General features: G+C 34.2%; 29 protein-coding genes, 2 long non-coding RNA genes and 2 other non-coding genes across 55 annotated transcripts; 17 read left to right on the top strand and 16 right to left on the bottom strand.

Moving 5' to 3' along the window:
- Nucleotides 1–12,427: 12,427 nt before the first annotated feature.
- Nucleotides 12,428–16,606, bottom strand: LOC112783533 (protein PLASTID TRANSCRIPTIONALLY ACTIVE 12, chloroplastic). The gene is made up of 9 exons (XM_025826519.3): nt 16,230–16,606; nt 15,246–15,917; nt 14,935–15,047; nt 14,380–14,639; nt 14,049–14,170; nt 13,752–13,820; nt 13,491–13,544; nt 13,253–13,369; nt 12,428–13,082 (listed from the first exon to the last, which is right to left on the bottom strand). The coding sequence occupies exons 1-9, from the start codon at nt 16,287–16,289 to the stop codon at nt 12,984–12,986; spliced, it is 1,566 nt and encodes a 521-aa protein (XP_025682304.1). The 5' UTR covers nt 16,290–16,606; the 3' UTR covers nt 12,428–12,983.
- A 2,168-nt stretch (nt 16,607–18,774) lies between these two features.
- LOC112783351 (BTB/POZ domain-containing protein At5g03250-like) lies at nt 18,775–21,743 on the top strand. The gene is made up of 4 exons (XM_025826275.3): nt 18,775–18,836; nt 19,464–19,533; nt 19,665–20,864; nt 21,110–21,743. The coding sequence occupies exons 1-4, from the start codon at nt 18,775–18,777 to the stop codon at nt 21,608–21,610; spliced, it is 1,833 nt and encodes a 610-aa protein (XP_025682060.1). The 3' UTR covers nt 21,611–21,743.
- LOC112783350 (ubiquitin-like protein 5) lies at nt 19,154–23,313 on the bottom strand. 2 transcript variants are annotated; one of them, XR_011879326.1, is made up of 5 exons: nt 22,952–23,313; nt 21,219–22,612; nt 20,274–20,937; nt 19,866–20,189; nt 19,154–19,761 (listed from the first exon to the last, which is right to left on the bottom strand). XR_011879326.1 is itself a non-coding variant. In XM_025826274.3 (2 exons), the coding sequence occupies exon 1, from the start codon at nt 23,186–23,188 to the stop codon at nt 22,967–22,969; it is 222 nt and encodes a 73-aa protein (XP_025682059.1). In that variant the 5' UTR covers nt 23,189–23,280; the 3' UTR covers nt 22,411–22,612; nt 22,952–22,966. The 2 variants fall into 2 exon arrangements, 1 of the variants encoding a protein (XP_025682059.1); XM_025826274.3 differs by lacking the exons at nt 19,154–19,761; nt 19,866–20,189; nt 20,274–20,937 and having other exon boundaries at nt 22,411–22,612; nt 22,952–23,280.
- Nucleotides 23,314–29,095: 5,782 nt separating this feature from the next.
- On the top strand, nt 29,096–34,088 carry LOC112782440 (hydroxyproline O-galactosyltransferase GALT2). The gene is made up of 7 exons (XM_025824815.3): nt 29,096–30,723; nt 31,244–31,476; nt 31,849–32,139; nt 32,467–32,595; nt 32,770–32,943; nt 33,271–33,378; nt 33,611–34,088. The coding sequence occupies exons 1-7, from the start codon at nt 29,814–29,816 to the stop codon at nt 33,815–33,817; spliced, it is 2,052 nt and encodes a 683-aa protein (XP_025680600.1). The 5' UTR covers nt 29,096–29,813; the 3' UTR covers nt 33,818–34,088.
- A 2,219-nt stretch (nt 34,089–36,307) lies between these two features.
- On the top strand, nt 36,308–40,711 carry LOC112782639 (CSC1-like protein ERD4). The gene is made up of 6 exons (XM_025825119.3): nt 36,308–37,313; nt 38,041–38,180; nt 38,325–38,600; nt 38,750–39,594; nt 39,817–40,072; nt 40,179–40,711. Exons 1-6 carry the CDS (start codon nt 37,043–37,045, stop codon nt 40,533–40,535), a joined length of 2,145 nt encoding a protein of 714 aa, XP_025680904.1. The 5' UTR covers nt 36,308–37,042; the 3' UTR covers nt 40,536–40,711.
- A 663-nt stretch (nt 40,712–41,374) lies between these two features.
- LOC112782640 (CSC1-like protein ERD4) lies at nt 41,375–45,526 on the top strand. 2 transcript variants are annotated; one of them, XM_025825121.3, is made up of 6 exons: nt 41,375–41,621; nt 42,737–42,891; nt 43,111–43,245; nt 43,515–44,359; nt 44,448–44,703; nt 45,024–45,526. In XM_025825121.3, the coding sequence occupies exons 1-6, from the start codon at nt 41,375–41,377 to the stop codon at nt 45,378–45,380; spliced, it is 1,995 nt and encodes a 664-aa protein (XP_025680906.1). In that variant the 3' UTR covers nt 45,381–45,526. The 2 variants fall into 2 exon arrangements, with proteins under 2 accessions (XP_025680906.1, XP_025680905.1); XM_025825120.3 differs by having other exon boundaries at nt 42,964–43,245.
- Nucleotides 45,527–45,540: 14 nt separating this feature from the next.
- On the top strand, nt 45,541–48,566 carry LOC112782641 (uncharacterized). The gene is made up of 4 exons (XM_025825123.3): nt 45,541–46,226; nt 46,300–46,524; nt 46,825–47,205; nt 47,908–48,566. Exons 1-4 carry the CDS (start codon nt 45,708–45,710, stop codon nt 48,373–48,375), a joined length of 1,593 nt encoding a protein of 530 aa, XP_025680908.1. The 5' UTR covers nt 45,541–45,707; the 3' UTR covers nt 48,376–48,566.
- A 1,604-nt stretch (nt 48,567–50,170) lies between these two features.
- Nucleotides 50,171–52,447, top strand: LOC112782638 (pentatricopeptide repeat-containing protein At4g21065). Its single transcript, XM_025825118.3, has one exon. The coding sequence runs from the start codon at nt 50,540–50,542 to the stop codon at nt 52,397–52,399; it is 1,860 nt and encodes a 619-aa protein (XP_025680903.1). The 5' UTR covers nt 50,171–50,539; the 3' UTR covers nt 52,400–52,447.
- A 1,185-nt stretch (nt 52,448–53,632) lies between these two features.
- On the top strand, nt 53,633–58,794 carry LOC112782637 (protein BREAST CANCER SUSCEPTIBILITY 1 homolog). The gene is made up of 13 exons (XM_025825116.3): nt 53,633–54,011; nt 54,110–54,163; nt 54,257–54,327; nt 54,401–54,514; nt 54,792–55,261; nt 55,543–55,650; nt 55,744–56,703; nt 56,795–56,895; nt 56,996–57,182; nt 57,272–57,478; nt 57,563–57,728; nt 57,840–57,958; nt 58,278–58,794. The coding sequence occupies exons 1-13, from the start codon at nt 53,956–53,958 to the stop codon at nt 58,626–58,628; spliced, it is 2,964 nt and encodes a 987-aa protein (XP_025680901.1). The 5' UTR covers nt 53,633–53,955; the 3' UTR covers nt 58,629–58,794.
- A 1,093-nt stretch (nt 58,795–59,887) lies between these two features.
- Nucleotides 59,888–61,296, bottom strand: LOC112783501 (mitochondrial import inner membrane translocase subunit TIM17-1-like). Its single transcript, XM_025826472.1, has 2 exons — nt 61,241–61,296; nt 59,888–60,248 (listed from the first exon to the last, which is right to left on the bottom strand). Exons 1-2 carry the CDS (start codon nt 61,294–61,296, stop codon nt 59,888–59,890), a joined length of 417 nt encoding a protein of 138 aa, XP_025682257.1.
- A 2,427-nt stretch (nt 61,297–63,723) lies between these two features.
- On the bottom strand, nt 63,724–65,803 carry LOC112786755 (uncharacterized). The gene is made up of 2 exons (XM_025830129.3): nt 65,438–65,803; nt 63,724–64,852 (listed from the first exon to the last, which is right to left on the bottom strand). The coding sequence occupies exons 1-2, from the start codon at nt 65,535–65,537 to the stop codon at nt 64,062–64,064; spliced, it is 891 nt and encodes a 296-aa protein (XP_025685914.1). The 5' UTR covers nt 65,538–65,803; the 3' UTR covers nt 63,724–64,061.
- A 2,565-nt stretch (nt 65,804–68,368) lies between these two features.
- On the top strand, nt 68,369–70,481 carry LOC112783625 (F-box protein SKIP19). Its single transcript, XM_029296397.2, has 2 exons — nt 68,369–68,802; nt 69,295–70,481. The coding sequence occupies exons 1-2, from the start codon at nt 68,657–68,659 to the stop codon at nt 69,899–69,901; spliced, it is 753 nt and encodes a 250-aa protein (XP_029152230.1). The 5' UTR covers nt 68,369–68,656; the 3' UTR covers nt 69,902–70,481.
- Nucleotides 70,482–70,521: 40 nt separating this feature from the next.
- On the top strand, nt 70,522–71,880 carry LOC112783626 (uncharacterized). Its single transcript, XM_025826656.3, has 2 exons — nt 70,522–71,353; nt 71,452–71,880. The coding sequence occupies exons 1-2, from the start codon at nt 71,165–71,167 to the stop codon at nt 71,689–71,691; spliced, it is 429 nt and encodes a 142-aa protein (XP_025682441.1). The 5' UTR covers nt 70,522–71,164; the 3' UTR covers nt 71,692–71,880.
- Nucleotides 71,881–76,789: 4,909 nt separating this feature from the next.
- LOC112782413 (cytochrome b561, DM13 and DOMON domain-containing protein At5g54830) lies at nt 76,790–80,325 on the top strand. The gene has a single exon (XM_025824773.3). It carries the CDS (start codon nt 77,230–77,232, stop codon nt 79,930–79,932), a length of 2,703 nt encoding a protein of 900 aa, XP_025680558.1. The 5' UTR covers nt 76,790–77,229; the 3' UTR covers nt 79,933–80,325.
- Nucleotides 80,326–93,052: 12,727 nt separating this feature from the next.
- LOC112783858 (protein kinase PINOID) lies at nt 93,053–95,029 on the bottom strand. The gene is made up of 2 exons (XM_025826932.3): nt 94,166–95,029; nt 93,053–94,066 (listed from the first exon to the last, which is right to left on the bottom strand). Exons 1-2 carry the CDS (start codon nt 94,792–94,794, stop codon nt 93,241–93,243), a joined length of 1,455 nt encoding a protein of 484 aa, XP_025682717.1. The 5' UTR covers nt 94,795–95,029; the 3' UTR covers nt 93,053–93,240.
- Nucleotides 95,030–108,680: 13,651 nt separating this feature from the next.
- LOC112788373 (small nucleolar RNA Z223) lies at nt 108,681–108,773 on the top strand. Its single transcript, XR_003195739.1, has one exon. It is a non-coding gene; the product is annotated as a small nucleolar RNA Z223 (small nucleolar RNA).
- A 56-nt stretch (nt 108,774–108,829) lies between these two features.
- On the top strand, nt 108,830–108,940 carry LOC112788377 (small nucleolar RNA Z278). The gene has a single exon (XR_003195743.1). It is a non-coding gene; the product is annotated as a small nucleolar RNA Z278 (small nucleolar RNA).
- An 8,050-nt stretch (nt 108,941–116,990) lies between these two features.
- LOC112783472 (uncharacterized) lies at nt 116,991–117,506 on the bottom strand. The gene has a single exon (XM_025826430.1). The coding sequence runs from the start codon at nt 117,504–117,506 to the stop codon at nt 116,991–116,993; it is 516 nt and encodes a 171-aa protein (XP_025682215.1).
- Nucleotides 117,507–121,867: 4,361 nt separating this feature from the next.
- On the bottom strand, nt 121,868–133,594 carry LOC112782816 (pentatricopeptide repeat-containing protein At3g09040, mitochondrial). Of its 10 annotated transcripts, none has more exons than XM_072230543.1 (8): nt 133,077–133,590; nt 130,741–130,913; nt 125,890–128,903; nt 124,296–125,052; nt 123,590–123,711; nt 123,208–123,453; nt 122,663–123,075; nt 121,868–122,344 (listed from the first exon to the last, which is right to left on the bottom strand). In XM_072230543.1, the coding sequence occupies exons 3-4, from the start codon at nt 128,843–128,845 to the stop codon at nt 125,039–125,041; spliced, it is 2,970 nt and encodes a 989-aa protein (XP_072086644.1). In that variant the 5' UTR covers nt 128,846–128,903; nt 130,741–130,913; nt 133,077–133,590; the 3' UTR covers nt 121,868–122,344; nt 122,663–123,075; nt 123,208–123,453; nt 123,590–123,711; nt 124,296–125,038. The 10 variants fall into 10 exon arrangements, with proteins under 10 accessions (XP_072086644.1, XP_072086647.1, XP_025681209.2 ...); XM_072230546.1 differs by having other exon boundaries at nt 125,890–128,832; XM_025825424.3 differs by having other exon boundaries at nt 124,296–125,011; nt 125,890–128,832.
- Nucleotides 122,665–124,878, bottom strand: LOC112782817 (ABC transporter C family member 2-like). Its single transcript, XM_072230107.1, has 5 exons — nt 124,584–124,878; nt 124,296–124,394; nt 123,590–123,711; nt 123,208–123,453; nt 122,665–123,075 (listed from the first exon to the last, which is right to left on the bottom strand). The coding sequence occupies exons 1-5, from the start codon at nt 124,876–124,878 to the stop codon at nt 122,665–122,667; spliced, it is 1,173 nt and encodes a 390-aa protein (XP_072086208.1).
- A 1,455-nt stretch (nt 133,595–135,049) lies between the features above and the next one.
- On the bottom strand, nt 135,050–154,203 carry LOC112782815 (ABC transporter C family member 2). Of its 5 annotated transcripts, none has more exons than XM_025825420.3 (28): nt 153,914–154,203; nt 152,898–153,319; nt 152,511–152,689; nt 152,331–152,370; nt 151,172–151,328; nt 150,744–150,858; nt 150,577–150,657; nt 150,186–150,210; nt 149,995–150,051; nt 149,797–149,862; nt 149,456–149,530; nt 149,080–149,187; nt 148,624–148,758; nt 148,235–148,341; nt 148,042–148,135; nt 147,280–147,447; nt 146,897–147,037; nt 146,493–146,693; nt 145,799–145,897; nt 145,534–145,686; nt 144,635–145,014; nt 144,143–144,323; nt 143,611–143,934; nt 137,471–138,227; nt 136,789–136,910; nt 136,407–136,652; nt 135,862–136,276; nt 135,050–135,573 (listed from the first exon to the last, which is right to left on the bottom strand). In XM_025825420.3, the coding sequence occupies exons 2-28, from the start codon at nt 153,228–153,230 to the stop codon at nt 135,476–135,478; spliced, it is 4,857 nt and encodes a 1,618-aa protein (XP_025681205.1). In that variant the 5' UTR covers nt 153,231–153,319; nt 153,914–154,203; the 3' UTR covers nt 135,050–135,475. The 5 variants fall into 5 exon arrangements, 3 of the variants coding, with proteins under 3 accessions (XP_025681205.1, XP_072086640.1, XP_029152092.1); XM_072230539.1 differs by lacking the exon at nt 153,914–154,203 and adding an exon at nt 153,794–153,911; XM_029296259.2 differs by lacking the exon at nt 153,914–154,203 and adding an exon at nt 153,563–153,856.
- Nucleotides 154,204–163,266: 9,063 nt separating this feature from the next.
- On the bottom strand, nt 163,267–165,757 carry LOC112786737 (F-box protein At5g46170). Its single transcript, XM_025830108.3, has 2 exons — nt 164,121–165,757; nt 163,267–163,740 (listed from the first exon to the last, which is right to left on the bottom strand). The coding sequence occupies exon 1, from the start codon at nt 165,331–165,333 to the stop codon at nt 164,149–164,151; it is 1,185 nt and encodes a 394-aa protein (XP_025685893.1). The 5' UTR covers nt 165,334–165,757; the 3' UTR covers nt 163,267–163,740; nt 164,121–164,148.
- Nucleotides 165,758–191,002: 25,245 nt separating this feature from the next.
- Nucleotides 191,003–196,206, bottom strand: LOC112784143 (KH domain-containing protein At4g18375). Of its 2 annotated transcripts, none has more exons than XM_025827259.3 (8): nt 196,064–196,206; nt 194,985–195,595; nt 194,275–194,766; nt 193,614–193,853; nt 193,268–193,540; nt 192,555–192,610; nt 192,331–192,427; nt 191,003–191,575 (listed from the first exon to the last, which is right to left on the bottom strand). In XM_025827259.3, the coding sequence occupies exons 2-8, from the start codon at nt 195,570–195,572 to the stop codon at nt 191,444–191,446; spliced, it is 1,878 nt and encodes a 625-aa protein (XP_025683044.1). In that variant the 5' UTR covers nt 195,573–195,595; nt 196,064–196,206; the 3' UTR covers nt 191,003–191,443. The 2 variants fall into 2 exon arrangements, with proteins under 2 accessions (XP_025683044.1, XP_029152318.1); XM_029296485.2 differs by having other exon boundaries at nt 194,985–195,679; nt 196,064–196,196.
- Nucleotides 196,047–196,871, top strand: LOC140182872 (uncharacterized). The gene is made up of 2 exons (XR_011879117.1): nt 196,047–196,185; nt 196,335–196,871. It is a non-coding gene; the product is annotated as an uncharacterized lncRNA (long non-coding RNA).
- Nucleotides 196,872–198,785: 1,914 nt separating this feature from the next.
- Nucleotides 198,786–201,507, bottom strand: LOC112784144 (protease Do-like 5, chloroplastic). Its single transcript, XM_025827260.3, has 8 exons — nt 201,186–201,507; nt 200,992–201,117; nt 200,854–200,916; nt 200,393–200,482; nt 199,734–199,856; nt 199,539–199,626; nt 199,382–199,456; nt 198,786–199,119 (listed from the first exon to the last, which is right to left on the bottom strand). The coding sequence occupies exons 1-8, from the start codon at nt 201,405–201,407 to the stop codon at nt 199,013–199,015; spliced, it is 894 nt and encodes a 297-aa protein (XP_025683045.1). The 5' UTR covers nt 201,408–201,507; the 3' UTR covers nt 198,786–199,012.
- Nucleotides 201,508–203,508: 2,001 nt separating this feature from the next.
- On the bottom strand, nt 203,509–204,526 carry LOC112783026 (uncharacterized). The gene has a single exon (XM_025825759.3). The coding sequence runs from the start codon at nt 204,445–204,447 to the stop codon at nt 203,617–203,619; it is 831 nt and encodes a 276-aa protein (XP_025681544.1). The 5' UTR covers nt 204,448–204,526; the 3' UTR covers nt 203,509–203,616.
- A 9,441-nt stretch (nt 204,527–213,967) lies between these two features.
- LOC112783021 (uncharacterized) lies at nt 213,968–215,810 on the top strand. The gene has a single exon (XM_025825751.3). The coding sequence runs from the start codon at nt 214,381–214,383 to the stop codon at nt 215,785–215,787; it is 1,407 nt and encodes a 468-aa protein (XP_025681536.1). The 5' UTR covers nt 213,968–214,380; the 3' UTR covers nt 215,788–215,810.
- Nucleotides 215,811–222,127: 6,317 nt separating this feature from the next.
- On the top strand, nt 222,128–227,173 carry LOC112783025 (glycolate oxidase). 4 transcript variants are annotated; one of them, XM_025825756.2, is made up of 12 exons: nt 222,128–222,229; nt 222,592–222,759; nt 224,532–224,656; nt 224,895–224,941; nt 225,028–225,105; nt 225,371–225,495; nt 225,615–225,666; nt 225,778–225,840; nt 225,914–225,983; nt 226,408–226,508; nt 226,593–226,697; nt 226,772–227,173. In XM_025825756.2, exons 2-12 carry the CDS (start codon nt 222,617–222,619, stop codon nt 226,934–226,936), a joined length of 1,074 nt encoding a protein of 357 aa, XP_025681541.1. In that variant the 5' UTR covers nt 222,128–222,229; nt 222,592–222,616; the 3' UTR covers nt 226,937–227,173. The 4 variants fall into 4 exon arrangements, with proteins under 4 accessions (XP_025681541.1, XP_072086639.1, XP_025681543.1 ...); XM_072230538.1 differs by lacking the exon at nt 222,128–222,229 and adding an exon at nt 222,274–222,292; XM_025825758.3 differs by lacking the exon at nt 222,128–222,229 and adding an exon at nt 222,283–222,416.
- A 1,142-nt stretch (nt 227,174–228,315) lies between these two features.
- LOC112783467 (uncharacterized) lies at nt 228,316–241,551 on the bottom strand. Its single transcript, XM_025826425.2, has 6 exons — nt 241,517–241,551; nt 241,320–241,419; nt 241,130–241,236; nt 240,636–240,672; nt 240,187–240,590; nt 228,316–229,086 (listed from the first exon to the last, which is right to left on the bottom strand). Exons 1-6 carry the CDS (start codon nt 241,549–241,551, stop codon nt 228,357–228,359), a joined length of 1,413 nt encoding a protein of 470 aa, XP_025682210.1. The 3' UTR covers nt 228,316–228,356.
- Nucleotides 241,552–253,770: 12,219 nt separating this feature from the next.
- Nucleotides 253,771–256,875, top strand: LOC112783024 (glycolate oxidase 1). Of its 3 annotated transcripts, none has more exons than XM_025825753.3 (12): nt 253,771–253,869; nt 254,215–254,373; nt 254,447–254,571; nt 254,709–254,755; nt 254,860–254,937; nt 255,040–255,164; nt 255,282–255,348; nt 255,427–255,483; nt 255,565–255,634; nt 255,711–255,811; nt 256,297–256,401; nt 256,472–256,875. In XM_025825753.3, the coding sequence occupies exons 2-12, from the start codon at nt 254,231–254,233 to the stop codon at nt 256,646–256,648; spliced, it is 1,095 nt and encodes a 364-aa protein (XP_025681538.1). In that variant the 5' UTR covers nt 253,771–253,869; nt 254,215–254,230; the 3' UTR covers nt 256,649–256,875. The 3 variants fall into 3 exon arrangements, with proteins under 3 accessions (XP_025681538.1, XP_072085886.1, XP_025681539.1); XM_025825754.3 differs by having other exon boundaries at nt 253,868–253,997; XM_072229785.1 differs by lacking the exon at nt 256,472–256,875 and having other exon boundaries at nt 256,238–256,395.
- Nucleotides 256,876–273,645: 16,770 nt separating this feature from the next.
- LOC112783027 (uncharacterized) lies at nt 273,646–275,816 on the bottom strand. 2 transcript variants are annotated; one of them, XM_025825761.3, is made up of 6 exons: nt 275,345–275,816; nt 275,157–275,268; nt 274,974–275,066; nt 274,592–274,792; nt 274,240–274,302; nt 273,646–274,101 (listed from the first exon to the last, which is right to left on the bottom strand). In XM_025825761.3, the coding sequence occupies exons 1-5, from the start codon at nt 275,626–275,628 to the stop codon at nt 274,240–274,242; spliced, it is 753 nt and encodes a 250-aa protein (XP_025681546.1). In that variant the 5' UTR covers nt 275,629–275,816; the 3' UTR covers nt 273,646–274,101. The 2 variants fall into 2 exon arrangements, with proteins under 2 accessions (XP_025681546.1, XP_025681545.1); XM_025825760.2 differs by lacking the exon at nt 274,240–274,302.
- Nucleotides 275,817–275,961: 145 nt separating this feature from the next.
- On the top strand, nt 275,962–278,490 carry LOC112783023 (pyruvate dehydrogenase E1 component subunit beta-3, chloroplastic). The gene is made up of 4 exons (XM_025825752.3): nt 275,962–276,127; nt 276,533–276,636; nt 276,752–276,795; nt 277,223–278,490. The coding sequence occupies exons 1-4, from the start codon at nt 276,037–276,039 to the stop codon at nt 278,193–278,195; spliced, it is 1,212 nt and encodes a 403-aa protein (XP_025681537.1). The 5' UTR covers nt 275,962–276,036; the 3' UTR covers nt 278,196–278,490.
- LOC112783030 (uncharacterized) lies at nt 278,441–279,013 on the bottom strand. The gene is made up of 2 exons (XR_011879116.1): nt 278,815–279,013; nt 278,441–278,733 (listed from the first exon to the last, which is right to left on the bottom strand). It is a non-coding gene; the product is annotated as an uncharacterized lncRNA (long non-coding RNA).
- Between the last annotated feature and the right edge of the window lie 7,785 nt (nt 279,014–286,798).

The following is a 286,798-nucleotide window of genomic DNA, read 5'->3' as shown; positions in this document are numbered from 1 at the left end:
AAATAAGTTTATTGCCTAATAAAATGATTTAAAATGATAAATGAATGGACACTCCCATAAAAATGGAAGAGCTGGAAGCACAGAAAATGATGATGAAGAGGCCTTCACTAAGATCAAGAAATTTGGGCATGGATCCATTGATAGTTGATTGTGACACTTGTAAGTGCCAAAGTAAGTGGCCATGCTACCAGACAACCTTTAAGTCCTTGTCTTCCTGCATGCAAATCATAATTAAAATAACAAAAATAATATTCGTACACTAAAATCAGTCACTAATATCAGCCATCAATATATTTGTATATAAATATATATAATTCAATTTATTTTTAATTTATATTTATATTTTAATATATATTTTATACTTATAGTTAATTTTAAAATATACATAGTATAATCTTTAAAAAAATAATTATAGAAAATCTTGTGATGAATTGAATGGAAAGTGGAAACCATTCTTCTGTGCAGATAGATATCGTTGATGAATGATGAGCGTTCTTCCATTCCCCTCATCTTTCATTTAGTTAGGTAGCGTTTGGTGGAGAGACAAAGACTAAAAGACAGAGATTAAAATAAATCTCAGTATTTTGTTTGGTATAAAGTGGGAGACAGAAATTGAAACAAAAATAAAATTTTAATTTAATTTGTACAAAAGATAAAATTATAATTAATTAATTGAAATGAAGATATTTTAGGTCTAAAATGTTATTAAAGTTTTAGTCTCTATCTCTAAAAATTTTAGTCTCCTATGTTCCCATTTTTTGGAGGTACTGAAATACTGAAATTTTGGAGATAAAAACAAAAATTTTAGTATCAATCTTTAAACCAATAAACATAATATTAAATTTCAATCTCTCAATCTCTATCTCAGTACCTCAAAACAAACTTTACCTTATAAACAAAATCTTCATTGCCGTAGGGTTACCACACTTAGTTGTACCTGTACTACAAGGGTACGTTTATCATGTACCCTTAACTGTAGGGTCACTTGCAACCACTTAATTAATTAATTATTTATTTATTATTTAATTGTTCTTTTAAAAATACTAAAATTTTCTCTCATAATTAACATCAAGGAAAAGAAAAATCACATCACTTGTGATAACGCTAGTGGGCTAACTAACCCTAAATAAGTTTATTCATGCAAAATAATTTTGTCCACACATGGTGAGTTGTTATCGCATAACAAAACCTAAAGCAATTTTGAAGCAGTGACGACACACACGTGCTAAGAAATTACTAGACAGATTCTGATAATATATATTGAGTTTATTATATACAATTTATAATATATATTTGTTTTTTTTTTTTTTGTGTGTACTTATTAATTTATTATTATAAATAGTTGTTAAAATGAGTTGTTTATGTGACCCCATGTATATAGACTAATGCGTGTTTTTGGCGTAGGTCCGTTGTGTACTTGTGTTGAATATAGACAACCTCATTTCTTGGTTTTATGGGCCAAAAGTTTAAATAAAAAAATAATGAATTAAATTTAGAAAATGAAAGAAATTAAATTAAAGCATGAGATGAGAGTTTTGTTTGAAAAGTGAACAAGTGGTGGGACCTTGATAATTAAGGTTGAAGAGACTGCGACCAACTACACTAAACAAGTATCTTCATTATATTTGCCTCCATCGCCCATCACTCATGTGCTTAGAATTTTCTTCCAAGTGCTCTGTTATTTGCCCCCACTCACCACCACTCACTCATATCAAAAGTGAAAAAAAAAAAGGTAAATGTTAAACTCGTGTATATATATTTCTTTCTTATCATCTTACCTTATTATTGCAATAATTAATTAATTAAAGATATATATACAAACTCATCATCATCAGTATAACATAGAAATTAAACTTAATTATATATTTAATTCACTACAAGAAAATAGAGCTATTTTAACATAATTTTTTTAACAGTCATAGTTAAGTGTAAAAATTAATATATATTTTTAACAAATATCACAAATATTAAATTTTTTATGTTTTTTTTTATTTATAATTTGATTGTAGAAAATTATTCCTCAATTTTGACACTCATTTATTTTCAACATACTCCATTAGTTCTTTTTTTCGTTGAGCTCCGTCAATGTTGGCATCACACTGCTCTCAGTTTAGGATCATACTACTTATTTTTCATCTTCAAAATCTTAATTTATTCTTCAGTTTCAAGATCTCATCTCATTCTTTGTTAAAAGTTTTTTGTTGAGAATTTTTTATGGTCAATAAGTGTCAAAATAAATAGTATTTTTAAACGTTAATAAGTATCACAAAAAATATATTCTCAAATTTTTCTAACATTATTTTTTATGGCCAATATTTATCAAAATAAGATTTAAACTTTTTTTATAATTACTTATATGTTAAAAATACTATTTTTAACAAAATTTTTATTAACATATTTTCATAGTTAAAATAGTGTCAAAATTTATTTTTTTGACAAATTTTAATTTTTTTTGACACATAATAATCCTTAAAATAGCCTATATTATTGTAGTGATTTTGTTATTATAGGTAAAAACTCAGGTAAAATCGACTTCACGTGAAGTTGATATCTAAGAGTCGTTAGATAAAAAATTAGTCAAATCAATCAAATTATTTAACTATTATCAAGTATCAACTTCATGTGAAATCGACTGCACCTAAGTTTTCACCTTAATTACATAGTTAATAATATAACATTTGTACGTGCATGTTGTATGTAAAAAAAAAAAGATATGAAGAAAGAGAAAAAGGTGGGTGTGAGGTGAGGAGGATAAGGTGAGATTTGATGAATGAAGAACAGCTAGCATGCATAGGAAAGCAATATAATTAAGCCATAAAACCCTAGTTTGAGTGAGTGAGTGAGTGATGATAGTGATGGGTGTGGAAAAGAAAAGGGAGGAAAATGTCAAAAAAGCAACAGCTCATTTTCATGCTCATGGGGTACCCCCTTAGATTTGAGGGACCCATGCATCAAATTCTCTCTCTTTCTTCTTTTTTTTGACGCTTCATTCCTTCCAATTCCACCGTCACACCACTCACTCACCGCCCATCAATTTCCCACCTTCTCCTCCTCTTCTTAACACACATCAACATGATCATACACCTTCATTTCTTTCTTCTTTTTCTTTAAGCTACCCAAATTCTTGTTTCCATTTTTCTAAATTACATGTCATCGTTATATATATATATATATATATATATATATATATATATATATATATATATATATATATATATATATATATACCAACTACTTTTTTAATTGTAAGTATATAAAAAAATAGCATATCATGTCAATAATATAAAGATATAATATTACGGTGGACACTCAGGTGAAGTCGACTTCATGTGAAGTTGATATCTGAGAGCTGTTAGATGATTTGACTAATTTAACTAAATTTTTATCTAACGACTCTCAGATATCAACTTCACGTGAAGTCGACTTCACCTACCTGAGTTTAATTTTCACCTAATATTACTTACTTAAACCTATAAAAAAAAGTAAAAACAGTAGTTTATACTTGAAACTTCAAATCACTCAAAATGATTTTGAATAATATAAATAACAAATATTTTTTTGAAAAATTTAAAAAACATACAAAAATATCACGTATTAGATATATATTTTTTTAATTTCAAAACTTATATTTTGATGTGATTTTTATAAAATAAAACTAAAAAAAAAAAGATTTTTTATTTTTAAATTTTGATAATTTTATAATAAGTAATTTTTTAAGAAATGATCGAAAATCTTTTTCAAAAATGAAAAAAGTATAAAGATTGAATTTTGCTCCAATTTTTAGTTAAAATTTTATAAATAATAATCCAAATATTTAAAAAAAAAACTGTCGCTATCGACTTAAAGTGTTGTGATGTATGTGAAAAAATAATAATTTTTTTTATAATTCTAAACATATGAAATATTTTAAAAGTATTATTTTGCAATTTTTGGTAATAATATTTTCAGCAATGTATATATTAACTCCATCTCAAACTTATATTTATGCTGCTTTTAGAATCAATACCTACCTCTTACAAAGGCCCCATCATGGTTTCTCATATATATTCAACGTAACTTAATCAATCATCAATTAAAAACCAACAAAGGCTGCTCACAAATCTTAATCAAATATCTCATTCAAACCTATCTCTCATCAGGAGAAATTAAACTAAGTCATCAAATTAAGTCCCTATTGTAGGTTCATATAGTCATCATCTAAAATTGTTAATTATTAAGCTGTGAATGTATTGAAATCTTAATAAAGCGACAAATATTAAAAAATAAAGATGTTATTATAATTAGAGTAAAATATATTTTTTGTCTCTAAAATTTATAATTTCTTTAAAAAATAGCCTGGAAGGGGACGCTAGAGAGGGTGAGAGTCCCGTTGTGCTCAGATCCTGTCGCACTACGAGGCGATGTGTGCGAGTCGGGTTGTTTGGGAATGCAGCCCTAATCAGGCGGTAAATTCCGTCCAAAGTTAAATAGTGGTATGAGACCGATAGCGAACAAGTACCGCGAGGAAAAGATGAAAAGGACTTTGAAAAGAGAGTCAAAGAGTGCTTGAAATTGTCGGGAGGGAAGCGGATGGGGCCGGCGATGCGCCCTGATCGGATGTGGAACGGCGACGCTGGTCCGCCGATCGACTCGGGGCGTCGACCGACGTGGATTGCGACGGTGGCCAAGCCCGGGCCGTCGATAGGCCCGCAGATACGTCATCGTTGCGATTGTGGAAGGCAGCGCGCGCCCGCTGGCGTGCTTCGGCACCTGCGCGCTCCAGGGCGTCGGCCTGTGGGCTCCCCATTCGGCCCGTCTTAAAACACGGACCAAAGAGTCTGACATGTGTGCGAGTCAACGGGTGAATCGCAAGGAAACTAATTGGCGGGATCCCTCCGGAGTATTCAATTTTAATTCTAATATTTTTAATTTATGATCAATTTTGTTTTTTAACATTTTTAATTTGTTTTAAAATTATTCTTAAATATTTTCAATAATTTTATCTCTAACACTTCAGATAGAATTAACATATAAAAGTAATTTTGATATAAATTAAAAATATTTAGGATAAAATTAAATACAATTAAATATTAAAGATATTTTTAAAAAAATTACTTTATCCTTATAAATAATTAGGATATGATTTACGACATATAAATGAAGCCAAAAATACGAAGGTATACAACCTAAGGTAACAAGATTTTAGGAAGAATAATAGATAACACAAGTGATGAAGATATATATATATAGGTACATAGAAAAGAGACAAAGCACGTAAGGAAAGTAGATAATAAGGTTGAGGTAGTGGCAATAATGTTAGTTTTGGAAGTGTAGATGACGAAAAAGGACATGTTATAATTGAAGGTAGCTTTCTACATGCAATTATTTGGAGGATCTTGCGGAATTTGTGACTCCAATGTGTCCACTCAGATAGTTTCTTTTCCACTCGTGAGTTCTTGTCAGGTAGCAATGCAAACATGTACATCAATTCAACACTACTCCTATTTATATCTACAATTAATCTTCCCCACTTACTTCAGATGCACCTACCCAACATCTTTCATTTATTAATTACCTATTTAGTTTCTTCTTTTTTTTTACTTTCTTGCGCTTTTGATTTTTTATATGAAGAAGAGAATGTAGCAATACAACAATGTGGAGAAGAGAGATGTTTTATATATATATATATACGGTGTTAGCAGAAAACGGATCCTCCGTTTTGAGTTTGAAAAAAAAATAAAAAAAGTTAAAAATCCTAATCGAATGGTCCGTTTTGATTTAAAAAAGGAAAAAAAAAAGAAAACAAAACTAATCGGACGGTCCGATTTGTAATTTCGAAAATAAACAAATTTTAATGTTGAAATCAGACCGTCCGATTTTTATTTTAACAAATTAAAAAAATAAAAAATACATATCGGACCCTCCGATTTGGTGTTTATTTTCTTCTTCAAGCAAATCGGACCCTCCGATTTATAGTTTATTTTTTTTATCAAACAAATCGGACCATCCGATTTGAATAAAACACCATATAAAATAAAAACACCTAATTTTCCAATAACAATGTATTACACATATATTTAACCAATATAAAAAAAAATTAGCCTATTTTTTACCTTGGTGCAAAATAAATGTGTGAATTGTTTTTGGATCGTGTTAGAAACAAGAGATTAGATTGAAAAAAGAATTTGTGTATTATTGAGTGTATTTAAGTTGTCTATTCAAGTTGTATGAAATGATATAATATAAAACGATATTTATAAGTACTAAGAGAATCGTAATAATAAAGACGTAATCTCCTATAATAAATATTTAGATATATTAAATACTTCTAATTGATTATAATTGATTCTAATTATATTCTAACAGATCGGAAAAAGATATTTTAAAGTGACAAAATTATAATTATTGAAGTAAAAAATTTATTATTATTAAATTTATAACTTCTATATATTATGTGTAAATTTATTATTTTGATTTAAGAATAATTAGATTCTTATTTTATCAACTTTTTAAAAAAATTAAAATCTGATTCCTTGAAATCATTTTTTTTTCTAGACACAATGTAATGTTTGAGAAGAATAAACCCAAATTTTATCATATAATATTAAAATAAATAGATATTATATGATATATTGTTAATAAAAATATAAACTATATTTATTTTCTGATTATTCTATGATTAATTTTTCACTTATGACTAAGATGTATTTTTTTTATTATAATTTTAATATGATATCATCAGAATTCAGGTATTTTCTAATAATGATTAATTGGAGAATATATAATTTAAATAATATCTTTTTATTGTAAATAAAAACTTCTTTGTAATAAGAATAAATATAAAAATAGAAAATAAACGAGTGTTATCATATTATTAGTGTACTAGTAGAGAGAAACTATGATTCCAAAGAAAACCCAAGTTTTATTCCCATGGTAAACTAAGCTAGAACGAAATTAGTCACTTTATTCAATTACTAGTAAATAATAGGGAGAGGAATACCCTGTGAAACAAATAATAATAAAATAATATATATTTTTATCTTAAAATTAAAATTGGCTTTTTTTTTTCTATCTCAAGAAAAATTCAATGTTTTTAATCTATAAATTATTATCTTGATCGCAAAACAAACTATTCCAACCAGATAAAAAGTTACGTGAATATTCAAGGAATAAAATTAGAAGAATATTTCAAAACATATAAAAACTTCTCAAAAGAATAATAAACAGTCAAATAATTTTCAAACTTTTCCCGATTATTATTGATTTTAAAAACATCATATATATATATATCCTACCACCGAAAATTAATAAATTGTCAAGTATCAAATTCTCATTATAAAGGCTCGATATGACATTTTCCATTAAAAAAATGCTCTCGGATGTTGATGAGAGGACTCTAATTAATTAGCCTATGTTTAGAAATCAATAATTTTTGGGCTTTGGCCATTATTATCAACTATTATATAGTAGCGGATACGTATATTTCTAATTCCAATAATCTGCATACAACTTTAATTTTCCTTTTGAAATTTTATTACTAAAGAATAATAACCACTTGCACTTAATTTTATACATTAATTAAGGAAATAAATTTGCTTGTGTCATGTCATTAAGAAAGTGTATGTGTATGTATGAGCAATAGTTGGTCAATGGTCATGTATATAATTTTAAAGAATTTTATTTTTATTAAATTTTGCATTCTAATTAATATTTTATAAAATAAAAAAAATTATATATATCATAGTATAAATATTTTGGCATTACATTTTAAATTTATCATATTTGCGGAGATTTAGAACCCCTCGCAACATAAATAAAAACTGCTGCAACACAAAATTGTTATAAGTTTTCGAAAACCGACGTAATTTAGTTGAAATCTCCGCAAACAGCGGGGACAAAAATTGCCGCAATTTGAATTTTAAAATTGCATTTCTGATAAAACTCCCGTAATTTATTGTAGCACACCTAACTGTATCATTTTATTAAACTACTATAACGCAATTTGCGAGAGTTAAAAACCGTCGCAAATTAAAAAAAACAACCCCACAAATTAGCGTGTTTTTTTGTAGTGATCTATAATTTTCAAAACTAAACAAGTAGTTAATTATTAAGTTGTTATAATTAAGCTTAAGAACAGTAATACAGCAAAAAGGATGGGAAGCAATAACAAACCGAAACATAAAGAATAATATAATATTATTGTGGACCCCATCTCCATAATTAACGAAAAAGAAAGGTTTGAAGAGTGTGTATATGTCACTAATCATAATCATAATTAGTATTATATTATTACTAACTACTCATCAAAAAGGGTTTTAGCTAACAATCAGTATGTCCCTTTTCAAATATATAAAAATTAAATCTCTCTCCCCAAACAAAAGAATGAGAGGGCATAAAAACATTGCTGGAGAGAGACGAACATAGAATGAAACATGTTTGACCAAATGTTTGTGTTTTTGCCCTCTTTTTATTTGTTTGCCATTCTTCAAAGGTAATTGGCTTCAAGGGAACACAGCAAGAAAGCAAACCAGCACCAACTTGGAATTTTTTTTTTCTTGAACATGTTTTGGGTGACATATATATAGTGTCTCCAACATAATAAATTAAATCCCATTATCATTTATTATGTTTTAATTGTATGATTGCATGTTTGCTAATAACCAAACTTCATCCCTAATCATTTATATATCATTAGTGAAAAAATTGGACCTACAAGCAACCACTCTACATACACTACTAAACATTTGTGTCTTTCAAGTCAAATCTCTTAATTACATGTCATTTAGCTTAATTTTTTTTTATTCTGTTCAGGTGTAATTATATTCCTATACATGCTTTTTGTCTCTCTTATACAAAAACTAGTACACGTGGCAAAATTCCATTGGATCAATAGTTTGTATGTACATGAACATGAACATGCAACAAATGAGTCTTCCCATGGTGTAGGAGATATAACAATAATGTATCCTCTTGAATAGTGAAAGATGCAGTTTGAAGCACCTATATTGAAGGATGCTTAAACTTTAGGTTGCAAATAAAATATTCACCTTGTAACCTAGCAATATATATATATGACATATAATCATTCTGAATGTTTGACCAATATATAATCTCATATTCGAGTTCTAATAAATATGGACCGGTGACAATGCTAAAAAAGTTGTATTATTTGTTAGGTAGCAACTTTTGAAAGAGAGATAGAGATTGAGAGACAGACATTGAGAGATAGAAATTGAAATAAGTTTTAGAGAAAAGGACAAATAGGTCCCTAACCTTTTGTCCTGTGGACATTTTTATTTCTGACCATTGAAAAATACTTTTAAGTTCCTGACTTTCACAAAACTTGGACGGATCAGTCTCTTCGTCCAAATGCCTCCGTCAGGGACTGATCCGTCCAAGTTTTGTGAAGGTCAGAGACTTAAAAGTATTTTTTAATGGTCAGAGACGAAAATGTCCGCGGAGCAAAAGGTCAAGGACGTATTTGTCCATTTCTCTAAGTTTTAGTATTGTATTTGGTGTAAAGTTAGAGACAGAGACTCTAATAAGAATAAAACTCTAATTTAATTTGCATAAAAAATAAAGTTAAAATTAATTAATTAAAATAAGGATATTTTACGTATAAAATGTTATTAAAGTTTCTGTCTTTATTTTTAAAAATTTCAATTTTCTGTATCTTCACTTTTTGGAGTTATTGAAATAATGAAATTCTGGGGACAGAAACTGAAATTTTAATACCAATCTCTAAACTAACAAATATGATACTAAATTTCAATTTTTCAATTTCCATCTCAATACTTCAAAATAAACGTTACCTTATATTCTTAATACTTAAAAATAATTCAATAAATAAATAAAAATAATATGCACCGCTATTTGAGAGTTCAGATGGGATGGTCAACATTTTCTCCTTTGAATATTAGCTCTGAGGATATTGGTATTCTACAAGGAGGAGAAATTTTAAAATTATTGGAGTAAACCTCAAGTCACATTTGCAATCTTTTTTTGGTTTGAAATTGAATTCAAAGATATATAACATTTGAAATGTGAAGCCCAAGTTTAGGAATCCATGCATTATTGATGGGACCACACAATTCCAAGCACGGCAAGTGGGTTCACATTTCTTGGTTTAGAAAACATTTTAGGATATCAAAATGATGCTATTTATTCTATAAAAGAATCATGGTTATAAAAGTTTTATCATTATAATAATATTTGATGGCTGTATAGTGTATACTATTACCACAAAGAATCATATTTTTAATGTATAGAACACTTTTAAGATCTATCAGAGGAATCATTAGGATAGTGTAGGCCATAGAGAACAAATTTATATGATGATAAAACACACCTGGGCTTTTAATTGGATTTGGATTTTAATTATTCTAAAGATTATCTCCAACGTGCTTTGGAAGCCACTAAGATCAAAAAAAAAAAAAAAACCTGCGTTATTTGATGATAAAAAAATTATTAAATAAAATAAATGACTATTTGTACCAATAAAAGATGAAAATACTGATATATGTATCTACACTAAATCGAAACTAAACTTGTACTAACGCAAGATGCTCTCTGTGTGACAAAAGTACCTGTCTTTGGAGGGTTAGAGTGCCACGTAGAGTACTTTTGTCACACGAAAGACATCTTGAGTAGGTACAAGTTTAGTTTCGATCTAGTGTAGTTACATATGTCAGTATTTTCATCTTTTATAGATACAAATAATCATTTAGGTAGCGTTTGTTTTGAGGTACTGAGACAGACAGACTGAGACTTAGTATAATGTTTGTTGGCTCAGATACTGGTACTAAAATTTCTGTCTCTGTTCCTAAAATTTCAGTATTTCAGTACCTCTAAAAAGTGAGGACATAGGAGACTGAAATTTTTAGAGACAGAGACTGAAACTTTAATAACACTTTATACATAAAATACCCTCATTTCAATTAATTAATTCCAATTTTACCTTTTATACAAATTAAATTAGAGTTTCATTCTTGTTTTAATTTCTGTCTCCCACTTTGCACCAAATAGAATATTAAAATTTATTTTTATCTCTGTCTCTATCTCTCAGTCTCAGTCTTTCAGTCTCTATTTCTCCACTAAACGATACCTTATTCTTATTAAATATAGTCCTACAAGAAAGAGTTGAAGAGAAGCTAGGTTTAGAAAGGTGCTCTCTCTCTAATGCTGGATCACTTTTTGTGAGTGTGTTTAAATTAATTGATAAAATTAATGAAGAAGTGGTTATCTTGGCCTAATAATATGGTATATTAATGACAAAAGAAGGTTCACTATTGATCAAAAGTGCACCGTATAAGGACAATATAGCATCACATGGTTTGGTCAAACATGAAATTATCAAAAAGAGAGGCCAAACAGTTGCTTGTGTTTAAAAGGCAAAAAGCACAAATAATAAAATATTACGACTTCTTTTTTTTAATTAGAAGATTACGTACTACAATAATGCGATTAATATAATCAAATTTCTTATTTAAAAGGTTTTAGTATGCGGTATATACGGTTATTACTAGAATAAGTCCAAATTGTTAATGGCACAAGTTCCATTGGCACCTACAATTGCAATTTTTATATTGTCCATCTTTGAGAAAAGGGAACTGCTAACATATTTAGAATTAGAAGAGCAGTCATACATATCTTCTTTTTCATATTTAGATATATCATAGTCAATTCTTTTTTTATTTTATTTTAATTAATGCCAATGAAGAAAAGGCAAGATATGATAATTTATCAACAGTGATCTATCTTTAATTGAATTTATATATAAAAAAAAAAACTAAATTACCAGTGAAACTTTTCTATATTTTTCAGCAATGTGAAACTACATGTTTTTTTAGGTCAAATGAATTTGACAACTCTCAATTTTAGACATTACAAACTCACGCGCACACTACGTACTCATACATATGGGCAAAAAGAGGATACATGAAACAATTTTTTTTTTTTGGTTGCCCATGGTATCCCTCGGCCCGATAGGCCGAAGACTAATCCGTCGCGGATCGGAGCTCCATTTAAAGGCAGCATGCACAAGGTGGGATTCGAACCCCCAACACTTGCTTAAGCGGACGAGTGAGCTAACCACTCGACTAATCCAAGTTGGTTATACATGAAACAATTAATTGTTCAATAATGTATTTGGGCCAAAACAAGGCCCATAATAAAAAAGAGGTCCATATTAATCACTAATTAAACCCAGCCCCCAAAAAGCTTGAAAGAAAAAAAAAATCAAACGAATATTTCAATGATTTTTTTATTCATCTTTAATGGTGTTTGGTTAAAAAGAAAAAACTTTTAATATTTTTGCTTGATTTAGGTAAAATATTATGACCAACAATTCAATGGAGTCTCAATTGTCCGGCTTCAATACATAGGACTATGAAAAGTCATATATTGTTCCTTTTAGTTTTTCACTTTTTTTTGTTAAAACCATTAAAACTATAGTAACAAATAATATGATAAATTGCATTGTAAAATGTTGCAATACAAGAACTCATTGACAATGCAAATCAAATAATAAAGTTTTACAAAGTTTACAAGAATCTATATTCTAAAGTCATCTTCTTATACATGCCTTGGTGGAAATCAGTACACTCCTTGAGAAAGATGCACCTGCAATGGTCACTTTCCTACCCAAAATTTATTAGACTCTAGTTTACACCAAAATCACAATGCAATCATATTGGACCTCTTGCATATGAAGGACTATGATATCAGAATTGTGCATGTATATTGGAGGTGTTGGAAAGTGGGAACAAGTATCTGAGAGTATTTAAGGAACTAGCTTCCTGATTCAAAATCTGATTTCAACATTTATAGCCAGAGCTACACTATCTTTGTGGCAATGCCTAAAGCAAGTTGCTCATAGTTCAAGAAACTGACAAGGAATTACTTACAAACTAAATCCCTCGGCCTGTGTCTACAACATGTGCGCGTCTGAGCGTCTACAACTGCAATATATGCCTTTGACATGGAATGTGTCATGAGGAGTCATATCATTCTTCTTCTCCAAAGTCCATGAGGAAATCAGTCAAGTTCTCAGAATCATCTATAGCCTCATCCAGAGACATAGGACCGTCCTTCTTTGGTTTTGGCTACAGGATTGAGGATAGAAGGAATGTTATAATTGAGATGAAACATGTGATATAAAAATCTATCTCAATTCTCAAATATGGACATATATGATTTGATAAAAGCCAATAGGAGATTGATTTGACACTACTAACTTCGAAAATAGATGTAGCTATCCGATTTACAAGAATACCTTTGACTGGCGAAGCTCAGGAGTACTTTTCAAGACGCTCCAATTACGAGTAATCTTCTCTTCCTCTTCCTCTCCTTCTCCCTCTTCTTCATCTTCAACATCACTATCCTCTTCATCCTGTTTAATAAAGAGAGGAGGAAAAAGAAAAAGAAAATGTTACAATCACATTCGAGGGTCAATATTGTATACAGTTTACAGGAGCAAATGAAATGACCAAGAGATAATGGACGAAGCTCACATCATTTTCACCAATGTCAACGGCTTTCGCCATAGCTTCATCTACATCTGTCACCTGTCAATTTAAAATGAATAGTATTAAACTATCTTAGCATACAATACTTTCCTTTAAAAGCTTCTGACCTCAGAGGTTTAAGGTTCCCTTTAATTTATCTTGATGACAAAAATTGCAAGAGTCATATTTCACAAATGATCCATGCAATCTGTATATTCTCTATTAGTATTAATATAATTTCCATGCTTATTACTCTGACTACCGTACCACATGCTGTTCAGGCTTCTCCTTTGCCAGAATAGTGTTGAGTTCCTCCCTTGTAATAACGTGTCCATGCTGACCATATAAAGGAAAAATTTTCAGTATATATCGCAGTATTTAAGCACATAATGCATGGAATGACAAACTTTTGCCATATAACGTTTGCGCACTTCATCCCCAAAATTTCCATATTTAACTAAGCAGTTAATCTTTAATGGTTACTCACATTTAGCAATCAAATTTTCAGGAAATAAATAAAGAAATAGCAGAAACAAAGAAGAAACTGAGTTTAGATCAAATTACCTCCATCAGATAAGACAGCATATTTGGTGTTGGTTCATGGAAATCCGGTCCCCTGTAGTCGATCACTTCATTTGGATCTTGAATATAGTTCACGGTTGGGTAAACCGGATCTCCACCCCATACTGCAAGAATGAAGGTAACTTTTTAACTAATTGATATTCTGGATTGAGTATATCTAGAATCTAGTGTGACCAAAAGCACATGAATGGTAGATCTCAGTGCAAGCTGAATGATATTTACAACCACAAAGTATGGGATGCTTGGCCTGATGATATGAGAAGACTAAAACAGGATACTGACATAACACACTTTAGTTGTTAAGAGTACATACTTTGCTTTATCTGTTCCTCCTTCATTCGCATTGCTAAAGGATCCCTTTTAATACGCACATCAGTTCCCATCATTACGCGATACTCCCGATCAGTTTGGTGGCTGAACATTTCAATTAGTTGAGCAGTTTCATCTTCACCAGTCTCTTCAAAATGCTTCTGAATAGCTTCACGAGATGTGTCCCCTTTCCATGCTTTTACCCATTCTGAATAGTATGCCATCGGACCAATCTCTTCCAGTCTATCTTCCTCAGCCTGAAGCCTATAATAATGAAGAGTATGCTTTTAGGAGATTCAATAGTAAATGTCTTCAGATTTTGCAAAGCAGTCATCACAAATGAAACTATGAAGCAAGGATCTCTCATAAGTCTATGTATGCGCAAATTATATGTGAATTGAAGTTAGTTTTGATGAATGAATTATACCATGAAAAATTCGAGCTAATTTCATACACTGATGTCACCCTTAGTTTTACATTTCTCATGTACTACAGAAATGCATCACTTTCATTTCTATGCTTATCAGAACAATGTTGTGAAAATAATGGTCAGCAATACCTCTCTTCCTTATAAAGATGGCGTCTTGCTCGGTAAAGAGACGTTTCTGTCAATGTTGGGTGCTCACCATAAAGCTTTACTTGCCCAGTTTCTGCCATGGCTTTCAGGAAAACCTGAAAAGATTATTCAGTTCAGTCAAAATAGAACTTACAAGCTTCAATATATCTAACAACTTATTCTCAATGAACATAATTTTGAAGACTAACAAACAGTAGTATCTAATTTGAGGACTAGGAGTATCTGAGCTTCATGGTGCGAGGAAAATCAATTCATAGGTATCCTCCCCATAAACCGTATTCATACACACTAACCGTATCAGCATCTGGTTTCCTCCTTTGCCACCTGGACCATTGTTCTTTCTCTGGCTTCTTCCAGTTCCACCATAGTTCTTCCTCAGGAAGTGTGCCCTCTATTTTCTTTTTAACTCTTGGATCAATAAACGGGTGAGGATTTCCAATTTTCTTATCAAGGTCATATCCCGCCTCTTCTTCTTCCTCCGGTTCTGACTGATAAACAACAAACTCAGAAGAAGAATCTTGGGCATCCTCAGTGGATTCAACCAAAGAAGCCTCATCAGATGGTGCAGGGTCAGACGATTCTACATCAATACTTGAAGAAGAAGCAGCAGCTGTTTTGTAATTCTTCCTCCTACTTCCAGGCTGGCTACCATAAGACGGAGAACTTGACGATTCGCCACCTGGCAGAGGCGCCCTGGCAGCCCTCACCTGACTAGCAGTTCCCTCAGGCCAATACTCTTGCTCTGGAACACTTGCTCGAGCACCGGAGGCCGGCTCAAGCTGGCCAGAGGTGGAGTCCATGTAACTGTAGTAAGGTGGACGCTCAACAGATACATGCTCAATATTATAATCATCTTTCTTTTCACATTTTATACAACTATATGAAGGAACCCTCCTTGAATTGCTGAAACCAACTCTAACTTGCAAAATCCCAGCAGGGAATGAACCAACCAAGTAGGATGATGTCTACAAAGAATTGCACTACTATAACTTAGCTCATATTATATAACAAATTCAAAATTAGCATAATAAATTAAGATAAACTACCTTAAACACAAATATGAGAGAAAAAAAAAAGATATATAATTTGGCAGCTCAGTCACCTAAAAATTGGATTTTTATTCTTTTCAAACAATAAAGACAGAGAACCACATACCTCATATATGTCAAACTTACATATAGGGAAAACTAAAGCAATCCAGAAGCTAAAAATTTGAACTTTGAACACCCCATTAAAGAGAAAGAGTAACCAAAAGGGAAAAAGTAAAGGAAGTGAACCTGGAAGTGATTGAAGGGAGACTTGGGAAGGAGATTGGAATGAATGGAATTGGAAGCCATAAGGTCTCACGAAAAACGGGTTTTTGCAGAAGCGGGGAGTTCAAAGAAGATCCTTTGAGCTGAGTAGGTGGTTGGTTGGTTTTGCGAAAGAAGAAGAAGAAGATGCGAGAATGAGAGAGGATGATTCAACTTTCTCCCTCTTTAATCCTTAAACCTCACTCACTGCAATCTGCAAAACTATGCAATGTGCAGTGGCATTGACGCATTGCCACCCCCCCCTTATCATTTTCCTCTCCTCTCTCTCACCCTTTATCGTATTTTCTTTCAAAAAATGCTAATTCACGAAACAATTAAGACTATGAAAATTGGATAATGACAAAGGATTTATTTTCTATTCATGGGCCATTTATATCACATTCATAACGTATTAGTAAATGGTCAAATTAATCTCTAAAAGATTATTCATTTTTTAAATTGGTCTCTAAAAATTTTTTTAATCAAATTTATATTTTTAAAATTTTAAATTAGTTATGTTAGTCCTGCTGTTACTTTATCTGTTAATAGTATCAAAATCTGCTAATGTAACACATTAAGTGACATTCCAACATATATTAATATGATTAGTTTAAATTAGATCAAATCAGAACTTAATTAAAGAGAAAATTTGAAGCAATAGAATTTCCTAATTTGGAGTTAATTTGATCTAATTTCATAAATTAATCATGTTAATAGCCAATTAAGACTCTTAAGTAGCGTTTGTTTTCGGGGGCAGGACATGGAGACATGGACAACACTTGTCTAAAAAGTGTTTGGAAGCAGAGACATGGACAGAGACATGGACAGTGGACATATTGTTTTCGAGACAGTTTTTTATAATTTTGTGTCCACTCTTTCACGAAGGACAACGATGGACACGGGATTTGGAAGAGTGGACACGGACAATTTTATAAATTTTGTTTTCCTTTTTTTCCACTATTACCCCTTTTTATTTTTCCTATTGCGTTGTTCAGAGATACACTTTTTTTCTTCCAGTTCTTCCTCTATCTCTTTCTTTTCCAGGTACTCTCTCCTTTTTGTAGAATTTTTTATTTGGGGTAGATAATTCTTTTCTTTTTATTATTTTACTTCAATACCATTTTAACTTTATATTATATTATTTGATTTGTAATAAAAGCAATAACAAAAATAATTAATCTTAAAACTTTTGAAAGATAAATATTAGCAAAAATAAAATTAATCTTTTAAAATGTTAAAAAATAATTTATAAATTGTAATTGATTTTATATAATTTAAAGAAAAATCAGTTTTTTATAAAGAAAAATCAGTTTTTAGATAAAAAAAAATTAGTTTTTTTTTTTTAAATAAAAATAGATTTTTATATGCAAAAACTAATTGTTTTTTCATATAAAAATTGATTTTTTTAAAATTAATTTTTTATTTAAAATTAATTTGACTTATTAACTTAAATAAAATTTTTTATTAATCAAACTTAAATTTATTTTTTTTTGTTAATCTTAATTATATGTATTCCTACATATTAATAATAAATTTTAAAATAAAATAATTATATTTATAAATTTTATTTTAATATAAATATTAATATATTTTTTTATTAAAATTTTTTGCCTCAAATATTTTTTTCAAGTTCCGTCTGTACTCCTACGTACTCTCATTTTTTATTAAATTAATTTGTATTGATGTAGAAAATTTGGAATCACAGGGCTATTTTAGTCATTTTATATAATATTTTAGTCTTGTCCATGTGTATCCAAACATAATACTAGACATTACATTAGTGTTTTGTCCATCGTATCCAAACACAATACACAAAAGATAATTTTTAGTGTCTCCGTCCTATTGTCTCCGTTTCAGTGTCATATTCTGTCCTGTCTCTGAAAACAAACGCAGCCTTAAATATATGTTGAAGTGTCATTTAACACGTTATATTAGCAAATTTTAACACCATCAACAAATAAAGTGACGCAAATACTAACATGACTAATTTAAAATCTTTAAAAAACGAATTTAATTAAAAAAATCTTTCAAAGACCATTTTAAAAAATAAGTAATTTTTTAGGGATTAATTTAACCATTTACTCAATAACCTATTTAAAAAAATAACGCATTTGTTAAAATAATGCATAAAGCAAAGCTTTTTAACTTTTATTTCATTTCCTGTGGCGGAAGATAAACTTGAGTCGACCAATAACATATTAACATGTTAATTTGCATTTAATTTAACAAAAGTAAAGTAAATTAACAATTTTTATTTCAAATTTTTGGCAGAGAGAGAGAACGAGAGATAGATATACAACATAAGCTGATTTTGTAGATAGCTACGTTAACCGTTTTTGTCGCTCTTTCAGTTATTAGAATCGCTTCTTCTCTCTCTCTCTCTCTCTGGAGCTAGCTTCTCATCACATTTGACATTACAATGAAATCACTCCTTTCTCCTCTTCTTCTTTTCTTTTCCACTTTGTCTGCCATGTCTTAATTATTAATTTCTTAATATCATCAATGCAACAACCTGCGATTAAATCAAATAATGTCATTCATGAAGCTGGGATCAAAGTCTTCTGAAGCATTTCATTTGGAAGGCCAGACATGGTGAGATTTTTCTGTCTTCTTTTGGTTTCACATTAAGAGATAAATATAAAGATCCCTTATGCAATTAAGCATTGTTTTTATTTGGTAATGTCCCCATGTCAAAATGGAACCCTTTATTTATTATATTGGTGGGGTGGTGAGAGGTTTTCAATCTTCTCTTCAAATATCCCTAATTTGAGTTGCCCTCATTTTGGGATCAAAATGTTGTCAAATCCATTTTCCTCCAAAGATAGAAAGGTGCAAGCTTCCAAAATACTAGTCAATTTTCAATCATGCAGGAAATTCAAAGTGGTGCAATCAATCTATGAGCTTTTGGGTAGAGAGGAAACATGAGATTGGATTATTTCAAATTTCATATTTGGTTCTTAACTGGTTCCACTTCCACTGGCTAATTACATTTACTAGAATTGTAAAGAAAAAAAAGAAAGAAAAAGAAAAGGCAAGAGTGAACAACTTATCCAAGTAACTATGAAATAGACTCAGCTTTTTGCAATTTTTGTCCAAACAACAGTGGATGCCTCTGTTTATCTTAGCAACTTTTCAATGATGATTGATGTTGGGAATGTTGTTAGAGTATGATTACATTTTTCATTATTGCTCCTAAATCCTAGTTTTGTTTTACTTCAGGGTATGTTCAACAGGACTTCCAAGTGATGTTACAGTTGAAGTTGGCGAGATTTCTTTCTTCCTCCACAAGGTGCTTGTTGAATTCTTCTTTTTTATCTCCACTCTTTACCTTAAAAATGTCTTTGTAGGCCTCTTTCAAGTCCTAAATTATGTGCTGAGTTTGTTCCTCAATTTGTTCATATAATTGTGATTTTGATGCAGTTTCCATTGCTTTCTAGAAGTGGACTGCTGAAGAAACTCATTGAAGAATTGTCAGGCGATGATGGATATGTTTGTACCTTTCAACTTCATGATATTCCTGGTGGTGCAAAAACATTTGAGCTTATAGCCAAGTTCTGCTATGGTCTAAAAATAGATATCACGCCATTAAATGTAGTTAGCCTCAGATGTGCAGCAGAATACCTCGAAATGACTGAAAATTATGGCGAAGGGAATCTTGTTTCGCAGACAGAAGCTTTTCTGAATGAAGTTTTTGGTACTTGGCCAGACTCCATAAAAGCCCTTGAAACATGTGAGGAAGTGCTACCTTTTGCCGAAGACCTGCATGTTGTTTCAAGGTGTATTGATTCCTTGGCAATGAAGGCTTGTTCGGATCCAAGCTTATTCAAGTGGCCAGTGGGTGGACGTAAAAGCCAAGACAATGCAATGGCGAATGGAATTTCCACTGAGATAAAGCCACAACCTCAAGGTGATAATTGGTGGTATTATGATGTGTCTTTGTTAAGCCTGCCCTTGTTTAAACGACTGATTTTAGCCATTGAATCGAAAGGTATGAAACCTGAAAGTGTCGCAGGATGTCTCATATATTACCTTAGGAGGTTTCTCCCCTTGATGAATAGACAATCAAGTTTCAAGGATAAATCACATGCAACCATTCCCACAACCTCTGAAGCAGATCAAAGGGCTCTGTTGGAAGAAATTGTGGAGTTGCTTCCAAACAAGAGGGGGGTCACATCCTCCAAACATCTGCTTAGGTTGCTCAGAACAGCCATGATATTGCGTGCAAGTCCATCCTGCAAGGAAAATTTGGAGAAAAGGGTAGGAGCTCAACTAGACCAGGCTGTGCTCGTCGATCTTCTCATTCCAAATATGGGATACTCAGTTGAAACCCTCTATGATGTAGATTGCATTCATAGGATTCTTGATCACTTTATGTCTATATACCTCCCTGCATCTGTAACAGCTTCCCCACTAATACTCGAAGAGGGAACATTGATAGCTGCGGATGATCCATTGACGTCGATGACAATGGTAGCAAGCTTGTTAGATGGATATCTTGCTGAGGTGGCTTCAGATGCTAATTTGAGCTTGTCTAAGTTCCAGGCACTTGCTGTTGCAGTTCCGGATTATTCTAGGCCACTTGATGATGGTATATATCATGCAGTAGATATTTACCTTAAGGTTAGATCACACTGGATAGTCTAGCTTGCCCAATAGATTTATTTCAATACACCAATGTTACATGTTTTTGCAACTGAAATTGTGGAAGACAATAATGAAATGTTGTTTGGAACTTGCTACCTTTGCCAAAGCTATATTGTGAAAGAACATATAATAAACTTAATGGTAAAATAATAATAATAAGTTTTTAATGTTCATGTGTTTGGAATTTCGTAATTCTAATGTAAAACATCAATAAACTGCAGGCACATCCGTGGCTGACAGATACTGAAAGAGAGCAACTTTGCAGACTGATGAACTGCCAAAAACTCTCAATTGAAGCAAGCACTCATGCAGCGCAAAATGAAAGATTACCTCTCCGTGTAATTGTTCAAGTCCTGTTCTTCGAACAGCTTCGGCTTCGCACGTCAATATCCGGCTGGTTCTTTGTTTCTGACAATCTTGCAAACTCACAAGACCAAAGTGGAAATCTCGGCCTCCATAGGAGTGATGGTAATCATCAACTGGACTCTGCAGGGGGAACAGACAACGTGAGAGAACGTCTCTTGCAGATCGAGAAGGAATGCTCAGAAATTCGAAATGAGCTGCAGAAGTTGACAAAGACAAAGAGAAGTTGGAACATTTTCTCTAGAAGGTTTGGCTTTAGGAGAAAAACAGATTCTAGCAGTTCAAAAGAATCAAATAGCACTAATGCAAAGACACAATCGTCCACTGTAAATGGAAAACCAAATCGGGAAAGTAGTTGATCGTGATCATTGATGTCCAAGTAGGTGGAGATAAATTCTCTTTTCTGCAACAAGTTCTACTTCTCTATTTGAATGAGTTTATAACTGCAATCAAATTGACACTAGAATAACAGGTTTAGATGATGGTATTTTAGTCAATGTCTTAGATCAGTTCATTCTTAGGATATGAAACTCTAGAGTAAACAATAGTCACCTCTTAGACAAAGTAAAATGACCGTTCAATCAAAGAAAGACAAGGATTCTCTTCAATTGAGACTTATAGCATTTTGCAATGGTTAATTAATACTTAGAATTTAAGATGCTCTTCAGAATTGAGATGTTATGCTTAGATCTAATCATCATGATGCTTAACTTTTCTTATATTAGTTTGTCATGTTCGTCTTTATTATGTGACGTTGTTTGCTGCCTTAAGATAATTGAACCAAGATATCGTTGTAGCATATAACAATGTTTAGGTGATTATGTTATTATCGTATAAACAGATTTATTTAGTGAGTATAATCAAACATTAATAGAAATGGATAACACGGAGTTCTTCATGGGAGAAACTTCACACCCTATCTGTGATAACATTTATTAAAAGATGTAAAAAAATAACTCTTGTTTTAATATCGATTATGTTGAAGAACTCTACCATAATGACAATTCGTTTTGCACATTGTAAAAATACCATTTCGTTCAACAAAAATGCTACACACACACGCACTAAAAATTAACTCATTAATTTAGATGTTCTTTTAATGAAGAACGTAAAGAGTATGAATATCTAGATTTGAATAGAATTTAGAAGGCAATGATAGTTCCACAAACAGTGCATATTCATATAAACCAGGAACACGTCAAATATGTTATATATAACAAAGTAACAGATTGTTCCAACAGCAAATTAAACCCAATATCATCCGGGTATGTACATTATTCCAATCAAAGGGGTTTTTTGCGAGTCAAAAGTTACATTCGACGCATTTATCCAGTTACATACTATATTGCCATTAATAGCACCTGAAACAAACAACAAAATAAGATCAGTGTCGAGAACGAGCATGCACAGAAATCGTGCGATTCCTTCAATAAATAACCTTTACTAGTGATGAGTTAATAAACCATTTGCGCATAATCAAACGTGAAGACTGAAGACTCAAGGGGAAACAAATGTAAATTCCGAAATTTAGATTAAGACTCGGCTTAAACACATCAAGAACAAAATTATGAATCCACAATGTTCGGGAAAGGTAAATTCAAACACAGAAACAGATTACATAACAAGGCAATTGTTAAATAAAACGCAAAATCACGGGGAACCCTAAAATCAAGAAGAACAGGGAAGAGGGAAGAAGAGACCTTTGAAGAGGGATTTTAGTTGTAGTAGAGTTCGAGGCCCATGCCGTCGTGGATCTCGTAATCTTTGAGGGTGATGTGATCCTTGTAGATGGTGTACCACTTCTGGATGCGAATCTTATCGGCCCTCGTTCCCGTCTGAGCTGCAACCAGCTTCTTCAGGTCGCCGATGGTGTCGTCATCGTTGCACTTCACGCGAACCTTCTTCCCCAATCGATCGTTCAGAACCACCTCGATCATCTTTTCTTCGTTAATCGTTCACAGAAACTCGAAACCCAAAACCCTAATCCCCCAATTCCTTCTTCTTCTTTGCGTTCGACTTTGTCCGATTGGAAAAAGAAGGCTTCGTATTTATAGCTTTGCTTGACCGCCATTAGTTGGATTAGTATATTAAATTTTTTTTATTATCTTTTAATTTGAATGATAAAATATTAATAAAATGAAATTAATTTTGTTTCAAAATTCTCAGTATATTAGATGTATAAAACAATAATAATAAATATAATGTTGGTTTAGATTTAAATACCTTTCACCAGTTTTAAACTTAAATTTTAAAAGTAATAAATATTTTATTTATGATGAATTATTGATAAGAAAAGTTATTTCAAAAGAAAATTTTTGCTCCATTTTTCTCCAATCTCAATCTTATATGTATAGATAAATTATCAAAAAGAATTTTGTGATTCATCTTCTCTTTTATTTTTAACTTTCTCCGTTTAGTGACACCCAATTTCACATGATGCACTGTATTTAGATCAATATATAGAAAACTGAAAATATAAATTTATGTAAAGTTACAATTGATCAAACAATTTATTCAAGGTTCATATATTTGAAAACCATAAACTTGATGCAACTTCTCTTGCTAGTTTCTAAATCAATTTATGTTAATAATGAAAGAGACAAGAAAGTCCACCTGAATAAAGCTTTGGAGTTACATTAAGCACTTTTGGGAGTCGTATGACAAACAAACCACCAAGGTAATTTGGGAAGTGCTCTTGTAATTTGGAGATAATGACTCCACAATATTAATTTTAAAATTTTCAAGCTCTTAAAAGTGTTCAGGTAAAACTAATGAGTTATAACTCAAATAATATAATCTTTCCATACTCATTTAAAAAGTTGCGAGTTTGAGTATTCCTATTTTTGATAAAAAAAAATGTTCAGATAAACAGTAACCAGATTCTAAAATTTTGAAATAATAACTACACAGCATAAAGGGCAATTTACCCAAATAAATAAATTGGGTGAAAGCTTTACTCAAATACACTTTAATTTTATAATCCAAAACTTAAAAAAAATACGATGAATGTGTTAACAAAATTGTTTTATTATTGTGTATTGAGCAGTGAGTATTGAGATTTGAGAGTGAAGATTAGATTACATTAGATTAGTTTTGTTGGGTGCATGACATGACATAATAATGAAGTAACAGGAAATGATAGTTAAAAAGGTTTGAGAATTGTCTAATATATTATCTGCTATGTATTTGATAGTTTAAGCGGTTTGAGCTTCTATTATATACATGTATTCTGTCACAATTATCATGCGCAGTCTAAATGATACTATTCATAGACCGTGGGAGCTTGTCACGGTTTATGCTTAGCTTTCTCTCTTCGTAAACCGTTGGAGCTTGTCACGGTTTACACACAAACCACAAACACTATAATCCGTGGTAGCTTGCCACGGTTTATGTTAAAATCAGAAACCGTGGTAGCTTTCTACGGTTTATATAGAAGTGTGAAAATGCACATGTACATAAGAGATTTCTGTTTTGTGTATTTGAGTAAAGCTTTCGCCCAATTTATTTATTTGGGTAAATTGTCCCAGCATAAAAATAAAATTAAGCAAATTACAAAATGAATGTATAAAAATCTATCAACCTTTATTAGTCCTTCTTAAAATAAAATCTCAATCACTTCTTTTAGAATTTGAATTAAACTAGAATAATGCACTTGCCAACATGTTTGAAACCTAATCAAATTCATAAAATGGAGGTGAAAAACTTAGATAGCTTCAAAATAATAAGTCCCCACACAATATTCAATCAAAATAAAAATGATTAAATTCAAGACAAAAGCAAAACCAAAACCAAATCAAGAGAAAAGAGGTAAGTAGCGAGACATACTAAAGGGAGAAAACCTTTATTAGTTCTTTATGCACTAATTTTCTTCTTTTTCTTTATTTCGTTATTTTTTTTAATCCAAATTAAACAAGATTATACAACAACAAAAATTCAATAATAAAAATTTTATCATTTATCTTAATCAGTTTAAAATAAGATACAATTTAGCAAAATTTAATAAATAAATTCAGTTCAATGAAGTAGAAAAGACTCGATCATAATAAAAACATGTTTATTATGCTTATGTTACTTTTTAGGTCCAGAATTAGAGATTTAGCTGAAAAGAAATATAAAAAATTTTTATATGGAGACTCAAAACCCAACTCATGTACCCTGTAGGACATTGGTTAGAGTTTTCACATCTGAGAATATTCTATTTGCATTGATTATTTTTTTATTTTCAAAGTTTTTGTTTAAAGACACAATTACAAACTTTTGAAGCATGAAAATTTATTTGAAATTATCTAAAAATTTTAGGGATTAACATATTAATTTAACCAAAAGAATACATTATTAAAGAGTATAATCTAATATCCACAGCTTACAGTCACAAAGAGCATAGCCTCAGAAAGCAACACTACAATAAAAGCACTTGAATTTCTAACAATTGCAAGAATACTAATATCAAGTAACATACCGAACAAATAAAAGCCCATGCTTTAACATAATTTTAACAAGAATTATCAAGAGTTTAGCACAATTTTTTTCAACACAACACAAGAAAAATGCAACAAAACAAAGTACAACAGAGACCATAGTTAAAAAGAATGAAGAATGAAAAATAAAAAAAATGAAGAAACCAATCTGAATAACATAATCTTAAATTTTTGTTCTGACTTCTGAGCAGTTTGAGTAGAGGGGTAGAAGTGCGATGGAGACGAAGGCCAGACAACAAGTACAATGGACGACGACAGTCCTATAGCTGATCAAACAAAGAGCAGACTCGAAAACGCTGATCTCGAAGAAGAAGCTACGATTGGTGGGTTGAGGACTTCGAGCACCATGACTAGAAGAAGTCAATGGCAAAAGCGCAACGGAGCATATGAACGCCAAGAACTGACACCAAACTCGAGAAAAAAGTTGTGACGCATGACACGGTGGCAATCCTTACAACAGTCCATGCGACGGTGGTTAGACAGCCCTTGCAGCGGTGGGGGAGAGGCTAGGATTTCTCGCCTTTAGGCTTTAGCTTTCTTTTTGTTTTGGAAAGAAGTGGAGAGGAGAATGCTTTTTCAGTTTCAGCTCACCGTTTTACTTCTTTTTTTTTTTTTTAAGTGTTCATGGTGGTGTTGATAGCGGGCTAGTGACAAATTGTCAAGTTTTAATCACACGTAATAAGGTTGGTTCTATCAGCGGCTATGATGGAGGAGCGGAGTAGAGGGAGGATGAAAAGGAACTGACTGTAGGAGAGAGAACTGGATTGGAGAGGAAAAGGAGTGAGAAGACATAGGTTATAAATGAATACTAAAATAATTTATAAAATAGAGAATAAATTTAATAATTAAACAATATATATTGAGTTTAGAAAATTAATATTAAAATGTTGATCAAATATTATTAAAATATTAAATTAAATGTCTATTAAAATATTACCAATAGTTTGTTTGATGGATTGGGTTTAGTGTGCAGGAAAGAAAATTAAGTTTCATAATGGCCCAATTGAAAAAGCCCATCTTGTTAACTAAACAAGCTTAGCCTGGACCGCACCTTGCAAGACCGGGATACTGATAGAGGAGTTGGACTGTATCAAGGGCAATATGACCCTTCAGATGAGACTGCTATCTAATTGACGATGATTTTGAGATATGCTGGGTGCTAGACAATTGTGCGGTCCACCAAATCTCACCTCCCTAATGACAACAAAACATTTATACTTCAACTATATCTCTAACCTACATAATATATTATACAAAAGTAGTCAAAATCACAATTAAATTTGAACTTACCAGTATCCGAGATTCTGACGAAGGGCCACACGGAGGCTCTATTGACACCCATTGCCGGCTTAACGGTACTGCACATGGTACTTTAACCGGTCGGACTCGATCACCTAGTATTCAACACTCTTGTGAATACTGTAGTTCTTCACACCCTGAAACACCGCCTCTCGGCTTCTGAACATGTGGCCGACCCGAAACTCTACCCCGCCGTTTAGGTTGTAATCCTCTTCACATGTGTCAGAAACCGGGGTCCTCTCTTGCATCGCGTCCAAATGCAGACTGTGATAGTGACTTGGGACTGCCGATAGCGCCGGAATCAGGTGAGGTGAAGGCAGAACATGGCGTGCCACAGCCCTGGCAGGTGTCTCCGGCACAAACTCATCCTCATCGCCACCATCGGACAACTCACTGTCCGCATTATCCGTCACGTAATCTTCGTCGGACTCCTCCTCACCCTCCTCTGCCTCATGCTCTGGAATGGCGACATGAATGGGTGGTGGTGCGAGAGGTCGGTCGTCCTGCACGATACACATAGGTATCGTGTACGGAACCACCACTACCACCATGACCCACCTCGGCCGACAGCTCCATTACCTGTTTTACCATGATCCTCCCATGGATGTCGAACATCAGTCGCACATGCTCGTTTCTTTGAAGTCGGAATAGTCGAAACCGGAAGACTTCGTTTTCCATGGGTGCTAGCAACCTATACCCCACCCTTCCTATCTTTCTCGCTTGTGTACCATCGGCCTTGCTCAATATCAAACTCTTCAAATTCGACAATGTCTCCACACGCTGAGTGCGAAACAATATCGGATCCTCACACTCAAATGTCACTCCGTTGTCGTCATTTCTCATACGACAATTGGAATAAATAAGCACAACTATGAATGAACTATTATTGGCCATTGAGCTTTGTTTTTGTGAGAAAACGAGACAGAGAAAAGATATAAAATGTGTGTAGAGAATACCAAAGGTTACACGTGTCACGCTGACGTGCCTTATCTCGTTTACACTGTAAACAAGATAAGACAAGAGAATTTAAATCGGTAAATATTTTTAAAATAATTTATTTTGGTAAATATTATATTTATTTTATTTATTAAAATAAAAAATTTAAATTTAAATATTTAACTAAATGATCAAATTACTAATTAGATATTTTTCTAAGCCAAATGATTTAAATTTTAAATTTAAATTCAACTTTAATATACACGTAGCATCATATCATATCATAAAATAATAACTAATTTTCAAGGGTTTACTTTGAAACTTGATAAAAGTAGCAAGGAGCCAAGGAACCCATGAACATGATTGATGGTCCTATAGCTGAGCCAATTAGACAAACATATGTAGGCCTCTAATCAAATCATGCGTAGGTTCTTCCTTTAACTTAAAACTAATCAAGTGAGAAAAACGGACTACTTAAGAAGTTGATTAATTAAAGCTGAAGCAAGGCATAAGATCCAGTTTTAAATTTATGGTGATCCAAAATCATGAAAGGTAAAAACTAAAGGTGAAAACTCAGTTGTCATTAACTTTACATTATTCAAAATCACTTTTAGATAAAAAATTATAAAAAAGGACATGAATTTAAATAATTATTTTATGTTATCTTATAATTTTATTTTAAATATTTAAATAAATTTTAATATTTTTTTAGTATTCTCAATATTCTTTAGTATTCTAATAGAATTAATAAAATCATAATACAAAATAAAAAAAAATATTTTATACAAAAAAAAATAACAATAACAGTAAAAGAACCCATATAAAAAAAATAAAAATTTTATAAAAAATAATAATATACATAAGAGAGTATTAGAAAAAAGTATTATAAAAAAAACAATAAACACATGAATAATGAAGGACATAATTGGTACATAGAACATAAAGTTCAATCCAACGTGAAAAGGTGAACGGAAAAGCTAAAATTTTTAGCTTTTGGTAAACGTGGGTTGAAGACAAAAATCACTTCTGCGTTTACAGCATAAAAGTGTTGCCAAACATGAAGATGAAACGTTCAAGGAACTCAAACGAGCTTCTTTCTTCTCCAACGCAAATCCAAACACACCCTTAGTCGTTAGATTTGTTTTTTAACTGCTTGCGTGAAGTCGACTGGTTCAGCTTCCGAAAACTAAAAAGTAGAAAGTAGAAACACTTTCTACAAAACTTATGAGAGTAGAGAGTACTACTAATAATATACCTGAATTGTAAGTGCCAAAATAGTGGTGATTTTTTACTCTCAAAACATTCAACCAATCACTTCACTGTTCCCTTTCCCTTTTGCTACTCTCATTCTTCTGCATTCAGCATTCACCTTCATCTTCATCTTCTCACCATCCGGCACCTTTCTTTGTTCCTTTTCCATCCATTAGGGTTCACTTTCTACAACTACTAATTCCGTTCTGCTTCCGCAGATGCTGCTCTCATGCTGAACGATTCGGGGTTCCATTCCGCCACTTGCAACGACTTCCTTTCCAATTCGTTGAATCACTGCGGCATTGGTTGATCGACGCACTCCTTTTTCCCCTCACTGCATGGAAGTTTCGTTCTTTGCCAGAAGAGGCCAACTTTCACTGCCCAATTCGTTGCCCTGTCGCTTTTAGCGGAAATTTTGGACTTGGGGTTTGCTTTCAAAATTACAGCTTTGTTGCCGTTTGCGTGCTTCCTCACGTTGATGTAGTTCTTTATGGTTTATTCGCGTCAAACATCTGCAGTGTAGGGTATTGTTGTAGTTGATAACTTGCTGTAGTGTAGATTGTATCGTTTTTTCTTTGGTTTGTTGATTTTGAAGATTATGAAGAGGCAGAAAACTGAACCTTCCAATTCGAGGAGGTTTAGGTTGTCCCAATTTTTGTTTGCTGTTGGGGTGTTATATTTGGTTTTCATTTCGTGCAAGTTTCCTCAAATTCTGAAGATTGTGTCAACGATAAGTGGGGATGAGATTTATGGTGGATTGGATGGTGCTGCTGCTGTTGGTGGCTCAGAAGGTTCAGAGTTGAGCAAGCCTTTTGTTAGTTCTGTTTATCGAGATTCACTTCACCGGAGGCTAGAGGATAGCACGGACAAGGATGCTCCCTTGAGACCCAACAAAGTTTCACTGAAGGAGGAAGAACACGGGGGTGAATCCGTGGAGCGTGTTCCTCAGAAGTATGGCAGGATTACTGGAAGAATCATGCGGCAAATGAATAGGACGAACAATTTATCTGTTCTTGAGAGAATGACAGATGAGGCATGGACATTGGGGCTGAAGGCTTGGGGAGAATTAGACACGGCTGATGACGTGGAGTCCGGAGAGAACTCTATCGTCGAAGGAAAGCCTGAGTCCTGTCCTTCTTGGATATCAATGACTGGGGATGAATTGCAGAAGGGAGATGGCTTGATGTTTCTACCTTGCGGGCTAGCAGCAGGTTCTTCAATCACTGTGGTGGGGACACCCCATTTTGCTCATAAGGAATATGTTCCTAAGCTTGGGAAGTTGAGGAAAAGTGATGGATTGGTTGCAGTTTCACAGTTCATGGTTGAGTTACAAGGACTAAAGTCAGTTGAAGGGGAAGATCCTCCGAAGATTCTTCACCTGAATCCTCGGTTAAGAGGGGACTGGAGCAAACGACCAGTTATCGAGCATAATACCTGCTATCGAATGCACTGGGGAACAGCTCAAAGATGTGATGGCTTGCCAACTGAGGATGATGAAGGAATGCTTGGTATGATGTATAACATTGCATATGCACTTTCAGTTGTTTTATCTAGAAACATTGTGCTGCAAAATAGTGCCCTCTTGTCCATATTGTTAATTGTTAAATGAAACAAAGCGAGAAAAGTAAAATGGTCTGACAACTTGGAATTCGTGAAATAAGAAAAAATGACTAATGGCCATCAAAATAAGTAGCAACTTGTTACATTGTTAACGAAACAGAAGAATGTTTACTGTGTTGGTTGTTTGTTAGATGCTTTATGGACACTGCAGAAGTAATGCTTATTATTTTTTAAGTTATGTGGTTAATAGATATTGTCGTGCATGTTTGGGTTAGCTTGTATTTAGAAAAGCCTCTAACCAAAATTGTAGACAGAGTTATATGGTTAATAATTTTTATGGCCCTTCATATGGAAAAATTATATATGAGAGCAGTAATCCTTTAGTCTCTAACTTGCGCAGAAATTCTTGGATTAACTTTTTGGGTGTTAATTCAATGCACAAATAAACCTTTTGATTATGTTTGGCAGTCGATGGGTTTAGGCGATGTGAAAGATGGATGCGGAGTGACATTGTAGACTCAAAAGAGTCCAAGACAACATCATGGTTCAAGCGGTTTATAGGGCGTGAGCAGAAGCCAGAAGTGACTTGGCCATTTCCATTTGTAGAGGGTAGAATGTTTGTCCTTACCCTGCGTGCTGGTGTTGATGGGTACCATATTAATGTTGGGGGTCGCCATATGACTTCATTTCCATACCGAACGGTAATTAATTAACACATGTCAGTTGCTTTTATTTTATGGTTGCACCCAATATCTTGATTGAGTGGAATTATGTATATTTACTTGTTCTTGTTAATCATTTGTCAAGGAAATAACTTCCCCATTGTTGTTGCTTTTTATTAACTTAAAAATTTAAAAAACATATATCTATGTCAAGTTTTAATATAAAAAGAAATTTTTTTGTACCCTCATAACGATTGGCAGTATCACCTTTACTGTGTCATAGGGTGTCCGTTTGGCTTAAACAATAAGAAAAATTGGGACTAATTGACATCTGCTGCAATCCATACTGGTTCTGCTGTGGGATACAGCTTACTTTTTTCCTGATGACTTTCTTTTCAACTTTATCGTCAGGGTTTTACACTTGAAGATGCTACAGGATTGGCAGTTAAAGGAGATGTTGATGTTCATTCTGTCTTTGCTACTTCACTACCTACTTCACACCCAAGTTTCTCACCTCAACGAGTACTGGAAATGTCTGAAACATGGAAAGCAAGTCCTCTACCCAAACATCCTATTAAACTGTTTGTTGGAGTCCTTTCTGCTTCAAATCACTTTGCAGAACGTATGGCAGTTCGAAAAACGTGGATGCAAGCAGCTGCGATCAAGTCTTCAGATGTAGTAGTACGATTTTTTGTTGCATTGGTATGACTTCCTTTTGTTTTTCTTATATATACTGCGTAGAAGCATACACTACAATGATTTGATCATTCCGTCAACATGAAGAAATGCATGTTAATTCTCAGAACCCATATGCAGTATTGCAGATAATTTATATTGAAATGTCTGTATTAACTATAATGTGGTTTGTGAAGAAATTTATTTGCCCAATTTATACATAAGATGCTTGAAATTTTTCAAGGCATTTGTGTGTATTTTGATTCATGCTTCACTATTGTTCTTTTACTATTTTTTATTTATAATATGGCTAAATTTTGTATTTGTGGCTACCATAAAACGATCGTCATGAAGAATCCAAGGAAGGAAGTAAATGCAGTGCTGAGGAAGGAGGCTGCTTACTTTGGTGATATTGTCATTATGCCCTTTATGGACCGCTATGAGCTTGTTGTGCTTAAAACCCTGGCTATCTGTGAGTTTGGGGTTAGTACATTCTTAAATTTTGTCAGCTAAGCTTCTCTGTTTCTTCTGTTTTTATTTTGTACGGGTGCTGGGTGTTGGTGACTTGCATTTATACAGCTGGTGTCGGTCACCTTCCTCAAATCTGAATTGTTGTATACACACTAGTTACATCAGCTATATATTTTTGTCATGCAGATTCAAAATGTGACAGCTGCATATATCATGAAATGTGATGATGACACTTTTGTTAGGGTGGACACTGTCTTGAGAGAAATTGAAGCTGTACCTCATAAAAAGCCGCTTTATATGGGGAATCTCAATCTCTTACATCGGCCTCTGAGACACGGCAAATGGGCAGTTACTTACGAGGTATGGAAGTTGCCACATTTAGTTGTAGTAGTTAATATATGGTGTGTGTATTTCTAATGGTAGATACTGAACAAGAATCTTAACAAATTTTGACAACTCCGGGGAACAGTTTTGGCCATAGAGAATTATTTATTGCCTTTTGGTTATCCAAATAATGCATATTCAGCACATGACAGAGCTTAAATTAGACTAGAGTTTTTGCAGGATTCTATTTTCCTCGGTAGCCGTTCTTGTTGTAGGTGGTGACAAGTACAAGAGAATTGCATAGCTTGGTGCTATATGGCTTATTCTTTCCTTCTCTTAAGGATGATGTTTCTGTTGTTGCAGGAGTGGCCTGAAGAAGTATATCCTCCTTATGCAAATGGCCCTGCATACGTAATTTCCGAAGATATCGTTAATTACATTGTATCACAACACAAGAATAGGAACCTGAGGGTTAGTTGCCGTAAATTTATCTGGATTTTACATTCATTTCATTCGCCCTCCCCATCCTTCATCAACTAGTAACCGTGACTTTGACAAAATTGGTACATTCATAAATCAATCCTGAAACATTGATCTGTGAATGTACAAGTTTCATCAAAGTAACAGCAATTAGTAGATTGGGTAGTATATCACTGGATAATTCGCATTACTGATTGGCGAGAGATTTGTTGTGTGGTTGCAGCTGTTTAAAATGGAGGACGTAAGCATGGGGATGTGGGTCGAGCAATTCAACAATACAATGGCGGCAGTCCAGTACTCACACAACTGGAAGTTTTGTCAGTATGGATGCATGGAGAACTACTTCACGGCGCATTACCAGTCGCCGAGGCAGATGATGTGCCTATGGGACAAATGGTCAAGAGGCCATGCTCGATGCTGCAACTTCTGAAGATAATGTGCAACAATCCCATTTTCCATTTTGTCTTCTTGTACCTTTAGCTTTGTGCTCCTCTTGGTTCACCTATCTGGTTCATGTTTGAAGAAAATCTCAATGATGCAAAATCTATTAGTCATTCAATTTGAAAGAAAAAGAGAATTTGTAGGGGTGTTCATAGTCCTGGCTGAATGGCTTGGGCCTTGGTTTCAGTGTAAATACATGTCCTCCATTTTTTGTGTGCATCAATTCAAATATTTTATTGCTCATGGATTCTGCAAAGAAACATGTTTTCTTCTCCTTTTGGAAGTAGGACGAAGGTACAGTTGCAGTTATGGAAACCTATTCTTTTTCCTTTTTTCTTTTTGGACCCGGAAAGCCTTGTTTTTATAGTCCTTCAGGTAGTGTTTGGTAGAGAGACAGAAAGACTGAAACTAAGAGGAAGAGACTAAGAGATAGAGATTGAAATAAATCGGTATTCTGTTTGGTACAAAATAGGAGATAGAAATTGAAACAAGAATGAAATTCTAATTTAATTTGTACAAAGAATAAAATTGGAATTAATTAATTGAAATGAGGGTATTTTAAGTATAAAATGTTATTAAAGTTTTAGTCTCTATTTCTAAAAGTTTTAGTCTCCCGTGTTCTCACTTTTTAGAGGTACTGAAATTTTAGAGACAGAGACAGAAATTTTAATACTAGTGTCTGAAGTAACAAAAATGATATTGAGTCTCAGTTTTAGTACTTCAAAACAAACGCTACATCAGAGTTGTTTTCCAATGCTTGGCCCAACTTGTCCCCAAAACAATTGACAAAAATTTCCTCATATGTCTTACTATAAAGTAGGATTTATTATAAAGTGAATAATTTGAATTAACGGTACAAAGTAAAGAAAGTGAGGAATGGCAAATCCAATGCCAAACAGCTAGATTATGCATATACACACACACACACACTTCAGAATTTCATTGTAATTGTAAAAAGTATATGGATGGGGGCTCTTTTGGTCAAGATAGGGTACTTGTGGTGGAGCATTAATGATAGGCCTTGCCTTAAAATCAGAGAGCATGGCCTATCTCTACAAAGGGAAAAATATCAAAGAGCAAGAGAGGCATTGTATTGCGTGTGTTAGAGTCAAATTCACTCTAACATGTTTGGGAGTTGGGACCCTCTAATCTCGAGTCCTTTCATTTTCAGCAACCTTTTGTAGCTGGCACGTGCCCCCACAACCCCATAAGTCCATTCATTACCCTTAAGTTAAGGATAACATGTGAGCATGCAAATGACATATAACTAACAAGTAACAAGGCATCTTATTCCAATTCCAATCCCAATCAATTCAAATTGAATATGTGGGGTCCTATGTTGCATCTATTTCCCGTTTCCTCTCTGTCGGCACCATATCCATCTGCCACGTTCATTCTCAATCCTCTCTTGTCATATGGACACGTCGGTAGTAACATTTGTCTTTGGGATAATACGACAAAGCTTCCGTTTGGAACAGTGGTTTGGTACGTACACCCATTTCCCCGTATAGATTTCATCGGTGAATCTAAATTACAGCAAAAATTACTTCTAAAAAGGAAAAGAAAAAGGAGAAATTGTAGGGAAAGAAAAGTAGTAATTATAAAACATTTTGGTTAAGTGACTGCTAAGATTAATTATAAATTACACCTTTAAACATTGATGAATAATTATTAATTAAAAATAATAAATTTTTTTAAATTTTTAATGTTTTTTATTATAAAATAATAAAATACACACTAAAAATAAATTAAACTATATATAATTATTAATTTTAGTAATTAATTTTAACGCATAAATAGTATATTTTTAAAATTAAATTAAGCCATAAAGTAAAGTTAATTGCATTATGATGCTATCAATGACAGGTTGGCCGTGTATATGAACATGTGATATCAATTGTTTCTTCATGTTCAATTCACATGGTTACTAAATTATTCATTTTATATATCCTACCTATTAAGAACACAATCTCGTTTTACTTTTTATTTGTTTTTCTTAACACAGGGAAATTCGAACATGCGACCTTTTACATAAGTATGAAGAGACTATGTCATTTGAATTATAACTCATTAACAAACACGTTTTGTTAATTCATCTTAATTTTATGTATCTCGCTGTGTTACCAACAGCATTTCTGCCAACTTCTACCAATTCTTATTTATAACTGTGTTTAATGAAAGTGTCTTTGTAGATGTGTCTAATAAAAATATTTTTTTATGACTGTGTCTAATAAAAATATTTTTATAGATATATTTTCTAAATATGTCTCTTTATATATGTGTTTAAAATATAATAATTAATTATTATTGACAACAAATTAGTAGATAATCTCCTATAATTTTCCATAAATAAATAAAATGCCAAACCGTGGCTGTGGCAACTCACCAGTCACCACCAACCCTTCCGAGTTCTCAAAATAACATGTCAAGAGAAAGGTTGACATTGAATCTATAAAATGTCTGGTCTCTTTATATTGTTATTTAATTGAAAAAAAAAAATAAAATCTGACGTTAATTAGTGGAATAGTCAGATTTAACGAACACAAAACGTGTATATATGAAAGCGAATAAATAAAAATACATAAAAGAAAAACTTACTTACAGGAAGTCTTTAAATATTAGTTATTACCATTCAATACTGCTTATTATAATGCCCCATATTTATTTTTTATAGTTTATAGCTTTATGCCACTTTTTGTCTGTTAAAATTATTCTTTCTTTTGTTTAACTGACATATTATTATATTTTACAATAATTGCAATCTTCACGTGCTTATAAAAAAAATATCTAATATTAAAATGACCGGAAAAAATAATGTATTATCACAAAAATACAGTAATAAGTGTTAAAAGAAAGAATATAATCCAAAGTAACATTAAATGTGTATAAGAAATCGAAATGCCAAGGTACCCCACAAAACAGCTACCACCTTCTGTGTAAAAAGATCTTCCTCCTTCCTTTTATTTTCAATCTTATCTGTGCAATTAATCCTTTTCCATATCTCTGATATGAATATGATATTAATATGTAACTGTTTTCCATGGCCAACTATTAATTTCTGACTCCATTAGCATTCAGCGGCGGTTTCATTTCTGAATGAATGCAGAGTAATCCAGTAACCGATATTTCTCCTCCGTTTTCCACGGTTCTGTGAACCAAGTTGGAAACTTTCGGTGAATTCAGTGTTGTTTTGGTTTAGAGAAGGAAGACCCAGATGGATTTTTCTTCGTTCTTGACGTCTCTAGCGACGTCGTTCATCATATTCGTGGTTCTGATGATTTTGTTTGCGCTTTTAGCAAGTAGGCCTGGCAACAATGTCATTTACTACCCAAACAGGATCCTCAAAGGTTTGGAACCTTTGGATGGTGGAGTCAAGTCTCGCAACCCTTTCACTTGGATCAAGGAAGCTTTAACTTCCTCTGAGACAGAGGTGGTTGCCATGTCTGGGGTTGATACTGCTGTTTACTTTGTCTTCCTTGGCACTGGTTTGTCCTCCTTTTCTGTTAAATTTTCCTTCTTTTTTTTTTGTTTCTTTGAAAATTTTCTGACTTGTTTTCATGTTCTCTGCTTTGACTTTTGCTTTGGAATTTTGAATTAAAAGGGACTTTGAGCTTTTCTGTTTTTAGTTTTTAGGTTGTTTGGATGTTGATATGTTCGAAGGATTCCTCATATTTCCTCACTTCTTTTTCTATTTCTTTTTTAATATATATATAGATAGCTATATTCCTATTTTAGAAGCTACTGATTAGCATTTAGTTTCAGCATGAGCATGTCAGATTAGTATTAACTTAGGGACTAAAGTTTTTACTTTGGTTCTTTAGGGACTAATTTGCAGGTGAATAAAGCAAATATCCTTATGAATGATGCTCGTTTCAGAAACGTGCACATAATCTTATACCTGCACAATTTTCACCATCTTGTTGAAAAATGTATTCTAATGTTTATGACATGTATGCTTTTGCCAATAATCTTCTAATCCAGCGTAGTGCTTTCAGAATAGGCTCTTGGGCTGTTAAGTTTTTGTTGGCACTTCTCAAGTGTGGTGCCTTATGATTTAAAAAGAAATTTGAAAATTGCATCTTTTTCTTTTTCAAACACTTTCCAATTGTATACTTCTATATTTTCCAATTATTTGAAAGCTTGTTTATTGGATAATTTATGAATAATCTTTTCAGTTTTTAACTATTGTTCTTCTTGTTGATGTGCCTGCAGTGTTGGGGATCCTAGTTTTTTCTGGCATGATTCTGCTACCAGTGCTTCTGCCTGTTGCTGTCACCGATGATGGTGGGAGTCAAACAACTAGTAAAGGAACTTTTAGTGAACTTGACAAGTTATCCATGGCAAACATCCGGGTATAATTGCATTGAATCAGTTTTTTTACAACAGTGTTATGCTAATTTCCGTACTTCTTTCTCCGAGTGAAAAAGAAGACTAGCTTGTTTTATATCTTAGTATGATGGCAATGCCAAAGACTAAATAGCTTCTTGTATCTGCAGCAAAAGAGTAACCGGTTGTGGGCATTTTTTATTTGCTGCTATTGGGTTTCAATTGTTTCATTTATCCTCTTATGGAGGGCTTACAAACATGTGGCGTGGCTGAGAGGTGAAGCTCTTAAGGCCCCTGATGTGAAGCCTGAACAGTTTGCTGTCGTTGTGAGAGACATACCTGCTGTTCCCGAAGGCCAGACTCGAAAGGAGCAGGTCGACTCTTATTTCAAAACCATCTATCCTGACACATTTTACAGGTCAATGATTGCAACAGACCACAAAAAGGTACACATTTCATTTCGTTGCTTTCTTGTCCTAAACCACCTACATTTCTGATTCAATGCCTTTCATTATATATATCACATTTGTCCTGGTGCTTCTGTCTATTTTTTATTGTGTCTGAATTTGATCACTAGTCTTTATTATTGCAATAGGCAGACAAGATTTGGGAGGAGTTAGAAGGTTATAAGAAGAAGCTCGCCCGTGCTGAAGCTGTATTTGAGAAGTCCAAAACAACTGCCAAACCTGAAGGAACAAGACCTACTAACAGGACTGGTTTACTTGGACTTTGTGGTAGTAAGGTAGACAGCATAGAATATTACAATGAGAAGATTAATGAAACCGTTACCAAGTTGGAAGCCGAGCAAAAGGTTACTCTCAGAGATAAGCAACAAAATGCTGCTATTATCTTCTTCTCGAACAGGGTTACTGCAGCATCAGCAGCTCAGAGTTTACATGCTCAAATGGTTGACCATTGGTCTGTGTTTGCTGCTCCTGAACCCCGCCAACTATTATGGCCCAATTTGAAAATAAAGTATTTTGAAAGAGAGGTGCGGCAATATGTGGTGTATTTCGTTGTCACACTGACTATACTCTTTTACATGATTCCAATTGCATTTATATCAGCATTTACAACCTTGCAAAATTTGGTGAAACTTCTGCCGTTCATAAAGCCAATAGTGCGTCTAAAGGCTTTGAGGACAGTGTTGGAAGCTTATCTACCTCAAATCGCGTTGATTGTTTTCTTGGCTTTGTTGCCCAAGCTGCTTCTGATTTTGTCTAAAATGGAAGGCATTCCCACAGAAAGTCATGCAATCAGGGCTGCATCTGGAAAATACTTCTACTTTACTGTGCTGAATGTATTCATTGGAGTTACTCTAGGTGGAACCTTGTTTGGCACACTAAAAACTATAGAGAATAGCCCAAACAAACTTGTGTCCTTGCTAGCTGCAAGCCTTCCAGGCAATGCTACTTTCTTCTTGACCTACGTGGCTCTCAAGTAAGATAACATCTCATGTTTCATTTATTTATTTACTATTATTCTTCTGGTAATGCTGATTAAGTCTGTTTGTTATATATGCTAAAGGGTGCATTAATGCAAACTTGATTTACAAATGGTGTTTCCAATGATCTTGTTAGTTATCATCTTCTTATGAAGTTGGGTTGTGCATATGATTTAATGTTCAACAAAATTAAATGACTTCTATTCTGTTTATCTCAGATTTTTTGTTGGCTATGGTCTTGAGCTGTCCCGGTTAGTTCCTCTTATTTTATTCCATTTGAAGAAAAAGTATCTTTGCAAGACCGATGCGGAGGTGAAAGAGGCTTGGGCTCCTGGAGGTCTTGGTTATGGGACTAGAGTTCCTGGTGACATGCTCATCGTCACAATCGTTTTCTGCTATTCTGTGATTGCTCCTCTGATAGTCCCATTTGGTGCTCTGTATTTTGGCCTCGGATGGCTTATACTAAGAAATCAGGTGAAGTTCTCATGATTCTGTTTACCCAACCAGGATATTAATTGATCTGTGTCATTTTAATAGCTTGAAATCTCATGAATGAGTAATGTTTTTTTGTTATCAACAGGCTCTAAAAGTGTATGTTCCATCGTATGAAAGCTATGGAAGGATGTGGCCGCACATACACAACCGCATACTAGCATCTTTGATTCTATACCAAGTTACCATGCTTGGTTACTTTGGGGTGCAGAAGTTCTACTACGCACCGTTCTTAATACCTCTTCCATTACTGTCAGTACTCTTTGGGTTTGTATGTGCAAAGAAATTCTATCCGGCTTTTGAGCGGCCAACGCTTGAGGTTGCAGCCAATGGTTTGAAGGATGCTCCCAACATGGACTTGATCTTCAGAGCTTTCATTCCACCAAGCTTGAGTTCTGAGAAGATTGATGATGAGAACTTTGAAGATGCAAGGTCTAACGTTTGAGGCAGTTATTCTGAATTTCCACTGCTAGTTGTACTATTCTAGTGTTGATATGTTTAGATATTGTTCATAATACATTTTAGGAATCAGGTTTGAGGTTCTTCGGGTCTCACATATCTGCATTTGTAACATTGACGTTTGTGCATAGCTTTTCTGAATATAAATTCGAGTTTGTCTTTTTTTGTTTTGGTTTACCCAAACGGTATTCTCTAACCCGACAGGTTAAGGATTAATCCGTCGTGGATCTGAGCTCCATTTAAGGGTCTGCCGCTCGCCAATGAGTTGCTGTATGCACAAGGCGGGGTTCGAACTCAACACTTGATTAAGCGGACAAGTGAGCCAACCTCGACCAACCCAAGTTGGTTGATTCGAGTTTGTCTTTGTTGCCTGTCATGTTCTACAAGGACTTACTCTAACATTAGTCCGATCTTTAAGTTCTGGCCCAATACTATGTTGAGGAGGCCCAATAGTCTCCTAAAAAGAGGCCCAATATATCTTAACTCCGTTGTCAGCAGATGAATTAAGAATTTATGATTGATTGATCGAGGAAGCATCCAAGAAAGAAATAAAGTTGATAGATTATTAGGCCCGGCTGAGACATTATTTGTAGTTTATTTGTCTTAATGTGAAGAAAAGTTGATCCCACAAGTTCACTTTATTTCTCAATCATACATGATGAAAGGGTGCTACAATTAAGAAGACGGTGGTGATATATTTTGTTGGTCAAGATTAAAGAGATCTTCTATGTTATTTCCATACTGCCTCAGTTAGTTACCATGCATCATATAGCTTCATAATTTGTAAGCAATAATAGCGTTGGGGTTAGAAGACTTTGGAACATCATGGACCTTACATCTTTTGTAACATCTCTAGGGACATATTTTGGGATATTCATGGGTCTGATGATAGTGTATGCGTTCCTTTCATGGAGAGCAGGAAACAATGTGGTGTACTACCCCAACAAGATCCTTAAGGGGTTGGAACCATTGGAAGGGAAAAACAAGTCATGCAACCCTTTCATTTGGATGAAGGTGGCCTTGCTTCCCTCCGGGGTCGACACTGCTGTTTACTTTGTTTTCCTCAACACTGGTTTCTCTCTCTATTTTACTTTCACACCCTCTTCCACTACATTCATCCACGAAGAGCGTTAGGGGGCAGTAACTTTTGTGTTTTGTAACCATTAATTGGCCATCAATAGTGTTTTTAATGGTGTGAGATTACATCCAATAGTGGAAGATCACTCACTTTTCTTTTGATAAGTGCTGGCCACAAAACACAAAAGTTACTGTCCCCTAGACTTTTCATGTGTCTCGCACCTTGTGCTTTTATCATTAATTAATTTATCATTATTTCAAGAGTAGTCTTAGATTTCTGAGTCCTTTTGAAGTAATGAAATCAGTCACGGTGTGATCTTTACCTTTTTTCTTATTACTATTATTCTTGGATTTAAATAAATATTAACAAATTAGTTTATTTAGGTGTACAAATAATATTGTTTTCTAGAGTAAATATGATATAAAGATTATTTGTTTTTGTTTTTGCAGGTGATTAAAAAAAAAATATATTCTAACATAAAGATGAGTTGAAAGTTTGTATTTTAATCATGAAAGATTTTGCTGATATGTACCCTTATTTGAAGGACACTTGTTAAATGATATTATGATTAAAATGTCTTGCTAGAAAATAAATATTTATTTTTTATTTTTTATATATTGAAAGAGCAACAAATGTCTACTAATCTATAATGAATGTTCTTAGAACACTCTTCAGATAAAATTACGAAATCTTTTATTATTTTCTTTACATTGGTCTATATCTTCAATATTCAAAAATTAGAAGTTGAGTAATTAGGGTCCGTTTGGATAGGTTCATAAGTGACTTTTTTTAACTTTTAACTTATGAAAATGTGTAGTATTAATCTCTGGTACAATTTTCAAAACAAAATTACAACTTTCTAAAAAATTATTTTGGTGCTTAAGGAGAAGTTAAAAAAAATGACTTCTCTCATAATAAAAAGTTTTTTATCACTTTTTTCTTAAAATAAGTATTTTTAGAACTAAAAAACCAAATACAAAATAACTTATTTATAAATTACTTTTAATATAAACATTTATTGTTTAAGCTATTTCTTCAAAAGTAACTTAATTAAGTTGTTTATCCAAACTGAGCCTTGGTGTGTTTGTGATTGGTGTTTCTTCTCAAAGTGCTGAGTATCCTGGTTTTATCTGCCGTGATTCTGCTACCGGTACTTCTTCCTGTTGCTGTCACCGATGAACGTGTGGTGAAGGAGTCACTAACAAGTCATTACAATCAGACAGTCGTCGATGAACTTCAAAAGTTAACAATGGGAAACATCACGGTATGCACGCTGAATTTTGCCATGTCCATATGGTTAGCTTCGTTTACAAGATATCTTGTAATGTATGTGTAGGAGAAGAGTAATCGGTTGTGGGCATTTTTTGTTTGCTGCTATTGGTTTTCACTTGTTGCATTGGGCCTCTTATGGAAAGCTTGCAAGCATGTGTCATGTCTGAGAGCTCAAGCTCTTATGGATCCTAATAATGTGAAGCCTGAACAGTTTGCTGTAGTTGTCAGAGACATACCTGCTGTTCCCCTAGGAGAGACTACTACAGAGGAATATGTCCACTCTTATTTTAAAGCTATCTATCCCGATACATATTACAAGTGTATGATTGTAACAGATAACAGAAAGGTACACTCCTCATTCTGATTCAATGCCTTCCACTGCATATATCATTCATCTGGTGGTGCTTCTTGTTAGAAACAAGAGAGAAATCCGAAGAAAATGTTTTGTATATTATTCAATTGTATTCAAGTTGTCTAGAATGATACAATATAAAAGGATATTTATAGGTACTAAGAGAATCGTAATAATAAAGACGTAATCTCCTATAATAAATATTCAGATATACTAAATAATACTAACTGATCCTAATTATATTCTAACACTTCTATTAATAGGCAAACAGGATTTGGGAGGAGTTAGAAGGTTATAAGAAGCAGCTTGCACGTGCTGAAACCGTATTTCAAATGTCAAAAACAAATGCCAAACTGGAAGGAACAAGACCTACTATCAAGACTGGTTTACTTGGACTTTGTGGTAGTAAGGTGGACAGTATAGAATATTACAACGACAGAATTAATGAAACCGTTACAAAGTTGGAAGCGGAGCAGAAGATTACTCAGAGTAAAAAGCAGCAAAATGCTGCTTTGGTGTTCTTCACAAGTAGGGTTGTTGCAGCAAGTGCAGCTCAGAGCTTACATGCTCAAATGGTTGATACATGGTCAGTGTCACCTGCTGCCGAACCCCGTCAACTAATATGGCATAATTTGACAATCAAGTATTTTGAAAGAGAGCTGCGTAAGTACTTGGTGCATGCCATTGTTGCTCTCACTATAGTCTTCTACATGGTTCCAATTTCATTTATATCTGCTTTCACAACTCTGCAAAATTTGGTGGAACTTGCCCCATTCATAGAGCCAGTAGTGCGTATAAAGGCTTTGAGGACAGTGCTGGAAGCATATCTCCCTCAACTTGCATTGATTATTTTCTTTTACCTGTTGCCAAAGTTGCTTCTCTATTTGTCTAAATTGGAGGGGATTCCCACACAAAGTCAAGCAGTGAGGGCTGCATCTGGAAAATACTTCTATTTTCCAGTGGTTAATGTGTTCCTTGGAGTTACTCTTGGTGGAACTTTGTACAGAACATTCAAGTTAATTGAGGATAATCCCAAATCACTTCTGTCCTGGCTAGTTATGAGCCTCCCGGACAATGCTACTTTCTTTTTGACCTATTTGTCTCTCAAGTAAGATACCATTAACATACTTTGTTTATTGATCCACAAGGTCATAACACATTGTTTTAAGTGATTTTTAATATTTTGATTGCGTCAGATTTTTCGTTGGCTATGGCCTTGAACTGTCCCGGCTAGTTCCTCTTATTCTATACCATTTTAAGAGAAAGTATATTTGCAAGACCGAAGCTGAGTGTAAAGAAGCTTGGGCTCCTGGAGATCTTGGTTATGAGACTAGAGTTTCTGAGGACATGCTCATTGTCATAATTGTCTTCTGTTACTCTGTGATTGCTCCTCTCATAATCCCATTTGGTGTTCTCTATTTCGGCCTAGGATGGCTTATACTACGAAATCAGGTGAAGTTCTTGGAACAATTTTTGTATACTGAATAAATTACTATTTGTACCCATTAAAAGATACAGATACTAACAAATGTACCCATATAAAAATAAAACGATAATTGTATGGTTTCTGTGTGCCAAGAGTACCCTAACGGACCAATAGGTCATCTTCCGTGGTTACAATTATTGTTTTATTTTTATATGGATACAGGCTATCAATTTTCACCATTAAAATTTTAACATATGCTGGTATATTAGGTATATGTACCACTTTACTTTGATACCTCGTGAATTAATAATCTTTCTGTTTATATACGTTAACTTTATATCGACAGGCACTCAATGTCTATGTTCCAACATTTGAAAGCAATGGAAGAATGTGGCCCCATATACATAACCGTATACTAGCATCTTTGATACTATACCAAGTTACCATGCTTGTGTACTTTGGGTTGCAGAAGTTCTACTATGCCTCATTGTTGATTCCACTTCCTATATTGTCGTTCATCTATGGTTTTGTCTGTGCAAAGAAATTTTATCCAGCTTTTGAACGTCCAATACTTGAGGTTGCAGCTTATAGTATGAGGGAAGCTCCTGACATGGAATTGATTTTCAGATCTTTCATTCCACCAAGTTTAAATTCCGAAAAGATTGATGATGAGAACTTTGAAGATTCAATTTCCAAATTTTAGAGATCACTGGTTTTACTTTTTAGTTGTGTGCTATTGTAGTTTTGATACCTCTAGATATTATATTTATTGTTGACAATATGTTTTATGAATAAGGATTGAGGACTGCTTTATATATATATATATGTAAGATTGGCTTTGTTCAGAGATACTATGATGCAGTTGAGCACGAAATGACTGTAGGTGAAAACTCAAGTGCAGTGGACTTCATCTGAATCATCTATTAACTTCACATGAAATCGACTGCAACTGAGTAAAGAGGAGCGGTAGGGGTAAGGGGCGGTTGGATGCCGCTAATTTGAAAATCATTTGAGCAGAGCAGAGTAGAAGATGTCAATGTCAATGTCGTCTCCGGAGGTGTTACTGAAGAATCGTTTCATGAGCTTCTTGATCTGGCAATCCATACCCTCAACCCTCATCTTCCTCCTCTTCAAACCCTTCCTCTCTTCTTCTTCTTCTTCTTCTTTCACTTCCTCCCTCTCCTTCCTCACCTTCCACTTCTCCCTCCTCCTTTTCTCCTCCACTCTCTCCCTCATCGCCTCCCCCCACCCCCGCCGCCCCGCCCCTCCTCTTCAACTCGCCGCCCGTCTCCTCCGCTTCCTCTTCATCCCCTCCGACTCCGCCCACTTTCGCGCCCGTGCCAAGGTTTCCTTATCATTCGTGCTCTTCGCGGCCGCCTCCGCAGCTTCTGGTCTGGCGGCGGCGGTGTCCCTATGCGGGCTTCGAGCCATTGGTGAGGGCTTTTGGGTGATTGGAAGGGTAGGGTTGAGGGGTTTCTTCGTTAGTTTACTTTTTGGTTTGCATTACGTTTTGAAGCGTCGATGGGTTTTGGAGTTTCCCATCATTCAGGTCACTTTCTCTATCTCCCTCACTTTGATGCTTCTTAATGCGTTTCTGTCTATAACTGCTTTTGATTTTGCAGCGGCCACCTTACTTCAGCTTCAAAATGGGAGTTCCTTCGGCTGGTAGGCGCGCTCTCAAGCTTTCCATTGTGGCTTCCATCTTCTCAGCTATTTTATTAGAGCTTCTCCCACATCCATTTAAGTACAGCATTTCACTGCAGAGATACTTCACCGAACAGATCGTCTTTTCTATTGCCACTTTTGCTATCTTCTTCTGTTGGGAATTGACTCATCACTTGCACCGGGTTGGTTTCTGCAACATGCTTCTTATGTATATGTTAACTGTTTCAAGTTACTTATAAATATTAGTAATTCATTTGGTTTTAGTCATTTATGCACAGTGACTCATGACTAAATATATGTGATATATTAATAAAGAAATAACTCTGAAAGCAGCCATGTGTTACTCTGTCCTCTAAAAAACTTGTAATCAGCTCTGTATATATGTATCCTTGAACTAGTGACTAGTTATAGAATTCTGGATACTTTTTATTAAGGGAGACGTTATTGCTTACTGATTGAAGTTTCTGTTGATTGGTATGTAGGTTTTACATACAAAGAGATCCATATTTGCACCTCCAAAAGGTTCAGCAGCAGCAGAAACAAATCCAACTGAACATCTCCTTTTAGCTTTGGAGGAGAGTGATCCAACATCTCTTCTACGCTATCTTGCGTATCTTGATCTCTGTATGGTTTGCGAGAAAAATGTTGACACTTGGAGACGTGCAGCATTTTTTGAAGAAACTGGTGAGACTTACAAGAGAGTAATCACTGTGTGCTTGAAGCCACTGGAGCAACTTGCCACAATATTAAGTGAAGGCATGGGAAATTCTGTTGACAAACCTGCACAGCTATCGAATCAGTTATCATCTCCGACTGATCCACGACTTGATTCAAAGTGCTTAGAACAATTGCAGCTTCTCCAGGTATAGGCATATCTAACTATATTTATATTGTTTACTTGTAGTTAACTAACTTTGTCTTTTTGGTATAACTAGAAAGATTTGCTAGTTCATTTAACTTTGTTCTTTGTTTAACTAGAAAGTTCTGGCAGCTCTTGTGATTACACTGAATTTTTAAACGTAAGTAACAAAAACCTTAAAAGGCTTATTATAAGCTTCATAAATTGGTATGTTACTTAAAAAGTCAGGAATCTTGGATTGTATATGCCTGGCGCATTCACAATGTTACAGTGTTTGTTGGCCCTCTTTACTTTATCTTAAGTTTTTATCTAGTATGGTTGAAAGTTGAAACTTATTTAGAAGTTGTGGAGCCAACATACATAATTTTGGAAAGAGGTGTAAAGAGACGTGTGCCACTTTAGAATTGCATAGAAATAGGATTTGACGATTTGTGACTTGACTCCACAAAAGTCTGATCATTACTAGCGACCTACCTGCCATTCTGCCAAAATTGATAGGAAAATTGCAAGTGGTTAAAGGTGGATAGCATGAGGGCACGACCATTTCATGTTTTTGTTTTGGTTGTGTAAATGTGCACAAATGACCAGTGTCATCAGTTACCATTCCTAGTAATCACTAATCATGACCGCTAGTAACAATGTTCACTTAACTCAGCATTGTGAATTTGCACGTGACATATTAAGACCTTGTGTTACTTATATGCAGCTTTACACGTGGTGTTCAAGATCTGTTGCCTCACTGACTGCCTGTTCACGCAAAGAAGATAAGTTTGGGGTTGCTCAGCTCTCTGGGAGTAATGCTGCTGTAATTTCAACGCTGATATCCTGTCTTCTAGCTGTTGAAAATTTCATGGGAAAGAAAATAAACCTGCAGTCCCAGCACCAGCTATTGGGACCTGCCGGTATCAGATGGGCAACAATGAACGGTGGAAGGGTGGATGTTTCATCTGGTAAAAGAAGAAGTGGCCCAGTAAACTCAAAAGCTTATGTTATTGCTGATGTTCTAAGGACTTCAATATACCAAATAGTATCAGCATTCCATGATGAGATGTTAGCTGGTGCTAAAGCAAGCCTTCTTGAGAAGGACTGGATTACCAATGGGAAACCAGCTTTTGGTACCCGTGAGATGCTTATACAAAAGTTACGTCTTTTCCTTGATTATAGAGCTACATAACTTGAGTGTAGTATTGGGGTTTGGATGCCATTTTGTTGGGTTGATCAAATATACTCATAGGTTGTTGTCAAGTGGAGATGAAATAGGATGAAGAGGATTCAAATTTGCTGTCAGAAATTTCAGAGAGGATATTAATCTGTAACGATTTTTTTAAATATGCTTGATTTTGCAGGTAAAAGCACATAAAAGCACGAGTTTATGCGTTTTTATTTTTTCCACGTTCTCAATGGTTGCTTATCATATCATTTTTCAGCAGACATGTCAAACACAATTTCCGTCTGAACCCTAATTTAGCAGCCATCCATAAACGAAGCACCTCTCTCAACAGATTATTATAGCTGACACACTGCTTTGTCGTTACTACTAAATGGTAGAAGTGTCACTAATTGATTCTTGTCTAGTAATATACTCCTCCAACATAAATTCATTTGTTAAAAACTTAAAATAGAAGGAAGGCATTTCTTAGGACCTAAGAATATTTCTCTTTGGTCAAGAAGTTAATCACTTTCATTCGTTATAATAACTTAACTGCAAGTTGTTAGATGCTATTAACAAATCTTAACATTACATGTCCCCATCACGGAAACTAATAATTAATCAACACATGAACCATTTACAATTCAGATATTTTGTTGTTTTGCCGGGGAAGTTAAGAATTTAAAAAATGGTGGGAAAGAAAGTGAATGTGCATGGCAATGGTGTTAGGAGTAGTAATGAAGAGACAGAGTGGGAGGTGAGGCCCGGGGGAATGTTGGTGCAGAAAATGAGCGATGATGCTCCGGCACCCACGTTGAGGCTTCGAATTGCTTATGGTGGATTGAGGTATGAGATCAGTGTGAGTTGCATGAGCAGTTTCTCGCAGGAACGCTAAGATTCAGACTGCGACTCGCGCCATCAACAATATTATCCTCCAACTCGACCACCTCGCACAACAGGTACATACCTATGCAACCTTTCATAATTTGGAGGACACGGGGAAGTTGAATTATGCTCACAAATTATGTAGGTTAAGACGTTTAATGGTCTTCATTGTATGTTTATTTTGATTTGATTAGGCCATGTAAAAATTTATAGAGAGAACAACCCCCTGTAATAAGCCCCTCTCATTAATGCATAATGAACACACATATAACTCAATTTGTTTCTGTTTCCCTGATCTATAGGTGTCTGCAATTGACAAGTCCATTTCGAATGGGGACACAGTACCTGAAATTCAGATTTCGACACTAATTGAGATGCTTATGAGACAAGCAATCAAGTTAAAAAGCATTTCTACAGAAGGAGATGTTTCTGCACATTAGTGTGAAAATATATCATATTTGATTGACTCTGCTTCTTTTTATGTTATTTTTATTCCAACTCTTCTTTTTATTTTATTTTTATTGAAAATGTAATCCAGTGCCTTATATTTCTTATTCAACTTATGATCATTAGTGTGAAAATATATCATATGCTCAATGCCTTAATAACTCGAATTATATAATCTTATGACATTTTGCTTCAAGTTTGAAATTTTCATTTTCATATATATATTGAGTATTTGTTAACAGAATCCAAACCCTACTATTATTGACTAATTAATTTAGATATGTGTATAACGCATTAGTATGGAGTAAATGAGTGCTTTACAAGGGTGTGGGACAGCTTTTGGCTGTACCATGGAGCAAGAAATCGGAGGGAGAGAGTTGTGTGCTAAAAAAAATGAGGCACAAAATCGGAGGGTCCGAAATGTGAGGGATGAAATTTTTAAATTTTACGGTGAACTAATCGGACCCTCCGATTAGTTTTTTTTTTTTTTTTTCTAATTAGAAAACGAACCCTCCAAATTTGCATGAAAAATTATTTTTTTGAAAACGGACCGTCCGAGTTCTAATACCACAACTCTCTTAGTCCGAATTGTGTTCCACTGTCATCACATGCATGTCAAGCACCTGTATACTTCATAAGGCAAGACACCAAACTTACCTCCATATTAAAAATAAAAAGCGACTATTATTATACCATATAAGACTACCTTTGTATTTTGTATTTTGTATTTTTTATTTTTTAAAAAAGAGGCAGCACTTTATTCACATTACACATTGCACAATGTAGATTCGATCAAGGGAACATTAACATTTAACATATCAAATCTTTAGCATGTTGTGGTATCGTACCATGTAACATGAGACTATACTCAAAGTTCTCCTCATTGGTGCACACATCTCAGCCGTTGAACCCCAAAATCCACCTATGTTCCTCAACCTTCTTATCATCATCATCAACAACTGCCACACAGAACCCAGTACCCCATATTGTCACAAAATGCATTGCTCTATTGCAGTTTTGGGCATCTTCCATATCCAAACTAAGGCAAATCCATGCATTTTCCATTAGGCATGGTGTCCCACTTAACAACCCTGACATGGGCAAGCATCTCATTTTTACTATTGTATCCCTCTCTGCACCCATGTCTTATGCCTACCATGTGTTTGCTGTATTGCATGACCCAAATGTGTTCACTTGGAACACCATGATAAGAGGTTATGCTGAAAGTGATGACCCAAGTCCTGCACTTCATTTCTACCGTAAAATGTCGGTGTCTTGTGTTGAGCCTGACACTCACACTTACCCTTTTCTTCTAAAGGCTGTTGCCAAGTCTTTGAATGTTAGAGAAGGGGAAGCTATACATTCAGTTACAGTGAGAAAAGGGTTTGAGTCTTTGGTGTTTGTTCAGAATGGGTTGCTTCACATGTATGCTGTTTGCGGCGACACAGAAAGCGCACACAAGGTGTTTGAGTCAATGGTGGAAAGAGATCTTGTGGCTTGGAATTCTGTGATTAATGGGTTTGCTCTTAATGGCAGGCCTAGTGAGGCCTTGACACTATTCAGGGAGATGAACATGGAGGGACTGGAGCCGGATGGGTTCACTGTGGTTAGCCTTTTATCTGCTTGTGCTGAACTTGGAGCTCTAGAATTAGGACGTAGGGTTCATGTGTTCTTGTTAAAAGTAGGATTGACAGAGAACATGCATGTGAACAATTCACTGCTGGACTTTTATGCCAAGTGTGGGAGCATCAGGGAGGCGAAACAAGTTTTTGGCGAGATGAGAAAAAGGAATGTGGTTTCTTTTACTTCTTTGATTGTTGGCTTGGCAGTGAATGGCTTTGGGGAGGAAGCACTTGAGTTTTTCAAAGAGATGGAAGAACAAAGAGTTAAGCCTAGTGAGATTACTTTTGTTGGTGTCTTGTATGCTTGCAGCCACTGTGGAATGTTGAATGAAGGGTTTAATTACTTTAGAAGGATGAAAGATGAATATGGAATCATGCCAAGGATAGAACACTATGGCTGCATGGTGGACCTGCTGAGTAGGGCAGGTTTAGTGAAACAAGCATATGAATATATTCAGAACATGCCAATGCAGCCAAATTCTGTTATTTGGAGGACCTTATTGGGAGCATGCACAATCCATGGCCATTTAGGCCTAGGGGAGATAGCTAGATCACACCTTTTGAAGTTAGAGCCTAAACACAGCGGCGACTATGTGCTTCTCTCGAATATTTATGCGGCCGAACGCCGTTGGTCGGATGTACAAACAGTAAGAAGATCAATGCTAGAGGATGGTGTTAGGAAAACACCTGGCTATAGCATGGTGGAGTTGGGAAATCGGGTTTATGAGTTTACTATGGGCGATAGGTCTCATCCTCAGAGTAAGGATGTATATGCACTGTTAGAGAAAATCACAGAGTTGCTGAAGTTAGAAGGTTATGTTCCTCACACTGCAAATGTACTTGCAGACATAGAGGAAGAGGAGAAGGAGCAAGCTTTGTCTTATCACAGTGAAAAGGTGGCAATCGCTTTTATGATCCTAAATACACCACCAGGGACACCAATTAGGGTCATGAAGAACTTGAGGGTTTGTGCAGATTGTCATATGGCTATAAAACTCATATCAAAGGTTTATGATAGAGAGATTGTTATCAGGGATCGTAGTAGGTTCCACCATTTTAGAGGTGGTTCATGTTCATGTAAAGATTACTGGTAATATGGGATATAATGAAAGTTAAATATTATTTGATAACTTTAGATAAAAGAACTTTAAGGATGGAATCAAACCATCAATTTTGAACTCTTAAACCGTTAAACTATAATATTTCTTCTTCTTTTTTATAGTAAACACTCAATCCGGTCTTTGTTCATTTTTACAAAGGACAAAGCGATTTCTGTCAAAAAAAAAAAGGGACACTTCAACTTTCAACCTTTTTATTTTGGGACAATCTGATTTTTCTGTTAAAAAATCTATTAAATAATAATAAAAATTAGTTTGGTAGGGTTTTATTTGTATTTTGTGGGGATTTTAAATCCCAACAAAATTCTTTTCAACAATATAACCAATTACTACCACTACTATTGCTACTACCTTCTTCATCTTCATTATTATCACTTCTACCTCTATTATTTTTATTGTGTAACCATACTTTCTCATCATCATTATCTTCTTTACCGTCATCATCACCAATACCAATATTATTAACATTGAAGTTCTTTTTTTTCATTTTTTATTTTTCAATTATAATGAAAAAAGAAAATAGTGAAAGACAAGATTATTCAACATTAAAATTTGTGAGACCGAATAAAAGATTTATTCCGTAGTTAACATGACTAGATTAATCACATTATGATTCCATCTTTTTGAAAGAAAAAAATAACATTGAATAAGAAATGAAAGAGAAAAACCTTAATGTTAATAATATTAGTATTAGTGATGATGACGATAGAGGAGATAATGATGATGATAAAGTATGGTTACACAATAAAAATAACAGAGGAAGGAGTGATAATAATGAGGATGAAGAAGGTAATAGTAGTAGTGGTAGTAATTGATTATAATGATGAAAAAAATTGTGGGGTTTTAAAATCCTTACAAAATATAAATAAAACTCCCATCAAACTAATTTTTATTATTATTTAATAGATTTTTTAACAGAAGAATGATATTGTCCTAAAATAAAAAGGTTGAGGGTCGAAATGCCCATTTTTTTATGGATAGGGATCACTTTGTCCTTCATAAAAATAGATAAGAACAGAATTGAATGTTAACTTTTTTTTTTTGTATTTATTGTGTTATAAAAAAAATTATTCATAAAAATATCCAATGGACATGAAAATATCCAACAATATACTGTTTTTTTTATTATAAAATCATTAATATTGAGAATTTTACTTTAAGTTTGCAGGGTTTTGTCTTTTTATGAAAACCTTTGTTACTTATTTCTTTGTATAAAAAATGATTACTTAAAAATTCAACGCACATAATTTAATTTAATTAATATTTCTTAAAATTTAACGTAATTAAGGAAGTAAAAATAATAAAAAAAGAAAGCGGGAAAGAGTGGCGAGGAAGAAACTAGAAACTAGAAAGCTTGCACTGCAAAACACAGGCGCGAAGGAATTGAGTTGGCGCGCCTTCAAATTCAAATAATAAAAATCGCTGCAAAACTACTTATTTGAAGCACAAATATTCTGAACTCTCTTTCGATATAAATTGAATAGAATCAGAATCGTTTTCGCCCTTATTTGATCTGTCAATCGAGTATAACAATGGCGAATCGTACGGATCTGGAGGAAATGGGCAGAGAACTCCAGTGCCCCATTTGGTATTCAAACACACTCTCTTTCTAGTATTATGTTAATAATCCTCATAGTACAATTAATTAATTAATTTCTTCTCGTTGTTTTGTAATGACCTGTGAAGTTTAAGTTTGCTGAATTCTCCGGCCAGTCTTCCATGCAGCCATGTCTTCTGCAAGTAAGTATTCTTCTTCTTCTTCTTGATATTTGTTATACAAAATCCGAAATGAAGCATTCTTATGTGTTTGTAATTCAATTTTCGTGGTTTCAGCTTTTGTATCGTCAAGTCTATGAAGTCGTCTTCTGATTGCCCTGTCTGTAAAATACCCTTCTTCCCTCGAGGTACCCCTCCTCCTCTTACCTCCTTTCTTTATCTTAAAGGTTCTTTTAGTAATTTTGGCTATTTTGTATGAAGAGGTTCGCCCTAGTCCTCGTTCGCTCAACTTGGTCAACATTTACAAAAGAATGGAACGCTCTTCTGGTATGAACTTATTCCTCACCCAGAATCCGCACCACTCTAAGTTTTCAGGTTAGCTTTTCCCATCTGTTTTTGTCCATGTATAAACTTCACCTACTTCCGAATTATTATGACTTGTGTTCAGGTTTTTGTTTGCATTATGCACTATTTTATTGATTTAATGTGTTGTAATAAGCATATGCCTGTGCTATCTTTTAGTTGCAAGCTAATTTGCCTGTGGGTTTATAGGTTCAAGTTCTAGGTTTGTTTGAAATATAGGAATGTGCTTTCAAGTATATGCATTTATGTTCTTCTTTTTACACTTTACTGACATTTAGTTACCTGGCAGATGAAGAAACGCAATGTCAAACTGATGCTGACTGTGTTAGAGAGGATGCTACTCGAAGTCATCGAAATCCTGCTCAGAAAAGGAAAACCCTCAAAAACAGCGTGTCAGGGAAGGAGAATGTTCCTGACACTGCAAAACCTTCTCTTCCAGCTAAGAAAAGGGTTCAGGTGCCACAAGATCCTCTTTCTGAAACTCCATTCAAAAATTTAAGCTCTGGAGACTCCCTCTATGGAACTAGAAAAGAGGGAAAAGAAAAGGATACTGATACTGCAAATGAAAACCCTCTCCAAAGTGAAAGAGATGTACCTGTTCTTTCACCTTTCTTTTGGTTAAGAGAGGAGGAAGGTGTTGAGAATTTAAGTCAGCAAACTTTTGGAGATAAGCTTATAGATGAAAGCCCAACACCAAGCCCTCCTTCATTCAGTGATCTCAAGGACTCTGATGATGAAAATCCGACTAAACTGACATCAGTAAGTAATGGGTTGTTATAGCAACTGAATATGTTGTCATAGACTATGAAATTGTAAGCCGTTTTTTTTTTTAATAACTGTTTGTTTTATATGGCTGATGAAAATCACTTCCCAGACTCATGGTTCTTAAACTATTCAATTACTTAGTTGGTGATAAAAGTTGTTGAAGTCACTCAGAACAAAATTTGGAAATTGAGTTTTCATGATAAAAATCAGATTACTTTAGAAGAGACTTATAAATTGCTGATTTTATTTCTTGGATTCTTGCTATTGTCATGTAGGATGAGGTGCAAAATAAAACCTCTTTTGATCTCTTTGATAGTGAGCTGTTTGAGTGGACACAAAGGCCTTGCTCTCCTGAATTATTTTCAAGTCCTGTCAAATTGCAGGTAAGGAGAGAATTGGAGCCACGGGTTATCATACATAAATTTAGGATACTGTACCTTGACTATGCATTGATGTTCTTTTCAATTGTATTACAGCCTTTGAGTGCTGGTGTGATCAGTGAAAATCAAGAGGATTTGCTGGATGCCTCAAAAGAGCTTGAAAGAAATAAATCCAGTGATTATGCTGAAAATACTAAACTTCAGAATTCAGAAAACGAAACTAGATTGTCTGATGTGCTACAACCCAGTGTGACTTCTCCATTTAGGAGTTCTGGTGATATAAATGGGGCAAAGAAGTACAAGAAGAGAAGCAGGAAGATGAGGGAAAAAGCTGCTCAAGAACAGGTTGTGGAACAACAAGATTCAATTGAGGGAATCAATGTTGATTCAAATAGATCATTAGAAATCACTGAGGATCAATCACGGGAGAAGCAACAAGCTTCTAATCTGGGAAAGACTAATTTAAAGTGCAAGAGGGTTTGTTTTGATACTCGTACCGACTCCAATATATCAGTAGTTTTTCGTAATGGTGAAGTGAACATGGCAAAGGATTCATATATTTCACATTCCCAAAAAGAAACCAACAAGCTTGCTTGCCAAATGATTCCAGGTAAATGCCAGAGTAAAAGATCTGGAAAGCAAAAGCTGAATTATGTGCAGGACCAAGCTGAAGAATTATCTTGCATGCAAAATCAAACTGATGATGAATTAGCTGGTTCTGCATCATCTATGTTAAGTCAGCAGACAGACAAAAATGGAAAGATGTCCAATAAAAGGCAAATTAAAGGGAAAGTTTTCAGAAAGTCTATTTCTTGCGGTAGTGAATTGAGGAGTACCAAGAAATTGAAACTTTCCTCCGATTTTATCTCTCAGACAAAGGTTGGTGAACAAATCCAACCTAATGAAAGTACCCAGAGGTGTCCGGGTGTCAAGGTTTTGGATGATACATCTAAGGAGAAATGTAGCACTTGGATGCATGTACCAGTTTTACCGAACTGTGAAAGTCAAGCTGAAAAGTATCAATGTGTTTTTTGTCACTCATCAGAAGAATCAGAGGTAAATTTGTTTGCTCACGCATCTAGTCATCTCTAATATGTTATCTACTATATACGAACTAGGATTTGATAGTGTGCCGTTCAAAATTCAGGTTTCTGGGCCAATGATGCATTACTATGGCACCAAGCCTGTTGATGCAAATTATGAGGGAGGATCCAAAGTCATACATTCTCACAGGAACTGCACAGAATGGTAATTTACTAATTTTTACTGACGACTAACTACCTCTACTTTGAATGTTTACTTGTGACTGGTTTGATATGTAAAGTTAATTTGTTCTAAACTTGTGCAGGGCCCCCAATGTATATTTTGAAGATGATAATGCAATTAATCTTGAAGCTGAAATAAGTAGGAGCCGGAGAATTAAGTGTGGTTTTTGTGGACTCAAGGGCGCTGCTCTTGGTTGTTACGAGAAAAGTTGTCGTAGGAGCTTTCATGTTCCTTGTGCCAAGTGGACTACCCATTGCCGATGGGATATGGTATATGATAAAAAGCAGTGAGGATTTAAAGTTTCATGCAGCTTTTTAAATAAACCATCTAATCAAATCCTTTCATTTTTATGCATCAGGAAAACTTTGTCATGTTATGCCCTTTACATACGTCGTGCATTTTACCCTGTGAGAGTTCAGGATCCAAGGGTAAGAGCAATAAGTGCAGAACGAGAGACAGTAAAAGCCTTGCTTTCAAACATGGCCCTACAAATCAGAAAGGGACTGCTCTTGGATCATACAAGAAAATTGTGCTTTGTTGCTCAGCTCTGTCAATACAGGAGAGGGTAAAATAATCGCATATGGCATATTGTCTTTTCCCCCCTCATTTAGAAGCCATATTTACTTTGTTTCATGGTTGAAAACTGTAGGATATTGTTTCTGAATTTCAAAGAGTAACCAAGGTTACTGTTTTGAAAAAATGGGATTCAAGTGTTACCCATGTTATAGCATCAACAGACGAAAATAAGGCATGTAAAAGGACCCTCAAAGTATTGATGGGCATACTGGAGGGGAAGTGGATTCTCAATATTGAATGTGAGCTCAGTACTATAACTAGAATTCCTCTGGTTTCTAATTCCTACTAAAATGTCATCACAAAATTAATAATGGTGACATCTCTCCTGTTCTCATGTTGTCTGGTTACAGGGATTAAAGCTTGCATGAAGGAAATGAAGCCTGTTGACGAGGAGAGTTATGAAATCAATCTTGACATCCATGGAATCCATGATGGTCCTCATCTTGGAAGACTAAGAGTTTTAAATAAGGTTAGAATTTTCATTGTTAGTTTTGGCGTGGAAACATTGTTAATTTATATTAAAACTTTCTCATGTTAATTTCTTAGGCATACTTGTTAGATAAACCTTATTTATCTTTTATATGAATGTCCTGGAACACGCAATGATAATAACGCAGCTAGACGTTTGATTTCACGTCTTAATGTTTTAGGCCAAAAACCTACTATGACTAAAACTAACTTCTATTTCATTAAAATTAGCTGTGCTTTTAGATTGGATATCTTGGTGCAATCTCCGGATTATGTGCAAACTAGTGGTCTGTGTTGACAAAATTTCTTTCTTTATGCAGCAACCGAAGCTTTTCGATGGCTTCAAGTTCTATTTTGTGGGAGATTTTATGCCATCATACAAGGGCTATTTGCAAGATCTTGTGACCGCTGCTGGAGGGGTAATTTTGAATAGAAAACCAGTGTCTGGTGACGCAAACTCAACGTCACCTGGTATGCATCCACCCCAGACACTCATAATTTACAACCTTGAGCTTCCTGATAAATGCAGTCCTTCCAAAAGGGATACCATTTCTACTCAACGGAGACATGATGCGGAGGTTCTAGCAAGCTCTACAGGTTCAAAGATAGCAAGTAATACATGGATTCTGAACTCTATTGCAGCCTGCAAGCTGCAAATCCTTGCTGAATGAAATTGTATATGTTGACCTCATTTAGATTAACGTCATCCTAGACTAGTGTCTTGCTCTTTTTATCGTTGTCTGTCAAGGCATGCTTTAATGACAATATGGTATGTAATTATATAAGGCTACCAACACCGTAAGTGAGAAAGACAAATTCTACACCGTTGTTCACTACCGTTGTTAACCCATATTAGCTAGTAAGGATCCAACAATGTATCCCCAGAGGCTTCTTTGTTTAAACGGAATATACACCTAACTCATACTTCAACGGACAATCCAACTCTTACTCAAACAACACTCTGCATATGCGTCTTTAGCTCTGCATATGAAACTTACTACCACACACTTAACTACTGTTCATGAATCAGCAATTTTGAAATCATACTTCGGAAATATTGACCTGAACTTACTCACCTTTTGTTGAATCAGCACAATACCAGGTAAGTATTTATGCCTCAAATGATGTAGTCAAGTTAAGGAAAAATGTCTGTTATGCAACATCAACACGATCAAGAGAAAAGAAACTCTGGACCATTATGATTGGCATATAAAGAAGAATCCTATACGATTGACAAATAAAGAAATCGACTGTTGAGGAAAAAAGAAAAGAATTAGAATGTACCTTGAGAATAGCAAAGATCATAGGCTGGTTCAAACCCAATTATCTTGCCTTAGCTGTAGAAGCTATTCCCTTTGTTATCAAGTCTATCAACTAAGAAAACCTAATTAAGATTCAACATTTATTGTTCTTTTGAATTGAAGAATAAGAAAAAACAATGTGAATCAATGCTTTTTTATGTTTGATCTGTTTGTGATGACATAAACCATCAAAAAATTATTTGCTAATCCAATCCATTTAATTTAACACCAATCATTAGTCAATGACTATTTTGTGTCAAATAACTCGATCCTAAACTCATAACAGTTGATTGTATATATAAATAAATCGATTCCTTTATGCACAACCATCCACTAATCACACACGAAAAGAATAATAAAGAAAAAAAGAAAAAGAACATACCCATTTATATAAAAAAAATTGGCTAATAGGCGCAGCAAGAGTATAAGTGTATAACTATAGAACTAGATATGCATTGATACTATGGTACCTATCTAATAACAATCAATATACATGCTAAATTGATTAAGATTCGTAAAGAAATTGAGAATTTAATCGTTCTTGAATTAAAAGAGTGAATTTCGACACACTGAATCAGTCAAAGCGTCAATTTCGACCGGTTACATTTCATACTTCCTTCCTCCATTTCTCAAACATGCATGTCAAGCATGATTGAGCTGACCTGTGCTACTGCGCCGAGGAGAGCACCACCCATGGTGAAGCGTGCGGAGGCTCTGAGACTGCGGCGGCACACGGAGAGCAGCCCGGTGCCGATGGCCGTGGAAAATATGCTGTTCCAGCCGTCGTCCTTCTGACGAACAGAAACCAAGGCGTAGTGGGAGGCATAGCAGAGGGCATTCCAGGCGGCAAATTTGCCCCCGACGCGGGGTGCATTGAGGCGGACGGCGTGGCAAGCCGTAGGGATATGGGTTGGAGAGATGCGAAGGGACTTGAAGAAGTAGAAGGTGGATAAATGGTTAAATCCAAATTGATCCAAATTAACGGGAGCCCTATTTATAGAATTCAACTTGGTATCTGTTCATAGCCCGCATAAATGGGTAAATCCAAATTGATCCAAATTAAATTGTTTATCTAATTTAATTTAAATTCGGTTTAAATTTGATTGAATTCTATTTTTTTAAATCGCTGGATCAGATCGAATTTAGATTTATTTTTTATAATTGATCCAATCCAATCCAAATCGCACAATATATTATAATATATTAATATTATTATTTTATTATTATATTATTATATTTATAATTATATTTATAATATATTTAATTTGTTATATATTTTTATATTATTTATATATTATTTTTATTTAATAAATATTTTATATTTAAAATGTTATTTATTTATTTATTTTAATTAATCAGTAATTTTATTTCTATTGTTATGTTATCATTGGTTTTTTAAGATATTGTTAAGACTTGCTATATTATTGTTGATTATTTAAAATTTGATGTTGACACTTATTATATGTATTTAATCTTTTTAATTTACAAAGCCGCAAATCCAATCCAATCCAAACCGCACCATAAGTAAAATTCGTGTTCGGATAAGATGAATTTTTTATTCAAAACCGATCCAAACCGCACCGCAAACACCCCTACTTCACAAAAACAAGTCTAATGTTATAATAACTCTAACTCCAACGTGCCAACCAATTTATAAGAGGTCGGACACGATAATGCAAACCTAAACTAACTTATTTTAGAACTAAAGGCTCAACAAAACTTTCTAAGATAAAGGAAATAACAATCGACTATAAAAAGTAGAACTATCTCGTAAGTGATGACAAGTTCGTCACCAACTATTATAAATATACTGACACCTACAGATATACTTAAAATCTAATTCTACATAAACATATTTTAAACATATGCTAACTTAAGTATCGGAGTTCTTTACAAGTATCCTCACCAACCTCTTCAAAGTGCTCGGACGGCTTCATTCCGTCGGAGGAAACATCGGACCAATCACTCACATAAGTCTGTACCTCATGTTCAAACCCAAATCATCTGTTTCATGTAATTCTCGAAACATTGACGCCATTGCTGAAGACCTTGAACTCGACCTTCGACAAATGGTGGACGATCATGTTGAAGATGGATGTACTACCGTCTTGGAATCAAAACCTTACGACGAGGACCAACCAAACGACGATCGTGCAATTGTCATACCTCCAAATCTTGAAGGAAGAAGATGTGCATACGACAACAGAAATAACCCAAAAGGAAGAAGGAAGAAGCATAGGATCAAAGGTCTATCAACTTGGAGGTGCCCAAGACCGTCATGCTGCAAAATTCATGGGACTTGTTCACGGAAATCAAAGACAATTAAAACAACTGGAGCACGAACTGAAAAGACAAAAGGAGACCGAGAGGTCCTTTCAAAGGGAGGAAAGGAGGTGCAGCAAGTTCAACGACAAATTACAGAAGTTGGAAGCCGACCTCAAAGAAAAAAGAGGTCGGAAGAAAGAGAGACCTCTTCATCACCTGTAAAAGAAAATCTATTTTCTAAAGATATTATGTAGGTTCGAGTTCCTCAAAACTTTAAGAGTCCAAACTTGGACCTCTACGATAGAATAACTGATCCTCGACATCATCTCAACAATTTTAAAAGTCGTATGTACTTGCCAGATGCCTCCGACGCGACTCAATGTAAGGCTTTTTCAACCACGTTGACCAAAGCAGCAATTAAGTGGTTTGATAGTTTACTTCCTAGATCGATCACCTCTTTCGACGATCCAGCCAAAATTTTTTTTACAAGATTTTTCATTCAAAAAGACAAAACTAAGCATGATCCAAGCTATGGGTGTACATGATCCGGCTCGGTCGGGACCTACCTGAATATTTTAGGGACAAATTTGGTGTGATTTTATCAGGTCTAGAGTCGGGTAAGGATCTCAAAAAATAGATCCGGTCATTATTTAGAGTCAGATCCGGGTCAATGCGAATTTGTCTCACCCGACCCCATGTGCACCCTAAAGGGACTAAAAAAAGTATATATGTTTTAAATTAATTCTAATATTATGTTATATTAATTATAAACTTATTATTTTATTTTTAATCACACTTGTTGAATTAGAAAACAGAATAAAGAATCATGAAATTAGAATTTATGGACATAAAATTTTTCAAGACTCGAACTTCACCGGTCTAGATTCGGTTTTAATGTGACCTAAAAGTAATGTAATTTTACCGGGTCTAATGCCAGTCAAAAGTCTCAAAAATAGATCCAATCATTATTAAAAATCAAGTCCGAGTCAAAACAAACCCAACTTTACCTGACCCATGTACACCCCTACTCCAAGCTTCTTTAGAGTAAAGGAAGAAGTCGGTGAGCCTCTTCAAGCCTACTTGAAAAGATTCAACAGAGTATTTAAAGATTCAAAATCTCCCACTAAAGCAGGCGTAATAAGACTTGTCAATGAACTTCTAGATGACCCTTTCTCTTAATCTATCTCCAAAAAACACTTGATCTCCTTTTATGAAGTCCTAGAATGAACAGATAAATACATCAATACAAAAAAAAAACCTCTTCTCTCTACTAATGTAGCATGCATGAAAAGCCATTAGGCTATCATGCTTCTTGTTAATATATATGTAAATTATAATACATATAATTTAATTTTAATTAATTTATTTTAATTTTAATTATAAACTCATTTATTTTACTTTTCATAATTATATGATAGCTATTAATATTATTTTTCAATAAATATTTACAATATATAATAATATAATAAGTATAAATTAATTAATAAATTATTAAAGTTTAAAAATAATTATTATTTTAATATACCGACGAACCAACCACAAATTATTAATTTTTTTTATAAAATGGCTTTATTTTTATATTGTTTCTATTTCATATTGATTTAAAATAGTTTAATTATTTTTAAAATATTAATGAAAAATAAGTATTTTAAATTTTAATTTTAAATTTTTTATTTTTTTTATTTATATGGGACCGAATCAATCGATTCAACCAGTAACTCACTGATCGAATTAATAAACTAATAAATCAATAATTTAACCAATAACCAGTTTGATTACCACTTCATTCTATCCATTATGATATAAGCAAATATTCAGGAATTATAATGAATATTTAAAATATTTTTATTTGGCGAAATATATAATAAAAATGTTAATATATATCGAATTTCTAGTTAGAATTATGTTTACTCATGGTTATATTGTCAAGCTTTAATTCTACTTTGCTTCTTGGATAGCAACACTATCTCACGCTTGTATGCCACTATGCCTAGACATAAGTCATAAGTGTTACGCGTTTGATTTGTAATCTTGTCGTTGGTTGAATATCAATTATTCATATTCCTAAGGTAGAAAATACCTTATTATTATTATTTTTAAATTGTAGAAGTAGAATTGGTTTTCTGAAAATAGGAAACCTGGTAGTAGACTAGTTTTAATTGAAAAAAAAAAAAAAAGAAAAAAAAAGAAGAAGAAGAAGAAGAAGAAAGAGCATAACTCCTGATTTTCTGATTTTACACAAGATAGAATATACCTCCTTTTTTGTTGGGCCTCAATAGATAATATTTAAAGTTAAAAAATATGTGCAATATCAACTTTTTCTACTCTGACTCTTGTCCTCCTCATTACAAATTTTACAGTTAATCATCTATGTTTATAATGACTCTCTTTTTTGCATAATCCTGAAGCATGCATCCTAGACAGGTAATCAAAGAAGTGAATAAGAGCATATTATACATGAAGGGTGTGTTTATAACTTGATTCCAATAATGCATGCTTCTTATCTTGGCCTCTAGCAATCTCATATTATTAGACACATTAAGTTTTCTCCTGATCATGTTTTGAGATTTTGAGGCTAAGAGATTCAAGCATGTTCTCTATAGCGGAAATCTCCTCTGCAAATATGTTTTCATGACTCTTTATGACTTGTTCTTTGAAGCCATGTATCCTTTGAGTGCCTGCTTCAACTTCCTCCTTCAATTGTTCCAATGTGGCATGGATTTCTTGGTTTTCCTCTCGTGCATCTTTGTACTTGTGCTTCAAAGATCGATATGCATCGAGGGACTTGTGGAGTTGTTCTGTAAGTGCCCTGTTTCGCTCCTGCAAGGCTATGTTGCCTTCAATTTCCGCATCGTTGCTCTTCTTTTCTGAGCTGCAAGCATACAGCTTCTCTGCCAACATGTTATTTTGTGTCTTGAGATCAACCAAGAGCTCTTCCATTTCTGCCAACTCTTGAGCCTTTCTTGCAAGCTCTGAAGCCATAATCTGCTTTTCTTTCCCCAAACTCGCACACATGGCTTGAAGGCTCTGTCGCGCCATGAAGCTCGCATTAAGCTCCCTCCTTAGCCTCTCCTTCTCATCTATTGGCAAATCAGGCTGCCTTTTATCATTGGAAGTTGGAATTGTAGGCCTAAGATCTGTGTTACACCTTCTAAGTTCCGCTTTTTTCTTTGTAGATGTTTGGATTCTTTGAATTCTGGACCTAACTTCATCTAAAATGGACATGATCCCATTCACCCTGTGGACCTTTCTCTCTTCGTTCTCTTTCATGCTTGCTCCATTATGATCTTGAATTAATTTCAGCAGCAATCTAACATTTGTGGTAATGCCTAAAGCAAATAAGAAATGTTAGAAACAACAGACTAAACTGGAGAAAAGATGGTATATTATTGACAAAAGAAAAAGAAGAATGACATTGAAAAAATACAAAAATTATCGCAAGAAAAACAACCGATCATCTTGAAAGAGAATACCATGACTCTGATACCATGTTAGAAACAAGAGACTAAATTGAAAAAAGAATGATATATTATTGACAAAAGAAAAAGAAGAATGACATAGAAAAAAAATGCAAAAGCTACAGGAAAACAACCGATCCTCTTGACGGAGGATACTATAGCTCTGATACCATGTTAGAAACAAAAGACTAAACTGGAGAAAGGATGATATATTATTGAGTGTATTCAAGTTGTCTATACAAGTTGTCTAGAATGATACAATATAAAAGGATATTTATAAGTACTAAGAGAATCGTAATAATAAAGACGTAACATCCTATAATAAATATTCAGATATACTAAATAATACTAATTGATCCTAATTGATCCTAACTATATTCTAACAAAAAACATTGAATAAGGATTATTCTACCATATACTATGATGAAACATGAACATGAAAATGAATGTTATTACCTTCTAAATTGCAATCTTCTTGTGGTTGTGGCCTTTCAGCGTTATTTGATGATGGTGAAGAAACTAAATGCGGAGATGAATGTGCTCGAGGGCGATCCATGCTAGAAACCACAATGTCCGACAAATTTTAACAAATGTGTTCAAAGATATGTAATGATGAGTAGAACAAAAGGGATAAGTGTTAGTGAAATTCTTTCTAAGAAAGAAAAGATATGATATAGCTTTTTTTTTTCTGGTCTCTATTCTCTATCCCTTGAAAGCATCATTGTTTTCCTTTCTTTGATTTGTAATGTTAATGTAGTATGTGGAGTGAGGATTGGGGAATGGTTGGCTAATAGTTGGATGCGCAATTATTGCTTTGAGTTTGACCTTTTCATTGGCTTTCTCTATCCTTATATTATGGCCTCAAATCACATCGGAATTAATGCTCATTAATCATCCTTGCCTAAGAAACTTTTATCCAATCCACGGCTTATGGTGATTATTGGAAAAGAATATTAGACATCATGTTTTGATCATCATTTGCCTAAAATTCCATTTTAAAGATAGTAGATTGTCATAATTATTGCAAAATTAAATGAAGTTTATTTGGATAATATAGATATAGATAAATCGATAGATCGTTCAAGGCATTTTATTTAAGATAATTAGAGTATTAATTTATTAAAAATATTTAATAATAAAAAAATTAACTAAAAATATACATAATTTATCTTATTTAATATTCAATAAGGCAAATTCTGATTATTTTTGGATAATTTATTTTACTTACTAAACAGTTTTTTTTACGTAAATTAATTAATTGTTATTGTGTAAAGTTTGATGAAGAATACTTAATCATTTAGTTTCTAATGTGAATCACCGCTTGATTAGGAGTGTTGATGGATCGGATTTCATCTGCATATCTGCGGTGTTTATCCGAATTCAATCCGAAAATTGTGGATATAGATTCGATCCGCAAGGTTTTCGGATCGGATCGAATCCGCACACTAATCGGATCGATTTGCGAATTTTGTGTTGGTATCCACATATCTGCGTATCAGCAAAAATAAAGAAATAAATAAGTAAATATTCTTTTTATATTTTATTTCAACTAATAATGATTATATATGTTGTATTATTTTAATTTATTATTTAAAAAAATTATGTTTAATATTATTTTAAAAGTAAACATATTTAAAATAATAGAAAAATAAATTTTATTAATATTTTATTAATAAAAATAAGTTTTTAAAAATATTTGTATGTTTTGCGAATATATCCGATATCCAATCCGATCCGATCTGCAAATGTGCGGATCGAATTAGATTGGATCCAACCTTAAAAACTGTAAATATTGTATCCAATCTGATCTGATAATTTTAATACAGATCAAATCAAAATTTTGGTCATATCCAATCCGATCCGATCGGCGTTCACCCAACGCTTTGTCAATGTGAATAATTAATTTGTGAATTTGATATGTGACATTGCACTGCAAGCTGGCTCATTTGACACCTATAATACAAGATAGAGAGACAACTATACAAATCTCTTTAATAAAAACGTTATTTAACACAATTATATGACCAAATAATTACAAGTTACTCTGATTGATAAGTTGTCACTTTCAAATAAAATTTTTCTATGAAGTTGTAGTTAGCTAGAGTGAAAACAAGGTACATTTTATACTTAGAGAAGACCAAAATATAAGGTTAAAAATGATCAGAACATATTCATAAATAATTTTGATATACAAAAGAACATGAATTTTTCTAATCTTATTTTTACTTCTTAACGAAACAGATACATTGAAAATTAAATTATACTACATATAAATATAAAATTAATCACCAATAGATCACTTATATAAAATATGAAATACAAAATACACATTAAAAAATATATAAATACCACATGTAAAGATATATAAATACATATAAAAAGTTAATATCTTATAGCATATATTGGTTAGTATATATTTGGTGGTATTGTTATTGATTACCTACCTACTATATCTAATCCAGAAATGCCATGAGATGGTTACGTGGCATATTAGGAGAAAGCAGCATATATGACAGATAACCAATACAAGTTGAAAAAGAAGAGAACGTGCTTTTGCTTTCTATAGCTTTGCTTCTTTCGCTGTCCTAAGTTACCAAATCATATAACAATCACATTTCCTTTGACCCAAACAATCATAAGAGACAAAAGTTGCACCCTTTTCTTTATTTTATTATTATTTTTTGAAACAAAATAATTGAAAAAAGAATGTGTGCACTTGTTCACGTCCTAGCATGTGGGTGTATCCGCCATAAACGCCCTTACGAACGGCCTTCATAATCTATATCCTATTGCTGTCAATATGTGTTAAGTTCAAGTAATGATAATATTAATCATATTGATAATAAAATAATATTAATATAAAGAGAAAGTTGTGGGTGAGTGTTAATGTTCTTGACATGAGAATGCTTAATGTTATGATGATAACATTTGAGAGAAAAAGTAAAATTTGATGAAATATTTTTTTGACATATAAAATTGAGAGAATAATATACGTAGCATTTTTTTTGTTGCCCACGGTATCCCAACCCGATAGGCCAATGACTAATCCGTTGAGGGTCTGCCGCTGGTCAATAAATTACTGCATGCACAAAGCGGGATTCGAACATCCGACACTTACTTAAGCGGACGAGTGAACTGACCACTCGACCAACTCAAGTTAGTTTTTTTTTTTTGTATTTATATACGTAGCATTTGTACATTGTAATCTCTTTTTTCTTCCAAGAGTGCAAATCTTTTTGTCAGAAAGGTATTCTGTCACCAAGAATATGGCCCATTAAAGAACAAAAAAAATGAAAGCCCAAAGTTGGAGCTGATGTGGCCCAAAATAAACTCATCTATCATGGAAAGCCCAAAACTAAGCCCACTAATAATTGGCAGAAGACAAGTGTTACACGCGAGTTGGCTTTCCAAGGAAAAAATTCCAAATTCAACCCGAAAATCAGCATCTTCTGCCGGTTCTTCAATGGAAGCATCGTCATCATCGTGCCCGAACCAACCACCACCACTGCCGTCTTCGCCAGAGGATGAGCAGCGGAACTGGCTGGATCTGCCGCGAGACGTGGTGTCGCGATATTCGTGAAGGTTGGTACGATCGAGGTGCTGAGAAACGTTCAGAGAGTTTGCTCGCTGTGGCGCAATGTCTCCAAGGACCCTCTCATCTGGCGCACCATCGACATGCACGCACTCGGTGACCTCACCGACTCCGATGACATCCTTGACGCCATGTGCCGCCGTGCAATCGACCACAGCTCCGGCCAATTAACTGACATCACCATCGAAGAATTCGCCACTGACGCTCTTCTCAAGTACATCGTCGATTCGTAAGTTTCTTTCTTTCTTTATTTTTTTGGGTTAAATTTTTGTTTGGCTTTCTTTGTTTCCGGCTTCGAATTTTCAATTTGAATATCAATTTTGGTGATGATTAGGGTTTCTTTAATTTTATTTCCGGTATTTATTAGCTTCCCAACAAGCAAAATGATCTTGATTTACTTTGAGTTTTTGCAATTGTCAACTTTTAGATTTTATCCTCAATAAAGGTTTCAGAAATGAAATACTCTCGGTAATCACAAAATAAGGAATTTTCAAAAATTTCTCTCTTTATTGAGAGCCAAATGGTATGTTTATGTTGAAATCATGTTTCTTGTTTCCTGGGACTGAGTTATGTCAAGTGATGGCTTCCTTGAATGGCGATACTTCCATTTAGTGTTCACTACTAATCATATGTGTATAAATACTGAAGACTGAAGTTCATATTTTCATTAGCATCTCCGTTAACTATATCTTCCGCTGTTGTTTTGTCTTTCCATTTACAGTACAAGTCATCTACGACGTCTATGCCTTATACGATGCTATAGTATAACAGATGAGGGATTGTGTGTAGTTGCAGAAAAGCTATCTCTGTTGGAAGAACTTGACATATCAATCAGCAACTTATCCAAGGATCCTCTAGAAACTATTGGCCGGAGTTGCCCTCACTTAAGAACATTGAAATTTAATATAGAAGGTTACAAAAGTCCACACATTGAGTGCAATGAGGATGCATTTGCCATTGCGGAAACAATGCCTGCATTACGCCATCTACAGCTTTTTGGGAACAAGTTGACCAATGATGGCTTGCTTGCCATTCTTGATGGGTGTCCCAATCTTGAATCTCTTGACTTACGCCAGTGTTTCAATGTCAATTTAATAGGAAATTTGGAGAGGAGATGTGCTGAACAGATCAAAGATCTGCGGCGTCCATATGATCCCATTGATGACTACCCATTTGAAGCGGAAGATGACTATGGATCATTTGATGAAGACTATCCATCTGGGATATCAGACATTGACATATTGTCTGATTATGAGTATGACTTTTATGAATTCTCAGGTGGGAGTCTGAGTGAATTTTCTGATTATGATTACAATGATGATGATTAAGACTCGGGTAAATTTAACACTTTCCAGCTAAAGGACAGATAGCTGTTGTGAATATGTTAGGTATATTTCTCTAGGAAATAATCAACAATGTAATCATTGAAGTATCCTCGACCTTCCAAGGAGTGACTCATTTTGGTGCTGGTTAATGATCTGTTGTAATGTATTTGCATGGTTAGACCACCTGATCCTCTTTTGATCTCAGTGTCCCATAGGATAATAGTACCATTTTGATAAGCATTACTGTTTGCATTGTGCAGCTAATTAGATGTATGTCAGAAGCAATTTCTTTAGCTCAATGTATGTTTATAATTGACGATTCTGAACGGGTAGGAGATTTTTGGGTATGTTTATTATATTGTAGTTTTGTCGGATGATTTCGACTACGTCTGTGGTTTTCCTTTTTTACGTTGAGTCCCTGTCTTTGTTTCGGCCGCATCATCCAGCATTAGCTCTTGTTAATGCACAAGTTGGGGGCCGCACTCTATTGCAAGTTCTGTAACCTTTTTCTAGTGGTATTTTACTTTCAAATATTGGATATGACAAGTGAGTTTGACCCAGAAATAATAAGTTAATGACCCAATACTTGTGTTTGTTGTCATTGTTTGAGTTAACTTTTACCTGGACACGATATGACCTGCTGTTGCAAAATGGCCCCCAAGGGCTAAGGTGTTGTAAAATCGCATTTTTAAATATAGACCTATATATTTTATATGACATAATATAAAATAAAATGATTATGGATGGTGTGTTTTATCATATAAAGTAGAACCAAGATTCCAATATGCTTATGGTCGGTGAGCCGAGCATGCGTAGAGAAGTGGTCAAAGAGAGAATGAAGGATCCTGTTAGGCTGTTAACATCATGCGAATGGAATATATTCCCATGGACTATGGCCACAACCATTTATTTATTGTTTTACTACTCACAACTATTTAGAGTTAATAGTCAAAATCGTCCCTGAAAGATACCCTGATTTCCATTTTAGTCCTCGAAAGATAAAATTAATCAAAGTCGTCCCCGAAAGTTATTCACGTTGGTCGAGTTTGTCCTTCCGTCCTCTCAGGTAGTGACGTGGCTAACGTTTGCTGAGGTGGAATGTTAAGTGCCAGCGTGGAGAGGTCCAGCATAGCAACCGTTAATGCTGATAAGATATGTTTGATTATTTAGGTCAAATTAGTCCTAATGTTACAACCCTAACCCCCAATTTGAAGCATATATGTGCGCGATTCTCAGGTGGCGATGTATGTTTGAGGAGTCGCTGCTATGATGAGTGGAAGCCGGAGTGGTGACCTACCGTCGCAGTCTATCGGTAGCCATGAGTCGAACTCTGCCATGCGACGGAGGAGGAAGATGAAGGACCAGACTTGCTTTTGTGGGTTGAAGACGACAATCAAGAAATCCGGCACAAGAGAGAATCCGGATAGGTTGTTCCACACTTGTGCCAGATACCCGGTGAGTTAGGTTATGATATATTAAGCTTGTTTTCAATATTCCTTTGTCTATTCTGCTGGGTTGTTGAAATTGATTTTATTTTTTTTGGAAAAATTCAGAAGGGAAGTCACTGCAACTTCTTTAGGTGGGTTGAGGAAGATGGGTATGTAGCAGGGGCGGAAACTGATGCAGAGGTTGGTGGGGACTATGATGAATGGAGACTGAATGTGTCATGGAGATTGGGTAGCTTGGAGGGTGAGGTTAGAGCAATGAAGATGCTGATAATGTTCCTGTCAGTTGCAGTGGTGGTGGCTACTGTATTGTGTGTATCACTGTTGTTCACATTAATCTCCAAGTAAAGCCACAAATGGAGTGTTATGTTCTTGTGTGTTATAGGTGTTGTTAGATCAGAGAAATTGAATTAGTTGATATGTAATGATGATGTTAATTATGAATGAAAGTATGGTTTAATTGTCTTTAATTTAACATAAACTTGTTGTTTAAGCTTGATGGGTTTTACTGAGAATATATGATGGTGATGTTTGAACTATTATAAGTATCTTTTCACCAAATAGAAGCATATATGACAGTAGACAAATTAATTGTAATCCATAACAAACATCATAATTATACTGATATCATATTGTCTTAGTAGACACACCACAAAGGTAATCAAGGATCCAGACAACATTGTTCATGTAAACAAAAAAACATACTAGGCCTAACTTAAATGATCCTGAACACAGAGGCAGTTTACAGAGCCATGTTCCCAAAAAGCAAACTTTTCAACTACATACAAAATATATTTTCTAGTTAAACATATTAATCTTTCGTTCTTGGACGCTTGAACCCTGGAGTAGGCACGAATGTCATGAAGGTTTGCATCTTCTTTGCAGTGGCAGAAGTTGTTCCTTTCAATGTCTCAGCAGAAATGGCCACAGGTGACTAGGTGGAGGCATTTGATCTTGCCTTTTTTTTTTATTACATGTAGTTTGGGTGGCCTGCCTCTCTTTTCACCCTGCATAGGCCAGTTGAAGACCAATTAATTTCAAGTAAATAAAACAAATGCAATTGGGCAGAATAAAAAGCAGCAAATAAATAACCTGGATGTCTTGAACAGGCAGTTGGGTATCTTGCACTGGTTGGGTTCCTCCAGGTTGGTTGACTTCCACAGCAGGTTCTGGCTGGACTGGGGGAGGAGGGAGAGAATGTGATTGAACTTCATTGTTGGTGTTTGGGTCATCTGTAGGGGGAGCAGGCCCTTTAGCAAGGGCAAGCTGAAGTTGCATTTGCCTAGCTTGTTCCTCAGCATCCTCCTTTTTCTTCTTTGCACAGCTTCTCTTGTTGTGTCCAACTTCACCACAAAACATGCACCTAATTGGGTTGTACTTCCTCTTCATCTTGGTGCTTGACCCAACTGGCTGCTCTCCTTTGTCCTTTCTCCTCTTCTTGGTAGGCCTCCCAGGTTTAGGCTTGATTGGAGGTGGGACAGGGGCAGGTGAAGATGTTTTCTCCCACAGATCTTGTCCTTTAACCGGGTTAACATTGAAACAGTATGTCCTTTTATACGCCTCCATTGTCAACAACTCATGGCAATACTCCTCAGTTCTCTTACCATTTTTGTCTTGAGTTGCTGAAATTGCATGCATACATGGCATCCCTGTGCCAAGTGTAGATAGACAAAGGTAATGACAAAATCAAAAGCAACTCTGACTAATTCAGGCTAAGTGAAGGAGCTATAGGGTCCGAATAAATTACCTGTGAGTTGCCAGAATCGACAGGTGCAAGTGTGCTTTCCCAAGTCGACCACCATGTTTGTGGGCTAGCCATGTACTTCAAACAACTCCTCCTTTTCATCCCCGCACCATTGGGGAGCCCAGTGACTAGATAACTTTGTCATGGCTTATAGTCTGCTTTGCTGAACCGGGGGTAAAATTTCTTGATAAGTGCTCAGCTTCAGTTTGTTATCTACCATGCTCTTCATGATTATTCTCCTCACCTCTTCAGCCAAAGTTAAAATCGGCTTGGTCCTCTCATGCTTTATCTTAGCATTGAATGATTCGCAAGCATTGTTGCAAATATTGTCATTCTTAGGATCCTCACTGAAGTAAGCCTTAGTCCAAGCCTCCTTCGACCACTTTTCAAGATACTGCCAAGCCTGTTCGTTGATGACCTTTACTATCTTCATGTTCCTCTCGAACTCATTACATGTCCTTGATCGAGCACACTCCCAAACCAGGTCTTTCAACTCCGTGCTACCCCATTGTTTTGAAAAATTCCGCCACAGATGCTAGACACAGAACCTGTGCTGGGCCATGGGCATGACTTCCTTCACTGCTGGAATGAGTCCCTGCCAGATACAAAGAAACCCGAAAAGATTGTTAGTCAAATGAATCCCTCAATTATGATCATTAAATTAATTTAGTCCTAGAAGTATAACTAATTAAATCAATTTAGTCCTCACCTTCTGCATGTCTGAAATGAGGCACAAGTTGTTACCATTGAAGTTGCCAAGGTCTGATTGCAGCAGCTCCAGAAATCATTTCCAGTTGTCCTTGTTTTTCACATCCACAATTGCATAGGCAACAACAAATATGTGGTTATTGACATCCTGAGCACACGCCGTCAATATTTGTCCACCGTGCAGGGTCTTAAGAAAAGCCCTATCCAATCCTATCATCGGTCTACACCCAGCCTTAAATCCTTTTTTACAGGCATCAAGACACACATAAAACCTCTCAAACTGAGGAGGACCCTCTGGCATTGGGATTACACCAACTTGAACTGTAGACCCAGGGTTACTTGTAAGCAACTCATTCGCATAGTCCCAGATTAGTCCATACTGAGCAACTTCATCACCCTCTACCACTTTCCTAGCAGCTTTCAATGCTCTAGTGATGCAGGTGCTGTTCAGGTTTACGTTACACTTCCTCACAAACCACTCATACACTTCACGATATCTCATTGTAGGATGCTTCCTAAGTTTTGGAACAAGTTTGCTTAGTGTCCACTGTTGGGTGGCTGCCCTGTTTTTTCGCCTTCTGGGACAGATATGGTTGTCAACCAAGGTTTTAATCTGCCACGACCCGTCTTGCTTACTACGTGCACAGTATACTACCCAAGGACAACCCTCAGCCTTACACACATCCCTAACCCGAACATTGTCATTCTTTGTAAACAATATGTTTCTACCTAACTGGATTGTATAGTCCCTAGTTGCATGCATAAAATGTTCCTTTGATTTGAATATCATACTAACCTCAAATTTGAGGTCCCCGAACTTTGCCTTGTCATTATACTGGGGATAGATGGTTGGTGATTCCTCATCATAGTCTAGTTCCTGACCTGAGTCCTTCGAGTGCCATGAGTTGAGATCCGAATCATTGTCCTCAAGGGGATTATCCTCTAGGTCTGCCAAATAGAAACCACAAATTAAGTAATCAGTCATGTGACCAAAATTAAATCAACATCTACAAACCAATTGATTTAACCAAATACCTGAGTCACTTTCATCCTCACTCTCAGAAGCTTCATAGCTTGAATCGTCAGTCTCTATTTCTTTCTCTGCTAATCTGGTCTTAGCAGGCTTGTGCTTCTCCTTAACCTCCCTTTTTTTGTTCAGCCTTGTAGAGTTGACACCATCATCACTGTCACTGCTAGATTCATCATCTCCTAGTACCCTTGGAGGTTTGTAAAGGCTGTCTTCAGCACTCTCATAGGAGTCATGAGAGTCACTGTCTTCCTCAACCTCTACTGTCTTCACATGCCTGCCTGCCCTTGTGGTGGTAGTGACCTTGGCCTTACCTTTAGGCTGAGCTGTAGCAGGGGTAGGTTTGGTAGGCTGACTATAGGCCTTTCTCTGCTGTGATGAAGTTTGCACAGGTTCATGTGACTTCTTGGTGGGCTGAGATGATGGTCTGCTGGGCTTAGTGGTTGGTCTAGTAGGCTTAGCTGATGGACCCGTGGGCTTCAATGATGGTCTAGTGGGCTTAGTGGGCTCCTTAGTGGGCTGCATTGGTTGCTTAGTGGGCTGGGTAGGCAGTTTACTAGGCTGACTTGGTTCCTTTGTGGATTGGGTAGAAAATTTCTTGGACTGAGAAGGCAACTTTGAAGGCTGAGATAATCTGCTTCCTTCAGCTGATGCCTTCGTGGACTCAGAGCATGCTTTTTGGTGGGATGGTAACTTGGTGGGTTGAGACTGATGTCTCTTGGTCTGGGTTGGGTTAATTTTAGGCACATCTTCTTCCTGCTCATCAACCACACATGGCTCTGAAACACCATGCTCGAAATACAGGTTGATCAAGTTGAAGTTCCTCCTGCAATCCTTCACCATTGCAACCAAATCATCATCTGTGGCCAGCCTCATCAGCCCATGTTCAAGGGGAACTCCTGGAGATTTCCACCAGCACTCCCTAGCCTCAGCATATCCCAGTTCGACATAGTACCCCCTCACAAAGAACACGTCAAGTGTGTCAGCTTCAACTCCCATTAACACCTCTGTGTGATCCGGCTCATAGTACAGATATCCACCCTCATCCTTTTTAAACTTCCCACCATGGTGAAATACAAAAGTCATCGGAGGACCCTCCATCTACAAGTGCAAATAAATGTAGTCAACATCAACATCTAAAACAACTCCTCTCTTACAACTGCATGTAAACACACAGCAAACTACATAATCATAACCATCGCAAACCCTCAACTCCCCAGAAAAATCCACCACATAAGGACCAGGAAACCCCTAACAAACGCATACAGAATATCTTCAGGCTAATCCAAACCCTAGCCTCACTAGATGGTTCTTAGAACTAAGTCACCCTAAACCAACGGACACCAACATTGCAAAATCAACAGAAACTGTGAAAAAAAATTAAGCCTTACCTATGGTAGTTACTGTTCCTTCCTCCAACTGCGAGATTCCTCCGCGACCTCCTCCAACGTAGCAGGGCCTACTCTTCTACAAGCCTCGCACACACGAATGCTCGATAACGCCACCAAGTTCTGATCAAAGGATCTTTGGGCAGAGTACCAGGGTAGAGAGAAGACGAGGGGTTTTGGAGCGAAAGTGGAAGAGGTTTGTTACGAGAGAAGAGAAGGGCAGAACGTTTGAATATCCACATGTGGCTCATAAACGACGTCGTTCCACTGATTTGGGGCTGAGGGTATGAAACTACGTCGTTTTGCACCTCACCACGCTGGCACTTAACGTTCCACCTCAGCAAACGTTAGCCACGTCACTACCTGAGAGGACGGAAGGACAAACTCGACCAACGTGAATAACTTTCGGGGACGACTTTGATTAATTTTATATTTCGAGGACTAAAATGGAAATCGGAATATCTTTCAGGGACGATTTTGACTATTAACTCTAACTATTTAACTATTTGTTATTGTTATGTGTATAGTAAAACACACGTTAAATACTGTTGGTAATCGTAATTTTGAATGAAAGAGAAAACGAATGTGATTGTGATGGTGAATTGAGTGTTTAGAAGGAAAAAAGAGTCCAAGTATGATTTGATTTGGTGAGCCTCACCAAAAACTGAATCATTCAAAGTTGTGTGGCATGTGACCGCGCGCTTCCAGACCTAAATCCGAAGACTAAAACCTCCCACACCGCACTCCGCACTAACTAACACGCAAACACCAACAAAGCATCTCTTTTCGTCTCTCTCTCAATTGAAAACATAAAAACAAAAATTACAAACTTACCCCGCCGTGGAAGCCACCTTCGCTCTCTGCTTTCGGTGCTCCGTCATCATCAACGACGGCGATCGCGGCGTCTCGCCTATCATCTCCACTACTAGCAGGTACGCCCGCCGTCCCTCACCGATTAAAACCGACGATTCGGATCCCACTAAGGATTCCGAATTCGCATTCGGATCTCACAAATCCTCATGCTTCGCGAATCCACCATCTCCCTCTTCCTCTTATTCTTCTTATGCTGTCATGCGGATCCGGAGTGCACGCGGGTCAGCTCGCTCGTCGATTTGGAGTTCGACTTCAAGATGGTTCAGCACCAGCTCAGAGGCCGCATCAAGGTCCTCGACGATTGCTCCTTTAGGGTTTCACAATTTGACATGCTCTCCGGCTCCGACGTTCATTGGTGGGGCGCCCTCGCCCCTGATCTTGATAACCTCACCAACGGATTCGTCATTTCCGATCACCGCTTGAACCAAACTTTCGCCAATTCCACCTTCGTTGTGCGCTTGCTCAACAACGTTACCTGGAGCATGATCCAGGTCCTTGCAGTTTGGGATCGCCCTACCGGCTCCGATTTTGGCCACATCGTCCTCGGAGAGTTAGCCAATGTTACGGAGGCTTCTCCCGCACCCGCTCCGGCCGGCGGGGACGGGAAAGGAAAAGGTGAGGTTCGTATTCACACTGAGCCGACAATGTTTGAGAATTGCAAGGTTTTGTCTGATAATTTTAGGCTAAGGTGGAGTTTGAATGTGGGGGAGGATTCCATTGAGATTGGTCTCGAAGCTGCAACTGGGATCATGAATTACATGGCTTTTGGCTGGGCAAACCCTAATAACACTGGGTCTGAGCTCATGGTTGGTGCTGATGTTGCTGTTGCAGGGTTTAAGGAGGACGGGTTGCCATTTGTGGATGATTTCTTCATCACCAAGTATAGTGAGTGTGTCACAGATAGCAATGGATCTTCAGAAGGGGTTTGCCCCGATTCTATCTATGTTGGTCCTGATAGAGTTGGTTTGGTGAATAATACTGAGTTGATTTTTGGGCAGAGGAAAGATGGAGTCACATTTGTTAGATATAGGAGGCCATTGAGTAAGGTTGATGGGAAGTATGATCACCCTGTGGATCCTTTGGCTAACATGACGGTTATCTGGGCAATGGGCAAGATTAGGCCTCCTGATACCCTTCAGCATCACTATCTTCCTCAGAATCATGGCGGTCTTCCATCTCAGAATTTCGGGCATTTGGTTTTGAATGTTTCTGAGCATGTGAATGATTGTCATGGTCCCCTGGATGCTGAGGATAAAGAGGATCAAGATGTTATCATTGCTGATGGTAAGGTTCCGTTGGTTGTTTCAACTGGTCCAGCACTGCATTATCCAAATCCGCCAAATCCGGAGAGGGTTCTTTACATCAACAAAAAGGAATCTCCTGTGTTGAGGGTGGAAAGAGGGGTGCCTGTCACATTTTCCATACAAGCCGGGCATGACGTTGCATTTTATGTTACTTCTGATCCAATCGGTGGAAATGCTACTGTGAGGAATCTAACCGAGACAATTTATGCTGGAGGTCCTGAGGCTCATGGAGTTGTAGCCAGTCCTAAGGAGTTAGTTTGGGCACCTAACAGGAACACTCCCGACAAGTTATACTATCATTCATTGTTTGAGCCGAAAATGGGTTGGAGAGTTGAGGTTGTTGATGGGGGTCTGTCTGACATGTATAATAATAGTGTTCTTCTTGATGATCAGCAGGTTACTTTCTTCTGGACATTGTCAAAGGATTATTCCATATTTATTGCTGCTCGTGGTGAGAAAAAGAGTGGTTATCTTGCAATAGGATTTGGAAGTGGAATGGTAAACACTTATGCTTATGTAGGCTGGATAGATGATAATGGTCTAGGTCGTGTTGACACTTACTGGATTGATGGAAAGGATGCTAAAAGTATACATCATACACATGAGAATTTGACATATGTGAGATGCAGAACAGAAAATGGTATTATTACCTTGGAATTTACACGTCCACTGGACCCATCATGTGATAGGAGCATTAGGCCAGAATGTAGCAATATTATTGATCCCACAACTCCACTTAAAGTTGTTTGGGCAATGGGAGCTAGATGGAGTAATGAAAATCTTAGTAACATGAATATGCATTCAGTCACGAGTAGTAGGGCTATAAATGTACTGCTGATGCGTGGCTCGGCAGAAGCAGAGCAGGATTTACTTCCAGTTTTGGCTGTGCATGGCTTTATGATGTTTCTGGCATGGGGAATGTTGCTTCCTGGAGGTATATTGGCAGCTAGATACTTGAAACATCTTAAGGGTGATGGCTGGTACAAGATTCATGTTTACTTGCAATACTCGGGATTAGTAATTGTTCTACTTGCCCTTCTTTTTGCTGTTGCTGAGCTTCGGGGTTTTTATGTCACCTCACCACATGTTAAATTTGGAATTGCTGCAATATTTTTTGCTTGTATACAACCAGTGAATGCATGCCTACGGCCTCCAAAACCAAATAATGGGGAGCTTCCATCTTCGAAAAGGGTTATTTGGGAATACTTTCACATTATTGTTGGCAGAACTGCTTTTGTTTTAGGCCTTGCAGCACTTTTTAGTGGCATGAAGCATTTGGAAGAAAGATATGGTGAGGAAAATGCCAATGGACTCATTTTGGCAATGGTGGTTTGGTTCGTACTCGGTGCATTCATTGTGTTTTATTTGGAATACCGTGAGAGGCAGCGAGTAAGGGGCCGGATATTTGGAAGAAGTAATTGGGTGCTTGGTAATGCCGAGGAAGATGATTCCCTTGATCTATTGAGCCCATCCAGGGCACATGCAGAGAAAGAGTCACAAACCTCTGCAACAATGGAAGTCCAGCTAGAACCTTTGAACAGATAGATGCATGTTTTTGAACTTCTGATTCGAACTCTCTGTTTTGCTACAAATTTTGGCAGATTTTGAGTTGTCACGCTAATTCATGAGGCATTTTTGAGGTCTCAGGGGAGCACTTGCTGTTCAATACCTCGTGTTCCACCCATGATGCCATCTTTTGTGAAGAGTAGCTTTCCGATAGATTCATACATGTTCAGCAGAATAGGTTATATCATTTCTTCATTGTAGCTGCTTTTATTCTTCCCAAACCCACCAAAAAGAAAGAAAGAGAAGAAAATCAGTCATTACAAAGTCAAAGCATACTTGTGGATTAATTTAGGAGGCTGTCGTAGACAAAAAGCTTTGTTTATATTATGAGATGCAGGAAACTAATACAAAGTCATTTATTTTTTGTTTCAATATGATTGTGTTCTTCAATTCATTGGTTGCCATAATTCTCCATGTAAGCCAAGTAGCTAAGCTCTAGGGGTTTCCATCGTCCCGATTGAAATCATGCTTGTGCTCTGCTCTAGCATTAAATGATTAAGCTATTAACTTCTGTGGAACCACGTTCCATTGTATTCGAGCAAATTTTTAACTGCTATTGAAATGAAGCGTTTTTTCTTTTAGTATTCACATAACATTTTTCTCCTAGCAGGTAGAATTTCTCCTACGGGTGGTTTAAGTAAGTGTTGTCATTAATCAGAAGTATATACAAATCTTAAAAGAATTCTGTTGAAGAAAACATTAGTTAAATAGTCGATTTTCTCTGAATTCTTGGAACTATATTTTCCTTATATTCCACACTTGAATATGAGAAATTTGTCGCACAACTTAAACAAGTCTAGAGTAGTAATCCACATTTTAAAAATATAATATGGCATTAAAATTTAATATATATATTGTTCTGGTATAAACATACATGATTATATATATGGCCATTAAATAATAGCATTTGCAACGAAGACTTCCTTTTTTATTTTATTTTCTTTGGTATTGACAACAACGACTTCATATTATGCAAATGTAATGGTTCCTACTATTCAAATAGTCAAAAGGCCATTCACTATTGTAGTATAAGCCCAATTTCCTTCCAATGAATACAATGTATTTGCCAACATAACATGCCCAAAAAAAAAACTGGATCAAAATCCATTTGCAAATTCTGTCATGACCCAGTTCAAAAAAAAGAATGCTGTCATGACGTGACCCAATAAACAAAAAGTCTACTAGTACTGTGAAAATAGTAAATTAACAAAATCCTTTTGAACGAAAACATTTACCGTTAAGCCGAAAGTAATGGTTCTTAATAATGCAAAAAATAGGAGAAAAAGAAAAGGAGATCGTTAATAAAATTGTAATTTTATCTTATAGATTTTTAGAATTGCATTTAGGATAAGAGATTGAACCCGTTAACTTCTAGAAGTAATTAACACCAACATCTATTTACAGACATTAATCCAAATACAAATCTTAAAAACAGGCAATACAAAACCGGAACTTAAAACATATTAAGATCTTAATGATTATACTCGGCTGAATTATTATACATTATACATCATTTTTATTATATATGCTACTAAAATCATGAGTCATGACAACTATTTTATTTAGAATATTGTCTCATCTCACTACTATATTTGAAAGAAATTTGTTAGACAAGATATTTGTATTAAAAGTGTGATTTTTTTGTTTGATCATATTTTAAATAAAAATAATATTTTTATAATATGTTAAAATAAAATTTTAAATAATTTATTATCTAATAACAAAAAATATTTTTATATAAAAATAATTATAAAATTTTTATTGTAATATTCACCAATTTGTTAATATTATTTTGGACCACAATAATGATTGCAGGGGCAGGGGTAGCAGTTTGTGTATAATGGCAGTGATGGTAGTGTACTGTATTTGACTGATCCTACCTAGCCTTAGGCTTGTGCAAATTTTCTCCATACACAGAACAAGAAAAAGGTCAATAATGTTCAGCTGAGAAACTTCATTGATCCCAACACTATATTTATAGCCAATTGTCAACTCTACCATCCCATCCCCTCTATATTACTACTATTATTTGTACATTCCATGAATTTAGAATATATTATTAAATTATTAATTTATGTTTGTAAGGTATTGCTTATCATTTAAATTAGTAAAGAAATATAATGCATAAAACAAGGATAAATATTAAATAGTACATACCCAAATCCCAACCTTGGGAAATTCACCCCAATTTCATCTTGACCCTATTTGTTAAAGTACTCAGAGAATTAGAGCTAGTTATCAATTCCCATGCTCACTTGCAAATGGTCAACTAAGTTTGGTTTTGTTCCTAAGCTATCATACTAGTTTACGTCATGTCGTCATAATATAATAATCTACTACTATTAGACCATTAACATTTTATTTAGTTGACAAGCTTGGTTTTTGTCGGTTGCTACCAAAGTCATCTGGACTAGTTTATTTTTAGTGTACAGTACAGTATCATTAGATTAATATAGCTGTCCCATTGAAAAATAATTGAATCCAGTCACTAAAGAATAAGAAATTGATGTTTAATTTCGAAATAGAGTTGCATCAATAAGAAACTTGGAAGCAGCTAGGGATGGCAATGGACGGGTAGTGGCGGGTTTTTGCTCTATCTGATCTTGTCCTGTCGTATAATAATCCATATAAAATTCGTCCCACTTTTATCCGTGGATAGTAAAAAATTGAATCCTAATCCATTTCTGTGGGTATCCGCTCCTATAATTATTAAAATTCAATAAATAAAATTAAATTTCAAAATTTATATAACCATCATCACATACATAACATAAATTAAAGTAAAAATTTAAATGTGATACAATATTATTAATCATTTACTTATTATTTTACATATATTATATATATTATATATTAAAATTATATATATTATATATAGTGGGACGGGTAGAGACGGGTATTACCTAAACCCGATCCCGTCCCGTCCTTCCAAGAACCCGTCCCAATGCGGAGCGGGTAATTACCCGGCTGAACGAGTAGGAGCGGAGTAGATACTCGCGAATTTAGATGGTATTGCCATTCCTAAAAGCAGCAGATTTTGAATACAGGTAGAGAAACAAAAAATAGTGGAGAGTGGAGACAAACATTTATTTCATAATGTTTTCCATACTATATAAATATTAAAATAATTGTCATAAATAGAATTTTAAAAATTGAGCAAAGGGTTACAATAATTAATATGATAAAATACTGAATTCAGAATTTGTCGAGTGAAAGTCATATCAAAGCTCTTATATCCATGCATGTATCAAATTTTAGGCTTCCCAAATTAGGCTCAACTTTCAAACCAGTTACCAAGGTCATCACTGCCATTTCATTTTCCCACCATGTCTTGTTAACCTTTGCTTCAACTATACATTTATTCAGAGTTACTGGCATACACTTGGACCCATATATACTATTTTTTCTAGTTTTGTGCAATAATTCTGTTTTTAAATATTCTTTCATACACTGATTTGTTCTTGCCATATAAATGTGTGATGTGAAGTCGGCCTAAATTTTGTAGAGAGAGGATCATATATGGATGTTGACATTGAGAAATAAGGTTTAGGATTTTTGTTCACATGCAATATTCGAATCACACATGTGGTATGTTCTGTTTTTAGTTCTTACAATATAATAATGAAGTTACTCTTCCCCTCTTCTGAATATAAATAAAGCAAAATAAAACAAAACATTCACACTTAATTTGACTTTGCCTTCTCTAGCTATTAGTATTTAGTAGTGAATTATTTGTTATTTATAAGTGATCAATAAATTTAAAAATAATCTTAATTTCAAATTCAGACATGTTTGTCATATCAATGTTAAATATTTATATATTGTTTTGGAATTTTCAAGGAAAAAAATGTATGATTGATATTAGTAATAGAGTAGTTAAAATCAACTGAATCACTAGAGTTTCTAAACAAAATAAATTGTCTTATACATATAGAAGTAAAGAGTTAACCTGATCATGTCCATTCTCAAGAAGAATAAGGCATTTTTTGTAATAATAATAATAATAATAATAATAATAATAATAATAATAATAATAATAATAATAATAATAATAATAATAATACAGTTCAACTTCTATTTTTAGTTGTCTTAAAACATATCGATCTTTTCATTATATTTTCTTCTTTAAATTATTTTTGTCAACTTTTAATGTTAAAAATAATGAAAAAGATAATATGTCTCACAAATCACAATAAACAGAAACAAAAATTGACTGTACTATTTTTTTAGACAGGAGTCGAATTAGATTTTTACTCTATATCTAACTGGTGAGAAACAACACGAAAAAAATGAGTGAATATTCCATCTAATTTTTAACAATTATTTCGAAAGTACTACGAAATTCTAAAAAAAAACATCCTATCTGACCTCTAATTTTTTTTATTGACTAGTCCTGTGCAAAAAAAAAAATATTAATTTTTTTTTTATACAGGGACTAATTAATCTCATAAAATAAAGCTCAAGAGTCAGATTGAATTTTTTTTTATTAAAAGCTTCGTTGTTTTTTGAGATAATTGTGAGGTGCTATTTAAAACTTTTTTTCAAAAAGATTCAAGGATTTACAAATAACAAGACAAAATTGAATAGGGTAAACCGGTAAACAGAGTAGTTAATCTTTAAGAGTTGTTCTTATAATTATTTTAAAAAATCACTTAAAAAGTATTTTAAAGATAATGATTAGGTTAATTAAAATAAAAAAGATGATGTACTGTTGATGCAAAACTTAAAAAAAAAATTGTTTAGTCAAAATGTTTTATTTTTAAACTTTTTTATGAAACGTTAATTTTTTTCTATTTTTACTATCTTTTCACAAGATTTTAAAAACGAATATTAATAATAAAAACATAAATCAAATAAATGCTTTATATTCTCTAATAAAAATAGATTTAATTTATATGTATTCTAAAAATATATTATAAGATTATTATTATTATTAGTGAAAATTTTAAATTTTTTCTAATAAAAACAAAACTAGCTAATACGTTCAAAACTTATTAATATAATTTTTCAGTTTATAATTTTAATATGTGTCTTTAAAATAAAAATTAGTTAAATTATAAAAAAATATTAAACATTTGTATATATCTTTTTTTTACACTTTTATTTTTAATATTTAAATCAAGAAAATTAGTTTTATATCATAAATAAATATACATAAAAACATTATTTATCATAATAAAAAAAATGAAATTTGCTAATTTGTAGTCTAAGATCATAAATTCGAATATTATAAAAAAATATTTTAAAAATTATTAAAAGATAATTTTTTTTATATTTTCAATGTATTAAATACATTAAAAATTTTAAAAATATTTTGTTATTGTATGTTTAAAATTAAATGTGTTATAAGAACATAAGTTAACTAAATTCTAAAAAAATTATCTAATTTTTGTATTCAATATGAAGAAAACGGCCGCTTATTAATTTTTCTATGCTGCAGGAGTGTGTATCACAAAAAGATAAGAGAGAATATGTGATTTACCCTGCTGTAGATCTAAAAATCGGTACTTAGAAATTTTTTACATTATTTAACTTTTTTAATAAAAGGTCACAAATTAAATGGTTTGATTTATATTTTTAAAAATTAACAAATATTAAAATCGAACACTCTTATTTTTATTTTCAAAAATAAAAAATTAAAATTAAAATTAAACCATCTAATTTGTAACTTGTTTTCTTTTTCAAAAAAATTGAATGATCTTATTTAATTAATATCAATTTTAAAAAAAAATCTATATAAAAAAAAACACACTCAAATTTTCAATAACAAAGTAGTACATACATTTAGATCCATATAAAAAAAAATGAGCCCAGAGAAAGATAGGATAGGGGGGACAGTGATATTAAAGAGAGGTGGGCAGGCCTGGGCTGCCTGGTTGGCAGGGAATCACATGGACATTGCCATTTCCCATCACATGTCTTTGTATTTCTCTCTTCTCTCTTTCTTCTCTCTCTTCTCTCTTTTCCTTTTCACACCCCTCTGGGGATTGGGATTGCAATTCCACCAATTTCCATTACATTCCACACTTACACCACTTTGCGCGTGCCTCACAACTCCCCTTCCTTCATTCGCCAATTAAAATGATTCGCTACTACGCGGCGCATATTTTATAGGAAACATTTCAAGTGCACCAGTTATTTTAATGGTTAATTTAAATTATAAAAAATATATATAATATATATTAATTAAAATTAATAGTTAAAATAACTAGTAGATTGATATTTTCTGATACACTTGAAATGTTTCCTATTTGATATGAACTATATCAAACTACTATTAACTTTGGAGTTATTCGAATTTTAGCATAGACAGCACGGGATATAATAATGGATTTTTTTCCTCTTAAATTTTTGTGCCAACAGAAAAGTGTGCTTAATTAGAAGGTCAACACCTACACTTCATATTCTAATTTAACGCTGTAACATTTGAATTTGTTGATTAATATATTGGAAAATATTCTGAAAAGGTTAAACCAGTTGGTTATCAGACACCTGTATCATTCAGAGTTTTCGTTTCTACGGAATCAATTATTTATAGAGATATAATAATTCTTTACTTGACCAACGAACTAACTATATTCCACATTTGGTAGATTACATTGAAATGAGCTACCAATTAGTGAAATAATGTACTATAAACATATACTACCCTAATTTATAAATTATAATATTCATTAATATCAGGTTATATATATTCCCCAAATGCTATATTACACATACATGTTATATATTATCGGATAACTTACAGGTATAAAATAAATTCACCTCAAAATTACACTATACTAAATTATAATACATGTATATATTGTTTATGCTATTTTACATGTAAATCTAATCAAATTGATTTAATTAACTGTGTATATATGTAATACAGTAATAAATCAAATTAAATTAATTTGATTACAATTAATACAGTATATACACATGTTAATCATTTATTTATTATTTATTAATTTTAAAACATAAATATCAATAAAAAATATTTTTTATTATAATTCAAAAATTTAATAATAAATTATTTTTATCGAATAAAATTTATTTTTATTTTTTTATAATCATTTTTATTAACGTTCAAATTTTTTATGATAAAAAAGAAAGAGCTATTTATTCAATAACATATTTGGGAGCCACTTAAATAAAGACGCTTAAAACGTCTCTTTTTAAAGATGTTTTTAAGTAATTAAAATTTAATACATATAATTGATTAAATTATGTTATTTTTATCAAAATTAGATCAGATAAATTGATTTGGCCAAAAAATTGATCAATTATACCTTGAACCGGTCTAAATTAATATTTTTTTATAAAAAATAATTACAATATTTCTATTATAAAAAATGACTAATATATTGTTATATATATATTATATTAAGAACCCTAAATTCTAACTCTTTTCTTCTCTTTGTGTCATTATAGGGTTAGAATTTGGGATTTTTAAAATTAAAAAAATTATATAATAAAAATATTTTATTCATTTTCTATAATAAGGTTATTGTAGCCATTTTCTATAAAAAAGAATATTAATTTAAACCGATTTCAAAGTTTGGTTTACCGATTTTTTGACCAAATCAATTTGTCTGATCTAATTTTGACAAAAATAATCTAATTTAATCAATTATATGTATTAAATTTTAGTTAATAACAAACATCTTTAAAAAAAAGACGTTTTAAGCATCTTTATCAAAGTCTCCCAACATATTTATTCCCTTCCTAAAGAAGAAAATAGTATTGTTAATTGACTATTCACATCATCATGAGACAAAGTGGCATGTATATATGTTGAAGAATAACTATATTAAGGCTTACATAGACTACTAATTTCCCTTAAAATGAAAGATCGATCGAATTCGAAGCAAAAAGTGGATTCCTGCCTAATGAGAAGTCCACCCTACCCTAAACTTTGTAGGAACATGATCGTTAAATAATGGAGAACAAGTTTGATACAAAAGCAGATAAAAACAGTAGGGAACATTCTAAAGCGTAGGCAAAGAGGAAAAGGGAAAAAAAGAGAAGGAATTAAAACACTAGAACCATTATCGATAGATGAAGATGAGATATGTTATATGAGACAGTATATTTTATGAGAACAATGGACATATCTATCTATCTGATGAAAGGGTGAAAGTGGTGTTTCAAAGCAGAATACATAGAACGGGAATTGATTGGGGTATCGATTCTTATTATACTGTTTATATTTTTTCCGTAAAGCATCAGCACAAGTTGTAGAGCATACATATATATGATTCGTATATATGTTTTATTTTACAATATAATCTTTTATACATTATATTACATGCTGTGACATGTCAAAACATATCCCATTCAAGACATGCAATTCTTTACGTGAGACGCACATTTTTATTGCTTTCGACATTCTTGGTATTGATATAAATTAGTAGCTTATTAAAGAAAATCATCTATATATGTATATATAGATACAGAGGTTATTGACCATGAAAGTAATGATACCAACAATTAGGGGTGTGCATGGTCCGGACCGGTCCAAAGATTTGGTTCGGTTCCGAACACTTTAGGAATTATTTTGGTGTGATTTTATTGGGTCTAGGGCCGGGTAAGGGTCTCAAAAATAGACCCGGTCATTATTTCGGGTCGGGTCCGGGTCATGGCTTGGGTCACCCGAAGTCGGCCCGTGACCCGATCATCATATATAATTAATGTTTTGTGTTATTAGTGATGAATGATGACTATTCTTATGTGGAATTTAAGTATTGTAAACCTTAATATTTTGTGTTATTAGTTATTATAAGACTATAAGTTAATGTTTTATGTTTAAAATGCATAAGATTTTAGACTAATGCATAATATTATGTTATTTATATGGGTAAAGTACTAAATTGGTCCCCTAGGTTTCGGCGTAATTCTGTTTTGGTCCTTAAGGTTTAAAGTGTTCTATTTGAATCCAAAAAAGTTTCATTTAGCATCAATTTAGTCCCACAGTGAGGTCAAAATTAAATAATTAACAAAATATCCTACATAACAACAGTACAAGAACAAAATCGATAATCTGGAGAACAAGTACAAGCTCCAGAGACATAAAATCAACCATTGATACATCAATACATTTATTTATTATTTTTTTTATAATATAAATAAAATATTTTCTATAAAACTAAAGAAAATGATAAATAAATGTATTGATGCATCAATGGTTAATTTTGTGCTTCTGGAGCTTGTACTTGTTCTCCAGATTATCGATTTTGTTCTTGAACTGTTGTTATGTAGGACATTTTGTTAATTATTTAATTTTGACCTCACTATGGGACTAAATTGATGCTAAATGAAACTTTTTTGGATTCAAATAGAACACTTTAAACCTTAAGGACCAAAACAGAATTACGCTCAAATTTAGGGGACCAATTTAGTACTTTACCCTATTTATATTGATTTAAATATTTGGTGTTATTAGACAATATTAGTATTGATTATGGTTATGCTTTAATTTTAGAGAAGAGTTGGTTCTTGTTATATTTTTCTAAGTGAATTTTACCATGTCAAATAATGGTTGGAGTCTTGAAAAATTGGATATTTTCACATGCTAGCTTCTAAGAAAATATCAAGGTAATATAATGTTAACGGCCCAGTTTTCATCCGGTTTTCACCCGGTATAATCGTGACCCGAAAGTGTATAGGTTTTATCGGATCTAGGGCCGAGTTCGGGTCAAATAAATAGGCCCGGTATATATTTCGGTCGAATCTGAGTCACATCAAACCCGATTTTACCCGTCTCATGCACACCCCTACCAACAACAATACTAAATGGTTAAGAATGATAACATGTGACAAGCATATGTGTGTATATATATATATATATCAAGCGTGAAAGAAATAGATCGATTATGCAATAATATAGTGTGTTGTGGAAATCATCATAACATGTATTAGTAGCATATTTGCATGCTCAATATGATCTACAAATATTTGTAGTCACTTATTTCAATTTATAATTTTAAATGGTAGCGTATAATTAGGATTAATTAGATCAATTAGCATTATTTAGTATATTTCAATATTTATGATAGAATATTATATTTTTATTATTCCGATTCTCTTAGCACCTATAAATACTTTTTTATATTATATCATTGCATACAACTTAAATACATACGAACCTTTTCTCTATTCTTCTCTTTTATTTACCTTTCTAAAATGGTATCAAAGTCATGACATTCTCCTTGAAGATGATCGATTGTTTTTCTTTCTGGTGAAATCACTATATTTTTCACACTTGTTCTCTATGTCATTTTTTCTTGTCTTGTGTTTTTCCGAGTCTAATGAATCAAACACCATTCTCATCTGCTGCTTATCTATTCTCACAAAGAAACCAGATATTTTTCGTCACTTTTTGACTGTTCGCCATCCTCCCGACATTTTACCATCTCTTCGGACTTTGTCACTTTTCAGCAGTTTTCCAACTGTTTGTCATCTTTTCGGCAATTAGCCACTCTTGCGGCAGTTCCGTCTACGCTTTTCTTGTGGCAGTTTTGTCTGTATTTTCTTGTGGCATTTTCGTCTGCGTTTCTTTGTGGCGGTTCCGTCTGCATTTTCTTGTAACAGTTCTGCATTTTTATTACGGCAGTTCTGTCTGCATTTCCTTATAGTAGTTCCGCATGCGCTTTTCTTGTGGCAGTTCCGTTTGTATTTCTTTGTGGCAGTTTCGTTTGTATTTCCTTGTGGCAGTTCCATTTGCGTTTTCTTGTAGCAATTCCGTGTATGTCTTTGTGGCAATTCCGTCTGTGCTTCCTTCCGGTAGTTCTGTCTGCGTTTCTTTTCGGCAGTTTCGTTTGCACTCATTCTATCCGTGTATGCATTTTTTTATTTCTTTGTTTTAAATAAATTTCAAACTCAAGTTGTCACATGAATTTGAGGAGAGATGTTAAAGTATAATTAGAATCAATTAGCATTATTTAACATATCTGAATATTTATTATAGAATATTATATTTTTGTTATTTCGATTCTATTAGCACCTATAAATATTCTTTTATATTATATCATTGCATATGACTTAAATACATACAAATATTTTTTTTATTCTTCTTTAATTTCTTACCTTTCTAACATTAAAAACTATATAAAATTAGAAAAAAGTTGTGAATATGTTTAAACAAGTACTAAGTATGTAAAAAAACAAATTTCTCGTTTGTATATAATGGTACGAGAAGAGCGACTTTATTATTCATCTATGCATCTTGATGTATGTTCGTTATTCACTAGAAAATATGCCAAATGTTTAAACAGCAGTAAGAGGATTCCTTACGTGTAAATGTGTAATTGTGCATAATATCTATAAGGAATGTAAAATCTACCCCCAAAAATTAATTATTAAATTAAACATTAATATAAAATATATATTAAAATATAAAATACATATTAAAAATAAATTAAATATTAATTAAATTTTTATTTATGCAATATTTATATTTGGTGACAAATATGTGACATTCTTTGTAGTTTACTGCCATAGTAGACCTTTTAAATTAAATTGTGAAGGGCGTACAAATCAGCATCCTGTTTTAATCTCTTAAATTTTCTTTCCGCTTTTTTCCTTGGAAGAGAAGGCAAAAGCTAGTGAAAGAAGGTAATAATAAAATCATAATTAATTAAGTTGTACACAATTTTTCATCAAAATTTTGAAGATTGAAAATTATAGGTATTTAAAAAAAAAAAAAATTAAGAATCATATAATTAAACAGCAAAGGAAGAACTTATTATCAATAATTAAGTTGTATATAAAAAATGAAGCATATATACTAGCATGCTCCATGGCATTTAGGTTTAACAAGTTGTTTTTCTTCAATTAATTACAAATTTACAAGTTAATAGTCTTGCCCTCTTCCAATGTCATTATTTCAAAGTAGTGCAACTAACAATTAGCACTCTGTATCATTTTTTAGAAATGTATAGACATATTTTGGTTGAATCTGTGCTCTCCCCGTGAATGCATTCCATAACAAGGAAAGGAAAGGCACAAATCTGTGATAAAAACCCTATTTTTATTTAGTTATTTTATTTTTTTACTGCAGGAACCGATTCAAAGAGGACAAGTAATGACTTGGCTCCCCATTTTTTAAAAGAGTATATATATAAAATATGTGATTGATAAAATAAAAAGTATTTAGTGATTTTGTATGTACTTATTTTTAATAATGTGATAAATTTAAGTTTCAATTATTTTTTATTAATATTTTTACTTAATCAATTTAATATTATACACTCAAATTTTTATATTTTTTAAAATTAATTTTATATATTTATTTCTATAAATATAATTGCTTATATTATTTTGTTTTAATAATCTACCTATTTTAGATACTCTTTTCTTGTAAAAAATACTAAATTTTTTTAAAATTATATTGTTAAAAAAACTTTTATCTTATTTTTTTACGATAATTTATTTCAATTATTTCAATTATTATTTTATTTTAAGAGTTATATTTTATATTTTATAAGAGTACCAATAATTTTACGATAATTAGTAATTTATAAATTATTTTTAAATTTTTAAAACTTTTAAAAGAACAAATTTTAATTAAAAAGATAGATAACAACTTCTTAACTAATAAACATATCATAAAAATATTAGTATTTTATAATTTTATAGAGTACTAGAGAGTACTATATAATTTTTATATCAAAAATAAAATTTTTAAAAATTTTTTATATTTTTTCCTAATAAAATTTTTGAAAAAGAACAATTCACTAATTATATATGATACATAAATTATTTTTATATAATAATAAAATAATAATTTATTATTCTTTCTTCTTTAAGATTTTTCTTCGTTTTTCGACCACGCACCGTCGGATGAATACCTTCAGTGTAGTATTTTTGGAAAATCCCCACCTTTTATTATGCTGTCCTGCTTTTAGACATCTTTGTATATTTTTTTTAATAATTAATAAAATATAACATATTATCTTTGAAAAAAAAATAATAATAATTTATATAAAATTTGATTCCTATATATCAAAATTTTTAGATCGTGCCTGCCCACTCGTATCCCACGCTATCCATATTTTTATCCATACTTACGCATATACATACGATCAAATCATAAACAGATTAAGGTAAATAAGTATTTCAAATATAAATTCTATCTTTTTTTAAAGAAATATATATATAAAAAGGCAAGATACAAGGAAAAAAAAAGACAGCTTGAATATACACATACGTCACCCCGCCAGCTATAAAACCTGAGGGGTCACCGACTTAACACGTGGCGCAAAACTCCGCCATCGTCGGAATATTTTCTCTCATTTTACTCTTTCAAAAGCAATCAAACGACGCCGTTGTTTGCAGCTGCTTATTACTCATTATGGTGTTGTGGCCTTTAGTAGTAGCAGAGAACAACGAAGAAGGCATCGTTTTTTGCCCCCTGAGATAGGGAATCTCCGGCGGAGTGAGCATCCTGATGAGCGCCAGGTTGATCCCGCTGAAGAAGGGGTGCTTTTTGACGTCAGCAGCGCCCCGCCTGGACCCGAGTCTTCGAGTGGGGTCCTTGTGGAGCAAGCCACTTATGAGGTCCCGGACGTGGTGCTCAAGCGTGCTGCAGGACGTGGCTGTAGGAAACGCCAATGGCTTCTTTATGATGTTGCGCAGTGTCACATCGTTGGATGGACCAGCAAACGGTGTGCGACCATACACGAGCTCGTACACGAATATCCCGAAAGACCACCAGTCAACGGCATTTCCGTGGGAATTCCCGGAGGCAACCTCTGGCGACACGTACTCGTGAGTTCCGACGAAGGAGCAGGAGCGTGCTCCGACAGGCTCGGCCACGAAGAGGCGCTTGGGGTTGAGCGTCTGAACTTTCCTGGATCGGAAGACGCGGTTAGAGAGACAGGAGAATAGTGGCGTTGCTGAGTAGGTGCGTGTGTTTGTGTATGGTAGCGGGAATGTGTTTTCTGGGTCAGGGGAATAGTCAGAGGATTCAACGGCTGGGATTGCATCGGAACAAAGGGAGAGATCGAAATCGGAGAGCATGATGTGACCGTCTGATCTGACCAACACGTTTTCGGGCTTTAGATCCCTGTAGATGATTCCAAGCATGTGCAGGTATTCCAAAGCAACCAGTACCTCCGCAGCGTAAAACCTGTAACAAGAACAACGAGGAATAGTAAATAATTAGTTACACCTAATTTTCTCACACAAACCTCATTCAGTAATATTGGAATGTTTTCACTTAAAGCACCTTGCGGAGGAGAGAGGGAACCGTTTGTGTGGTTGCTTGTGGCGGAGGGAGTGGAGGTCGCCGCCGGGACAAAACTCCATCACAATGCAAGAGAAATGAGACGCTTCAAACTCCGCATACAGGGTAGGAAGGAACGGATGGTCCAACATCTTTAGGATCTTCCTCTCCATTTCGGCCCTCTGCGACTTGTTCTTCATCGCCACCGCCTCCTTGTCCACAACCTTCATCGCGTAGAAGCACCCGGCTGGTTCATCGTTGCCGTTGCTGTTGGAGTTGTCGTACTCACCGGAGGGGAACTCATCGGAGGCGGCGGCTGAGTCACGGAGGCGGCAGAGGTAGACGGTGCCGATGTCACCGGCGCCTATACGGCGGAGGAGGTGAAAGTCGCGAAAAGTGAGACCGGACTTGCGGCGGAAAGTGGCGGAGCGGATGGCGGAGTATGCAAAGTCAGAGGAGCGGTGTGGCTTGATGGAGAGGCTCTCCGGCGAGGTAGGTAGGAGGTCGAAGGAGAGACGGCTGAAGCTGGTGCTACAGATGCTGTCGCTGCTCATGGAAGTTCTCTGTGCAGAATTCACAGTCTCCAAGCTCATCCCAGAATCACGACCACCACCAAAACCACTATCTACCATGGGGGTGTTAGGGAAGAATCGATCATAAAAAAAAGAGAAGAGTGAAGAGAGAGTAGGACAGAGCTTTGATTTTAATTTAGAATTTGAATGCGTTGTGGAAGAGGGTGGGTTGTGTTTGTGGAAGGATGAGGGGGTAGTTGTGTGGTATTTATGGTTAAGGAGTACGGAAGGGATAATAAAAGGGCACGTGAGAGAGGGGTTTAGGCACGTGCGAGGCTAGTTGTTGCATTACTTTAGTTTAGTCCTGGTTAGTCGTTGGTTACTTTGAAGGATGATGACGAAGTGGGATGCCGCGTAGCAGAGGATTCATTTGGAGGGCTGGGCGTGTGGGTGCAGTGAGAGAGAGAAAGAGGGTTCAATTTGTGTGAAACTGTGAAAAAGGCTTTTTGCTGGTGCACTTGGCCTTTTTTACCCTTTTACTGATTAGGGGTGTGAAAATTTCTGTAAAACCTGCACTGGTTAAGTTTGTTGCTGTCTAACCATTTTACCAAACACAATTTATGGATATCACCATCATTATTATTTGAGTTATGCTAATCAGCTACCAAAGTCAGTTAACCCTATAAAATATATGTTAGAATACAATTATATATTAAAAATAAATTAAACTACACATATATTTATACATAAATATATTAATGGTTGATTGTAATGTTAATACAATTATATATTAAAAATAAATTAAACTACACATGTATTTATACATAAATATATTAGTAGATGATTTTGATGTACAAATAGTATTTTTTTTATTATTTTTGTGGTTTAATTTATTGTTTCTTTCTTTTTTTTTTTTTTTTTTTTTTTTTTTTACACAATACAACTTTTAATACAAAACTTTAAGAGTAAGAAAAGCTACGTGGTATTACATATAAGAGTAACGGTGAACATACACCATGCATCCATGTGAAGCATTTGGTCATTGGGAAACAAAAGGAAAACAAAAAACAAAACAATAAGCAAGCTTCGTTCATTTTTTATTTTTTCGTTTCTTTTATGTTTTTTTATCAATTATTTTGTGTTGAATTTTAGGAGGGAGGAGAGTCAATGCTAGTAGAGACGGATACAGGAGTAAGTAGTGATTTTGACCTCCCCAAATTTTTTAAAGAAATATAATATATGAGATATATGATTGTTAAAATAAAAAATATTTAGTGGAATAGGTTTAAGTTTTAATTTTTTTATTAATATTTTTACTTAATCAATTTTATATTATATACTCAAGTTTTTATATTTTTTAAATTAATTTCTATATACTTATTTCTATGAATATAATTACTTAAATTATTTTATTTTAATAATTATATTGTGTATTTTAGACATTGTTTTCTTATAAAAAAATACTATTTTTTTTAAATTTATATTATTTAAAAGAAAATTTTTATCTTATTTTTTCATAATAACTTATTTTAACTATAGTTTTATTTTGAGAAATATATTTTATATTCTATAAGAATACTAATACCTTTGAAATAATTAATAATTAATAAATTATTTCTAAATTTTTGAAACTTTTAAAAGAACGAATTTTAATTAAAAAGAGATGTAACAAATTCTTAACTAAATATACCATAAAAGTATTGATATCTTATAATTTTATAGAGTACTGCAGAGTACCATGTAATTCATGTATAGATTACTTTTTTATATAATAAAAAAATAATAAAAAATAATTAACAAATTTATATAAAATTTCGCCTGGCATATCAAAATTTTTAGATTTATTCCTGAATGCTAGCATAATTTTGATCTTAAAAATTGGAAAAAATGAAATAGTCTAATTATTTTTTTCTAAGACCTTTTCTAATATGGTAATTATATACTTTTTTGAACTTGTCTTGATGACATACCTATCTGTAGTCTAAATATTAAAAGAAAATATTATTATGTCATCTAAAAAGATGAAAGATATTAGAAGTCATTTTCTGGTTCACGAAGAGAGTTTGATGTATGTATAAAATGGTAGATCCCCACACGAGGATTGACATGTTCATGGCCACCTTTGTACTTGCTAATTTTCTTTCAAACGGTTATATAATCATTTTTAGCAAACTTTGAAAGTACGCGCTATGTAGTGGTGATTTGTTAGGCACGTCAACCAAATAGAAAATTATTGTAGTCTCAATACATGTTTGTGGTGTATGTAAAATATTTTGTAACAATTATTCAGATCCTATTGAAGGTGTCATGAGAGATTTTTGTGAAGAGGGAGGCAGAAAATACAAAGAATATGAACAGCAAGTATAATAATTTGATGAACAAGAACCACAATTTGTGTGTGTGGAATCAAGATAGCCCAAGGCCGCCCATGGTCATGTCAAAATGAAAGGAAAGGGGAAGAGAGAGTGAGTGTATGTAATGCCTTTGGATACAGAGACAACAGTGACTAGTGAGTGATAAACTGATAATGTTATTGCACATTTATTATCTATCTTAATATAATATTCCACTTGGAGCAAAATGTGGAGGTTGTGTTTTGGGCTTATGTTTGTACTAACCAATTAGTAACGATATAATAATAATATAAGAAAACATTGAGATCAATCGTAGGTCCAATTTTATGGTACGATAATAGGCCCCGACGTAAGTGGTGACCTGACCTTTCACAAGACACTTTTAACCTTTTCCAACTTATTGCCTCTGCATGGGAATCTTATTATATATACACATATATTCATGCTCACACCCCAATACTATATTATTAAAAAGAATACAATTAATCTTATTAATTTTTTTTTACTAATGTTATCTTTTCAATTTAGAGACTGAATATTTCTCTTCCTATTAAGTATAAATAGTTTTTATATAATTAATTAGATGCAGTTTAGAAAAATGATAAGAATATAAATTTATGTGGTTGTTGATAATAACAATTATAATTTTGTTACTTAAAATAGTAATTAAACCCTTGAACCAATAAATTTCATGGTATTAATGAAAATTTTTTAAAAAGATAGAAAACTTTTCCAAAATTTTGTTTCACTCTTTAATTTCAACGTAACCAAAATCCATAGCTTTCATATGTGAATACATTGATTTTGAACATGTGTGGAGGACACCATGTGGGTCTCCTAAAAAATTAGATAAACAAAAATGTTTAATAAGAAAATTATAAATATTTTTTAATCATTATATGCCTCACCATATATTACATATAATTGATGATGGCAAACCATGAGAAAATGTTGACATAACCTCCAATGATATATGATTTGTGTTGAAAGCTTAAAGTAATATTATTAATTGATTTATTTGAGCTGAGGATTGAGTTTAATTAAAAGTTAATTATATAAATGTACAGTGAAAGCAGAATCACACTTGCTTCAAAAATAAGAATGTATTGATTTCCAAATGAGCAATCATTTTCTACTTAGCACATGCTCCACACACGTTTGCACTCTTCTCACTGGCTCTTACAAACAAACATGGCCTTAATTGTTCGTAAGCCTCACCTCATTTTGTCATATTAATTTAGTTTAATTATAATTCACATATTAAAACTAAAAAGTAGCGTGGACACCTTTCTCCTAGGTAATACAATATAAGCAGCAATGCTAATAATTGTGATTTCTAAGACTGCGTACTCTACTGTGTGGAAAGATTACTATTTTAGACTTAATATTCTTCTATAATTAAAATGGACTCGTTTTTTATAATTAAAATGGACTCGTCTAAAAAGAAAACATACATATTAGAAAGAAACGTTACCTTAATCATGATTTGGATAACTCTAGCTAAAGAACATTGACATTCTAAAATTTTAAATTTAGCAATATATTAAATTAGTTTTTGACAAATTTTGAGTTAGAGAATTTAATTTTTAACAAAATTTAATTATTAAATCAATTTATAAATTTTTATTTTATTAAATAAATTAATTTTTAAATTAGATTGTTGGTCCATATAAAAAGATTAATTTAAAAATTTTAAAAATTATTAACAACTGTTATATGTTTTTCAAACAATGATAAAAATTAATTTGTCCAAATATTTAGCAAATTTTGACATAGGAGTTTATTTGTTTACAAAATAAAAGATTATAAATTAATTTGGTGATTATAATAAGATTAAATTATCCTACTTAAAATTTAATTTGGATCGATCTACTGATTAATTCATTAGTCTGTTTAAATTTTAAATAAGTGTCAGACGATTCGTTTTGTATATACAGCAATTTATCGACCAACTACAAACTTTTAAATAAAGCTCTAATCTACAATAAATAAATTCTTAACCTATGAAATTAAAAAACACCGTAAAAATAATCTAATTTAAAATTCATAGGAAGTACTTTGTTATTTTACTCTCTTAAATTTTAATGATTAGAGACAATAGTTATATAAGATAAGTTTTTTCTTTTCTTGAAAAGATATATATTCAACGTTTCACATATGTAATAAATAATTTAAAGAGAAACAAGTTATTTAGTTGTCTCTTTCGTAATAGTAATAGTGTTATCTGTGGAAAGGAAGAGCAAAGTATCAGAATCCATTTTTACATGTTTCCATTATTCATTTCGGGTCTAACTTATTATCATTGTCAATGTCGGCAAACGATTAATAGAGAATATGCAATTTGTGTGGAGTAAACATGTAACTAACATATGCATATATACCTTATCATATGTGATTTAAATCAATATTGAGACATATCACGTATAATAATTAAAACACTTAAAAGGTTCATTTGAAAATATGTATATATTAATACAATAGGATGCTAAATAAACCATGCTTGCGTACATGGAAGTCAACACTGTAACGGACTCTCGAAGGAAAAAAGATAATATAATAAATAATTTAATTGAGAATCAATTTTTTTATTAGTTTTAAATATTTAATATTAAATATTAAATATTAAACTATAAATTTAAAATTTTATATTAAATTTTAATTTTAAATTTTAAATTCTCTAAAAGTAATAATTAAATTTTAAATTTTTTTTCTTTTTTAATTAATATTAATCAATTTTTTAAAAATATTTTATTTATCTTAAATTCTAAGCATAAATTTTTAATTTTAAATTTTAAATCATCCAAAAATAACAATTTTTAGTCTATAAAAAATAGTTAATATTGACTGCATCAAAGTTAACTTCTATATTTTCTTATTATCGTAAAGTAAATAATTTGATAATTTATTTTGGGACTTGCAGGTTTCTTTTCCTCCTTTATGCCTCAAAGTTTTTATAGCTAGCAATCATTTATTAGTGCATACATTCATTATATGCTATCATTAGAAAAAAGGAATCAATAAGGTAGCTATATATGTACATATATATAGAAACATGGGAAAGTTTGTGGTAGCTGAAATATGTTTCATGGAGGATTAGACAAATGCACTGAAAAGAAAAAAGTTGTGTGTAATAATTTTGTGGTCCTGTGTATTTTTTTATATTTTTTATTCTTTTTAGGGATGATATAAGTAACAAATAATTATTGAAAAAATTTTCAAATATACTAATATACTGGTATTTTAATAATTTTTAATTATTAATCTTAATTATAAAAAAAAATATAATATATATAATTAAAATCAACGATTAAAATTTACTGAAATTCTAATATACTTAAAAATTTTTTTAATTATTATAGTACTCCAAAATTATCTTAAATTCTATTATCCCGTGGCCGTTTTACTACGGAAGTTATCTCTTGTACTAACAAAATGATTTTTCTGGTGTATCTCAATATGTTCATAATTTATTTATTTTAGTAGAAAAGTAAACTTTACTATTTAATTAGTCCGAAATCAACAATTCCCTAATTAGGTAGTGAATATAATTAGTACATAAAAATTACTGGGATAATAAGATACATGTCAAAACAAAATTAAAGACAATATATAATTAACATGCATGTATAGTTCAATAGCAGGAGATTATGGTACTAGATTAATAACCATAAGTTTTTTATTTTAAATCTTGGATACATATAGATACACAGTTATAGAAATAAATATAATAAAATACTAAAGCAGAAGCTTCTCTGTTCTATTTGGCTTAAACAATATTGCATTTGATAGGCAAATACATGTGATTTTGTTTAGAAGTCAAAACAAACATGATAATACATTATTATACATTAAGATTTACCAAAAACTTGAAGAATTAGGTAGCTTTAATAATTAGGGGGCATACTTGTAACAAGCGAACAACGATGTTTTTGTTTTGCAATAGGTCTTATCAATTATTAAAGTAGAAGACAATTAAGTAATTAGATGAATTCATAATAGGAATTTATGGAACAAAGAAGTAATCTTAGTTAGTTATTAATTAAATGATTTGAGTTGTAATGGCATTGATGCAAGTTGTTGGGAGTACAAACAAATGACAATTAAGCTGATGTCGATTAAATTAAATATCTGGATTTCGATTTAGTTTATGGAAAGGAACGGATTAGATTGATACTAAATATTGGCTGAAACAAAAACAATGCATGCATGACATGTTATGATAATTGGAAGCAACAAGTGTTGGAGAAGAGGGATGTGGGGTCCAAAGATAATTTGATGAGAAATTGATTGGGCCCCAATGGAAAACAACCATTCTCTAATGAGGCTACATGATTTTTGAATTATTTGACACACATGACTCTCATCCTTTTCTTGGAAATAGACTGAGAAGAAATTGATGTACACCTTCGGACCCATCATTTTCTTTATTCACTATTTTTTTTCTTCATTGATTCAACATTAAGGTCACCAAGTTAGTACAAACAAAGGTGCCGGTATAACTAAACTTGATAATCTATAAATAGGGTTTAATTAATATGTATTTTTAAGATAATTGTTAACATTAATATTGGTATAAATTTTTAATTTTTTATTTTAATAAATATAAAATAAATACATTAAAAACTTAGACACTATATGTCTGTTTTAAATAAAGGACATATATTAGCTAAACTCATCAAAATACTAAGCTTAAGATAATAATCAAAGAAAAATACGAGTTTAAAAATATCATATTAGAATAATATATAGACTATCACACATCACACTCTAAATTGAAGGGACCCATTATAGTTTTGAGTGGGGAATGGTGTTTTGGTAAAGAGCAGCAAAAAGTGCACCAAGTGGAATTGTTGGTGCTATGGGGCCATGAGGTTTTGTACAAAAGGGAACCCAAACACTGAAAAATTGATGAGTCTTTTGTTTGTTTGTGAGGTCCATGACAAATATTTGAACCACCTTGCATTTTTTATTTTTTTATCAAGTGAACCAAACTTTTACTATTTACACACGTGACCAGACACCCATGCACAACCTCAATTAATTACTTCCAACTTTTCTTGCATGTTTAAACAAAATTACTTAAACACAAAGAGATAAGATTACTATTATTATAATACCAAAAAAAATATTATTATTATTAGGTACATATGCACATGTTAATATTATCAATTTAAAAAGTTTTTATAATAAATATATAAAATTTAAGTTTTCATCAATACGTTTGTTATATATTTATTAAAATAAAAATTTAAAATTTTTATTAAGAATAGTATTCTTAATATATATATGTTCTTCAAACACATATATAATATTGTAGGATCGAAATTAACAACTTAGAAAATTTTATAAAAACATTGGCATTTTTAAGCATTTGTAAGATTGATTTTTTACGTCTACCCAGCTAATTTTAAAATAAACATGTTTATTGGATGGAAAAAAACATTAGGTTACTCGATTGATTTAAAATTTATTGGATGGAAAAACAGAAGGCTCAAAATAGGTGGCATGAGGAAAGTGCCTAACTGTATGAGAATGAGAGTAGGAGGAGGAACCAATAATTGAATTTGGTGATAATAATCCCTAACCATATTCTGTGGATGGTAGACAATATCATAAGCTAGCAAACAACCATGATATCTACCATTAGATCTCATTTACCATAACAAAAAAAAATTACAAATCAAACTCATTAGTATAGTAGTTACTTACTTTGTTTGTCAATGTTAAGGGTCACAAAATTTTCGCTAGTGAGGTCTTAGTCATTTAATATTCGAATTTTCACTTTAGCAATTATTTAATAAGAAACATTTTTTTAGTTGAATGATTATTTATTGCGACAAATCGTCACTAATCTAACTTGAATTTTTGCAATATTTTGCGATAAATTAAAAAAATTAGTTGCTGTTAAAAACAAAATTTTAGTGACAAATTAACTAGAAAATTATTCATCGCAAAGAACATTTTAAGTCTTTATAATAAATTAGCTAGGAATATTGTTCTTTGCTAATACATCTTTTCACACTAAATTTATTTAGCAACAAATTATTAGTGAGTAAATTATTGGTCACAAAATAAGGTTAAAGTTTGGCTAAGAATGAGTTAGGAACAAACTTCTCGCTAATTTTATGTCAAACACTTGTGACGGAATAGTGATCACAATATATGTCGCTACTATACTTTTATTCAATTGAATTTCTAACTCACCAATTTGCTAAAAAAATGTTACTCACTAAGTAATTATGACAATTAAATTAGGAAGAAATTCGGTCTTGTTCTTCTTTTAGTTACAAAACTCAATTTGCAAAGAACTAACTTTTTCATGAATCTCTCTCTAATTATTTTTTTTATTCGGGTATTGTTCGGTTGCTCGGGTATCGAACGGGTCGGATGTGCTAAATGCCCAGGAATGATGGAGAAATTGAGTTCGGATCACCTTCGTGCGTCTGGATCTACAGGACCAGTGTGTAGAGGAGAAGGTCGGAGCTCGAGATCCTCCCGGATTTACGACGTGGAGTGAAGAGGGGGGATGCCACCTGCAAAGGGACTCCGACGCTTTAGTCAGTGTCCGTACAAAGGTAGCAGTTAGGGTAAAGGTTAGGTGACGTACCTTTTGGGAGGGGTAGGGCCCTCCCCTTATATAGTCTACACTAGGGCGAGTCCTACAGGAGCAGGCCCACCTTCGAGGAAGCTTCCTCCCCAGGCCCCAGCTGTCAGGTACCTCGCGAGAGGGGAGGTGGAATCCGGGTCGCCTCCCGGTTCGGGTCGTGTTGTCCCGTCGGGTTGGCCGGTACGTCGGGTTCGAGTAGTGGGCCAATTGGGCTGGGACGGAACAGTGCCCTCAACGCGCTAGTTATGGCCGTGAACGTCGTTGTTGGCGCGTTTCCTTCACTCTTTCTCTGGTTAGGTTCCCGTGGAGTCGGCCGCTCGTGATAGGGGCGTGCCCCCCTACTCGCGAGTGGGCTTCGTCCGTTTCAAGGGAACGTCAATCGTCGCCTCGTTCCTCGCGCCTGACATTTAATGCCATTATGACTGATTTGAAAAGCTAGGGAAAAAATTCTGTTTTACCCCTGACTTTCGCGCTTCCGAGTAGTGGCTGTTATTCCTCAGTTTCTTTCTCCCACTTTCACATTCCATCTTCCCATTTCTGAGTCACTCCTACGCTGCTCTTTCTCATTTTTCCTATCAAGCTCTCTGGATTTCATTGCCTTGGTCTGCTTCCAATTCAACTGTGTCCCTTCAATTTTTTCCAATATTCCCTGGCAACAATCTTCCTGGTAAGCATCTCTTTCTTTATCCTAAATGGATGAATGATGCTGTTGTCACTGTTGCTACTGCTTCGTCTTTGTAGTTCATACGTTGTGGATGCTCTTTCACTTGGATTACGCCGCTGTTTAGTTAGGCTTTTTTAGGAGGGTTACCACTAGATTTCTAGTTTTTGTTTTTTATCCTTTGCTTAATTGTAGATAGGCTTACTGTGACGCGTAGTGCTAGTTCCAACTTTTCCGGTTTTCTGACCTACCGAACTCATTAACTAAGTGGTTTTTCCACTGTAGGTATGACACAGCGTCCCATTGTTAGGGCTCCTGTAGACCGGTACGCCTGGGTGACATCAGATGTGAAGGATACCCCTTCACGAATAACTCTGGAGGAGCTCATGGAGTTCCGTCAAAACGACCGGCTGTGCGGGGGAGTTCCCGAGGAGGATCGCTACGATGTGTTTGTTCCCACGGACCGAGAACGAATATGTCACCTTAACCTAAACACTCCCCGGGTTGCTGATTGGATTTGGGTGTACAAGGCGATGTTTACCAGCCTGGGGGTTCGCATCCCCTTCTCCCCCTTCCAAATGGCGCTACTGAACAATGTGACGTGGCGCCGTCGCAACTGCACCCGAACAGTTGGGCCTCCATTCGATGCTTCGAGATGGTCTGCGAATATCTCGAACTACCGGATTCGGTGGAGGCTTTCTTGTGGTTTTTTGTCTTGACGAACCCCTCCAAGGAAGGGAAAGCCAAGAAGGGGGTACATGTCTTTCCGGGCGGCCCAGGGTAGACGGATCTTCGGGTTGTTCGAAGACTCTTTTCATGGTTTCAAAGAAAAGTACTTTAAAGTGTGGCCTGCCGAAGGTCAGCATCCCTTCTGGTTAACTTTGGAGGGAGAACGCCGCATCCCGACCTACTGGAGCTTTGGAGCCGAGGCCAGTGCGTTCACAAAAGTGACTTACAAAGGCCTGACCCAACAGAATAAAAAGGTTGCCGACGTGCTGTTGGTTATTTTTGGCAAACATAACGTTAACCCTCACCTTCTTATAGGTGACTGCACTACAAGAAAATAGAACATTTGTAACAAAAATTTTGTAACAAATTTAAAATTGTTACAAAAAATGATTGTAACAACAATATAATTTGTTATGAAACATTTTGTTATTTTTGTAATGATTTGATTTTTTTGTTACAAATTATATTGGCTTTTGTAACGAAACAATATTTTGTTACAAAATTTTATAATATTTTGTAACAAAAGATGAAGTTGTTGCAAAAGTTTAAAATATTTTGTAACAAAAAATTAATTTGTCACAAAATTCAATATTGTTTGTAACAAATTATTTGTTTGTCACAAAATACAAGAATTTTTGTTACTAAAAATAATTAAAATTAAAAATAAAAACAAATATAAAAAGTAAAAAACCCTAATTGTAATCCTCACTTTCACTCTTTATTCTACCGCTCGCTGGTCACCCTCCTTCTTTTTTTTATACCAAAGATAGGAAGACTTGAACGTGCGACCTCTTAGATGAGTATGAAAATACTATACCATTTGAGTTATAACTCATTGGCGGTCACATTCCTTCTCTTATTTAAAATTAATTTATAACCAATATTATTTTTTGTTTCATTACCACTCTAAAATTTAACATATTTTTATATTTATTTTTTTTTTAAAAAAATTCCTTGAGAACAAAATATAGAATTCTAGTTTTTTCCTTCTTTCTACTAAAATCCTAAATCCACCATAACCCAACACTCATTATTAAGCTTGTAAAATCTCTGATTGTTAAAAAATAAAAAATAAATTATTTGTGATTTATTATAATTATTCATGATTTTATTTTCAAAAAATTATTTATCAAAAAATAATTAAACGAAAACAAAAAAATTTTAAGTTTAAAATTAATTAAAACTTATATAATTTTTATAAATATTTAATATTCTATATTTAATTAAAATTACCAAATCTCAATTTATCAAAAAATTTCTAATTTACATTTTCTCCAAAAACAATCCCTAGTTCTCAAATTAAAAAATTCTAACTCTAATTTTATCCTAACACTACCCACACTCACTCACTCACTCACTCACCTTAACCCTAAACCCTTCCAGCCGCCACACCCCCATTCCCCAAATGTGCACACACACACAAAAACACACACACACAACAAGAGAAAGGGAAGAACGGAGAGGGAAAGAAAGGAAAAGAAAGGTGGAAGCTGGAATCAGAGAGTAAGAGAAGGAGAGGGGGAAGAGGGAGGACGGTGCCGGCGGGCATGCGCCGTCGTGTCGCCGCCAGGAAGGGGGAGACGTTGAGCGAGAGGAAGAGCTGCGCGAGGAAGGAGCGTCGCTGTGCCTCCATCGCCGCCGTCTGTTCGCGTTCTACTGTCGCCAAAGGAAGCCGCCGCCATCGTCGTCTTCATCGCGAGCGGGTCGTTACTAGCCTCCACCGCCATCGCATCTCCCATCGCGGACGATGCTGAAGACGCACTAGAGAGACAGACGCGTGGATAGAGGAAGACGGAGGAAAAAGGAGGAGGTGATGTTCGCCCTGCTGCGCCCAGTCGCCATTCGTGGAGTCACTGTCGTCGCCGATGTTAGGGGTTGAGTCACTGAGCCCCTGTCACCGGAAAACAGCACTGCCTCACCGGGATTCACTGCCGGTAAGGGCGTTCTCCCCTCTGATTTTGATTTCCTTTAATTTTTGGGAATATTGTTGTCATTGATTTCCGCCAGGAGCTTCGGATAGGAGGGAAGGGCAAGCTCAAGGGAGTTGAGGAGCAGCTAAGATTGCTTAGGAGCTCTGTTGTCATAACCAAAAAACTTTCAGCCACTAACATAACTTACTTTATAGAGGTATGCAAATTTGTCTTGTTTTGTTTAGATGGATGCAAGTACAGATTTCAAGTACCAATATGCACATACTTGGTTTCGTCGATTGGATAAGTTTATTCACTATGTTAATCAAGTTAATATCATCAACAATTTCCTTAATTCACCACTTTCTTTACTTAAGTATTGATTTCTAGCTATGTACTATCTTCCAGCTTGGCCTGCTAAATTTGACTGAATCTAAATTAAATAAAACTTATTCTGTTAAGCATTTGTGGTTTTAGAATTTTTTGAGATACTAATGGTACTTCTGGATAATGCTTCTTCAGGATGGTCGAGTTCATGCCCTTTATTCAACCCCATCGAGAGTGATATATGATGCAAAAGAAGTCATTAATGGGCTGCAAGCACCAATTGTTAAGGATGCAAAGGTAACATATATAAGACTATTCTCTATGATAACATAGCATGTTATTTGTCTCGTAAGATTCACATTGTGTAGTCAACACCTGAAAATGAGTTTTATAAGATCTTAACTTTTTCATCATACGAACTAGTAGCTTTGTGTTTCAACTTGGTGTAATTGTGAATGCAATAGCTCAACCAAGTTGCTTTCTAACTATTGGCAGTTTCTGCTGAGTTGTTTTGTTGGTTTTGGCACTTATTTTTCCTTGAGATAATTGGAGATACTTAGCTTTCTTGTTAAGTTTCTGCATTTTGTCAATTATGAAAGCAAATGATAATCTTAGCTTTTCATTTGGATTTTTATTTTTGTTCATAATAGACCAATTTTGTTTATTTTTCTCTTCCGTGCATATCTGGAGGATTTGGGTTGTGACTTGCTTATTCATCAGGATAGTGCTTTTGGCATCCAAGAAGCAGAAAATCTCTAGTGAAAAGTCAGATATTAAGGGAAAGGCTGCAAGCAAAAAAACAAATAGCGAAGCCATCAAAGGCTTCAGTGAAGGATCAAGGTGAATTGATTGTATTTTTTCCAATTTACATATGATGTTGTCTGTAGTGCTTGCTCTATTTCTTTTAGCATTCTATTGTTTGCTCGAAATAGTTTTAGAACTTGTTAACTTTGATTAAGTAGTCTTGTCAAACTGTTTCTGGAAACTTCCTTTCTCAGGTGTTTGGTTGGGGGAAAAAATGGGACATAAGTTTTCATGGATGAGATAAATGCTTATAATTACAGAGCTCACATGAAATTTGCCTCCCCATTTTTTACCATCCTGATAAACACACCCTTGATATGAATTTGTATCAAGTTACACAGCATGGTTCTGTATTTTACAAGTATGTGTCTATTTGTAAATTTTTCATCTCAAATTATTCTATTCCAATGCCATTGTTAGGAAAAGGAAAAGGTAGTAAGAAATCCAAGAAGGAACTTAGTAGGGAGGACATGCATGTAGTTGTAGTCGATATTCTAAAGGAAGTTGATAAAATACTGTAAGTAATGACTTATATGGCAATCAATCTTTTATCCAAACGTTGAGTTCTGATTTAATAAACATTTGATTTTGGATTTTCTGCTTGATGTATTTCTGGTTAGCTATGAGGATAATAATTCATCTTCAAATGCCAGTTCTACTTCTGAAAATATTGTGATTGATGAAGCTGTTATATTTCTGAGCCTTTCTACATTTATTATTTTTTAAGTTGTTGTTAATGCATGTTAATTGAGTGCCAAACATAGCCTGTGATGATTCAACCCAACTGTTTGAGGTGTTGTGGAGCCAAGACCCTGTTTATAGGGAGAACCTACTTGGTGAAGCTGCATTCATTTGAATTATGATTTAATGAATTGACAATTGATAGTGATTGTTTGACAATTGATACTTATGTAAATTTAATGAATTGAATTATGATTAATTAGTCCGAGTTTATATATTGAATTGTTAATTCTTGATAATTTACATTCTTGATTGGCTAGTTTTAAACTTTAAGAATAGATTCTTAAAGAATTAGTTAATTTTAACTTATAAGTTCTAACTTAATTTTTACTCTGATGAAGATAGTGTTATTTGTTGTTTTTTAATTTTAGTTTTCATTGTTCATATTTACAGGGGTACAAAATTGATGCCAACTTGATTGAAATATGCTAGAAGAGTCAAGAATTATAAATCCGATATGATACAATTTTATGTTAGGAAAAAGTTGTGTTTAGTTGAATTTCTAGAACTTATTTTATTGTGAAAGAATCTTAATGACATATAAGATATTCTAATTATCTATATGACTATATATTATATAAATGTTAAGTTAACATGTCTAAAAAATTAATTGATATATCAATTATTTAATTAAATATTTTAAAATGAACTTTTTATTTTTGTAACTAAGAATAAAAAATGTTACAAAAGTAAGTAGTATTTTGTAACAAAATATTATGACACAAAAATTTAAATTGTTACGAAAAATATTTTAAAGGTCAGATATTGTTATCACTTTTATAATGACTTTTGATTTTTTGTATCAGAAAAATTTGTTACAAAATATTACTTTGAATTGTAACAGTTCCTTTTTTGTTACAAAAACTTTTTGTAACGGGACATACTGCAATGGCCCCTTTTTTTGTTACAAAATCCTTTTGTTTCAAAATTCTGATTTTTTGTAATAATTTTTTTGTTACAAATACTACTTTTTCTTGTAGTGCCGTGAGATGGGTATGGGTTACATAGGTGAGTAGTCGGTTGGTCGTAGTTTCTTGATTTCTAATGCTCGACTTATTTATTTATTCAGTATCTTGCTTAACAAGTTCTTATGTGTTTCCTTGTTTCAGTGTCAATGGCTGGCGAACAGGTTGGACTTGATACCTTGTTTTCGATGTTCCTTCCAGGAATCAGTGACGATAGCTCCACCACCCATGCCAACTAGGCACCGCATTCCCCTGCTCCCGAATTATAGTCCCAACCTCCTCAAGGGAAGGTGATCGGTACAAGCACTGGTCCGACCCCCGACCAGAGGTTGAGGAAGAGGAGGTGGTGCCCGAGGTCACCATCGTCGATAATCCGAGGAAAAGGAAATCAACCTCAAGCCCTGAGGGAGTTCTCACCGTGATGGAGAAGAACTTCGATGCCAGGACCTTTATCGATTCACAACTCCCGCCCGGCACGGAGGACTTCTTTCTTAGTGGGGATCAGGCCTCCCAAGCCAAGTGGATGTATCGCACCTTGCTCCGGGCTGCCGCCATAGCAAGGAAAGCGGAACCCATCTAGGCTGGGGCTCGGACTATGGAGGGTAAGCTTCAATCGGTTGTCAATTCCCAGGATTAGTTAAAACTGGAAGTGAAGTCACTGCAGGCGCAACTGCCTACTTCTGAAGAGAAAGTAAAGACTTTCGACGCCACGGTCGCCCGGCTTACCACGCGAGAGCTTACTCTAGAGGGTCAGCTCAACGTTGCTCAAGGTCAGGTGAAGGAGTTGGAAAAAGAGCGTGACGATGCCGTTTCATCGGCAAATGCCGCCAAGGCTGAGGCCGCCGAGCTGAAGAAGAAAAATAAAGAGACTGTGAAGCATGCTCAGAATGCCATTGGGGCTACCGAGGAGGCGATCAAAGTGCAGGTGAAGTTGCTGGCTCCCGACTTTGATGTCTCAGCCGTCAGCACCTTCAAGACCATCAAGGATGGTAAGATTGTCGATCTTCCGAAGAAGTGAGATGTATTTCGTTGTACTTTTTTGAGCCGTTCTGGCCTTGTGGTGTAATGTATTGCTTTGGACATTTTGGTAATTTGTGTAAACTATTTACCGTTTCTTTCGACAAGTGAAAACTTAGCCAAGCCGACTTGAGGCTTTTATGTTTGAACGTTCGAATTGTGGCCTTCATTTTGTTAGCCATTAAGATTGTGTTTGCGATTTTCATGGCTCCCGGGGTGATCAATTCTGAGGTGCCATAATGTCAACAAATTAGTGAATTTACAACTAAATAACACATAGTTAATTTACAAGGTAAAACAACTAAATAACGCATTAGACATGGTAGATCAGAAATAAGAGGTACCATCATAAGATTAGACATGCGACTAAATCATGTTAAGTGATGATCTAAACAAAATGGGTAAGTAAATAGGAACAAGTAAACATGGGTTGGAGCGGGTATTACTAGATCGGTGGATCGGCTGGTCGCCGGGTTTGTTTCGGTCTCTAAGGTAGAACCTTTTTAAGTTCGCCACGCGACACGTTCTGGGCATCTCTCTTCTGTTCAGTCGTTCCATCTTGTACGCTCCGCTGTCGACTACTTCTTTTACCATGTATGGGCCTTTCCAGTTAGCTGCCAGTTTCCCTTCTCCAGGGATCGGTAGACCCACGTCGTTGCGTCGCAGAACTAGATCGTTTGGTTCAAAACTCCTCTTTAGCACTCTGGCATTGTACCGCAGGGCTATCCCCTATTTCAATGCCGTTTCTGACAAGTGAGCCATTTCCCTGGTCTCGTCGATTAGATCTTTCTCCACAGCTTCCTCAACTCCACCGAGGAGTAATCGCAGGCTCGGTTCTCCCACTTCCACAGGAATCACCACATCGACCCCATAGGTAAGTCGGAAAGGCGTCTCCCCGGTGGAGGATTGTGGTGTTGTCCTGTAGGACCATAAAACTGATGCGAGTTTGTCTGCCCATGCTCCCCTCTTTTGGTCAAGTCGTTTCTTAAGGCCTTGGAGGATGACTTTATTTGCCACTTCCACTTGGCCATTGGTCTGTGGGTGGTCTATTGACGAGAACCTTTGTTTTATTCCTAGGCCGGTAAAAAACTCACCAAACTTCTTGTCAGCAAATTGTGTCCCATTATCTGATATCGCGACCTCCGGGATTCCAAACCTGGAGATCACTTGCCTCCACATGAATTTTCGGCAATTTGCTGACGATATACTGGCCAACGCCTACGCCTCGACCCACTTGGTGTAGTAGTCAATGGCCACGATCACGTATTTGACCTGCCTGGGGCCTACCGAGAAGGATCCCAGAAGGTCAACCCCCCATTGGCTGAAAGGTCGGGGGGCCAAAAGCAAACTTAATTCTGCTACTGGGGTCCTATAAAAGTTGGCATTTTCCTAACACTTTTTTGCATCTTTTAACGAATTCTTAGGTGTCCGCCATCATTGAGGGCCAATAGTAACCGCCATCAATGTGGGGACCGCAACATCCTTCGTGGACCTCGCTCAAGACGTAGTCCGTTTGATCGGGGCGTAGGCACTTTAGAAGGGGTTGGTTCAGTCCTCTTTTGAACAGTTGACCCTGTGCTATCACGTACTTGGCCGCTTCCCTCCTTACCACCTTCGCAGCCTTTTCATCCTCAGGGAGTTTGGTGCACGGATCCCCACACTCCGTACAACTGAACCAGCAAGTGCACTGGGTCGTCCAAGCAATACCTGAGATGAGTCAGGATCGATCCCACGAGGATTGTCGGCTTGGATCAAAAGGCGGATAGAAAAGTTGTGTAGTTGTTTAAACGCATAAAAGTAAAATAAAGATAACGTTACTCAGTAATTGTGAATTCAATGATAATAAGATGGTTAAGGCTTTAGAGATGCTTTGTTCTTCTGGATCAATCCTTTCTTACTGTATACTCCAACTGTGAATGATTTCTTCTATAGCAGGCTGTATATGATCAACACCGGTTTGAGCGGCTGCCAATCTTCCTCTAGGCTGAACACCAGGTTTGGTGCGCATCCAGTCTGAATGAGGGTGAAGCTCCTGCAGTTCATCCCTTTGGTGATCCTACTCAAAATGCCACAGGCAAGGTCGAATCTTTCGGATTAGAGAATGATGTGCCTTGATTCTAGCCTTTACCACAAAGACTTTAATCTCCCCATACCTCGGCTGAACTGATGTCTCAAGAAGTCCCCAACGAAGTCACGGATTAGCTGTCTAAGAGACGTATCTTCAAGATAGTGGTTCATTGATATCCGATGAAAGACGCTCGCTGAACCCATGTAGAATAGAGATAACCTTGTGCTGGTTCAACTCATTTATAAGGTTGAAGAACGAAGATACATCTTAGGAGAGAATCAAACATGAGTTGAAATAGAACAGTAATGCTTCTATTAATCCATAAAACTCAGCAGAGCTCTTAACCTTAACCTAGGAGGTTTAGTTAGTCATACTGTTCATAATGGTGTTCGAAAATATGATATGCTGGAGAGAGATACTAAACATGGTTGATCTCCTCCTATAAATATTAATATAATAACTAGGGATTACAGAAATATGATAAGCTTAGGATTGTAGTGTGAAAATCCACTTTCGGAGCACACTTGGTGAGTGTTTGGGCTGAGTTTTAGTGTCTCCCACGTGCTAGGGGGCTTCTTGGGTGTTGAACGCTGGCTAAGGGCACCTTTATGGGCGTTGGACGCCAGCTGCTCCCTTTTGGGCGTCCAACGCCAAGAAGGGGGTAGATAGATGGCGTTGAACGTCAGTTTTGGGCCTTCATCTCCAAAGACAAGATGTATTATTATATATTGATGGAAAGCCCTGGATGTTAGCTTTCTATAGCCGTTGAGAACGCTTCATTTGAATCTCTATAGCTCCAGAAATGCTTTCTTGAGTGCACGGGGGTCAGATCCTGACAGCATCTGCTACGCTTTCCTTGCCTCTGAATCAGACTTTATCAAAACTCTCAGATTTCAGCCAGAAAATACATGAAATTGCATAAAAATACACAACATCAAAGTAGAATCCAAAAATGTGAATTTTGCACTAAAACCTATGAAAACTTGATAAAACTTAAATAAAACATAACAAAAACTATATGAAAATGATGCCAAAATGTGTATAAAATATTGCTCATCAGAGCTTCCCCTTCTCCAAGAAATCGGTAATTGGGTCCATCCGTGAGGGGATGACGGCTGCTTGGATTATGTGCAAAGTGACCGTTGGTTCCTTTACCAATCCTTGGATCAGGAATCGGTTTCCTGACCCTGGTTTCGTGCTTGCCAGCTTTGACAGGAGGTCGGCTCGGGTGTTCCTTTCTCTCAGAACGTGCTGCACCACGACCTCGTCGAATTCTTCACTCAAATTTTTTATCCTTTCCAAGTATTTCTGTAACAAAGAATCCATCGCTTGGTAGGTCCCATTGATCTGAGGGGTGACGGCTTGGGAGTCGCTGTTCACCTCTGCTTTGGATGCCCCAACTTCCTTTGATAAGAGTAGACCTCCTATAAGGGCTTCATATTTTGCCTAGTTGTTTGAGACTGGAAAATCGAACTTGATGGACTGCTCGTATATCATTCCAGTAGGGATTTTGAGGATTATCCCTGCCCCCCCCCCCAAACGGTTGGAAGCTCCGTCAACATGGAGTTTCCACCGTGTGTGCGGGATCTCGTGAGGGTCCCCGTTACCTCCACTAGGAAGTCAGCCATCGCCTGGGCCTTAATCGCGTGTTTGGGCTCATAATGCAGATCGTACTAAGACAGCTCAACTGACCAGGTCATCATCCGTCCTGCCAGGTCGGGTATTTGTAGAACTTGGCGAATCGCTTGATCCGTCCTGACGGTGATTCGGTGCCCCTGAAAGTACTGTCTCAACCTTCGAGACGAGATCAGGAGTGTGTAGGCTAGCTTTTCCAATTTGCTGTACCTTAATTTCGCGCCTTGCAGTGCTTTGCTAATGAAGTAGACCGGTTGTTGGGTCCTTCCTTCTTCTCGAACGAGGACGACTACCAAGGCGTGGTCTGTTACAGCTAGATATAGAAATAATGTCTCGCCATCCTTGAGCTTACCTAGGACCGGTGGTGCTGAGAGTATGTTCTTGAACTAGTTGAAAGCTTCTTCACAAGCCGGGGTCCATTCGAAGGCGATCCCTTTCTTCATAAGGTTGAAGAAGGGGAGGGCTTTGGCTGCCGATGCACCGAGGAAACGAGATTGGGCTGTAAGCCTTCCGGTCAACCTCTGCACGTCCTTGATGCAACCTGGGCTAGTCATTCGCAAAATGGCTTCACACTTGTCCTCGACCCCTCTTTGGGTTATCATGAAACCTAGGTCTTCCGATCGGCTGGTCTTCACCAATATATCATCCACGTATACCTCTACCGATTTCCCGATTAAATCGTTGAAAACCTTGTTCATCAGTCTCTGGTAAGTCGCCCCTGCATTCTTTAATCCAAATGGAATTACCTTGTAGCAATAAGTGCCTCCTGGCATTATGAACGCCGTTTTTTCCTCGTGTGGCCGGTGCAGCGGTATCTGGTTATACCCAGAGTACGCGTCCATGAAGCTCAGGAAACGATAACCTGCTGCTGCGTCCACAAAGGCGTCAGTGTTAGGAAGGGGGAAGGAGTCCTTGGGGCATACTTTGTTGAGGTCTGAATAGTCGACACATGTCCTCCACTTTCCGTTGGCCTTCTTGACAAGGACCACGTTCGACAACCATGTCGAGTAGTCCAGTTCCCTGATAAACCCTGCTTCCAACAAGCTGGCCGTCTGCTTGGCTACCTCGTTGGCTCTTTCCTGGGACATCCTTCTTCGTCTCTGGGCCACGGGCTTGGCATCCGGTCTCACGGCTAGTCGATGTGACATAAATTCGGGGTCTACTCCAGGCATATTGGCTGGTGTCCAGGCAAATGAGTCATCATTTTCTCTTATGGCCTTCATGAGGGGCTCTTTCAGGTTATGGGGGAGGTTCCTATTCACAAAAGTAAACTTGTCCTCCGTGTCTCCAACCCTGAATTTTTCCAAATCTCCTTCGGGCTCGGGTCTCGGTCTGTCGTCAACCCAAGCACCTAAGTCGGCCAGGAAGACCCCAGATGCTTCCTTTGATCTCTTTCTTAGGGAGAGGCTGGCATTGTCGCATGCAACCGACGTTTCTAAGTCTCCTCTAAGGGATCCCACCGACCCATCGTCAGTGACAAATTTCATGACCAAAAGCTTAGTGCATATCACAGCAGAGAATTCATTGATCGTTTTTCTTCCCAGGATGATATTGTAAGCCGTGGAGTCTCTCAGGATGACAAACTCCGCCATTACCGACCTCTTACCTCCTCCTCCGTCAATGCGAACCGGGAGGGAAACTACCCCGTCGGGCTTTATGAAGTTGTCCCCTAGGCCGACCACTCCGTGTTGGTGGGTTTTTAGATCGATTTTTCTCGGACTCCCAGGGCATCAAAAACGTTCTTGAACATGATGTTGGAGTCGGCTCCGGTGTCCACGAGGATTCGTTTCACCAGACCTGCTCCGACTCTTGCTGTGATCACCATAGGGGGGTTCTCCAGGGTGTCGTGGAACCATTTGTCCTATGGTCCGAGCGATATCCTTGGGGTTCTCCTAAACGAGGGCCCATGGTTAGTTGATGATACGACCAAGATCTTGGCGTCTTTCTTTGCTGCCGACTTCGACCTTGGTGCTACGTCTATTCCGATTACAACGTTGACGACAGTGAGGCTGCGGTCGTTGTCTTCTTCGGGCTCTTGTCTAGGCTTCACAGCCCGGCTTCTGTCGTTGTCAGATCAGTCGCGCTCTCGCCTCCTGGGTTTTCTTATAAACTGTGAGAACTCCGTCAGTTTGCGTTCGCAGATTGCTTATTCCAAAGCGTCCTTTAGGTCAAAGCAGCCCTGGGTCTTGTGGCCGAAACCTTTATCATAGTCGCAGTAGAGACTCTTGTTCCCACCAGTTCTGTCCTTGAGTTGGCGAGATTTTCGACAAGATGCCTTTGTCGGCTATTTGCTGGTATATCTCAACGATCGGGGCCGTCAGAGGGGTATAGTTTGTGAACTTTCCTACTCGAGGGAAAGGCTTGAAAGGTTTAGTCGATCCTCCGTCCTTGGAGTATTCTTTGGGCCTTTCCCCGTACCTGGATTGACGGGGAGGATGGTTGGTGGGCTGCCGTTTGTTGGCCGCCACCACCTGGATGACCTCCTCATCGTTGATGTATTATCTTGTAACGTTCTGAATTTCTTGCATGGTCCATACAGGCTTGGGGGTAAGGTGTTTCCTAAAGTCTTCGTTCGACAGCCCGTTCGTCAAACACAGGCTGGCCACCGAGTCGGTCAGGCCGTCCATCTCCAGACATTCATCGTTGAACCTGTCAAGATACTTCCTGGTCGGTTCTCCGTTTCTTTGGGTTACCCCTTGGAGGTTGATCGGGTGCTTTGCTTTGGCAATGCGCGTAGTAAATTGCGCTAAAAAGCTGTGAGTTGTGTCCGCGAAAGTCGTCACGGACCCTTGGGGGAGCGCGTTGAACCATCGGATTGCCGGTCCTGCTAGGGTTACGGGGAAAGCACGACACCTCACCTCGTCGCCCACACCCTCGAGGTTCATCCTAGCCTCAAAGGCTGTTAGGTGTTCCTGAGGGTCCTGGGTTCCATCATATCTCATGTCCGTAGGCTTATCGAAGTGCTTCGGTAGCCGGACCTCGAGAATGGAGTGGTGAAAAGGAATTGCTCCCATGATTATGGGGTTTCATCGCCTTCTCGGTCTCTCCCTGCTCTCTTCTCGGTCTTCCGCCTCAGCATGAGTCGCGAAGGGCCGAGTGTAGATTATGGGGTCTTGTCGTCTTCTCGGTATTTTCTTGCTTTCGCCTTAGCCCTCAGACTCTGCGCGGGTCGAGGGGGACCGGGAACCTGTTCTAAGTCTGACGTGGTTCCTCCAGGGGCTTCTTCTTCGGGTCTCCCCTCTCTTTTGAGGAGATCGGGCATGAGGTTGACTCGGGCCAGGTTGGTAGCGGTCCCTGGCCGCAAACTCCCTCTCAAGGTTTTGTACTCTGTGGCGCAACTCCTGCATGATTCTCACGTTATCGCCTCCCATCCCTCCAAAAGGATGCCTTTCTCAGGAACGGGAGGGGAGCTCGTCCCCGCGAGAGGGGGATATCGTGCGTTCGCGAGAGGAAGCTAAGGAGGCCACCCTGCTGGTTCGGTGAGCTCCCTCTTCCTCGCACGGGTTGCCCTCCTCTCGCCCTTCAACTGGCCCCAACAGGAAATCCATTTGTGCCAGAGGTCTCCACAGACAGCGCTAATGTTCGGTTGCTCGGGTATCGAACGGGTCGGATGTGCTAAATGTCCAGGGATGATGGAGAAATTGGGTTCGGATCACCTTCATGCGTCTGGATCTCCAAGACCAGTGTGTAGAGGAGAAGGTCGGAGTTCGAGATCCTCCCAGGTTGACGACGTGGAGTGAAAAGGGGGGATGCCACCTGCAAAGGGACTTCGACGCTCTAGTCAATGTCTGTACAAAGGCGACAGTTAGGATAAAGGTTAGGTGACGTACCTCTGGAGAGGGGTAGGACCCTCCCCTTATATAGTCTACACTAGGGTGGGTCCCACAGGAGCAAGCCAAGCTCCGAAGAAGCTTCGCCTCCCCAGCTGTCAGGTACCTCGCGAGAGGGGAGGTGACATCCGGGTCACCTTCCGGTTCGGGTCGTGTTGTCCCGTCGGGTCGACCGATACGTCGGGTTCGAGCAATGGGCCAACTGGACTGAGTCGGAACAGGTATTTTGTGACTCCATTCATTAATTTTATTGTTAGTTGTCACCAATTTTTCATTAGCTAGTGATAAAGTAATAACAAAAAATATTTTTCGTAAAAATAATTTGTCATTATTTTGCAAATTCTTGTAGTAAACGTTCTTTTTATTTTTTTTTCCGTAGATTAATTATCATTTTTAGATTGGAATAAATAATTTTGGGTAAGTGCTGGACCTCACTAAGTAACTTAGCAGGCTACTCCGAAGAATAAGAGGGATGATAACCATAGAGAACTTAGGATTAAGTGATTAACCGATTAAGGGTGTGTAAATTCCATTACTCTTATTAATTGCCTGTCTCTAACTTTTAGCCACTGAGCTATCATTAGTAGAGGATTAGCTGAAATCATATATTTATGCACATCCGGTTTTTACGGTATATGCTAACAAATTGACTTGTATTGAGAAAATTAAATAAGAGTTTAGTTTTAAATTATATATATTTTTGAGACACTTGTTAGAGATATCCAAGTTACTCATTAATAATGATATGTTAACCGTCATATATACATCGATGCATGGACCATACGTAGCATAGAGCACTATGTCTGAAATTCAAATTCCCAGATAATCTACTCTAGATTCGATTCCTATCATTTATGCGAAGAGAAAAGTATTATTATTCTATGTCAAGATTAAAAAAAGCGGCAAATCAAAATATCAAATCTTATTCTATCTCTTTACGCGTATTTGTACATATATTATATATTGCAAATATTACAATTACAATTATGAGGTAATAATAATATATTAACACGGAAGAAAAGAATGAATGAAATTTAGAAATGGAAGGAAGCATGATTTTAAGAGAGAGATAGAGAAAGAGAACAGCCACCAATATTCTCGCTGTATTAATATCCCGACAAATGGACAACATGTGTCACACAGATAGCAACTCATCTTTTCTGTAACAATTTTTCTATTCGATCCGTGCAATTGATCCATCACGGAAAATAATAATAATAATTTCTTTATTTTATTTTTATCAAAGAAATTCATTTGCTCTGGAGAATAATACATAGTTACATACCATGTACGACGTATAAAGGAAAAGTCTAGAAAATCAGTAGATTTGTTCAAATTTGGCCAGCAGTTAGCCAGTAAAATAAAAATGAGTGATTTTTTACTATTAAATAAAATCTTATACCATTAAATATATTATTGATAACTAATTGACGGCTACAACTTATAAAATTTACTGGCCCTAGCATTCCTCACATATAAATATTAATATATATTTATAACACTATTTTAATTTACTGAGATCCAAACACAGTTATATATTAGTCCATCTTTCCCATAATAATTGGAGTGGAATAATATATATAATTGATCATCATGAATTGAAATTATTCTCGATTGTCCTACCTCTCTCATTATTCTTAAAAATGATAATAACAGAGAACAAATCCCAGAAACAAAGAATACCAAAATGGCAAAATCTAATAATAGCTAGCTAGCTAGCCTACAATACAACACGTCTAACATTTTTCTGAGGGGGGAGGGGAAATAATTGCACTTTGATCCATTATTTTTTCAAATTAACAAAGGGTGGTGAATAAGAGAAATAGTGAGGGGTTATTAGGAAAAAGTAAAGGAAAAGAAGGGGAATGATGATGGAGAAGTCAAATAAAGCCAAGAAACAATAATAAATGGGAGGAGTTAAGATAAGAGGAACTTGTTAGAAAGCTCTCTTATTCATTCATAAACATGTATTCCCAGGTTGAAAGGGGAACAAATAAATTGGATTTCATTTTTAAGAGAGAGAAATTGCAAAATGTCCACTACGATAAATACTAGATTGGTCCAAAGAAATAAATTGACAAGTCAAACTTAAAAATCAAGGAGGGAGTACTTTATAAAAGAAAGTTGGTGAGTATTCAAGGGGATAAGTAATTTAATAATTCATGACATAAATGGTTCAAGCTCTATCTTCTTAGGTCCTTTTTAATTTATTACGTTGGTCCCCAAATTTAATTACAACAATATAAATAAATAAACGACACTAAATGGCTCAGTGATCCAACATATTTTGGAGCTTGTGATGGTTGGATCGTTGGATGGGTAGCTTCTCCAAAAATAACTTGGAAAGTGACCAGACGAGACAGAAAGCAAATGGTGTGCACCCAAAAGAGAAACTTGAAAAGTGAAGCACTTAGTGAGCCATCAAAAAGGGAGAAAGAAAGTTAAATAAAGATGGTATTGATAACAAGATCCCCTCAGCATACGAAAGGTTGGTGTCTATTCCACGTAATTTATGCACCTGTTTTTAGTAATGGTTTAGCTAAAAGATATTATAGTATTCAGCTTGGTATTATTATTTACGTGTTAACAGTTAAATTAATTTCTAAAAGATAGATATTTTTTTAGTTTATTTATAATATATTTTGTTAATTAAATTAATTTTTAAAAAAATTTAAATTAATTATATTTATTTTTATTATTTTATTAATAATTTTTGTCAATTAATAATATACAATGTCAACTAATAGCATATATAATATTTAGCATATTTAATTAGACATTGATTAAATATAATTATAAAAATATATCAATTTATTAAATTAAAATTAAAATTTATATAATTAAATAAATAAACTAATTTAATAAATTTTTATAAATATATTTTATCAGCGTCCAATTCAACTTATTAAAACCAAAGAAAAAAGGAGAATGGAGGTAAAAATTGTATGCTAACAAAATGGTGAGTTATCAAACTCACTAATTCTAGAAGAATGTATTATGTGAGAATAAGACAAAATAAAATGAATTAACTATTGGTTGGTTGGGCTTTATTGTTGTGAATGAGCTTATCTTTATATTTTATTTGGACTGTTTGTTGTTTATGTTCGAATAATTAACGTTTCAGTCGTGGATAAATTTGAAAAAAGATCCACCCTTAAAAGATTAATTTGACTATTAATTTATTATTTTTATTTTGTATTATTAGGAAATAATAAGGAAGTTATACAACACTAGCGATTAACAAATTTTAAGATGATATAGGTCTTCTAAAAATTGAAATACACTTTGGGTCTAAAAGCAAGAGACTCTTTTTCGTCATCCATTCCATGCAAGACATTTGAGTATAATTGCTTGATTGGCGAGGATTTGTGATTTTGAAAGATGCTTGGAATAGTTGAATATAACAGTACTAGTGGAAGTTTGTGGCATAACATGATCGAAAAAGGAAATTTTTCTAAAATAAAAAATTAGTAGAATAAATAAATAAAACATTTAATCACTACTGAATTTATAATTTTCATTGTATGTAAATCTTATTACCTTGATTTAAGAATAATTAACATTTTATTTTCTCACTTAGTTTTAGAGAATCTTTTTCCAAAATCCAAACACAAGTATTCAAGACCTAAAAGATATTTTTTTTCCCCTAATATATTTTGGGCAATAAAAATTACATTACAAATGATAAGGGAAATTGGGTTAATTTCTGGATTAAGATCAAAATGAAACTTATTGCATTTTCGAACTCATGTCTCATGGCTGAGTGATGGAGCTACATTGCCAAAAATAGAGTTAGCACAACCTTGGGTATGTGAGTCAGTTGGTGGGACTGTGGCACATGTTATATTCCCTGCAAATATGCAATTCAGAATAATTGTTTGTCCAAATGAACAATTATTTTGAAGCAGAGGTAATATATAACAGTGCAGCTTTGGCTACATATCAACTTGATCAAAGTTAATTGATCTATCATCAAAATCAAAGTCTGATTGATGTGGCCAGTCTGCTCATCATTGCAAGACCTACAAAAACGAAAAAGACAAGCAATTACATCATCTACACAGTGAGAAGCTTACACTTCATCTCCAACCACATTGAAAAACCTGAGATTCTTTAATCTTAGAAATTTAAGCTCATTTAGCTCTAATACCATATCTTCCAGGGTTATCTCTAACTTGGAAATATTTGAGACAATATATATGGGAGAAAAAAAGGAAAGAGAAAGGAGAGGGAGGATAATGCATTCATGGACAAAAAATGAAGTGGTCTCAGAATTTAATCTTTCAAAAATTTCATTGCAAGGGAAGGCTATGTAAAAGATGGCACAAAGTTATACATACCTTCAATCATCCTGTAGAGTGATGACCACCAACTGTGAGGATATTTGGTATCGGTCTAAAGATTCCTTGATTTCTCTATCATGCTTCCTTTCCAAAACCCCCTGCAAAGTTAACACAGCATCCCTTGTTTTCTTGATTATGCTATTCTCTTCTTCCACTTCCAATCTTTTTAGGTCAGTCTGTGATGAGATGAGACTGACGGCAAGGGCAAATTGAGCTGCAGCAGCCCAGCGAGACGAAGCAAGCCATTTTTTCTGGCCATCATTATGCTTACTCTCTTCCCTATCTGACTTACTCCCGAGTGCTAAGCTGCGTAGATATTGGGCATTTGCGGCTCCTGTACTTTGCACCATCTTAGAGAACGAACTGCCTTCATTTGATAGCAGTTCTTCAGGGGTATCATATTCAAGAACCTTTAAACATAAGAAGCTAGCATCAGTATTATTTTATGTTGTATAATTACGATTAGTATTACTTACATTAGTGCCAAAGGATAACCATATTATAAGATTTAACCAGCAGTACCATATAAATACAGTGCTTACCTTACCACCATCGAGCAAAAGAATCCGATCACAGTCTATGATGGTGTTAAGACAATGAGCAATGATGAGCATGGTGCACGATTTAAATTCCTCTCGAATTGTTTTCTGTATGAGGGCATCTGTTCTAACATCTACTGCTGCAGTGGCTTTGTCAAGTACTAATATCTTTGATCTACGCAATAATGCCCGAGAGAGACTCAACAGTTGCCTCTGCCCAACACTGAAGTTATCGCCTGCCTCAGAGACCTAAACAAAGTACATTTTCATAAATATTATATTGCTTTCAATAAAACATCCCTTATTGACCATTGTAAAAATACTCAGCAATAGAAATGGTTCTGTACAAAAAAAGCCAGAGTGTAATCAAGGAATCATAATTTACCTCAGCATCCAGCCCCAAAGAATTCCTCCGAATCACATCCTTCAAATGTGCCCTCTCCAGAGCCTCCCAGAGGTCAGCATCATTGTGTTCATTAAAAGGGTCAAGATTAAACTTTACCGTTCCTACAAAATATTAAATTAAGCTTAATATAAATACAATTACATAAATTCAAAGATTAATATGCTTCACAATTTACAGAGTAAAAATTATAAAAATCAACAACACAATCATATATCTAGCAGAGCAAAACATCACTTATTATTGCTTTCCAGTTTTGACATCACAAGTATTCCAATCTTCACTCAAGTAGATCAACGAATTTCTTAACTTTAATGTTAACATATTTATCCTTATTTTCTCATTCTTTTTTTTTTTTCCCTTACTGTATTTTATAAAAATCAAATGATCAATAACCTTTAATATGTGGCTCTAAAATGAGTTAGAATTCCCTTCCTGCCCAAAAGATTCTTTCCACTTATGGCCAAAACAGATCTCTTAGCTTTAAAAAATTCAAGATCTACAGTCCATTTTACCATAAGTAAAAATAATAATAATAATAATAAAAGAAATAAGTCCATTCTTACAACATTATTGTTTAACATACTCTTCCCTCTGGTCAGTTGGTAACTTGGAAACAAAAGAACAGAATCCCAGCCTAAGTTGCCAATATGAAAATACGATGGAAAATATTATATCTTAAATATACCTGAAAACAAAACAGGGGACTGTGGTATAATGCCAAGAACTTTACGCAAATCAGCTAGCCCAAACTTTGCAATATCACAATCATCAATTAATATTCTTCCTCTTTCCAATTCCACAATTCAAAATAAAGCATTAAACATGCTAGATTTTCCAGCTCCTGTCCTTCCTACAATGCCAACCTTATCGCTTGGAAAAATTGTGAAATTCAAGCCATGAAGGACAGGAGGAAGTTCAGGCCTGTATCGAAGTACAACATCCTAAAATCTAATTGATCCAGATGAGGGCCAGCCTGGAGGGGGGCGACTATCCTCAATGATGGATGGTGCCTCTGAAGGCAAATCTATATAAGTGCCAACACTCTCAACAGCATTTAGACTATTCTCAGCCAAACTAGCAAGCCTGAGCACACCAGTAAGCAAACTGGTAATGTTCAAAGCATAACTAAGTAGGAAACCCATGGTGGATGAAAATTGCTGCTGGTTCTCGGCCCTCCCATTCTGCATTACCGCAAAGGTTGCAGTAAACCATATCATGAGACCTCCCAGAGTTTCCAATCGAATTGCAAGCCATCGATTTCCACTCATGTTCACCAGAGTGAATCGTATGTTGTTGTCCATCGACTTTCCATTGATATCAGCCATGCGGTCATAAGCCTTGTAAGCACACATTGTTGATAGACCATTAAGTGCTTCTCCAAATTGTGCATAAACAGGGGATCTACAAATTGAATCTAAGCGCTTTACTTCACGGGCGGTGCTCTATATAAATGAATAAAATGATGCTCACATGAGTTGCTCAAATTCAATATCACAAACAGAATAATAAATTCTACTACTAAAATTTGTGAGAAAACCAGAAAAAAAAAAAGAATTAGTGATAATAATCTAGAAATTATTTCAACTAATCTAGAAATTATTTCAACTCGCATAAGGGTCAGATTTTGGGTGCATTAAACCAATCATCCATAGCAAAATTGCGTAAGGTACAAATGCTGGTTTAGTAACAATCATCCATGGCAAAGCCCAATAATAATAATAATAATAATAATAACAATAATAATAATAATAATAATTGCAAAAGGTACAAAGGATGGTTTATGATATAAAAGGTAATTAGACCAAACTGCTTCATAGTTATTGATGATGGATACTAAAAACTATATGTCAACTTGAGCTTATCAGCACTACACAAAAGTTGACCATCTTAAGTCAAGAAAAATATAGATAGGAATAAAATTAGACGAGCTTAATCCAGGTAACGTGAGGGTTTACTTTTTATTTTTTAAGTTCTAACCAGAAACTTATATTCAAACACATGAATATGCATAACAAATTGACAACAAACAGTTCATAAGTAATGCAAATAATAATATAATGCTTTCCATTTGCCAGAAAGTAGTAACAATGGAATATATGTACGATTTGTTCTGTCAGAATGCAAATCTGAGTTGATTGCTTGATTTCCTATTACTATGAAAAATTAAATTTAACCAACAAGCAAAATTCCATCATCCTGAAATCTGTTGTCTCTCATGAGTGCTGTCAGATGCTTCAAAGAATGTGAAATTTCAGCATAATTAGGATGTGATATATCACCTGCAACAAATGAGTTTGTCTTTTGTCCTACAACAATCCAGCTACACCCAGGCATCTTTTGGATTTCTTTCTGTATCATGGTTCTCCTCAAAGATCTAGCTTCATTCCAATGTCCTGATGCAGCATACATATTAGAAAGCAATACATATGGGGAAGAATTGTCAGGTTCTAACTTAATAAGGTTCTTAGCTGCTCGCTCTCCCCTTATATCATCACCATGAATTCGGCAAGCTCCCAATAAATTGGCCCAAATCATAGCATTCGGTTCGACATTTAGTTTGTCGATGAACTCTTCAGCTTCTTTGAGATTACCCCAGCGACCAAGAAGATCCACAATGCAAGCATAGTGATCAGCCCTGGGTTCAATGCCATAACAGTTCACCATGAGATCAAAAATTTGACGGCCCTCGGAAACCCACCCTGCATGGCTGCAAGCAGTGAGCACTCCGAGGAATGTGACATCATCTGGTGTAACACATGAGTGAGCCATCTCATTGAAGACCTTCAGAGCGCTTTCTGCATGACCATTTTTTGCAAATCCAACTATCATTGAGTTCCAAGAAATCACATCCTTTTTAGTACCCATTTCTTCAAAAACTTGCACAGCACTTTTTACATCCCCACATTTAGCATACATGTCTATGAGTGCACTGCTGGTTAACTCATCCAAGTCAAAACCAGTATGGAATATTAGAGAATGTATCTCTTTCCCATCTTGCAATGCCGATAAGAGAGCACAAGCTCGAAGAACTGAAACAAATGTTGCTTGGTCAGGGAACATACTGTTGTCCCGCATTTCTCGGTATGAATTTATGGCCTCGTAACAGCAATCATTTTGAGTATACCCAGAAATTAAAGCAGTCCACATAACAATGCTTTTAAGGTTCGAAAACTCTGAGAAAAGTAAGTTGGCATCTGCAATCCTTTGTGAGTCCATATACATGCCCAACAAAGAGGTACCTAAGAACTCACTACCACATAAAAGACCCCTCTTAACTATAGCACAATGGATCTGCAACCCTAGATTTACCTGAGAACCCTTACAAGCATCTATCAGGCTTGCAAATGTAATTTCAGATGGCTTGAGCCCCAATGCCAGCATATCACTAAAAAGATTAATAGCTTCTTTTATATTTTTCAGAGCATATCCTGAAATCAGAGCATTCATGGATACCACACTCCATTCAGGCATGTTAGAATAGATTTTTCGTGCATCTTCAATGGACCAGCATTTAGAATACATGTCAATAAGAGAACTTCCAACAAAAAGGTTTGTTTCTAATCCCAACTTAACTGCCAGGCAATGGAACTGCAATCCTGCTTCTAATAGCTTAACATTTCCACAAGCGCTAAGTATGCTTGCCAAAGCTACCTCGTCAGGTACTATGCCATGTAACCTCATTTTGTTGAACATTTTGAAAGCATCAGTTTCCTCTTCTTCCTGCACGTATCCAACAATAATGGCATTCCAAGAAATGTTATCTCGGGTTTTCATGCGCTCAAACTGTTTCCTAGCTTCCTTCAAAGCCCCAGCCTTGGCATACATATCTACCAATGCATTGTTCACAAATAAATTGTTTGCAAAACTTCTCTTGATAACAACTGAATGCACCTGAGGACCAATTTCTAAGCTTTCAAAACAAGCACATGAACTCAAAATGCTAGTGAAGGTAAATTCGTCCGGTTCAATGGTACGTCGTGTCATATCAAGGAATAGCTCCATTACATGATTGAAATAACCATTCTGTGCATAAACTCCCAGCATGGCATTCCAAGTGACCATATTTTTCTCAGACATGACATCAAATACTTGCTTTGCAGCATCTAACATTTCGCACTTCCCATACATACTGATCAAAGAACTTCCCACATATATACTAGAACCCAAACCTTGTTTGATAGCCTCTCCATGGACTAGTAACCCATAATCCAACGCAGCTAAGCTGGCAATCGCACTAAGAACACTTGCCAGCGTGGACCTTGAGGACTTTATACCACACTTCCTCATTTCGAGAAAGAACTCAATGGCCTCCTTATGATGGCCGCTCTTAGCATGACCAGAGATCATCGCATTCCATGCCACAACATTGCTAGTGTGCATGTCTCGGAACAATTTACAGGCATCATCCAGCTTACCCAAATTCACAAGAGCATTGAGAACAGTCACAAAAACCACCTGGTCAGGAGAGCAGCCAGCTATCTGCATTTTGTCAAACACCTGAAGGGCGTCCTGCGGCAGCCCGGCTCGAACATAACCCGAAATCAAAGCCGTCCAAGAAACATTGTCCAAGTGGACTGCGGCGTCAAATATGGCGCTAGCATGGCGGAGAAAGCCACATTTGGCATACAGATCGATAAGAGCACCCTGGCAGAACGGATTGGACTCAAAACCTGCCTTGATCACGCAGGAGTGAAGCAGCGTGCCGAATTCAACATTCCTGAGCTTTGAACAAACAGAGAGAGCTATAGCGAGCGTGAATTGGTCAGGCAACTGGCCAAAACGCATCATAGAAACGAAACAACGGAGTGCATTTTGGAATAACCCCTGCCTTGAGTACATGGAAATGATAGAATTATAAGCGGATAAATGTCTCTGACGGGGATGGAGCTGGTGGAAGAGCCTCTGAGCGAAAGGGACATTGCCGGCAGCGGCGTAGAGATCGATGGTGGCACTTGCGAGGAAGCCATCAGAGGAAATGTCGTGTTTGATGGCGTGTGCATGAACAACTTTGGCCATTTCCCCGTCGCCGTGGTTGGGAATATTGTCGAACACATGGTAGTCGTGATGGTGATGGGGATTAGTTTTAGTTTGTTGTAAGCGGAAGCAAATGCGGAGAAGGTCTTCGTAGACTTGTGAGATGGAAGGAGGAGAAGGGGAAGAGCAGTGCTGAATGGTGAGTGAATAAGGTCTTAAGAATAAGAAACCTTGGACATGAGGTGCAACTGCAAGACGCATCGACAAACAAACAAAACCACCTTGTTAATGCTTCTATTGCATAGATGCGTATTGCGTGCTGTGAAAATGAAAGAAAGGAATTGGGTAAGGGTCCTATTTAAAGAAAACAGTTAGCGGCTAATCACATTTTAGTCCATATAAAATGTTGCATCACTAATTCACTATATGTTAATCTTATTATTTTAAAAGACTTAAATCATAACGCAAAAGACAAATTTTATAATCTTCCTTAAGGACTAAAGTAATAACATGGAAAGATAAACTTGTAACTATTTCAAATCAATAGGTAGGGGTGGGCATGGTTTGGATTTTTAAAAATCCAAACTGGATCCACTTCAAAACCAGTTTTGTGGTTCATGAAACCAAACCAGAACTGGATTAAAGAGAGAAACCGGTTTTGAAAAAATAAAAACCGGTTTAAATCCAGTTTTTTAATATCCAAATCTAAAATCCCGTTTTTTTTTTAAATTCAGTTTTAAAACTAGATTTTTTAACCAAAAATCCAGTTTTAAAACCAGTTTTTTCAACCAAAAATCCAGTTTTAAAACTAGTTTTTAAAAATCCAATTTCCAAACCAGATTTTTTAACAAAAAAAATCCACTTTTAAAACCAGTTTTTAGAAATTCAATTTTCAAAACATAATTTTTTTAAAAGTAAAATTAATACTAAAGTCATTTTAAAGTGTATAGGTTCATTACAACTAGAATTTGGTTCTTTATAAATCTAACGACAATAGCTAATCTATATAACATTTAATCATTCTCAAAATATCAAAAGGATACCACCAAAAACTCTCTCAAACAACAACCACAAAATATCAAAAGATGCCAAGTTGCCAACAAAATCATCAAACAACCACAACCTTTGAGGAAAATATATCTGCAAATAACAAAATATACCTTTATCATTTTGAGACAAATCTTTAAATGAAAGTATTAAACCATATTTACAAAATTCTTAGCCCTGAAACAGGTTCAGGTACCTAGCATGCTACCTTGTCAAATATGACACATGAGAATTCCAGAGGCATATCAGAGGATTCCGAAATCCCAATGAATTGTGAATTGGTACTACGTGAACAAATTGGTGAATACATGAAACTATGACTATAACAAAATCTAAAAGACAATACTAATTTACATAAAAGCTACCTAAACATATTTATCAATATCTAAACTAGGAAAATGGGACAGAAAATATAAAATAAAAGGCAGGTAGGTTTAGAATTGGAAGGTTGAATCTTATTATCTGATTCTTTGGCTTTTAAAGCAATTATTATACTTCCTTACATTAGTTTCAATAGAAAAAATGATCAAAGAGCAACAGAATCTTGAAGCAAATTCAACCTTTCAAGCTAACATGACAGCACAATTGCGAATAAAAGGATTCAGATTTATGCTGCCACATACAATTCTTGTCCACTTCAATTTCTCAATTGTTGGATCAGGGCAGCAAGTGTAAATACTATTGATCCCATTAATTAGAAATTGAAACAAAATCTAAGCACAAGAAGCTCTATGAGGAATTGCCAATGCATGATGTTAATTAGACAACATAGGATGGGAAACATAAGATGAATGAATAACAATAATAAAATCATATCTTGTTCCTAAATATAAAAACACAATCACAATCAACGCAGACTAAGTATGAAAATCATCAAAACAATGTTCAGACCATCTCAGCCCAGTTTCTCATCAAAACAGCAATTCCATCATAAACAGCAAACTAACTCAGCAACAATCAAAACCTAACAATCTAAAGAAAATCATCCTAACCTAACTACCTATAATCAACTAACAGCAACTAATCTAACTAAGCTAATTAACCAAAATCAACTAATTAACCAAAATTAATCAAACTTAATAAAAATAAAAAGGAAAATGGACAAAAACCTGGAAGCAGAGAACTAGAACAGGGCAAAAAGAAAGGGGACAAGGGTATTGCAGCGACGGTGGATGGAGGACGCTGCTACAGGCGGCGCCGGCGTGATGGAACTGCGTTGGAACTCTCTAGAAAGAAGAGAAACAAGAGCTACTGCTTGTTCTGGTTCAGTGAAAAACAAAATCTGCAATACAATCAATTGCAAAATCAGACACGACAACCCAAAATTCCTCTAGAAGAAGCACGAGCAGAGGAAGACGACACAGTTGAAGGAGAAGTGCCGAAGGAGAAGACGACACGGTTGATTTGTGCATATGTAGTGTGAACTGGTTCAGTGGTTCACAGAATTGGGGTTTTTTTAAATTTTGGATCCTAATTCGGATTTGGATCCTAATTCGGATTTGGATCCGGATCCGGATTTAGATTGGTTAAATGGTTTGGATTAAAAACCAAACCATAAAATTGATGCAATTTGGTTTGGATTTTTTTTTATTTAAAACTGGTTTTTTTAAAATGGTTTGGTTTGGATTGAGTTTAGAATCCAAGATTTGGATTTTTTTGCCCAGCCCTATCAATAGGTTAGGTAATAACAATTTTAAGGACGGTGACACTTACATTTCAGTAGTATCTTTTTAAGGAGTATCAAAAAAGGATGGTACTAAAATAATTACAATAGAAGTAAAGTTATTCCCCTGTTTTATAGGCGCCAATGCAATTAGAACAATAATTTAGGCTTTAAAAAACATATTGGAATGTGCATCTAATAGCTTCAAAGTTCCACCAGACAATTTAAGCTTTAATTACAATTAATAACTTCAAACCTAAAGGTCAAAGAACTGAAAGAAGGAAGCTACTTCAAATGCAATTAGACCAAAAACTATAAAAAGCTTATAAAATTGATTCATATTCAGTCGTTCCAAGTTCCACTTAAAATAAAAACACAAAAATACTCCCAAAAAAAATGGGCATAGTGATTATTCCTATTTCCAAATGCAATTATTAGATAATGTAACCCTATTACAAGTACTCTATAAAATTTTCAATTTTGAGTCATTACCATGCTTAGGTAATAATAATAGTTTTGTCCATAGTTATCAGAACCGAACCGGCAATCAACCCGGTCATATGACTGGGTCACCAAATTACTGGTTCAACCGGTGGGTCACTGATTCACCCAGTTGACCCGGTCATAATTAAAAAAATTATAAAATTATATAAATAAAATTAAAAGTATGTATTAAAATTTAAAATGTAAGTCTTTACAAACATAATAATAATAATCAAATATTAATTTTGCTCATATTTATGCCTGAATCTCTATAGACAAATAAAAGATGAGAAATGCTATTCCAACAAAAGGTTTGTTCATATTTATGCCTGAATCTCTGTAGAAATATTACATAACCTATATACTCCTTCAGTTGTGGACTTGTGGCCACCTAGACAGATAAAAACAGCTAATAATGTTATATATACTGAAAAGAAAAAAATTAATACTCCATCTTGAAAATGGCCTAACTAAAAATAAAGAGTACAAAACACCTCGTTCAAAGATAAGACTTCAGAGACCATTTAAGATATAATGATATATACTGCAAAGTGAAATTACACCAACAGACATATTCAAAATGATCCAACATTTATATAAATTTATTACCAATAAATCTATAAGGAACCTAAAGAAAGATAACAAATTTGTACAAGAAGATCCTTAGCTGAATGTCCGAGAATTAACAAGTAAATGATCCCAAAACTACACCCAAGATGAACTATCAACACCTAATGCAGCATAAAATCACAATCCAGTTCAAAATAGATCCAATTACAAGAAATACACACTTCAAACAGGTAACCAACAATTCTACACCAAAAATCCAAACGCATAGTTTGAACTTAATAGGATCGGATCAGATCTAATGATCTCAAATCAAACTACAGACAAAACAAATACAAAGTTTTGACTCAAAACCAGAATTTATAATCGGGAAAATACTATCAAAGAAAATATATGGAAGCAACAAACAGCATTTAATTTGATTTCCATTTTAGCATTCAGTAACAAACATTACAAAACAGCAACAAGTAATCCCTAATCACACTAAACCTGAAATCAATAAAGCTAACATATCATAATCCCTAATTACAAAATAGCAACAATTAATTCCTAATCCATTTTTAGCAGCAGCAAGAAAATTTCAACAAAACTGTTAGGAATTAAAAAAAGAGCAGCAGCACAAAATCAACTATTTGATTTTCATTAATCCATTCACAACTTCACATTCAAAAATCAGCAAACAGAGCATAAAAGGAAGAGAAGAACCGAAGAAGTGAAAGCAGTGCCACTAACCTTCGACGGAGACACGGACGGCGACCGGCGAAACGACGGCGAGCTGCTCCAAGCCTCGAACAGAGAAGCCAGGGAGGACGGGGACAGGGGGAAGGAGGACGCCGAGCTACAAGAGAGGGCCTGGGCTACAAGAGAGGACGCGGAGGCGCCGACAGCATGGACGGCGGCGGCACTACGGCAGAACCGTTGCAGGGAGAACCTAGGGTTTGGTTGGGTGATTTTGAACTTTGCTTCAGAGTTCAGAGAGACGAAGCAAGCGTTGATGAAAGATCTGGGCCGAAGCTGAAACCCTAAACCCAGACTCACGGCGGAGGAAGCGTTGATGGTCGAAGCAGGAAGACGAGCTTAGCGCGACAGAGCTTGCGACGAGCTTGAGGCGGCGACGCGAGCTTGAGGCAGCAACGAGCTTGAGGAGCCGGCGACGAGCTTGAGGGAGACTGGGAGAGAGTGGCGAGAGAAGAGAGAGGTGAGATGGGTGTTGGTTCAAGGTTAGGGCGCCACAATGCAGGGGAGTAAGTGATGGTGAGAACGGCACCGTTTTCGTTTAAAAAAAAAAATCGGCCCGGGTCATATGAACCGGTCAAAGTCACCGGTTTTCATGAAATCCGACCGAATCGAACAGGTTTTCACCGGGTTTATTGCTTAAATGGTTTGACAAATAACTCGGCTCGGTTAGATGATCGAATGACCTGATTTCCGATCGAATCGGTCGAGTCGAGCCGGATTTGATAACTATGATTGATAATAAGATCCCCTCAGGATACGAAAGGTTGGTGTCTATTCCACGTAATTTATGCAGTTGTTTTTAGTAGGTTTAATTACTCTGTTGGTTCTTATAGTTTCGCAAAATTTTTAATTAGGTTCCTGTACTTTTTTTTCTTTTAATTGAGTCTTTGCACCAATTTTTTTTTTAATTAAGTCTCTACATTTTTTTTCCTTTTATTTGGGTCCTATACTAATTTTTTTTTTAGTTAGGCCCCTATAAAATTAAGCCAATGATTTCTAAGAGGGATCTAATTGAAAAAAAAATTTAGTGCAGGGACTAATTAAAAGAAAAAAAAGTATAGAAAACTAATTAAAAATTTTGCAAAACTATAAAGACTAATAGAATAATTAAACCTTTTTCAGTAATGGTTTATCTAAAAGATATTCAACTTGGTATTATTTCCGTGTTAATAGTAAGATTAGTTTCTAAAAGATGAATTATTTTTTAAATTTGTTTATAAAAAATTTTGTTAATTAAATTAGTTTTTAAAAAATTATAAATTAATTATGTTTATCTTTTTATCATTCTATTAATATTTTTGTCAATTAATTATAAGAAACGTCAATTATGGTCAGCGTCTAATTCCACGTATTAAAACCAAAGAAGAAAGGAGAATGGAGGTAAAAATTGTATGCTGACAAAATGATGGTTATCAAACAATAATTCTAGAAGAATGTATTATGTGAGAATGAGACAAAATAGAATGAATTAACAATTGGTTGGTTGGGTTTGTTGTTGTGAATGAGTTGATCTTTGTATTTTATTTGGGCTGATTGTTGTTTATGTTCGAATAATTAACGTTTCAATCGTGAATAAATTTAAAAAATAATCTACTATTCAAAGATTAATTTAATTATCAACTCATTCTTTTATTTTATTTTATTTTATATTATTAGGAAATAGGTAAGTTATACAACACTAGCGTTTAACAAATTTTAAGATGATATGGTTCTTCTAAAAATGGAAATATAAAGGTAATTTTCACATACTGGGTCTAAAAGCAAGAGACTCTTTTTCGTCTTCCATTCCATGTAAGACATTTGAGTATAATTGTTTGATTGACGAGGATTTGTGATTTTGAAAGATGCTTGGAATAGTTGAATATAAACAGTACTAGTGTAAGTTTGTGGCATAACATGATGAAAAAAGGAAATTTTTCTAAGATAAAAAAATTAGTAGAATAAATAAATAAACATTTAATCACTACTGAATTTATAATTTTCATCGTATGTAAATCTTATTACCTTGATTTAAGAATAATTTACATTTTATTTTCTCACTTCGTTTTAGAGAATCTTTTTCAGAAATCCAAACACAAGTATTCAAGACCTAAAAGATAATTTTTTTTTTCCCTAATATATTTTGGGCAATAAAAATTACATTACAAATGATAAGGGAAATTGGGTTAATTGCTGGATTAAGATCAAAATGAAACTTATTGCATTTTCGAACTCATGTCTCATGGCTGAGTGATGGAGCTACATTGCCAAAAATAGAGTTAGCACAACCTTGGGTATGTGAGTCAGTTGGTGGGACTGTGGCACATGTTATATTCCCTGTAATTCACAATAATTGTTTGTCCAAATGAACAATTATTTTGAAGCAGAGGTAATATATAACAGTGCAGCTTTGGCTACATATCAACTTGATCAAAGTTAATTGATCTATCATCAAAATCAAAGTCTGATTGATGAAGCCTGCTCCTGGCCAGTCTGCTCATCATTGCAAGACCTACAAAAACGAAAAAGAGATGCAATTACATCATCTACACTGTTGAAAATCCTGAGATTCTTTAATCTTAGAAATTTAAGCTCATTTAGCTATGATACCATATCTTCCAGGATTACCTCTAACTTAGAAATATTTGAGACAACATATATAGGAGAAAAAAGGGAAAGAGAAAGGAGAGGGAGGATAATGCATTCATGGACAAAACATGAAGTGGTCCCAGAATTTATTCTTTCAAAAATTTCATTGCAAGGGAAGGCTATGTAAAAGATGGCACAAAGTTATACATACCTTCAATCATCTTGTAGAGTGATGACCACCAACTGTCTGAGGATATTTGGTATCGGTCTAAAGATTCCTCGATTTCTCTATCATGCTTCCTTTCCAAAACCCCCTGCAAAGTTATCACAGCATCCCTTGTTTTCTTGAGTATGCTATTCTCTTCTTCCACTTCCAATCTTTTTAGGTCATTCTGTGATGAGGTGAGACTGACGGCAAGGGCAAATTGAGCTGCAGCAGCCCATCGAGACGAAGCAAGCCATTTTTTCTGGCCATCATTATGCTTACTCTCTTCCCTATCTGACTTGCTCCCGAGTGCTAAGCTGCGTAGATATTGGGCATTTGCGGCTCCTGTACTTTGCACCATCTTAGAGAACGAACTGCCTTCATTTGATAGCAGTTCTTCAGGGGTATCATATTCAAGAACCTTTAAACATAAGAAGCTAGCATCAGTATTATTTTATGTTGTATAATTAGCATTAGTATTACTTACATTAGTGCCAAAGGATAACCATATTATAAGATTTCCAGCAGTACCATTTAAATACAGTGCTTACCTTACCACCATCAAGCAAAAGAATCCGATCACAGTCTATGATGGTGTTAAGACGATGAGCAATGATGAGCATGGTGCACGATTTGAATTCCTCTCGAATTGTTTTCTGTATGAGGGCATCTGTTCTAACATCTACTGCTGCAGTGGCTTCGTCAAGTACTAATATCTTTGATCTACGCAATAATGCCCGAGAGAGACTCAACAGTTGCCTCTGCCCAACACTGAAGTTCTCGCCTGCCTCAGAGACCTAAACAAAGTACATTTTCATAAATATTATATTGCTTTCAATAAAACATCACTTATTGACCATTGTAAACATACTCAGCAATAGAAATGGTTCTGTACAAAAAAAGCCAGAGTGAAATCAAGAAATCATAATTTACCTCAGCATCCAGCCCCAGAGAATTCCTCCGTATCACATCCTTCAAATGTGCCCTCTCCAGAGCCTCCCAGAGGTCAGCATCATTGTGTTCATTAAAAGGGTCAAGATTAAATCTTACAGTTCCTACAAAAATTTAAATTAAGCTTAATATAAATACAATTAGATTAATTCAAAGATTAATATGCTTCACAATTTACAGAGTAAAAATTATAAAAATCAACAACACCATCACGTATTATTGCTTTCCAGTTTTGACATCACAATTATTCCAATCTTCACTCAAGTAGATCAACGAATTTCTTGACTTTCATCTTAACATATTTATCCTTATTTTCTCATTCGTTTTTTTTTTTCCCTCACTGTATTTTATAAAAATCAAATGATCAATAACCTTTAATATGTGGCTCTAAAAGGAGTTAGAATTCCCTTCCTGCCCAAAAGATTCTTTCCACTTATGGCCAAAACAGATCTCTTAGCTTTAAAAAATTCAAGATCTACAGTCCATTTTACCATAAGTAAAAAAATAATAATAATTATAAAAAGAAATAAGTCCATTCTACAACATTATTGCTCAACATACTCTTCCTTCAGGTCAGTTGGTAACTTGGAAACAAAATAACAGAATCCGTATAGCCTAAGTTGCCAATATGAAAATACGATGGAAAATATTATATCTTAAATACCTGAAAACAAAACAGGGGACTGTGGTATAATGCCAAGAACTTTACGCAAATCAGCCAGCCCAAACTTTGCAATATCACAATCATCAATTAATATTCTTCCTCTTTCCAATTCCACAATTCGAAATAAAGCATTAAGCATGCTAGATTTTCCAGCTCCTGTCCTTCCTACAATGCCAACCTTATCGCTTGGAAAAATTGTGAAATTCAAGCCATGAAGGACAGGAGGAAGTTCAGGCCTGTATCGAAGTACAACATCCTCAAATCTGATTGATCCAGATGAGGGCCAGCCTGGAGGGGGGCGACTATCCTCAATGATGGATGGTGCCTCTGAAGGCAAATCTATATAAGTGCCTACACGCTCAACAGCATTTAGACTATTCTCAGCCAAACTAGCAAGCCTGAGCACACCAGTAAGCAAACTGGTAATGTTCAAAGCATAACTAAGTAGTAAACCCATGGTGGATGCAAATTCCTGCTGGTTCTCGGCCCTCCCATTCTGCATTACCGCAAAGGTTGCAGTAAACCATATCATGAGACCTCCCAGAGTTTCCAATCGAATTGCAAGCCATCGATTTCCACTCATGTTCACCAGAGTGAATCGTATGTTGTTGTCCATGGACTTTCCGTTGATATCAGCCATGCGGTCATAAGCCTTGTAAGCACGAATTGTTGATAGACCATTAAGTGCTTCTCCAAATTGTGCATAAACAGGGGATCTACTAATTGAATCTAAGCGCTTTACTTCACGGGCGGTGCTCTATAAATGAATAAAATGATGCTGACATGAGTTCCTCAAAATTCAAAACAGAATAATGAATTCTACTACTGAAATTTGTGAGAAAACCAACAACAACAACAACAACAATAATAATAATTGCAATAGGTACAAAGGCTGGTTTATGATATAAAAGGTAATTAGACCAAACTGCTTCATAGTTATTGATGATGGATACTGTTGAATATCAGATTAGATCTGTTTTGATATAGTTTCCATCTTTAGATATCTAATTCTGTTGGATCTCCTAGTATTAAGGGATCTGATTCTATCTCCTAGTATTAAGGGATCTGATTCTATCATATCTCCTAGTATTAAGGGATTTTATTTCTGTACCTATGTATATATATATATTGACGCTGGGAGATAATTCTCTCAAGGGAATTCATCCAAAACACAATCCTTGTCTCACTCCATTCGTATATTTCAAGTTGGTATCAGAGCGGGTTCCGACCCGGCTCTGGTTTCTATTTTTTTTTTTTTTTCTTCTTTTCCGGCTGCAATCTCTCAGCCGTGTTCCCTTTTCCCACCAGCTGACACTATCAGTTGTGTCTCTTCGTCAGAAATTGTTTTTTTCGGCCTGTCCCCAAAATTTCTCCGCTGCCCAGGTTTTTTCCGGCCCTCGTTTCCCTTCTGCAGGTGTTTTCCGGCCGTTTCTGAGTGTCTGCCATCATGTCTTCTGAGGTAATCCCCGACACCAACTCCAATGGTGGTAAACCGGCTGTTCTAACAACTGTCGTTTCTGGAACCGCTACAATGACCTCTGAAAAATTGATGGGTGCCAAAAATTACCTTTCTTGGGCTGATTCTGTAGAACTTTGGTTCATGGGCCAAGGCTATGAAGACCACCTTACTAAATCTGTTGATGATGTTCGCGCCGCTGACAAAACCACTTGGAAGAAGATTGATGCCCAGCTATGTAACCTTATGTGGCAGACCATTGATCCACCAAAGCTGACTATGTTTCGGGCTTACAAAACTTGTAAAAAGGTGTGGGATCGTGCTAAAGCTTTATACACTAATGACATTGCAAGACTTTACCATGTTGCTAAGAAGCTGTGTAGTTTACAGCTTCAAGGAACTGATATGGAATCTTATGTTGGGGCTGTGGAAGCTGTCAGGGAAGAGTTTTCGACTCTCCTTCCCTATGTGTCTAATGCTGATGAACATCATGCTCAACAGGGAAAGCTGTTTTTGGTACTTACGTTACTTGGGTTGCCAGCTGAACTTGAATCTCTTCGGCAACAAATATTGGGCACCTCACCCGTTCCTTCCCTTCAAGACGTATTTGCACGACTCTTGCAATCCGGCCCCTCTCTTGAGACCCATACTTTTGACCAAACTGCATTGGCATCCCAATCTTCTTCTCAAGTGTCCTTTCCAGTGCCCACTCGCGGCGGCCGTGGGGGTCGTGGTAATGGTCGTGGTAATCGTACTCGCCCTAGTTGTACCCATTGCCATAGGATTGGTCATACTCAGGATAAATGTTATGCTCTCCATGGTCGTCCTACTAAGGTAGCTAATGTTGTCCAAACTAATGAGCCATCTGACGTTCACTCCGCCGCACAACCACAAGGGATATTTGTCTCTGGCAATGATTATGATGAGTTTCTCAAGTACCAAGCTTCAAAGCAGGCATCTACTCCCGTTGCTTCGGTGGCCCACTCTGGTAATTCTGTTGCTTGTATCTCTCATTCCTCTTCTCTTGGACCATGGGTCCTTGACTCAGGTGCTTCTGATCACATTTCTGGTACTTCTTCTGTCCTCTCTAAACTTGAACACCCTGCATTTCTTCCTTCTATCACTTTGGCTGATGGTTCTAAAATTGGTGCTAAGGGAATAGGTCAAGCTACTCCTCTTCCTACAATACCTTTGAAATCTGTTCTTTACATGCCCAATTGTCCTTTCAATTTGATTTCTATTAGCCAACTTACTCGTTCTCTCAATTGTTCTGTTACCTTTTTTGCTGACTCCGTCATTGTGCAGGATCGAGGGACGGGACAGACGATTGGAACAGGATGTGAGTCTCAAGGACTGTATCGGCTTGCCTTACCCACTACTACTGTGTCTTCTGTTGCTGCTGTTGAGTCTCCGGACGTGGTCCATTGTCGCCTGGGACATCCCAGCCTCTCGAAGTTACAAGCTATGGTCCCGAGTTTATCTCGTCTTACTACCTTAGAGTGTCAAACTTGTCATTTAGGTAAACATGTTCGTAGTTCTTTTTCAAGTCGTGTCAATACACGGGCTGCGTCTCCCTTTTCTGTTATTCATTCTGATGTATGGGGACCTAGTCGAGTTACTTCTCATTCAGGCTTTCGTTATTTTGTCACCTTTATTGATGACTTTTCTCGTTGCACTTGGCTATATTTAATGAAGGACAGATCTGAATTATTTGTACATTTCAAGTCTTTCTGTTCTGAAATTCAAAACCAATTCAAAACTTCAATTAAAATTTTACGAAGTGATAATGCTCGTGAGTATTTTTCAGCACCCTTTTCGTCTTACTTGTCCTCCAAAGGCATTCTACATCAGTCATCTTGTCCTCATACCCCTCAACAGAATGGTGTGGCTGAGCGTAAACATCGTCACTTGATTGAAACTGCTCGCACTCTTCTTCTCCATACTCATGTTCCCCTTAAATTTTGGGGTGAGGCTGTTCTGACTGCATGTTATTTAATTAATCGTATGCCTTCTTCTGTTTTGCAAAATCAAGTTCCTCATTCCATTTTATTTCCTCATGAGCACATTTTTTCTCTTCCACTACGAGTCTTTGGTTGTACTTGTTTCATCCATGATCTTACCCCAGGCAAAGACAAGTTAACTGCTCGTTCTATCAAATGTGTTTTCTTAGGGTACACTCGATTTCAAAAGGGTTATCGTTGTTATTCTCCAGCTCTTAATCGTTTCTTCGTGTCTGCCGATGTCACTTTTCTTGAGAATACCCCTTTTTTCTCTGCACCCGACATCACTTCACCTTCCATTACGGAGGTGCTTCCTGTTCCTTACTTAGATGGGCCTCCTATTCCCACAAAGCCTCTCCAAGTTTATCATCGCCGCCCACGGCCTGCAGTCCAAGATAACTCATCTCCTGAACCCGTGGCTGAACCGTCCTTGGATCCTTCTTCGGGAGTTAGCAGTAGTCCTCCTATTGCTCTCAGACAAGGTACTCGTTCCACCCGTAATCCTAATCCTATTTATAATTTTCTCAGTTACCATCGTTTATCATCTTCGCACTATGCTTTTACCTCCTCTTTGTCTTCTGTTTCTATACCCAAAACAACAGCAGAAGCTCTTTCACATCCAGGGTGGCGCCAGGCTATGATTGAGGAGATGTCTGCCTTACATTCTACTGGTACTTGGGATCTTGTTCCACTGCCACCGGGCAAATCTACTGTGGGTTGTCGTTGGATCTATACTATTAAGGTCAGCTCAGACGGAACCATTGATCGATTAAAAGCCCGCCTTGTGGCTAAGGGCTACACTCAAATCTTTGGTTTGGACTATGGTGATACCTTCTCTCCTGTTGCGAAGATGGCCTCTGTTCGTCTTTTTCTTTCTATGGCTGCCATTCGCCATTGGCCTCTTCATCAACTTGATATTAAAAATGCTTTCTTACATGGTGATCTCGAGGAGGAAGTATACATGGAGCAACCTCCCGGGTTTGTTGCTCAGGGGGAGTCTTCCGGCTTAGTATGTCATTTACGCCGATCTTTATATGGCTTGAAACAATCCCCTCGAGCTTGGTTTGGTCGCTTTAGTGCTGTTATTTCTAAATTTGGCATGATTCAAAGTGAAGCAGATCATTCAGTTTTCTTCCGTCATTCTTCCTCCATGACCTCCATATATCTGGTTGTTTATGTGGATGATATTGTCATTACTGGAGATGATCATGAGGGAATCACTCAGTTAAAACAGCACTTGTTTGATCACTTTCAGACTAAGGATATGGGGAAGTTAAAATATTTCCTAGGAATTGAAGTGGCACAATCTAATGCGGGGATCTGTATCTCACAGAGAAAATATGCTCTAGATATTCTTGAAGAAACTGGAATGTTGGATTCTAGACCTGTAGATACACCAATGGATCCCAATACAAAACTTAGTCCAAATCAAGGAGAACCTCTTGCAGATCCTGGTAGATATCGCAGATTAATTGGCCGATTGAATTATTTGACAGTCACTCGGCCAGATATTTCATTTGCCACAAGTATCCTAAGTCAGTTTCTTGACTCTCCATGCGATAGTCATTGGGACGCAGCTGTTAGAGTCCTTAGATATATCAAAGGTGCTCCAGGAAAAGGTTTGTTGTATGAAGATAAAGGACATAACCAGATTGTTGGGTATACTGATGCAGATTGGGCAGGATCTCCATCTGATAGACGTTCTACATCTGGTTATTGTGTTTTTATTGGTGGAAACTTGATATCTTGGAAGAGTAAGAAGCAAAATGTTGTAGCAAGATCTAGTGCGGAAGCTGAATATAGAGCTATGGCACTTGCCACATGTGAACTTATATGGTTGAAGCAATTAGTTAAGGAACTTAAGTTTTGTGAGCCGAGTAAGATGGAACTGGTGTGCGATAATCAAGCTGCCTTACATATTGCTTCCAACCCTGTGTTTCATGAACGGACCAAGCACATAGAGATTGATTGCCATTTCATAAGGGAGAAGTTGCAAAGTGGGGAAATAGTAACAGCCTTTGTCAACTCCAACGATCAACTTGCAGATATTTTCACCAAAGCTCTCCGGGGTCCTCGGATACAATACATATGTAACAAGCTTGGTGCATATGATTTATATGCTCCAGCTTGAGGGGGAGTGTTGAATATCAGATTAGATCTGTTTTGATATAGTTTCCATCTTTAGATATCTAATTCTGTTGGATCTCCTAGTATTAAGGGATCTGATTCTATCTCCTAGTATTAAGGGATCTGATTCTATCATATCTCCTAGTATTAAGGGATTTTATTTCTGTACCTATGTATATATATATATTGACGCTGGGAGATAATTCTCTCAAGGGAATTCATCCAAAACACAATCCTTGTCTCACTCCATTCGTATATTTCAAGTGATACTAAAAACTATATGTCAACTTGAGCTTTTCCTAAATGGATAGCTTTGCTAAATCAGATCACTAGGAACATTTTTCATATGTCGATAGAAATGTATGACCTACAGACTTGTTTGTATTTCAATTTCTACAATACATAAGATAGCTTTACATCACCAGAAAACTAGCATGTAAGCAAAGTATATTTAGACAGACTTCAAATCCATACGTTCTACTATCTAATGCCGGATACCGTTTAGGGTTTCAGAAAGTAAATAGAAGCCGGTGTAAGCAAGAAAACAATGTTAATACCTGATAGTAGAGATATGCTCCATAAAACAGTACCAACAACGGCATTATCGCCCACAAGGACATTGTGCTGACAATCCCTATCAGGACGAATGTTGAAAGGAGCTGAGACACTTGACCCAGAAACATATTGACAAATGGGGCAACATTACGATCAATGTCACCTAAATCCTTTGCAAACCTGTTGATTACTCTTCCAAGTGGATTTGTATGAAAAAAAACCATAGGAGCTCGTAATATGGAGTGAAGCATGGCTTCATGCAACCTTCTGGCTGCATATAGACTTGATATGATCAACCAATAAGAATTTGTTAAAGTCACCATAACCTGGAAGGGAAAATAATGAGAAAAATACCAAATGATCATATTCCACAGATGTAATTCAGTAGGAATGCAGGCATTTAGAGTAACATGGATTCTCATGGGACAAAAAGCAGACACTGCACTGATACAGATGTGACAGAAAATGAATGAGAACTTAAGCAAAAGGAATAATTACACCATATTCTTCAGTCATGTTACAAGAGAGCTATACCTGAGCAAATGATAGAGCTGCATATATCAGATTATAAAATCCAGGATCATAGCCCACTGAAGCACTCTGATCAGTCCAATGGCTCAACCATGTGCTACTTGAAATTCGTAACACTTCTGTTAAGAAATAGCATCCAAAGAGTATTACAACCACCCAAAGACCTCCTAATGCAGTCTTGTATCTGAAACGACAACAATAATATTCAAGATAGTATGATAAAAAGAGGAGCAAATGGGGAAAGAAGACCAAGAAAACAGGATCACTACATAAAATTTGCAAAATCACTTTCCAATAGATTTCCATCAGGATTATGCAGAAGTAGAGCATGGCAGTGGGGAGAAAGAAGCATATTCACAATGTAAATGTTTGTGCATGTGCATAAGCACATCTAATAATTTGTAGGGTATCAAAAGGAGACATCCAGTAGTTAGTAAATGATTACAAACCACTAAATTGCAATCAATACAAAACTATTTGCATGAATCATGTTACCTTGCTAAAACTTTCATACTGACAACACCTGTTTCCCGTTCTTCCTGTTTAATAAGGACAGATTTTCCTTCTTTTGCCTTACTCCCACTCTTTGCAGTATCATTAAGTTCTCCATTGGCCACCTGTTTTGAAGAGGACTTTGGATCAGCAGTTTCAGTATCTACCGTTTCTTCTTCATACTCCTCCATCTTTCCAGCATTTTCCATAAGCTTTTGGAACAATGGCCCCTGGTTAGAGAGCTCCTCAAATGTTCCCTCCTCTTTCACAGTACCTTCATGGATCAAAATGATTCTATCCACCTGTGAAAGGAAATGCAGTTGATTTGTAACAAGAACTCGGGTCTTCCCTCTCAATTCTCCCTTGATGCATTTATCAAAAACCTGAAATGACATGCAGTGGAAAATACTACACAACGTTAAGATAATAAATGGAACCCAGTTTACAGTCAGCAATAAACGGGGGATCAATTGCATACAGTACCCAACAACTATCAGAACATTGTCAGCAACTATTTCGCTATTAGAAAGTATGATCAAAGGTACTAAGATTAGCCATTGCAAGGCTTCTGTGACTTGGATAGTTTAGGTGTGCCTCTTCCATGAGGCAATGTTTTTTTCTACCTTAGCAGCATTGTTGTCTTTTTCTCCTTTTTCTTTATTGTTGGAGGCACGTGCCTAGCATACCTTTAGTTACAATTGGAGGAATTTTAAGAACGGATTTAGAGAATCAGTAGATTAAGTTAAAAAGGCAATACTGAAGCATGTCAATCACATGCATCATTCATAATGTGTTACTTTGCAAAGTACAAACATGTATATGTTAATATGTACCATATCTTGTGTATAGAAAACATTCTGTTAATAACAACAGGTATGTAAAGTAGAATCACTCAGCATAACCTGTTTAGCGACATGCGCATCTAGAGCACTAAGGGGATCATCAAAAATGTACACGTCGGATTTGGAGTAGACAGCTCTAGCCATGGATACTCTTTGCTTTTGACCACCACTGATGTTCACACCTCTTTCACCAATTTCGGTAAGATCACCACCCTAGTCATTGATAGGCATGTTAAAGAAAGGACAAGCAAATGCCACCAACTTTTAACGAAGAATTTGACACATTATATTCCACTTAAATGCAATAAGTAGTGCATATACTCACAGGCAGTAACTCAAGGTCATGTCGTAGTTCAGTCACATCTATTGCCCTTTCATATCTTATTGGGTCAAAGGCAGAACCAAATAAAACATTATCTCGCACCTGTAGAAATAACTTTTATAAGCCACATATCATATCATAATGGCATGCTAACAGCCTTGAACCTTGTTACCCTTACCAAAACCATAAAATCAATTCATAACTAGTAAAAAATTTTCGGCGACTTTGAATTTTTTCAGATTAATTTTATATTTTTTGAATTGGAACACAAATTATTCCACGTGCATCAGAAAAGTGAGAGCCCTGTCCAAATCATCTTGCTGTCGCTGGATTTTAAGATTACATGAAATTCTCATAAAGATAGCAAGATCTCTTGGATAAGCTCTCCAATGTCTCCTCCCAACAACTTACACAAAAGATAGCTTGAAATAAACTTGAAAAATATATTATCTGTCCATAATTCTTTTTTAACCTAATTCATATGCAAACCATAATTCCGAATTAAAAGGTTATAGTAGCAGCAACGAGAAAAGTTATAGTGCTTGTGGAAGTGGTCATTTCATCTGAAGAAACAGTTGTATGAGTCAATTATCAGCTGAGCATACCAATAGCAATAGATATATATGTTCTGTTAAAAAAATTAATAACTATTAAGCATGTTCATCACTATACATGATTATGAATACTATTAACTTACAGTTGCATTAAAAATCCAAGAGACTTGGGGTACGTAAGCAACTGTCCCTCTCATAACAACAGTTGAACCTACAACTGCAGGGAGTTCTCCAAGCATTGCAGATACTAGTGATGTTTTCCCTTCTCCTGTACTTCCAACAACTGCAACTAGGCTACCAACAGGTATATCCAAGTTTATGTTTGCCAATGTAGGCCTTTCTGCCTGAATAAAGAAAACAAAAGATTTAGAGATAACAGGAAGATATATAATACGAGTACAATAATATCAAACAATTCATTTCAATTCTGGCCATAGAAGATAAAAATTGCACACAGCAAAAAGGTAATGATGAACAGATGTCCTTTGTGCAAGTCAACTATGCAGAATGATGAAATATGCAAGCATAGAATGACAAGACAATGGACCTTGGAATCCCAGGAGAAGTTTCCGTTTTTGATTGAGATGGCTGGTAATCCTGGCTCAAGCGGTGGATTTGGTAAAAGTATTCTCTCTTCTGCTAAGAGCAAATCCTCCAAACGCTTCAATGATACATTTGCATTAACCGCCTTAAAACAAAAGAAAAATCAGTCTTCAATCAGCAACAATAATACTAAACAAGTTTCCACCCACTTTGGCCATTATAAACTAGAGGATTTAACACTCTTTCTGCTATTTTAGAAGAAACAAAACAACTAAGTATTTAATAGAAAAACAAACACTAATAGAGATTACAAGAATGAAGGGTGCATTATGTCATTATCCTGCTGGTAAATCAACAAAACAAAAGAAAATTATAATGGAGAATAACCTGAGTTATAATATTAGGAAGCATGAAGAGAGGAAACCGAAGCACAGCAAACAGAGAAAGTGATGTAAAAGCTCTTGCGGGTGTCAAATTCCCTCCAAGTAAGGTGAACATTCCAAATGAAATCACAGTTACAAAAACTGGAATACTATTCAGTATGAATCCATTTAACTGCCAAAAAAGAAAAATTAGAACAAAAACAGCTGGAGTCAGTAAGAACATGAGAAAAAGTTGTAACATTGGATTTACATTTTCCATGCTCAACACTTGAATTTCAAGAAAAATTCAAACTGTGCAAAGCTAGCAAATATCAGAAATAAAGCATTTTCTTTTGTTCATGATGATTGGAGAGAATATGATTTAAATAAAATGGTGACCACATTCATGAAGCAGCTATCTAGTTTCTGATAGGTATTTAGAAAAGTCAGTCTACAAAAGTGCATCATGAGGTCAGTTGAATTCTACTATGTTTATGACAGCCATTACCAGTGAACTTAAGTGTCTACTAGTAGTAGTATTGTACTTGATCTAAATTAGATTTATAACATTGATAGATTTGGCTAGTGTTAAATCTATCCTTTTACTTTCACTATCTTAATACAGTGCAGGCCACCATTCGTTCTATTATACTATCTTAATGGATGCACATGAATGCAATACAGACATGAATTTCTTAGGGAAACTGAAAAAAGGAGCCAAGATAAATAAGCTGAAGTCCAAAAAATGATTGGAACATGAATATTAAATATTGGCTTTGTGTCATACCGCTCCAAGTAATGATGCTTTTCGAAACCATGATAATTCATCATCTCGGACATTCTGAACTTTAGACTGGAAACTACTCTCCCATGCATAACATCTAAGCCATGTCAGAAAAGCCAACAACAGAATGGTTAGAACTTGATATTTAACTAAATTTAAAAAAAAAAAAATTATTATGAAGTTCAAAAGAACATACTTTACAGTGTCCATAGCTGCCAAAACTTCATTCATAAGGCCAATTCTCTTGTCTGTACGTTGTAATCCTTCCTTAGACAACTTTTGCATTCTACTGATGATAAATGTCTGCTCCCACAAAATGCAACATTAAGTTTAGGGAATCTTATAAAATCAATTCAAGTTCTTCAGTATGGTTAACAACCCAGACTATTAGCTTATGAATGAATTTCTCAAAAAATAAAGTTATATCCATTACCACCTCAGTACATTAATGCAAAGAGACTAGAAAATAAAAGATATGCAGAGAGGAACAGAAGCAGTATACTGTAATAAGAGTGCATTTTAACTAATAGATTCAAAGCAGTGTCGGGATAAAACAAACTAGAGAAATCAGGTGAACTCCTGTACCTGTAATGGAAACATAAGGACTAGCATCAAAGCGCCCAAAAGGGAAGCAACACCTAGTTGTTGATAAAGAAGAACCATGGCAATGGTAATGCGGAACGGAGCTGACCACAAAGTATGAAGTGACTGGCATATTTGCTGTTTGGGTAAAAAAAAACCCAGACGTTAATTGCAAAATAGTAGTATTAAAACATCAAACATATTCAGAGAATGTTTGTGGCACAAGAATATAGAAAATGCATAAACCCTGGAATTAAGCTACAGTAGTACAGTGACTAAATAGCATTTAACCTTAAATAATTGGATTTTAGGTACAAACGAAGAAACTTTTATTCGAGAGGGCATGTTACTGTTATCAAATCCAGTATTGGTCCCATATTAATAACTTTCAAGTAGTTCTTTGACACCTTTAAGCAGCAACTACATGAACAGCAAGCAAACAATAGAAGGAAACCATGCCTGAAGTGCTTCGGCATCAGTAGTCATCAAGTTGGTTATTTTTCCAGATGCAAATTGCTTTCGAGCTTCATGGGTAAGCCTTAATGATTTGCGAAATACAGCAGCTACCTACAACAAAGAAAATAAAAGGGGAAAAATTGAATAACAAACTCAGTATTTTGAGTGTGATTGAGTGACCAATGAATTCTACTTGTTTGAGCATCTAGTTTCAGCTTGTAAGACATTCTGTTCCAAGCCTATTGGGATTTCACTTATAAAATCATCGTTGGCAACTAACTTTATGAGTTAAGCTTTTAGGTCAAGCAATTCTTTGACAACCTACTAGGTGGGAATTAAAGATCTAAGACACAAAGAAATGAAACAATAATAAAATTACCAGTGTTGATCTTAGCCGGAATCCAACACGCATGACATTCTGAAAATATTGAGCTTCACATAACACCCCAAAGACCTATCAAACAGAAATTCAGATAGGAAAGAATCCTAATTAGTAAAATCTACATATGTTTTAAATTATTTGCCCTAGTTTATTCAAAAACGGATGGCGTCTTCAATGTTTATCAGCAATCCAACTATGCAGAAGCAATTAGAAAAGGGGTACCAGAAATACATTCAAATTTAAATCCTTGAATATGAAGCAACCAGCGGTATCATTAATCACAGAAAATTAAGAATACAACATTATCATCTACAATTTAATCAGATTTTGTATCATACCACTCCAACAAATATTGAGAAGGCAAAAACGTATCCAATCCAGGCTGGATCACCATTTTGCATAGACTGCAGGCAATTAATAGGACACATCAAGTGATAGAGAATTGTTAGAACAAAATAATAATGAAGAATTTGTTAGAGCACTATAACTTGTACTAGAGGTGGTTAACCAGTGATTTCAGTAAAACAGTAACTGACCTCTAGCAGCTGATTCAATATTAGTGGGCCCAAAAACTGGGAGAGATCATTTCCAATCTACATATTGTAAACAGATTAACAAAGATATTAAAATTGACAATGCATTTTGACATACAGCAAAGTTTAACACATGTAAATATTGAAAGCGACCAAATGAAATGATTATATAAACAAAAGAAATAGAACATTACCTTCCAAAATCCTCCCCACCAAAACCTGTAAAGCACAAGAAAACCCAAGCACAAAGATATATGAACGCATAAACACAAATGAGATACATGAACAAAAATAAACAAAGTCAGGAAAAAAAGAAGTAAAGAACATTCAGTTATATATTGTACAATAAGTGGTTTCATCATCACGAACTAATTTTACTACACAGAAGAAGATAGAGGAGTCTAAGTTTGTCGGCCAAGATTAACTTATCAGTGCCAAGCACCATTTTACTTCAATATCTGCCCTCTCATTATGAGCCATTATTGATGGTCTCAACTCTCAACTTATGCAAGTGATCATAAAGTAACACCAGAAAACATTGTCTATCTTCTACACTCTATCATGTTCAACACAAATCGGTCATACCTCCCACCAAGGCTTGCATTCAATGCTCTTAAAAGCCAAGGTTTCGACCTCCGAGATTCTTCTACCCAACATCTCTGGAACCTACAGAATCAAGAGGCACTATAAAGCAAACATGAAATACAACAATTAATGCCAAAAGAAAGCTTAAGCAAAGCGAAAACTCATACTTTTCATTCAGTGTCTCAGTCCGATCCCATGTATCTAACTTCCATATATCTTTCTCTGTAAGGGGTCTTTGATATCCTAGATTCATGATAGGATTCATCCAAGAAAAAAGGATTCCTGCACGAGGAAAAAGAAATAAGAATGAAACAGCGAGGATCCATGCAAGATATTACTATGAATGGTATTTGCACTATGCTACCTCCAAAATTAATGAACACAAGAAATAAAAGCCAGGACTCCTAATCACATACAGCATATCTTGGCAAATTTTTCTTCAGTTAGCTAAATGTAATACCAGAAGCAGCAATAACAGAAAAATTTATAGCACAATCAGCCCAGAACATAACACTTCAAAGTTCTAACCCACTTAGCATTATAGCATTTTTGAAAGTATCCTTGATATCCTATGTGCAAATATAATTTTACATACTTGACAATATGTTTGCATGCCTTTCAGGACATATCTGCTCTCCTCCGGGCAGTTCTTCATATGCAGTATCAACAACCAAGTCACTCCGAACAGGGGTATAACCCGGATAAGGATCCAAAGTAGGTATATACACAAGCAAAAGTAGCCCAAACAAAGCCTGGAATTGTAGAAGAGATAAAATATTATTTCTTTATTATTTATCCTTTTAGATGGATGTTTCCATATATTCCAACTGGGGTAAATTAAAAGTATGGGAACAAATAGATACTCTCTGCAGCAACAGAAAAAATAAAAATCACTAGAATGAGGATGAACTCAACAATGCAGCAAGACACCCAGTATATACTAGATAGCTATTTGTTTGGAAGAAAACAAGTATATACTAAAAAAATAAAAACAAACAATACATACACACACAAACCACTTGACTGCAATAGTAAACAAAATCCATAAAGACAACCTTTAAGTATAATAGACTTAATGATAAAGAGACACCCTATACAATGCGTGTGTTTCACTCAAACAAATTGCAACAAAGAATTGAAAAGATTGTATGCGGCCACCAAATATTGGCAACCTAAGTTAATGCTTTAGATAATCAGCTTCAAAATAGATAGGGAAAAAACAGAATACTATCCAAACACATCAAAGGCAGGTAGCAGAAATTTTTATGCAGGCAATTGGCAGAAGGGAATAAAACAGCCTGGCATGATTAAATCTATATATCAGCTGGAATTATATAGTGTACTATCTGGTCAGTGTGTATCATGGGTTTTAGGATGGGTTTGTACAAGCATTCCTAGATCCAATTTACTGTCATGAAAATACAAGTATGCATAATACACCTAACTGTATTATGTCAGCACATCACAGTATATAACAATTTACAGTATTCTTTTTTTTATATGTTCCTTTGTACAATATGTCACAAGTTTATACAATAAATCAAATAAGAAAGCTCAAATTTGTAAGAATGTCAACCCAGTACAGATTAAAAAAGGCTACTACCAACTTTAGATACAGCTTTCTCATTGGAAGCTATGCAAGAGCCAAGAAACAAACATAATGTTATGCATCAATAACCCAGCTACTAAAAACAAATGCATTATCACCTATCATAAGGTTACATTAACTTAAAGAGCACATTAGCACAATATACCTGGCAGACCACCTCGCTTATGTACAAATACAGCACTGACCTGTAAAAAGGAAGTAAAAGATATGAGATTGAGAAAAACAAAGATGAGCGCTGAAATACAAGATGACATGGTTAAATCATGTCATAATCACCCAATGAGTCACTTAGTACGATAAATACGGCATGGTTAAACAGTCAAACCTGCTATACAACTCCTGCACAGAAATGATAAGGTTGAGCATGACAGTATCCCCGACAATAGAATAAAGCAAACCAAATCGGATAAACCATCTGAATTCGTAAATGTAAACTTTAGTCTCAACGCCAATCAAAATCAGCATAGCACCCCAAGTAAGAACTTCAATGACCAGTGACGTGATCTGTAAATGTTATTACACGTTTAAATTTATCAGAGTCAACATCTGCCAGGAAAGGATTAACCACAAGAAAGGAAAGGTATAGTGTGCAAAGAATGATTATGCAAACATATTGAACAAGGGAAAGCATTAAGATTTCAGAAGCATGCAAATTCATACAATAAAATAATCAAATCATACAAGCATATGCGTAATCAGAATTATAGCTCACCTCAAATGGAGCAAGTTGAGTCTGACCATCTAAATTTAGAATTGATAGTCCAGCAATCAATCTATATAAGGGCTCGGCCACACAATACAAAGCTAACAACCCAAGCAAATAATTATAGAGTTTTGACCGTAAGCAGAACCTTTTGGCTTTGAAATCCTTCTTAATCAACCATATCCGGTAGACACACAGGCCTAGAAGCACCAAATGAGAAACGGAGATCACCAAAGAATCAACCGCGCAAGGAGTGTAAGCTCCGAAGGCATTGTCAACTGTTGTGGTCCATACTCCATTTGCAACTGGCTGACAATACCAATCCAATGGCTCAAAAGCCATTGCTATAAAATTCTTTAGTAGAGAAGTTCAAGCAAAAAGCATCAGCACAAAATGCTCCCCTCTTTCTCCTTTGGCAGCAAGATGAGACCCTAAACCCAATAACCAATCAGAATCAGCTGCGCCTCGAATGAGTGCATAATCCAAAACAAGCATTTACACTTCCAATTTTCAATATGTAAGTAAAACCGTCATTATTCGCAATAGCAAATTGCTGAACTTATTACTATTTCAACTTCTTTGAAAAGGGGAAGGGAGACCTCATCAGAAATTAAAAAAAAAAAATCAAAATTTGAATATTATAGTAAGAAGATATCCAAACAAAAGATACCAACTTTGAAGACGAAAACTTCCATGTATAGAATCAAATTCCATCGCTCTACTCCATCAGATTCAGTATAATTTGTTTTAGCATATCCCCCCCAAAAAAAAAAAGCAGAAGCATAATTCAAGCATAAGATTCTTATTGCTGTGTTTTAGTGTCTAATCATCAGTTGCAGTATATTTACTTGGAAGTGAAGTGAAGATTAAGCCAAACACACGCACACAAAAGTTATCAGATTTACCTTTTTCTGGAAAAGGAAAAAAGTTACTGAGTAAATAACGATAAGATGGAGGGCGAAAAGAACAAGAAAGTGTGAGCGAGGAAGGAGAGAGAAAAAGAAAGAGAAGCGAATCTAACAAACCTGGTGAGTGGGGCGAGTGAAGTTGAGTGATAGATTGAGAGACACACAATTTATTTATTTGTAAGAAGAAGGAAGAAGAAGGGTGGTCGTCTTCACTCTAATTCAGTTGGGAGAACATGTCAACGTGTTATACGTCACAGCTTACGAATCCTTTTCTTTTGCACAATCGTTTTCTTCTTTTCTTTCTATTCAAAAATCAATTTAACAAATTAAAGCTTTATTTATTCTGTTGGAGTCAAGGAGGCTTTATTGCCCTCAGCCCTCAGGGTGTACATGGCCAGCGACAGCCCGGTGTAATCATAATCATTACATCATTATATTATTCTAAACAAGTAATATTCGGGCACCCACAACATTGATTCGATGCATTATTTCTCTTTTTTTAACTTATTTCAAAAAAGGTAAAATATGAAATTGGTCCTTATGTTCTGTTTTAGTCCTTAAGATTTAAAATGTTCTATTTGAATCCAAAAATGTTTCATTTAGCATCAATTTAGTCTCACAGTGAAGTCAAAGTTAATGGAATGTTTTACATAACAACAGTACAATAACAAAATCGATAATTTGGAGAACAATACAGCTCCAGAGATACAAAAATACATCAATATATTTATTTATCATTCATGGTTTAGGGACAAGAATAAATGTATTGATGTATCCATGGTTGATTTTATGCCTCTGGGGTCTGTATTGTTCTCCAAATTATCGATTTTGTTCTTGTACTGTTGTTATGTAGAACATTTCGTTAATTATTTAACTTTGACATCACTGTAGGACTAAATTGATGCTAAATGAAACTTTTTTTTATTCAAATTAAACACTTTAAATCTAAGAACTAAAACAGAATTACGCTGGGAGCCTAATTTAGTACTTTACCCTTTTAAAAATTATCTTTCTATAATTATATAAAAATCTATAATATCAATCATTTTAATTGTACTAATTATCAATCACCCATAATTAACTATAAATGTAATATTTACCTTAATAGTTTTGTTATATGCATGTGTATTAATTAGTATAAAATAATAAAATTAATATTGATAGAAATTTTTATAATTTATTTCATGCTACTAAAGATTATATATAATTTATAGTTCATGAGTCTAAGTTTTAGAGATAAAATATTTTTTTTAATTTTTTAATTTATTATTTTTTAACTATTTCATAAAATAAGAATGTATTCTTTGTTTTTTCATCGAAAAAAATTTACCAATGATCGAACTCTTAACCTTTCAGATTTAGAACTCTAATACCATGTCATGAAACTACTCATCCCAAAAGCGTAATATGATAGGACAATGTAACACTAATGATCATATCTCTAATACTTCCTAAACCTTCATTGTACATATTATACGCTTAAATCGCCATTGGCTCTCTATACTTTCTCTAATTTTTTATCTGGACAGTTATATTTATTAATCGAATCACTAGACTTATCAATTTTTGGTTCGATTGATCCAATCAATTGATTTAAACGAATAATTAAGATAGAACATAACAAATTTAATCTCAATGAATCATATACCAAATTAACTTGATAGATTTAAATGGTTATTGTAAACCAAAAAAGAATAAAGAGATTTGAAAATTTGATTCAATAATCATATTGAAGAATTGAAATTTGGTTAAAATCTGAGATTATGGTTCATTATTTTAATAAATTTATTTAACATTTTCCTAATTATTAAATCAAAAAATTATTTTTTTAAATATCTAAAAATATGAATTTTATTAGTTATTTTATTATTAAAAATATTATTTATATATTAAAAATAATTATTATATATTTATATATAAATAAATATATAGTTAAATTTATTTTTATTATATATTTTATACTCTATTATATATTTTATTCTATAACTCATTTTGATACATGTTTTATTACACATATTATAGGTCACATAAAAAAACAAGGGACATGTGTTTCGAGGTAAGTCCGTGACAAAAAATTAACATTTTGTGATTACTAACTATTTTTTTTTTTTTTGTGATATTTCATCCGATCTTTAATAATTATTTCAAAAAGACAACGAGATCTAAAATAAAATATTTAATTTTTTGAACTGATTAGCTCCTGTATGAAAAAAAATAACATTGACTTTTTATGGTATAGAAATCTCATTATCCTTTTAAAGTAATTATCAGAAATTAGGTTAAATTTTTTTTTGTTAAAGACCTCGTTGCCTTTTGAAGTAATTGTTGCGGACCGTTTTGAATTTTTTTCCCTTTTTTTTGGTGTATTGGCTTGAGATTATTATCAATTAATATTAACAACATAAAATATACATACAATGCTGGGATATATATGTAAGTAAAATGCACTCTAATTTTATCAAAAGAATTTGCCTGGCAATGTCCTAATAATTTGGTTTAATTATTCTATTGGTCCTTATAGTTTTGCGAAATTTTTAATTAGGTCTCTATACTTTTCTTCCTTTTAATTGAGTCCTTGCACCATTTTTTTTAATTGGGTTCTTACACTTTTTTTCCCTTTTATTTAGGTCCCTATACCAATTCTTTTTTTTTTAGTTTGGTCCCTACAAAATTAAGCCAATTACTACTAAAAGGAACTTAATTGAAAAAAAAAATTTAGTGTAGAGATCCAATTAAAAAGAAAAAAAGTATAAGGACTTAATTGAAAATTTCATAAAATTATAGGGACCAACAGAGTAATTAAACCTAATAACTTTCAGTTAAAAATAATCCTAATAACAAAATTAAAATGGCATTATTCATTTTTTTTTACCAAATATAGGAGACTCGAATCCGCAATCTCTTAACTGAGTATGGAGAGACTATACCATTTGAACTATAACTCATTCTCAAATGGTATTATTCATTACCTGTACTATATTACGTATATAAAAAACTTAGTAACATTTTTTTATCTTATACTGTAGTTAGGGGTGGAAAAAGGCCAGGCGGCCTGGCAGGGGCCTGCAGCCTGGCCTGTATTTGGCCTGGCCTGGCCTGGCCTGTTATAAAATAGGCACAGGCTCAGGTTGTTATAAAGGCCTTACTATGTTAATAGGCCAGGCCCAGGCTCACTAATTAGCCTGGCCTGGCCTGTCAGGCCTGTCTGGGCCTTTTAATACATAATTATATATATAAATAATTTTTTATTATTAATAAAATAATGAGATATTTTAAATTTATTATATTTAATTATAAATAATTTTGTATATTTTAAATACTTTAAAGTTTAAAAATTCTTATAAATATTAAATATGATATTTTATATATAAATATGTTTATTAAAAATATTTTTTTTAAATAATATTTTTATTTTTGTAAAAAAAATTAGCAGGCCTTTTAATAAGCTTCAGGCCAGGCCAGGCTGAATAATAGGCCAGACTTAGTACTTTGAAAAAAGCTTATAACAAGTTACAGGCCAGACTCAGGCCAATCAACTACATAACAGGCCAGGCCTGTTAAGAGCAAAGCCTGGCCTGGCCTGGCCTGTTTCCACCCCCTGACTATAGTAATGAATAGTCCAACTTTTAAGGTTCATAATTACGACGTGGACAAACTGAGTGTAGAAGAATTTATGAGGATGTATGTACTATGTCTATGTAGGGTAGTGTGATCAAGCTGAACTCAACTCATTCCAAAACTATTGCTACTATTGATTGGTGGGTTTCCCTTTTAATGGATAAGATTCCAATGGCCATGCAAATTTATTGTTTCTTCTGAAAATACATTTAATGCTTTTCTACCAAATATATAGCTTTTTATACATTTTTATAAAAGAATTTAATTTCAATATAATATCTATATAAAATAATTTTATAAATATATTTAATTATATAATTAAAATAATTAATTTTTATATTAATTATATAAATAATTATTTGAAAAGACTGACATAATTAAATAATTATATAAAATATTTTATATTATCTTGAGAGCACTTCATGAGAGCACTTCCATTTTATAAACTAACTTGGTCGTTGATTAACAATTTAATATAATATAACTAGTTGTTGTTATTTGGTCAAAAATGGTAGCCACCAAAGTTGCACTCCAACTTGCCAAAGCTTTCATTAGAAAATTTAAGAACATGTTCCCTAGGTTACCTATAATTTATCTCTATGCTTTTGGTGTGGCTTCATCATGGAAAAAACTAGGGTAATAGTAATAAAAATTACAAGATAAGAAAAGTTATTATTATGTATGTTAAGAGAAAGGTGAGTTAAACTTCTGAGTCAAAATTTGAAAAACCAAAGAAACTTAGTGAAATTATTGGGCAGATGTGGTATTTTCAAACAAAATATCATCGCCATCTATTAATTTGCTAGATGTTAAAATGACGGCTCTCCTCTCTTCTATTTTATAAATGTATATTTTTCTCTCTTCTAATTTTTAAAAAACTTTCTCTTTAATCAATTTTTCTCTCTCACAACACACCCACACTGCATATTCACTTACACAATACTAAAGATTCTTTTTTAATACTTGATGCATCCACTAAGATTCGAATCCAGGTACAGGATATTAAGAAGCACATGAATTATATCATATGAGCTAAGCCTAAGCTGCCTAATTAATTCAATTTTCAAAGATAGTAAGACCTTAAGGCTGTACAGAGACAGGACACTAAGACATGGACATAGAGACACAAAATCATGTTTGACAGAGGAGACATTGACAGAGACAGTGTGTCCAGAGACACTGAATTAGTGTATTTTGTGTCCATCCCGACAGGAAGGACACGGAGACACTAACAGGGAATACAACTTATTTTTTATTATTTTTGTTAATTTTTCATAATTATATTTTTTTATTATTATATTTTTCATCTCAAATTTTTTGAAGAAAAAAAAATGAGAATAAATTAGATTTTTATAATTTCTTTTAGTTTATCATCAAACAGAATATAAGAACACAAAATTTTGTGTCTCTATTCATTAGTGTCTTGTCTTGTCCTATTCTCAGTGTCTTATCCTGTCCTGTTCTCAGAAACAAACGCATCCTAAGAGTACTAATATCTTCCAAAATTTATGAAAAAAAGAGGAAGACCAAACCATGCTTTTTTCCATTTTTTTTTTATGGACATGGCATTTTGCCAATTATTCAAGGCATGACCTTTTGGGGCATCGTCATTGGGTTTTCCATCCAACCTCTTAACAAGGCCACTACCTTAAATGGGCCTCATAACTGCATCTTTTTGATCGATTAGATCCAATCTTCTAATAATTTTTTTTCCTATCTTAGACCCAATACACCACTATTTGTTTTGGGATCACAAAATGTACTACTTTATTTTGTGGTTGACCTCACCATTTAATCTCTTTCATTTCACTAATTTTATTTGATTTGAACTTACAATATTAATATATCGTTCATAATGAAAGAAATTAAGCTTCGAACTATTAGTTGATATAATTTTAGCATACCCTTTTGGTTTCCCCCCTCCCCCCTAAAACCTTGAATTTTCACTTGTTTTGCAACTGCAATGCAATCTCTTCATCTTAAAGCTTGTGACATTACAGGATGCATGTGCATACAAGTTATTACATTCTCTAAACTATTAGAAATGATTTTTGTTTAGAGAATTTTCACCAACCCCACCACTCGCCTAATGGAGGCAAGAAAAAGGAATAATCAATGATGGCAATTTTCACTTTAAATTGACATATCATAGCAGCTTTAGCTTAAAAAATGGAAAGTAGGAAAAAAAAAAAAAAACAAGAGCCTAGAGATACGTGCAAATTTCTTTGCAAACTTCAACATCATTATTATTAACAAATCTTAGGAGATGCTAATGAAATTAATTAAAGACTTCTATTGCATAGATGCGTATTGTGTGCTGTGAAAATGAAAGAAAGGAATTGGGTACGGGTCCTATTTAAAGAAAACAGTTAGCGGCTAATCACATTTTAGTTCATATAAAATATTGTATCACTAATTCACTATATGTTAATTTTATTATTTTAAAAGAATTAAATCATAACGCAAAAGACAAATTTTATAATCTTCCTTAAGGACTAAATTAATAACATGAAAAGATAAACCTTGCAACTATTTCAAATCAATAGGTTAGATAATGACAATAATTTTAAGGACGGTGACACTTACAGTAATATCTTTTTAAGGAGTATCAAAAAAGGATGGTACTAAAATAATTACAATAGAAGTAAAGTTAATCCCCTGTTTTATAGGTGCCAATGCAATTAAAACAATAATTTAGGCTTTAAAAAACATATTGGAAACTTGCATCTAACAGCTTCAACGTTCCACCAGACAATTTAAGCTTTAATTACAATTAATAACTTCAAACCTAAAGGTCAAAAGAACTGAAAGAAGGAAGCTACTTCAAATGCAATTAGACCAAAAATTATAAAAAACTTATAAAATTTAAAAAAAAATTTAAGTGTACTGTATACCGATGTTTCAGTGATTTTTAACCGTTGATCTTAATTATAAAAAAGTATATATAATATATATAATTAAGATCAACGATTAAAAATTACTCAAACACTGGCGTACCGGTATACTTAAAAACTTTCCTAAAGTTTATTCATATTCAGTCTTTCCAAATTTCACTTTAAAAAAAAAAAAAACACAAAAATTCTCCAAAAAAGATGGGCATAGTGATGATTCCAATTTCCAGATGCAATTATTAGATAGTATAACCATATTACTAGTACTCTCTAAAATTTATCAATTTTGAATCATTACCATGCTTAGTTAATATTAATAATAGTTTTGTCCAGTGATTCCACTTCCTCTTTGTCACAAACTCTGCCGGCATAAATATTAGTATGTGGGGCCTTGTTCACAAAATTTGGTGTGTCCCATACTCCCTCCCTATATTATTTATTCCCCAACTTGGATGTACCTATTCTTAAGATTTAATATGAGACATTAGAGAAAAATAAAATAGAAGGAGACATCTTCAATTATAATATATATAAGATATGGCTCCTAATTATATTAAATCACCAATGTACATGTAATGAGAAAACAAATAAATCAGTGTAACATCATAGCAACAAGGAGCTGTTGCTTCTTGCTGTGTGAGTCACAAATTAAAAGTCTAGAACTTATTTCACGTGGATTGTTAAAGTGTTACATAGCTAAGGTACCTGAGTCATGTGACAAACAGATAAAGTTACAAACACAACCAGCTAATTAGCCAAATATAATAATAAACATTAATTTTGTGAATTATTGTTAAGAGAAAAAAAGGGAACAGAGGTTGGTTCTAAGAAACACCCTTTCCTTGTCATCACAACTGTAATGTGCCTGCAATTTCGGTTTGGCCATGAAACTTAAGTAGCAGGCAAATAATAAACCAATCAAATAAAAGTCATGAAACTTTAGGGATACTATTTGTTTCTTTTTTTTTTTCCCTTTAAAATTAAAGTAAGCCTTGTCTTCTAAGTTAATAATACATGAATACCTCTTAAAATATTATTGACTTTTAAATGACAAAATTGAGAAAAAATAAAATTCATAAAACTTGGAAGTTTAATTATGGCACTTGTATATAACAACATTGTATTAGAAATAGATTTTGCAACATTTATTAAGAGGGCCTAGTTTAACTAACATTTTGAGGCTGAATTGAATATGAAGATTAAGAATCTAATTCCAATGCCTCCTGAATATCTACAATAATGGCTAGTTCAGGAAGCAACAAGATTGAGGTGAATATGTAATGTAATTGACCAAACAAAGCTCTAAGACCCACATATTCATGTCTTCCATTGTGTCTAAATCTTAATGGAATGGGAAACTGGTCAGTGTAGACATAGACAATGACTAATCAAACTTTTAACAGAAAGGCTAAACCTGTACACTAATTAAGGGCCTCAAAATAAGCTCAACCTTCTTGATGGCCTCTTAAATTTGTTCAATCCATGTTTTGTATTGGCATATATAGCCTTGACCTCATCTCTTATTATGTTATTGAGAGTGACACATGCTTTTCTATAATGCACCAAACTTGCCTTCAATTCTTCAAATTCCCATTTTATCATCCTACTTCCATACAAGGTATAAACCTTCAAAACAGAACTTTATAACTTTGACCCACTTGCTGGTTGGAAGTTTGAAACATGTCATTATATCCACGTTATGTGTAGCTTAGTCACTAAAATTAACAATGGTAGTCCAACAAGTTGTGTAGAGTCACCAAAATATATAAGTATAACAGAAATTCCTTTAGTTTGATATTTCTTTCATTTTCTTTTATCTATCATCATTACTTAATATATATGCATGTAAAAAGAGAACATATGAAGTAATAAATAATTGGTCTAGATAAATCAATGAGTTTCATCAAATGAATCATTAGCAGCAAGTTCAGAACAGCAAAGATTACTGTTGAAGACTAAGGAGGCTGGCGAGATCTATGATTAGAAATGATAATCCATGGATATGCTAAAAGGATGGCTACTTTTACAATAGTGATCTCCATCATTATCAATTGAAAAAACCTTGAATTTAGAGCGTTCATGTGAATAGGCTAAAAGATGCCCTTCCCATTTAGAAACTATATTTCCGTACATAATCTTGGCAGTTGGCAGCATCGGAAGACTGTATGCAACATTAACTATTGTTAAAATTAAGAATTTCATTGTCATCCCCGTATAAAAATACTCCACAATCCACATAATTATAATATTGCAAAAAGATACCACATGAATCTACAAGATCTTGGATTCCACCCTTTACCCTTTCTCTTTCCATTTCCATTAGAAGGGTCACTGGTGTCGGTTTGCAAGTTAGTGAAAGGTGAAACTGATTTTGTAACAAATAATAGCTGAAACGCAACAATCTGAATAATAATGCCACCAAGTGATGATGATGACATCCTTGTGACAGAGCTGAAACCAGCCTAGGCTCCACTGTAACTGAATCCTAGAAAAGATCCACATCAACAAATTTGCAAATAAAATATGGAGAAATGCACGCAGTGAGTTGCATACATACATAGCTTTATTATCTGTGTAATAAAGTCCACTACCTATCCCTTGGGGGACCATACTCACCAAAATTAAAAGCCACATGATTAAGCCATTGACACGAAGCATCCAACAAGTTACAATCACAACTGTGGCTAACTCACCCCACGTGACCCTTTAGCTTTAACCAATTTCATCCACTACCGTGTACCGCAACAAAGGACACCAATTACTCACTCAACTTGCAACTTATGCTACTACCCATTATCAATCATACACTATTCTGAACCAACTAATCATAGCTTGGTCAAAACATTTCTCATTAGCAAATATTACAGTTTACATAAGCCATAATTGTGAAAATTTCTAACTGAAAACTAAACACATCCTATCAAATCCTCATGAGAAGTGCAGAGTCAAAACTCAAATGCAAGTTCAGAACACGTATTGCATTGGTATGATGATTGACTCATCCAGAAGTTATTTAGAATTACAGAAGAGCAAAGTATATTTGCTCATTTAACTTTCAGAAGCATATATCACAAAGCATAGCAAACTGATACCTAAGATATTCACAGAGAGGAGAGGGAAAAGATAAAAAAAAGAGCAGATGATTGCAAATCCAAAGCTCTTAACAAGACCATCACCCTAGTTTTGCAGCAGTATGCATTCTTTTCTTACAAGCATTGCCTCAAATTAAAACAACCAGCAAATGCATTCATATTTTTCAGTTCATAGCATTATATTAGGTGAATGATTTGCAGCTCCTTTTAACAACTACTCGAATGTCGGCTGCAGTTTCAGAAGCCGGGGACTTGAAGGCACCTCAACTTCACTAAAATTAGTGTATTCTGATTCCCTTCTATACCAGAGAAACTCAACATTTCTCAATTGATTCTGCATTCCCTGGAAATCCAAGCAATCACAAGGTTAGAAGATAATAATAGGGATACAAACTCGATGCAAATCTTGTTCAGTCAGCTCATACTAGATTTAACTAACCTAACAAATTGTACATCATCATTCTATCACTTCTAAAGCAACTAACAAACAATATCACACATACAATTAGGCCATCACAATAAAGCTACCAACCTGAGTTAAAGAGATCCTGGACAAAAAGGAAATATAACATGCATTACATTGCAGGGGCAAGAAAAATTACATCCAATCACTAAACAAAGTCCACCAAAAACACAGATTTAGCAGATTCAGTTAGTGCAAAACCATTAAGCAACTTCACAACAGCAACAAACTCAAGATACCCAACTCCAAAAAGATTATACCTTTTAAGATCCAACATCTAATCATCAATCAAAAAGAGTTCATTTCAAGGCAGTAAGTCCTCCTCTTCACCAGCATCCTAGCTGCCGTCCGGTACGGTTCCTCGAAAGCAGTAGACACCCAAGAAACATCAGAATTCTCCTTCTTTGCAGCAGGGGCTGGCGACTGCTCACTCGGCCTAATGGCGACAAGCGTGGCGCCCTTCAAAACAACCCCATCAGGCAGCTCCAAGTGCGGCGCATACCACAGCCTCATGTTCAACGCCGGAACAAGGGTCCTCTTGGAAGCCGAAGAAGCCGAAAGGGGCTTCACTCTCAGCTCCTCAAGCTGATCCCTGTTCATATACAACACTCCCTGACCATCGGCATCGGTCAGAACCAAACTGTCCAATGTCCTATGCTCCGAAATTATCGGCTGAAGAAGGTAATGCCGCGCGGACGCCGCGATCAAAGAGCTTATGGTCCAAACCACGCGAAGCTTCAACCCTCCGTTTGTGTAGAACGAATCGGGAATGCTTCCGTTGTCTTCGCCATTGTTGCCGCCAACAACTTCAGAAGCGACATTGTCGCATGATTTAGCCTGAATTACAGAGGAAGCTCCGAGGATCACGCAATTGTCAAGGGTTGAGCCGAAATCTGCCCTCCACTTAAGGAGTACTCCGTCTTCGATCCCTAATTCACCGCTTGGGAGCTCGATCCGAAGGAGGCGAATCTCGTTGAAGTTCTTGAGGACTTGTGTCGGTGAGTGGTGGGTAACGCCTCCCTGATCGGCATCGCCGTCGTCCTCGCTGCCCACGGCAAGCGAGGAAGACGCCGAAGACGATGGACCTGGGCCGGATGAAGAGCCCAAAGAGGATGAGGCCCGTTTTGGGCCCAGGAACTGGCCCAGGGCTTGAAGAGGCTTGACGATGCCGCCGAAGACTAAGCGGAAGAGGTTGGAGAAGGGGCCGCGGGATTTGTCGGAGGCGGCGGCGGAGGAAGAAGAATCGTCGTCGGAGATGACGCAATCGACGCGAACGACGACGTTTTCAACCTGTGGGACGAGGGAATGGAACCTTCTGGAAACGACGCAGCATCGGCCTAGGGCTTTGACGTCGCCGATCTTGTTGAAGACGAGGAGGAGGAGGGAGTCGGGGAGGCGGTCGAAGTGGTCGATCTCGATGGAATCGGGCTCCGGGTAGATCCGACAGGGTAGATCTGCGCGCAGGGATGACATTGTTTTGGTGGAGAGAGAGAGAGAGAGATTAGGGTTTTAATTATTTGTTGAGAGATGGAAAGAAAGGGAAGAAGTGTGGAAGTGGGTGTGAGATGGGGTTGGAGATTTGAAGGGATTTGGTGGTTAGGGAAGAGAGGGAGGGAGGAAGGAAGGAGTTGTGAGGAGGAGATGCAAGTGGAAATGGGTGGGTGTCGGAGGCAGATCCACGGCTTTGCTTTTGTCTCTACATATATTCGAGATTAAGATTAGAGAGAGAGAGAGAGAAAGATATTATGCGATGCGCGTAGAATAAGTGAAGAGGGTAAAGGGAAAGGGTGAATCACTGCTGCTATAGACTAGAGAGGAGCCTCTCTCTCCGTCACTAATGACTAACATTTGCTGCAATAATCTATGTTTTGTGCTCTCCAACGTTATAAATCAACATGAAAATTGAAAACTAAATACAAAATCATACTTTTATATATATGAATTTGAATTCTCTAAATTTTAAATTTTATTTTAGAGTGTAAAGTGTAATTTTTCATTATTTATTTTTTAGATGAGACCAAAAAAAAATATAAGAGAAAATTCATTTAAGAATGAGTGATCACACTTTATCCTAGTTAATACTCAAAATGACTACTGAAATTTGACTCCCAACTTAATTTAACCCTCAAATTACTAATTGACTCAAATTGTACCTTGAAATTTTAAGACGTAGTTCAAATTGGTCCTTCCGTCTACTTCCATCACTGAAAAGCTGACATGGCAAAATTTTTGTATACATCAATTTAGCCCCCAATAATTTGAAAAAAAAAAAAACTAACAACTTCATTTCTTCTAAATCATTGTGTTTCTGGTGAATTGGGGAGCAGGATCAAGCCTCAGATAGCTCTAGCATGTCTTCTGGATATGCCTCTTTCTCGTGCTTTTTTTATTCCATTAGCCTTCGCCATCCTCTGCTTCTGCCTCTGAGTCATCGTCGCCGTCACAATTGTGGGTTAGCATCTGTCTCTGCTCTAGCTCTGCGTATTCTAGTTCTTCTTCGCCATCGCAGCGCTCGAGTTGGCCGTCTGCCTCCACTCCTCTTCTGATCTTCCGCTGCTTGTGCTAGAAAATTTTGGGTGACTCTGATCTGTATAGTGCTGAGTGAACAAGTGTGAAAAGCTTTCAACTTGGCCTACAGCAACACCATGTGCGCACAGCATCGACGAGACTTAAACCCACTTTCTGAAATTAGACTCTTAAGACTTAACCCTCTTTTTTTGGCGTCATGGGATTCTGATTCTTTTTAATTGAATTGGCCACCATAAAAATTCATTGTAGCAAAGTTCTCTAGAAAGGGTGGACAACAATTATTTTCTTGGGAACATTTTTCGGAAAATAAAGAGGGAACTTAGATTAAAAGTTGGAATCTTTTGGAAAAAATCAACGTACTAATACTTTCACTTGAAGGATTTGATTGTACCTGAGACCTAGTTGGAATCTTTTGGAAAAAATCAACGTACTAATACTTTCACTTGAAGGATTTGATCTTATCTGAGACCCAATTGGCTTGATTGATTTCAGCTTCCTCAACAATTTTTCTTTCAACCCATTCATTCTTTGTCCCAGAATCAAAAAATAAGAAAAAAATTGAACTTGATTTTATTATCTGAACAAATTAGGGTGAAGATTGGGAAAATAAAGCTTAAAACTTTTTTTTATTCTTTTTTTGATATAGTGATGTATTCGACTCTTAGTTCCAATGGCTTATTTGGCCAGTGATGGTTGCTTCAATGGTTGTGAGAGAGAGAGAGAGAGAGAGAGAGAGAGAGAGAGAGAGAGAGAGAGAGAGTAGTGTGATGATAATAGTGGTGGTAGGTATAAAAGAAGGGTAAAACTGAAAAAAAAATGTTGATCAGATGGCCCCTGAAATTCGCCAGATCAGCTTTTCGATGACGGGAAACGACGGAAGGGTCAAATTGAGGCATGTGTCAAAATTTCAGGGTACAATTTGAGGTAATTGAAAGTTTGAGGACTAAATTGCGTTGGGGTCAAATTTTAAGGACCATTTTGAGTATTAACCCCACTTTATCCTCTAAAGTGAAAATTCAAAATTTAGAGGATCCAAATTCTTTATATATTGAATAAACTACCATTTCTACCCACGAAAGTTGAAAATGCTAACATATTTATCCATAGAAAAAAAAATTACCATTTGTACTCATGAAATATGTGTTCCATACAACAAAATTATTCAAACACTAAAAAATCCCATAAAAATCCTAAATTACCCTTATCATCATCCGCATCGTCTTTCTCCTCCCCACTAACCACTTTATCATCCTCATCTGCTCATCACCTTACTACCACCACCACCACTAACCCCATCTGTTGCCGTCCTCCTTCGTCGTGGGTCCCTCCTTCTCTCATTCCCTGTCTCGTCTTCGCCGACCAAGGGACCTTCGCACCAGCCCCTGCTTCGCCGCCGCTAGCAACTCTAGAACCGCAGTGCCCCCTCTCCTCTCTTCACTTAACGTGGCTACCTTCTCCTCATCACTGAACCAGTGCCGCCAACGGGCCACCGCGCTAGCCGCCACCAGTGCTGTAAGACCCAGTTAATTAACAGCTAATTAACCCATAAATGAGAATTTATTCTAGAAAGCCAAAAATGTTATTTTTATGGCTAAATGTGATAGAGGAAATTGAGACGAGAATTTCGGTACCAATTTTATAGAAATCGGACCAAGATTGGACCGAACGGGCCAAACCGGGCCAACCGGACCCAAAGTGGGCCCTTGGCCCAACTAAACTAAACCAAAACCCTAGTTTTCAGCACTCTCTCTCCTCACAACACACTAAACACGCTGAAAATGGAGGCTATGGAGGGAAGAACACTCTCTCAAGTTCTTTCTCTCACTTAATCTTCAAACCACCATAACTTTTGATCTAGAGCTCCGATTGCCGCTCCGTTTGCGGCCACGCGTTCACCGCGGAGAGCTCTACAAAACCCATACAATCAATCTTGAGGTAAGCCACATTTTACTGTTCGAAATTCCAGCCATTGATTTCGAGTTTCATGAGCAAAAATGTTGAGATTTTGGGTTCTTTGATGTTATAGGACCCAACTCTCTTGAAGGAGAAGGTTAATCTTGTCTCCTTGGACCTTGGGTGTGGTAAGATTCTCAACCCTAGTATAATTTGTTGTTCTATGATGTTTGGGTATTGAGATGTTGTGTATGGGTATGATGATTGTGGCTTAGGTTGTGTATATGTGAATATTGGAGCTTGATTGGTGATTTTGGAAAGCTTGGAAGAGGGTTTTGTGTGATAAAATCTGTTCTTGGAGGTGTTGATACCTTGAGAGCTTGTGAACAAGTGGTTTGGAAGTGCTCCGGTTGAGCTTGGAAAATCGGCTAAGGTATGGTTTTAGTTTCCCGTATCTAATATGTAATGTGGTAGGAAATACTTAGGCTAGAGGCCCTAAGATAGGCATTGAATTGTTGGTGTTGTTGAATGGTTGAAATATATGATGTGTTCATATATGTGATTATGAATATTGATGCCTTGATTGTGTGAAATATGAGAAATGCGTGTTGTGATATATGCTTGATGGATGATTGAGGTTGAATTGATGTGTGGTACCATGTTGATGGTGAGTATGATGTTGATTATGTATAATGATGGTTAATTGGAAATGGTATTATTGGAAATTGGGATGAGGAAGGGTGTATGACATGATATTGTGTTTGTCCCTTAGCCATTTGATTGAGAAGTGTTAAAATGGTTGGATGTGGTTTTGGAAACCTTGGTAAAGTGTCAATGTGTGAGTTGAGGATGGCTTGTTGTTGATTTTGGTACATTTTGAATGATTTCAAAGAGAAGGATTGAAATTGGCATGTTTGATTGATTTTGAAAAGAGTTGAAAGTGGCTTGTTTTGAAAATGGCACCTTGTGGTTTTGTATGAAAACATGGTTTTTGGGCATACTTTGACGGGACATAACTTGGACTACGGATCTCTGATTTGTGCCAAATCTGTTTAGAAATGAAATTGGATCCGGGATGTCCATGCCGTTCGAAGAACGAGTGAAAAACGATTTAAAATGAGGAAGTTATGTCCGTCGGAAGATTGGGGTTTGAATCTGTAAATTCTGCAGCTTTTAACTTAGAAAATTTTTAGCAGAATGACCCCTCGCGCATAGGCGCACTTGGTGCGTACGCGCCGTTCTTCGAGAAAGCGCCATCCACGCGTGCGCGTGGAGTGCGCGTACGCGTGGACCTGTTTTCATCCCAAAGTTGATTTTTGAGTTTTAAAAGCCAAATTTCATACTTCTAAGCCTCCGATCTCACCACTTATGTCTTAAATCATTATGATATGCCTAGCATGAGAAAAAGGGCTAGTGAATGTGGTAACTTGCGAGTGAAGCAAGGGAAAAATGAATGATCATTGAGGATCAAAGATGATTATGTGAGATGCGGAGAATGGCGGTGGAAGTGCTTGTTGTGCCATGGGCCGAAGGGCCGTAATTGTTAATGAATTGGCTGGTTATGGATTTAACCGTGAGCCGGATGGCTAGATTATTGCCGTGTTACGGCGGAGCCATGTTTATGGCCAAGTATAAATGCATATATGATGTTGATTGAATTGTGAAGGTTTGCACTTCCACCATTGGAAATGAGGGTTTCCCTGGGTAGTAGCAATGGCTAGCCACCATGTGCTCCAGGTTGAGACTCGAAGCTCTTTTGACCCTATGTCGTAAGTGTGGCCGGGCACTGTGAAAGGCCCGGATGAGCTCGCCCCCATAAATATTCAACAGTGATGGTGATGGATAAATATTCACCAGTGAGGGTGATGGATATGGATCATGATTATGATCAAGTTTATGATGAGTATAACTCGAGTTGGGGATGCACGATAGAGGGACAGTCCAATGGCTAGCTACCAGGACTTGTCGGGTTGGCTCTATAACCGACAGATGATATCATCAGCCACTAGGGACAGGCATGCATCATAAGCATACTACATGAATTGTTTGAGATTGCCTATTTGACTGCATATTACTTGCTAATTGCCTAAATGCCTTATCTGTTCCTATTTGTAAATCTCTTGTCTGATATAACTGTGTTTGCTATATTATACTCCTGCTGGTGGTTGGGAGGTCTGAAGGAATTGGAAAGGAAAGTATTAGTTAGACTGAAGAATCTTTAGTCAGTTGCCACTTACGGTTTAGCTTGTTTATAAGCTTTGATATTATCTGAAGGAAGTTCTAGGATTGCCTTTGGCTTTCCTCTATTATTATGTATTATATATGTGGAAGCTGTTACCGTGCTGGGGACCTCTGGTTCTCACCCATGCGGATTTTGTGGTTTTCAGATGCAGGACGCGAGGCTTCTCGTTGAGGCATGCTGGGGACTTCTGGATTAGCGAAGATTCTTGTTCTCGGGACTCTATCTTGATTTATATATCTTGTTTAGATACTTTTATCTCCATTAAATAATACAAACTGTGATGACTCTTTCTAGAGGGGATTTTGGAGAATAGGTTGTATGTATTTGTGTCCCTTTGGGTTTCCTTTGGGGTTTCCTTATTTTATTATATGTATATATTATTATGCTCGGACCGGTTATCTTCGCAGCCGGATTTTGAGTCTTGATATTCCCGTTTTTGACACTCTTTATATATATGATCTTGCGTTAGCTTATCCTTTTCTCGTTACGTTATCGATCGGAGTGTTGCGCGTTCGAGTTACGGTTTTTGTTTACCCCTTTTTCTACAAAGGCTCCTAGTTATAATCAATTATTCATACTACTATACGTACTAAATTTTTGTTTTAGAGGTCGTAATACCTTGCCATCTCTGAATTATGACTTAAGCATAAGTCTCTGTATGGTAGGGTGTTACATTATGGTATCAGAGCAGTTCGTTCCTGTAGAGCCTGAGGAATGGACTGACTATGCTTCTGTGCATTCTCTGTGTGTGTGTTATGTGCTACTAGTATATCTGCTTGATATAATTGGCATAAACGTTCATGAGCATGCATTTGGGACTTTGAAGCACTGAACTTCCGATATTGAGACTGATCAACTTAATATCGATTGTTTGGTGTGTATAGGGACCAAATGGCGCCTCGTGGACGCGGTAAAGGTCGTGAGAGAGGTCGTACTAATACTCGTGTGTCGGAGACTAACCCTAATGATCCGGTGAACTTTATGACTGCGTTAGAGAACATGGCTGCTGCTATGCAAGCCACTGCTGAGGCTCTTGGTCAACAGATGAACAACCATGGTAATGACGGAGGTGGAGTTTAGGGTCCGATGACACTGGCGGACTTTTTGAAGGTTAATCCACCGAAGTTCAAGGGAACTACTAGCCCGACTGAAGCCGATACATGGTTTCAGGCCATGGAACGAGCATTGCAAGCGCAGGTGGTGCCTGAAAGGCAGCGTGTAGAGTTCGCTACCTATTTGCTCACTGGGGAAGCATCGCATTGGTGGCAAGGAATCCGACGCCTTCTGCAGCAGGGTGATGATTATATCACCTGGGATGTCTTTCAAGAAGAGTTCTATAAGAAGTACTTTCCGACTTCTGCTAGGACGGCTAAGGAACTTGAATTGTTACAGCTGAAGCAGGGTACTATGTCCATATCAGAGTATACTGACATGTTTGAGGAGCTGTTCAGGTTCTCTCGTATGTGCCAAGGGACTCCGGTGGAATATGAGGAATGGAAGTGTGTTAAGTATGAAGGAGGACTCCGTAGTGATATCTTCAGTTCAGTAGGACCAATGGAGATTAGGACTTTCTCCGAATTAGTGAACAAGTGTAGGGTTGCTGAGGAGTGTGTGAAAAGGGCAACCGCTGAGAAAGGGAGTCACAAAGGTTCATTTCTACAGAACCGAGGGAAGGGCTTTGCACCTAGAGGTCCGTCTTTCAAGAGGGGGAAGCTCTTTCAGGAGGCCCAACAACAACAACAATTTCCAAGGGAAGAAGTTTGGGAAGCAACCTCAGAATGAACAAGCTTGTACTAGGTGTGGGAGTCACCATCCGGGAGTACCATGCAAGGCCGGATGGGGTTTGTGCTACAATTGTGGAAAGGCGGGGCATAAAGCCGCAAGTTGTCCAGAGAAGCAAAAGCAAGGTGCTGGGAAAGCACAACAGACTGGTCGGGTGTTCACCACCTCAGCTGTGGGTGCAGAAGGATCTGAGACACTCATTCGAGGTAACTGTGAAATGGCTGGTCAAACTTTAAATGCTTTATTTGATTCGGGAGCATCGCATTCATTTATTGCATTTGAGAAAGCCCATGAGTTAGGATTGAAGATCGTAACCTTAGGTTATGACCTAAAGGTACATAATGCTACCCATGAAGCCATGGTAACTAGGCTAGGATGCCCGAAAGTTTCGTTCAGGTTCAAGCAGCGTGATTTCGTCCATAATTTAATCTGCTTACCGATGATCGGTCTTGATCTTATCTTGGGATTGGACTGGTTATCTGAGAACCATGTCCTGCTTGATTGTTCTACAAAGTCGGTGTACTTTATGCCGGAAGATACAGAAGGGCCGGTCGTGGTGAATAATTATTACTTGAATTCGATGATGGTGAACTGTTCTGGAATCGAATGTCAGGGTATCCTGTTGTTAACCGCTGGTGTTTCGGGTGATGATCAAAAGTTGGATCAGATTCCGGTAGTGTGTGAGTTTCCGGAAGTGTTTCCCGATGATATTGAGGAATTTCCACCTAACCGAGAGGTCGAGTTTGCTATTGAGTTGGTGCCTGGGGCGGGACCAATCTCAAGTGCTCCTTATAGGATGTCACCGTCAGAGATGGCCGAGCTAAAGTCTCAGTTAGAGGAATTGTTGGGTAAGAACTTTATCCGACCAAGTGTTTCCCCGTGGGGTGCTCCAGTATTACTGGTAAAGAAGAAAGATGGAAGTATGCGGCTCTGTGTGGATTACAGGCAGCTGAACAAGGTCACCATAAAGAATAAATACCCATTGCCGAGGATTGATGATCTCATGGATCAATTACAAGGAGCTGGGGTTTTCTCCAAGATCGATTTGCGATCCGGTTATCACCAGATAAGGGTGAGGGGTGAGGATATCCCTAAGACTGCTTTCAGGACTCGTTATGGTCATTACGAGTATACTGTAATGTCTTTTGGGTTGACGAACGCTCCTGCAGTGTTTATGGATTACATGAATAGAGTGTTCCGTCCGTTTCTGGATAAATTTGTTGTTGTCTTCATTGACGACATACTAATTTACTCCAAGACCGAAGAAGAGCATGCGGAACACTTGCGGACCGTGTTGCAAATTTTAAAGGAGAAGAAACTCTATGCGAAATTGTCTAAGTGTGAGTTTTGGAAGGATGAGGTAAAGTTTTTGGGTCACGTGGTGAGTAAGAGGGGAATAGCCGTAGATCCAACTAAGGTGGAGGCTGTGATGGAATGGAAGCAACCAACCACAGTAACTGAGATAAGGAGTTTTCTGGGTTTAGCTGGCTATTACCGAAGGTTCATCAAAGGCTTTTCGCAATTAGCTTTGCCGTTGACAAAGTTAACTCGCAAAGACACTATGTTTGTTTGGACTCTTGAGTGCGAGGAGAGCTTTCAGACATTGAAGAAAAAGTTGACCACTGCACCTATGTTAGTGTTACCTGAGCCGAATGAGCCATTTGAGGTGTATTGTGACGCCTCATTGAAGGGTCTAGGGTGAGTGTTGATGCAGCACCATAATGTGGTGGCGTATGCCTCACGACAGTTGAGACCTCATGAAGTTAGTTACCCTACGCACGATTTGGAACTCGCTGCGGTTGTGTTTGCCTTGAAGGTGTGGAGGCATTATCTCTATGGGGTTAAGTTCCAAGTTTTCTCTGATCATAAGAGCTTGAAGTATCTCTTTGATCAGAAAGAGCTTAATATGAGGCAGAGAAGGTGGATGGAATTGTTGAAGGACTACGACCTTGAGTTAAATTACCATCCTGGAAAGGCGAATATAGTGGCGGATGCGTTAAGTCGAAAGTCGTTATATGCGTCTTGGATGATGCTTCAAGAGGAGAAGTTGCTCAAGGGATTCGAGAGTCTAAAAATTGGTGCTCGAGAAGTATCTGGAAACTTGTGTTTGAGCCGATTAGAAATCTCAAGTGACTTTAAGTCCGAACTCCTAAAGGCTCATGAAAATGATGAAGCATTATGGAAGGTGTTACCGGCTATCGAGCAAGGAAAACAGTGGAGAGTGTCGGAAGAAAAAGATGGGTTATGGAGATTCAAGGGTAGGATCATTGTGCCGGATGTTGGTACTTTGAGACAAGATATCTTAAGGGAGGCACACAAAAGTGGATTCTCCATTCACCCGGGAAGTACTAAGATGTACCATGATTTAAAGGTGATGTTTTGGTGGCCGGGTATGAAGAATGATGTGGCGGAATATGTTTCAAAGTGCTTAACTTGTCAAAAGGTAAAGATTGAACATCAAAGACCTTCCGGGATGTTGCAACCTTTAGAGGTTCCGCAATGGAAGTGGGAAAGTATTGCAATGGACTTTGTGTCGGGATTGCCAAGGACTGGTTTTGATGCTATCTGGGTGATTGTGGACCGACTGACAAAGTCAGCTCACTTTTTGCCCATTCGGATGACTTACACCCTTGAGGAGCTAGCTCGGTTATACATAAAGGAGATTGTGAGACTCCATGGTGTACCTGCTACTATAATCTCTGATAGAGATCCTCGTTTCACTTCGAGATTCTGGGGTGCATTTCAGAAAGCTTTTGGAACCCGATTAAGCTTGAGTACAGCTTACCATCCTCAAACAGATGGTCAATCTGAGAAGACGATCCAAACACTAGAGGATATGTTGAGAGCTTGTGTTTTGGATCAACCGGCAAGTTGGGATTGGTATATGCTGTTAGTGGAGTTTGCATACAATAATAGTTACCATATGAGCATCGGAATGGCTCCGTATGAGGCATTGATTGGGAGGAAATGTCAATCTCCGCTATGTTGGTATGAAACTGGAGAGAAAGGCTTGTTGGGGCCGGAAATGATAGCTGAGACTACTGAACAAGTTAAGAAAATCCGAGATAGGATGCTTACGGCGCAGAGTCGCCAAAAGAGTTACGCCGATCAGAGGCGGAAGCCCTTGGAATTTGAGGAAGGAGATCATGTTTTCCTTAAGGTTACTCCGACCACAGGAATAGGTAGAGCGATTAAGGCAAAGAAGTTGAATCCTCGATACATTGGTCCATTTCAGATCCTGGAGAGGATTGGGCCGGTGGCGTATCGCGTGGCTCTACCACCTCATCCTTCGAACCTGTACGACGTGTTTCACGTGTCGCAGCTTCGGAAGTACACCCCTGATGCTAGCCATGTGTTAGAACCCGAATCGGTTCAGTTAAGGGAAGATTTGACGCTTCCAGTGGCTCCAGTCAGAATTGATGATACTAGTATCAAACGACTGCGTGGAAAAGAGGTTTCATTAGTCAAAGTGGCTTGGAGTCGAGGCGGTGTTGAGGAACACACTTGGGAACTTGAGTCGGAGATGCGAATGGATTATCCGCACTTATTCTCAGGTAATTGCATTTGAATTTTGTGGGCAAAATTCCCAATTAGGTGGGTAGAATGTAAGACCCAGTTAATTAACGGCTAATTAACCCATAAATGAGAATTTATTCTAGAAAGCCAAAAATGTTATTTTTATGGCTAAATGTGATAGAGGAAATTGAGACGAGAATTTCGGTACCAATTTTATAGAAATCGGACCAAGATTGGACCGAACGGGCCAAACCGGGCCAACCGGACCCAAAGTGGGCCCTTGGCCCAACTAAACTAAACCAAAACCCTAGTTTTCAGCACTCTCTCTCCTCACAACACACTAAACACGCTGAAAATGGAGGCTATGGAGGGAAGAACACTCTCTCAAGTTCTTTCTCTCACTTAATCTTCAAACCACCATAACTTTTGATCTAGAGCTCCGATTGCCGCTCCGTTTGCGGCCACGCGTTCACCACGGAGAGCTCTACAAAACCCATACAATCAATCTTGAGGTAAGCCACGTTTTACTGTTCGAAATTCCAGCCCTTGATTTCGAGTTTCATGAGCAAAAATGTTGAGATTTTGGGTTCTTTGATGTTATAGGACCCAACTCTCTTGAAGGAGAAGGTTAATCTTGTCTCCTTGGACCTTGGGTGTGGTAAGATTCTCAACCCTAGTATAATTTGTTGTTCTATGATGTTTGGGTATTGAGATGTTGTGTATGGGTATGATGATTGTGGCTTAGGTTGTGTATATGTGAATATTGGAGCTTGATTGGTGATTTTGGAAAGCTTGGAAGAGGGTTTTGTGTGATAAAATCTGTTCTTGGAGGTGTTGATACCTTGAGAGCTTGTGGACAAGTGGTTTGGAAGTGCTCCGGTTGAGCTTGGGGAATCGGCTAAGGTATGGTTTTAGTTTCCCGTATCTAATATGTAATGTGGTAGGAAATACTTAGGCTAGAGGCCCTAAGATAGGCATTGAATTATTGGTGTTGTTGAATGGTTGAAATATATGATGTGTTCATATATGTGATTATGAATATTGATGCCTTGATTGTGTGAAATATGAGAAATGCGTGTTGTGATATATGCTTGATGGATGATTGAGGTTGAATTGATGTGTGGTACCATGTTGATGGTGAGTATGATGTTGATTATGTATAATGATGGTTAATTGGAAATGGTATTATTGGAAATTGGGATGAGGAAGGGTGTATGACATGATATTGTGTTTGTCCCTTAGCCATTTGATTGAGAAGTGTTAAAATGGTTGGATGTGGTTTTGGAAACCTTGGTAAAGTGTCAATGTGTGAGTTGAGGATGGCTTGTTGTTGATTTTGGTACATTTTGAATGATTTCAAAGAGAAGGATTGAAATTGGCATGTTTGATTGATTTTGAAAAGAGTTGAAAGTGGCTTGTTTTGAAAATGGCACCTTGTGGTTTTGTATGAAAACATGGTTTTTGGGCATACTTTGACGGGACATAACTTGGACTACGGATCTCTGATTTGTGCCAAATCTGTTTAGAAATGAAATTGGATCCGGGATGTCCATGCCGTTCGAAGAACGAGTGAAAAACGATTTAAAATGAGGAAGTTATGTCCGTCGGAAGATTGGGGTTTGAATCTGTAAATTCTGCAGCTTTTAACTTAGAAAATTTTTAGCAGAATGACCCCTCGCGCATAGGCGCACTTGGTGCGTACGCGCCGTTCTTCGAGAAAGCGCCATCCACGCGTGCGCGTGGAGTGCGCGTACGCGTGGACCTGTTTTCATCCCAAAGTTGATTTTTGAGTTTTAAAAGCCAAATTTCATACTTCTAAGCCTCCGATCTCACCACTTATGTCTTAAATCATTATGATATGCCTAGCATGAGAAAAAGGGCTAGTGAATGTGGTAACTTGCGAGTGAAGCAAGGGAAAAATGAATGATCATTGAGGATCAAAGATGATTATGTGAGATGCGGAGAATGGCGGTGGAAGTGCTTGTTGTGCCATGGGCCGAAGGGCCGTAATTGTTAATGAATTGGCTGGTTATGGATTTAACCGTGAGCCGGATGGCTAGATTATTGCCGTGTTACGGCGGAGCCATGTTTATGGCCAAGTATAAATGCATATATGATGTTGATTGAATTGTGAAGGTTTGCACTTCCACCATTGGAGATGAGGGTTTCCCTGGGTAGTAGCAATGGCTAGCCACCATGTGCTCCAGGTTGAGACTCGAAGCTCTTTTGACCCTATGTCGTAAGTGTGGCCGGGCACTGTGAAAGGCCCGGATGAGCTCGCCCCCATAAATATTCACCAGTGATGGTGATGGATAAATATTCACCAGTGAGGGTGATGGATATGGATCATGATTATGATCAAGTTTATGATGAGTATAACTCGAGTTGGGGATGCACGACAGAGGGACAGTCCAATGGCTAGCTACCAGGACTTGTCGGGTTGGCTCTATAACCGATAGATGATATCATCAGCCACTAGGGACAGGCATGCATCATAAGCATACTACATGAATTGTTTGAGATTGCCTATTTGACTGCATATTACTTGCTAATTGCCTAAATGCCTTATCTGTTCCTATTTGTAAATCTCTTGTCTGATATAACTGTGTTTGCTATATTATACTTCTGCTGGTGGTTGGGAGGTCTGAAGGAATTGGAAAGGGAAGTATTAGTTAGACTGAAGAATCTTTAGTCAGTTGCCACTTACGGTTTAGCTTGTTTATAAGCTTTGATATTATCTGAAGGAAGTTCTAGGATTGCCTTTGGCTTTCCTCTATTATTATGTATTATATATGTGGAAGCTGTTACCGTGCTGGGGACCTCTGGTTCTCACCCATGCGGATTTTGTGGTTTTCAGATGCAGGACGCGAGGCTTCTCGTTGAGGCATGCTGGGGACTTCTGGATTAGCGAAGATTCTTGTTCTCGGGACTCTATCTTGATTTATATATCTTGTTTAGATACTTTTATCTCCATTAAATAATACAAACTGTGATGACTCTTTCTAGAGGGGATTTTGGAGAATAGGTTGTATGTATTTGTGTCCCTTTGGGTTTCCTTTGGGGTTTCCTTATTTTATTATATGTATATATTATTATGCTCGGACCGGTTATCTTCGCAGCCGGATTTTGAGTCTTGATATTCCCGTTTTTGACACTCTTTATATATATGATCTTGCGTTAGCTTATCCTTTTCTCGTTACGTTATCGATCGGAGTGTTGCGCGTTCGAGTTACGGTTTTTGTTTACCCCTTTTTCTACAAAGGCTCCTAGTTATAATCAATTATTCATACTACTATACGTACTAAATTTTTGTTTTAGAGGTCGTAATACCTTGCCATCTCTGAATTATGACTTAAGCATAAGTCTCTGTATGGTAGGGTGTTACAAGTGCGGTCCCCTTTGCGAATCAAAATCGCGGCAAGTTCTCTCTCTCTTTTCTGTCTCTTTCGCCATCTGTTTTAAACCACCGAACCCTAATTCACTTATCCTTCTCTGCTTTTTTCCCTTCTTCTATCCTCTTCAAGAACCAGAGACCTCTGAACCACCATCACAGCCCTGCCATCATTGCCGTCCACACTTCCAGCAGCAAGAACTACCGTGAACCACCGTCGTCTCCACCATCTGTGACGAACTCGAGCCACCCTCACCGTCCCAGTCGTTCTTTCTCTCGGTCTAGACCACCGCTAGCGAGTCACTCACCAGTCTCGCACCTCCTCCACTGAACCCTAACTCATCCCGTGTTCTCACTCTCTCTTCTACTCCAACGAGTTGCCGGCGACGTCACCATCATCATTAGCTTCTCAGTCGCCGAAACTTCAAAGAAACTACCATAGCTAACGTCTCTCTCGCCGAAACAAAGCTGAAACAGAACAAACTCACCCCTACCTCTCAGAGTTTGGCTCAAGTGAGGATTGCTCAATTCGTTCCACATAGCCTGTTTGAGTTTGGCAATTGATTTGTTACAGGAACATTATGTGGTAGCACTCTGTTCTGAGTTCAATGAAAAATTGAAAACGATAATAATAAGGGTAATTTGAGATTTTTATGTGATTTTTTAGTATTTAGATAATTTTATTGTATGAAATCCATATTTTATGGTACAAATGGTAATTTTATTTTTTTATAGATAAATATATCAACATTTTCAACTTTTGTGAATAGAAATGATAGTTTACTCTTTATATACTTAATTAAATTATTTGATATAATATACGTTAATATTTTAATTATTAATTAAAATATGAGTAATCAATAAATTTTTTTTAACACTTTTGCAAACTATATTATTAGGAGAGGACACTTCTTGATCACATCATTTGTGTTGGTAAATTTATGTCTTTATATTTAGGGTAATTGTTGAGGAGTATTATACTTTATATAACAATAACTCAATAAAAAATAAAATAAATTTTAAATTGACCAAATTTATTTAAATATTAAATAAAATAGCCGAAAAAATTTTAATTCTTACTTCATCTAGAAGCCACCTTTCTTTACTTTGTATTTTTCTTTTGTATCATTTATCTCTTTTTTTTTTGTTTTTTTCATATTTTTTTATTTAATTTTGTCTTCTTCTTGTGTTGCTTGGTTTTTGTTAGAGAGTTGCCTATGAGATGTTAGGGACTGAAAAAACTCTATGAAAAAATAGTAGTTTAATTTTATGTTATTTTATAGGCAAGTAGAATATAGATGTGGGCTAAATAATTTAATAGATAGTTTTAGTTCTGTTAAAAATATCAGTGTAAGTAAAGACTAAATTTTAATTGATATGAAAATAGACTTTTTTAACTGGAATGTCTCTTGTGACTTTGTGATGGCCTCCTACCAAATTGAGTTTGTGTAGTGGGTAATTGATTTCTGTAGCACTCTTCAATATAAATTTTGGTAATAGATTTTGCCAATAAGTGAGAAAGATCCCAAATAATAAGATTCTAGTTGGTTACTAGGTTCTAATTTTTAAAACCTGATTTTAAATACTGAAAAAAAAAAAACTCATTAGGCTAACCGTTTACCATAGTTTATTTATTTATGTTTTTAAAGAAAATTATTCCCTAAGACAGTCGTTGTTAAGGTAGTTACTAAGTAGATACATAATAAAGTAACAGAAGTTGAAGTTCTTATGATATATTGTGTATATGCAATTGGGTAGCAAAGTGCACCTACTTCTCTGGTTAAAAGCAAATGTGGATGTAGTTATTGATTTAAGGGACAAATTTAAAGCAAATTAAATTGTGACAATATATATGTTGTTGATGGCATGTTGTTGCATCTCTTTTTCCCATTTATTTAATTCAACTTGTTGCTGATGTTTCTTGACTTTGTTCCATCACTCTGGATGCAAGTGTAGTGTAGTTACATAAAAAGGTCCTCCATTCTCTCATAGCTTGAGTGTAATAACAGACAAAGTGCTAATTCCTAATTGGTTCTATGTTTTAGTCAAGACATTCAACTTGTTTGCTTCTTGCTACTTGCTACTTGCTAACACTATATGTTTATTTGACTCTTCAATTCTTCATAATATTTATAGACTCCAACCAACCCTTAAAATCTGCAAACTTCTCTCACCTTTGTATATTCCACCGATTTTGTTTATTTTCTTTTATTGTATTTTTGTTTTTGGGTACAACATGTTAGACTAATTCAAGTATTGCTAAAGTCATGGGGGTAATAAAACCACTTTATATAATTATATATAACATAAATATAAATAATAGTAGTATAGTACTCTCTCTCTCTTAGGATATGAAAAATGGGGTATGAACTTAGGTAGTGTTTGGTGAAGAGACAGAGACGGAAAGACTGAGATTGAGAGACAGAAACTAAGAGACAGAGATTGAAATAAATTTCAGTATTCTGTTTAGTATAAAATGAGAGACAGAAATTGAAACAAGAATGAAACTCTAATTTAATTTGTACAAAAGGTAAAATTGGAATTAATTAATTGAAAGGAATGTATTTTAGGTATAAAATGTTTTTTTTTTTTTTTTTGAAACAAAGGAAGCTCAACACATTAAAGTGGAGCAAATAAAAGAAAAAAGAAGACACATAACTAGCTACCAACAAATAAACCAACCCCTACTATCCCCAGTACTCTCATCCTCCCCCAGGATCACCACCACTCCATTCCGTGTAACTCATCAACGTCCTTGTGTGTATGACCTCCAGGCTTGCTCTTGCATTCTTGAAGATTCGTGCATTCCGTTCCAACCAGATGTTCCAAATCACTGCAAAGAACACTGACATCCACATCTTCTTCCCCTGTTGTCTATTATGCATTCCATGCCAACTCTCAAACATTTCTTTAACAGTTCCGGGAATCACCCACTCCCTTCCTAGTAACCTCAGCCACTTGCACCACACCTGCCATGTTACCTCACACCTAAGGAATAAATGCTCAACAGATTCTAATTCCTTGGTACACAGTACACACATACTATCCCCCAGAATGTTGACTCCTAGTTTAGTCAGCCGCTCCTTGGTGTTAACTCTACCCACTAGCACAAACCACCCAAAGAGCTCAATTCTCGGAGGAACGAAACCTTTCCAAATGGAACTCGTGAAGCTATAACTCGTTATCTCAGCTGATAATGTCTCCGCTTGTATAGCCTGGATCACAGAACTAGTAGAGAAAATACCTTTATTTTCAAACTTCCACACCACATTGTCCTCCCTACCTGATGACAACCTCACTGGCCTTAACCTCTCATGCAGTTGATTGACAAGCTCCAGCTCCCATTGGAACAGTGCCCTCCTCCATTGAAAATTCCAAATCCAATCAAGCCCATCCCAAAAACCACACTCCCCGATGACAAGTCCTTGCTGACTGGAAATAGAGTAGAGTCTCGGATGACTTCCTTTCAGAGTACCACCTTGAACCCAGTTATCTTCCCAAAATCGAGTCTGCATACCATTGCCTACTTCCATTGCCAGTCCACTTACCACTTTATCACGAATCCGCGGTTCTTTTATATTCAGCTGACATATGTCCTTCCAAGGGCCACCCTTTACTGGTAAAGGCTGAGTTGGTAACATGACATCCGGGTAGGTATAAAATGTTATTAAAGTTTTAGTCTCCATCTCTAAAAATTTTAGTCCTCTGTGTCCCCACTTTTTGGAGGTACTGAAATTTTAGAAACAGAGACCAAAATTTTAGTACCAATCTCTGAACCAACAAACATAATACTGAGTCTCAGTCTCTTAATCTCGATCTCAGTATCTCAAAACAAACGCTACCTTAGCACATTCAGTTTCAATTAGCTTAATTAATCATAACACAATATAATTTATGATTGCTGCTTATTTGCAGGCTATAACTAAGGTCAAATAATCAAATACCTAAAGGAATAAAAGTTAAGAGAGTATATAAATATATTTTTTAATTAACTTGGAGGAAAGAACTTCTAATTTGTTATTACCAAACTTCATCTCAATTTACGTGAGTACTTGACTAATGTTACACTTTTCATTAAAGCTATGGAGTTGATCCATTTCGGTTATATGAAACGGTATCCATGCAAGATAATGTATATTTTGGACTTGCAGTGCTGAGCTGGATCTGATTTCGATCTTAGCCCTCTAACGTGGTTGCAATACACCCTGTTATTATGTAATGAATCTGATCCTCTAATTTTATTTTATTATTTTGACCTCTCCCACCAACCAATAATATATGGATTGAAATCATTAAGACTATGTTATTTGCTATTTTATTATATTTGGTATACAATAATTATGCATACACACAAGTACACATCACAAACAAATGAATAAATTAAAGCATATGCGAGGGAGAATTGAAAAGAATTTGTTTCAGTACAATAAACTAATGAATAAAGCTTTCAATCTTATTGTACCTGTTAAAAGTTAGTAACAAAACTAGCAAAGAATTACACTTGTTTTGAAAACTATTACAGTAAAACAAACTACTTAACTGTACTAATTAAATCACCATTATTACACTGATTGCTATTTATGAATGGGCGTATGGCAATTGGCAAATGGTAATATTTTAATGAATGCGTATACGGTATACCTATACATGCGGTATAATATTTTGTAATTTAATAAAATACAGACAGATAAACATTAAGTCCTCAAAATATACGATTATTCCTAAACAATGTAATTAATAATGCGAGATTTATTTGTATCTTATGTTATTGGATATCAATTCCGCTACGTAATCAACAAGGATTCTACTAACGGTTCTGCTACGTTACTAACAGCATATCTGCCAACTTCTGCCAACTCTTATTTATAATTGTGTTTCATGGAAGTGTGTTCGTGGATGTGTCTAATAAAAATATCTTTTTTATAGCTGTGTTTAATAGAAGTGTCTTTATAGATATATTTTCTGGATGTGTCTTTTTATATATGTATTTAAAATATATTAATTATTAGACACATCCACGAACACACTTCCATAAAATACAATTATAAATAAGAGTTGACAGAAGTTGGCAGATAATATGTTGGTACCCTATACTTTTCCTTCTACTAATTTCTATCAACTCTTGTTTATGGCAATATTTAATGGAAGTGTCTTTGTAAATGTGTCTAATAAAAATATATTTTTTATTGTTGTATCTTTGTAGATGTGTCTTCTTATACATGTGTCTTCTAGTGAAGGTGTTTTAATCGGATTGAGAAGGTGAAAACGACATAGAAACGACGGCAATGCAGATTGCAAGGGGAAGGTGCCGCGGTGGTCCTGCAGAGAGACAATTGCGCATACAAAATGCGCATTGCGGCGACGGCTATTGGTTGCAGAGGGCACCGGCATTGCCCAGAGGATCGTTGGGGTGGAGGCTGCGGTGGCGGCGCAGACGCGAACCACTGCACACATTTCGAGCAGTGTAACGACGTAGCAGTGGCAGCTCCATGGGGAGGGGGTTCCGCGTGGCGGTGAAGACGACGGTGGTGAAGGCTCCACGGCATGACGACAAAGACGACAGGACGGAGAGGATGCGACATGGCGATCGCGGAGACATGATGCGGGCAGTGGCTTTGTGAAGAGCATGCTCGGCACGTCGTGCAAGGGCAGCAACGGTGGAGCAGAGGATGCAACGCCGACTGATGCCGGGTGAGGGAGAACGCAGGGACGAGTGCGACGCAGTTAGGGGTTGTTGCGGAAGAGGATTGGGTGACACCTTCCTGAATTCACATTGCAGCTCTCCTTGGTGCGGTTATAAATCCTTATAATTCAATTTTTTATTAATTTAGGTCAATTTAATGCTAATTATAATTAAAATATAATAATTAATTATTATTAATAATAAGTTGGCAGATAATATATTGGTACCCTATACTTTTTTCTTGGGATATAGTTGTGGTGATGACCTAAAAACTTGTTAGTATTAAGCATTAGAAATGCATGTTTTGTAACCCATATGGGCACATGGCATGTGTAATAAACATTTTTCTCCATAATTCAGATTTGGATCCAAGAAATTTTTATAAGTTAATACTCAAAATAATTTTTGAAATTTGGCCTTCGAAATTTAAATTGATTCAAATTGAACCTTCAAATTTTACGTTAACTCTTTTTTCTATCTCCATAAATGCTAAGTTACACGTTGGCAGTTACTAAACCATGTCATTTTAGTATTGGCGCCTAATCCCTCCCTAAAACGACGTCGTTTGAGGAATTAAAGGTGGAAATTTAGGTGCAGTCGACTTCACCTGAAGTTGATACCTGAGAGTTGTTAGATGATTTGACTGATTTGACTAAATTTTCATCTAACGGCTTTCAGATATCAACTTCACGTGAAATCGACTTCACCTGAATTTTTACCGGAATTAAAACACAAATACACCTCAATTTTGAGGATAAAATACTAAAATAGAGAGACTCTTCTTCTTCTTCATTCTCTCGCATGCATAGTGGTGAGTAAGATCAATGTCGTTATTGTAGATCTTCGACGAAGCTCGATTTAGTCGTTTCCTCATAAATTATTTTCTTGTATGCCTCTTATGCTTTTCCTTTGTAATTTATGAGGGAACGACTAAATCGAACTTCGTCGAAAATCTACAATAGCGGCATTGACCTTTCTCACTACTGTACATATGAGATAATGAAGCAGAAGAAAAGTATCCCTGTTTTCATGTTTTGATCATGAAACTAAGGTGGAATTGTGTTTTAATCCCTTATTGTCTCAAACGGTGTCATTTGAGTGGAAAAGACGTTAATACTAAAACAACGTTATTTAGTAATTGACAGCATGTTACTTAACGTTCCAACTAAGCACACCCTTAACGAAGATAAGCGAAAGGGCTAACGTGAGTAATCTTTTAAAATTTGAAGATTTAATTTAAGTCGATTGAAATTTCGACAACAAAATTCAGATTGAAGTCAAATTTCAGAGATTATTTTGAGTATTGATTCCAAATTTTAACCAACAAAATAGTAGGAACACACGCGCACGTTTTGGCATGTGTGCGTTCATGGCTTATGCTTCATGAACACACTATCTAGTATCTACTACTACCATTTGCTAGTTTTCACGATGATTCATATTTCAGATTTTAATTTCCGTCCGTACTCTTATGAAAGTACAGACACTCAGCATTTACGTCCCCACTACTATACACAATCATCTTTGGAACTGAAATTATTATGGTCAACGTAACTCCTAGTGTGTATTTCTTCTACATTCCCACATGTCATTAGATTCATCGTTATATAGTTTAACATTGTTATTTGCGTCACTGTGCAAGTCTTAATTCCATTTTATATAGTTTAATCTCAATGAATTTTAACTCTTTCTAAAAGTATATGCGCACCTTTTCATATAGTTGAAGTCATGTTATATTTAGTTATTTACATCTTAGCATTAACTTGCTCTTTATTAATTTAGTATTTGCTCTTTCTTACATTTCAAATGAAATTCACCTGCCATTTAATGTGAATCAGCACGGTATTTAATGTTTTATTTTTACAAAAAAAAAAATATTTTTATTTTAAATGAAGACGACTACTATCTAAACTCTAAAGGTAGGTCCCTTTGTGAATAGCTCTTGAAACTTGGCTTCTTGCATGAATTCTCATTGGTATGCTTGGAAGTTGGAACTCAAAATATTTATTAGGGGTATTGCGGAGAAAGCTCTTGAGAACTACTATGAGTTAATGACATAATATTGGGATAGAGATTTTAACTGGTAAGGTCATTTAAGCAACCCTTCTTCACTTTCTACTAGCGCTGGCAATGGGTAGGGTAGGATAGGGTTTGGACTCTATCCTAACCCTATCCACGGGTTGAAAATTTTATTAAAACTCTACTCTACTTACTCGTGGGTTAAGAATCTCTCAACCCTAATTCCGCACGCTAAAGTTCTAAATTTTACCTTACCCGCAGAAATATCAAATATAAAATTCAATCATTTCAAATTTTATACATATTAATAACATAAAAAATAAAAAACTAACGCTCTAAATTAACTAACTAATTTAGTAGTTGTTCACTTATTGTAAGTCATTACATAAGGGAGGTTGTGGATTTAACTCTCACTTCCTTCACTATATACCTATTTTTAATAAAATATGTATTATATATGAGGTGCGGGTAGGGTACACCCTAAACCTGTACCCTACCCTACCCGCAGACGTACCCGGACCGTACCCTACCATACCCGCAGCAGGTCGGGTAGCCTACCATACCCGAATGGGTTGGACCGGGTTAGGTACCCGCGGGTAGGGTATGAATTGTCAGCCCTACCTTCCCCCAATTTAGAACTAAAGCTTCCATGAATGTTTGACAAGAAAAATGCTTAATTAGTTATCTACATTATATCTGAAAATATGGAATGTGGCGTATGCTTTGGAGATGAAATTAATACTCTAGTTTTTATTAAGGTATTACTTCTCAGCTAATTTCTCATGATGCATTATTTAAACCAAATTAGTAAGACATTTTGTTGGCGATTTTGTAAAGTTTAAGTCAGAATTAGGCTTAAAGTGACATTCAGTTGGGCAAGTCTAAACTTGAATACAGAGACAGCATCCACTGTCACAAGTAACATGAACACATCGCTTCGTCTCTAAAATATTGGGAAAAAAAATTAAGATTAAGTTCGAAAGGTACAATTTATCCTTTTTTTCACTTTGTAATAATACAATTGAAATAAAATCTCTCATTTTGGATATGGTATATAACTTCATCTGTCACGTTGAACTCTAAATTTATACTTGAAAGGCACTTTTGCACTTGAGAAATGTGGGGAGAGAAACAAATATCCTCCTTACTTATTGAAAATATCCCGGATCGATTGGTAGAAAATGTTCCAAATTTGGACCCTACCAACATTATCTATGAGATAGACTTTTAGTTTTAGACAAGACAAATAATAAAAAAAGAATTGAAATGGAAAAAACCCTTGATGCAAACACGAGTAGATGTGAGAGCAATTGAAAGTTCCTATCAACGACACAACTCACACAAGGTCCCATAGACCTATAGGACACTAACTAAATGCAATACTACTACATTAGAAAATGAATAGACAATAGTCATAGTAATAGTAATAGCTGTTTTACATGTGCCATTAAATACACTTTTATTTATGATTAGAAGCTACTACTTCATCTACCTGCCTGCTTGTTTTGGTGTGGTCCAAGTCCTCGTGGATTGGTTAGTGGAAAATTGAAATTGACAAGTATAAATTTTAGGGAAAGTCATTCTCATAAATATCCCATTCTAGAAAGTAAGTCATATGACGAACATTATATCGATATACAATCACTTTTTCAAGTAAAATCTTCAAATCTTTGTCAAATAAAATTCGGTTCTATAATGGAGACATCCTTCTATTATCTTTTCTGATCCACTAATATGTGGCCTGAATAAAGGAAGGAAAAGGGGAGAAATTTTTCTAACACTATCCAACTATCTATTTTCAGAAGCATAATAATACTGTCATTAGCTCTTCCGAAATCCTAAGAAATAGGACGATATGCTCATCAATACACCAACATTTTCTAACTATATTAGTGTTGAGGAGAGACTTAAGACCTGTTTAGTTTCCATTTTTATATTTCAGTTTTTTCTTGTTTATAAAATTTTGAAGGAAAAAAAATAGTAAAATATAAAAGATACTTTTTCCCCTTTATAAATCCCAAACAATGGAGGAGGAGGAGGAGGAGGAGGAGGATACCTGATGGATACCTGATTCTGCTTTGTTAACAAATAAGTTCAATTTGCATGTTTCTTTTTCCTCTTTTGGTTGAACAAATGCAGTGTAACCAAGAAAAGCAAAAACTAATTTACCTTCACAATATTACAATCTATTCCTGGTTGAAAACAAAACGAAGAAAGCTGTATGCACAGGAATTTATTAACACTACTTTATAATTTTATATACAATCTAAAAGTAACTTCATATACAAATAGTGACAACAAACAAGATCTCTGGCCTTAAGTTTCCATGAACCATACCCCTTCATAAAGGAAATATTCATCTCCAAGACAAACAAAAATACCTGGAGTGAATGACTATCAATCCAAATTCTATTGAACTACATCAACTTATAACAATGGCTGCAAATTGCAATTGACCAAATTCAAACTAGACATCCTTTTAATAAGAATGGTGGGGTAATAATAATAAAAATGGATAGTGATCTAGAGTCTATAATACTGAGTTGAGAGGGGGGTATTGTAAACTTAAAATCTATCATAGTCTAGAACAGGGAGGATTTCCCACCTGTATAGTATATCCTTAAGGGTTAAGGCTTTGTTTGGGAGCAGTGGCCGGAAGGGCAAGGCGAGGAGGGAGTGGCAGGGACAAGTGGGTGCTTAGATATGGAGGCACTGCAGTCCCTTGTCTTCATGGAGCTCCCAAATAGGAGAAGGGCTTTCTCATCCACTCCTTCCCTTTTCTCAGTGCCATTAAGGGCTCGACTCCCACCTCAGAACTCCCAAACATACATGAAAAGGATTGGGTAAAGTAATAAAAAACATTACATGTCAGCATAACTTTGCTGATATGAGAATAGGGAGAGTTTATGAAACAAAACCTAGAAACTACACTAGCACAAAATGAAGAAATTAAATATACTGACAATTTGCTAGGAAAGTGAAGTTTAATGTCACTGTAATCATCGGAAAGAGCAGTGCTACACTGCCTCAATTCATTGGCGGACATCCATGGCAAAGATAATAATTGTAGAGAGAAACATAACAATTTTACTTAAACCACTCATAACCTGCCAACTTAGTTGGATTATTATATTTCCGGAGGGATTTCTGGCTTTGTATGATTTTCCCATTGAAAAATATCTAGCTGATTACTAATTATGTAAAGAAAGCTAGACAGCGCTCTGCGACGATGAAAAGGAAAGGAAGTCTTGAGCACACTGGTCTTATTATAGATTTTGAACATAGCAGCAGAAAAACTGGATGACTGAATCTTTTTCAAGAGAAGATCTGAGTACCGATATATAGTAGATTGACAATCGAAAGAGGATGATTTAATCCCATGGCATGTGATTGTGATTGTGATTATTCATACTAGTCAAAAAGCAATATCTGAGAAATAAGCAGATACCTTGAGGATAGGAAACAAGCTATTCCCTACAAATTTAGTTACCACTTAGGAAAATCACTGAAATTTAGAAAGGATATTCTCTAAGTCACCAAAATTTGATTAACCATATAATCCAAGTTCATCTGAGATACTAAATGCTAAGTTGCAAACAGGATAGTAGATAAGCCACAGGCAACAGAGATAAAGAATCAAGATCATAAAATGAATTTAATTCGATAAAATTAGGACATTCACTGATATCATTTTAAACGCATTGGATCAGTTATGGGCTGCCTCAATAAAATGCAGCAGAGACAAAGTATCTTCTTGTGAGCGGCATCCGGCACATGACAACTAAGGTGAAAACTGAAAAGCACGAATACAAGCTCTACAAAATAAATTCTAATGGTTTTTCAGATAATAGGTAAACAATGGAGTGTGCTCAGTGTGATAACAAGCACAACCAGAAGCCGGAAGTCAAGCAAAAAATGTATGAACATATATAGTTGCAAAAACCATTACATTAGGATTAGAAGATATGGAAAATACTAGCAGAGGGAAGAGAATGATCCAGAGTTATCTGCATTATTCTCTAATTCATGAGGCAATTTTCCAACTTCTGATCAAAGTACTTGAAGAGCAAGAGTTAGAAAAAGGAGATTACCAGAGAATCTGCATTTTATTAGCATCATTAGGAGAAACACTTCCAGCAAGAAACAAGAATAAGAGGTTGATCCAGCAGAACAAAATAAACATCAACCCTTTATGGTTTCCCCCGACAATAGTTTATGGGGATGGTCTCACACTGGTCAACAGAAATACAGCATGAATGGATAGAAAGATCCTAAATTACTATGACAAGAGCGCAGAAGAAGAATAGATTAAGAAAAAGAAATGAAAGGAAGTATAGCTCCTACATACAGACCTAGCTATGGATACTCCAGCAGAATCTTGCTAGTTAATGTTATGGAAGAAACAGGAGTTCAGAAAAAGAACCCTATAGAATATTCTATTCCAGACCAAAGAGAACTATGGACAGGAACCTGGACATGCTTCAGGATTAATTTTTCATCTTAAAAGACCAGAAATAACTCCATCAGGTTATGTGGCCATTATAAATGCCTGGATCAAGTTTTCAGCTGCATGTTTTTGTTCCGGTGTACCCGATATAAGAGCTATACGATCACCTCGGGAAGATTTGGTTTCAGAAATCTCTACTGTTGCTCCAGAAATCTGGATTAAAGGAAATAGACATAAAATACACATTCAATGAAGCATATTGGCACCAGTTGCTAAGATATTCAGGTACAATGGGTACGGAAGCACAAAGAAATTGTTATTCAATACTAAATGCTAATATGATAGTGAGTGACAGCGAGAGTATGAACATCTTATGGTCCATCAGATGTGTGACAAAAAATGAGAAATCTTGATAAATTTTCCATTTAGTTTCTGCACAAGTAATTGCTTCCTTCTTACGAAAACTCAATACTGACTTGGTGAAACTCAGTTTCTTAATTTTACATTCTTGCAAATTGGACCGACATGATACAGCATATATATGACAATGTAATGGAATCTGCCACTAAGATAAGTATAGAAAGAGAAATGCTAGGTGAACAAGTTATTTTTGTAATCAAGTCCAACCAAGACTTTTCTTCTTCTTATGCCTTTCCTCCTCCTTCTTCAACTAAAATTTTTTGTTATAAATGCTTAAACTATTGGACCACCTTGGTTGAACTTAATTACCAAAATGACTTGGTCATGTAGCATCACCGGTATAGAAATATGTATTTTTATAGGAGGCATCTTCATTGAATAAAGAATAAATGAAAATAGCAAAATTAAATCCTACGATGATAAACCTTGCAACATCACATGCCAACCCCTTTGTATGACAGATAATATAGAAATGCATCTTTCAAAACAATAATTACTTCCCTGAAACATTCAGTGAAAGAAAATAAATTCAGAGCTGGAGAACAAACCTTCCTAATATTAGCTATATTTGCCCCTCCTCTACCAAACACTTTGCTTACAGCATTAGCTGGGACCAACATCTCCATAGTTGATGTGGGAGGCAAACTGAGTATAACAAATGAAGGCGCAGAAACATAGTTGAAAAGAATTAATCAGATTAACATAAAAGGGGAGTAACGTAGTTGCAAAGTATAAAAATGTATGTAGAACATTGATAAAACTATATACTAACCCTCCATATAGCTTGTAGCCATACGAAGACATAGATCCATAGCCATTTTCTCCCATCTATTACAATGAAGCAAACAATACATGATGCCAGTGGCCTACATTTAAGAACTAAAAATAGAGAGTGGATATTTAACAATAGACAGAAGAATACAGAATGAAATTAATGCAGCTGCCAACTTCTTGTACTAGAAAACAGAACACAGTACTGGTGGAAAGGATGTGTTGAATAAAAGGAACAGCTCTAAGAACAAAAGAGAAGAGAATGCTGAAATTCATCAGCACTCACTACATCAACTTCACTATATTTTCATATCATCATAACATAATATTTAAATCCAGATATACCATCCCAGCACATGACCAAGGAGCTATAAAATTTAAAAACAATGGTAAAATACACTAAATTTTAGCAGAACCTATAAATCAAGGTCACTATCTAGTGTCCATAATATAATAATTTTCTCCAGAGAATAGAATCCATTATCATATACATTGGAAATAAATTGTCTCAATCTTAAGAAACTAATAAAACAAATACATTTCACCATTAAAAAAATGACAAACAAATAAATAAAGATTTGTGAGATATTTGATATCATAAGCAGTAAAGTACCAATAAATGATAACGAATTTTATCCATACATTGAACCAATAACTTCAAATCAGAAGCATATAGGATATGATATTGAATTAAAAAAAAGCAGTAAGACATACCGAATAAGATCCAAAACCATGCAAGCTGCTGGAAGAAAGCATGTTTAGCCCAGTTCCACTTTCAGTCCTCTGATCATAAGCCAATGGAGCAGGGACATCAGGAACTGGAGGGATGACAGATCTCACTGGAAGAACAGAACCACCTGAATAAAATGATTCAGAACCTATAGGGGGAGGATTACGGCCAGTGTCCCTTTCTTTCAATACATCATCCCGCAGTCTTAATACAATCTGGATTAGTGCATCTCTCACACAATCAACTCCACCAACCACCTAAAAAGAACATTGAATAAACACATACACAAAGTAGACGAGAAAACTTATTTAAAAAAAAAAGAATTCAAACCTCAACAAGTTCGTCATTCACATCAGCAATTTTAGGCTTATTGCTTTTCGAGATTCGAATATCTGCTCTAGTCCGCTTCCGAATTTCGTTTATGATTGAGCCACTTTTCCCAATAATACATCCTATAATTTTGGATGGAACTAGGAGCCGGATTGAAACTGGGGTGTCATCTTCATCATTTATTGTCCCTTGCAGAAGCAAAACAGCTTCCACTGCCATGGATTTCAGATCACTTGATGACTACAAAATACAAATCATACTCCATGACTATTTACTCATTTTATTATACGGAACAACAGCTCACGAACATATAATGGGAAAACCTACTGCATGCAGAGTACATAGGTATCAACAAACTCCAACAACTGGTAAATCAAACACGAAATCGATCATGAAATTCAATGATTTGGAGCAGCTTTCATGTCAAACATGCAACTCCTCAACTCAATACCCATGTCTAATGTGATTTTTCCTTTTTCTCATACTAACATATACATTTGAAAATTGAACTTATAACAATGAACAAATAAAACATTGATAACACATAAAAGTCTAAGCGTTTCCATGCAAATAAGATATATCAAAGACTCTACCATGTTTAATACATCTCAGTAAAAATGCTCAATCATTGAAACAAGTGGAAGAAGCAGATATAGTATACCTCTGTTGCAGTTATAGTGATTAAACACTCATCGTGACGAGCCTTGGAATCATCAACCTCGATACGAGCACCACTAGCCTGCCTTATATTTTTAATTATACTTCCTCCCTTCCCGATGACACATCCAATCTTGTCAGAGGGGCATAGCATTCTAACAATTAATTCCTCAGATTGTGAACCACCAGGATCAGAAACGGCTGGAAGTGCAGATGAGTACAGAGACCATGCATTTCCTGAATCAGCGTAACCTTGCAGATCATGTACATTTGTTGCACCTAGGATTTGAGGAACAGGTCTAGGTGGGATAATAGGATCTGAAGTTGGGTATAGTCTGCCAGGTGGATAAATTGGAATGTCTGAAGGAATTATAAGGCTAGGAGGGACTTCTGGTACTGTAGTGTCAAGAGGGATGTCCTCCTTTGGAGAGAACTTGTACATAATAGAAGAAACTGCAAACAATGCTCTTTTAACAGCTTCTGATTCACCAGTAATCTACTCACAATGGGGTAAATGAATGTAGTAAGGCCAAAAAGTAAGGTAAAAGTTCACTGCAAAAGAATTTGTTTTAATAGCTAAATAAAATATCCACGTTGAAATGTCATTCAACATATAGAAATTGTAAGATCCCAAAGCTAAAGTACTAAGAATGTTTAACGGATCAGAAAAGAAAACTGTTAAGGTAAGCTACTAGAAATATTAAATGTACCAACCAACACAAAATTGTCAAAGTCCATAGCACATGAGTGTGCCGGATTGGCCCTATCCTTTGCAATAACCTTGATATTTGTCCTTGTCTTTACCCTCAATTTTTTAATGGTAGCCCCAGCCTTACCAATGATATTTGCAGACTGGCTTGATGGAACAAGGATTTGGCATTCTTCCTTATCCTTCTGTTTCTTTTCAGAATCTCCAACGGCTTCCATGGCATTTGAAATGACAGAATGAACCTTGAGAAGAGCATCTTGGGCAGCACATAAAGGCTGCATATTATTGAGCTCATCATCAACCTCAAATTCTTCCTTCTGCTTAACATAGCAGTAAATTGTTACAACCCGGTCCTTGGCACCAGGAAATGGATCCACCACCTTGACTTTTGCCCTAGTCTCCTGCCTTATTGTATTGATGACTTTTCCATTCTTACCAATGACATTCCCAATAACTCCATCTGGACACAGTATTCTATAGATAATCAATTCATCATTTCCCCTTTCAACTATGTCATTCACACGCCGCTTTTGATTCTTCCCGTTTCCATCATGGTCCCTTTGATTGCGATATCGTTTCCCAGTCTCCCCCATTTTACAAACCACCGGTGAGACTCCTGGGAGAAAAAAGCCAAGTAAATAAATACTGCAACTTTCTTTTCACCAAACTTCTTCTCCCATGCCACCCTTGTGACAACAATCTTAAATGAAAGAATAATCCAACTAATTAAACAGATTTACATAGATAAGTGAAGGTATTAAAATATGATTCACCGCAGGATGAGCTTGCAACACCAACATATAAATTATTCTAATTATATTTAAATTGAAAACAAGCAAAGCTGAAAATGTGGAAATTAGTGGTGTTTAGTAAATATCACTCTTGAGTGGAGTGAAGAGAATCCAACATTTTATGCTATGATTGGGGCCGGGGGTGTAATCGTATAAGCATAATTCAACACCAGCTTAAGAAAAGAAAAAATGGTATAAGATGGCGTGTCAAATGGGGAAGGAACCTCACTTAAAAAGGAAAAGAGCTAAGAAAAATTGAAGTTTGTGAAACCAAAAGTAAGAGACTTGTGTACCTGATTAATAGATATAAAGATAAGATGATGAAGAAGAAGCGAAGCTAGTTGAAGCCCTGATGTTTCGAATTTCGCCGAGAAACGCACTCGATTTCTTGTTTCTCTGAGAATCTCTCTACGAGGCAGGGCAGGATCTATTCACCTTTTCTTCCTCCTTTATTTTGTTGTTTTACTATAATACCCCGCTATTAATCCATTTTTTGGTAATTTAAAAATTTAATTTTTACTAAAAGTATAAGATTATTTTACACAATTATTATGTTTTGTACAGGTAATTGTAAAGTTGTTAAGGGAGTTGAATGTAATTTGCGAAAAGAAGTATGATATAGGGGTGTAGGGGAAGTCGTGGTTTAGTTGAAAACCTAAATAGTGTGTGGTTGGGGGCGATGGAAGAAGAAGCAGTTGGAGAAGGGTCGGAGGCGGTTCGGCGGGCGAGGAAGCTGCTGTTTCGGCGAATGCTGGTGGGGATCAAGGATGGAAGATTCTTTTTGGGCGGATTCTACTGCATCGACAAGCAAGGCAACATCATTCTCCAGGATGCCGTCGAGTATCGCACCACTCGCCGATCCTCTCCGTCTTCCCTCGAACAGAGGTGCCTTGGCCTCATTCTCATTCCTGCTTCCTGTCGCGCCACGTGTCATGTTGATTGCTCTATCGACGAACAGTTGTCCCTTCTATCTCTTACTTAGTTAGTTATTATTGTCTTCTCTTTCTTCCATTTTACTCTTTGTATGTTTATTACAACTCTTGCTTCAAACTTAACTATTATAATTTATTAACAAAGAAGAGACTACTCTACTTGTATTCATTTTATTGATCGTTAATTGTAGCCAAATTAAGACGTCCTTCATTAATGGTATAGATAAATCAATGCAGAAATGTAGGTCTAAACACAATTCATACTTCGTTTAAGTCTTTCTTTCTTCACTTTGCAAGTAAGCTGTGGAAATTTTGGAAACTCCACCTATGACCAAATCATTGCCAATACAATAATATCTTCAAAAATACATATAGTCATAAAGGGAAACAAAAGACATATGTGACCTAATGAGGTTGACCTCAGAGAATAGAGTTAACAGAGGTATCAATTTTATGGCCAATTCTATGGTGCTTATGAGTTAGTGCCTAAATTTTGCCTAACTTAACTTTTGTAGTAAGTTTTGATTTTTTAAAAATTATTTATTGTTATATCTTTTAAATTAAATATTATTTTTTAACTTTTTTTAGTAAATAGGCATCACTTTTTAGATACCATATCATTCACCCAATTTTATTTCATGATTTCCAGAAACTATCTTCAAACCTTGCATATTACAGTAAGTCTTTACTCTCCTCTCACAGAAATCAACACTTGCATTAGGGAATATTACAATAAGTCTTTTCTCTTTTTGGCATTCAATGCTCCCTGTCCCTGGCAGTCCCCTTTTGTTGGAATCTGGCTTAAGGGACTTCTTTGAACTAGAGAGCTCACTTTGATCAATTAGGGAAACTTTCTATGCAGCCTCACATTTTGTTCCAGAATCAACTTCTATCCTTTTGGTTGAGAATTTGATCCTCAATTTTGTACTAGGTACTATGGTTTCAGTGGCAATCATGTTGTTATAAAATAAGACTAAACTGTGAGCTCATTCCCTAACTTCTCAAAAAACAAGTGGAGTCCAAATACTTCAGAGGGCAAGGGCATTAAGCGTGCAATGCTTCCATGTGCAGATAGAACACCTACATGACAAAAATAAATACATTCAAAACAAGAAACTAAGATAGTAACAATCACAGAACAAATATCCTAAAACTGCAATGCCCTACTTAACCCTTTAAAACTTGTTTTGATTAAAACTGTAGCCAAATAGGTTAGTTTAATGTACGATACCGAAATCAGAAGTCTAGTCTCCAAATCTTGGAATAGATAAAATGAAGTGAAAATTTGGAAATAAATGCTTGAAAGAAAAGAAAATTAACAATGTGAAGATAAAATGAATATGAAGAGAAAGAAATAAATACAAACTGTAATTTAAATAACAAGTAAATTAAAGTTTAAAATAACTAAATAAAAGAAATTAAAATATTCGAAAAGAAATGAAAAGGGAATAAAACAAAAGAAACTGAAAATAAAAGGGAAAAAATTAAGAATAAAGGTAAATTGACTCTGGACACTTACATTCATGGCGTCAGTGTAATTTTGGATTTTGTAGAGTTTAGTGTAGTGTTCAGGTTGAAGTCCATTTTTCACCTCTGTCTTTCTTCTATTTATAGTCCAAAAAGATAGATTTGCAGTGTTTTTTTTTTCCCACGAGCTAGCTTCCTCCTATTTCTTAGGTTACGATATTGCCTTGACCATGAAGAATCTTGACTTTTAAGTTTGATGTCTCATGTCTCTTCTTACATTGGTCTTTAAGTCCCACATTCTTAAGGGCTTCTGGATAAAGCCTTTGTGTAATTACTCATTTCGACTTTTAGAAGTGATCGACTTAACTCCTTTTATGATAAGTTGAATCCTTGTGTTAAGCTCTTATGGAACTACCCTTATGATACTTCGACCTACATTCTCGTGGAACAACCCACATGCTATGACATTTTGACTTACATATTATCGACCCACCTTTAGGTCAAACGAACTTAGTCGAGCTATCTCTATTGTCGAATTTTGTGCTAAATCACAAAATCAGCATAGATCATATACCTGCCTCTAACAAAGCAACTCACTTTCGACATCAATTAGCAATTTCTTTTTTAATGAAAGATAGTGGAAAAACTCCCACGTATTCATTGTTGATTTTTCAATTGATATATTGATACACGAGAATAGTTGATTTATGCACCTCAAGTCATGCTATTATATCTGAGATTAATATTGCTAGTAATTTAGCATGCTTGTAAAGGTTGTTGTTTGAACATCAATCAAACATGTCATTCATTCGTTATCAAATGATAGTTATGGAACATGGTTGATCAAAACCTATTACTGTAAGGTGTTCCATAAACAATAAGATATGGTACAGTCCTGAGAACAGTGTCGATGGGAATTGCAAAGTTAACACCTGATGACATTCCGCTCCCTGAAATTGCGTGAAAAATAGCAAAATAAGTATTCTTGGGGAGTTGGAACATTAGTGAAGAAAGAGGATTGCTAGGGGACCAGCAACTTTTGTGATTTGTAGCCATCAAATAGCCATCAATGATGGTTTTAATGGTGTGAGATTGATGTGAGATTTCATCCAATGGTTCACTTTTCTTTGCTGGTTACATGCTGGCCAGAATTTAACAAAATTGCTGGCCCCTAGACTTTTCCGCAAAAAATAGCATACACATAACAGTTACCTTTTCTGGTGAAGGTTGCTGTGTTTACGCCAATAACATGGCCGTATGAGTCAATCAATGGTCCACCTGAGTTTCCTGTTTTCCATCCATGCACACATAACATCACAATTCAAACATTGGCACTGGAAACATCAGGAAAATGAGGTGTGTTGCTTGCCTGCATTAATATCTGCATCAGTTTGAATAGCTCCTTTAATGGCTCCTCCATTTGGTGAAGGTATCTCACGCCCTAAACCACTCACCACCTGCAAAAGTTACACCATCATAACATCCGTTTCTTTCAATACAATGAAGTAACACCTACAAGGTGCAACACTTTTTGTTCTATCTAGGAAACAACATGAAAAATTACCCCTGTTGTGAGAGTATTTTCATATCCATAAGGATTCCCAATTGCGAAACAACTTTGACCTACATGTAACTTGTTAGATTGACCAAGAACCACAGGCCTGATTTCGTGCCCATCAACATCAATCTGCAAATACAAAAGGTTTAATTACTCTGTTGTTTCCTGTAGTTTTGCGAAATTTTCAATTAGATTCTTATATTTTTTTTCTTTTTAATTGGGTCCTGCACTAATTTTTTTTTCAATTAGGTCCCTCTTGATAGTAATTGGCTTAATTGTATAGGATCCCAACTGAAAAAAAAAAACAATTGGTGCAGGGAGTCAAATAAAAGGAAAAAAAAATGTAGGAACTCAATTGAAAAAAAAATCGGTGCAAGAACCCAATTAAAAGAAAAAAAAGTATAGGGACCTAATTGAAAATTTCGCGAAACTATAGAGACCAACAGAGTAATTATTGTCTGTTCATCTTTAGAACCTTAGAAGGTAAGTGTTGATGCCTCAAATGACGTGGTCAAGTTAAGGAAAAATGTCAGCTATGCAACATCAACACGATCAAGAGAAAAGAAACTTTGGACCATTATGATTGGCATATAAAGAAGAATCCTATAAGATTGACAAATAAAGAAATCAACTGTTGAGGGGAAAAGAAAAGGATTAGAATGTACCTTGAGAACAGCAAGATCATAGGCTGGATCAAACCCAATTATCTTTCCTTCACTGTAGAAGCTATTCCCTTTGGCATCAACTAAGAAAACCTGTAGACAGTATCATGATTTTACATTAATATTAGTGCTGTGCTGCTACTCAGATAAAGGTGTTGGGCAAACCGTGGAGAGCTCTCGACTATCGGGAAGACTTCGGAGAGGAATCAAGTGAGATAACATAATATGAGAAGACATCACATCCAACTCAAAACCTTAAGATAGTAAGTTAATGAGTCTCTCATCTTATTAACTCCTCACTCTTCCTTATTTTCTTAATGTGTGACTAACTTTAACACTCCTCGCACTTGCAACACTAACAAAATGGTGGTTGTTTGAATGATTGGGAACACTCTTGATACATAGCTAGAAAATTGACCACACAAACAAATTAAATCCAAAACGGCAACAGAATTATGAAATACCTTACAACGTTGTAAACCACTTGTATCAGTAGCAAGTTTGGCAACAACATGGTAATTAGTAACCTGTTGAATCAAAAGAAGTAATATGAGGAAAATCAAAGAGAGAATGAAATTCCTTGTCAAAGTGACTTTTCTTACTACGTGACCAAATTGATCCCAAATGAAGCCAGAACCAGTGCCTTGGACTTTTGCATCTGCATCCTCATCCTCATCCAGCATCCTCAATTCAATGTCTTTAATGAAAACAACAGATGGTGATGTTTCCTGTGATAATCCATCCCCAAGTTAAATGCAAAAGAAGTAATAAAGCAACAAGGTAGAAGATTGCTGACCTCAAAAAGGTGGACAAGAAGGTGTTCTTGTTGCTGAAACTCATCTTGTAGCAGGTTGTGAGCAAGTGCAGGTGGTGTAGATGAATTGAGATTAGCAAGGGCAGGCCAAGAAGAAACAAGAATGGAGGAGGCAAAAGCTAAGGCTCCTCGCCTACTCATTCTTCTTGAGGGAATTGGGTTTGCCAACCCAGACAAGTTGCTTTGGATACAAAACACTGCCATGCCTTCAATCAATCCTAGCAATTCAGATTTCAGTATTTCACAACACAGGATAGCATAATAACGGATCACTCTCCTTCTGTTACTGCTTCCGTTACTTTTAACTCTACTGTTAACTAACTAAGAAACTTGTTCATTGGCTTTGCCAAACTAATTGCAGGAAGACACTAAAAATGTCTTTTTTTTTAAGATGTTTATATATGTCATTTTATTATTGGACATCTTTATTAAATCGGTTAATAATTTATTTTTTAATAAATTAGAATAAAATCGGTTTATTATAACAATAATAATAAACCTAATTGTCTGAATTATAATTATTAGACTCGGTTTGATTCGATCAAATTACACAATTTGAATCAAATATTTTTAAATTTTTTTATAAAAAGATAAATATATCTCTGACTTTTTATTTTGCAGACATTTAAATCCCTAAAAATTTAAAAATACAATTAGATTTCCAAAAAGAAATTGGATTTATTGTTATTGTTATAAAAAAATTAATTTTATCTTAATTTGTTAAAAATTTCAAAAATAACCGATTCATTAATACATCTAATAATAATGCGACACGTAAGCATTTTTACAAAAAGACGTTTTACACGTATTTATAGAAGCATCTCCCATAATATTATCATTCAAATATTAAAAGTATTAATAAAAGGAAAATGTTCCAAGAAAAATAGATCTTATGAAAATTTGTAATAACAATGAATAGTCAGAAAATATTTTTTTTTTCGGACACGACAATAATTGATTTAGAGATAAAGACAGGTGGGTTTTTTTTAATTATTATTCCTATTCTTTTGGGTTTACAAAGACAGGTACCTTTACCTGCTATCTCCCATGACCTTGGGCCTTCTTTCTATGCCCATTGGAGCAATAGTAATAGCTTCTAAATGTTTTGTTTTAGAAAAGATAGGACACACTCATTATAATGAAACACAAAGGAATCGATTTACTAATGAAAGAATTTGTTAAGAGTAGTCAATAACCTTTTAAAAGCGATTTAAAAAATATAAATATTTTTATTTAGAACTCCGCTAGAGAGTCAATGAAGTATTTGTACAATGTGTATAATGGGCTATTTATTTGGCCCAATATGAGTTAAAAAATGAACATTCAGGTGAAATACTACTAATTTCTCAAACACAATACACTCATACTATCCAGAATAACTATCCAACTACCAAGGATAATAAACATCTGATATCCTACTGAATCGAACATCTTTAAATCCCCATTGTACACATTGTACAGATACTCCATTGGCTCCCTATACTTCCTCTTTTAGACGACTAAATGTTTATTTTTACACAGGACTAGTCTATATACACAATATTACGAAATAGTTTCACTAATATTTTAACATCATTTAGTAAGTTTTTAAAGTATCAATTTAATTATGTTTTAGTAAGAAAAGCTAATCTCACATCAATTGCTGTTAGAACGAAAAAAAAAAAAGAACAAGAAAACAAATTAAGCATACATACACGTTGATAATTGCTTTTGCCTTTTGTACGGATATACAATCTAGCCCACAAAATTAAGCAAGGTGCTAAGTGCTAGCTAATTATAATTTCTAATAACAAAAAAAAAAACTAAGAATAATAATAATAATTGAGCAATGCTAGAGGGCCAGCAATTTTTGTGATTGGTAGCCATCAAATAGCCATCAATGATGATCAATAGTGTGAGATTGGTGTGAGATTTCATCTAATGACTCACCTTTCTCACTGCTGGCTACATGCTGGCCAAAATTCAACAAAACTGCTGGCCCTAGACTTTTCCATAATAATTTCTTGACACAATATATTAATTGTTTCTGGTGAATATAAGGATCTATATATTTTGTGATCGCAAATTAAGAAGAAGAAAAAATAAATGAAAAATTTGTGGTTGCAATTTCATTTCTGTAAATAAGGTCCTTAATTTAATTTTCTATTTTCAATAACTGAATTTTTTTCCCCTAATCTTTTAGTGTATATATATACCAACAAAAAAAAAAGAAAGAAAGAAAATTGGTAAAGAATCATAAGACTATGATGTAATTTAATCTAAAGAGTAAAATGCACTATCTGTTTGGTAAGATGAAAATGCACAATTCAAAAAAAGCAGAAGCTAAATATTAAGATATAGCAAAATTTTCTGGCACATCACCTTCCCATACATTACATGTCTATATATATATAATACCTTATTATATATCTAATTAAGTATTATTTCTAGCTGCTGCCTGAAGTCTAATTTGTCTATTGAATTTCTGAATAAACTCTTCAACCCTCCTATTAAGATCCTCATTTGACATTTTAGAAAACTCATCATTTTCTTTCTCTTCTTCTTCTTCTTCAACTTTTGCTCCTTCACTCCCTGACCTCCTAATCCTCACACTGCTCTTCTTACTCTCATCAATCACAACACGCTTAGTTCTATCACCTCTCTCCGATTTACTTCTCTTATAGTAACTCCTTCCAATACCAACTTCTTTCTCATCTTCATCATCACCATGCAATGGAAACAGAGAATGCTTCTTCTTTGGTTCATTATATGCTACAATTTCCAACACACGTTCTTGTGTAATCTCATTATCATCATGATGACAATGATTAATGATAATTTCCTTCTTGTTCTTCTTCTCGTCACTCACAGTTTCTTTGGGACTAATATTAATACATTGTTTATCAACTTCATAGCTTCTTATTGCTTCTTGCTGCTGGCTATGTTTTACATACTCTTCATAAATTCGAAGATCTTGCTTCTTTTTTGATGAAGAGAATGCTCCATAGTCAGCAGCTATGATGAGGATTAAGGTGTTTGACATGAAGAACCAAAAGATGTTGTTGTTCAATAAATCATAGGGAGAAAGGTTGAAGATATAAAAGATGGATATGTATATGAAAAGGGAAAATATAGAAGCAAAGAAAGATAAATTCAAATTCTTTGCTTTCCTATGTTGTTGTTTTTGGGCATAGTAACGAGGTTTTGGTTTGTAATGTTTCATGCAATCATAATTATAATCTTCCTCTAGATATGGTTTGGCCATAGTGTATATAGTATAGTTTATGTGAGAGAGAGAGAATGTGTATGTATGTGTTTGTTTTTTTTTTGTTAATGTGATTTTGGTGGGGAGTTCTAAATGAATCACATGGACCATTTATATATGGGTGTGATTCATGATGATTAGGTTGCAAATGATTGATATTACACAATTACAAGCATGCCCCTCTCTCTATTATTCTCAATATGTGCCTATGTGGCAAGGTCTCTATCTCATCATTTAATTTAATGATACTAAATATTGAACACAAATGTGCCAGCTAATATTTTGTACATTAAATTAAAACTGTATGATGTGTGTATTTGTGTTGAATCTTTGCTTCCTTGCTATTCCTTGTATTTTTCTTACGAATCAATATGATATATGGATTCATGATGCATGATACGCCACGTATATAATATGATGATATATAAATATTACTATCTTATAATTATTTTACTTGTTTTACTGGGGTGTTATCAGTTCGATTTGGTTCGGTTTTGGACCAAAAATCAACCGAATCAATCTGTTTGATTTTTACAAAGTACCAACTAATAGATTGTAATAATCGAGTCGAACCGAATCAAAAGCGATTTGATTCGGTTGATTTTTCTTTTAATTCTAACTAATAGAAAATTAATTCCAATCAAATAATGTTTAAAATAATTAATAAACTGAAATAACATTTAATTATATTCACATTCAACAAAATTTTAACTCATTCCAACAACTAAACATAAAACAAACACATTTATTAAGTCTAAAATTTCTATTTCAATGCATTACTAAACCACTTTTTTGGTTCAGTTTGGTACGGTTCGATTTCTGTTAAACCAACCGAAAATCGAATCGAACCGATCGGTTTAATTTGAAAAAAAATTAAAAAAAAAAAACTATTTTTTCGGTTTTCTATTCGGTTATTGTAAATTTTGACTCGGTTTTACGGTAAATTTCGGTCTGATTCGATAACTTACACCCCTATTTTCTATCATAGACAAATCTATGGGCTAATTAAATCATGGAGATGAATCTAATCATACACAAAAAAATGTTTTAAAAAAGTCATGCACTTAGTAAGATTCATTCACGAGATTTGAGAGGAGAAATTAAAATTATTAATTAGGTGGAATGAGGGAGTGAACACTGAACACTAATCAAAAGACATTTTGGTGTGTTTGTGTTGGATTCATTTTCCGCTTGTTATTTTAATTTATTTACAATGATAGGTATGCAAGTTAAAAATTATTATGCATGAAAATGAAAAGGGAAGAAAGGAGGGAAAGTCAAAAGATCTTAAACGTCATGATAAATTGGCATTGTTCAAACACGTAGCAAATTGTCCACATACTAATCTTCATTCATTCAGCGCCTAATTACTGATTAGTGATTATTATAAAGTATAAGAATTGAATAAATAGTTTGAATTTAATATATATATATATAATAAATAATTGATGGAACACAATCATGTGCGTGCCATCAAACTCAAAGTATCAAACCCCATTTGTATACGGCATGCTGAAATGTCGAACTCTATATATGTTATTAAGTTAAGATTAAGTTACTTGTTTCATTGCAATTGCATGGACCGTAACCCTACTCAAACATTAGAATAAACAGAAACCTTAATGATAGGCGTAGCGGTACTCTTTCTAGGGAAGTATATACCTTTTCGAAATCTCTAGAATCTGTACTTGGAAAAGATTGATTTCAAATCTTTTGCTCAATTATTGTACTATATATATAATGATAAATATATATTTTTGGACAACGACTATACAGTATTCTCTATAAAATCTATAAAATTTTAAACAATAGTATCCTTATTTTTTATTTTTATTTAGTTTAAAAGAATATATATATATTTCAGGGCTTTCATGAATTGCTCTTGGATCAATCCAACTGAATTTATTAACAAAAAAAAAAATGAAAACCAGACATATGCCCTTGATTGATGAGCATTGTATGGAAATGATAACCTAAAAAGGAAGTAACCCATGCAAAAATAATTACTTAGCTTTTATCATAATTATATCAAAATTAATGTAATATACAATTGATCAACAATTTACGTACTAATTCTTCTTAATTCAGTATAATGTGATTAAATTAAAGTTTGTGAATAAATTCGTTTACAAATTTAAAGAGAGCTAGCTAATGGCAAACTTAAATAAGGATAGAAATGGCAGTGCAATATTCCTATTTCGTTAATTGTCCCTACGTGAAATTAAATTAAAGCTTACATACATACATTTCTATAAACTTCTAGCATTATTCCTCTCAAATATATATTAATTATTAGCAAACTATATATCAATTAAAATATTGTGTAATAATATTCCTATAGAAGTTGATGTAAAATTTTATTTTATTTTGTTTTAAAGTGGTATTTCTAAACTTTTGCATGCTATTGGCACAATTGAGAAACCTTCTTAGTGTTAATCTTTTTCCCCCCAGCTAGGATATAAACATATATAATATAAGTGCAGTGCATTTAACATTGCTCTTGAGGTTTGTTTTGGTTTTCAAATTTTCATACATACAAAGTATTATTAATAATATAAAATGTATGTCCCAATATTCTATTATTAAAAGAAAACATATAAAAATAAAACTATTTCCTAAGCATGTGGGCTAAATTTTTTTTATACGAGGTTGACATGTGAGTTATGTTGAGTTATGGAATACTGGGGAGATATACACGATTGTGACGGCGTTCATTTTTTTGTTTTAGTGAAAAGAAATCGGATCGTCCGATTTTATTACAGCAGAGAGAGAGGGACACAAATCAGATGGTCTGATTTGTGTGGAGCAGAATTTCGTAGATACTGAAATTAAATCCAGAATTTTCTGTCAGTACACAAATTGGATCCAAAGTTTCCAGTACCTCCAATTGGACAGTCTGATTTATCTTACGCAGTCTTCACACTCTGATGAAACATCATAAACCTTCATAACTTTGCTATACACCAACCCTCTCTCCATATTAAAATTAAAAAGTGCCATGTATGTTGTGTTATATATGGAGTAGTGTACAAACTACAAAGTAACTTGTGGCTATGCGGAAAGTGAAACGAAATATGATTGAACCAAATGTCTGAACGCGTGTGAATTTGAGAGAGGTACATGGACACTTGTGCGATGAAACGAAAAATTTCAAGTTTTCTTTGAATGATTAACAACATGACTAGTTATAGCTTCTGTCTACTAGCTAGCTGTATATCTTTATCCGCAAGATAGTTAAATTATTGAACAAATAAAAACCAAAATCACACGACCAAAGACAAGAAATCATCAATGCAAAAGTCTGCGTTACTCTTTGCTGAATCTTAGGCACAACATATAATTAATACCATAATAATGGTGCTTGTGGGTCCTTTGGTTTTTATTCCTTTTTTCCCTCGCTCCTTAATTACTTCAACCACTTATGTTTAGGGTTTATTATATTATATTATAAAAAATTTGTCTCAGACTAATCTAATGTAACTAAAAACCTTATTTCATGATACCATAATAAGGTTTTGGATGTAAACTTATTAAAAATTTCCCAAAATAACAATAGATAACATATAATTAAATATATTGAGAAGACTTTATATTATATAATAAAGCAAAATTTTTTAACTTGTTTTGAAGAATTTTAAAAGTATTCCTTGAAATTATTAATATATATTAACTTTATAATTTATTAAAAAAGATGCTTACATAAAGACACATAAAACGTCTTTTTGTAAAGACGCTTACGTGCTGCATTATTATTTGACGTATTAATGAACCGGTTATTTTTTAATTTCTTAACAAATTCGAATAAAATCAATTTTTTTTAGGATCTAATTATATTTTTAAATTTTTAGAGATTTAAATGTCTGCAAAATAAAAAGTCAGAGATATATTTGTCTTTTTATAAAAAAAATTTAAAAATATTCGATTTAGATTGTGTAATTCGATCGGATCAAATCGAGTCTAATAATTATAATGCAGACAATTAGATTTATTATTATTGTTATAATAAACTGATTTTGTTCTAGTTTATTAAAAAATAAATTATTAACCGATTTAATAAAAATATCTAATAATAACATAAAACATATAAATATCTTTAAAAAAAGATATTTTTAATGTCTTTATTAAAGTAGTCTCCTTATTAAAATACTGACTTATATTATTCTTATAAATTTTATTTCTCGCAATATAATTTTTTTCATTGAAACAAATTAAACGCCTCTTAGTTAAATAATAAAATTAATTAATTACTACACATACCTTCATCTTTGTGGGGGCCATCTCTAACTACTCTTTTCGTTTGTGTAATGCTCCAAGTTTAACACATGTATCATGAAACCTTTAGGCCATGACATATTGAACAAGTGGCAAATTCTACTTGTGCAGCCTCTCTGAAATTTGGGTCCCAATTCAATTAGCTTGGTCTTTTTCAATTGTGTGTGGCACTAATCTAATCATGTTTAGATTTTACTATATAATTATAGCCAATTCTAAGATGGTGACGTAGGATTGTGTGGCGCACATAATATTTCAATTTAGATCCAGAATCAATGTAACAATAATGATGAATACAATAACGAGATATTTGTTATATTAAAATAATTTTTGACGGCAGAGATGGGGTTGGTTCATCATTTTATAAGCTTATGTATTCATTCGTAGCCTAATGCCTATATAACTTCACCTTAATTCTGCCATGATATGCTCTTGATTAATTTTGAAAATGCTTATATTAATTAGATTGATTGATGAAGTTGGTCATAAAAATAAGAAGATGACTTCGATAAAGACACTAAAAATGCCTTTTTTTATTTTAAGACATTTATATGTATTGTGATATTATTTTATATTTTTTTAAAATTAGTTAATAATTTATTTTTTAATAAATCAGAATAAAATCGGTTTATTATAGCAACAATCATAAACCCAATTGTCCGCACTATAATTATTAGACCCAATTTGATCCGACCGATTTATACAATCTAAACCGAATTATGTTTAAATTTTTTGATAAAAAGATAAATATATCCCTAATTTTTATTTAAAACAAAAAACAAAAAAAACTCATAATCCAGTAGGTTATATAAATTAGTCGGTTCAATCGGATCTAATAACAATTAGGTTTATTGTTATTGTTATAAAAAAATCGGTTTTATTCTAAATTATTAAGAAATTAAAAAATAATTGATTCATTAATACGTCCAATAATAATGTGACACATAAATATCTTTTACAAAAAGACATTTTAAGCGTTTTTATAAGAGCATCCTACTAAAAATAATTCATTTATTTACGATAAAGAGGGAACAAGAATTGGCGGGATACAAGAATGGAAAAAGGAGTTGTCATTTTAGAATTGGATAATTATCACTTTCTTGCGTGATCTTCATATCAGCTAAAAGATTATATGTTCATTATAAAACCCCCTTGGAATAGGGTTTTGTAGTAATGAGAGGAACACTACATGAACAACCAGATAATGATCAAGTTTCCTTTGTCTCGTTCATGTTTACCCTATCATCATCATCATCTAAACTATGGAAATAACACAATAATGAATTTTACTATTAGTATTTTTGAAGAACTTTAGGGTGCAACTATTTTAAGATTATATCACATTTGAATATTATTATTGTTGGTAAATTATTGACTGTTTCTTTCATTGGTTAATAAGTATCTATGATACACGGACACTGACACGGACACGGGACACGACACGACACGGGACACGCCGACACGCGAATTTTAAAATCTTACATGACACGGGGACACGCATACTTATAAAATATAAAGTATTTTTTGGATAAATTGTAATAATATTTTAATATTTTATTGATATTAAAATATAAATTAATTTTTTTAATTATTTTTAATGTCTTATTTTAATTATATCAAGTATTTAAAATATTTTTTGTTTTAATAAATAATAATATATACTATATCTAAATTTATTTTAACAATATATATTAAGAATAAGACCGGACACGCTGACACGTGATGGTATTTAGGTGTGTCCAAGTGTGTCCGGAGAAGAATTTTTTATTTTTTATTGAGACACGGTTTGGACACAGCAGACACGCGTGTCGGACGAGTGTCGGTGAGTGTCGTGTCCGAAATGTGTCCGACACGCGGACACCGCAACTCAGCGAAGTGTCCGTGCTTCATAGATAAGTATGTATATAGCTAAAGTGACAAATGAAATGGAACCAAAATAAAATAAAAAAGTATAGACCAATATACTATCTACTAATTTATTGTCAATAATAATTAATTATTATATTTTAAACATATGCATAAGGAGACATTCAGAAAATATATATATAAAGACACTTTTATTAAACACAATCATAAATAAGAGTTAGCAGAAATACTGTTGATAAATGTAGCGCGATTGAAATAAAAGAGTGGTTGATTGGATTCTTTGCTGTCATCTGGACAGTTTGGTTAGAGAGAAATTATAGAGTTTTCAATAATCAAAGCTCAGGTGTGGGGGATATTATTAACAGATCCTTTATACTCTCTGACGAGTGGATTGTTGGTGAACCTTTTGGTTGTTGATGGCAATGCCGAAAATGACTAGAAAGTGCTCTACTTTATGCGTTGTTTGCTGACGGATTGTACTTTAAGTTGACTTTGTTACTTGTCTTTCTGTTGTTCCATCCTTTTGTGTTGAGCTCTTGTTTACTTCAAAAAAAAAAAAAAAAAAAGAGTGGTGCGTACTATTTATATAACTAGTATAATTAATTGGAATTAATTATACTGGATCCATTGATATTTAGGGTTGGTAACTTTGCTTAGCTTGGAGTTCAATGAATCAATTTCCGTGAACAAGCTAAGGGAGCTCACAAACTAAGGTTGGGGGGTCCTTACAATTAGCCGTTTTGTTGTAGGAAAAATCTACGTCTCATCTAATTAATATTGTTTTAGTGTAGTCTTTTCATCATTAATATGATTTCGATTAGATTATTATTATTATATATATTATATGAATTTTATTATTGTGTCTCGTCCATGATAAAGTTCTTTGTCTTCATTAATTAACAATGACAATTTGGTTTTTGGTACCCTAAAACACCAAATGACTATTCCATATTTAATATTTAATATCTAAACCACCTAAAGAATATGATTTACTAAAATACGACTAAACAAACATTACATGTTATATAATAATCTATAATAAATTTAATATTTTAATTTAATAATTATATTGATACTTAAAAATAGATAAAAATTAGGCAATAGACGATAGTAATCAATAATAAAAAGATAAACATAACATAAAAAAAGTGATTGATCAATTTAAATATTATAAAAGTAATGGTACAAGCTAAACATGCATGCATGGTAGAATTGAATAATCTGGGCCAAGGTGGATTCTCATACAAGATAAGGGGTAATGATCTTCTCCACCATAATTTTTTTGCTAACATTATTATACATAAAATCTGATATAGCCCTTCTTTTAAAAATTTTATTTTAGTCTTTTTTAACTGTAAAATTATTTTTTATCCCTCCCTCACATTTTGCATATGGTCAAATGATTCCATTACTACAAGTCATTTAAAGGATGCGACAATGTTTTTCCTTTATTTTTCTTTACCTCTCTTAATTTCTATATTTCTCTGTAATTGGTTTATAGTTGTTAATAAAAGATTGAGTATTAAGTACTTTTTGCTAAGCTCTTTCTTTTTTTTTTTTTTCTTTTGGGTTGTTGTAGTTGGACCAATCCAAGTTGTCCATTATGTCTTTGGTCTTCCTTGTTCTATAACCCAACCCACAACACAAATTAATATTGAGAGTTTTGTTTAGGATAAGGAAAAAGGTACCAATGGTAATCGTACTAAGGGTGGCAACACCCGAATACGTGGTACCCATTTTACTCTTACCCTATTCGGTAGGGGTGGCAAAACAGTCGAGCCCGTCGGACCGATCCGCTAAACCCGCTGAAAAAGGCAGGTCGGGCTAGGATTTGGAACCCGTCAAATTAAAAAAACCCGCCAAACCCGCACCGCCAAATTGGCAGGTTTTGGCGGGGCGGGGCGGGCCGGTCCGCCGAGCCGAAGATTTTTATTTTTTATTTTTTTATATTAAATAAAAGAGTGATTACTATTATAAAATTAATAATTATAAAATTTTTAAACACTTTTTTTTATTTTTTGTTTTTATTCTTCTTTTAGTTATTAACTTTATTTATTTTATTTTACAATTTCATATATATGCTCAAATTATGTGACTTATTTTATAAAATAAAGATGATTCTATTGACAAATATTATTTTGAACAATTTTATTGAAGTTAAAAATTAAAAAAAGTATAGTAAAAAAATTATATTATAATTTGACTATTTTTTATTTGTATTTGATTTTTTAATTATTATTTTTTGATTAATTTTAATGAATTTTATTTTTCAAAAAAAAAAAAGAGTCAAGCGGGCTAGCCCGCCAATCCGCCATAAAGCGGGGCGGGCTAGCATTTTGAACCCACTTTAGTTGGCGGGGCGGGCCAGTCCCCCCGTTTATGAGGCGGGCCTAGGCGGGGCGGGGCGGGTTGGGGCGGGCCGGCCCGCTTTGCCACCCCTACTATTCGGTATCTGTCTCTGCACCGGAAAGAGTTTTAAGAGGGCGAGGTTTTTGGATAGGGTGGAATTGAGTCGAATTTAAGTTAAATATATATATTTTTAATATATAATATATATATAATAATTAATAAAATGATTAATAATATTGTATTATATTTAAATTTTTTTATTTTAATTTATATTATGTATATAATGATGGTTATATAAATTTTAAAATTTAATTTTATTAGTTGAATTTTAATAATTATAAGAGACGGGACGAATATCCATAGAAGCGAGTTAGAATTTAACATTTTACTGCCTGCAAATGAGAGCAAAACAGATTTAATGTGGATTATTATAGGTAGGAGTGAAAACAGGCCAGGCCTGTCATGTGGTCAATTGGCCTGAGCCTGGCCCTGCAGCCTGCTATAGGCTTTTTTTAAAATACTAAGTCTGGCCTGTTATTCAACTTGGTCTGGCGTAAAACTTGTTAAAAAGTTTGATAATTTTTTTTTATAAAAATAAAAATATTATTTAAAAAACTATTTTTTAATAATTATATAATTATATTTATGTATAATATGTCATATTTAATATTTATAGGAATTTTTAAACTTTAAAGTATTTAAAATATATAAAATTATTTATAATTAAATATAATAAATTTAAAATATTTTATAATTTTATTAATAATATAAAAATTATTTATATATATAATTATATACTAATAGATTCGGTCTGATAAGCCAATAAAACTTATTAGTGAATTTAGGCCTGACCTATTAATGTAATAAGCCTTTTATAAGAGCCTAAGCCTGTATTTAGGCCAAACTGCACAGGTTACTACTACTAGTTGTGAAGGCTTAAACTTTCAGAAATTATAATGAATAATGAATTTTGTTGAACAGTGAAAAAAAAATAAAATTCTGAAAAAGGTTGTTGGCTGAGTTCACGGATTGAAGTGTGAGAAAAGAAGAAGAAATAACATTGTCCCAGAAGATCAGCCACAAAGTGATGTCTAATCAATGTTACATTTATTCTGAATTAACCATTTAAAACAGTTCAGTGAAATCTTCATTGCCTTTTATGGCAAATTCATTTGTCTCTTTCCCTTACACTAACTCCTTTTTCCATGCAAAACCAACAACACTGTCATACTCACTCTAACTTTCTTTCTTTGCATCCTTCACTCCTGACACAACAAAAAAAATGAGATGCTTAAGCGTTACCTTTACATTCTCCTCATTTGCCACCACCACCCTTCAAGAAAAACCTTATTTTGATCCTTTTCTTTCCAATACCCTTCAAAAGTATCTACTATCTACAGTCTTCAAAATTCCATTTGTGGGGCTACCATTGTGGCATTTTATCAAATGGCATCTGTGCCTCTCTTCCTTGTATGCTTCCTTTTGTTTTCAGCTGAAATGATGTCAATGGCAATGGAAGAGGAAGAGTTGTTGGGGTTGTTTGAAGTGATGGAAGCTCTTCTTGATGATCCTGAATGGTCACAAGCACATCCCCAACCATGCACTGAAACTCCATGGCCTGGTGTTGAGTGTGAAGTTAGCACTGATGACCCTCAAAATCCAATATTTCATATCACAAAGATCCACATTGGTCCTGATATAGTTTCACCACCTTGCAAATCTTCTGCATACATATCCAAATCCTTGATCAAGCTGAGTTACTTGAAAACTCTTTCAATCTTCAACTGTTTTGTTGATTCACCTGTGACTCTACCATCAACACTGTTTGGTTCTTTCTCTTCCTTGGAACACCTTGCCTTACAGTCTAATCCAACCCTCAATGGAGAACTACCTTCAAGTTTGGCTGAAGTGTCTTCTCTTAGGGTCCTAAGCTTGTCCCAGAACAGCTTTCATGGAAAGATTCCAAGAAAGATCGGTTCTTTGCCTTGTCTAGAGCAACTTGACCTCAGTTACAATAACTTCAGTGGTCAAATCCCATTGGAAATTGGAGGGTTGAAGAGTCTGACCATTTTGGACATTAGTTTCAATGGAATTGAAGGCAATCTTCCTCATTCCCTTGGACAACTTAAACAACTTCAGAAGATGGATTTGAGCTCAAATAGGCTTGATGGTAGAATACCCTTTGATTTGGGAATGCTCAAGAGGTTAGTGCTGCTTGATCTGAGTCATAATTTCATTGTTGGTCCTATTCCTCAAAGCTTGTCAGATTTGGAGAATTTGGAGTATTTAATAATGGATGACAACCCCATCAAAGCAAGGATACCATTCTTCATAGGAAGCCTTTTGAAGCTCAAATCAGTGAGTTTCTCAAGGTGTGGCTTGGTTGGTCCCATACCCAATTCTTTCTCTGCATTGAAGAACCTTTCAGCTCTATCCTTAGATAACAATAGCCTAACGGGACAAGTTCCATCAAATTTAGGCTTGCTTCCTAACTTAGATCAACTGAATATTAGTAACAACATGCTGTATGGTGTTCTAGAGCTGAATGGTGACTTCATTGCAAAGCTTGGGGAAAGGTTGGATGTGAGAGGGAACAATGAACTATGTATCAGTGATCTGCAAAACAAGAATAACATCTCTTCATACTTGGAAATCCCCTCTTGTATGAGCATGAGAACAATAAATGGCACATCCATTGCTCAAGGGCCACTAGAAGATCCAGCAGGAATCAAGCCATCTTGGTATCAAAGCAGCATAAATTCAAGCTCATCATGGTTGGATCAACAACTTATCCTGTTTACCTTAGCTTTAAATTTTATCCTCACCTCTTTTAATTTGTTTTCGTCACATTGATGAATTAAATTTATATGTAGTTTTTACCCTTCATATTTAGTATTCTAACTCACTTTTATGTGTAGTACTTTTACATCATATCTGAGTTTGGATTCTAGTTTGAGTTTTATTGGAAATTTATGCATATAATTGTTCAATTTTCTATACTTTTGCATTATGATCATAATTTGTTAAATAAATCTAAAATACGTTTATGGCTTATGAGAAAACTCAAGGAATTACCTACAGATGAGTAAACACATAATTGGCCTCCAAAAAAAAAAAAAATTTAACTTAATATTTTTAGTCTCTAACAAAATTTCATTAATTTAGAAGGTCTTGAGAGGATTAATTTATTTTAAAAATAATTAATTTATCTTATAATGATATTTTTTGGATTCAATTATCTTATAATAAATTTGCTATAAATTTATTTATTTAACACAAATTTAAAAATTTTATTAAAAAACAACAAAAGAATTAATCTAACTTACAAAATAATTTTTAGAGACTTCTAATATAATAAAAATTGGAGACTAAAATATTTTATCCAAATTTGTTTGGGACAAATTTAGATATTTAATCTAAGAAAAATTTGACATTCATAGAATGTCTTAGTCATCATATCTACCATATATAGTTAGTGAAACTTAATCTCATTAAAGTGCGTTCATAATTAATGGCCTTGTTAGTGATGTCCACTGAGTATAATTACTTGTTGCTTGAAATTAAGAGTGGATTTTGATGCAATTGTGAAATTTTACTATTTGAATATGTGCATGTTTGGGGAAAAGAAGGGTCTCAAGTCCAAAGTCCTATCCCTGGCCTGACTAGTGTTATTGTTTGTAGCAGCCTTTGGGGGGAAAAGCACTGTCTGTTCTGATAGTAGTAATAAGCATGCCTGCAACCACTCTTGTTGCTGCCAACATAAAAAAGATGCACACCTCAGAACTTGTTTTGGTAGAGAGAGAATCTTATGGGAAATTCACAATCTTTCCCTTCAAATTGCAAACTTTTGACACATTGAATACTGTATCTGCAACAGTGGGTGGGGGAAATAAGTCATAACAACGAGAACTGCTTGCACTATTATTCATAAGGGGTGTTCGCGGTACGGTTTGTTTCGGTTTTAAGAGAAAAAGTCATCCGATTCGAACGTTTATGTGCTGTGTGGTTTGAATTGGATGGACTTTTTTTGAAAATTCGATCCGATCCGATCCGATTACAAGCGGTTTGGATCGGTTTGAATTTGCGGTTTTTTAAATAAAAAAAATTAAATACATATAACAAGTTTTAACTTCAAATTTTAAATAATCAACAATGACATAACAAGTCTTAACATATCTTAAAAAGCTAACGATAACATAACAATAGAAATAAAATTATAGGTTAGTTAAAATAAATAAATAAATAATATTTTAAACATAAAATATTTATTAAATAATAATAATAATACGTGAATAATAGAAAAATGTATAACAAATTGAACATGTTATAAATATAATTGTAAATATAATAATAAAATAATAATATTATAGCACATTGTGCGGTTTGGATTGTATTAGATCGGTTATGAAAAGTATATTCGAAATCCAATCCAATCCAGCGATTTGCAAAAAATAGAATCCAATCAAATCCAAATTAGTGCGATTTTAATTGGTTTTCGGTTTGGATCGGATTGGATGAGCAGTTTAATTTGAATCGATTTGGATTTCAACGCCCCTAATTATTCTTGCCTTGTGTTACAGAACTAACTTGGAAAAAATAAAATGTAATTAGGATGAGTTAATTGCTTAGTCTATATTTTAATATTTGTCAATTCAGATTTCAGAGTACAGATTGTTCATCCAATTGAATCTCTCTGATGTTACATAGCAGCATGTAAGTTTCTGAGGATGTTTGCCTTGTCGGTTTGTGTTATTCCATGAGCTAGAAAACCAGAACCTCAATGAATGTTCCCAGTAATACGAGGGGGATGGTGTGGTCATTGTCATCCCTGTAAGCAACCTCAGTTTCTCTGCCCCTAGAAAACAACCTTGTCACCTCTTTTTTACTTGTAACTAAAATGTTCAGTTTAAATTTAATCCACTATAAGTATATAGTTATGTTATTTCTTCATCATTTATTAATATTCTCGTGGAGCTTTTGATCTCTCTCTTGCCTGGAAGGTGATGCTTACACAATTATGATCTTGAATCAGAGGTCTACTTTCATGCTAACATGTCCACGTCATCTTTTTCTAATATAGTAATAGTATGGCTTTGGAAAAGGTACTGTGTCATAGTTATTATTTCTGGCTTTGCAACTCATCATGAAACTGAAATTGATAAATATTGAAGTGAATGCTGGTGCAAACCAAGTAGTAGTTCTAGACTTCTAGTTGTTATGGTTTAGGTGACATGTTTGGATCAATATTTAAGGGTGTAATGGTCATTGACCATTCCATATGGAATACTTGCTACAGGATCATACTTTATCTTAAAAGTTGCTGTTTTTGTAGGCTCAATTTTTTCGTTATGGAACCATGAATGTGATGTGCTTAGATATGGAAATAGATAGTGCTAGACCAAATTGTGAGACAGCTTTATGTGAGTGGCAGGAGTTAGAATTCGGATTATGCGAGTTCTGTGTTGGCAAAAATTGCTTAACAAATCGGAGGATCAATTTGGCAAGGACTGAAATTTAAATTTTACAGCATGCAAATCGGACGGTGCGTTTTGTATATATATATATATATATAAATTTTTGTATGAATCCGTATTCTTAGCTACACTCAGACCGTTCAACAAGTTATGAAGAACTCGCATAGTTCGATTTGTTAACACTACACACAAGTCAAGCACCTCTCTTCTTCATAACCGCGTCCAACCCAACATTTGCCTAACATTTGCCTCCATATTGAAATTAAAAAGCGGTTTTTGTAAGCATGAATGTTTGATCATAATGTTATATTTATATAGGAAGCTCCATACAAATGCTACATCCACATGCTTCAGATGCCCTTCACTCAAACACCTAATTTTTTTTTTTTGGTCTGGACTCAAACACATAATTCGTCACCACATTTTAACCAAGTGGGCTTGGGCTTCCGGATAATACTACATTCATTATTTCATTGTGATTGCTAATGGAGTAATGGCAGCAAGAACAAACTATCTTCTTAAGGTTAATTTCTTAGCAAAAGTTATTTTCTTTCTTTCTTTTCCTCAAGTCCTGTACCTCCCTTACCATTACTGGTGTTTTTTACCTGTTATGTCAATATTCCAGTAATCAGATTTTATATTCTATTATTATATTTTCTTTTGGAATCAAAATAATATAATAAATATTGTTACTTATTAAAATTTACCAATATATTTTGTCTATTCTTAAGTTAAAGTAGCTGTATTTATGTTTAAAAATGATTTTTTATTTTTTTATTAGTTTAAATATCTACTAAAATTACTAAAAATAAGATGAATGCACAATATTTTATCACAATAATGACAGATTTATTGGTTTAAAATAATTTACAATGTTTTTTCCTATTTCAAGATATTTAATAAAAGTTTTTCTAAGAGAATATAGAATATAGTTTATACTTAGCCTTTATGCATAAGCACCATTATATATAATTATCCATGATCCTTACAAAAAGAGAGATAAGTAAAAAATATAAAGAAGAAGAAGACGTGCAACAGCCTTCATCGATGTTATTTCATCGTTTAATTTTCTAAATTAAAAATGAAATTAAGCACGTAAATAATATAATTTAAACATTGAGAAGACTCAACATATGAAGAATTATGATAAAATTAATTTGTATGAGATAAAAATGATAAAATTTATAGCAAAAAATTATAAAAAAAAAAACTTAAATAAACAGGGACAAAATAAAAAAATAAAAGAGATAGAGTACAATAAAGAATAATAATATTTCATAGTTTAGGAAAAAAATCAAAGAGTAAAAATAATGCATTCTAGGAGGAAAAAAAATATTATCGAATAAAGAATAATTGGTAAAAAAAATGAGATTCTCTTATAGCATATATGACTTTTTATAGTAAATAAATTTTGAAATTTAAAAATAGATAAAAGAAAAAAAGAAAAAAATAAAATTTTATTTTTTAATAAATTTAAAAAATATTTACTATCATATAATTAATGATGGACATATAACTATTAGACAATAAATTATAAAAAATTATTAATAGAAATCTTAAAATTGATATTAAAATTAAAAAAAAATATAAACAATGAATAAAACTCTGAAATTTAAAATCAAAATTGTAATGATCCGACTTTCAGCATGTTATGACCAATGTTAGTCATCAAGTGTTACCATTCAGTCGACCTTAAAGACTTTAAACACTCTAGACGATATATTAGTTATATTAATATGAGCCTGTAATAATAGGGTTGGAAATGAGTCAAGCCACCTCATGAACAAGTTCAAACTCGACTCATTAATAGCTCGATAAGCTAAACTCGTGAGCTGGTGAGTCAAGCTTGAGCCTAAAATTGAGCTCATAAATTAAATGAGTCGAGCTTGAGTTTAGATAAGCTCGGCTCATTAACTCGTGAGTTGGCTCGATTATATATATTAATATACATATCCTATATGTATTTAATCTATACTTTTAATATTATATATATACATATATATATGAAATAGTAATATATAATTATATATATTAATGATTTTAATTATTTAAAATTTTATATTAATTTTTTATATATAATTTTGATGTAGGACATAAATTAAAAATTTATAATTTATTGATAGATAAACAATATATAAAATTAATTTTTTTAAATATTTTTAAAATATATAAATTATAATTTATTAATATAGAATTATAGATTATGTCTTTATTATTTGAGCAAGCTCCTAAGTTCGAACCAGCTTGCGAATTTTTTGTGAGCCGAATTTGAACTTAAGAAATAAGTTCAATTATCAATGAGTCGAATTGTGAGCCAAGCTTAATTTTTGTAGCGTATGTTATAATCATGAGTTAACCGTCTATCGATACTAGTTATAACAATTAGACATACAATACGTTCATGATGAAAGCGAAAAACTGTGTGTATATATAAGTGCCTGTAGACTAGGTTTTTTATACAATACGATTCATCATATATTACATTAGATTTCTTGATCACATATTATTAGTAGAGACTCGTACAGACTCTTAAGACTTAATACCAAACTCTGGCTTCACAAAAGCTATCTTAGATGGGAGCTGGCCTAACTTATACACAAAAGATTATATCCTTTGTAAAAATCTACTAAGGGCGAGGGAAAAGAAACTAAACTCCTGTCCTGACTCTATTTCTCTTGGTGCACCATCTTCCGATGGGTTAGAAGTCAAGTTGATGATCATCTGATTCTCCTAAGTTGTATATATACGAGTCTCTATTAGTAGTATGTGGTCAAAACTAATTTATGATGAATCGCATTGTATACAAAATCTAGCCTACGGACATTTGTATGATGTATACTTTTCTACTTTTATGGTAAATGTGTTGTATGTCTAACTGCTATAACTATTATAAATTTATTTATTCCAGTCAAATCAAATAATTAATAAAATTAATTAACTATAATTAATATGATTAAACAAATTATTAAATGATTTAATATTTATCTTAATTAAATAAAATAAATAATTAATTATGATCTTTTTAAAAATTATTAAATAAAATATATAAGACAAAAAAATTAATACAAATTAAAACAAAATTAATTCATTTATTTCAATCAAATCAAATAATTAATATAATTAATTATTCATAATTAATTTAATCAAATAAACTATTAAATAATTTGATATATATTTCAATCAAAATAAATAAATAAATAATATATTTAAATAAATTAAATAAAAATATCTTAAAATATATATCACACTAGCTGTGTTATTAATTTTTTTTTTACTAAAAATAAAAAGATTTAAACCCACAACTTTTAAGTGAGTATAAGAAGATTATACTATTTGAGTTATAATTCGTTGACAGTTATCTTATTAATTGAATAAATTTAATTTTAATAATATATAATAGATAATAAATAGTAGATAGATAAGCAAAGAGGGTGGCAATGCACGACATAATGAAAGATATTTTTTGACTTAAATGCACAATTAAGTAGTTTTGTTTTAGGCAGAAGCGTATATGTTGTGTAGAGAAAAGTCAAAAAAGGAATACTAGAACTAGTAACTTTTGGTATTTGTAGTCGTTAAATAGCTATTAATGATGATTTTAATGATCTGAAATTGGTGTGAGATTTCATCTAATGGCTCACTTTTTCTTACTGGTTACATATTGGCAAGAATTTAAAAAAGTTGCTGCCCCTAAACTTTTCTAAGTCGAAATATTAAACAATGACTAATCAATGATAAAAATCAAAGAGCCTCCCTCATCTAAATGACTAATCAATGATCTTCACCTAAGCCAATTCTGCAGTGCATGTCCCTTTCCCTTTGTATTACTTTCTTTCCACTTTCTTCTACTATTTCTCTTGCTGTTTCAGTTGTTTACGCAAATTGTACTTTGACTTCATTCACTTTTATCTCTGAATTATTATCTGCTTTCCTCACTATTATTTCACCATTGTCTTCTCTTCAGCTTCATCTAATATTTCTCTCTAATCTGTATATATTTATAACGAAGTAAGGCATTATCATAGCATAATATGTTGAATAAACTTCATTAAGATCTGGTTGTAGATCGCCTTGCATAATCCGAGTATATGAAATTCTGAAACAACTTTTCTGCAAACTTCTTTATGCTCTAGCATGAAAAGTTATTTAGAGCTTATTCATGTTGTTAATAATTGTATTTCAGGGTTAGTATTGTTAATACAGGGAGAATGAAGAAGCAGATAACTAATGTGAACGAGTATGAGGGTATTGCAAAGGAAAAACTGCCAAAGATGGTTTATGATTACTATGCATCGGGGGCAGAGGATCAGTGGACTTTGAAAGAGAACCGAAATGCATTCTCAAGGATTCTGTAATCCAATTTCCCCCTGAACTTTGTTTTAATTCATAAGTGTTAGGATTTGGTTGAATTAGTCCCACATTGCTTAGGATAGCAAATGGAGTGGGTGGCCTAGGCTATAAATATGAGGCTAAGTTCTCCATTTGTTTTTGCACCAGTCAGAAACACTTTAAGCTTGTATCTGATTTTTCTTTTCCTCTGTACTCTTTGATTAGAGAGTGTTGTGAGGTGTAGTTAGATATTTGCTTTGAAAGAGTGTGGGTGTACTGGGGTGCCGGTGAGAGAAAGAAGTCTATGTGTTGTAACAATTTTCACATAGTGATATTCTCTGGTTGTCATTTGACAACGGCCGTGGTTTTTTCTCCGGTAATTGGAGTTTCCACGTTAAATTCTTGTGTTGTGATTGTGTCTATTTTATTTCTCTGTCAAAGGTGTTTTCTCAAGGGGGAATTGTGTCTTATTCCCAACAAGTGGTATCAGAGCTTCGGTTCGGTGGGATTTATTCTTAGTATGCTCTGTGGTTGCAGCCTAGTCTGACCTTCCACATCAGAAAAGAATTTTGTCCTGTGGCTTGAGGTTGATCTTTGGTTGCTGTTGTTGTTGCTGGAAGGCAGTGTGACTCTGTGAGAGTGCAGTTTGGAAAAGGTTCTGGCTAAGGAAAGACTTGGTATTTAAGTGTGTCCATTGTGACCCACCTCTCTTTCCTGGGGACCCTTCCTAGTGCACGGTCTACAGTTGAGTTATAATATTCCAGTATACGGTTGCAACAATGTCAGGATATTCAAGTGCTGTGAAGCTTGAAATAGAGAAATTTGATGGAAGAATCAATTTTGGCTTGTGGCAAGTACAAGTCAAGGATGTGTTGATACAATCAGGTTTGCACAAGGCGTTGAAGGAGAAGATCTCTGGTTGCTCTCTCTATGAGAGAAGATGATGTTCTCTAGAAGACAAGAAGTATCCTCATGGTATTACCGCACTGCCATGGATAAGGATGAGTTGTGGCAATCAGGTCCACAATTGCACACGGGCATTGGTTGGCGTTGAGATGCAAGGTGTGTGGCGGAGTTAGGTCGATGGCTGAAGAACTTCCAGGAAAAGCCAATTTGGAAGTTGCACCATGAATTTTCAGCAAGGTTTCGATCTGTACCAAGGCGAAATTCTTGGAGTGGTCTAATTCCAAGTGAGTATACTTTCATGGTGGAGTATGATAGTTCTCTGAACTATGATTGTCGGTATAGACAATGGCAGCAAAGAATTGTCGGTGTTGACAATGGAAGCTGAAGATGTGTGACTATTTCAATCAAGGTGGAGATTGTTAGGATTTGGTTGAATTAGTCCCACATTGCTTAGGATAGCAAATGGAGTGGGTGGCCTAGGCTATAAATATGAGGCTAAGTTCTCCATTTGTTTTTGCACCAGTCAGAAACACTTTAAGCTTGTATCTGATTTTTCTTTTCCTCTGTACTCTTTGATTAGAGAGTGTTGTGAGGTGTAGTTAGATATTTGCTTTGAAAGAGTGTGGGTGTACTGGGGTGCCGGTGAGAGAAAGAAGTCTATGTGTTGTAACAATTTTCACATAGTGATATTCTCTGGTTGTCATTTGACAACGGCCGTGGTTTTTTCTCCGGTAATTGGAGTTTCCACGTTAAATTCTTGTGTTGTGATTGTGTCTATTTTATTTCTCTGTCAAAGGTGTTTTCTCAAGGGGGAATTGTGTCTTATTCCCAACAATAAGTTTCAATCCTTGATCTTCTCAGATGAGTGGTGTTTGATTTAAAATATAGGTTGCGACCACGCATTCTTGTAGATGTAAGCAATGTAGACATGACAACAAGCATATTGGGGTTCAAGATTTCAATGCCTATCATGATTGCACCCACAGGCATGCAAAAGATGGCACACCCTCAAGGTAAACTCTAATGCTATTTGTACACCAAAATCAGCCACTAAAACCAGCCACCAATGTATTTATGTATAAATACATGTGTGATTTAATTTATTTTCAATGTGTATTTGTATTTCAAGATGTATTTTATACTGGTGGCTGATTTTGGTTATTGATTTTGGTGTACACGTAGCATAATTCATTTGTTATTGCAGATAGATAGATACTAGTACTTTGTGTCTTCATATAAAGCTTTATGCAGGAGAATTAGCAACAGCTAGAGCGGCATCAGAAGCTGACACTATTATGGTTTGTTTGGTTTTCTTTCCAAGCAAAATGTTTGCTTCTTGCTTACAACTTTAGGCACTTATTAACTTTCATAATATTTGTTGCAGACACTATCAACAGTGAGTACTTGTAGTATTGAGGAGGTTGCTTCAACAGGACCTGGCATTCGTTTTTTCCAACTATATGTGAGTATAAGTAAGAGAAGGTGGAAACTCAGGTACAGTCAACTTCACATGAAGTTGATAAGTGAAAGCCATTAAATGATTTGACTAAATTTTCATTTAACGGTCTCTCAGCTATCAACTTTACATGAAGTCGATTGCACCTGAGTTTTCACCTTAAGAGAATATCCGGTAGATTTCTTTCAAAGCTTCTTTGCTGTAATGTGTTGTGCATCTTCCTCTTTTGATGTCTGCTTATTCTACTCTTTGTTACCTACTCTATCTTTAGGTATATAAAGACAGGAATATAGCTGCACAACTTGTGAAGCGAGCAGAAAAGGCTGGTTTTAAGGGGATTGTACTCACTGTGGACCGTCCATTTCTTGGTCGTAAAGAGGATGATATCAAGAACAGGTTGGCAATCAATCAATTATTCACAAATATGTAAACAGGAACAATCTTTTAGAATCAGTGACTAGTACACTTTTTCATTATATAGATGTGATTGCCTTGTTTGATGGAGTTTCATGCAGATTTAGATTGCCGCCACATTTGACACTAAAGAATTTTGAGAAGAATGATGGGGTGTGTGGTAGTAAGAAGTTTGAAATCAAATATGTCTCCCATGGATGCTCATTCTGTCAATGTTGATGATATTGTTTCTATAATCTAATCTATTTTGGAATCACCTTTCAGACTGGTGGCTCTATTCAAATTTCTCATGCTCGTGGCCAAATCGACCCGTCTCTTAACTGGAAGGTGATTTGTTATTAACATATTTTACATTGGAGGCAAATGCATGCGACAGTAGTGTTTTAAAAACTTGTTACAGGATGTGAAATGGCTTCAAACGATTACTTCATTGCCAATTCTGGTGAAGGGTGTACTTACTGCTGTAGATGGTAATAAGCATACTGAATCAGACCCTTTCTATTGATCTTTGCTAATATTGTTTTGGGTAAAGTACTACATTGGTCCTCTACGTTTGGGTGTAATCTTGTTTTGGTTTTTAAATTTTGAAGTATTCTATTTGAATCCAAAAAAGTTTTATTTAGATTCAATAGAGTTTCACCATAAAGTCAAAGTTAAATAATTAACGAAATGTCCTACATGACAATAGTACAAGATCGATAATATGAAGAATAAGTACAAGCTCCAGATACACGACATTGAAGCTAAATGAAACTTTTTTGAATTCAAATAAAACATTTTAAACTTTAAGGACAAAAACAGGATTTCGTCTCAAACGTATAAGACCAATTTAATACTTTAGCCTGTTGTTTTTCTATGTTGAATGAAATTCCACATCCCATGCTAATTATGCAGCAAGGTTAGCTATAGAAAATGGAGCTGCAGGAATCATTGTTTCCAATCATGGAGCTCGGCAACTTGATTATGTACCCGCAACAATTATGGTTTTGGAAGAGGTATTGTGTTGTAAATTGTAACTGGAAAGTGAGTGGTTTTCCATTTCTGTTGAGTCGCTGTAAGAAAATAAATGGCTTGATCAGATAGTGGAAGCTGTAGAAGGAAGAGTTCCTGTTTTGGTGGACGGTGGAATCCGGCGAGGGACAGATGTGTTTAAAGCATTGGCTCTTGGAGCATGTGGCGTATTTGTAAGTATATGAAAGAAAAATGTATATATTATGATGTTATATAGGAACATGTGTTGAATGAGAATTGATTTCAGATTGGAAGAGCAGTGGTGTTTTCATTAGCTGTGGATGGTGAGGCTGGTGTGAGGAAAGTGCTGAAGATGCTTAGAGATGAGCTTGAAATGACAATGGCACTCTCTGGTTGCCCTTCACTCAAACACATAACTCGCGACCGCATTAAATTTGCTTGCAGCCTATAGATTATACAACAACATTGCATCTGCACTTGTATGCTTCACAATAATGCTGCTACCATCCTAGTTGCCTACTTCCTCACACTTCCAAGTATCTACTCATTTCTTTTTCTTATTTCAATACCACTTAAGAATTTCAAGAAATCATAATAATTGGTCCGACAAAGTTGTTATGGTTGTTAAGTTCTACACTTGTACCAAAGTACTACTTTGAGTGAATGGATAGATGCTGTATTTTATATATATATGTGTATGCATATGAAATTCTATCAAGTATGTAACAGAGCACTTTTTGGCTAAAATATTAAATATAAAATAATTTATTTAATTTATAAACTATTTGTAATACAAATGTTTATGTTTTAAGTTTTTTTAAAAAAACTTAATTAAACTGTTTATGTAAATTAGTCCCTAACATTCTAACAAGTTGAGAGTTACTATTTACTAATAATAAAAATCATGCCATAATTTTTTTCTTCTCCAAATTTACTCATATCAAGTGTGCTGAATTCAAAATAAAATTGGTTGACAAAAAAATATTTTTATTTAGAAGTTATCACTTATAATTTTTTAATTTTTTTACTTAAATTTTTTTTAATATTATAAATAAAAAATATTTTTATATTATTATTTCTAAATATAATTATTAAATAAAAAAATATTTTCATGTAATATATTTAAACATAAGAGTACTTTTATTTCTTTTATACTAAAAAGAATTATCAAATTTTTTTTTCTTTTGCTTTTACTCTTGACAAGGACATAAAAAGTGTCAAATGTGATATTTTCTTTAATCATTCAATTTTCACAATCCGAAAATAATTCACAAATAAATTTTGTTCCAAAAGAAATTACGTCATATAAAACATGGATCACATGAGATTAAGATTAATTAAGTTCGTGGTATCCTTAAAGTAGAACTAGAAATACGAGACATATGGCATGTGATAAAAAGAGTTGATTTTGTGTGAGGTTTCCTGGTTTAGGTTGATTTGGCTGATGAAAGTGGAGATATTAACATGCAAATAAAAGATTCATGGTTGATTGAGAAGTTTGATGAATATGAGTAGCGTCCTTTCATGCATTTGCAATCACATGCATGTGGCTTAATTGGTGCCATGACGACTTGCACTAATAGCTAGCTATGCCTCTTCATAAGATAACACATTATGGATGTAACACTATGTTATTACTTATTAGAATTAGGATTGTAATACATGATACCACAAACATTGTGTTACCTATAGATTTTTTTTTTTTTTTTGGGTTAAAAAATGTTCCTACTAATATGCAAGTTTATTAACTTCATAAATATCCATAAGAGTACTTGAGTATCAGTTCCATTCCAGCAGAAAATAAAGTCCGATAAAGTTGAACTGCACATATTAGTATGTTACAAACAGTTTGTACTAAAATTTTAGAACTTCTAACCCATTGAATCAAGTCCCTCACGAAACCTATCCAAGCCTTCGTGGGTAAACCAATCTTTTTTCATAAAGTAAGGATACCCTTCCAAACTAAAATCATCTGGAGCGAGACTAAGAAACAATTTAATGAAATAGAGGACAAAGTTCCCACATTCATTACCGTCTCTTTGTTGCGGCACCTTAGGAATCAACAATGGAATTCGAGATATAATATTCTTAGTTTCAGGCCTGTTCGCTGCCTGATAAATGTCTAGCACAAATCTTCTTATCTCCGGTTCAAGTCGCCTTGGATTCGCCATTGCAAGAGAATCTAGCAACAACATGCAAGGTGATCTAGTATTTGTTTGCGAGCTCTCACCAAAATGGCAGAAGATCAAGAGGCTCCAGTGACCCCAGCAAACTATTGGAACAAAAACATATGCCTTTGAGAAAATATTAGCCTTTTTTATCCAAGCCAGCACCTTGTCTTTAGATGATTTACTCCTGTATAGGTTAAACCATAAGCTGTCAAAGTATGTGCAGCGCCTTCTCTTCTCTTCCGAGAAACTCCTCCATATTTTCTCCAAGTATTCACCGAACAATCCACTGTCTAGCTTTTCTCTAGGTTTACAAAGTTCTTCCTCATCATTGGATTTTCTCTTCCTCTTTGATTGCACTTTCTGAGACCTGTCACTCAAATAACAGGACAATGAGTTGGTAACACTTCCTGTCACATCTGTTACAGGCTCACTTTACTTTCCTCAACCACTTTTTTCAGAATTCCTTAACCCAAATATTTTTCATGTTAGATCACTAAGAAATAAAATACTTGAATGTGGAAATCTACCTGAATTCATAAACATGAATCATGATTGGAAGAGTTTGGATCTTATGGTTCTTTCAATCTTCCTCAATCAAAACCTTTCTGCATTCCTAGGCGGCTGTGCAACTTCTCTGATGGAGAAGGAGTTGCTAAGACGGCTTTGGTATGTTGGGGACCGAAATCTAAAAGCACTATTTATATTTAAACATGGCATCCATTAAACCCTAAAGTCCAAATAAAAATAGTATCTAAAGTTCAAAAGATAATATATCTGAAATCCAAAAGATAATTATCTAAAGTACAAAAGATAATATCTGGTTTTATTATCATTTAATTTCAAATCAAAAGTAATTATGACTTATTCAATTTAGCATTTATAACAATAGATGAGATCACCATTATATAAGTCATTTAATTTGAAATGGCATAATTTGTGATTATAATTAATGTATGTATTGCCCACAAACAAATTAGAAAATTAAAATAATTTCCTAACAATCTCCCACTTACGCTATACATATATTTTTTCTAGATATAATCACATCTTATAAACTTTTATGCGCATATTTGAATGCTATTTCCTTTATTACTTTAACAATCTGGTCCGTCTCATATATTAGATATGAAATTACCATAACTTTTATTACATTAATGTACCACGGCAATCACCATCCTAATATACTTAACGACATAGATTAAATTTGGATGAGTAATATAAAAATTACATGCCAAGTGATCTCATGCATGTCTATTTCTAGCTGGTCTAACTTTAAAACTTTATTGAAATCAAACACAAAATAAATATTGCAAAATGAACATTTCACATAATATGAAACAAATCATCAACTTAGTTCTGCAGAAAAATAATTCAATATCTGTCATAGGACATATAGTATAAAATAAACTCCCACTAAACTAAGGCATCACAAATATTGGCACATATTCGAGCAGTGTGCTCATAAAAGACTTTAGAGATCAATCCCTTGGTTAATGGGTTTGCTAGCATATACTCTGTTCCTATATGTTCTGTGAAAATCTTTTTTTTTTTTTACTTTTTCTTTAACAACTAAGAACTTGATGGCTATATGTTTCGATTTTGTCAAGCTTTTATTGTTGTTGGTGTATAGTACTGCTGATTTATTGTCATAAAATATATTTAATGACCTTTCAATGTCATTTACTATACGAAACTCAATGACAAAGTTTCATAACCATATGCCATGAAATCGGAATCAGAGTACTCAATGATCTCCAAATTTTCTGATCTCGATCAGTAAGTGTAACACCCTAATATTCAAATCCTTATGCTCGAGTCATAAGTCAATGATATTACGGTGGTACGACTCTCAGGTGGATTTTTAATAAATAAATATAGGTAATTTCGAAAGGAGTATTAATCGAGAAGCCTGAAAAGAGTTGAAATAAAATCGCGAAGACGTATCTTTCACGTTTCGACAACAAAAGATAAACCGTGAAGCCGAAAATGATATACGGACAAGGCGTAGAGGAGATTAAGAGATAGATAACAGATAGATATATATAACATAAGTAAATAGCCACTAGTCGCGACCCGCGAAGTTTAGGTCGGCTAGGGTACATTATGAAATTAGTTGACAACAGTATATCCTAATCTCTCCCGAAGGAAACATGAGAGCCTCTATAGGCAAATTCAAAGAGTTCAATACATAATATAAACTTTCCAAAACAAAGGTGGAGAGATTCTAATCAAAACACAAAGTAGAGGAAATAAAGATCTTCGCCGTCTCTCAGACGATCCACAACTCACTTCTGAGCACCTGGACCTGTATCTGAAAAACAAGAGATATATACGGAATGAGAACCCTGGGCCCATGGGTTCCCAGTACGGTAAAAGTGCCAAATAAATTCAATGTACTGCAACAAAAACTCACTAAGCATCCTAAACTTCTTCACCAATTATTCATCCTAGGTTCTCGCTAATCCATGAATAGGCAACTGTCATAAGGGAGTGCTAAATCCAATTCATGTTTCACATGTTTTCCAACTCGCTGACTCTTCCACGAATCAGACTCAGAATCATAAGCAAAACCATCACCAGTTGTTCTGCCTCAACAGTTTTATATCAATACATCATCATGGAATCGCATCATCAATTCATCCCATCAAGAACAGCCCTGACACCCACCGACACCAGCATGAGGGGCCTCTCAGTTGTACAAACACAAGCAATACAGGCAAGTAATACACAAACATGATACAAGTAGAACAAGTAGCATATAGTCAGGTAACATGGCATATATGATGTAGAAATCCAAGACAAATGGCAAACCCAAACAATTCAAACATATGCAAATGATGAATGCCTGCCCTATGGCTGATGATATCATCTGTCGGTTATATAGCCAACCCGACATGTCCTGGTAGCTAACCATTGGACAGAAACACCCATTGCGGAGCAAGTAGGTTTGAGCTACAACCCCCTTGCTACTACCCGCTCAACCCAGAGCCAGTGGAATAACCACTACTGCGGCTACTACCCAGGCGGGTGTTTAAAAGCTCAACCTGGAGTGAGTGGATTCACCACTACTGCCGCTACTACCCAGGCGTCACAATCTCTGACCTGGAGCAAGTGGGACGAACCACAACCCTTGCTACTACCCAGGTATCTCAAGCATTGGCCCGGAGCAAGTGGGACGAACCACAACCCTTGCTACTGCCCAGGTATCTCAAACATATATTCATTCAATCTCAATTCATATTATCAATATTCATTGTTACCAAATCTCAAACATTAACTTGGAGCAAGTGGGACGAACCACAACCCTTACTACTATCCAAGTATCACAAATAAACATTTATTCATAATCACCCTTCATTATTATCAATTCTCAGACAATGACCCAGAGCAAGCGGGACGAACCACGACCCTTGCTACTACCCAGGTATCACAAATACACATTTATTCAAAACTCCATGATTAAACTCGTTTATCATAATCCTCCTTTCCCGTCTCATACCCGGAGCAAGTGGACAACGCCACTGCCTACTACCCGGGGTCGCACATCACATTTCAATATTTTTTCATTATTATCCATTTAACATATTCATTCATTAATCATATATGCATTTATACTCAGCCATAGACAATAATGGCTTTGCCGTAACCCGGCAATAACTCAGCCATCCGGCTCATGGTCCAATCAAGAACGGGCCATTTATCAATAAATATAGCCCTCCGGCTCATGGCATACACAGTACTTCCACCGTCATCCTCCATATCTCATATAATCATCTTTGATCATAACTTTTCCCCTTGCTTCACTCGCAAGTTACCATATCCCCTAGCTCCTTTCTCATTGCTAGGCATATCATAATGATTTAATACATAAGAGGTGAGATCGGAGGCTTAGAAGTATGAGATTTGGTTTTACAAACTCAAAAATCAACTTTGGCATAAAAACAGGGCCACGCGTACGCGCACTCCACGCGCACGCGTGGATGACCAAAAACTCATCGACACGCAAGCGCCATATGCACGAACGTGCGGGTTGAAAAATATCCAAACGGCGCGCAAGCGTCAGCCACGCGTACGCGTGGGTGCTCTTGCGCCCAGGCACAAAACTGGCACAATCCTGGCACAACTCTCTGAAAAATGGCTGGGCAATTGGTGCAGCGCATCGACGCGCCCGCGCACACCATGCGCACGCGTGGATGGTGCTTTCTGGAAGAACGGCGCGCACGCGCCAAGTGCGCCTACGCGCGTAGGGTCGTTCTGCTAAAAATTTTCTAAGTTAAAAGGTGCAGAATTTACAGATTCAACCCCCAATCTTCCGACGGTCATAACTTTCTCATTTTAAATCATTTTTCACCCGTTCTTCGAACGGCATGGACATCCCGGATCCAATTTCATTTCTAAACAGATTTGGCAGAAAACAGAGATCCGTAGTCCAGGTTATGTCCCGTCAAAGTATGCCAAAAAAAACCATGTTTTCATACAAAACCACAAAGTGCCATTTTCAAAACAAGCCATTTTCAACTCTTTCCAAAGTCAATCAAAACATGCCAATTTCAACCCTTTTTGAAATCAATCAAAATGTACCAAAATCAACATCAAACCATCCTCAACTCACACATTGACACTTTCTCAAACTCAAACACATTTACATATCATATACTCTTCCTCATGCCAAATTTCAACAACACTATTTCCAATCAACCATCATTATACATAATCAATATCATACTCACTATCACGTGGTTTCACCCACAAATCAACCTTAATCACTCCTCAAGTATATATCACAACATACATATCTCTAATGCATCATAATACCACCAAGGCATCAATAATCATAATCACATATATGACCACATAATATATCTCAACCAAAACCAAACATGCCTCATCTATATAATTTCACCCAAATTTACCAAATTCCACACTTCAACTTCTCAAACCATATTGTTCAATAACCAACCCAATCATTCATATATTCATTATCTGAAATTCATCCAATCACTTGTGTCATCATACAATGCACACATCAACTTACCTTTCTTACCTTTCCCCGGCCTCCGGCCCAAAATTCACGGCCTCCGGCCCAATTTCACAATTTAAATGGATAAACCACAAATCAATACTCATTACCCAGTACATCAAATTCTCAATACACCAAGCATACAAGGCTACACAATCCTCAACCCAATCATTAATTCACATTACATACTGATGGTTCTATTTAAACTTGAGAAGGGGGGTTGAATCAAGTTAGCTTAAAACTTTAAGTTTTAAACTCTGTTTTTGCTGTTGCTCGAGTTGCAGGAGATTATTTGAAATAGTCTCATACCCAGAAAGTTAAAAGTGCAGAGAAGAGGAGAAAGAGGCCAACATGTATCCTGGTTCGGATTCTTTGTGCCATGAATCCTACATCCAGTCTCCACCACAAACCATGGTGGAATTTTCACTATAATTCTCAGGTTACATACACCAATACTATTGAATTACTCCCTAATTCAACTAGTATCTACCCCTAAGCTTTCTTCACCAAAGCTTAGCAACCCCAAAGTGCTATCCCAACTTGGAAGGGGAATCTACACAGATTCAATTCTCACCAAGTGCTAACCCAACTTGGCAAGGGGAACTAATCCTAGTTCATAAATCCAAATTACATCAGAAAAACAAACAGTGGCTATTTCTGCATCACTCTTGCCTTTTCTCTCTTGGCTTTTGATCCTCACATGATTGCCTTTTTCAAAACAAAGAATAACGCAAGACAGCCATAACAATAACTCAGAATTAAGCTTGAGTAGAAGAAAGAGATTTCAGCTCTATGTTAGAGAAGGTGCTCTGAATGTGTGTGCTCTCTTTCTTGACTTGAAATGATGGAATGAGTCTTTTTATATATCTTCAGCTTGCTTAGAATTTCTGCCTCTTCCATTTCCTTGTGCCAGCTGCTCGTTGGCGCTGTCCTTGATGGCATGCAGTCCTTTCTTTCTCTTGCTTCACCACCTCAGCTGCTGGAGTAGCTCGACCACTACCTCTGCTGTCCTTGGTGTTTCTTTCTTCCTTGGCATGCTCTTCTTTTGCATCCTGCTCCATGATCTCTGCCATACGAGGAGCTTCACCCACTACCTCTGCTGCTTAGCAAGTTTGTGTTTTGCTTTTCCTTTGCTGAAATTTGCTTTACTGTTTGTCCTTGGAGAGGTGAGAGTCCTTGTGTCTTGTTGCTTTGCTAGAGCCCCAGCTGTCCTTGATGTTGACAGATGTCCTTTTCTTTCTTTTCTTCTTTTGCCAACACATAGCCTTTTATTCTTTGCTGAACGGTGCAATGAGCTTTGGCTCTTTTACAATTGCTGAATGGTGCAATAGGGATATGGACTTGTGCATTTACTTGGAGCATTAAGGAAACAAGTAGCATTGTTTGGCTTGTGAGATAGTTAATGGGCCTGCCACAATAAAACACTCATTAAACAATATTGGGCTTTTCACCCAAAACAATGTTTGTCATCATAACATAACCCAAAATAAAAAACTAGACTCAACACATACCAACTATGCATATTAGCACCAATCATTTACGCAATCTAATCTTAATCCTAGGGGCATCTAGCCTAGGAATTCTCATCACAATACACGGTACTTAAATAAAACTTAAACCGTACCTCTTGTAGCCAAACCAATTGAGTCTCTTCTTTGGAAGTCTTCACCAACCTTAACTCCAAGCCTTACCAAAGCTCCTCAAGCAATACCAATCTCCCAATTGTGCACCAACATCACCAAATACACTAACATAACCAATATCACATACATACATCAACCTAGGGCTCATAAAAATGACAAATCACAAGGGTTTGAGCACTTCTTACCTCAGCCTATATGAAGTAGGGATAGAACCCACTTAGAATCCATGTTGGAGTATCCCTAAACACCCAAAATCACAAGATTTCAACACTAACTACCCAAAAACGTGTAACAGTGGAGAATTTCGAAAACTGGGCAGAGATGAATGAAATACTCACCACCAAACTTAGATAGAATTGTAGAGGATGAGAAGAGCAACGCGTGGCCGCAAACGGCTCGTCAATCGGAGCTCCGTAGCTCAAGTTATGGTGGTTTGAAGATCAAAGAGAGTTAAGTTTTCTCTCTTCTCTTCTCTCTTCTCAATTTCAGCGCCCCAGCCCTTCTTTTTAGGGTAAAATGAGCTGAAATGCTCATAACTAATGTTTATATATGTTGGGTCTTGGGTCCACTTAGGCCCGGTTCACTTATTTTTGTCCGTTGGCCCAATTTTGGGCCAAAACCTTTAAGATTAGCGCTCTAAATCGCACTTTAAATATTTCTACCTTCCCTAATTATAATTCCTCATTTCTTAATCTCATTTACTCATAATCAATTTTCTTAGCTGTAGTACCAGACAGATCTCAGCCGGTACTGCCGGTCAAAATTCTACTGCGCGCTTTTACGCAGAAAACTATGTTTTTCGACTCAGAAAAATTCACTGAATCTAAATATCATATTTAGATGATCAAATTCCAATTGCCGAATCTTCCAACCATATTCGCTCCCATTTAACTTATTATTTAATTAATTTTGGTTAGACCGGGTATTACAGTAAGCATGTAATCTTTTGTTCTCTTCAGATAATGTATTATGCGTTTAACAACTATTCAATGATTCATGTTCGGATTGCTCAAGTATCTATCCAATACTCCCACTATAAATGATATATCAGGACGTGTGCATACTTGAGCATACATTAAGCTCCCTAGTGTTGATGCATAAGATTTATCATGCATTACTGTCCTCTTAAGCTCATTTTTAGAGCATTGCTTGAGACTGAACTTGTCTCCTTTAGCTACAGGTGTATCCATTGGTCTACAACCTTTCATGCTATATCTACTTAAAATCTTTTCGATATAGTTCTTTTGTGATAATCCAAGAATACCTTGAGAGCGATCTCTTGATATCTCGATTCCTAATACAAAAGAGCCATCACCGAGATCTTTCATTTTGAATTTGTTCGATAGAAATTTCTTAGTTTTATGCGACAAGCCTATATCGTTACTGGCAAGTAACATATAAGACCAAAAATATGTATTTACTCCCACTGAACTTGCGGTATACACATTCATCTATAATATTTATCTCAAAATCATATGAGGTAATGACTTGATTAAATTTGTGATACCATTGACGGAAAACTTGTTTGAGACCATAGATGGATTTTCTCCTTTTTCTGTTAGATCTCCTTAATAACATTTTTTGAGGTTGTTGAGCTTGCTGTATGGGTTGAGGTTGAGGAGGATTCTCATTATTTTCTTGTATTGAGCAACAAAAATATTTTTATTATTCTCTTGTACTGTAACTAGGAGAGAGAGAGAGAGAAGTGGTGACGAGCTCAACAATGACGGTAACGGGATAAGCAGCGATGGCGACATGAGCTGTGAAGGAAGATGGAAACTGTGAAGGGGTAGACGGCGATGGGCTCAGCAACGACGATGACGAAAGTTATGATGTTTTTTTTGAAGAAGCCGAGAAGAAGAAAACTTTGGGTGAGGATGATTGGGTTTCTCTTGCATGGGTATAGAGTATGGACTAAAGCTGTGAATCACTAAATCTGTGATGTGAGGCAAATCCTAATTCCTAAAAAGTGTTTATATGTATATATTCGGGGTGGGTACACTTTAAACCCGACCATGCTCTGTCCTAAGCAAAATTTACCCCGACTCGGGTCAAGTTATTACCCTCCCCAATCGGGTATATACGGGTCGGGTACCCGCGTATTTGGGTACTCCTGCCAAGTCTAACCATGTCTTGATGCTCCATTTATTAAGGGTTTACCACTAGCTAATGGATTGCTATACACACAAGACGAGATTCTAACTCCTAATAGTTGTTTAAGCGGACGAGTGAGATGATCACTCTAGCTACAAACTCAAATTGATTAAGAAAATACTAATTATTTTTAATATTTTAATATTAAAAATTCTAAAAGTTTAATTTTAATTATAACTTTGTAAAATATTTATAATAATAATTACTATATATATATTTGATTTAATTTTTTAATAAAATTTTTTATATAATTTTATGTATTATCTCGTACAGGATACAGAAACATACACTAGTTATTATTAAATTTCAATATGAGGTATATTTGTAAATTAGTTTTTGTATATATTAAAAAAATTCAAAAGACTTGAGCTTACTAAAGACAGACCCCATAAAAAATAACGGATCCCACCACAAAATTAGTGAACCAAAATAAGCAATATAATGAAGTACAATTTATATAAATTATAATTATAATATGTTTTAATGTTTTATTTTTTTTAAAGAAAAAAATGACTCAACATTGAAGAATAGAGTTCATTACAAATTCGAAAAACAAATACAGGAATAATAGAAAAAAAGTGCTCAACAAAAATTTTAGTATTAGATAAAGAATATCTCATTTTTCATATTAGTTAAAAAATATCTAATTTTCTATATGGATTTCGGGTTATACATTGCAATTAATTAAAAAAACTAGTTAAGATTATTAAGGTAAAAAGTAATATCTTTTTAAGTGTCTAAATAAGAGTTAATATTTAAAATAATTTCTGAAATTTGTCTCCAAACTTAATTTAACTCTCAAAATTTTAATTGACTCTAATTGTATTATAAAATTTTGACCGGTGCTTCAATTTGACCTTTTTTTCGTTTTTCGTCACTAAAAAGCTGACCTATTAATTTTAAATGACACCTACAAAAAAAAAATCAATGAATATGATACAATTATGTGCAATCAACACAACACAACAAAGCAAAGAAAGTAATGTAAAGTCAACAACAAACTCATTCTGATCCCACTACAAACACTAAAATAAAATATTAAAATTAAAATTAAAATCATACTTTGACATAAACACAAGAAAAATCAAGATCATAACTAAATCATGAGTTTCTTCTTAAATGAATCCATAACAACCAAAAAAACCAAAATCAACCATAATCATCAAAAAGAAGAAAAAGAAGAACATCAATTACATAAAAAGAATATCAAACTTCAAAAAATTGTTTTCCATTTTTTTCCATTCACCTTACCAATAATATTTTCATGACCACTAACTTCATCAATTAGAAATCTATAATGAACAATTTACATATTTTTTCACCTTAAATTATCAGAAAATTTAATAATATCACTATATATCGAGTAGCATAGAAAAACAGCTTTAAAGAATAACTGACTTTTTTATTTTGTTATTACCAAGTATTAGAAAACTGATAAGAACTGAACTAAACAGGGAGATAAAATATATGTACATTACAGATATACTATTAGAGAAACATGAAAGAATAAGATTGTCTTTTTAAATTAATCAAGGAGTAATACAATTTTTTTAACAATGGTTGCTCCAGTAAATAAATATATGTAATTTCAACCGAAAAATACTGGACAGATAATTAAATTAAAATGGGATATAAAGGAATAAGATTATCATTTTAAAATAGAATATGAAGAATCAATGACTGCTCAAATGAACAAAGAATTGAAAGATTCAGTTGATCACAACCACATACATGCAAAAAAATTAAACCCTAGCATACAAGAACTCTACCATCATCAACAACCATAATCAACCATAGTCCCCCAAAATTTTACTGATGAAGTAGAACGAAAAAAATGAAGAACAACCCATAGCCAACATTTTGAAAAAAACATAACAATGTATGTTGAAAGCAACGATTTTGTTACTAATTTGTTTTTGAAGAGATGATGATTCTCAGGTAATTAGTCTTCACAATGGAAGGGCAAAATAAGTTAGAAAAGCTTCAAACCTCAGTTACAGTGACAACCATGATTTTTCTCTGAAGCCTGAAGGTACGTATACGAAGGGAGGAGGAGGAAGAAGAAGGGTTAATTGGGGTTTCACTTTTCAAGTGGTTAATGTTTGGGTTTTGGTTTAACCCCCTCTCTCATGTCACACCACATCGTTTCTAAGTATTTTCGGCGCCAAAAGTTAAACGACGTCGTTTTGACAGTGTCAGGTGTTATTTAAAATTGTTAGGTTAGCTTTTCGGTGACGAAAAACGACGGAAGGACCAAATTGAGGCACGGATCAAAATTTCAGAGTACAATTAGAGTCAATTAAAATTTTGAGGGCTAAATTAAATCGGAAGTCACATTTCACGAGCCATTTTAAGTATTAACTCATTTAAATAATGTACCTAAGCTATTGGAATTTTAAAATAGGTCAACTCTTTAAAATATTGACCAGTTTATTAGAATGTGACCTAGAACAAATAAATGGTCGCACTAATCTTGTTGGGTGCAAACTTTTTATTTATCAATTCTTTCTTTTAATTTTTATCTTTATTTTAATAATAACAGTAATACAAATATAAATTTTTTTGCTGACATGATGCTTAAATTTTGAGTTTAAAGATTTATTTTTTTAGATTTTTCTCATATTTTTTATTTTTTATTGTAACATTTAATTGTGTTTGAAAATTTAAATAGTGCTTCTTCTCACGCAAACCTTGTTGATTGCAATAAAAGAACTTCCGCACGATATTCCCTTCCTCATTTTTCACAGAATCACCCTTTCGTACAGTGAATCCAGTTGCCTTCGCAAAAGTCACATATGCTTTGTACGCCTCTTCCACACTATTATACTCAGCTGATTCCAATGCGGCGGCAGTTAAAACCGCTGATCTCAATTCTTTGTCACCATGTTGTGTGTCAGCCGTAATGTGTATTCCTGTTGGTACCGGCATGGAATCCTCATCACCAGCCACTGAACCATCTTCTCTATCCCCCGCTGCCGATTGACTTTCCTCTGTCTCTAGTGACCGTGCAGCACTTCCTTCATCATCATCCGTTGAGTCCGTGCTCCATCCATCAGTCCATTGGACGGAGAAATCAGAACTTCCTTCTCCATGGCTTTCCATCTCAAATCGGCAGCACTATGTAAAGAAATTCTCATTTTCAAAAAGGCTAACTATTAATACCAAAGACCAGGGACAAGATATCTGATTAGCAGAACGGCTAACAAGATAGATTGCTAGCGGAATTAAATTAAATACTACAATTAAATTAAACACAATCAACAAGACAAAAACAACATGCAGGATATTGGCTACGAAAGAACATGATAACATGGTGCGATGAATTAAATTAATAACTGGCAACACCACAAAGCACTATGCACCATCATGGCTAACAAGGAAGATGATAAATTCATCCATTGAATTAAACTAATTAATTTAAATTAACCATAACGGCTAAGAATAAAGATGAACTCATTTGCTACAATAAACTAATTACAATCCACACCACAAAAAAAAGTATGCAGGTCACGAAGTTAGTGTAAATGCTCTTCACACTGAGCAATTCTTCTTGGGATTTAACTGGGCATTTAAGTTGGCAACATGCAGATTCATCGTCAATTATACAAGAGACGAATGTGATGTAAATAATAAAACAAATCAAAGGTTACACTTACCTCAGATCGAAGGCGACTTCGGCATCGATAGCCACCCACACGGCGGCGAATGTCGCGGACCTGAAATGAGGCTGAGTGCCTGCGTATACTGCTTTACGGATTGCACCCTACCAACAAAAAGGTACACAGCCGCACATCGCAGGACACTTCGATGTCGTCAGCCACCCTAACCTCTGCGATTGTTGCGGACCTGGAACGATGCAATAGTGGCTGAATCTGCTACTGTACCAAATGCGCCCGAACCACAAGATGATCGACAACTAGAATCCTCCCCCGAAACAACCCGGGGGCTGACTCATGAAACCACCGGTTAATAATTCACCGCCAACAATGGTCCAAGTTGATCGCAACATGAACTCCGGGTGATGGTCGCCGTCCACAGCAAACCTTTCAAACTCAAGCGTGGAGAGCTTTTTGGTCATTTAGGTTTTTTTGGGTAGCTTTTTGAAATTCCTAATTGGCCCTTCCCCTAAATCTAATTAACTCTCAAGATAATGTTCCTAATTTACCATCTAAATTTTTTACCTGGTATAATTACCTAAGTTACTATGGTCAGCAAAGTCAAACAAATCTTTGAGTCTCTACTTACTAAGCCACATGCCAGCATTCATTTGGTTTGGCCCACTTAATCACCTTAGCCACAAAAAAATATAAGCCACCAGAGCCTGCACCATATATATATATATATATGGGAGAAGTTGGATGAAATCAGTAAAGAAAAGTGAGCCATTAGATGAAATCTCGCACCATTAAAATCATCATTGATAACTATTTGATGGCTACAAATCACAAAAGTTGCTGTCCCCCTAACACTCCTCATATATATACACCTCTGTCGGCCTGCCATGTACACCAGAATTTTCCATAGGATTTAGCAAGGTTCTCAGGCTCAAGCATGGCAATCGTCTCTGGAACTCTTGGGCTTATCAATAAACCTAACTTGACCTGCACCATCCAAATCAGCCTCTATGACACAGAAAAAGACAAAAGAGAATGAAAGTGAAAAACCTGATAAGCATGAGAGTGCCAAAACTTCTTCTCCTCATTAGTCAGATCCTCAAAGATTCTATCAAAAGTAATGTACTCCACACCTAGCACACATTCATATGGAGCGAGCGAGTTAGTTTGAATAACAAGGAAAAACATGCATGCATGCATTATGCATGGGGAGTGAGGGAGTAATCAGACCAAGGAAGCGGGCGTTGGCGTCGTCCAGTGGGCGGAGCTTGAAAAAATTTTTTGGAGGAACCAAAAAATTTAACAAAAATAATTAAAAAATTATATAATAATATTTATATTAAAAAAAATTGTAAATATAATTAGTTTTTAAATTTGTTATTAATACGTGCAACTATATATAGTTAAGGTTAACTAATTAAAAAACTAAAGCTGATTTTGGTTAACTAAAAATTTAGTTTAAGTTAATAAACCAAATTAATTTTAAATGATAAAATTAGTTATCAATCGGTTATAAAATTAATACATTAGTTTAAAAAATAAACATTAAATTTTAAAAAATAATAGCTTTTGTTTACAAAAAAAAAACTAATTTTTGCACATAAAAAATATTTTTTAATCTAAAAACTGATTTTTTTTAAGAAACTATTTTTTAATTATACAAATAAATTATAATTTATAAGTTAATTTTTAACATTCTAAAACATTAATTTATTTTTAAAAACATCTATTTTTCAAAAGTCTCAAAACTAGTTATCTTTATTGTTATTTCTATTACAATCAAATAATATATTGCACCAAAATAAAATTTTAACTTTCTAATAAAATAAAATATCAAAATCTATTAATGTATATAGTGCTAATACTACAATGACGTTTAGTTTGCAATGTTGATTTAAAAAATAAAATAATGACTATTTATTAGCATGTGACATACTACTAGTTAGACTACAGTTTTTATTGTTCTAAAAATAAATAAGATGGAAATATATGAACTTAACCATATGAATTAACCTTATTTTATGTGAAAAGGAAATACTAATTTTTTTACAAAATCTTTGTGGGGGCAATGGTTGCCCTAGCAAAGTTCCGCCATTGGCGTCGTCGGAGTCGTACACATTCGGGGCATATAATATTATCTTCTTATTCTATACTTCTCATCCTATTTATATGGATATTACCAACTAATTTCATAAATATTTCATCTACTAACTACTAACCATTACTAACTTTAACTTTCAACTACTAACAACACTAATAATATTTTAATATGTCCTCACAAGTTGGTGGATGAAAGATGTCAATAATCTCCAACTTGGATAAATTTTGATAAGATGGTTGAAGAAGAGGCGTCCGGCGTAGAAGAAGAGGCATGTGGAGCGAGATGCAGAGGAAGAAGGAAGACGCGTGTGTAGCAGGCTGACAATTCTGATCATGACGAAAAGGAGAAACAAAACTACTGCTCTAATTCTGTGTTTCATTTTCAACACATTCCCCTCAATTCCTCTAAAACTGTTACTTAGAATTTTTTTTATCAATAATAGACTTATCATTGTAATTATTTTTTAGTAAGGGTGACCACTTAAATAAAGACGCATATTTTATTTTTTGCTAAAGATGTTTCTATGTCGTATTTTAATTGATTTCTGTATAATTTATTCGGTGTTCCTCATCATATATTATTAAATTTCTCAAAAGATTTTCTTTCCAAAAACAATAAAAATATTTAATTTGGACTAAAACCAAATATATATATATATATATATATATTAAACAAGTTCTTAAAATTTTTACAAATAAAAAAATAATTTATTTATATTCGTACAATATATAAAGTAATTACTATATTATAGATTAAAATTTACTAATTTAAATTTTGTTTTCATTTTTAATATAAGTATTAGAAATAAATAATTTTTTTATAACAAGATGTAGTATAATAAAATATATATAATATTAATTATTTTTTAAAAAATTCTGAAAAAATGGTTTTTTTCTAATAAAGTGTTATTAGAAAATTAATATTATAAAAGCTAATTTCAACCAATATGATATAATAGGTTATTAAATATATTTAATACAAAACACATTGAATATAAATTTTTATTGAGTTTAAATTTTAAATAATTTTTAATTGAATTTTGAATATTTTTATTTTAAAGAGTTAGAATATTTTAACATTATCTTTAATTTTTCGTATCTTTTTAATTGAGTCTTTGATTTTTAAATTATAAACTTTATTTATAATTAAGAGTAATGTTTTAACACCACCAATTAGTCACACATATAAAAATACCAGAACAATTCTATTGTCATAATTATAATCTAATTTTATAAGCAATAAAATACAATGAAACTATATATAAGTAATATAACTAAATTTTATCTACATCTATAGTCACATTTCATAAATAATATAATCAAATTATATTATGTTTATGATTAAAATATGAATAAAAATACAAAAAATTATCATGATGGTTAATTTTTTTTGTTCATAATTTTTTTATTATTTTTGTTGTGAAAAGTTTAATTATTTTAATAATTAATTATTTTTTAAAAAAGATAATTGAATAACACAAAAAAGTCTTATTAAGAGTAATTTATTTATATATATTAAAAAATAATTGAATAATTATATACGGTAAAAAATTAATATTATTAAAAAATAAAAATAAAATTTATTTTAAAATTAAAAATAAAATTTATTTAAAAATAAAATTAAAAATCATGTTTTTTTTCTATTTTTTTAAATTTTATCTACGAGTAATTCTATAAATATTTTATGATGAATAAAAATATTAAACTCGTACTAAAATTTATTCTAATAAAATTTATTTTTATTCTACTAAATGTTAAATAAACTATTGAAATGAATTTTGTTTCCTCCATTAGAGAAGAATGATAAACTTCCATACTTTTATTATGTTATGGCAATAATTTGGCCTGTTATTTTTTAATGTACAAAATAATAATAATAATAATAATAATAATAATAATAATAATAATAATAATAATAATCATAATAATAATAAACATGTATGTCACAGTAAAAAGAGAAGCATGTCAACAAATAATTTATCATCTGAATTATATATGAATCAAATTGATAATATGAGGGCTAACAGTGCAAAAATTGATAACAAGGTTAGGAACTTACAAAACCTTTCTTAGGCTAACGGAAAAAACGTTTATATTTGTGTGATATATAAAACAATTATCATATATATATATATGCGCAAAAAAAGTCCAACTGTTTTAAAGTAAATTTTTTTTAATATTTAATTAAATGTTTTTGTATCTAGTACCTTTTTTTGGCACTTCTTCTTAGTTAAAAATATAATCATTATAATTTTTTAGTTATTATTGTTAGGGGTGTTCACAGATCGGATATGGTTGAAATTTCGATCAAATCCGCACTAAATTCATTATATTAAATTCGATATTCGCACTTTTTATGTTTGGATCAGATATCAAATATATCCATAAAATAAAAAATATTAAAAAATTTTATTTTTATAAAAAAAGTCAATAATCTTTTTTGTTTACTTTTTAAACATATTTACTTCTATTTGATAAGAGTGTGGATCCGATTCGATCCAATCCGATCATCTTATAGATCAGATCATATCCACAAATTACGGATCAGATACGATAAATACCGTGGATTTATGGATATGATCTAATCTATGGACACCCCTAACTACTACTATAGGTTCATTGTTGCAAAAGAATGTTTTTTTTTTTTATATTATAAACTATTATTAGATCTTAATTACCATTAAAACAACTTAATTGTCAACAAAGAGATAATACTTATTGGTCTCTAGAATTATGTTCGTATTTCAATCTAATTTTAAAAATTTCGATTTACTCAATTTAGTCTCCCAACTTAATAGTTATGACTCACATTAGTTCCTGATCTTATTTTTGTCACAGTCTCACAAAATCGTTAACAACATGCTGAGATGGACTAACGACTGCTACATTATACGTTCTAGCGACTATTTAATGTGACAATTGAAATTTTTTTCACCTTAATTTTTTTTCAACTAAACACTTAAAATCCTAATATGAATCACGGATACCTAAGTTAAAAAATCAAACTAAGTAAATTGAAACTTTAAAAATCAGACTAAAGCTCGAATATAACTTCAGACAGAACTTTAACTTATGTAGTGATTAATTTAAATGAGAATAAAATAAATCAAAATTCAACATAATTTTTATCAATGTTTTCAAATTCAAAATTTTTATACCAAAATTAACTAGAAATTCTCTTTAAATTAAAATTTTAATAAAATAGTGACTTTAATTATCTTAACCAATGTTCTAATTAATTACTTTTATGTCTTAAAAAAACTGTATATGAGAAGAAAATAATTAATTTGTCTACTTTAATAAATAGTTATTTTACTAAAATGAAAGAAACTATTTTTTTAAAATTTTTTAAGAACTAATTAATATTATATATATTTGTTGCACTATATTTAGTTATAAAAATTTTATTTATTTCTAATGCTTATATTAAAAATGAAAAAAAAAATTTAAATTAGTGAATTTAATCTATAATATAATAATAATATAGTAATTATTTTATATATTGTATGAATATAAATTAATTATTTTTTTATTTGTAAAAATTTTAAGAGGCTTGAGCTTGTTCTATATATATATATTAATGAATGTGATATTTTTTTTGTATAAATAATTTTAAAAAAATCTAATAGTTAATCTATTATCTTTTTTGTTTTAGTCCAAATTAAATGTTTTTTATTGTTTTTGGAAAGAAAATCTTTTGAGAAATTTAATAATATGTGATGAAGAACACCGAATAAATTATATAGAAACCAATTAAAACACAACATGAAAACATCTTTAGCAAAAGATGAAATAGGCGTCTTTATCTGAGTGGTAACCTTTAATAAGAGTACATAAAAAGTACATAGTATATAAAGTGTAATAACTCAACAAATATTTTTTAAGGAAATTTTTCATTCTTTTCAACAATTAAGTTTTTTCTCTTAATCCCTTTTGATTTATCAAACTATCAACATCACAGCTTGAACAGCTTAGCGCATAAAATTTTTTTCAGAAACTATTTCTGCCAAAAGGGGAAAAGAGTTCGTATCAATGCTATCCAAAAATGTTTCCGGGATACTCGCCATATTACTGTGGATATCCCAAGATTGAATGTTAGCATCATGAATAATAGTTAGGTTACTTCCTCTTTTTTTCTTTTTTTTTTTTTGGTGTCGGTTATACTACTCTTATAGGATTTGATTTTCATTTTTTTAATAAATTTACTTAGATTGTAAAGTTGTTTTTTTGTTAACTCTTTGTTTGAGTTTCAAGTATGCAACTGTAGTGAGGCAAATTGACAAAACTCTATTTAAATTTATAGAATTGAATGATAAAATAGTGGAGTAAGCACTACATAAGAAGAAGACTCTGAAAAGTAAAAAAAGAGAAAAAAAGAAAGTTGAAGAATGAAAAGTTTTATTATCTTTTCGTTGCTATTATCTATGTATATACAAAAATATTAAACATCCTAATCCTAATAAACATACTCTATTTAACCATTTAAATACATCAGAGTATCTCAGGAGTACCTAACAAGTACCTAATTAACAAAATAAAATATTATTTAATATATAACCTTAATTACACAAATCGTCAATGGCGGTCTTGTTTTCAGGGGGCGCATGTAAGAGAAATTGGATCTATCCTTCAACATAATAAGGTGCAGTCTCTGATGGTTGATGCATGCATATTGATGGCTATGGTGGCTATAATGTGTGAATCAATGTGGAAATGACATCTATAGATGTATTTGACAAACACGTTGAAAGAGAAGAAATACGTTAGGACTTCTTAATTTTTAGTTTGGTAAATTTTTTATTCATGAACGCATAAGTGATTTTGCATTTAAAATCATGTTTACAAGAAGTAATAATTTTGAACTTTTACTTTTCACCAACGGGCTTTTAATTATTAACATTCCATCCTTATTTACCTTTTTTTTTTTTGTGACTATCTTTATTTACCTTTTACCAATGTTATCCTTTATGTATGCATGTTATTGTATTATTTATAAAATTTTTATTAGTTGTATTTATATAAACTCTCTTTTTCTATTATTTATTATTTTTATTTTTTGTTAATTATTTATTTTACATCATATATTTTTATAATTGTGATTTTTTTGTATTATTTTTTATTATCTTTTATAATAAGATTTATTAATCTTATTAGGTAAAGTAAATTAAACAAAAAATTAATCATAAATAATAATAATAGTAAAAAATTATAATATACTAAAAAAAGTACTAAGAGTATTAAAAATATACTATATAAAAATATCATAATTTTTTTTTTTATTTATTTCAATCACTACTAAGATAAATATTTAATTTTTTTTATTAATCTTAGTACTCACTAAAAGTTATATTTTGTTAGTTTTAATTAAAAACATATTTTGCCAATTTTTATATGTTATTTTTATTTTAGTATATAAGTATTAATTTTATTATAAAATTAATTAATAAAATTTATTCAAATATCTAAATTAAAATAATAAGATAATATACAAAAATTATTTAAGTTGATGTCTATTTTAATAATTTTGTATCTAAAAGTGATTTTGAGTAGTATAATCCAAACAACATTTATTTTACTATAATCCATTTTATATAAAGATTGCTAAACATAAATCACTTTAATACAAACTTATTTTTTATCAAAATCAAGTTTGCAAAATCAATTTTATACAAATTTTTGTTTGTAAACTATAATCCAAACAGGCAAACACATAGTAACGTTGACTCTTCTAGACACAATAACTCTACTAATTAAAGGTAGTAAATCATTTGGCGCATAAAATTAGAGTAATTAACATGGAAAAAAAATCGATAATGCAATTTCCTGAAAAAAATTGGTAAAGATTGATTCTAGTATAGTAATTAGGGAACTAGGGTTTCAATTGAGATTGGGGTCAAGTATCGGAGTGCTAAGCCCCGGCGCGGCTGAAGTAATAATTTAGTCAATTGCTATTTCCACTAGAAAATAAATTTGGGACTTGATTATTGGCTGAAGTACTAACTACTAACTAAATCTGAATGGGAGAAAATGCTTCCTTTACTTGGTTTATGCTTAATGCTTCCTTTACTTGGTTTATGCTTTTACCTTTGCCTGTTTTGTTACCACCAAGTGGGACTATGTTATCTGTTTTTACTCTCTTTCTCTTTCTTTCCACTTACCAGAGGACTTTTTCAAGCAGGGTCATTATTGAAAACAAGTGACAATGATACAATTTATAACTCTGTTCATGAATTGCTATCCTACTCCTATTCTTTGTATTTACACGTATACTATATTATGTCCTCATTAGCATGCCAGAAGGGCAATCCTCAACTTCAACGCAAGGTCCATGCATTTCTCAGATGCGATAAAGGAGTTAAAGTATCTATTGCTGAGGAATTGGGCAGAGAAAATTCAGGTAGCGAAAATGCTACTGAGTTGAGTGCTGGAGTTAAAATAGCTCAGGAATCTCTTAAATCAAGTTTTTCGGAGCTACAGCCATGTGTCAAGGATCCTCTTCCTGAGGCATTGAATATATTTGATATTGGATCTAAACTTGCACTGAAAAGTACCAATCAAGAACAACCTATTCAAAACAAGGGTGGGGATGTTGATGTATCCAACTCAAATACATGCAGGGATATTGTTCTTTTTCAAACTAAAGATGTTGATCACAAGAAGTCTTCTATTCAACGTCCCAATTTAATAGAGGAGAACAATCCTGCTCATGAAAGCCCCAATTTGATGGAGCAGAACAGCACTGCTCATAGTTATGAGGTAATAATGTTTTTATTAACTATTATAATCTGGGAGCATAGATCTTGAGGGTGGTATCTATTTCAAGGTAACTTTTTTCAATTAAGGAAAAAATGTACTTTGGGTTATGCAAATGTGGAGCATCAAGGACTCTTTTTTAACAATAAGATAGTTGCTATAATCTTTTTTTTTACCTGCTCGGATTATGCATTCACTTTGTACTTCTTTATATCTTTGCATTGGCATATTAGTTATTTATTTATTTATCATTGCAGAGGGATGATTCAAAAGATAACTTCCCAACTGGAGTGCAGCTAAGAAGGAAGAAAAGAAAATGGTCTCCATTGGAAGAGGATACACTAAGAACTGGTGTAAAAGAGTACCTTCTAGCTCTAAACTAGTCAAATCAAAAGGATTCAGGATGAACTGTCTTGGATGTTAGTTATACTTGAAATTGAAAACTATTCAATTTAGTAACAATTTTGTACATTATGAACGGTTTTGTTTTTCCATTAACCATATTTTATTGTACAGGTTTGGCGTAGGATGCTGGACAACAATTCAGAGTTCTTACAAGAACATATTTGAAACGGTGCATCAAGCACCTTAAACATCCAACGAAGAGGGTCTGGCAGTGTATCCATACACTACGTAAGTGTGCTGAAAAAATAAAATATAGTTTGCTGAGAATAAAATCTAGTGTGTTGAACTTGGAAGTGTTCCGTCCCTTACTCTTGATAGCATCAAAATGTTAATATCTTCCAAAAACTTGTCATGCTTAGGGTGATGACAATCTTGTTAGCAAGTTCTAACTTCTGTGAATACGACCAAGTTTTGTTGACGTGGAATCTAAGTTGGAACTATGCTGCCAAAAGACTTATTTTATTTAAACTAGTTGGAATTACCTTATAAAAATTTAAAAATGATATTTTCATCGTGAGGTAAAATGTACTATCCCTGTCACTTTAACCATTGCATTTAAGAGGTGTTTCCCTCTAATAAATTTCAGGTACATCGTACATGAATCCAAAATGACGTGAGAAGCTAGTTGCAGATAGAAATGATGCCAACTTTTTGAAAAAGCATTTTGAGATTTTTTTATTACTATGAATATGTACATATGGATAGATGATACTTTTCATACATGTGTTTGTACGTGACTTCTCGTCACTAACACTCGCATTTTAACTCCCTGCCTATCATACCATTTGCTATAATCACCAAAAAACTAGTTCAGGACAAATATACCTACTAATTAACTAATTCAATTATATTGATCAAAGTGGTTCAAAAAGTAAAAACTATTTTCTTTTTCTTTTTTTTTTGGTGACTTAAACTATTTTCTTTTTGTTGCACGGACAATTCCAAACAAACTAGCAATTCTTTTTCTTGTAGACCGGTAACTCGGAATTAGACTCAGGATTGGTTTGGTAAAGTTTTTACTTTTCGAAAGTAGCTTATGAAAAAAGATAACTTTTTAAAAGTTGTAGTACTTATGTTTGTTAAAATCTACGTTAAAAATAACTTTTAATAAGCACAAGCACTACAATTGTGTTTGGTAAAACAGCTTTTAAAAATTAAAAAAATTATAATAAACATATTTATAACGAAGAATAATTTTTTTTTCAAATTTTAGAGACCAATAATTTAAATATTTATTTGATTTACTCTCTATATTAATATAAATAGAATTATCATTAGTCAATAATAAAACTTGTATGTAATCCAATATTAGTACTGACTCACTTTTATAAATCACAGAAAATGGGACACGTATCTCAAGTAAAATTATATATATATTATTATAATTTTGACTAATGTTCATGCAGTTAGTGTACGAAAATTTTATGATTAGTTTCCATAAATCAGGTCTCCTTCACGTTTTAAAGAACAGAGAAAAACAAATTTCTACTAAAAAATACAAAAATAACGCACCAAAAATAATATAAATAGATAGAAGTTCATACCTAATACGTGATAGAGATGTATTTGTGTTGAAATTGTGAAGATTAGGTTAAAAAATAAAAAATATATAAAGATTATGTTAGAATTTGTGAATGTTAGGTTGAAAAATTAGAAATACATGAGTATTTCAATGGCAATATAATGACAGAAAATATTTGTGGAAAAATAAATAAAATCTAGTGTTAATAATTAATAATGGTAATTTTGAATATTTATTATATTAAGATTTTTTTAATTTTGATAATCACAAGTCAACTTTAAAAAGCTCCATGTTAGATGCTTTCAAAAGCACTCCTAACTTTTAAAAGTCGCAAGCACAAGCTTTTGGATTTTTTAATTTACCAAACGCAAAATGAGGTACTTGTGCTTTTAAAAACCACAAACACGCTTTTAAAAAGCACAAACACCTTTTCAAAAAACTTTACTAAACCCAGCCTCAATATGAGATATTTCTTTCAAAATTTTCTTGTCAATTGTATTATTTCTCCCCTATTTTTTAGGATGTACTCTTGTTATTGTAAGAAATAAAGATTTAGTTAAAGAATCTTTTAAAGATATTAAGAGAGTAAAAATAAAAAATTTCAAAAACTTATATTTAATTAATGCGCTTAGCAAAGAACATAGTTTTGTCCAGACAACAGTGTTCTCAGCACTGATGTTAGTACAATTTTTTTTTTTTGAAACAAAAAAAGCTCAACACATTGGAGTGGAACATGAAAGAAACATAACATAAAATAAGATAGAAACCAAAGGTCATCTCCGACATAGCCACAACAACCAAAAGGCTCAATACCCGACCACTCCTTGTAGCTCAAAAACGTTTTTCCTTGTATGTCCTCAACACCTGCTTCCCTGTTGTTGAAGATTCTGTCATTTCTCTCCATCCATATATTCCAAATCACTGCAAAGAAACTAACCAATAAAAGCCGCTCCTCCTTCTTTCTGTTATGTATGCCAATTCAACTCTCAAACAGTCATTTCATGGTTCTTGGGACCGCCCACGGCCTATCAAAGTGTCCGAGCCAAGCGCACCAAATCAGCCATGTAAATTTACATACAAGAAACAGATGATGAACGGTTTCGTTTCCTTTTTACACATGGCACATAAGCTATCATTCTGCTGAAGCACGCCCAGTCTACTCAACCTTTCTTTAGTATTTACCCTACCAATCAGAACGAACCAGCCAAAAAGCTTAATTCTCGAAGGTACCAACCCTCCCCAAACTGTTCTAGTGAAACTGTAGCTCGTAATTTCTTCCGAGAGAGTCTCCGATTGCAACACCTGCAGGAAAGAGTTAGTAGAAAAAATACCCTTATTATCAAATTTTCATACTATATTATCATCTTTGCCAGCTGATAGTTTCACTGACCTTAACCTCTCATGAAGCTGATGAACTAATTCCAGCTCCCATTAGAATAACTCTCTCCTTCAATAGAAGTTCCAAATCCACTCAATCCCATCCCAAAAGGAAAAGTTTAAATAATATAAAGAGAAACATATTAAAAAAATATATCAACAAAAGATAAATTGATAAGTTCAATCACTATAATACAATAGATATTCGTTTTTTAAATAATCATTACTACAAAAAAAAAAATATTCTTTCTCTCGTTACAGCTACTTGTCCGACAAAGTTGTCACACAATCACTGGCTATGGCTGTAATAAAACTTTTGTGGTGTCATCGTCCACCATAATTTTCAACACTATCACATTCATGGACCCTTTTGAAGTGTCGTATATGCAGTGCCACTTTGATAATCATTGGTAACAGCCAAAAAGCCTTCATCAAAATTCAAAACGTGACATTTCTATGCTCACCAAACAAAATTCTTTAGTGCATGTCCCTTTCATTTGGCAATTGTCTATGTTACATGTCTTATATCAATTATATATCTACATTATTATTTATTATTATTATCTGCTTTCATTCACTATCATCTCTGCACTATTGGCTGCTCTTTCTCAACCAGCTCACTTGGGTTAGTTCTTCCTTTTTAACTTGTTATTTTGAAAGATGGTTTTTCCAATCCATGTTCTTTCTTCTTCATTACTCTCTATTACTTTATAATGAACTTCATCAAAATCTGGAGTGGCTCACCTTTTCTTAGTATGAGTTTGTAAAATCTAAACTGAAAATTTATAGCTTAAGATGTGCAAATATTATTACTCATGATGAACAAATGTAGTAGAACTGTAGAAGGATCCCACATATAGTAGCACATACTTACAAATCTTGAGTTTGATATGTGATGATAACTTCTTTCATCAGTAAAGGCTTCTAGTTTATTCATATTGTTAATCGTTGTTTTTTGCCACATCTTCAGGGGAAAGATAATTAACATGGAGAACCAAATAACTAATGTGAATGAGTATGAGGCAATTGCAAAGCAAAAATTGCCAAAGATGGTTTATGACTTCTATGCTTCTGGTGCAGAGGACCAGTGGACTCTGAAGGAGAACCGAGACGCATTCTCAAGGATTCTGTAATATATCAAAGTTTACTTCATGCAATTCTTTCCAGTATCCCTTCTTACATGAGTATTTGGTTTGAAATAGGTTCCGACCGCGCATTCTTATAGATGTAAGCAAGGTAGATATGACAACAAGAATTTTAGGCTTCAACATTTCAATGCCAATCATGATTGCTCCCACAGGCATGCAAAAGTTGGCACATCCTCAGGGTATCATCACAAAACATATTGTGAATTTGTGATTACTGCATACAGTACTACTCTAGTTTGAGAATATAACCATGATAGCCCTTATATATGCTTAAGCTAGTTTTTGGAATTGATAAAAAAAACTAACATTCATGCAGGAGAATGTGCAATAGCTAGAGCAGCATCAGCTGCTAACACTATTATGGTTAGTTTCAACATACATTTTCCTCCTTTATTTACTGTTCTTCCCAAACAATGTATTTGGTTGCTGCTTTCTTTTATATATTGTTTTCATGATTGCCATCACAGACACTATCAACAATGTCTAATTATAGTTTTGAGGAGGTTGCTTCAACAGGACCCGGCATTCGTTTCTTCCAACTCTATGTAAGTATACAAGAAGAGTAATTTGATTGACATGGAACTAAACCATTCACACATGAACTTGATTCTAACCTGATCCTCAGGTGTTTGTTGCCTACTTGATAGATGTTTAAGGACAGGAATTTGGTTACACAACTTGTGAGAAGAGCTGAAAGGGCAGGTTTCAAGGCAGTTGTGCTCACTGCGGATCGTCCGTTTATTGGTCGTAGGGAGGATGACATCAAAAACGGGTTAGCAACAACCATCTACAAAAGTTGACACCTTGGTCATGATGGTAGAATTGAGTTGAGTCCTAGAGTTTGAAGATATATATGTGTTTGCCTTATCTGATATTGGGTTTTCTACAGATTCAGATTGCCACCAAACGTGACACTAAAGAATTTTGAGGGATTGGATTTTGGGGAGAAAAATAAGGTATGTGTTGTTGTGATAAGTATGTATGGAGTTTTGAAATAAGATTCATTTCCCATGAATGGTGGTTTTTGCTGGCAGGCTGGTAGCTCAGTTTCTCAAACTCGTCGCCATATTGATCCATCTCTTAATTGGAAGGTGATTCTTTTTACCTACAAACTTGAGTTCTACAATAACAATCAAGCTTATGTAAGCTCAGCTCCACTTAGTTACATCCAGGATGTGAAGTGGCTTCAAACGATTACTTCATTGCCAATTGTAGTGAAGGGTGTACTAACTGCTGAAGATGGTAAGTGAGTATAATTAATGAATCTTATCTTACATTACATTACAGATGCTTCTAACATTGTGTTTCTAAAATGCAGCAAGGATAGCCGTACAAGCTGGAGTTGCTGGAATCATTGTTTCTAATCATGGTGCTCGCCAACTTGACTATGTCCCTGCACCAATCATGGTTTTGGAAGAGGTGATGTTGCCATCTATTTCTTGAAACTTAGCTTCTTAAGCTGCGTTTGTTTACATAGACAGGAGACTGGGACAGGGACAGAGAGACACAAAATCGTGTCTAACAGAGGAGATATGGACAGAAATAATGTGTTCAGAGACACTGAAATTAGTTTATTTTGTGTCCATCTTGATAGGAAGGATACGGAGACACTAACAAAGGACACAACTTATTTTTCATTTTTTTATTATTCTTGTTAATTTTTCATAATTATATTTTTATTATTATATTTTTCATCTCAAATTTTTTGAATGAAAAAAAAAATAAGAATAAATTGAATTTTCATAATTTGTTCTAGTTTATCACCAAATAAAATACAAGAATATAAAATTTTGTGTTTCTGTCTATCAGTGTCATGTTGTTCTCAGTGTCCTATCATATTCTCAGAAACAAACGCAGCCTTAATGATTATGTAAGCATTGCATCATCTTGGTTTGCTTGAGTAGATAGTGAAAGCTGTAGAAGGAAGAATTGGTGTATTTGTGGATGGTGGAATCCGCAGAGGGACAGATGTTTACAAAGCATTGGCTCTTGGAGCATCTTCTGTATTTGTAAGTATTATGTATGAATTGAATCCATGAAGTGATCTTGTGATATTGAAATTGAAAGTAATGAAATCAGATAGGAAGAGCAGTGGTGTTCTCATTAGCTGCAGAGGGTGAAGGTGGTGTGAGGAAAGTACTGAAGATGCTTAGAGATGAGCTTCAACTAACAATGGCACTATGTGGCTCTCCTTCACTCAAACATATAAGTCGTCACCACATTTTCACTCGCACAACATTTCCTTCCAACTTATAAATTTCATTTTTGTATATCTTAAGCTACCAACTTCAAATCTTGAACTTGTAATGGACGAGAGTGCGCACATGTTGCTGTTATTTCTCATTCTTTTTAAGATGTGTAGTGAGTGAAATGAGACACATGTCTCCTTAATGCAAAATTTTGTACATCAAGTGAATGAGGAGAATGTGGTATATCATCAAATAATCAGTAACAAACAGCTAGAGCTGCTACAATTATGGTTTCTTCTGTCAGCAGAGTAATTTTGATAACTGCCATGGCAATAATGATGCTTCCTTCTTCTGTTTTCTATCTAATATAATAATGCAGCAAGGATAGCTGTAGAAAATGGAGTTGCTGGAATCATGGAGGATAAAATTGAATCACATTATTGAAATTTTGTTGTTAATTATAAGTAGTAGGCTATGGAAACCAAAGAGTAGTATGCTCATTTTGGTTGAATCCCCCTTATCTATGAATAGATAGTGAGAGGTGTGGAAGGGAGAAGCTGGTGTCAGAAAAGTACTAGAGAATTGAGATGCTAAGGTTTGTTTGGGTAGGCTACAAAATTTGGATATGGAGGTAGAATGAGTGTTATACCTTAACGTGATAATTTTTGGTATTTTTTAAAATTATGGAAGGTATATAAATTGGACCCTCCGATTTATTTTTAAAAAAAATTTAAAATTTGGAGTACACAAATCGGACGATCCGAATAGTTCGATTTTTGTACCTAAAAATTGGGCGGTCTAATTTCTGTACCTCTTAAAAATCAGACGGTCTAATTTGTACTCCGTAAATTAAATCATGCCACATTTTAAAAAAATACAACAGCAGATCATAATTTAGAAAAATACCATTGTTAATCCAATATTAAAAATAAAAATGTGTGTTGGGATATAGAAAAGAAAATAAAAAATAAAATAAGAGGAGAAAAAAATGAAGTTATTTGTGTTTTGTTTGAAAAAAAAATGAAAGACAATAAAATAGTAAAAAAATTTTTATTTAGATAAAAAAATTATAATAATATAAAATTATATTAATATTTTTATAATAAAATAAGTATAAATATTTTTATTTATTTGTATTTTATTATATTTTATATATGTGAATTTTTATTATAATAATATATTAAAACTATTAAAATTAAATTTATATTGATAATTATTAATAATAATATAATTATTAATAACATTATAAATAAAAGATAATATTTTTTTCTTTATTTTTTTGTTTGTAGTGGATGGATTTTTTTTATGAAACTCACAAAACAATATTCTTTTTATTTTTTTTAATATTAAAAAGAAATTCATTACTTTTTTAAAATTTTTTTCCTTTTCTCTTATTTTTTCTTAAACTAAATATAGTGTAAGAGATGAACTTCAACTAACTATGGCTTTATGTGGTTGCCCCTCACTGGTAAGTCGTAACCACAATCTTATTCACATTCTTTCTAGCTTATAGCCTTGTAGGGGATCATCATATATAGCACTCATACTTAATTTACTGTGTAAATATCTTAGCTTGCACCCACTGATTCCTGACACTTTCAAATTTATTGCCAGCTAGCCATGGACTATTTCAAATTAAATTGCTTAATCAACTTAAATTACTTCTTGCTAGCTAGGATTTAGCCACACGTTTTTTTAAATTTCATTTACTTTAATGAGAGGTTTAAAAAGGGTACGAAATTGCATTTTACGTTACCTTGTTAAGTAAGCGTACGTTACAAGCTAAGTCATATATTGAAATGTTATACATGCCTTTTCAAAATATTTTTTATTTATTTATTATATTAAAAATATTTTTTAAATAAAAATATTAAAATATATATATAAATTATAATTTTTAAAAAATAATTTTTTATTATTAAATTTTATTAAATATACTAAAAAATAAAAAAAAAAACAGCATTCAAAAAAGTTTTCAAATCAGCTATGGCGGATGATCAAGCTATACTGTATTCACCTACTGCTTAAAAAGTAAATACGGTCAGATTTATATGCGTTGATATGATGAATCTAACAATAAACCGAAAGTCGTCATCCTACCAAACATGCTTCATAATCATAATGAGATCTATTATCCAGGAAAATAAAAAAGGTAGATCAGACCAGCCGAAGCTAATTTTTTGGATATGAAACTTAGATGCGTGTAAGGCTTTGTTATGGACGTTAGAAAGGTTATACACTGTAGTGACGATAGTGAACTAACGGAAAAAAATTGGATGGTTTGATTTTTTTGCGAAAAAAAGAAACACAAATTGGATCCAACTCACCGATTTTATGCATGCAGAATAAAAAGTATTTGGACTAAGAAAATCGGACGGATTTACCGATTTTAGGGGTGAGTACGGGTCGGTTTGGTTTGGGTTTATAGTAAAATTAGAATCGAACCGATCAAAATATAATTAGTTCGGTTTGGTTCGAATTTATATTTTTTTTGTACATGTATTCGAACCAAATCAAACCGATTAAGAACGGATTGGTTCGGTTCGGGTAATTGGGTACCTGATGACTTTGAAATTCATAAAAAAAATCAAATTTTTATCTTAAAAATTTAACAAGTACAATAAATATGTAACATGAATAGAAATGATCCAAACATATTAAACACCAAATACATTAAAAACTAAACTCATTAAAATACAAACATATTAATAATGAATAATTATTGTCTAATGAAAAAGTCATATATATTTTTTATTTTTTTATTTAATTAATATATGATCGGGTTCGTAGGTTGGTTCGGATTCTGCACCCCCAAAACCGATATCCGAACCAATCACTAACAAAAGCCATCGATTTGGTTCGGGTTGGACCCGATTACCCGTTAGTTTCAGAACCAATTTAATTAGTTCGGTTTGGGTTCGGACGGGTAATCGGGTACCCGCTACCCGTACTCACCCCTAACCGATTTGATGCATGCAAATTTTTTAACGTTGACGTAACTCTAATTGGATCGTACGTTTTTCAAAAATTTGAAATGGTAAAAAATGCGGTCAGACGGTCCGATTTTAATGTTTATATATACCCAGCCTTCTAACCGAGCTCGCCACTTTATTTTCTTCTCACAATCTTCAGATCTTCTGAATCTCCTCCACCTTTCTTCTTCCTGTCTGGTATTTAAAAAAAAATTAATACCAAAGTTAAGAGTGTTCAATGTGAGTATATTATCATAAATAATAGAGTTATGTTAAAAATATATTATTATAAACAGATTTTATTACAAACATTTGAAATAGTGAAATTTATATGTGAAAATCCATTAGATATTATTATTTCATTCACACGGTTATTTGAAGAACTAAAAGATGTGATTTGTGAGAAGATGAATTCTCAAATATCTAGGAGAGTGTCGTGTGTTTTGTACAGATATCCTATATTTGTGTTTGGTGGGTTCGTTCAATTTCAAACGAAATACGTGACCGATGAAGCGAGCATGTAAGAAATATTTTCAGTATATATTGAAAGTCGGTCTCAAATATCGTTCATCGAAGTGTATGTTGAGTTCGAACAATATGCAGCGGATCGAGATATTAAATTGGAAGATTATAACAGTGATAGCAAGGAAGAGTTTGAAAGTAACTATGAGGTCGTTGATCCGAGTGTAGACGAAGATAAAGCTGATGACACTATAGCTGCAGATGTGGCAAATGCACTAGCAAATCAGCATCCACTTAAAGAGCCGACTTTCATGCGGTCGTTGGATTTGGAGGCCATGTATGCACCAAAGTTTTTTCAATATAAATGCAAGTATGTAATAATTATAATTTATGATTTATACATAGATTTTGACGTTTGAGACAAATATTTCATAGTTATGTAAATAGGTAAAATATAGCATATAATTACCTGTTTAATGTTTATTTATTAAGTATTTATATATGTTGAGGAATTTATTATTTATCATTTATTAAGTATTTATATACCGATTTGTTCATTGTATCACCCAAAAAGAGTAGGTTTCAGATCAATCTTGATTCTTGGGTCCTGTCAGTACTTCGCCGTGTGCTTCACCTAGATTCCGCTCTTGATGAGTAACGCCCTAGGTCAAACCAAATTATCTCCTCAATCTATCAGATACATGCCACTCAACGCATTCGAAAGATATCAGCGGCACTATGGCACTCCATATAACTGAATGCTGACGGATGTCAACAGAAATCACATCTGCCTTAATGCGACCAATTGCATAAGTCTTCCAAACAAACTGTACACATTAAAAGTAAAAGAGGATTACACACCAAATAATAATATGGCTAAACAAAAACAGATACTTATTTATTACAACATACCTGTCCTTCTTGCAGATCATCCAATGACCTCCTAAAGTGAGCAAGAGAATAAAATTTGTAAGGTCGATTAGCACGCTCCCAGTTACGCCACCTGACATCAGACAATCCGTTAATTAACTTTTATTAATCAAATTTAAAATACAACGTGCTACACTTTTTCAAAGCAGATAGTAATTAATTTTACCTATTTGCAATCAGAAAGAGTCGAGGATTGTCAGGAATTGGCACAAGAAATGGTTGATGGATCCAAGCCCATGTAAGCAAAAGTGTCAGTGAACCATCGATCTCCTTGCAATCGACATGAGATGCCCTACATAATGCTCTATACAGGTGTGCTAAACATGCCGATCCCCAACTAAATTGTATGATTCCAGCGAAGTTACGGAGCAACGACAGAAACTTCTAGTATACTGCTGCCCTGGACTTGTCTCCAAATATAATGGTCCCAAATAATAACATTATGTAGCACTTGACGTACCTCTGAATGTGAATATCATCAGGCAATACTAAACGATCTTTTAGTTCTTGAAACCACGTCAACTTTATGAAGCTTCCTCTACAATATGTCTTCCTAGGTGCAACACCAAACTGGTGCAAGCATTCGGTCTCTAAGGCCTCATAACTACCGAGGGTCGGTCTTGTAATTGGAAGGCCATTTGTCGAAATACCAAGAATTATCGCCACGTCCTTCAACGTCATAGCACACTCATCAACCGGAAAATGGAATGTGTGAGTCTTAGTGCGCCATCTCTTGATCAGAGCATTAACCAATGTCGACTGACATTGGATTACTCCAATATGAAAAACGTGATAAAAATCAGTCTCCCGTAAATGTCTCTCTACAATTTGATTGTATGGATCCGGCGGTATTAAATGGTTACATTGCAACATCCGTGAATCCTACAAAACGTAGCCATATATCACATTAAACAAAGATAACCATATCTAATTAACAAATTAAATTTAATAATATCAAATTTTCATTATCACATAACCAATAAAACATAATCATATTAACAACTATATTATTAACTACTCGAAATATACTAAATCTATTTTACAAAAAATCAACATTTATATTTATTAGCTTCTAATAATAATAATTAATAAACCTTAAATAAATCTAAAATATGACTCTAATTATTATTAGATACACTAAATATATTTTTTAATGTCTAAAACCTATTTATTTTATAATAATAATAATAATTCTTATTCATTATTTTCTATTTATATAACCAGAATAATTTTAAAAAGTATTAAACACCTCAATATTATTATTATCATACATATATAAATTTTATATCACCAAATTTATCAATAATAATCATAAATAATTTATTAAATTCATATTTAAAATTTAATATTACTAAATACTAACATAATTTATTACATAAATTACACTAAATTTATTCGGTTTCTATTTTTCAAGGTACTTTAACAATAATAATAATATACCTTAATTAATTCACTAACAAATTATAAAAAATGATTAATTATTATATTTAAACAATTTTAAAATTTTCACTTCCAATAAAATACAATAAACAAACATCTCAAATAACTATTTAATAACTAACAACACACAATAATAAGTCATTAATCCTTAATTAAATATCTAAATAATATACTCATCATAATAATAATTAATTCAATAATTTTTTAAATATATTCTAAATTTATTTTTTTTACTATTTCTAACTATTTTATATACCTATAATCTTAATAATTATTACTACAATATTTCTACTAATCTTTAACATTATTATTATTATTATTATTATTATTATTATTATTATTATTATTATTATTATTATTATTAAATTAAAATATTTGGTAATAAAAACTTACATAATTAAGATGTGTTGAGTTGAGAAATCAACTAATTTAATTAATGATGACAAATATTATTTTTGGGCAAAATAAATAATTAGTGTTGATTATTAATAATTGTATGTTACTAATTATTTTATTAAATGTTGCAGGCCAAAATTAAAACTAACAGCCCAAATTGGAATGAAAATAAAATAATAAGGTTAGTGGGCTGGTAAATCAAGCGAAGCCCAAAAGAAACAAAGCCAAAGAAATCAAATGGGTTGCCTATCAGATATTCGATCCAAGCCCGATTTGAATTCAGCAAATCCCTCCATCTTGCTTCCAAAAGCAACGTTCTCTTTCTCAGTCAAATCACAGAACTCAGAAAAAGTAAGAAAGAGAGCTTAGTTCCTAAACTAGTCATGAAAGAAGAAAGAAAGAGAAGGTTAAACAAAGAAGGGTAAGGTCTAATCAACCATTTTCAAACCCCATCAAGAAAAAGATCAGAAGCTAAAAGGTAACTCATTTCCTTATACATGCATCATATCTTCTTCTCCTCTTTTCAACTCTCTGCTCAGTCTGAAATGGGATACAAAAGAAAGTTATTTTCTGTTCTTCACTGCTATGTATCTACGGTCACAAATATGTCTTGGGGTCCAAGTAGCTTCTCAATGGCTCAGATCCAGTTTACCATTGGAAGACTTTTATGGTTGCTGTTTTGTGGCTTTCGGTCAACCTTGGAAGGTCAGAAACAAAGTTACTACTCTGATGATTAATGAGAAAAAGTGAGTTTGTGGGTTGGTGAAGCACAGTACTCAAGAAGTTGACCTAGGAAAAAGAACCCAGCAACATGCAAGGAGATAAAAAAAGACTTTCTGCTCATTCAGAGGCAATGAGAGAAAACCAGAGTTTGGTGAGTTGTGTTCTGTGAAGAGTTCCCTGAAAAAGTTCCTCTACTTGGATAATGCTTTCTTTCAAAGAAGCATTCGGCCAACACTGAAGAACTAAATCAGAGGCTTGCAAGTCTAGTTTATCACATAGCAAAGAGGCTGTTGATGAAGTCAATCTCCTTCATGTTTTACAGATTGTAATGTACTTTCAATGTTTATCTTTCTGTAATTTCTTGAGTGAAAAGGCATATTGAGAGAGCTAAATAAAAAGCCATGAGTGGAAAAAGGCTGAGTGATATACTTGAGAAAAAAGCCTAGAGTTATTTTCAGATTTTTTTAGGTATGTCGGTGTTTTGTATCTTGTACCTGTAAGGTATCCCTTTCTTAGTTGGGTTAGCACTAAGAGTGAATAGTTAGGTATTAGCATAGCCAATGTCAAGTTGGGTTAGAACTTGAGTGTGAAAAGATTGTGTTGATCCTGTAGAATTGGTGTATGTAATACTGTTAACTATAGTGAAAATTTCTCCATTGTTGTGGAGGAGATTGGATGTAGGTTGCATAGCACAAGGCAACCGAACCAGGATATATGCTGGTGTTAGCTTTTCTCTTCTCTGCATTGTTCTGTTTTCTGATATTCATGAGACAAAAATAAATTGTCTCATAAATTTCCGCTGCTGAGTTCAAACAGAATCAGAATTCAAAGATTGTTTTAAAGGGTCATTTCAGTAACTTAAAAGAAAGGCATAGATTCAACCCCCTTCTCTAAGCCTAGCACAACCTTCAAGATGATCAAAATAATTAGCAATATAAAACTCTGGATGATTAATTATTTTTTATTTTCCGTCTTCTTGATATTGTTGAAATTTTGTTTTTGATGGTGGCTCCTTCCTACGTTGGATTTCTGCAGCAACAATGGGAGAAGAAAAAAGAAAGTGGGATTGGAGGTGGTATGAAGAGTGAGGCACGAGTGAGAGTGAGAGTGAAAGGGATGGATGGTTGGGGTTTACGGAGATAGAAGCAGGGGCTGGGGAGCATTGCATGGATGATGGTGGCCTACAGTACGCAAATCAAATGGTCCAATTTGTGTACTCCCGATCTGTGTAATCGAACTGTCCAATTACTCTTCCTCCAATCAAACCATCCGATTTGTTCTAGCTCGTCGTCACAGCCTAGTCATTCATCCTGCACTCCAATAAACATGCAATACACAACTCCTATCCCAAAATCAAAATTAAAAAAGTGACCAGCCAACACCATATATTATTTGTTTGTAACTTTGCGGTCTTTTTTGTGGAGTTTACAAATTTCAATAATATTTTGAAACTGATCAAACTATATTTGAGTTTCATTATGGCTCAACAGCAATTAATAATGCTAGAAAAGTTCTGAAAAGCGGATGACTTGAATTAGCTGGGATACTATGACTCGCTCACGAAGAGAAGGAGACCTTGAATTTAAAGACCTCAGAATTCATAATCTAGCGCTTTTAGGCAAACAGTTTTGGCGACTTGTAACACAGCCTACTTCTCAATTATCCAAAATCCAATAATTTAGCAACGGTAATACTATAATTGCAGAAATTAGAGTCTTACTTTCTTGGGGATGGAAGAACATACTAGCAAGCCGAAAAATTGTTGAAAAATGTCTTAATTGGACTGTGGGTACTAGAGAGAATATTCGAACCTTTGAGGATCCTTGACTGCCTCCTCCATATCCTTTAATGATTTCTGACATGCCAAATAGACAGGCTATTTCCGAATTGATTCCAAGAGTTAAAGACTTAATTACTGAAAATAGGAATTGAAATCAGAATCTCATTCATGAATTATTTTTCTAAGACGTTATAGACATGATTTTGTCAGTTAAAATTCACCAGAGTAGGAACAAATTGCAATGAAATTTGAACAAATCCAAGCAACATGATACAGTTTCAAGTTGCAAAATTGGCTATTTATTTCACCATTCGTTTCTAAAATTTTGCCCTAATTATATGCAGCAGAAAAAGCCATGGATTGATCTATGAAAGTTGAACTTGCCTCACAAAATTAAACTATTTATCTGAAAAGCTCTTCATGGTCGGCTTCCGGTGCTTGCTCAGATTCACCACCGCATCTCATCTCTATCGCCAATATTCCCCTGCTATCATGAAGCAACAGAAACAATCACTCATTGTTTGATCTATTGCTTTAGAATTAAAGAAATATGGTATCAGAGTTACCTTCATGACTGTCTTTTCCCTCAGAACCCAAACGATTTTTGGACATGGTGGGCTGCATCAATAGAAATGCTTAACCCGTTGAAGAATGTTGACCGTAATCCTGAATTGCTTGCCATCATTTGCTGGAACTGCTGGAAAGCTCGCAACTAGTTAATTTTTGAAGGTTCTACTTCAATGTCGTCTACCATTCTAGCAAGCTCTGTCAAATTGCTCCGTAAAATCTAAAGAACTTCCAGTTTAGATCGTCATATCCATGAGGCAAACTCTTAATTTTATTCCATTTGACTTATTATTCTTTCTTCTTTAAGATTCTTCTTTGTTTTTCAACTATATACCATTGGATGAATACTTTTAGTGTATTATTTTAAGAAATTCCTATTTGTTATTATACTGTCCTATTTTTAGACATGTTTGTATTTTATTTTTTAATAATTAATAAAATATAATCTACTATTTTTGAAAAAAAAAATTAATAATGCTAGAAAATGAGAATAATTTAGTAGATATTTTCTATTAAAAAATTTAGTAGTGGTTGAATACATATAATGATGATATAAGGCTTACTTTTAACATTCATATTCTTCTCACTAATTAATATATCGCGTTTTCTAAACAAAACCATAGTGAAAATATTCTAGATCTCAAGGAATTTTCATGGATCAATATCCCCAATCAATATTATTAGTTGCAAGAACGTTAAAATTGGAAACCATTGTATAGAATTTAAAGTTTTATATTTTTAAGATATTAAACATATTTTTCCAATAATGATGATGCAATTAGTAAATTAAAGAATAATTTTGTGTTCCACAAAGATGCAACTTTTATACAAACATAACTTTAAACGTTCAAAACGTTTTTGACATACCATGATCCTAAATTCCTAATAAGTTGACTGATGATACCAAACTTAACAAAACTTTTCATCACCAAAAAATATATATAATATTTGAAGGGAGCCACTTAAATAAAGATGTTAAAAATATTTTTTTTTAAAAGATATTTTTTAAAAATTAAAATTTAATACATAAAATAAATTAAATTGTATTATTTTTATTAAATTAGATCGGACAAATCAATTTAACAAAAAAATTAATAAATTAAATTTTAAACTGGTATAAATTAATATTTTTTATAAAAAATTACTACAATATCTTTATTATAAAACACAACTAAAATATTCCTATTATATGTATATTCATTTTGAAAACTTTAAATTCTAACTCTATAACGATAGAAAAAAAAAGGGCTAGAATTTAGAATTCTCAAAATTAATATATATAATAAGAGTATTTTAGTCATTTTATATAATAGAGATATTGTAGTCATTTTTTATAAAAAATAATATTAATTTAGACAAATTTAAAATTTAATTCACTATTTTTCGATCAAATTAATTTGTCTGGCCTAATTTTGACAAAAATAATATAATTTAAGTGATTATATATGTTAAATTTTAATTATTAAAAATATCTTTAAAAAAAGACGTTTTTTGTGTGTTATGAGAGCATCCTCCATATTTTAAAAGTCTTGGTCCCCTAAGATTTTTTATTCTATAAACTTCTCCTGAAGGGGAAAAAAAATGGTTTTAGTACTCCGATAAAATAAAAAATACAAAAATAAAAATTATCAATTAAAAATATAGTTTTAATTTTACGCCTTAGGGTAGCAGTGTCCCTTTCATAATAAATGGGATATTCGCAGGCAAAAAATTAAATGAACTAATTTCAAGAATAAAGGCAAAAGCTATATTAAAGGAAAAAAAAAAAAAGAAATTAAAGCTTGTAACTATTTGAAAAACAAAAAAACAAAGAGATATTTGATATGTATGATACATGTAGCTTCATATAAAACAAGAAACAATATTCATCGTCAGTTGGGGCTTCCTTCTATGATCTAATCTAATTAAGTTATAACAGCTAGCTGCTAGCTAGTGATGGTGGTAAGGGGAAGCTTCTTGGATTCGATTCTTTCTCTTCTGTAGGAACCTTTGCAGCGATCTTTTCATGGAAAGTCCAGTGCCAGCAGTAGTAGTGTTATACACTTGTTGATTATTACTATTCAATAATGGTGGTGGTGGCGGCGGCGACGAGGATGAAGATGGCTCCGATGATGATGATACCGTTGTTGGTGTCCTAATAATATTGGCTTTTTTATTTGCAAGCATTAAGATTGATTTGGCCTGCATGAACGTGATTCACATGAACCCACTAATTAGTATCACACGATTAAAACAAGTGTGTACGAATTAAATATTAAATATTAGTACTATGGTGAAAATTTAAGTGCAGTCGACTTCACGTGAAATTGATAATTGAGAACTGTTAGATGATTTAATGCGGCGTCATTATTTTGATAAAAAAAAATCTTTTTTAAATGAAAAAAATCTTTTTTTATATTTTAGCAGCGTATTTGGCAAATTTTTAGTAGTAAAAATAAAAACACTAGAAAAATAAAAAAAAAACATATTTTTTGAGAAGCTGTAATTTACATTTTTTTTAAAAGATATTTTTTCTTTAAAAAAAAAGATATTTTTCATGTAATAAATAAACAAAAAAATACTTTTATATTGTTATACCCAAACATAATTGATAGATAAAAAAATCTTTTTAGATGAGATATCCAAACATAAAATTACTTTTATTTTTTCATAAGATCTTTTAAAAAAAAAATAACTCAAAAAAAGATCTTTTTCATAAAATTACTTTAACTAAATTTTCATCTAACGTCTCGGCTATCAACTTCACATCAAATCGGCTTAACCTTAGTTTTCAACTAGTACTATATACGAGTATATACGATATGTACTATGAATTTATGATTTAGACTACGACTATCAAAATTGACTAGTTTGGCATTGGTCATTATAAAGTGTACAAATTGGGCGACTTAGAACATTATATTATGAAAGCGATACATGGACCACACACCGCTAGCTTTGAAATCTGTATTATTCAAACTTTGAACAAGTTTCTAGGAAGCTTGTTCATTTCATGCCAAATTAATTCATTAACACAATACACACCATACCTACTGCGTCTTGTCTCTTTGGATTATCCTTCAGTTTTGATTTACCCATAAACCACCGGCTTCTTGTCGGTGTCAGTCAACTATAGCATATTATTTGTATTTAATATTTATCTATCCTTTTAAAAAGGGTTTATATAATTATATATCTGTGTGCCTCTCCCTAAAAAATAAAAATCTCAAACGCGGTTTCATATAAATTAATTAACTCAAATCCTAATGTATGTAGTGCCAAGCTATACGATTCTTCATCACACATTCACACCATATTATTTATTTTCATTAAGTGGATATAATTTTTTTTTTTTTTTTGAATTTTGTGGTATAAACTTACAAGCTAGTAAAACAAAATCTGACGGAACTATTTTCCTTCCTGTGATCACTAAAACTATTGTTCTCCACAAACATGTAGTGTGATAAAATCTGTCTAATATACTGTATTTGGCGTAACTAACAAAGTAACAATTTTCTTTAAATTTTTTAGACTAACGAGATGATGACATCTGTTGGGTCTTAATCTTCAATAATGAAATTAATCGATGTTATATTGTCTTAATTATCGCAGTAATTTGCAAATGAGAAATGTTAAAGTGACTAATATTGTTTTCTTTTTTTTTTTTTAATATTTGAACTAATACTAACCAACTCTCTATTTTTTCTCACTAAAAGTGTTACTTCCTAGAATTTTTCCTTCAAAAATATACGTTGTTATTTGTTAATCGGCATAACTCATAACAAAATCTGATATGAACTTTTTTCCTAATAACCACTTATTTTTAACTAATCATACTCTAGCTACTTGTATAATGCACTCAGATACTGATGATAATAAGATAAAGAAAGAAATTTAAGAGTAAAATAAAGAAAATGCAATAAGAGTGCATGAAGAAGAGATGTATGTACCTGAAGCTCTGTGACATCAGAAACACAAATCTTTCCGTCATAGAAAATTGTAATCTGGCGTGGCTGGCTTTGCCTTTCTTCTTGCTTTGGGCTCCCGGAATCATAGGGAGGAAAGAGCCCAAGTTCCAAGTTGCAATTTCTCCGCATCTTTTTAATTAGAAATTTCTTCTTCTCCTTAATTACTTTGCTTATATAATAGATGAGAGCTGAGAGAGAGAGAGAGAGAGAGAATGAAAAAAACGTTGTTGGAAGTATGGAGGAGAAAATGGGTGCTATTGGAGGAGATATATACGGAATGAAAAGCGATTTTATTGGCAAAAAAGAAGAAGATAGAAGCAAGTTGGAAAACACGCAAAGCACGACATAAAAAACATAATTAAGTTCCGGCGGATATTAGTAGTAGTAAACAGAGAAATAATTTCAAGTGCTATGAATTTGAGCACGTGTTCCATGATTTCACTTAAGATTTATGTCGCATGTGTGTAGCACCCCACCGTATGTGCCTATGCCACGTTTATAGTCACCGCTCAAAACAGACCACTCCTACTTCTTTCTACTAAATCAAAAGTCAAAACATATTTTTAGTTAACTATTCTAGCTTTTATTATTAACGAGCTCCTCGTTTTTAATTAAACTTCTAATTCTGCTAATCTTTTCTTTTACTAATTCCTGCTTTGACAATTGAACGGTACCGTCTCTACTACCCTTTCAATTTAATTTATTTGCTGAAAGAATGATTTAATTCTCATTATACTTGTTTATAATTTAATTATATCAGTTTGTTTCTTTGTTTCTTTGTTTCTTTATATATATAAAGAAAACCGACTTCGTTTTACTGTTATTAAAATCATCAAGAATGTGAAACATGCTTTTAGAATTTTCAATGAATTTAATAAGATGATTAAGTATATATTAAAACGAATTTCAATATAAATGTATAATATCTTCTCCAATACAAGTTGTGATGACATTCTCCAATATGTTATTATCAGTCATTTAGATGCTTCTATTGTTGAATTAAATTTGTAAGGAATAATAATAATATTAAATGAGAGAGAGATCGTAATTAGGCTGTGATCATTTTCAGTACCTAACAAGAAGCAGATCTGATCGAATCAACGAAGAACATGCATGATGCAACAAAGCAACAACACGAGACATATTTCATTTCCCTTTCTTTTCCTTTTTTGCTCGTTAGTCACGCCACCGTACCTAACAGTATAAGTTAATAATGATAATAATAAATAAAGGAATATCGTAGTTTTTTTAGATTTTAAACAAATAAACGTGATAAAATAACAATTCAACTAGGTATCTTTTAAAAATGGTATAATATTCAGTCTTTTATTGTAATAATTTTAAAAAATTAAAACAAATACATCTAAAAATTATGAATAAATTTAATATTTTTTTTAAAATTAAATACACATTTAAAGTACAAACTAAATAAAATTGAAATTTAAAATTTAACTCCTGTTCCAGATTTAATATATTTAATTATTAATATATTATAATTTAAATACATATCTAAAAATTAAATTATTCAAAATTTAAAATTCAAAATTTTGATTTTAAAATTCTAAAATAAATCTTAAACCATCTCATTATTAACTAAACTCGTACAAATTAAAACACTCAAAGAAGTAGAAAAATCATGTTTGCTCCACATCGAAAATCCAGAGGCGCACATCGAAAATACAGAGAAGTCATCCCCTGCCGCCGTTCATCCGCGCCACCTTCTTCTTCCGCGCTCATCCTTGAGGCTGCCTTCTTCCTTCTTGGCGCTCGTTCACAACGCCGCATTCTCCTTCGTCAACACTCATCTTCGTCGCCATCTTCCTCCTCCTCGTCATTCGTCCTCGTCAACGTCCTCGTTCGTCCACACCAAAAACTTACCTAAGGTTTGGATGGGTCTCTGACACCATTACTTTTTTTTATTATTCTGTATAAATTTTTTATTTTTTTGAAATAAAAAATCGAATAAAATGGCTTGAAGAGTCATATATATTACAATGTTAAATTATTTTTGCATGTGCAATTTCTGAATTTTGGAAGTGTTTCAAAAATATTTTCTGTATAATTTCATAATTTTAGATGTGTTATAATTATTTTTTAATGTTTAAATTTAAATTTTAGATTTATGATTTTGAATATGTTTCAAAAAATATTTTTTGTATAAATTAATAATTTTAGATGTGTTACAATAGAAAAAGAAACTACAATTAAAAATATTTTAGTTTGTGTATATAATTATATTCGACCATTCATCACTAAAAAATCGTAAAACAGATCCTGCATTTTATCAAAGGTACAATAAGTAAGGAATTAATTTTTTTATTGTACAAATAGCATTTTCTATAAAATAAATAGTACACTAGTATTTCTTTATCATCAGTTATTTTGATATTTCAACGTTTCAATCCTTTTTTTTTTTCTTTTGCTTTTACTCTTGACAACGACACAAAAAAGTGTCAAATTTGATATTTTTAATCATTCAATTCTCACAATCCGAAAATAATTCGCGAAAAAATTTTGTCCCAAAAGAAATTACGTCATATAAAACATGGATCACATGAGATTAAGATTAATTTAAGTTTGTGGTATCCTTAAAGTAAAAATAGAAATATGAGAAATATAGCATGTGATAAAAAGAGTTGATTTTGTGTGAGGTTTCCTGGTTTAGGTTGATTTGGCTGATGAAAATGGAGATATTGGCATGCAAATAAAAGATTCATGGTTGATTGAGGAGTTTGATGAACATGAATAGCCTCCTTTCGTGCATTTGCAATCACATGCATGTGGCTTAATTAGTGCCATGCCGACTTGCAATAATAGCTAGCTATGCTTCTTCATAAGATAACACATTATGGATGTAACACGTTACGTTATTACTCATTAGAATTAGGATTGTATATATGATACCACAAACATTGAAACATAGCATGTGGAATTGGAATTGGAATCACTAGCTTAGCCAGCCACTACTTTCATACAATTCTGATATGTTTGCCAACGCTTCACATTCGCATGTTGAAAATCAAAATGAGCTGCGCTTGAGACATCTTATTCTTCTTCTTCTTCTTCCATGAGATTATTGTGTCCTTTGTGACATGTGTATGGCTAAATCTAGAAAGGAGAAACAAAATGAATTGTCCATAATAAGGGTTTCCTCCAACCTAATTTGTCCTCCTCCTTTTTCAGTTCTACAAATTAGGCCATTATTATTGATAGCATGCACATGATGAATTTGTAAGAACTTAGCTTGTTGTATTCGGGTATTTCCTCTAACATATTTGTTTCCTTTGTTTTCTTCTGCATGGAAATTGTGGGATGCGCCTACCTTCTGCCTATTGCCTAGCATAAGACATGTGATACATCTAAGTTTATTTATGCAATTGTCACACAAGAAAAAGGAGGGGCTAGAACCCTGTTTTTCAAGGATCTTATTAACAGTCTAAACCCCTTTTTTTAGACTGTTTACTGCTAAGTTTCTCTCTTCTATGGTAGACTAAGAGACAACTACTCAAATAAAGATGTTAAAAATATCTTTTTACGAAGATTTTTGTGTTAAAAGTGTACTTTGTTTGTTTAGCTATATTTTTAAAAAAATAACACTTTTACAATATATTAAAATCAAACCTTACAATTCATCATCTAATGATAAAAAAGATTCATCTTCATATAAAGATAATTGTAAAATTTCATGGTAGTATCCAGCATACTAAGATGCCCATATGGCTTAAAGGGGTGGGAGGGAATAACTATTGCTGGAATGAATGAAAAAGGTGAAATAATATGGTAACACAAGCAACTTTTTTATTTTTTATTTTTTGCAATCTCAGACAATTGAATATTTAAGCAAATATTAATAATTGGCAAGCTTATTCCATTGGTGTGAACGAGTGTCAATACATTTCATGATGTTTAACACTTGTCATGAACTAATAATCAATCAAGAAACAATTCTTAAGCAGAGTATTGTATGCAAAATAAGGAGGGGTTTATTGACTTTATTCACATTACAAGTTTACCATCATCACTTCTTTTAATCTGGTCACCTACAACTTTTGTTATTAAATGAAAAACAATTGTTCTCTATCTATGACCATGGCCACTTAGCATCTCTCCATCTAAACCACCGGCTTCTTGGACTTGTTTCACCCAGACAACCAACATGCTCTTTTCCTCTTTCTCCATTCTCATCACTCAATCCACAGCATTGCAGCTTTTGGTCCCTTTTCAAAGCCTCTTCTCTGTATGTGGGAAATGTATATCTAGGGTGTTGCACTAAAGCCACATTTTTCCACCACAACTTTATAGCCTGCAAAGAAAACAAGATTGAAAGAGTGTGAATATCATGTTGCCCTCAATACAAGCAATAGAAGACATGAAAAGAATTCCTCAACAGGTTGAAATTGTTCCAAAGGCAATATGTTGAATGAAATAACAGCTACAACACCTAAGCATTGTCCCATTGTAATTTTTTCTTAGGCCTCTCTGTCTGATTTATTCTCCTAACGTGCTGATTCAAATAAAACAAGGAAAGTCATATCCTCACAAAAATGGCAAAAGGCATCCATGCCATAGCCACACCTTATAACACAGCAGACATGTTATACAGAATTAGTCTTCATCTTTCCTATTACATGAAGATGATACAGCAAAAATCAGCATTTTAACTTCATTGTGAAGCAGATTTACATAAACTTCCTTTCATGGAACTATTTCAGTGTGTAACAGAATTTGCAGCAAATACTTGTATCAATTAAAAAAAACAGTAAAAAGAAGGTGTAGCCAAAAATTGAGCTTACATGCCAATATATCCACACCGCAACCTTATGAGGCATTAACCAAAAGAAAATTGCATGATCTGATTCCGATGATGAGGACAATCTTTTGGCTTTGAGACTGGCAGTAAAATAGTTTCCAAGCTCAGGGTGGTGAACTGAAATTGATATGTTAAGATTCTCTCCAGGATCATTTGCTTTAATATTCCAACTGCCGAGCATATCCTACCAAGTTCAAGGAGATGTTTACTATTAAGATGCAGGAAACCCTATCACAAGTAATTATGACTATCAATTTAGGCATGTGAAGAGCCAAGAAGAACGGAGACATTGGTTATCTGAGATACATAAGAAACTATCTAGAAATGTAGAAATGAAACAAGCAAAATGCAGAGCTTAAACATACCATGAAAGGACTAACATGCAAGGATTTTGCCACAAGATCAGAGTGTGGATTGAAAATAAAAGATACTCTTTCACCCCATGGTGTGTTTGTTACCTGAAACAAAAGGATTGATAGTAATGTGAGCACAGAGCAATCATACAGATTCTTGATTACAACTAGGCCTAAGAGAGGAATGCCACATACCTCAGCAATGCATTTGTTCAAACATGTAGAAGTGCCTTCAACATCATAACAATAGTACACACTCAATGGATTCTGCTCATATCCCACGCTAGGAGGGATGGTCAGCAGCAATCTGCGTAATTGAGTTCAAGTAATTATAAACCAAGACGGTTAAAAATAGTGAGAAGAGAAAAAAGAAGATGAAGTACATGGGACCATTGGTATGGGTGATTTGGCGAGCTTCATCGGCAGAGAGATGTTGGGGCAGCGCGTGGGGCGCACGTTCTAAGTCGATGAGGGCGTAGCGGACAGGATATTGAAAAGAATGGTTGACGGGGTGGCGGCGTTGGTGCCAGACGGTACCTTGGTAGAGATATATGTGGGTGGAAGGTGCCCAGCGGCGTAGAAGCGCGTGAAACGGAATGAGAAGGGAGAGCGTGAGAGTGGTGACCAAAGTGTAGAACATGGAACATAAGAGGTACACTATTTCCATTTTCGTTTCGACAAGTCCTTTGCTTTTCGCCTGCTCAAGTTATAAGCTATTAAGCTCTTTGCAGTTCGGCATTGTGGTTTGGCCACGTCACTCCAATCTCAATCTTTAATTATTGGGCCATTGGTGTACATGGCTTTGGGCCCATTGAGCCCAAACCCATGAAGGAGCTTGATTAGGCCACCAACAATGAGAAACAAGAAGAAAAGCATGGTCGATAATTCCTATGCTGTGCTAAGTGCAGAGTGCTAACACAAATCAAAGAGGGAGGCCCTTTATTACATCGCTCAACCATAACACCCTTCAAATTTCTCCGCCCCGTAATTCTGCTTTTTGTTTCTACATTCTTGATTCTCCAATATATTACCTTGCTCGCCCAGCTTCGATCTGCTATCTTCTCCGCTGATTTCAATGGCCACCCTTTTCCAAGGACTTCCATCTTCCACCGCATTCTCCTCCTCCAACAAATTCAACCACGTCCCAGCCCCTACATCCTTTTCAGGTACCTGGAATAAATTGTACTAATGGTGAGAATTGGTGCGACGGACTTTCTAATTCTTTTGAATCAAACCATTTTAATGGATATTGTCGTGGGGTGGGGTGGCTTAGCTAATTAGCTTTCACATAACTTCATTATCCACCAATGCTGCCTTTTCACTTATATAGCAATAGTAATTCTTTCTTGTGTTTGGTTTGTTTGCATTCCCTAATTTCATTCCATGTGTTATGTAATGTCTGTCACTCGTGTCAGTTTTTCTTCAATCAGTGATGCATTTGTATCTTCTAGGAACCTTGGTGATTTGAAATGTGGTTTGGATTTCTAGTTCTCAATATTTGTTGTTTTATTGGGTGAGTGTTAACTGAAATGTTGTTTATTCCACTTTGTGTACAACCTATGATGATTTAGAGAGGAAATCTAGCATAGTTACTGTCAGATCTGATGCGAGGTGGAGCCCTGTTCTTAACTATGCAACTCACAAGCCTCAGCGCTTGATTACTAATGCTGTTGCAGTAAGTTATCTCACTCCAATCATTCCTTTACCCCTTTTAAGGGATCATTTACGACAGTGAGATAGAGTTTGCATGATATTGTCTAATTTATGATTCGTTTGTGCATTGTTTGTAGACAAAGGCAGACAGTTCCTTGGCCTCTACGTCATCAAAACCTGGGTATGTTTCTTTCTATGTCTGTTTCGTGTATGCGTACTTATGCTTGACTTCTGGATTACAACTTAAGATTTTAGGATAACCATTCCTTGATATTAGTTAAAGCAATAAGGAACCTCAAGGTGCTGTGCCGCCTGCACAGTGCCTTCAGGTGAGAGACATTTCTCGGTTCTTGCTACGTGTTTTCATTTCACCTAGATTGAAAAACATAGCATGAGTTCAGTGATTCAGTTATGAATTAATGATCTTCATTTGCATTCAGACGATAGAAAATATAAGGAAACTATGACAAGGATTGTAAGCTTGGGGGCTTTTTTCTGACACTTAATTTAGAACCCAGTCAATACATGATTGGTTGAATTCTATTCTCTTATCGGCTATATTATTGGCAATTAAGGATGAACTGACAAGATCTACATTTGATTCTCAGGCATGAACTTCTCCTTTTTGAAGCCCTGCGTGAAGGTTTGGAAGAAGAAATGGAGAGGGATCCCTGTGTGTGTGTCATGGGGGAAGATGTAGGCCATTATGGAGGATCTTACAAGGTGACTAAGGGCCTGGCCACTAAGTTTGGGGACCTCAGGGTCTTGGACACTCCTATTGCTGAGAACTCCTTCACCGGCATGGGCATTGGAGCTGCCATGACTGGTCTGAGGCCAATTATTGAGGGCATGAATATGGGGTTTCTCCTTCTGGCATTCAACCAAATCTCCAACAATTGCGGCATGCTCCATTACACGTCCGGAGGCCAGTTTAAGATACCAGTTGTTATTCGCGGACCAGGTGGAGTTGGGCGGCAACTTGGTGCCGAGCACTCACAGCGACTGGAGTCATATTTCCAGTCTATCCCTGGCATTCAGATGGTGGCATGCTCAACCCCTTACAATGCCAAGGGGCTGATGAAAGCTGCAATCCGCAGCGAGAACCCGGTGATTCTTTTCGAGCACGTCTTGCTTTATAACCTCAAGGATAGAATTCCGGACGAAGAGTATGTATTATCGCTGGAAGAAGCAGAGATGGTTCGACCCGGGGAGCACGTGACCATCTTAACATACTCCAGGATGAGGTACCATGTGATGCAAGCCGCAAAGACATTGGTGAACAAAGGGTATGATCCGGAAGTGATTGATATCAGGTCCTTGAAGCCATTTGACCTTCACACAATTGGGAAGTCAGTGAAGAAGACTCATAGGGTGCTGATAGTGGAAGAGTGCATGAGGACAGGTGGAATTGGTGCAAGTCTCACAGCTGCCATCACTGAGAATTTCAACGATGATTTGGATGCTCCAATTGTGTGCTTATCTTCTCAGGATGTGCCAACCCCATATGCCGGAACGTTGGAGGAATGGACCGTGGTTCAACCTGCTCAGATTGTCACAGCAGTTGAGCAACTCTGCCAATAAACTATTGTTCTATTGATCAGGATTTCATTTTGCTATAGCTACAGCTACAACCTTCATTCCAATCTTTTACTTTTAGTTTTCTCCCACAACATAAACTTTGGATATTGTTTGCAATTTTTGTCTTCTTCTTTTGATATTGTTTTCAATTTGTTGCCAAAACGTTTTATTTTATTGAAATAGGGGCAGATATTAAATATGAGAAAGTGATCCATCATCCATGCTAAGATGTTATGTTATGCACCTCGTTCTGAGAAAGAAATAATTCTATAATAATATTTCCTTATGTTTATACAAATTGAAGTGCATATGAAATTATTAGATTAGACAGCATTGACGGCAATTTTCATGCCACGCTGACAATGACCAAGAAAACTACAAATGAAGTAGCTCTGTCCTGAGCGAAGCTGAATTTGATCATTTCCTGACCAGTGCACTGTCTCTCCAAATTCCCTTCCGATCTTTGGAATTGGAATGCATAGCTCGAAAAAGGACTTGTCTACTTCCATCACGTTGTGCATTCCAAACATGTAATTGAATTCTGCATGTGTATAACTAATAATTAAATGAATGAATGAAGAAAAATAAAAAGAAAAAGAGGATAATGGTGGGTGTTGCTGACCAAGTACATCACCAGCCATGAAAGTCTTTCCATAAGGCCAGTTACTAACGTTGAAGGACCAACCACGTGAATCCCCAACCTTGTATCTTAGTGCATAAGTCACTGACATACACAACAGTAGCATTACACCAATCATTGCACTACTTCCTCTTCCATCTCCCATCTTCTACTACTTGCATATTTAGCACTGCTTTACAATGGTTGAAGGAGACTTCATGCACAATTTTATAGCCGAAATTGAAAATTCATAAATCAAAACTGTTCCTCCTTATTCATAATATCTCTCTTCATTTAATACACCAATTAATATCATTTATTAAGTCTGTTATGTTTTTACCTTTCGGCAAAATTTAAACCAATGGAGCGTATGTGATTATTAGGACAGAATAACACATAAATAATAGAGATCTAAAAATTAATATTTTTATATTTTATTTAATAATAAATTAAATATAAAAATTATAAAAATTTAATTTATTATATTTTTTTATACAAAAAATTTAGAAAAAAAATACATTGATAAAAATATAATTATAAAAAACTAATGGAATTAACAAAAAAATAAAAATAAATAAATTATATTCGCAGTGATAAAAAAATATAATCTTAATCATATTAGTTATCTTAAGAACACATGTTAATATTATTATAAGTACATGTTTTTTAATTATTTTTACATTAGTAAATGTAAAACAAATATATTAAAATTTAAAAATTTGTACTTTTTTATATATGCTTTTTTTATTAATAATTTCAACATTAGGGCTGAAAATGAGTCAAACCAGCTCATGAGCTAGCTCGAACTCGACTCATTAATAGCTCGATAAGCTAAGCTCGTGAGCTAGTAAGCCAAGCTTGAGCTTGGAATTGAGCTCATAAATTAAATGAGCCGAGTTTGAGTTTGAATAAGCTCAGCTCATTAGCTCGTGAGCTGACTCGATTATATATATATTTAACCTATACTTTTAATATTATATATATACATATGAAATAGTAATAAATAATTATATATATTAATGATCTTAATTATTTAAAATTTTATATTTATTTTTTACATATAATTTTGATGTAGGACATAAATAAAAAATTTATAATTTATTGATAGATAACAATATATAAAATTGATCTTTTAAAATTTTCTTTTAAATATATAAGTTATAATTTATTGATATAGAATTATAGATTATGTATTTATGTTTCTATTATTTGAGCCAACTCGTGAGCTTTTGGTGAGTCGAACTTGAACTTAAGAAATAGGCTCGATTGTTAATGAGTCGAACCGTGAGCCAAGCTCAATTTTTGTGAGCTGAGCATGAGCTCGACTCACTTCCAGCCCTATTCAACATGTAATTATAGAACACATCATAATTAAATTCTAAAGATAAACCTGCTTTTTTTTCATCCCTATTTATGGGTAAAAGAAAGGAGAAAATGTAACATTTATTAAAGATAGAGAGTTTATCATAATTTTATTTATTAACGTCTACTAACATTTAATGAATTTAAGACTTTTAAGGCATATATAGTCTGTGAGGTTTAATACAGAAAATTAATTTTTAATTAATTAATATTAATATATTTTTGTGATAATTTTTTTAACTTTCATTTTAAAAATAAAATGTAAGGATAAAATTTAATATTTAATATTTAAAATTTAGAGTTTAGAATTTAAAATAAAAAATAATTTAAAAAATAATTTAACTCTATATAAAACAAATTACAGTGTAAATTAAACACCTTTAACCAATAAAAGTTGTAAATTGTGAGTAACGCTAGATAAATTGTTTGGGATAGTTTCTAATTTTTTTTTAAATAAAAGTAATTTGATATTTGGATCTTATGTAAAAGTATTTTTTTATTTAATAGTTATATAGAGATAAAATAGTATAAAAAAATTATTTATTTATTTATTATATTAAAGTATTTTTTTATCAAAGTAAAAAATATATTTTTATAAAAAATATAAATTATAAATTTTGAAAAAAATATTTTTTTTAAGACTTTTATTTTTATTGTTAAAAATTTGTTAAATACACTAAAAAATAAAAAATTATTAAAAAAAATATTTTAACAGCTTAATAGTTCCAAAAAAAATCAATAACACAAAATTATTTTATTTAACTAAATATCTATAATTATATATATATAATATCAATAATTATATTTTTATTTTATCTAAAATTATCTATTTATTTCAGTAATAATTAATAAATATAAAATAAAAAATTTAAACTATTTTAAATTAATTTTTATTGTCTCCTAAATATTTTAAAAAAAGTATAAACACATATTTTCTCATTAATAATACCCCATCCAAGCATAATTCATATAATATGATTTGACGGATATAGTGACATTTTACTATCACTTTTTTATTAGTTTATTGAATTATAATTATATTTCATAGTTTTTTTTTACTAAAGATAGGAAAACTCGAATCCGTAATCTCTTAGATGAGTATGAAGAGACTATATCATTTGAACTATAACTCATTACATAATTTCATAATTGGTCATTAAAAAAAATTTGATTTGAATTCTTCTGTCCACTAGATCCATGCATCTATGATCTATCCAATAAATTACCATGAAATCCGTACGGCACCCTGGACGGCCCACTTCCAAATGAACAGCCTTCACAACGAACTTTTTGGGGGTTTCTTCTGGAATTAGGGCTTTTTTAGGGTTGTTTTGGGAATGGAAATTTGTTAGTACAGACTGAAAGCTCAAATGAGGGAATATTATGGATACGGTCATACGGTGAAGCTGCTGCCATTATCAGAAGAAGTTTATTTTGCTTTGCTTAAATATAGAGATCCAGGAACCAGCCTCCAAATATATATATTTTTGTATACATTTTTCTTTATCATATAAAAAATAAGATACTGTGTATAACATTTCTCCAAATAAATAGAAAAAATATAGGTAGACAATAAAAATATTAAATAATATGAAAAATAGATATATTGAATATTTAATTTATTAGGTGTGCAGATAGTTATTCTAATATTAAGATTTAGATGAATAACTTGAGGGATTTAGTGTATTAATGTATTTTACTTGAATTGGGTCATTTTTAAAATCTGTTGTTCACAAAACTACAAAAGTCATTGTCTCCCTGATAAAGTCCATATAAATATCAATCAAATTGGGTTGGTCTAGTGGTTAGCTCACTAGTCTGCTTAAGCAAGTGTCGGGGGTTCGAATCCCGAAGCATGCAGCAACCCATTGGCCAGCAGCAAACCCAATAAATATCTTCCTTCTATCTAAACATTTCACATTACATTGCCATATATTAGAGAGACAAGAAACAAGGAATGAACTAGTACTAACATTTCTCACACAAATGCATGTTGATCATGTGTCATGCGCACCTTTGTTTCTTTTTAAGAAAGAAGGAATTCCCTAACATTACATCATCGAAAAGCTAGGGCACAACAATACAGCTTTAGTTTTTAGTTTAATTAACTTGGCTCAGGTGGTCATTTTCCTTTTCATTTTCTTTCTTCTTCTTTTTATTTTTGGGTAAAAGGCTAACTTCGTTTTTGTTAAGATGAATGATTGGATAATCATGTTTCCCTCTTCAGTCTACAAGATTAGAAACTGTGATCATTTTTCAGTCAAACTCAGTAAATAAATTAAATAAATAAACTACTAAAAGTTGTTTAATAAAGGAGGGTGCAATCATGAAGAGATGAGTTAACCCATTAAGAGTGTATTATTGAACCGTAAATAAATTTTACTATATTCTGAATTTGAAATATGAAAACTTCTTTTCAACAGAAATCGTCAAAAGAAACTAATAAAAGACAATAAAGAGCGAGATTATATGACTAATTTGTATACCTCAAGAGTTAGATTCAATTTTTATAGCAAATGAAATCTTAATTCTTAACAACAAGTATCCTATTTCACATTCCAACAGCATGCATGATTACGGCGGCACTAGCTTTTAGTTCCTACCGTAAAGACGCGTAAAACTTATTTTTGTAAAGAAAAAGTACGAGAAGTCAATGAAATATTTGTATAATGTGTACAATGGAGATTTAGGGAGTATTAGAGATATAATCATTAGTGTTACTTTTTTTCATCAGCTGAAATTTTTGGGATGAGTGGTATCATGATATGATATTAAAGCTCTAGATCCGAAAAGTTAAGAGTTCGATCTTTGATGAACCCGAAAATCAGTTTATAGATGGTATAGGGGATGTTATATAGTCCATTGTACACATTGTACAAATAAGCCATTGTCTCCCTAGCCGGGCTCGTTTGTAAAACACTAATGAGTCGTATTATTGTTAGACATATTAATGAACCGATTATTTTTAAATTTTTTAACAAAATAAAATAAACCCGATTTTTTTATAACAATAACAATAAATCTTATTGTTATCAAATCTGGTCGAACCAACCAATTTACATAACCCACTGGATCATTTTTTTAATTTTTTTTAAACAAAAATCAGAAATATATTTATCTTTTTATTAAAAAATTTAAACATGATTCGGTTTAGATTGTGTAAATCGATCAGATCAAATCGGGTCTAATAATTATAGTGTGGACAATTGAGATTATTATTGTTGCTATAATAAATCGATTTTTTGTTTTGATTTATTAAAAAATAAATTATTAACCGATTTAATAAAAATATTCAATAATATCATGACACGTATAAACATCTTAAAAAAAAATATATTTTTAATATCTTTATCAAAGTGGTCTCCTCACATTAATTTTCAGATGTTTGCATTCATAGAGGAAAAAATAATTTCTGTATTAATTTGCTTATAGCAAGCTTGATGCACTTTTGGGCTTAGGACGAGTAGAGTGTATGTAACAACAAAGTTGGTGGAGCCATTAAACAGTTGAGTTTATGTAACACAGTTAAGGGTGAAAAATAGGAGAAACGCTGGAGAGGCTTTTTAATCTAGTTTATATTGCATAACTAACTAATTTTCTTTAGCTCATTTATAACGCATAAATTGTGGTAAGATTAAAAAAAATAAATTACCCTAAAAAATCAGAATACAAATTATTAAAAAACGGTTTATTTAAATTTTAAATAGAATATTTTATTTAAAATTTGTATTATCATTCGAAAAACTTTTGTCAGTTGATTGCTGACCTATTAAAATTTAATTTGATCTGTTTAAAAATAGATATATTCCATATATATATGAATTTGAAAAAAATAGGATTGGATTTTATTTGAGTTATATATATTGTACACCAAAAATATAATTTTATTATTTATGAATAATTTTAAAATAGTTTAAAACATGACCAAAAAAGAGCAGAATTCTTTTTACATGTGTTGGGGCTAAAATGACAAAAACAACATTATAAGGAGTTTAATTTCTTTTTAAGTGAAAATTAAATTGGTAGAAATATAGATTGATTGGAGTTGAAATATAAAGAATGTCGTCTAGTTAAAAATAAACCAAATTTAGATGTTATTTCATTCATCACTAATATGACATATTATGAATACTCTTTTATCCAGATACCTTTTTGACACGAGAATCATCCAAAAACATTTCTGTTAATTAATCCATTTAGTAACTAGCTAATTGGAATAAGAGAAGTAAGCTAAATATGATATTCTACCCATTAGACAATGTACTCTTATTCCAGAATAGCTTGAAATTATAAAAATGACTTTAACTCACTACTATCGACGTTTTATCTTCCCTCATTCTCTAACATAACCTCGTTTTTGTCTTGTTTATGTGCCAAAACAGAACAACGTTATTTTGCCTTGTGTTTAACTTAGCAAGTCATAGCTAGATTAGCATTCCATTAGTTGATTCAAAGCTGAAAATGGTCCAGGACCAATATAATGCTTAGAGCTAGATCTCAAAAATCAATATAGTGAATTTTGAATTTGAGGAATTAGAATAATAAAAATCGTGAATCTCAAGAACCACTATGGAGATTTAATCTATCCTTTTAACTTCAATTAGAGTACCAAAAGATATGTTAATAATACTCGTAATAAACATGAGTAGCTAGAGTTCCTGCTTCATTCCATTTTACGCCTATTTTCAAGCACATAAAGCTAAGCTATTTTGTAAGACATAGAAACATTTATATGCAGAGAACTCACTTGGGTAGCTCATCTTTCGAAATTTATTTAACACCAGCTCTTGGCTACACAAAGCAACCAAGAAAATTCACTTCTCTACACTATATTGTTTGTTTGTTCAAGGGCTAAAATTATAAGCAAACTAACTGAATGACACACCCAAAAAAATAAGGGATTAAAACAGAAAAATAGCTTGGCATGACAAGATTATGAAAGACATCAATCTTGTATTGGAGCTCATTAGTTAAGCTCAGCATATCTCATGTCAAGGCGCATATATAGAATGCTTCATAAACTTCTCAGCACACCTCTTAACACAGTTTTCTCTTGTTTTTGCAGGAATTTATGCTTGAATGTATCCACACTGATCCATACTGAAATCCTCAGCTTCCAGAGCTTTGACCAAGCTTATCCACAACAGAAAACGTAAGATTCGAATTCTCCCAACTAACCGAGATTAGCTGAATCTCCCAAAGTTACCGAGATATGAGGACAAAACAGAAAATATCCATAACAGACCCACTAGCAAGCTCGGTGTAACGGCAAAATCACTGAGCTTTTCCGTCTATATAAGTCACCTTCTAACCCCACTAAGGGGTACGATTTCTTCTCTCCTCATCTAAGTACCGAAGAAGAAAGACACTTCAGTCCACACAAGATATCTGTTTTACTCTCTTTTAAAGTATTTTCCGTTATTTTGGAATATTATTGACTTGGGCGTCGGAGTCCCTTTTGCAGGTTCCACGCCAGCCTCGCCCCGGTTCCGAGGAGAACGTTCCGAGTTATAAAAGGACTGCCCAGCCTGATCGCAGACAAGCTATAATTCGGAAGCCATACTCCAGAACGAAACATTTGGCGCCTACCGTGGAGCCCGAGTTATAAGTAACTAACCCCATATCTTTTCTCTACCTGGCTCCCCTCCTTTGTTTTGCAGAGTTTCCATACCCAATATGGCGGACAATGGGGTAAACCAGAACACGCAGGCCGAGCTATTGACCATGATAGCAGAACTCCAAGCTGAAGTCAGAAAAATGGCGGAGCAATCTTTTAAAAACTCGGCCGAGAATGACTCGAACAAAAAAGGAACTGAGTCTTTGGGTATTACGCCACCCAAGGAGAAGCTTACACTCGACAACCCCTTCTTAAAGGAGGTCATGAGCGTTCAAATGCCGGAGAATTTCATGCTCCCAACCAGGCTAAAACCGTACGAAGGGATCGGAGATCCTCGGGTGCACATAAAAAAGTTTCAAAAAAATATATTCATAAAAATAGATATAATATGATCACAAATATAATATAAACAAATATGTTAAATAAAAAGTTAAACCAATATGCTTACCAATGTCTTTATTAAATTTTGTAAATTGGAGAATAAGTATGTATTCGGTTGTTTGGTGATCACATAGATAATTGAATAATTGAGTTGTAAATTGATCTCACAATGTGCACCTTATTTTTTTTCATTTCTAAATAAAAGCAAGAATTAAGTAAAATAAGTAATAATATATAATGAAAAAGATAAAATATTTTGCATATGTATAGATAATTGTTACAAAACAAAATCTTATTGTGAAATATTAAAATTTCACATACTCCAAATCATGAAGATCAATCACAATGTAATGGTCACTTCTTCCTGTTTTTTATCATGATATAAACTCTTCTTTTCAGTTAAGAGTCTGATAACATCTAATTAAAAAAAATTAAAAATATCAAATTAAGGACATATTATTATTATTATTATTATTATTAAGGTAACAACTTGCTACTAATAAAATCATTGGATAATGAATAAGAATTAGAATAGTATCAATATAATTGAAATGATTAAAAATATTTTCGATTGATAATTAGTTTAATAATGTATTAAATATTAATTTTATATAATTATAATAAAGA

Source organism: Arachis hypogaea, chromosome 20 (genome assembly GCF_003086295.3).
Source record: "Arachis hypogaea cultivar Tifrunner chromosome 20, arahy.Tifrunner.gnm2.J5K5, whole genome shotgun sequence".
Classification (NCBI taxonomy): domain Eukaryota; kingdom Viridiplantae; phylum Streptophyta; class Magnoliopsida; order Fabales; family Fabaceae; genus Arachis; species Arachis hypogaea.
This window is presented reverse-complemented; position numbering and strand designations above follow the sequence as displayed.

Bases quoted from the DNA above. Each gene is read 5' to 3' on its own strand.
- LOC112783533 (XM_025826519.3), bottom strand. From the start codon at position 16,289: ATGGCTTCCAATTCCATTCATTCCAATCTCCTTCCCAAGTCTCCCTTC. The intron at 14,640-14,934 runs GTATTGCTGACC...TCATTATTATAG, and splicing joins CATCTTTATAAGGAAGAGAG to GCTTCAGGCTGAGGAAGATA. The intron at 14,171-14,379 runs GTATGTACTCTT...TCATTCTTGCAG, and splicing joins GGAGGAACAGATAAAGCAAA to TATGGGGTGGAGATCCGGTT.
- LOC112783351 (XM_025826275.3), top strand. From the start codon at position 18,775: ATGTCATTCATGAAGCTGGGATCAAAGTCTTCTGAAGCATTTCATTTG. The intron at 19,534-19,664 runs GTGCTTGTTGAA...ATTTTGATGCAG, and splicing joins TTTCTTTCTTCCTCCACAAG to TTTCCATTGCTTTCTAGAAG. The intron at 20,865-21,109 runs GTTAGATCACAC...AATAAACTGCAG, and splicing joins CAGTAGATATTTACCTTAAG to GCACATCCGTGGCTGACAGA.
- LOC112783350 (XM_025826274.3), bottom strand. From the start codon at position 23,188: ATGATCGAGGTGGTTCTGAACGATCGATTGGGGAAGAAGGTTCGCGTG.
- LOC112782440 (XM_025824815.3), top strand. From the start codon at position 29,814: ATGAAGAGGCAGAAAACTGAACCTTCCAATTCGAGGAGGTTTAGGTTG. The intron at 30,724-31,243 runs GTATGATGTATA...TATGTTTGGCAG, and splicing joins GGATGATGAAGGAATGCTTG to TCGATGGGTTTAGGCGATGT. The intron at 32,944-33,270 runs GTATGGAAGTTG...CTGTTGTTGCAG, and splicing joins AATGGGCAGTTACTTACGAG to GAGTGGCCTGAAGAAGTATA.
- LOC112782639 (XM_025825119.3), top strand. From the start codon at position 37,043: ATGGATTTTTCTTCGTTCTTGACGTCTCTAGCGACGTCGTTCATCATA. The intron at 39,595-39,816 runs GTAAGATAACAT...TGTTTATCTCAG, and splicing joins TTGACCTACGTGGCTCTCAA to ATTTTTTGTTGGCTATGGTC. The intron at 40,073-40,178 runs GTGAAGTTCTCA...TGTTATCAACAG, and splicing joins GGCTTATACTAAGAAATCAG to GCTCTAAAAGTGTATGTTCC.
- LOC112782640 (XM_025825120.3), top strand. From the start codon at position 41,375: ATGGACCTTACATCTTTTGTAACATCTCTAGGGACATATTTTGGGATA. The intron at 42,892-42,963 runs GTATGCACGCTG...ATGTATGTGTAG, and splicing joins TAACAATGGGAAACATCACG to GAGAAGAGTAATCGGTTGTG. The intron at 44,360-44,447 runs GTAAGATACCAT...TGATTGCGTCAG, and splicing joins TTGACCTATTTGTCTCTCAA to ATTTTTCGTTGGCTATGGCC.
- LOC112782641 (XM_025825123.3), top strand. From the start codon at position 45,708: ATGTCAATGTCAATGTCGTCTCCGGAGGTGTTACTGAAGAATCGTTTC. The intron at 46,525-46,824 runs GTTGGTTTCTGC...ATTGGTATGTAG, and splicing joins TGACTCATCACTTGCACCGG to GTTTTACATACAAAGAGATC. The intron at 47,206-47,907 runs GTATAGGCATAT...ACTTATATGCAG, and splicing joins AACAATTGCAGCTTCTCCAG to CTTTACACGTGGTGTTCAAG.
- LOC112782638 (XM_025825118.3), top strand. From the start codon at position 50,540: ATGAGACTATACTCAAAGTTCTCCTCATTGGTGCACACATCTCAGCCG.
- LOC112782637 (XM_025825116.3), top strand. From the start codon at position 53,956: ATGGCGAATCGTACGGATCTGGAGGAAATGGGCAGAGAACTCCAGTGC. The intron at 55,651-55,743 runs GTAAGGAGAGAA...ATTGTATTACAG, and splicing joins CAAGTCCTGTCAAATTGCAG to CCTTTGAGTGCTGGTGTGAT. The intron at 56,704-56,794 runs GTAAATTTGTTT...TTCAAAATTCAG, and splicing joins ACTCATCAGAAGAATCAGAG to GTTTCTGGGCCAATGATGCA.
- LOC112783501 (XM_025826472.1), bottom strand. From the start codon at position 61,296: ATGGCGTCAATGTTTCGAGAATTACATGAAACAGATGATTTGGGTTTG. The intron at 60,249-61,240 runs GTACAGACTTAT...TTCTATAAATAG, and splicing joins GATTTGGGTTTGAACATGAG to GGCTCCCGTTAATTTGGATC.
- LOC112786755 (XM_025830129.3), bottom strand. From the start codon at position 65,537: ATGGATCGCCCTCGAGCACATTCATCTCCGCATTTAGTTTCTTCACCA. The intron at 64,853-65,437 runs GTAATAACATTC...TATTTGCTTTAG, and splicing joins AGAAGATTGCAATTTAGAAG to GCATTACCACAAATGTTAGA.
- LOC112783625 (XM_029296397.2), top strand. From the start codon at position 68,657: ATGCACGCACTCGGTGACCTCACCGACTCCGATGACATCCTTGACGCC. The intron at 68,803-69,294 runs GTAAGTTTCTTT...TTCCATTTACAG, and splicing joins CTCAAGTACATCGTCGATTC to TACAAGTCATCTACGACGTC.
- LOC112783626 (XM_025826656.3), top strand. From the start codon at position 71,165: ATGATGAGTGGAAGCCGGAGTGGTGACCTACCGTCGCAGTCTATCGGT. The intron at 71,354-71,451 runs GTGAGTTAGGTT...GGAAAAATTCAG, and splicing joins ACACTTGTGCCAGATACCCG to AAGGGAAGTCACTGCAACTT.
- LOC112782413 (XM_025824773.3), top strand. From the start codon at position 77,230: ATGCTTCGCGAATCCACCATCTCCCTCTTCCTCTTATTCTTCTTATGC.
- LOC112783858 (XM_025826932.3), bottom strand. From the start codon at position 94,794: ATGGTAGATAGTGGTTTTGGTGGTGGTCGTGATTCTGGGATGAGCTTG. The intron at 94,067-94,165 runs GTGCTTTAAGTG...TTCTTGTTACAG, and splicing joins TTCCCTCTCTCCTCCGCAAG to GTTTTACGCTGCGGAGGTAC.
- LOC112783472 (XM_025826430.1), bottom strand. From the start codon at position 117,506: ATGGGAGCAATTCCTTTTCACCACTCCATTCTCGAGGTCCGGCTACCG.
- LOC112782817 (XM_072230107.1), bottom strand. From the start codon at position 124,878: ATGAGTGGAAATCGATGGCTTGCAATTCGATTGGAAACTCTGGGAGGT. The intron at 123,712-124,295 runs GTATATTTAAGA...AATATTTTGTAG, and splicing joins GTCCCCTGTTTTGTTTTCAG to GAACGGTAAAGTTTAATCTT. The intron at 123,076-123,207 runs GTAAGCACTGTA...TTATGTTTAAAG, and splicing joins TTTTGCTCGATGGTGGTAAG to GTTCTTGAATATGATACCCC.
- LOC112782816 (XM_072230541.1), bottom strand. From the start codon at position 128,845: ATGCGTCTTGCAGTTGCACCTCATGTCCAAGGTTTCTTATTCTTAAGA. The intron at 125,012-125,889 runs GTGATATATCAC...TTCAATTTGTAG, and splicing joins GACAAACTCATTTGTTGCAG to ATCCCCTGTTTATGCACAAT.
- LOC112782815 (XM_025825420.3), bottom strand. From the start codon at position 153,230: ATGGCTTTTGAGCCATTGGATTGGTATTGTCAGCCAGTTGCAAATGGA. The intron at 151,329-152,330 runs GTATATTGTGCT...CTACAATTCCAG, and splicing joins TAAGCGAGGTGGTCTGCCAG to GCTTTGTTTGGGCTACTTTT. The intron at 150,052-150,185 runs GTAATGTTCTAT...TACAATATGTAG, and splicing joins GGTGGGGAGGATTTTGGAAG to ATTGGAAATGATCTCTCCCA.
- LOC112786737 (XM_025830108.3), bottom strand. From the start codon at position 165,333: ATGTCATCCCTGCGCGCAGATCTACCCTGTCGGATCTACCCGGAGCCC.
- LOC112784143 (XM_025827259.3), bottom strand. From the start codon at position 195,572: ATGGGGGAGACTGGGAAACGATATCGCAATCAAAGGGACCATGATGGA. The intron at 193,541-193,613 runs GTTTGAATTCTT...TGTTCTTTTTAG, and splicing joins TGAATGACGAACTTGTTGAG to GTGGTTGGTGGAGTTGATTG. The intron at 191,576-192,330 runs GTTTGTTCTCCA...CCTTTAATCCAG, and splicing joins ATATAGCTAATATTAGGAAG to ATTTCTGGAGCAACAGTAGA.
- LOC112784144 (XM_025827260.3), bottom strand. From the start codon at position 201,407: ATGGCAGTGTTTTGTATCCAAAGCAACTTGTCTGGGTTGGCAAACCCA. The intron at 199,857-200,392 runs GTACATTCTAAT...TTGTATTTGCAG, and splicing joins ATGATCTTGCTGTTCTCAAG to ATTGATGTTGATGGGCACGA. The intron at 199,120-199,381 runs GTAACTGTTATG...ACGCAATTTCAG, and splicing joins AGCAACCTTCACCAGAAAAG to GGAGCGGAATGTCATCAGGT.
- LOC112783026 (XM_025825759.3), bottom strand. From the start codon at position 204,447: ATGGCCAAACCATATCTAGAGGAAGATTATAATTATGATTGCATGAAA.
- LOC112783021 (XM_025825751.3), top strand. From the start codon at position 214,381: ATGGCATCTGTGCCTCTCTTCCTTGTATGCTTCCTTTTGTTTTCAGCT.
- LOC112783025 (XM_025825756.2), top strand. From the start codon at position 222,617: ATGAAGAAGCAGATAACTAATGTGAACGAGTATGAGGGTATTGCAAAG. The intron at 225,841-225,913 runs GTGATTTGTTAT...AACTTGTTACAG, and splicing joins ACCCGTCTCTTAACTGGAAG to GATGTGAAATGGCTTCAAAC. The intron at 225,984-226,407 runs GTAATAAGCATA...CTAATTATGCAG, and splicing joins TGTACTTACTGCTGTAGATG to CAAGGTTAGCTATAGAAAAT.
- LOC112783467 (XM_025826425.2), bottom strand. From the start codon at position 241,551: ATGACCAAAAAGCTCTCCACGCTTGAGTTTGAAAG. The intron at 241,420-241,516 runs GTTTGCTGTGGA...TTCATGAGTCAG, and splicing joins TCCACGCTTGAGTTTGAAAG to CCCCCGGGTTGTTTCGGGGG. The intron at 240,591-240,635 runs GTATTAATAGTT...TTCTTTACATAG, and splicing joins TATCTTGTCCCTGGTCTTTG to TGCTGCCGATTTGAGATGGA.
- LOC112783024 (XM_025825753.3), top strand. From the start codon at position 254,231: ATGGAGAACCAAATAACTAATGTGAATGAGTATGAGGCAATTGCAAAG. The intron at 254,572-254,708 runs GTATCATCACAA...ACATTCATGCAG, and splicing joins AAAGTTGGCACATCCTCAGG to GAGAATGTGCAATAGCTAGA. The intron at 254,756-254,859 runs GTTAGTTTCAAC...TTGCCATCACAG, and splicing joins CAGCTGCTAACACTATTATG to ACACTATCAACAATGTCTAA.
- LOC112783027 (XM_025825760.2), bottom strand. From the start codon at position 275,628: ATGGAAATAGTGTACCTCTTATGTTCCATGTTCTACACTTTGGTCACC. The intron at 275,269-275,344 runs GTACTTCATCTT...TCAATTACGCAG, and splicing joins ACCCATACCAATGGTCCCAT to ATTGCTGCTGACCATCCCTC. The intron at 275,067-275,156 runs GTATGTGGCATT...CTTTTGTTTCAG, and splicing joins TGAACAAATGCATTGCTGAG to GTAACAAACACACCATGGGG.
- LOC112783023 (XM_025825752.3), top strand. From the start codon at position 276,037: ATGGCCACCCTTTTCCAAGGACTTCCATCTTCCACCGCATTCTCCTCC. The intron at 276,637-276,751 runs GTAAGTTATCTC...CATTGTTTGTAG, and splicing joins TGATTACTAATGCTGTTGCA to ACAAAGGCAGACAGTTCCTT. The intron at 276,796-277,222 runs GTATGTTTCTTT...TTTGATTCTCAG, and splicing joins TCTACGTCATCAAAACCTGG to GCATGAACTTCTCCTTTTTG.